Source organism: Schistocerca cancellata, chromosome 2 (genome assembly GCF_023864275.1).
Source record: "Schistocerca cancellata isolate TAMUIC-IGC-003103 chromosome 2, iqSchCanc2.1, whole genome shotgun sequence".
Taxonomy (NCBI): Eukaryota; Metazoa; Arthropoda; class Insecta; order Orthoptera; family Acrididae; genus Schistocerca; species Schistocerca cancellata.
Genome location: NC_064627.1, coordinates 381,187,162 through 381,470,070, shown reverse-complemented (window position 1 = coordinate 381,470,070; position 282,909 = coordinate 381,187,162). Strand labels below are relative to the sequence as shown.

The 282,909-nt window shown below is 39.6% G+C and overlaps 1 protein-coding gene across 4 annotated transcripts; it reads left to right on the top strand.

Annotated features, from left to right (window-relative positions):
* The first annotated feature begins 58,048 nt into the window (after positions 1-58,048).
* Positions 58,049-265,419, top strand: LOC126161782 (uncharacterized). Of its 4 annotated transcripts, XR_007534954.1 has the most exons (11): positions 58,049-58,184; positions 75,892-76,001; positions 119,920-120,132; positions 121,663-121,972; positions 124,131-124,281; positions 138,958-139,324; positions 139,786-142,341; positions 148,819-149,207; positions 193,048-193,626; positions 246,688-246,757; positions 263,402-263,533. XR_007534954.1 is itself a non-coding variant. In XM_049917853.1 (10 exons), the coding sequence occupies exons 2-10, from the start codon at positions 75,929-75,931 to the stop codon at positions 264,089-264,091; spliced, it is 5,328 nt and encodes a 1,775-aa protein (XP_049773810.1). In that variant the 5' UTR covers positions 58,049-58,184; positions 75,892-75,928; the 3' UTR covers positions 264,092-265,419. The 4 variants fall into 4 exon arrangements, 3 of the variants coding, with proteins under 3 accessions (XP_049773810.1, XP_049773811.1, XP_049773812.1); XM_049917853.1 differs by lacking the exon at positions 246,688-246,757 and having other exon boundaries at positions 263,402-265,419; XM_049917854.1 differs by lacking the exons at positions 119,920-120,132; positions 246,688-246,757 and having other exon boundaries at positions 263,402-265,419.
* The last annotated feature ends 17,490 nt before the right edge of the window (positions 265,420-282,909 follow it).

Below are 282,909 nucleotides of genomic sequence, written 5' to 3'. Positions count from 1 at the left end.
TCTAGAAGTTACAAGCTATATTTAACGTGGGATACTTCGAAATCATTTACGCAGGAACGTCCTCACATGTATGACCTTCCAGCCGGACCACACACCATTCACGAAAAGGGGCCCTGGTTGACCATACCAGATGTCGACAATAAATGCAGCACTATCCGAGGGTGCACAGGTAGAATGGACAAACCACAAGAAGTTGTGTAAGTCAAAGCAGAAAGGGAAAGACCCTCCACTAAAGGAAACCCACTTGAGTGATGGAAGGTAGTGATCTGCTGCCTATCTGGTTAGCAGTGATGTGTTGCATGATGACTGTAACTTTTTTCTCTATTTATTAAGTTCGGTTGTGCAATTTTGTTTCATTTCACTTTTCCCATGCTGAGTAAGAACTTAACATTACATTTGTTATTCAGTGACCATGAACTATCTTTAGACGTGAATTGTGTGCAAAGAATGGAATAAAATGTAAGTGCCACAAACTAAAATTTTCAATATTAAATAAATGTGTCTAAAATATTGGATGATTATATTAATTTTATGAAAAAATATGTGTATATCAAAATACCTCTACAAAACATGAAAGCAGTTTTTTATGAATATGTATAAAGGGAACAAAATGTACATGGAAAAAGAAGTAAGAGCCATCCTTTCGTTTTCTGGAAAACGCTGTAAGTGCCTTACTGAGTTTGTGAAAAGGATGTAAGGATGGTGAGTCCATTGTAGTTTTGAGAACATTTAATAACTTTACATATAATTTTACTCATTCATTGCTAGGGTAATATAAAAAAGGTACAAAATAAAATTTTTGATGGTTTTTTGAAGCAAAGTTGTTTGTCTTCATTTTATTCCGCTTCTTCTTTCGTTGGTAAGTATAAGCCACTTGTGTGTGTGTGTGTGTGTGTGTGAGAGAGAGAGAGAGAGAGAGAGAGAGAGAGAGAGAGAGAGAGAGAGATCAAACGCAAAGTTATCTGCATTTGGTAATCGAAATAAACTTACAGTACTGTACTTCTTTCCTCCAAGCAGTCCTATTCCTCATCTTCTTCCTACACCTCCATGTTGCAGGCCTCTTCATCTTTGTTCTCCAACAGGGCTCTGTAGGAGTCCTTGTCTTCTTCTTTCTCTATATAATCTATCAATCCCAAAAGATCATTCTCCTTTTATTGTGAGATTTTGGTTTTAAAGTGTATTTTTGGCAAGTCATGAATATACGGTACATTGTCAAGATTAGCATCGTTCTTTAAAACATCAACTTTTTTACAGGTTACCATAACATCACATTCAAGACCCAAAACTGATGCCACTTTCACTGTGCTACTATTCTTGTGGGAAACGTGGAAGTTGGAAATTTTACTTATAACCAGATCCTTTGTATTTAGGTAGTTTTTAGCGAGGCCTTTGAAATATATGAAGTCATCAGTATTCATAGATACTACAGTAAAAGGTGTTGTCAATTTTGTACTTGCAACTAATGCATCAAGACCTTCAGGTGTTTTCGCCTTCGCAGCTTTGCGTTGTTTCTCGATCACTGCAAAATCACAGTCACAGCTCATGTAGCTGTGTCCACTTACGAGATATTACACATCAACTGAACGATACATTCCTTTGTGGACTAAATAAATAATACACATTAACATCATCTGGTTTTTTGTTTTGTGCTCCGCAATTATCGCAACATAATACAAGCCTTTTACAAGGAAAATGGCCTCCAGTGGATGCAACTTTGAACAAACAAGAAGCTAGTAAGTTAGCACCACGGCCTCCAGTCCCTTCATGCCACATACACATATATGCAGAGCCATTGTCTCCAACATGTATTCCTAGATTGTAGCAAGATAGCTGTCTACAATGAAACATAGTGTTATGTGTAAGCATTGGAACAAACATAACTTGTTGTAGGTCCGCACATAAGGTTGTATAAGTAGCTGTTGGAAGCTGTGAAGATAATAAAAAATTTTGTTTCATACACTTATGAGGCTTTTCCCATTTTCGTTGATGGAACTCTTGATCGGCTTTTACTTCCTGTTTTGCCTTTGCGCTGGTCGTAGATTGCAACGTTGCCTTCAAAAAGTCACACATTTTACAGGTATCATCTGCAAGAACTTTAAATTTGAAGTTTGGAAAATGTTGTTTTAACACTTTTGCGTAAAAGTGTATGTAACATCACTTGCAGGATTTCGTTTTTTAAAAGCCATGTACATTTGGTGTTTATTTAGATCAGGTGACAAAAACTCGTTACTGCCCTCAATTTCGTTCATCTTCTGTAAATTAAAACTAGTGTGCATTTGATGCAGATGTTTTCCCTCTTTGGTCCTCAAAAACCAAGCAACCTGATTTCTTTTTTGTTTGTAAAACAATCAGTTTTCTTTCACACTTGCACATTTTTCCCTGTACGATCGGGGATGTTATAAGCAAAAGTACAAGTCTGCCTACTCTCTACTGCACTTTAGTACATCCCATAACGTCTGTGACCAATAGGTACCATTTGAATATGATTCAACAAATATGTTCCTTGGCATTCTTCATCAACTTTATAAAACTCTAAAAACAATAGCTGTTTTTGTTCACTGCTTATGTTTTTACACTTCTACTTACAGGAGCAGCTTCCCTGTTCTGCTGGTGATTGTTTTGCAAGTATCTCTTTCCCTCGACTGTTAATGTACAGCTGGCTCTTTTCTCTTGCTTCACCTTCTTCCTAAGAGGCTTTTCCATTTTCTGGTTGGTACACTAAACGCACAACTGAAGAACACTCTAACACACACTTGAAACGACCGAAATCACTGCTGTGTCAACATACTGTCACCAACTAAAGCAACTGTATAGCTGTGGAATACACATCAAGGCGATGGCACTTACATCCCTTCCCATCTTAGCCCCTCTGGCTCTTGCACAGTGCTGCTATCTTCGACCTGATCTTGAAACTGGAAGGAATTTTTCTGGCCCTTGCAACCTTTCTCGTTTCATTATGCATGGCGTATACAACGGTTTTCACTATAATAGTCATTTTTAAATTTTTGGCACTTACCTCCTTTTCCATTTTTGTACTCAATTGTTATATTAAGTAGTACAAAATACACTCTCCGATTTTGCAGTGATTAGCATTGTGAAGCTTGCGCTTTACATATAAAATTCATAGGATGTTCATAGAAGTAGTTTCGATGCACTGGGCTTCATCTGGTGACTTTGAGTTGTCTATGAAACAATTTCAAGACTTAGTGAAGTTTGGAAAAGAAATTGCGAACTGTTGTTGTGGTCTTCAGTCCAGAGACTGGTTTGATGCAGCTCTCCATGCTACTCTATCCTGTGCAAGCTTCTTCATCTCCCAGTACCTACTGCAACCTATATCCTTCTGAATCTGTTTAGTGTATTCACCTCTTGGTCCCCCACTACGATTTTTAACCTCCACACTGCCCTCAAATAGTAAATTGGTGATCCCTTGATGCCTCAGAATACGCCCTACCAGCCGATCCCTTCTTCTAGTCAAGTTGTGCCACAAATTTCTCTTCTCTCCAATTCTATTCAATACTTCCTCATTAGTTATGTGATCTACCCATCTAATCTTCAGCATTCTACTGTAGCAGCACATTTCGAAAGCTTCTATTCTCTTCTTGTCCAAACTATTTATCATCCACGTTTCACTTCCATACATGGCTACATTCCATACAAATACTTTCAGAAACGACTTCCTGACACTTAAACCTATACTCGGTGTTAACAAATTTCTCTTCTTCAGAAACGCTTTCCTTGCCATTACCAGTCTAAATTTTATATCCTCTCTACTTCGACTATCATCAGTTATTTTGCTCCCCAAATAGCAAAACTCCTTTACTACCTTAAGTGTCTCATTTCCTAATCTAATTCCGGCAGCATCACCAGACTTAATTCGACTACATTCCATTATCCTCGTTTTGCTTTTGTTGATGTTCAAGACACTGTCCATTCCGTTCAACTGCTCTTCCAGGTCCTTTGCTGTCTCTGACAGAATTACAATGTCGTTGGCGAACCTCAAAGTTTTTATTTCTTCTCCATGGATTTTAATTCCTACTCCGAATTTTTCTTTTGTTTCCTTTACTGCTTGCTCAATATACAGATTGAATAACATTGGGGATAAGCTACATCGCAGTCTCACTCAGTTCCCAACCACTGCTTCCCTTTCATGTCCCTCAACTCTTATAACTGCCATCTGGTTTCTGTACAAATTGTAAATAGCCTTTCGCTCCCTGTATTTTACCCCTGCCAACCTCAGAATTTGAATGAGAGCGAACTAGTAAACGAAAAACGAATTTTATGAACACACGAGGAAGATGTACAGAACCGCTTGCCCTCAATGAAAAATCCAATATATTCTGTACAGTAAGGTACAGTTCCAAAGGAAAGTGTTTCGAAATAAGTTTCATAAATTACAATTATCGTTTTCTTCAATGTATTTTTGCAAGTATTTGTAGGGATATAGAGCTCTATTGCAACTGTTGCTAACCATAGAAGTCCATTTTCTATAACAGAACTTCTCGACATAGTGGTTTTCGTAGTACTGGTTGCAATTGCCTGGAAAACTGTTCGTGTGTGGCAGGACTGAGGCGAGCGACCGACTGAGCGATACAGCTTGCGATGGATCGCTGCAATCCATTACTTATATGTGAAACTTTTAATGGCCAGTCAAGAAGCAACTATCCGTCTATGCAAATGTCTGCTCACTTAACATCTGCACTGACAGATCGTTGTGTGTGAACAAAACTGGAAAATGGAGTTGGAGGCTTCAGCGAAATTGCTGAAATCTGTGGGTTCAAATCAGACAAGGCTGAGGGTGCAGACAGGAGACCGCCACAAATCTGTCGCTAAAACGTGTCTGAGCCACCTGTTTGTTTATTGAGGTTTTTCTCGTCTATATATGCAGAGTGAATTTTAAAAGAGAAAATACATCCCGGTGTTCTAAATAGTTTGTTGCCGAATTAATCCAAATCTATTGGAGTCATACATGTTTGTGAAAACTTAAACGCAAGGAATACAGCGATGGGGATAAGAGGGGAGCTGTTTATAATATTCTTTAACAAATAAATTATGAGCGGTTGACCTATCAGCAAACAAGAAAATGGTACATCATAATAATAAATAAAAAAATCTTTGTGGACTGTTTACTGAAAAAAGCCAAGCAAAATAACGAAACCTATTCAATCAGGTGCTTGGGGATTGCTAGCATACCTTCACTCAGTATATCCTACGCCATAATCTAATGTGGGCTGTGACAGTGTAACAAAAAAGAATGCCCTGTTTGGACATAATGAAGAGTACAGTTGTGTTAAGCTGATAACAGAAGATCTTCGAACAGTGCCTTTAGGGACATAGTTATTATTACATTTTTCTTACTTCCTAATATCATTTACGGTTGATAATAAGTGATTTGGAGGTGCTCTATAGGATTTGCTACCACAATACTGCAAGTAAAATTTTCCTCCAGATATATTATGACTCCCTGTATATTCTGGTGGAAAAGATGCTGGTAGTAGACTTCAGGTACGCAGTTGAAAATGTCGACCTATAAACAAACAGAACTATAGCTTATTGGCCACATATATGACTTCTAAGAATATACTGTGTCTCAAACATGTCTAAAGCTGTAAAAATGTGATCTGTAGCTTGTCAGAATTGCGGTACAGTACTTTACTTGACTTCATGAAATCATCCTTCAGGACAGCTAAATAGATCATGTGTGTTGAGTATGATTTCACTCAATGATTATTTCGAAAATGCTGTTGCAAAGTCTAAATCATTGTAGCTCCTATTTCTAGGTATCTGAAAGTCGCTGTCTGCCGCTCATTTAGAGAACTTTCTCCCCTCATACAATTAGGAGTTATTAGTGTCAAAAGTTAAATGTATGCTTAAATAATTACGCCAGTCGTCGAGTGCTGTCTGTAACTCCTGAAGCAACTGTGACTGCTTAAGCAGCACAGTGTAGACCATTTTGATCTGTTTTTCTGTTCTTTGCATTTTGTTTGCTTTTTGGTTTTTGCAGCACAAGTTATGAACAAAGACTGCAATTGAGTGTGTTCCACAACTGAATAAATTAAAAAGAAACTCTGAGGTTATTGTATGAGAGTATAATCATTTGCCATTGAAATTTCTTCTCTACACTGACAGGTGGCGAGTGACCAGCAGATTTGAATTCATATTATGTTAACATATGACATATTTCAATGATCTATTGCATACACAGATATCTGTGCAGATTTGTGCACAGACAGACTGTTGCTTGTGGGGGGAGACCTTAAGAGAAAAATAACCAGAGAGGATTACTTCCTCAACATAGATGGAAACAACTGAAGGAAACAGCATTCCCTTATCTTTGCATAGCCTTAATCTGCAGGTTTGTTCTCACATTCATAGCGCTACTGGAAATACCGAAAATGGTGGATGCACGTTTCCATTTTATGTTGTGTATTTTTTGATGTAATCAATAGTTGTGAGAGTTTTTTTGTTATTATACATTTTACATTTATTTCATGACAGATGGAACTCTCAAAGTTTTCGAAAAATCCGTTTCAAACGCTTCATTTCTCCTAACTACAATTTCTGATCGAAGCAAACATTATCATTATCACATTAAAACATTTCATATATTACAAAGTAATTATAAAATTTACTATCTTTATATTAAAACATTTTTTTGTTATTTTCAAAACTGAAGTAATCTTGTTAAGATAACCAAAAGAGGCAGTGTGTCATAACTGCAACTCTGTGGCGATTTACAGCTATATTTCCACAACATCCTTGCAATTTCTGTATCATGATCAGATTTAAGAAAGATAAACTGTGAGTAATATCCCAATTAAAGTCGAACATGTTATTAAAGGATTCTGATTCAAATTGAGATTGTTTATATAGCTTACTTACAATGGATGGCTAATGACCTGATGATAATTTTCTTGAATGATTTCTAAACAGTAATATTCAACGTAGTGTTCATGGAGGATGAAAAGCCATGGTAAAATATGAGGCTCACATTTCTATGTTCACTGTTAGGGTGAATGTGTGAAGGAATTTATTTTGAATGAACTCCATTAACATATGAACAGACAATTTAGAAAATATTTATGTGTTTACATTTAAACAACTTTCATCTATGTCTGAAAACACTTCCATTGGCTGTCACAATTTTATTTTCATGGTTGCATTGTCAAGTAGTCCATGGTTGTGAATTTCTGTACTTTCTGTTTGGTTAGTACAAGGGATAGTAAACAACTAATGTAAGCAATGAATACATGTAATATGAGGATATAGATATCATTCTTAATTATTTAAAAACATACCAGCAAGTAGTTTGTCTGTAACATATTATATAATTCTCATTACTTTATTTTGTGCAATGAATAATTTTCTTCCAAATGAGGAGTCAACCTAGAATATTATCTCATATTATATCAGTGAACGCAGATACGAAAACCAAGTTAACGTTCTGATTTATTTGTCTGGAAAGTGGATAGTCATTCTTATGTCAAAAGTAGCTGATCATAGAAGTTTTAACGAGTCTACTATATGGTTTTTCCACTTTAATTTTTATCATCATATATAGTCAAGATTTTTGAACTTTCTTTACTTTATCATTTTTCATTGACAGGCTAGGTCAATGGACAAGCTATGTTTTCTTTTTTCAAAGCTTAAAACATTTATATTTGTACAAACTAGTTATTAACTTTAAAATAAATTTCATTTATTATATTCATTGTTTATTCTTCTTTCCTTGGCTTGACATATTGCAGGATCATTTAACAATTCTTCCTTCACCATATAAGTTGCATCGACCATTATACATTCTTGTACTACCACTCATTCTATAAATTTTTACATACATCCAGTTGTCATTCTAGTTAGTACTGACCAACAATAATCTCCTTGACCTGGCCTTTTAACCTTATATCTCCTATTCCCCTCTACTATTGTCTACTTTATTAACTGTGTTTTACTACTCTGACATTATACAGTGTGGTCCTTTTCGATGCTTTGTACTAGACAGTCAGTCATTCACCAGAGCAGGAAGACAATCATAATTTACAGTATCGAGAACCACAGGTGACAACTGTGTCACGTACCTGTGGGCAATCATTAATGGCTTATCCTAAGAGAATTTACTACCTGTCCTACCAGTTGAACTAGAAGTAATTTTTCTGTGGGAGACATGTCACAAACCAACAATCGGTTTGGTCTCTGTGTCTCACATAGCTTACATGCTTCAGTGGGTTGATCATGTAACTCATCATGGGCGTAGTGTAGATGCATGTTTTCCTGTAATCTAAAACTGAAGATACTAAACCCATTGTGTACAGATGGTGAAAGAGAAGCTGTTTCCTTGTTTTCATAAATAAATTAAACTAATCAGAAATTTTTAATCAAAGTAATCAATAAACCACCCAAAATTGGTGAAGTGTCATCTTTCCAATCAGTCGTGTCCTCATTAATGTCTTAATAAAAGCAGTTATCGCTATGGGAGACACAAATATAGACCTGTAGCTAAATTGTCACTCTGCAGTGAATTTAAGAAGACTGTTTCACACTGATGATGTGGATATTATACCTGTGGATCCAACTCATTACGACCTACACTGTCACATCCCAATAGATATAACAGCAATGAAGTGGATAGATAAAGTAATTCTCATTAGTCAGATTTCTCCTTTCAGCCCATGAGTTATTGGTAATGCTCTGTGTGCAGACCTTCAAAGAAAAATATCTCATAATGAGCTACAGAAACTAAAAATAGGTTATCTATGACGCCCTACAAAAGGGCTGTTCATAGGTTCCATAGCAGGATAGACTTTAAACCGACATTCGATGGCAAATTCACAAAATTCAGTCCAAGACATATTGCACATGGTGACAAAAATGCCCCTAAATGTTCAATGAAAAAGACACACCGCCCCATGGCTGACAAATAGGCCAGATAATGACTAAACGAGAGTACACAGAAGAAGAACAGCTGTAAAATGAGAAAAAGAATATATGAAGAGCAGCATAATAAAATTTTCTACGGAAGATGAAAAACTGTTTTATTCACTTATTAGTAGACAGGTCCAGAGTAATAACTAGCAACTTAATAAATGGCATTTAGAAAATTCAAGCAAAGTCAGACACTTTAACTTTATGAAGTGTACTGTTGAAGTACATGCAAACAATCCAAACAACTTTTTCTCAACATCACTCAGCTCTCAAGTTGCGATAAATTATAAGCCACAACATCTTCTCAGGAGAGGCACTTTTCTTGAAAGATGTTTCTACATGTACAGTACAGAAAATTATCATGAAAGTCTCCTTTAAGACAGTTGATAATGATAGGATGAATAAAGAGATCACTAAAAACATTGCCAATATTGTTATACCAATTCTCATAGACATCTTAAATCACCACTTGTTTGTGATAGATAACCTACTGTATAGAAATGAAGTTTAATTCGATCAGCAGTGAAGAATTACCATCCAAAATCACCAGATGACAACAGACTGAAAAGTGTATTACACACACTATCTGAAGTCTTGGAGTACATTGCTTATAAAAAGCAAATGATCACCTCCAAACGTATAACATTGTTGGTAAATATCAATTAGGCTTTTGAAAACACCATACGGCTGCAACTGTAATCAAAGACATTTACTGCATTAAACATGGCATAGTCAGAAATCAATTGATCATGTTAACACTGCTTTATTTCAGGTCACTAATCCTCCCAATCACGATTTATTTCTTATAAAAATGAAATAGCTGACATTCATAAACACTACAGTACTGAGGCTGGATAGTTATAATAGAAACATATTCTGACCGGAGTCCCCCAGGATTCAATTGTTGGTCCACTGTTTTCTCTCTGTATATCAGCTATATTTCCTCTGTGTCACATTCATGTAATTACCACTTATATGCTGACAACATCTAGTTGTATCTAAACCCTGTTCCTAAGAAGAGCGCTGTTCTGTTAATGAAAATTTGTCCAAGATGAGTGCAGAATATCAATTTTAAACTGAATCTTAAGAATCTGTAGATTAGCCACATGTGACACTGGTAGTTGTAAGTAATTAGTACATATTTTCGTGAAATAATTCTCCCCCACTCCTTAATGATATCCAGTTATTTTATATAAAATCAGTAGTACCATCCAATATAACTAGTATATTTATCTAAATTTGGAAGAACAAACTGTTATAGAATGCAGGGAATCATTCCCTTGTCAACATACTTACTTACGAGTTGGCGCTACAATGAAGGGTTAAAGCTTAAGTTATAGTCTGTACCTGAGTCAACAAATTCACAAACGTCACCCTAATGTTTTTCATGACAACTTTTACCTTGATTATTTTCTTAAGATCGCCTTCTCTTAGTTTCTTGAAGCTGTGGACCTGCTATGCAGTGCCACTCTTTATACTGTGTGACTTCTTCTCCATTTGTAGAGGGTTAAGGGCTGTAAGAGAGCTCACATCTTCGCCAACTCACTACAAAATGATGTAATTACTTTTTACAGAATTTGTAGTGTCTGGTATGTGCTCGTGTGTTGTCTTTGCGGTCTACTGTCAGGCCTGCGCCAACCAGTGATGCTCATGTGTGTAGTAGTGTAGTCTCGCTTGTGCACGATAATAAATGTGTAGCAGCTGTGAAACAGCTTCTGCGCAAACCGCCATGGTAGCTGTGTTCTCTTTGTAAGTTTTTATCTCTCTTTGTGTTGTGTATTCCTTGCTGTGAATTTTTATGTTGTGTGTTCTATGTCTTATGTTCCGTTCTTGATTCAGTATTCGTTAGAGCAGTAATCACTTACTGACATCCTCTAGAATATTGATACATTCAATGATGATTTACTTCAGTGTTTACATTCTATCAATACTTGATGGCCGTAGTAAAGTAGTTTGCTCCAGTAAACCTCCAGTCTCAGTGTGCCCACGTCTTGCAAAGGTTAGACGGCCCAGAGTGAGCTGCACTCGACAAGCGGTGACCGCAGTGTTATCTGAGCTGAAGAAGATCGAACAACCAGTAGTGGACTTATCTATCACACAATATGGCTGACAAGCCAGCAGTGTCCAGACTAGTAGTCCGTTTGGCTCCGTTCAGGCCGAACAACCCGTTTCTATGGTTCATGCAAATGGAAGCCAACTTTTGCTAAGCGGGAATTGTGGCCATCTCGACGAAATTCGCGCGTCATCATGAGTCAACTTGCCCACTGTTATGCGTACAATGTGATTACTGAGCCACCTCAACAGAAATCTTACAAAAGGCTTAAGTCGGAATTAATAAAGAGAGTCGCAGCGCCACATGAGGAGCGAAATAGGCAAGTATTGACACAATAAGACATAGGCGATCGCTAGACATCGCTATATATGCGCCACCTGGTGAGTAATGTGGATGTAATTACCCTACAATCTATTATACACACTGTGGAACAGCAGATTACCGCCACTGATCAAAGTGATCGTGGAGTCACAAATGGAAAAGTCGTACGCAGTGGCGGAGATCATCAGTCGGTGGCGGAGTTCACCAGTCGAATTCAAGAGCCCATCGCACCCACCCAGGTTAATGCAATGACAGTGCTGTGCAGTAGAGTGACAGTTGCAGCATAAGTCGCGCGCACAGAATTCGACTCGTTGGCTGCAAATGTGGAGACGTTATGGAGGCAGATCTGCACGCTGCTGTCGCACAGTGGTGCTTGGAATGGTAGAGGACGTTATCACAGGAGTTGCAGAATCCAATCATAGACCAATGCTGCGTCGTCGAGCATGGAACAGCCTATGTACTTCTGCCACCATAGGTTTGGTGAACATTCACAAAAATAGGCAGCACTGTGTTCATATCCAAATGCCAGGCATAACCGATTGCCCCACAAAGTCATTAGAGATAGAAGGTCCGCCTAGGGGTACTTGAAAGACACCGATTCGGATTTAAGCATCCTACTGAGAACTTCAACGCACAGCTGTAGACCACCAATGGTATTCCGTCTAACTGCCACTAATAAATCGTCCATCGACTTACAGAATGCAGTGGACCGAGTTGAATTTGGGATTGAGCCACCCATTCATTTGGGACTTGACTGTCATCGACGTTACGATGCCGATTATTATAGGAGCTGACCTATTGGCATATTACCGTCTCTTACAAGATGTAGCCAGTTGCCAGATGGTTGACAGCATTACGAGAATGATGGCAGCAGCTTTACACAGAGACACATCAGTGCACAATAATACAAAACGAGTCGCCCTCTGAAATTTTTCGATGTCTCCGTCAAAGCCTAATTGATGCAAATACCACACTGCGCAGCAATGCTCCGGAAGTAAGAGGACAACTGTAGCGTAAGCAGTCTCTTTAGTGAATCTGTGGAATTTTCTAAGTGTTCTGCCAATAAATCACAGTGTTTGGTTTTCTTTTCCCACATCATTATCTATGTGACCATTCCAATTTAAGCTATTTGTAATAGTAATTCCTAAGTACTTATTTGAATTTACAGCTTTAAGAGTTGTATGATTTATTGTGTAACCCAAATTTAGCGGATTCATTTTAGTATTCATGTGCATGACTCCACACTATTCATTATTTAGAATCGATTGCCACTTTTCGTAAAATAAAAATATCATGTTCAGATCGTTTTTCAACTGATTTTGATCATCTTTGACTTTACAAGATGATAAACGACAGCATCATCTGTGAACCATGTAAGAGAGCTGCTCAGATTGTCTCCTAAATTCTATATGTGGATCAGGAACAGCATAGGACCTGTAACACATACTTTGGGAACGCCATATATTATTATGCTTTACTTGATGACTTTCTGTTAATTACTATGAACTGTGACATTTCTGACAAGAAATCTTGAATCCAGTAACACGATACTTTTAGAGAGAGACAAGTTGATTAGAAGTCACTTGTGAGGAACAATGTCAAAAGCCTTCTGGAAATCTAAAAATGTGGAATCACTCTGACATCCCCTATTGGTAGCACTCATTGCTTCATCAGAATAAAGAGTTTGCTGTATTTCACAAGAAAGATTTTTCTGAATCTGCGTTGATTATTTGTCAAAAAAACATTTTCTTCGAGGTAATTCATAATGTTTGAACACAGTATATGTTCCAGAATCCTACAGCAAATCGAAGTCAGTGATATGAGTCTGTAATTTTGCGGATTACATGTGTTTCCTTTGTTGGGAATTGGTATGACTTTTGCGACTTTTCAGTCTTTATAAATGGACCATTAGATTAGATTAGATTAGATTTACTTTCCAATTGATCCTTGATCCGTAGTGATGAGGTCCTCCAGGATGTGGAACATGTCAGAAAAACAACAATACATGACAAATATTTACAACTAAAACATATAAGCTAATGTACCATTCCACAGGTCCCAAGTGGAATGAGCGTCATTTTTAATGAACACTATATGAAAGAGTCATTTTACAAACACTAGTGCGCCGAATTTAAAATAAAAAAGTTTTTGTATTTATTTATAAGGTAATAAACATGTAATAAAACTACTATAGTACTTATTTACAATGAACACATTACTGCACTGAAATGGTGCAGAAGTTAGATTGTACTTACACACACACACACACACATATTTACAATGAACACATTACTGCACTGAAATTGTGCAGAAGTTATATATATACAAATCAGTTGGTTTTACTGAGAAATTCATCAATGGAGTAGAAGGAGTTGGCTACCAATAAATCCTTTAGGCTTCTCTTAAACTGAATTTCATTTGTTGTTAAGCTTTTTATGGCTGCTGGCAAGTTATTGAAAATGTGTGTTCCTTAATAATGCACACCTTCTTGTACAAAACTAAGTGACTTTAAATCCTTGTGAAGATCATTCTTATTTCTAGTATTGATTCCATGAATTGAGCTGTTGGTTTGAAAAAGTGATATATTTTTAATGACAAATTTCATTAAGGAATAAATATATTGGGGAGTAGTAGTTAGTATCCCTAGTTCCCTAAACAGGCTTCTGCAGGATGTTCTTGAGTTCACACCACATATAACTCTTACTGCACGTTTTTGTGCCCGGAAAACTTTAGCTTGGCTTGATGAACTACCCCAAAAAATAATCCCATATGATATTATGGAATGAAAGTAAGCATAGTATGCCAGCCTTTTCATTTTGATATCCCCTATGTCTGACACAATTCGCATTGCAAACAGAGACTTGTTAAGATGCTTCAACAGTTCTGTGGTGTGCTCCTCCCAGTTGAATTTATTATCAAGCTGTAAAGTGATTGCTAAGTATGGCGCTATGTATAAGCATACTCTGAAAGGAAGCAACTGGTGTACAATGAAGTTATTTAAAGGGTATATAAAGAAAGTGTAAACATTTATTTAAAAAATCATTACAGCCATAGTTATTGATGTACAGATATAAAATTTCGCATTCGTGAAGAAAAAGAGGTGTCTTTTAACGGGAAAATATAATAAAAGACACAAAACTAATACTTTGTCAGGAACTTGAATTTTTAATTTTTTGTCTTTTTTGCAAAAAGCCATAACTTAAATTCTAATCATGAAATGAATCTGAAAGTGGTACTGCAGTATCCTAAGAAGATTCTAAGACCACTAAACTACAATCATTAATTTATAGTACAAATTGTATTATCAGCAAAGTTTTAAAATTTATGCATACAAAATTAAGTTTTTTTTACATACGATCCTATAAAAATCAGGGTAATTGCAGAATCCTGTATTATTTTAGTTCCAGTGAGACAACACCATATTTGAAACAGCTCCTGAAAATTTCATAGCGTTAGCTCATATGTTTATTGAGAAAAGGCTTCTGATGATGCAAAAAATATAAAACTGAGAAAATCTGGTTCAAAAACTTTTTTCTCATACTTGTACACGTAATAAACTTACCTCAATTTTAAGATCCTCCCTACTGATACTCCTCATCCTCCATGTTCCTTTTCTATCCTTTTCAAATCTGTCTGGCCTATATTTGTAAGTAAGACAATGATCTTTCAGCTCTCTTGACCCTACCTTCATCGATGATGTAAAATGATTGTTGTAAACACACCTGAATCTATGAGAACTCTGTTTAGCACTTCAAATCCGCCGTTATTCCTGTCATTGAAACATAAAAGTGCTTCATAGAGTACTTACATATGTTTTGAGTACTTCAAGACTGCAGAATGTCCTTTTTGAGCATCTAATCCTAATTAAATTACTGAGGCCTTCATTTGTATTTTTTTTGTATTCCAATTAAGAAACTTCCTTAGTAAATCAGGATTTACAAGAAATCTGAATGTGGATTGACTGCAGTCATAAATTACACTGACAAAAATTCCACTGAAACAAGCAGTTTTCCAAATGTTGGAAAAGATTAGGGTAGCTGCCAGTGTAGAATCAAGAAGTTTAACATTGTAAAGGCATTTCTAATGCTGCTATCACTACAAAATTCACCCACAATGTAGATTAAATCTGTATATTAAAAAATTATACTTTTGAAAAATCTACTTTTTGGACCCAACTCCATTGATTTCTTCTTAAACTGTTCGGTGCTCCAAGAATACCTACTTCTAAGTTACTCAATTTGGCAGTTGTTCTTGATTCGAATGCTGGTGAAGGAATTCTGGGAAACTGTCTTTAGTAATTCTGCTTTAGTGGCATTGTCATTAGTAGCATCACCATTGGTATTGTGTAGTGAAGACATTGAATACATCTTGTCACTGGTTTATTTTAAATACTACCAGAAGCACCTTGGGATTTCTGCCAGATTTCAAGATAGATTTTCATTGTGGAAACTATTAAAAGTGCCTTGCTTTGAAGTTTGTGCTGAATTTCAAGCTTCTGTAAAATTACCAATCTTGGGAGTTTTGCACTTTTTAAAATTCGGCACGTTTTTTTGTTGTTTCTGCAACAGTGTTCTGACCTGTTTTATATACGCTTGGGGGACCAGCATAATCTCTTATTAATTTATTTGGTGGTGTAAAGTGTCCTAATATGGGGTAGCTTTTGATTTTGTCTCACATCATTAACACCATTAACAATTAAACATCACTTGTACACTTTATTTGGCCTTTAGCTTGTTATGTGTAAAATCTTTCATTTGTGGATTATTTTTAGAAAATCCCAAAAATAGTTCTCAGTATGGGGGTGGCTCCTATTACAAGGTACCACTTTCTCGTATAATTTTGAGTTAGATATATGACAATAACATCAGTTACTACTAGAAATAGTTTAACACAGTTTCTATAAACAGATAATGCACTGTTTTAAGTTCTTCAGACACAAAAAGAAAACACTTAAATGAAAATTATTTTCTTACTTTAAATCAGTTATAATAAATCAAAGAAAAACAACTAAAATGACCACATAGTGTTCATTATTCAGTTATTTACACTTCAAAAGCATGAAATTCTTTTTCTGAATACCTGCACAAGTTTATATATGACCATATTTGACAAAGGATCCACTCTTCACCTGTCTAACCATCTGAAAACAACAGTGAACAATATATTCAATGTGAGCTGCATCGTCACTTTCATTTCCCTAATCATCATCCTCTGACATACAAGAAAACTCTGAATCTTCTGAAGAAGATGATCTTAGAAGATCTAGAAATGTTCTCCCTTTTTTCCCCATTTGTTGACATTCTGCGTGTATAATAATTCTTCTTGTAATCTTCTGAGACACTTCAGTCTGTGTAGGCATTGCAATTTTTTGATTACCAAACTCTGACGATCTTCTTCATTTGACTACTTGCCAGTTATTGTTTATGTGGCGATAAAGTTATGATCTTTGCAGAACCTGCTCTAAAACTACTTTAGGCAGCAGCATTAGAAATAGATGGCAGAGGACTCAAGTCTGCAGATAGCATCAACCAACTTGAATGAATTTGTGATAATGAAGAGGGTGAGTTTAGTAGAGAACAATTTGCTAAGTCGTCAGCAGTTGTATTAGAATTGGATGACAGGAAACACGTGTCTGCAGCACTCATAATATTCCTTGCAGAAGCTATATGGATATCATCAGTTGTTTGAAGTCCCTCGACAGGTGACTGTTGATCTTGGCACTCGGTAAGTGCTTCATTCCCAGAGTGTACAGTGAAGTCATGACCTCTGAACACATTTCAGTTCAACAGATAAATTCCACTTTTTATAAAACCGTTAACTGCCGTTTCAACAGTTTCAGTGTGGAAATATGCATAGCCAAATAATTTTCCCATCTGGCATGTTGTAATTGTCCGAAGGATGTTATTTTCAACCACGATTCAATTTCCTGGCAGTAGAAAGTCTTGAGTGGTTACATAGATGCCAGGTATAGGGTTTGCATCTTATGAGAGCTATGGGGTGGAAGGTATACAATTGAAACCCCATTTTCCCTTCCCAGCCAATGACATCCATATTTCTAGTGTGGGAGTAATGTCTGTCAAGTATGAGGACGACAAGGTTTGATTTTCTCGATTTTACCACTGTGATAAAAAGTCAGAACCACTATGTGAAAATATCTGCCTGTACCCACCCTGAAATATGACAAGCATGTATTGATCCTGGTGGAGTTCCATCCAGAGCACCACTTGCATGTTTTTCGTGGAAATACAATTAAAGGTGGGACATAACGTTCAGAAGCATTCATATAAGGTACAATGGTAATGAGGAGCTACGCTCTGCACATGTCAATGACACCATAGATTTTTTTCTTTTTAAGTCAGTCACTTTAGTGGTCTTGTGTTGTGCTCACTGACCCCGTTTCATTGAATTTATAGAGCTGATTATGATTGAAATTAATTTTCTGCATTTCAGATTCCAATATGTTGAAACATATATTCATGTTCTCCGTAGAAAAGGATTTCGCATGAGCCATCGAAATTCCCTGTGGCATTCTAACAGACAGTGTAGTTGAAAGGCGTTTTAGAAATTTCTGCAACAACTTTTTACCAGCAGATTCGGTTTCTTCACTAAATGTAGTTGGAATATTATTTGACAGTGCTAAGTGGCAAGCCAATCGTCATAAATCCGTCTTGGTTACCCCAAAAAATCGCTCCTCCATTAACAAACGATGCCTTACCAAGTCAGATTCAAGATCCAATGGAAGTATCGGTTTTCTTACTAACTTTGTAGTAATATCTTCATTGTCATATTCCCGCCTTTGCTTTACATACCTTTCCAACTTTGCTTGTGGTACACAGAAATATCTATGTGGTTTTAAGTAACCCATTTCTTTCCTGAAAACGGCTTCCAAACTCCATTCATTTGGTCTTTATCCCAAATCTTTAACTTCTTCAGTGAAGCTACCTAACGAGAAAAAATATATAACATAATGGTTTTTTTCATTTCAAAAGTATTATAAAGAACATATTCTACAATAACAAAAAGACTAACTACCCCATATTAAGCTCCCTGCTATCTTCACTTCCCTTCACAACCACATGCTATCGAGCTGCAGAAAAGTGAATAAGTACTGAAAGAACACTTACTTACCATTAAAACGAAATAAATAAAGCGCTTATGAACTCAAAATTCATAACTTCCACCCTTATTTCCGCAACGCTACAAAAAATTTTCAGATGGCAGATCAAACAAATTGTTGCACTCACGACAAACTACAGCTCACCAACAGCTTCCAGTCATAAAATGACGTAGTGCTGCATATAGAACAAATTCTGATACTTTCTAGCAGATGTCAGGTGCCAACAGTAATAATAACTGAGGTAACCCATACTAGTTGTACTGTCATATTGTGAGCCTTTGCCCTGTATCTCTGTCAACTGCTATCAATATATTTCTTTGAATTCAAATCACATGTGGTCTACACTTACATAATCAGATGGAAGGAGTGGAGACTGTCTCTTAGGAAGGCATCAAGCGAATGTATATGAGCTTTTTTAAAAATAGAGTATTTCCCGTTTATTTTTGGGGGTTTGGGTAGTACAGTATTCTGTCACGCTACAACTACTGCGTGGTCGCTAATTTTTTATTATTTGTTGCTGAGAGGTTAAATATATTTTCGCAACCATTTACGCTTCGAGTGGACTCCTGAACTAATTGTTCAAAATAATTTTCTGAGAAAACATTCAGTACAATTTCGGACGCCGTTTTGTTCCTATAAGCGATTTTTTGAGAACATATTGAGGGTAGATTGAAGTCACCGCGAACTATAACTGTATGAGTGTAATATCTATTGGAAATGTGACTCGAGTTGTCTCTGAAATGTTCAGCAACTGTTATTATCTGCGTCAGGGTGTCGCTAAAAGGAAAAAATTATTAATTTAGTCCAGTTTTGAAGTATAACCTCTACCCTTACCCAATTTCGCTACAAGGTAAATTACTTCTGATAACAACAAACACCCCATACCAATTGTAGTTAACCTATACTTTGTGGACCTGGCGAGGTCCTTTGTAAAAATTTTGGATGAAATTATTTCTTGCTTTAACCAGTTTCGTACCTATAATTTGAGCTTCAGTAATTTCTATTACCACCTAGACCTCTGGTTCTTTCCCAAAAAAGCTACGAAAACATAAAGTACATCTACAATACCGATTGCTGCTAGTTATACCTTCTTGTATTTCCCTTGCACCCTTTTAGACTGAAACCCGTTCTGTAGTTTCCCAAGACCCTCTAACGTAAAACCCTTTCACACAGCCCCCACTAGCCGTGTATCCACTTCCTGTGTGTAGTCGACCCCTGACCTATTAAGTAGAACCCTATGGCGCAAATCGAGAAATCTGCAGCCTACACGATCACAGAACCATCTCATCCTCTGACTCAGACCTTCCACTTGGTTGTGAACCAAAGGATCATAGTCGGTTCTATCGTTAATGCAATAGATGGCGAACTCTGCCTTCATCTCACAAGCAAGAGTGGCGGTCTTTGTCTTTTCAATTACACACCTGAACCTAGAGAGAGTCTCTTCTAATCCAATGTGACACATATCGTTACTACCAGCATAAGCCACCATCTGCAGCTTGCTGTCCCTATGCTCTTCACAGCATCTGGAAGCAGCCTTTTCACATGTCGAATGACTCCTCCCAGTAAGCACATAGAGGGTTGTAAGTTAGTAGCCTTTATTTGCGTGTGTGTTATCGTGAATACACATCTGGGAAGGTGAACTGACAACCTAAATGTGCTACTGAGCTCAAATCCACACCACTTACATGAAACTGAAAAGAATTCTGTGTGTGTGAAAACCGATCTCATTCATAAGCAAATAAATAAATAAATCAACAAATAATTCCAAGCTCAATAGAGTTGGTCAGTGCAAACTTTTTGAAAAACAAATGTAACTGGATATAAAAAAAACTGTAATGTCCACATGTATAAGAATGTAACCTGAAAATTTCTGCACTGACATATGGCTCTGGCAAAATAAAGAAACTGAAACATCCTATGTTGCACAAAGGAAACGACACAATCATGTATTATGAATGTCATCTGCAAAATGAAGTACTGGGAGAAACAGCAACAGAGAAAGACTCCGCAAGAGCTAAAAAATTCTCCTAAATATTAACTACTGGTGGTCCAGGGAAACTATGTTCATAATCTTGACACAGGATGCCAATGAAACACATGAACGAACCTTTAAGTACTGAAATTTTAGTTAGGAAGGAACTTATCAAAGAGAACAACTATAGATATGAAAATTCATTTAATCTAATAACTTCCACAGTACAGTAAATTAACTCAGAAAATCAATCAATAGAATAATTATAAAAAACTCGACTGTGACGAGGCTGAGGCGATCGAACAATACAAAAATAAAAATAAACGTTTAACCCCATCAAATAATACCTCGTTCTTCATTTCAAAACCTTTTTTATGTCTGTATGCTATCCAACCTTTGTTCTGAGACATCATTCTTTCTCATAATGAATCTGAAACTCACATAGTTCCAAAAGTGCGTCCATGCATTACACTGTACACTCAATGAAACCCCACCTGCTCCACACCACAGCTGTCAAAAACTCTACGACTCCAAAGTACTGCCATTACAAACGCAGATACTGTTGTCTAACAACTGTTTCTTTGACCACAGTTCTTCATATATATCGCTTCCCTTTACAAATATTAACACATCCAATAACATCATCAGAAATTGCCATCTTAGAAGCTACACTGGATTCCTTTCTCTCCTTGGCAGCCATATCCCTAAAGGATGCCATTATGAGCTTAATGCTGCAGCTCTTTAGGTAATCTGATCAAGGTCCCGCCTGTCTTGGAAATTTTAATATTTGAAGAGTGTACTTTTGTAGCTAACTCCCACCTTGTGTTTTTAAATTTGTAATACTATTTGAAAGTTCGTTTAACTCCTCTATTTTTTTATTTTTTTAATATTTCGTCTACACAGCTTTCCATAATACATGTGTTAGATGGCGCACAGAAACGACAACAATCTTGACATGATATCCTGTGATTCTGTTTTGATACCAACATGAAGAATTAGTAGGACGTTTATCATCAACATAGATCTCCTAACTGGATACATCATAGGCTGCTGCTGTCGCAGTCATGATCAACCGCAGTGCAATTATCGCCGAGTTATCTGACAGCCCAATACCCTGTGAAGCAACCCTCTTGTTGCCTTGACCGGCTGCTACAGAGATGCTCTCCCAGAGATCGATGCTGCATTCAAAATCAGCATGCCAAAAACTTTCGTTTCGTCGACATAATGTTTCTGGACTTAAGTGTCGATGGTTATTTCAACACGTAAATATGTATTGTTGTTGACCTGGTAGCAATGGTCAACTAATCTCGTTTGTCTCTTCTGTTGTGATAATTCACACTTACTTGGTTCTCACCTGCCAAATCACAGAATTACTTCTTCTTAAATGTTGTGAATACATTTGTGACACTCCAGCTTGTGCTCAGTTATAATGTTTTCTCTGTTTACTTGGGCCGCTCTAGCTAATGTCGTATGTTCTTCAATTATTTCTTGAAAATTCTTTTTTATTATCGCGAAAGCTTTGTGTTTCCAGCGCCTCTTATCTGCATCCTTCACCTTGGCCCCAAAATAAAATGTCTCTATTCAAGTTATGTGTTGTAACATAGTCAATTACTTCACCAACGATTGTCACCCTTGCTTTTGGTGATAACTTTTACTTCGATTTTTTTTTACAGTTGCCTTCTTATAGTTTCTTGGAGCTGTGCACCTACTATGCAGTGCCACTCCTTGTTTTATGCGACATCTGCTCCTTCTGCAGAGGGCTAAGAGCTATAAGAGAACTAATATCTACACCAAGCAGCTACGAAATGAGCTGACTGTTTTTAAAGAACTCTTCTGTACTTTGTTGCCCTTATACAGTAATTACAATATTGTGTGCATAGATCTCTTCTTAATCAGAATATCTCCAAAGTGAATCTGAAAACAGAACAGGAGAAAATGAAACGATATTTTTTTCAGATTGTCAGCTGTTTCTGGGAATAGTAATAGTAGGTAGTGCCTCTTGTTCTCCGCTTTCCAAAAAATCACCTAGCCACAAAGCTGAAGCTTAAGCAACCCCCTTCACAGCAGGTGGGGACATTCTGCACTCACATGTCTCACACCGACTCTGTACAACCATCAAACCAACATGTGGAAATACGAGTAGTAGTCCTCTCTATACTAACTAACTAAATAACGTTTTATACATGTAGTTGGTCATGATGCAGACCTGCCTCGCCATTTTCGGTTATGGAAGTGATGGGCTCTTCCACTGTAATGACTGTTGTTTTGTCTCTTAATTGTATCCATACACCCATGATTCGTCACCAGTAATGATGCATGACACGAAGTGTATTATAATAATAAAAAATGATGATGTATAATTAAAATGGAAAACGTTAAAGGATAGTACAAATGTATTATTAGTAAATGTTGTGCATTTTTCCTTTTTTTAATAATTTTTAACTTTACAATATCTAGGGTTTCCTTCACGATGTACCTACACAGAAGGCCAGGTCATCCACAGCACACTGATAAGAGTTCTTCGCTAACTTCGACATGTGTTTGTACTGGACCTGTGTCAGCAGTGTGCTGCCGAACTTGGTGGCAACAAACCTTTTGTTGAAATTACCTGCACTGTTCTCTACAACACAATAGCAACAGTGTTGTGAAGTGATCTCCAATGATCTTCAAGCACAAGTTGCCAAATGATTTAGAATGATTTGCTCGTGGAACTTCGTCCTGAACTCTCGTTGTCTTCCAGTTATGTTGGTCGACTCTTGAAGCAGGTGTGGCATTCAAAACACCTCGCATGATTCACTGCAGCATCGCCATTGGCGTTTTGCAAGACTAGTCTCGAAACGTTTTGATACTCTCTTGTATAAAGTTATTCAGGGATCACAAATCATTATGAAAAGTGAAACAGAAGCCCTTTATATTCAGAATGAAAATATAATAACATTTACACCTTGATTGATTTTGCTGTTATTATCATTTTCAAGCTAGTGTTGTACAAGTAGAAATTAATGGGAGATTGATAGCTACAGTCACGATATACAGGGCCCCATCTGGTGATTTTTGAGTAATTTATGAAACAACTAGACACGTTATTTTAGTTTTAAACTTCACAGCAGAATCGGATAATATTTTGTGGACATTTTAATTTAAATTTTTAGAAAGCATCTGTTCTATAGCTGTACTTAAGTTCTTTTTCATTTCATACAACATTTCTCTCTGACACAACTCACAGAAAGCTTAAGTAAAACAATACTTCGGCTTACAATGGTGCGCAGTGAAACTTCATCATCAGACATGACGTTTTAATTTATTATTTTATTTCTAGTAGCTCTACTTGCAACACACTTTTCACACAGTATTTACATACATCACTGAATGTACTCCAAAAATTATATCATTGTAGGACAAATAATTCAGGAGCTATGATGTCATAAACATTCAGATGCGTTAAAAATTTGCTTTTTCTTAAAATGGAGAGCTATATTCATCCACTGTTTCAAAACGAGAGCTCTTAGCGACTTCCAACAAGCTTTAAACGTAATTTCGACCCTTTTCTAAACTTGTTCTTCCTTACATACTTTACCTCAAATATTTAAAACATTAACTCATTTGTAAAATAGTCAGAGGTTTGAAGCTGTTTTATATGTGGGAGTTATATTCTTTATGGTATAGAGGGTCTGCTGGTACTATTCTAAATCTTTTGATGGGCATACTATTACTTCCTTAGAACATAGATACATACTGACCAAACACACCCTTAACTCTGCCATGTTAAGGTTTGAAATCAGTATCTAAGTCAGGTGACAGAGAACAAAAAGTCAAATTTCTGTCGCTATGCACTGTGAGAAGTGAAGCTGTCAGTTACAGTTTTTCTTGTTTGTAGCTGAAATCATTGACTGTAGCAACTGAATGACTAGTTGTAATAGTATTAAAAATCTAGTAGTAAGTTGAGAAAATTTTCCTAAAATTATCAATATTAATGTGATATTTAGAGTTTTAAATTTGGCCAGGTGAAATGGTATCAAACAGTTTGTAACATTTTTGTGATAATTCTTTTTTCTAAAGAGAAAAGACAGAATTACAGTTCTTCACAGAATTCCTGTTTTTGTCATATTGTGAGTCACTTAGTTTGCCACTTTCATGGAAGTGTGAGACAAAACATCAGTTTGGCAGAACACATTTTGTTTCCTGACGATTCCTCAACGACACAGGTGAAATGTTTTATCATACTTTTATTAGAAATGCCACAAATTTCTACCGACAATGTCCACTTTTTACACAAAAATATCTTTATGTTTTGTAATTTTAGCTTAAATTGGTACAGCTACTGAAACAGTAAAAAATGAGGAAACATAAGGTATCAGAAAAAGTCGATTAAAGAGAAAACTCACGTAGTGAAGTAGATATTAACATTACAGTAGCTCAGAATCATTGTCGTTCAACAAGTTTTAGGCCTAAGGACCAACATACTTCCTACTTTCAGAAAATGTGTTAGCAAATTAATTCGTATTCTTAAAACAACTTGTCAACAAAATTTACATAACTTGCAACTAAACACTAGTCAAGATTTCACCATTGTAATAACCTTTACCAAAAGAACAACAATTAGGATAAATATAAATTGAACAGTGTTTCTGATGATGTCTGCAAGTGGATGCCATCATCAGTCAGCTTATAAAAATGTTGGTTTCAGTGTAATGACGGCTTGTCATTATGGTATAATGAGGGTGTTGTCATGATTCCGACAACATGTAGCCAATTCCCTCCATGTGAGGTGTCCCAAACATTAGCTGCTGATGGAAGCGTTTTGGTAACTAAGAAAATTACAGCTTGGTCTTTTATGGGTGCTAAAAGTTCCGATTATAGTGTGAAATCCAGAGGAGTAACATTTCATTCAGCAGCAGACTTGTTGAAGCGATATTTTCTTTTACACGCACGAATTATGGATGCGCAGCTTTTATTTCAGTCCTTTGACTTTAGATTTCCCATCAGTCCAATTTCAAAAGCTCTCTGGGTGAATACTGTTAGAGGCTAAGATTGTATATCCACCCAACATAGTAAAATATATTCTCAGCATTTTCGGGAAGAGAGCAGAGACCAAAAATCGCTTTTGTCATTCTGTATTAAGGGCATTTGGCTTACGAAAGCAACCTTTCATATCACATACGTTTCTTCTTGGTTATTCGAAACGTATAACAGAAAGAAAGTTGCATTAATGAGGCCAAAAACTGTCATATTAGTAAATCAAATATTCACATAAGACCTGAACAACTTCTGAAAATGCATTCCCAATACTGTTTTACCCAAGAAAGCACTGTCACACTTACTATTTAAAATGAATGTTACATTTACTTGACATAAATTAAGAAATAAAGCAATTGTAAACCATAGTCTGCTTTTGGGGTCACTAACATGGCGGCATCTGCCTAAAAGCAATGTACAGCATAACATCTATAGAGTGTGTTGTGACTTATTATTTCTTTTTTATAAGGTAGGCATTTGTTTGTTTTAATAACAAGTTTTCATTCAAATTATAGATGTACACTATAGTGTTCTTCATTGTCCTATTTTGTTATTTGATTGCTTTCTCAGAACATTGTAGATGTTACTTATTTTGCTCCACACATTAATGAAGAATTTATATTTAATTACAGACCATTTATGTTTGGAAAATTTCATTAAATTCTTCTGTTCTCTGGCATAAAAATTTAATATCTGTATGCATTTGTGGAAATTTAACGTTTTGGAGCATGTCATAGTGAAAATAATCTCAAGACACACAAGAGATTTTAAACTTTGTCTGGTTAGCACTTTGACAATGCAGCCACTTCATTAACCTTTATCTCCATATAGTCAAATTACAAGACGTATGAGACAGGCGAAATACCCTCAGACTTCAAGAAGAATGTAATAATTCAAATCCCAAAGAAAGCAGGCATTGATAGGTGTGAAAATTACCAAACTCTCCATGTAGTAAATCATGGCTGCAAAATACTAACACGAATTGTTTACAGTCGAATGGAAAAACTGGTAGAAGTCGACCTCAGGAAGATCAGTTTGGATTCCATAGAGATGTTGGAACATGTGAGCCATTACTGATCCTTCGACTTATCTTAGAAGAAAGATTAAGGAAAGGCAAGCCTACATTTCTAGCATTCGTAGACTTAAAGAAAGCTTTTGACAATGTTAATTGTAATTCAGTCTTTCAAATTCTCATAATGATGGGATCAAATACAGGCAGCGTAAGGCTATTTGCAGTTTGTACAGATACCAGACTGCAGTTATAAAAGTCGAGGGTCATGTAAGGAAAGCAGTGGTTGGGAAGGCGGCGAGACAGGGTTGTAGCTTATCCCCAGTGTTATACAATGTGTATATTGAACAAGCGGAAGAGGAAATAATAGAAAAATGTGGAGTAGGAATTAAAAGCCATGAAGAAGAAACAAAAACTTTGAGATTTGCCGATGACCTTGTAAGTCTGGCAGAGACAGCAAAGGACCTGGAAGAGCAGTTGATTGGAATGGACAGTGTCTTGAAAGGAAGATATGAGATGAACATCAACAAAAGCAAAACGAGGATAATGGAAAGTAGTCGCATTAAGTCATGCAATGCAGAGGGAATTAGATTAGGAAATGAGATACTTAAAGAAGTAGATGAGTTTTGCTGTTTGCGGAGCAAAATAACAGATGATGGTCGAAGTAGAGAGGGTATAAAATGTAGACTGGCAATGGCAAGGAAATGTGCTTGTGAAGAAGAGAAATCTGTTAACATCGAGTATAGATTTAAGTGTCAGAAAGTCCTTTCTTTAAGTATTTGTATGGAGTGTAGACACATATGGAAGTGAAACGTGGATGATAAATAGTTTGGATAGGAAGAGAATAGCAGCTTTCGAAATGTGGTGCTACAGGAGAATGCTGAAGATTAGATATGTAGATCATATAACTAATGAGGAGGCATTGAATGGAATTGGGGAGGAAAGGAATCTGTGGCACAATTTGACTAGAAGGAGGGAGCAATTGGTAGGACACGTTCTGAGGCATCAAAGGATCACCAGTTTAGTATTAGAGGGAAGTGTGTAGGGTAAAAATAGTAGAGGAAGGCCAAGGGATGAATACACTAAGCAGATTCAGAAGCATGTAGGTTGCAGTAGTTACTCGGAAATGGAGAAGCTTGTGCAGGATGGAGTAGTATGGAGAGCTGCATCAATCCAGTCCATGGAATGAAGACCACAACAACAACAGTCAAATGGAGCTTCTTTAGTAACTATTTATCTTACCCCACCCCTCTTATCTTCACATGTGTTGCTTATGTATAACAACTGTTTATAAAGGAATGTGATATAAATAGGTATTAATAAGCTTGATCAAATATTTTTAAGTGTTGAGAATATTTGATTTCCCATGAAAGGATGAGAATAATCAAAATTAAACTGTAGCTTGTAGTGGAACACATTTCAATTGCATTATGTTCAGCAATATTTGTTCTATATTTTTTAGAAAGAGACCACTACCAGCAGAAAGGCAGAAGGCTATAAAATGCACTGTTGACTTGAAAAACAATGTGAAATGTCTTCTGCTACTGTTGACACCCTCTGAAAGAGTTTAGGTGAAAAAGCTCAGGAAGAACGTGAGTTTTCTGTTAACAACAAATGCGAAATAAAAGAAAAAATAGTTCTTCAACAGTCGAAATGACACCTAGGAAAGAAAGTCACAGAGCTGAACATAGCAATCGATCCCGATTTTCCAGTGTTTATCTGTTTAATTTTGCTCCTGATTTTTCCAGTTATAAATATACATTGACATCGTTTCTGTTAAACAACAGCTTTTTCTCATACACTATGGGTACGTGGTGTCATGTCCTTGTTATCTGTCTCCCTATTTACATGTATGTGGGATTGCTTAATTTAGTACAGGAAGCTATTAAAATACTGTTGCCTTTGTATTCATTTGACAGTGATTGTTTGTTTACATCGTAGTCCTTCTTACAGAATAGACATAAGTTCAAATAATTTCACCTGTCCTAAAAAATGATAAACACTGTTGAGTAAAGCTGGAGTAATACAAATTTCAACTGTGTGCATTGATTGATATCGACTCATTTTGCTTCAGTCCAGAACCGCGCGACTGCTGCGGTCGCAGGTTCGAATCCTGCCTCAGGCATAGATGTGTGTGATGTCCTTTGGTTAGTTAGGTTTAAGTAGTTCTAAGTTCTAGGGGACTGATGACCACAGATGTTAAGTCCCATAGTGCTCAGAGCCATTTTTTGAATCATTTTGGACTTTTTTGGTGATGTGTTTACATTCTTTCTAAATACTAAGAGAATCAACTTCAAAACAGCTACAACACTTTATTCCTGTATATTTTCTATTTAACATCAGTCTTATCAATATCGGTACAGAATGATTTTTTTCAGTTTGATGCATAAGCTGAAAAATGTAATAATTTTAACATTTGTTATACCTAGTGGTCACTAACTTTGGAGCTGTAATTTTGCCTTGAGCATAGTTTCTTGTTAAGCAGTGTACTACAGTCAACTTCGAAAGTCAGGTCTTACTGAATGCATTTATGATCATCAAAGAATATATAGGTAAGTTATTTCATGAATATGAACATGAAAACCTTGTGAATATAAGTTAAAGTTTGAGAATTAAATGAATAAGAATCAGTAGCAAAAAGTGAACCAACATTTTTTTTCTAAATTCGGACTTTATCTGCTACTGACGTAAAGACTGAAAATGTGACCTAAATGAATAATGAAAACAACATTTTCATATCGTGTAATTCTCTTCATTGTTATTGTAAATGTATAATAAAATTTTTTGCATCCTATTGGATCAAAAACTCAGTTAAGACCAAGAAAACGTATTAAAATGCCTTCCAGACACAGTGTTATTCATGGAAGCACTGTAACATATATTGTTTACAACAATTGCTGTGAGTACATGAGATAAAATAAGAGAAATAAACAATCATAAACAGTAGTCTCCTAACGTTCTGGGGCATCTAAGATGCTGGCATACCCTACCCAGTGGCTCAAAACACAAATAAAGGTGCCTAAGATGAGGATGTTGCAACAGAGTTCATCTGGCGTTAGACTGTTATTGCTCATTTGGTGTACCTCACTTGATACTTTGGAGAAATCAAAATGGATTTACATATTTTGTTGTTTTCGTGTAATAAGTTGAGTGTTATGAGAGTTGGCCATTTTAGGGCAATGGTGCAATGAAGATTTATTGCAAAGATGTCTCTCTTGGTACAATTTGTAGTAATTAAATGTTAGTTAATGAATTATTTATGTTAAAAGCTTTAGGAGATTCAGAATTGTATGTGATCATCTTGACCTTGTGGCTAAAGACTTGGAGTTACAAAGGCTGTAGTTTTACATCATAGAACACACTAATATTTTTTATCTACATGTTTGTTACAGATTCTGGGACTTTCTTGTTCACATAAAAGGAATGTGTTCTCTAATATCCAACTGGAATGGCACTGTTCCCAGGCAGAAAACATCAGTCATACAATTGCTACATGGGTCATTTCACTCATTACTTGGTAACCACAACTACTCTGGATATATTGGACTTTCAGTCTTATCTGCAACAGCAACACTGGATCATGTGACAAAGTCCATAAGGAAATCTGTTGATTGGTTCCAAAATTTTTAATCATCTCTTTTGGTTTGCATTGGCGACGAAAACAAGTTGGGATTCAATAACGACTGATAGCGATCTTGAAGTGCTAATGGTCCTTTCTAGACCAGAACTGACATCGCAATGACAAAGAAGGGACATTATTTTAGTTTTCCATATATTTTCTCCAATTTCAACTTGGAGAAATTTAATTTCAACAACTAATATCAAATAAAGAAAAAAAGACGAGAAAAAAGCGAAACAGCACATTGAAGAATATAGTGTGAGAACCTAGCAAACAAGTCATTATTGGAGAGAGACTGGATAGGCCTAAGGGGAGATGTTAGGCCCTAAAATGCAAAAATAAGAAAGAGGTTAGGTATGGGTATTTACAGAGTAGAATGAAGTAGGGTTGCATCCTGTTACATGCTAATATTTTCTTATCTTTGCATTTGTAACAGATTCTGGGGATGTCTTGCTCACAGAATAGAAGTATATTCTGGAGTTTTTCATGTTATTTACATATAAGAGCGCCCTCTATAAGGGATGTGTTTTAGTGAAACAAGTAGCAGTGATGTTTATGTTGCTGCTTGACAAAAATATTTAACTTCGATCGGAATTGTTACCCATTGAGTCATAGCAAACACTTTAAGTCGTGAAGAGTTTACTCCCAACCATCTGTGAGTCTGGAGGTGACTATAAAGTGCAATGTGAGTGGTACAAATTTTACCACATTGACGACAAGTGCTCCGATTTGGTAGAGATCTATCCTTCCATTTTGTGTCAGCTTCTCATCTTCTTTTCTATACGCCCTCACATCAGTCGCTGGTTATCAGCTGTTTTCTTCCAAAAGAAGCGCCCCACGATGGGCTAGAATCCTCCAGGTTGAATGAACAAGAGCTGAGGTCAACCAACTGTTAACATTAATTAGAGACTTCTTCATGTTAGCCTACATTGCTTGCAATAAATCGTTTACTCTGATCTCCTGCACATCCATGGCCCACTGTTAACTCAGAGTAAAACACTTGTTTCGGAATGGGATAATTGGATCATGTGAGCTACATGCCCTGCCCCTCGTATTTAAAGATCTTTGAGCACACATATCAGTCGTTAGCCTGAACCTCTTAGACGGGAGATCTCCATGCCACAACTTACATGGGCTAGGTGGCAATGATTTTAAGTCATTAGAGACAACACTGCTCGAATTAACCATTGGAGCTAAGAGTTTTCAGGAGCACAAGGAAGTGTTGAGAACTATTGGCGAAAGGATTCTGAAAATCTTGGACTTGACTTCCTTGATAAACATCATGCTAAAATTGGTCATTGTTGGGATACAATTGAGGTTGGTGGAACGTTTTTTCTGTTGTGAGTAACATCAACAAGCAAGACAATGTCACAAGGTGCATTAATCTTGAAGGTGTTGCCAATTGAATTGCAAATAAATATGCTAAGGATTGGTTTGCATGACAATGTACTGTCCAGTACAGCGAAGTTGGTTTGGGTTACAGCAGTTACTGACTTACTATAAGAAGTATTGTGTGTGGTAGTGCCACTAGAGGATTGGATAAATGCATTATTTTGTGCACATTAATAATACAATTTCTGAGTTTATGGCTCCTATTAAACAAAATAATTTTGACATGGTCAAGGTTACTCTGCCAAAGGGCATAATGGTTCACACTTTATACGTTTTGGATGAAGAAGATAGATCATGTGATGAGCAGGATGAGGGCAAACCGTTTGTGCCTCTGGATTACATGAAAATTCGAATCACTTGCAAGACTGTGATCAACAAGGAGGGAAGCTTTACTGCAACAGTTCTTGGATGTATTTAATATAAATGATCCATTATCAGCAATGGCTGTTGTGCAGTATTGTATACCCATGATGATAATACCCCATCTCTAGGAAGATATTCTGTGTAAAGGCGTCTGGAGTCGCAAAAGGATGAATTCATTGATCAGCAATTAGTGGAGGGAATAATACTCATAGAACATAGTGCTAGTCCATGGGATGTGTTCCAAAGAAATCACCAGATGCTACTAAAAAATACAGATTCTGTTGTGATCAGCATTTACTGAATGAAAAACTGTCACTGATTACATCCCATCACAGATATTCCTGAGACACTGGACAACTTAGGCTAATTTCCATATTTCCCAATGATGGACCAGCGCAGTGGATATCGCCAGTTAGATGTAGTCCCAGAAGACTGAAAACTGCCTTCATAACACCATGGAACCATTATCAGTATCACAGAAAGCCATTTGAACTCAAAAATGCACCAGGTACATTTCAGAGATTGTTTGACAGAGTACTTCATATATTTAAGCTTAAGAGGTGTATGATATACTTGGGTCACATCATAGTATTCTCGAAAAATATGGAATGACACGCATGACTTTAGAAGAAGTATTTGACGGGTGTGGATACATGTTTGATGCCAGTGTTGGTAAATGTCATTTTGCACAAACAGAAGTGAGCTACCTCAGAAATGTAATTAGAGGAGACGGCGTATAAACTTATCCCCAGTTAGCATCAGCAGGTGATAAATTCTCAACACCATAGTCATCGAAAGAATTACAGTCATTCCTAGCCACATGTATCCATTACAGAAAGTTATTTTGCAATTTTGCAGAAAGCACAGAATCGTTCAATCGTTTATTTTAAAAAAGGAGCAAATTTTAACTGACAGAGTGTCAAACTGCATTTGAGACAATAAAATAATCATGGAGATCGATTTAGTATTGATATTTCGTGACCTTGAGAAAGAGTACATTTAGTCATGTGATGTCAGCAATGGTGCACTAGGCTGCATTTTGAATTACAATGTAGTTGGTAAAGAACATTCAGTGGCATGCACATCAAATCAACTAAACAAGGTGGAACAGAACCACTCACCTTCAGAAAAGTAGTTGTTTGCACTTACCTACAAAATCACTTCCTTTCACTGCTATTTGTATAGTCAGAAATCTAGGGTAGTAACACATTATGTATCGCTAAATTGATAGTTCGGATAATAGATCCTTCAACTAGACTGATGAGACTGGCACTCATACTCAATGAATTCAGCTATGAAGTTGTTTTGCAGGACAAGTAGGAAGCATATGAATGCTGATACTTTAAGCAGGGAAGTCAGATTACTGCAAGACCTAGGCCAAGTAAGGGAAGAATGGTAACTGAATGTTCTGATGACTAAGGTCAGCCCTCTGTGTTTTCACGTAATTTTCCATTTCACATTTCCTCTTTTTTCAGCAGAATGTTTCAGCATCTCATCTTTTGTTTTGTGACTACAGTGAATAGCTAACATGTGGTCATGCTCTTGTCTTAAAACATCGTCCCTGAACACTACCAGAATCATCAAACATCGTCCGCACTTCGTCGATCTGCAGACTAAGGCATCATCTGTCACGAATAGCTAATACTGACTCAGTAAAGGAATCTGCGAAATGTTTACAGGAAGTCTGGCAAAAGGGTGAGGCGCGCCAACACAAAAGGCTTAGAATGTCAGTAACAAATGGGGCAACATATGGCGAAACTGTCACAGTATAGAAATGGTCAATCAATACATGTGATGAAACCAAGATTTTTTAACTAAGTACCACCTTCCACACTAAGTCGTTGGAATGACTTCGCCATTAAACGTAAAGTTAAAATTACCGATCAAAACATCTGTTGTGCACGTCAGTAGGGTCAAGACCCTTCAAAGAGACGGTAGATACATTACCACAGATTTTACCAGCTTCATCATTGCCAAAGGAAACACTAAGAAAGTTGGGAAAAGACTACCTAATGATGATAAGGATACACACATTGCACCTTTCACACTCATGGAATATTATTCTCCAGATTGCCAGAAGTGTTCCTGACCAGCCATCTGTGGACAGTGAGGTTAAGTTTCGATATATGGGAAGTACCAAAAAAATGGTTCAAATGGCTCTGAGCACTAGGGGACTTAACTTCTGAGGTCTTCAGTCCCCTAGAACTTAAAACTACTTAAACCTAACTAACCTAAGGACATCAGACACATCCATTCCCGAGGCAGGATTCGAACCTGCGACCGTAGCGGTCGCGCGGTTCCAGACTGTAGCGCCTAGAATGGGAAGTACAGATTGAGGTTTGCAGTTTAGAAGATGTGTTCTTGATATTACACAAAGAAGAACAGAGAGAGGAAGTTCTAGCGGAAATAAAGGAAGAATACTATACAAAGAGATGAGACTTTCATACAGGAAACGAAGAACACGGTTGATGGAAACAACAGATGTAGTACCACAATCACTAGTGCAAAGGAAAAGAGAATGCTTAATTACAGGAGAACACTTATTGAAAACAGTGTTTTGTATCACATATAGTGAAGTTATGCAAATTTGAATAACATGGTTTGACAAACACAAGTAATAGCAAATGCTACCAAAACCACAGTGGAATGGCATACTATGTATCTGTCAAACTCAGAACAGAATGTGTTAAATAACACCAAAACGGTTTTGGAGCTAACTACAGAATTAGTACAGTGCCTGACAATACTATTGGACAATGAAGGACAACTTAGAGAGAGTACAGAATCGGTTGAGGTCACTAGATGGGAGAATGATTGTAACTATGCTTCTGCAAGCATTGGTGGGTAGCCCCAATGACGCAAGACTTGAGGTAGCAATGTTGCAAGAAACTGTTTATCTCATCACACAAACACAGCTGTGTTCTGCACTGTTACCAGTATGATAGTTCTTAGCAGGATGACGCTAGATACCAAATGAATTTCCAGCAGAAGTACATGTAGTAGAATTAACTGAGAAGAACTTGGCGCTATTCTGTCACATAGCAGCTGTTGAGGTTAGTACTAATACAGCAGTACAATATGTGTCAAACCGATTTCCAATAGTAGACAGGAACGCATGATGCCAGTGTTTCACATTTCAATCATATCCAATAAAGTGGGGAACTAATAGCAAGTGACTGCGAGTGTGAACTCAGGAAGTGTTGATAATCTCGGAGCACAGGGAAGATTACATCCTGATGTCACTGGAAAACTTACAGGAATCTATAGGAGAAAGCATTAGAATTTCTAGGGAGTGGTCCAGACACAGGTGTGTAAGAGATATAGTTGTCATTAGAGAAAACGGAAGCGACAGAGAGAAGTGCTGGCCCCACAATCTCATTTTTCCGCAGAGTGAGAACACGCTGTCTTTATTTAGCTCTTCATTGCAAATCATGATCAAGAATTGTTATGAGAATCGCAAATCCAAAGCCTTGACAAAAGTAGTCTTACAGAAAAGTGATATATTGATAAATGATACAACGTGTGATATAGCAGGAGCACAGTTTCGTCTTCCAGCTACCATCCCTGACATGAGCATGATCAAGTTATCACACACTGCGTTGTATTGGCTGGGAAACAGTTGTGTTACCAGAGCAAGGTCTGACTTCCCTAAACACGATCCTGAAACCCAACCTCTCACACTCATTGGATGAAGTTACAGCAGGGAATAAATTACTCATATAGGTAAGGGATATGAAGCGTAACATAATGAAACAATTTGTATTAGCATAAAATAGTAAAGATAGACGTTATAGGATTAACCAGTAGAGGTCAGCGAGTGAAAAATAGAAAATAGTGTTATAAAATAAAGGAACAAAGCAAGAACTTTGTGGTTCAGCTCACATGAGAGTCCAGATAACATATCCTGTACAACATATACTTTTCAACATAAATATATGCATAATGACATTGTTTCAGAAGCAGCCTGAGGGGCGAGTTTTCTAAAGGAGAGTAAATTGTTGTGCTGCAGAAAAGTATCATGAGCCACTATAAAATTTAAAAAAAAATTTCAAACCTCTCCCTGGCCGATGTTGAGCCACCTTGGCAAGCCCTACATAACATTTGCATGTCACACGGGTAGAACACCTGGTACTACAAACAGTGTGGCATGCAACTGAGGCCATTACTTCACACTGAGTGAGAGAAGTGTCTGAATCACCAATGCAGCACTGTAACCTCACTATGAAGGTAGCATAACGTTATTCTGCCAATCACACACAGTGGAGTAACAATACGTAAATCATACACAAGAATGACTTTCACCACTTTTGACACTGCAGAAAGTACCAAGCTGGCTGCCTGAAACTGAAGACTGGGACACATGTGATGAAGAACATGTGCCCCCGACAGGCAGCTGCAAATATTCAGGCTTCTGAGCCCTTCCTCTATCTAGTTGCAGTGAGCCAGTTCTGAGGCAGATCCTGTAATGCACTCACTACCATTCGCCAGATGACTACTACTTGTGAGACAGCAGCCAGTGAGGTCTGCTGAACAAGCAGATATAAGACAGTTGAAAGATTCCAGCCAAGATTTTAACTATTGTCCTAACACCTGGTCCATCTTTGGGGACTTCTAACAATGCTTTTGTAAATTTGATGGTCAAGACAAAGATCGCACCACACACTGAGTGAGGGACGTCGTTGCGACATGAACGTCAGTGTAACACATTTTAGCGTCCTCATTTTAGTTATGAAACGCCTGGTTAAATACGCAGGACAGAACAGGTAGTTGGAATTGTGGTAAGGGGCCAAAAATGAGTCAGTTACACTTGAACACATATAACTTTATTTACTTGCTCAAACATAACAGCGCAAATTTCCGAGCTTCACTATCGACTGAATATGTTACACATTCCTATGACTTATGGGCACAACCTCTTCAATTTTTAAAATGGCTGAAGGCCCATGATTTGAAACACAACTACAATAAATTTTAAAAGGCAGAAAGTGCAAGGTTTTATCCTTAAATAATATTTCAAATGAGGCTGAAGGCCCAAACAATCTAAGACTTGACAAACAAGGAATTTTAATTTTAAAATGGCTGAAGGCCCATGATTTAAAAACGCAACTACAATAAATTTTCAAAAGGCAGAAGGCCCAAAGCTAGAAAAAATATTTTTTAAATGAGTCTTAAATCCCAAACAATCTAATATTTAGCAAGTAAGGAATTTTAATTCTGAAATGGCTGAAGGCCCATGATTTGAAAACACAACTAAAATAAATTTTTACAGGGCAGAAAGAGCAAGGCTTTGTCATTAAATATTTTTTTTAAATGAGGCTGAAGCCCCATTATTTAAAACCCAACTAAAAGCATACAAATATAAACCATCGGCTATGAGCCATTAAAACACACAATCAAACACCAATAAGAAAAGGCAGTACAGGCAGGGGCACACCAGAAGTTTCTGGGGTTCGGTCTGCACTTGAAATATTAACGTTCGCTTATGGGAGACTATATCCAGTCTGACGGCAAACCAACCAAGAGACAGTCAATGGACACACTGACAAGATGACTTGCTTTCCACCCGACCAGTACACAAGGAACTTCAAAGCCATAAACGTAAAAGGCGTAGCCATCCACAATCAAGTATTCCAAAACTACACACATGTGTGACAGTGACAACATGGTGAGGAAAGAACACTGCCTGAATTTTACGTCAGCGGCCAGGGCAGGTAACCAGAATGCTAACGGCCACAAGGCAGAAAATTCCGCTGGTGCACTTGGACTTCAAGTAATACAGTTAAATTCCACCGGATGGTGGCCAAAATTTCGCTAACTCAAACACTCGCTGTTGCTCACGGGTATACCTCCAGCAGCCAACCATGAAAACTAACGACACAACGTGAACAGACTAGCTTTGGTAATTAAATCACCACTCAACTTTTATGTCCAGGTCAGTGAGCCACGAACTTCATACCAGTCGGAACAGCTCCCACACACTCTGACACTGCGTAGAGACTGCCAGCATGTCTGGCCCACTGCACTGCACAGAGATTTCTTGGCTGATCCACACCAACCGAATGACTACCGCACACCGGCTAGCCGGAAACTGTAAGCACCAGACCAAAGATAGTACACAGTGCAAATATCGATACTCACTGCTGCTGCCACATGTAGAAAGAGGAAGAACCACAGCATAACCGCAATAACCATGGGAAGCCAAATGCGGAGTAACAGTCAGGTTTAAACAAACGCATAAGCCGGGGCCAGCACGGCTCAACCTCCCCACGTCAAATTTAACCCAGGGAGGCGGTAATCCACACCCTGAGCTACTTGAACTTAACTTGACTAAGGTGAACCCGATATTGCTTACCTAAGCTGTTCACCTTGACCAACAGATTTACTGGACCCAATATACGCATGATAGTGCAAGGCCCCAAAAAACGAGGTGTAAATTTACTAAGATTCCCAGCATGCACCTACCTCCCCTGGAAATTTTGGACATAAACTTGGTCCGCTGGCCTGCCCTTAAAGGTTTCCAGATTACGATTATAACGCTCCGCTTGCTTATTATGGGCTCTGAGTATATTATGCGTGGTTCAGTTCCAGTTTTCCTTGATAACACGCGGATTAATATTGGCTGGAATAAGATCTTGAATTCCCCACAACTTCGAAAGAGGGTAATTAATTGGACAGGAAAAGATCAAGGATGCAGGCATAGCTCGCAAGGCTTCATGACTGGCTGTATTAAAGGCAAAACTAAGCCAGGGAAGACTGGAGTCCCATTTACTGGGGGTTTTCTGACGATAAATAATCAAAGTGGACTTAAGATTCCGATTAACTCTCTCCGCAAAGGACCCCTGGGGATAATATAGGGTGGTGGTGACATGCTTGACACTGTTCTGAAAACAGAAGGCCTTGAAAAGGGCTGAAAGAAAGGCAGGAGGCTCATCGCTAACTAGCTGCTTGGGTGGTCCAAAAACACAGAAGACACTAGTTAAATGATTAATAGTGATGGCAGTGGTAATGTTATGGCTGGGAATATTTCCATACATTCAACTTGGTTCATAGACTTAGTTTGTAATGCTCAAGTAATACAAAAGACCAGTCTGTTGAAACAGTTGTTATCCACACATAATAGTAGTTTGATTTAATATGTTCCCATTTAATACACATTCTGTTTGCAGGTGCCAGAAACATGTTGTATTCCTGGCAGCAAGAGCAGTTAGAAATCCAACAAGCAAGAGGCTGTTGATAAAATATCGATATTTTTTCCAAATACATCTATATATCTAATCTGTATGTCCCCCCATGATATATCAGTATCGAAATGGCAACATCGAGTGCAGATATATTTATTTATATTACTTTTTATCAATAAATATTTGGAACTGTTCTTTTGAAATTGAAATAGAACACAATTCTACATTCACTGTGTGAAGGAGTCTTACTACTTTTTGAACTTTCATCACATGCAGTCTTTCTCTTTGACTGTGTGAAGCAAGTGTAGGTGGCACAAAAGAAGAAGTCCCATTGCACTAGGAGTAGTATTGTGAATGGAATAATAAGATTTCTGATGTGAAGAAATAGCATATCAGTTGCATTAAAAACAAGTTTAATGCAAAGTCAGTTTTTTGATTACTACACACACACACACACACACAAATATATATATATATATATATATATATATATATATATATATATATATATATATGAAGAGATGAACGCTAACATTCTTTGATTATCTCTAATGGAGACATGTGAGGGGCAATGCTGACGCAATCGGCACTCGGCGCTAACAGCAGAAACTGCAATGTTTAACTTCACCATGCAATTTTGGCACTTCAATTGCTAGGTCGCTGGCGTTTGCAGAAGTGAAAAAATAGGGTAGTCGGCATGAAATGTTTAAGACAAATCTGATATGTGGTGAAACCGAACAACGGACCTTTTGGCACCTTTTATTGTGTCACTTTCATGTAGTTACCTTTGTTAGCAATGTGGTGATCGCCAATCTTGAATGTGCATCGTTTTCCTTTCAATTCTTGCTCGAAGGGGAATATGCAGGCTGCTATACTTAAATATACAGATATAAAACTGACAGTATGTTTAGAATATGCAGTCGCTATTTTTTTGGGGCTGTACGTCGATACTTTTAAGTAGATATACCTTTGTATCGACATTTTTCTTTATATACCGGGGTCAGTCAATGATATTCTTTTAAATATCGATATATATAGGATTCCCAATATTTTTAAAAATACCTACAGTCCTAGCATCAGCCTTTAGATTCCCTGTCAAAGAAGAGTACTGCAAGTGCTGGACAAAAAACGTCCCCAGAAGTGACTGGAAACCATTCAAGAGAAATATTGTTTTATGAATGTAATAACAGGACTGGATGTTTACAGGAACTGTGTTAGGAACTGTCATGAATTCCTTTGTCAGGGGCCACTGCTTTTATCAGAATTAGTGCCACAATTATTCTCTGGGTTACTTCTTTAAGTAAGGTGTAGCCTCCAACAAGGTGTGATCCAGAAAAGAGAAGAAAATATGCATTCATATAAGAGGAAGATAAGAATTAAGCGTGGTTAAAGGAGGATATCATACCAAATTTTCAATGTTTGTGTAAAACATAATTAGCGTAGGAAAATAGGATAGAAAAGTTAAAAACAATAAAATATTCTTCTATATTGCAGCCTTGTCTGGAGAGGTACCTCCGGCCAAACTGAATATTGGAATCAATGACAAACTCATTTTAAATGTATATATAGTTTCATTCTATTATATGGTTTTTACCTTTCTCACTTAGAGTAACTAAGTGGTCACCAATAGAAAATATTTAGTGTAGGCATATCAACAGTAGTAGCTACAGACTTTCTTTTGGCTCTCTTTTAAGTGCATTAAGTAACATTGCAAGGAAACTTATTCAGCATTCAGAAGCTAATGCAAATTGCTGTACCACTGACAATGAATAAGCAGACATATTCATTTGATATGTTACATGCATTTAGCTATAGAATTTGCTCAAGTGGATTACTAACCATACCACATGTGGAACACATTCAGCGCCTTTCTACTTCACTAAAGATATGCCCTATCAATGATACGCAAACTGCTCATTTCCTTGAAATTGTTATGGATACATGGGACGAGAGAAAAAATTCGTACTTCTGCAAGTGTGTAAAATTTATATTAAGTGTTGCATCTGATTTAAGGAGACCAAACTTCATGTGTATGCAGATAATAAAGTCCCATCAGAGGTTCTCCTTCTTACACCTTTTTTGTATGGCATTTTTGAAAAAGCTATTCATTTATTTCCTGTTAACCAGTTTTGTGCTTCAGTCTCCAAAAAATTAACCCTACTGTGTTGCATTTTCTTTCTTCTTGTAGTCTGACAATAGTTATTATACATGATAACAATATAATCAATAGTAATATGTTTTCATTTTTGGTAAGGATTTCTAGTGATCCATATTCCTTCCTATCTGTGGTTCCCATGTGTTTGTGATGCCTGACTCCATTCGTTTATTCAGAAGTATTAGGAACAACTGGCTGAACCTGATCGACATTGACTGAACATTCAGATTTCATCATTTTGAGTCAATGTCCAGCGACCTGCCAATGGCACAATTTTCAGATATTAAGAACCTCTTTAGGGAGGAAGTGAACTGGCTGTTGAAATTAGCTCCTTGATTGTCTTATAAATCTGTGTATCCCAGTAGATAGATAGACAAAATGTCAACATTGTCTGCAATATTTATAATGGCACAATGTTTGTGGGCTTAAAAGCTGAAAATGGTCAACGTTCAGTAACTGTACACTTTCTTCATATTATTCTCCTGTGGTTATATATTATTAATACTAAGAAACATGTAAAAGAAACATATTGCTAAGAACGAATATATTACAAGGGGGAGGGAACCGATAGGAAATTAAAAATATTGCACAAAATTGTACAGCTACCTGCGTATTGTGACTGAAAAAGAAAAAGCTTTCTGTAATGTTTAATAAACCTTTTGCTGTCATTCTTTGATTTACAAATTGCATATGCCTTTATTGTTATCCTCTTTCCAGTTTCAGGTTCGTTGCTGTATGTTTTTGCTTACTACGTGGAATGTATTTCTTAAATTTTAGATGGACTGAGGGTTGTTGTGAAATAAATGTTTACTTATTTATCGATCTGTTACTGCAAGTATCAATTCACATATCTCCTTCCTCACATCATAAATCCCTCCTTTTAACTTTATCCAATGTCATGAGGTAAAAAAAAAATGTGGAGAGGCCGTTACTGCTGTCGTGTGTTTGTACATGGTGTCCGACAAAGGGTTTACACTGTTTGAACTTTAATAATTGAGTAGTTAATGATAGCATTATCCAATTCTGATGCTATGGTACTCTCGTGGCTAGTGTATACACTTTCATTTGTTTTTCGTTTGTTTATTTTCAGTTGTCAGTAACTAGGCATAAATAACAAGATGGGAGGAAAATTATCCTTGGAATAAAGAAAGTGGATTTTAAATGTTTACTGGAAAAATGAAAACATGAAAGAAGTGCAGAGAAAAAGGTGGACAGAGTTTGATACTGCGTCACTGTCACATGTAACAATAAGGAAATTACAGCAAATCAGTGAAGTAAGGAATTGTACATGATCTGACGAAGTGACGGTGTGGCAGAAAGAAATCAGTAGTGGACAAAAGAGATGTGGACACAGTGGTACAAGCTTTCTCAGAATCCCCAAAGAAGCCCATTGGCGAGCTCTGTGTGAATCAGGTTCTACATCTACATAGATACTCGAAAGTCACCATACGGCACGTGGCAGAGGGTACCCTGTATCACTACTAGTCATTTCCTTTCCTGTTTCTGATCGTCACAACCATCTTGTAACCCAAAGTAGATTTATTTAGGCGGTTGGTCACATCTTCACAGCACTTGGTACTCAATTAGTGATACTCTACAGAGAGAAGTAGTAATGATAGAATTTGAATAAACAGTTTTCATAATACTCGTTTTTTACTCTTCTTCTTTTTTGTAAGTTGTAGGCTCGTAGTCCATGATAAAATGTAATTTTTATACTGCTTTAGAGGACGCTTTGGTTCATTTTGTTAAATAATATGAACACTGGTGGACTTTCTGGTGTGGAACGCATACATTTTCAATCATTTCGCTTCACAATACAGGTCAACGGCAACCACAATCTTAACACAGCACACATAATTTGTACTCCATCCTCGCACTTCCAACTCGTACTACTTACTAACTCAAAAACAAAGTTTTACCTCTAACAGCACATAGCAAAGAAAGTATTATCATATATCGATCTATTTGTGCAAAATCGTCTTTGGAACACACATTTCATAACGAAAATACAAATAATTGTTTATCATTGCTTATCCTTTTAAGAAGGCCATAATCATCACCGTAATTACATCAAGTATTTATATATGTTGACGTTTATACTATTTCATATTGTAGTGGATTTCAGGGTTTTGAGTCTTCACCTCGGAACTCTGGGTTTTAATATGATCCAATATCGGTTAGTAAACTTATGTCACCATAACCAGATTCATTGCACGTTCTACTCGCAAATAGAGTGACAGAAAAATGACTGACTATATGCCTCCTCATGAACCCTATTTTCTTGAATTTTACCTTCGTTGTCCTTACTTGCAAAGTATGTGGTGGCAATAAAATCATTCCACAGTAAGCTCCAAATGCCAGTTCTCTAAATTTTCTCAATAGCATTTCTCGAAAAGAACATCTTTTTCCTTCCAGGGATTCCTATTTCAGTTTCCAAAGTATTTCTGTAACACTTACGTGTTGTTGAAACCTACCAATAAAATGTCTACCAACCCACCTCTGATCTGTTTCGATGTCCTCCTTCAGTCTGACCTGGTACGGATCCCAAACACTCGAGCAGTACTCAAGACTAGGACGTACCAGCCTCCCACCTCTGATCTGTTTCGATGTCCTTCAGTCTGACCTGGTACTGATACCAAACACTCGAGCAGACTCAAGAATAAGTCGTACCAGCGTCCTATATGTAGTCACCATCACGGGTGAATCACTCTTTCCTAAAATTCTCCCAATAAACGGAAGTTGACCGTTTGTCTTCCCTACTACAGTTCTCACATGCTCGTTCCATCTCATATAGCTTTGCAACTTTATGCCCAGATATTTAAGTGACTTGACAGTGTCAGGCAGGACAGTAGTAATATTGTAATTGAATGTTACACATTTTTTCATCCTATTATTCGCATTATCTTACATTTTTCCACATTTACATTCATCATGTTGTTGTTGTTGTTGTTGTTGTCTTCAGTCCTGACACTGGTTTGATGCAGCTCTCCATGCTACTCTATCCTGTGCAAGCTTCTTCATCTCCCAGTACTTACTGCAACATACATCCTTCACAATCTACTTAGTGTACTCATCTCTTGGTCTCCCTCTACGATTTTTACCCTGCACGCTGCCCTCCAATGCTAAACTTGTGATCCCTTGATGCCTCAGAACATGTCCTACCAGCCGGTCCCTTCTTCTTGTCAAGTTGTGCCACAAACTCCTCCCCAATTCTGTTCAATACCTCCTCATTAGTTATGTGATCTACCCACCTAATCTTCAGCATTCTTCTGTAGCACCACATACTCGATGTTAACAAATTTCTCTTCTTCAGAAACGCTTTCCTTGCCATTGCCAGTCTACATTTTAAATCCTCTCTACTTCGACCATCATCAGTTATTTTGTCCCCAAATAGCAAAACTCCTTTACTACTTTAAGTGTCTCATTTCCTAATCTAATTCCATCAGCATCACCTGACTTAATTCGACTACTTTCCATTATCTTTGTTTTGCTTTTCTTTATGCTCATCTTATATCCTCCTTTCAAGACACTGTCCATTCCCTTCAACTGCTCTTCCAAGTCCTTTGCTGTCTCTGACAGAATTACAATGTCATCGGCGAACCTCAACGTTTTTATTTCTTCTCCATGGATTTTAATACCTACTCCAAATTTTTATTTTGTTTCCTTTACTGGTTGCTCAATATACAGATTGAATAACATCGGGGAGAGGCTACAACCCTGTCTCACTTCCTTCCCAACCGCTGCTTCCCTTTCATGGCCCTCGACTCTTATAACTGCCATCTGGTTTCTGTACAAATTGTAAATAGCCTTTCGCTCCCTGTATTTTACCCCTGCCATCTTTAGAATTTGAAAGAGAGTATTCCAGTCAACATTGTCGAAAGCTTTCTCTAAGTCTACAAATACTAGACGCATAGGTTTGCCTATCCTTAATCTATTTTCTAAGATAAGTCGTAGGGTCAGTATTGCCTCACGTGTTCCAACATTTCTGCGGAATCCAAAGTGATGTTCCCTGAGGTCGGCTTCTACCAGTTTTTTCATTTGTCTGTAAAGAATTCGCTCTAGTATTTTGCAGCTGTGACTTATTAAACTGATAGTTCGGTAATTTTCACATCTGTCAACACCTGCTTTCTTTGGGATTGGAATTATTATATTCTTCTTGAAGTCTGAGGGTATTTCACCTGTCTCATACATCTTGCTCACCAGATGGTAGAGTTTTGTCAGGACTGGCTCTCCCAAGGCCGTCCGTAGTTCTAATGGAATGTTGTCTACTCCCGGGGCCTTGTTTCGACTCAGGTCTTTCAGTGCTCTGTCAAACACTTCACGCACTATGGTATCCCCCGTTTCATCTTCATCTACATCCTCCTCCATTTCCATAATATTGTCCTCAAGTACATCGCCCTTGTATAGACCCTCTATATACTCCTTCCACCTTTCTGGTTTCCCTTCTTTGCTTAGAACTGTGTTTCCATCTGAGCTCTTGATATTCATACTAGTGGTTCTCTTTTTTCCAAAGGTCTGTTTGATTTTCCTGTAGGCAGTATCTATCTTACCCCTAGCGAGATAAGCCTCTACATCCTTACATTTGTACTCTATCCATCCCTGCTTAGCCATTTTGCACTTCCTAACGATCTCATTTTTGAGACGTTTGTATTCCTTTTTGCCTGCTTCATTCACTGCATTTTTATATTTTCTCCGTTCATCAATTTAATTCAATATTTCTTCTGTTACCCAAGGATTTCTACTAGCCCTTGTCTTTTTACCTACTTGATCCTCTGCTGCCTTCACTACTTCATCCCCCAGAGCTACCCGTTCTTCTACTGTATTTCTTTCCCCCATTCCTGTCAATTGTTCCCTTATGCTCTCCCTGAAACTCTGTACAACCTCTGGTACTTTCAGCTTATCCAGGTCCCATCTCCTTAAATTCCCACCTTTTTGCAGTTTCTTCAGTTTTAATCTACAGTTCATAACCAATAGATTGTGGTCAAAGTCACATTTGCCCCTGGAAATGTCTTACAATTTAAAACCTGGTTCCTAAATCTCTGTTTTACCGTTATATAATCTATCTGAAACCTTCTAGTATCTCCAGGATTCTTCCATGTATACAACCTTCTTTTATTATTCTTGAACCAAGTATTAGCTATGATTAAGTTATGCTCTGTGCAAAATTCTACCAGACGGTTTCCTCTTTCATTTCTCTCCTCAATCCATATTCACCCACTATGTTTCCTTCTCTCCCTTTTCCTACTCTCGAATTCCAGTCAGCCATGACTATTAAATTTTCGTCTCCCTTCATTACCTGAATTATTTCTTTTATCTCATCATACATTACATCAATTTCTGCATCATCTAAAGAGCCAGTTGCATATAAACTTGAACTACCATAGTAGTCATGGTCTTCGTGTCTATCTTGGCCACAATAATGCGTTCACTATGCTGTTTGTAGTAGCTTACCCACACTCCTATTTTTTATTCATTATTAAACATACTCCTGCATTACCCCTATCGGATTTTTTATTTATAACCTTGTATTCACCTGACCAAAGGTCTTGTTCCTCCTGCCACCAAACTTCACTAATTCCCACTATATCTAGCTTTAACCTATCCATTACCCTTTTTAAATTTTCTAACCTACCTGTCCGATTAAGGGATCTGACATTCCACGCTCCGATCTGTAGAATGCCAGTTTTCTTTCTCCTGATAATGGCGTCCTCTTGAGTAGTCCCCGCCCGAAGATCCGAATGGGGGACTATTTTACCTCCGGAATATTTCACCCAAGAAGACGCCATCATCATTTAACCATACAGTAAAGCTGCATTGCCTCGGGAAAAATTACAGCTGTAGTTTCTCCTTGCTTTCAGCCATTCGCAGTACCAGAACAGCAAGGCCATTTTGGTTAGTGTTACAAGGCCAGATCAGTCAATCATCCAGACTGTTGCCCCTGCAACTACTGAAAAGGCTGCTGTTCCCCTTCAGGAACCATACGTTTGTCTGGCCTCTCAACAGATACCCCTCCATTGTGGTTGCAGCTACGGTATGGCCATCTGTATCGCTGAGGCACGCAAGCCTCCCCACCAACGTCAAGGTCCATGGTTCATGGGGGTAGGACATTCATCATAGCATCTAGAAATTTTGCCTAAGTCGTCTTGTATCATCCTGCAGTCACTCAACTTCGACAGCTTACCGTACACCACAGTATAATCAGCAAACAACTGCAGTTTGCTGCCTACCCTGGTCACCAAATCATATGAGTATACAGAAATCAACCACAGTCCTATCACACTTACCTGTGGTACTGCTGATGACACCTTTGTCTTTGATGAACATTCGCTGTCAATGACAATATGATGGGTTCTGTTACTTAAGAAGTCTTCGACCCACTCACATATCTCTGAACTTATTCCATGAGCTTGTACCTCAATTAACAGCCTGCAATGGGGCACCTCGTCAAATGCTTTCCTGAAAGCTAGAAATGCAGAATCTCCCTGTTGCCCTGCATCCACAGTTCTCAGTGTATCATGTGAGAAAAGGGCAAACTGAGTTCTGTGTGAATGATGCTTTCTAAAACCATGCTGATTCGTCGACATAAACTTCTCAGACTGAAGTAAATTTTTTATATTCATACATAGAATATGTTTAAGGATTCTGCAGCAAGCCAAAGTTATGGATATTGGTCTGTAATTTTGCTGATGCGTTTTTCAATCTTCTTATATACTGGAGTCACCTGCTTTTTTTCCCCTATTGCTTTGGTACTTTGTGTTGGGAGAGAGACTCATAATAAATGCAAGCTAGGTAAGGAGCCAATGTCATAGAGTACACTTCGTAAAACCAAATTGGGATTGCATCTGGACTTGGTGATTCATTTGCTTTCAAATCTTTCAGTTGTTTCTCTAAGCCAAGGATTCTTATTACCATGTCACCCATATGGGGGTCTGTCCAAGGGTAAAATAACGATATGTTTCTACACCTCTCCTGTGTGAATGATTTCTTCAGAATGAAATTTAAAACTTCTGCTTTCGTTTTCCTATTCTCTGTTGCCACACCAGGCTAGTCAACAAGGGACTGAATGGAAGGCTTAGACCTGCTTAGCGATTTTACAAAGAACCAGAGTTTTCTCAGATTCTCTCTTTTGCTAAAATGTGACGATGGTAGCTGGACACTTTGGGCATAAATCTTTTCACAGGTGTTTGAATCTCTTTTAACCATTGCTTGCTGTCATTTGTGTATTCTGTTTTGAACCAAGAGAGCGTCTGCTTCCTTGACCTCTTCCAAATGTTATTATTAAACCATGTTGGGTCTTTCCCATCCTTTATTCACTTACTTGGCACATAACTCTCCAGAACAAGATTTACAATCTGCTTAAACTTTGCGCATAACTCCTTTACATACATCTTACTGGAACCAAGTGACGTCAGTTCAATTTCTAAGAGAGATGTTAACAACGGCTTATCTACTCTGTCTAGCAGAAACACCCTCCTAGCCATCTTGAATTATGTGTTAATTTTCATAACCGTAGTTGCTATAATGATATCATGATAACTAACCCCCTTCCTATACTGATTGTCGATAAGGTCCAACCTACTCGTAGATCTAAGAGATTTCCATTGTGTGTGGGCTGCTGTGCCAGTTTATCAAGACAGTTTACAGAAACTGTGTTCAAAAGTATTTCTCGTGGCTGTCTGTCTGTACCCCCACAATAAATCCGTAGACATCCTAGTGTATACTCAGTAGGTTAAAGTCACCTCAAACTAGTTATGCATGACCTTGGTATTTTTGCAGTTTCCTTGAATGACTCTAGAACTGCTATGGCAGAATTGGGTTGCCAGTAGCAACATCCAAAGAAATCAAGTGTTCACTGCATTTTAAAGCAATAAAAAAGGAAACCCTATGTTCCCAGGCTGTTTCACATGACGAGTGAGGATGATTTGGATAAGCACCTCGAATTTTGTGAATTGATTTGCGATCATGAACAGTTGACTGATGTCATTCTTTGATGAGGTGACGTTTAAATTGAACAGAACCCTCAGTCGCCTTACATGTGTACTGGGCGAGAGATAAACCCCTCGTTACGGCAGAATGAACTGTTAATCTTCCCAGGTTATCAGTGTGGTGTTGTCTGTCTGACAGAGGAGCTGTATGGCCATTCTATTTTGCAGGAATAGTGACAAGTGTAAAGTACTTTACCAAGTTGCATGAACGAATTGTACCAACTGTTCACTAATTGTATAGAGGTAAAGATAGTTTTTTCCATTGTTACATTATCATTGTGAGATGTAAGAATTCCTGGATGTAACATTTGTTGAGAGATGGTTAGACCGACAAGGAAGTGTTCATTTTCCACCCAATTCTTATGATCTAAAGCCATTAGACTTCTTACTGGGGAACTCTGAAGGACACTGTACGAGGTGCATTCAAGTTCTAAGGCCTCCGATTTTTTTTCTAATTAACTACTCACCCGAAATCGATGAAACTGGCGTTACTCCTCGACGTAATCGCCCTGCAGACGTACACAATTTTCACAACGCTGACGCCATGATTCCATGGCAGCGGTGAAGGCTTCTTTAGGAGTCTGTTTTGACCACTGGAAAATCGCTGAGGCAATAGCAGCACGGCTGGTGAATGTGCGGCCACGGAGAGTATATTTCATTGTTGAAAAAAGCCAAATCACTAGGAGCCAGGTCAGGTGAGTAGGGAGATTGAGGAATCACTTCAAAGTTGTTATCACGAAGAAACTGTTGCGTGACGTTAGCTCGATGTGCGGGTGCGTTGTCTTGGTGAAACAGCACATGCGCAGCCCTTACCAGACGTTTTTGTTGCAGTGCAGGAAGGAATTTGTTCTTCAAAACATTTTCGTAGGATGCACCTGTTACCGTAGTGCCCTTTGGTAGGCAATGGGTAAGGATTACGCCCTCGCTGTCCCAGAACATGGACACCATCATTTTTTCAGCACTGGCGGTTACGCGAAATTTTTTTGGTGGCGGTGAGTCTGTGTGCTTCCATTGAGCTGACTGGCGCTTTGTTTCTGGATTGAAAAATGGCATCCACGTCTCATCCATTGTCACAACCGACGAAAAGAAAGTCCCATTCATGCTGTCGTTGCGCGTCAACATTGCTTGGCAACATGCCACACGAGCAACTGTGTGGTTGTCCGTCAGCATTCGTGGCACCCACCTGGATGACACTTTTTGCATTTTCAGGATTGTGTGCACAGAAATGCCAATTCTGGAGGCGATCTGTTCAACAGTCATTCGGCGATCCCCCAAAACAATTCTCGCCACTTTCTCGATCATGTCGTCAGACCGGCTTGTGCGAGCCCGAGGTTGTTTTGGTTTGTTTTCACACGATGTTCTGCCTTCATTAAACTGTCGCACCCACGAACGCACTTTCGACACATTCATCACTCCATCACCACATGTCTCCTTCAACTGTCGATGAATTTCAATTGGTTTTACACCACGCAAATTCAGAAAACGAATGATTGCACGCTGTTCAAGTAAGGAAAACGTCGCAATTTTCCGTATTTAAAACAGTTCTCATTCTCGCCGCTGGCGGTAAAATTCCATCTGCCGTATGGTGCTGCAATCTCTGGGACATATTGACAATGAACGTGGCCTCATTTTAAAACAATGCGCATGTTTCTATCTCTTTCCAGTCCGGAGAAAAAAAATCAGAGGCCTTAGAACTTGAATGCACCTCGTATATGCCTCAAAGCCACATACACTGAATGACATGAGGGAGGCGATTGTGACTGCCTGCAAATACATTCCACAGGCAAACATAACATATGTGTGTTGATCTAGTCTGCAGCAATGCTGATGCAGTAGTGCTGCTGATGGGGAATATTTTGAACATCTTTGACAGTAAAATATCATCAATAATGTGGTTGCCATCTATGTTAGTGAAACATCCGTGGATTTTTTAAAATTTTTGTTCAGGTTATTAAAGTTCAGACAGTGTAAACCCATTTTGTGGGAACATTTGTATAAATAAATTAGACGTCTTTAGTGACGAACGGTCTTAATATGAGGGTTGGAACTTAAATAGTGGCAACTATTTATTCACAACCGATACAAATATGTTTGCACCTGTTACTGTCCTTTAAAGTAGTCACCAGTGTTGTGTAGAACCCGTTGCCAGCAATGTGGAAGTTGTAGTATACCATTGGCAGAGCCTGTTCTGTTGATGGTGCGAATGGAGCGGTCTAAAGTTATTGTGAATCTCGTGTATGACTGTGATGGTGTTATCGTAATGCATTATGTTCCTCCACGGCAGACCGTCAATGCACAGTATTACTGTTCGTTTTTGGAGCAAAACCTGCGACCAGCTTTGCGAAAGAAGTGGCGACACTTTCTGCGCAACCCACCCATAATTTTGCATGACAGTGTACGGGCGCATATAGCACAAGCTGTGGCTGCTCTGTTCACTTGATGGGACTGGGAAGTGCTGACCATCCACCTTACTCCCTGGACTTAAGTCCTTGTGACTTTAATTTGATTCCGAAGATGAAGGAACCACTTCATGGCATTCGCTTCAGAACTGTTCCACAGTCTATGAACATTAGTAGAGCCTGATGTTTACCAGCATCATGCTATGTCCTTGTGCTAAGTCCACACTGCCTTCATCTGTACTAATGCTAATAAGTCTATAGATACAATGTATCTGTGGCAAAGCTCTGAACCACGGTTGTGTAAAAAGGTTCCGTAGCCAACCAGAGCTGCAGCGCCCTCCTTTGGAGACCATGTGTGTTGGAGAGTAAACTTCAAATTTATTAGGCCAATATCAGACCAGTAGTAACCTATAATTCTGAAACATGTTGACCAACGAGTACTGATGAGCAGCAACTCAGGATATTTGAATGCAGCGCTCTGTGAAAGAGCTGCAGAGAACTTCAGGATAACAATGCTGTCTGGAAATCTAGAACGAACACTGAGCTGGATCAACTCATACAAAGAACTAGCAGTGTGAGGACAATAAAAAATACGAGAATAAACTGGCTTGGACATGTCCTTAGGATGGATATAAGTGAACAACTAAAAAATGTTTTTAATGTAGACCAACTGGAAGAAAACAGAGAGGAAGGCCATGAAATTGGTGGACAGATGATGTGGAAGAAGATATGAAATTTCTCAGAGTCAGAGGATGCTGGTGAACTGAGATGAGAAGGGCAGAATGAGGGATATTTGTTGAAAAAGCTAAGATTCACACAGAGATGTTATGCCCTGAAGAGAAGAAGAAGAAGAACTGGAGCATGAGCATGCTGAGCCAGGCTCTGGAGGGAGATTTAAAAGTGCTGTCTCTCGTGTAGCTGTCGGCAGTGCACGGTGAACCAGGTTTGGTCACTGAAAATGTTGATGACACCACATTCCTCCAGTCAAAATGGCACACTGTCATCAGTTAGTGAGTGAGCAGGCGATGATGAGGGGAAGGCCTGTGCTGTGGTGTTGCCATTTGGGTTGGCTGTGGGACAATGTCAAATGGCGCCAATGAAGAACGTACATAGAAAAAGTGGGACATCCTTCCAACAGCACAAATGGATGAAGCATTGGTGTTGCTGAGGATGCAGAAGTCTGCACAGCTGATACAGCTCGATGTCCCAGACTGCTATCATGTTCTAGTGGAGTCTTGTAGTTTGTTTTCACTTAATAACTTGAATGACTGTGTGGTGAATGGCAACACCACAAAACGACGTAAATTCATGTTTGATCATTTTAAACAGTTTAATCTGATCATTAAGATTGTTTGAATTTAGTATTTTGTTGTAGGTTGTTCCAATCTGGAAAGGTGAGAACAGTAAGAATCTTTGTATTTTAAATTCTTCTAGTTCATAACTCTCATTCCACAGAGTAATTCACCAAAGTCAAAGTATTTCACTTCCATAGCTAACCCTTCATAATATTGTGTAGTATTATTGTTTATATTCTCTTGAAGATATTTCAGTACATGGTAAATACTGCAGTTAGTTTTCCAATAATGAAAATAAATTTAATTATTAATTTCATCTGCATTAAAAGAATTTCTGTATAAAATAAGTACTCCTCTCAAATTAAATTTCATTCATTCTTCATCAATGAAATCGACTTTGTTACAGTATATTGCAGTCAGAGCAGTGCACAATTTCGGATCATCTAAGCTATTTGCAGACTACAAGAACACAGTACTTTAGAATTCAAACTCGTATTACATCTTTTATTACAAATTGTCATACATAAAACTATTCCACAGAATACGGCGTATACAGTACAGAAATTCTGTTGGACTTCATGTACCCAAAATTTAGTGCACATAAGCGAAATCTGCCATATTAAAATTGAGTGAACAGCTGCGTTTTGAAGGCAAAGGCAAGTGCATACATTTTGTTTATTTTATTAAGTGTGTATTCAGCTGATGGACTTACCTACAAGTAAACAGTTGTTTGATATTCTATGAAGTTAGAAATATATAATAAATGTAGCTAACACGTCGAAATTGTTTTTAAATTTAGAATAAAGCAGCTCTGTCGTGAACAATTTGTGTGAGTAGACGCACATTTCTCCAGTTAGTGATTGTGGTATATTGCTGTTCTTGCTGCTGGAAGAAAATGATGAAAATGAAGACATTCTTCACTGATACTTACCTAACCAGAAAGCTGAATCGTTTCATATTTAGGTTAGATTACTTGACAAATGTTTCTTCTCAACACTTATCAATCATCAGTCATTAAATAAATACGATTCATATTACATATGCTTGCGTGAACTTGTACATCTGGGCCTAATTCAAAGCATTTGTGTAAACTGAATATTAATGCAGACGTCTATTTTCATTTAAACTGATATCTATGTATTACTTTCAGGCTGAAGACAGGGATGAAAATGCCAACACTGACTCAAACACTGAAACTCCTGCATGGGGTCTCATAACAGGTGTTTCTGTAGGAAGTGAAGTTCATGTATCAGCTCACAGTTCCAGGAAACAAAAATTAAGAAGTAAAATAAACTTGCTGGAAGGAAAAACGACAATTGTAAAACAAAATAGTTTCAGTGTCGTTTGAAGATGAAAGCAGTAATAGTTCGCAGTTCGATTGTATGAATTTCGTGAGAATGCCCCTTTCGAGCCGTAGTAATAAGCAGCTATAGTTTCACGTTTATTAAGCTTCAATATGGCGTCGAGCGCAACGCTTGACTTCATGCAGATCAAAAGGGCCGCCCTCTGCATCCCTTTCTGTGTTCTGTGCGTATTCGTTCTAATAATGTGCAGCGAGGCTCTTGACAATGCAATCGACATTTTCACCTGGGCGCTGGTCGGCGGCAAAAAAAAAAAAAAAAATAAAAAAAATTATTTATTGATGTGTTTTGCCTCACTGCTGCGTCCTTAGAAAAACTGCAGGCCACTTTGTCCCAAAATCGTCCGCTCAATATGAAACAAAGAAAAGTTCTTCCAATATCTTCAGAAATATTGTATAAGCTACATTACCTGTATTATACTTTATTCACGTTGCTTCGCTCAGGTGGAAAGGTAAGGGTGTTACAGATATGTCCTGTAACTTCACAGTTTTAATTTATTACTTCAGTGATGAAAAATATTATTTAAAGGCAAGAAAACATATTATTAGCTTTGTAATTACACCCTGGATACGAAAAACAACACATTTACTGTAAGAAAAAACACAACAGAAGAATAAAAGACAACGAAGAAAACCAACCTGGATGGAAAGTGGTGAATTTTGTATGGCAACAAAAGTGATGTCTGGACGAGTTACTGTTGAAAGGTGCATGAGACAACCAATTGCTTCACGGTAGGGTACAGATGACGAAACTTCTTTGTTTTGATTATTGTCCTCACGTCCAATAGGAGTTGAGATTGTATTGCATTCTGCCATTCGAAATCTTTGCAAAATTTCTTCTGTGTATTTCTCTTGACTTATCATTAGAAGATTCAGCAGCTTCTGCTTTTAGAAATTCTGCTAATTCTTTATTTTCTTCAGATTCACTCGACTCTTGACTTTCTCTAGAATCGAGAGTGCCAATTTTTTCTTGAGTTTGGCTTCCTCCAGAAGTGTACAGCCTAGGAGATTTACATTGGTCATCTTTAGATGAATTCGGATCATTAAATTCTTCCCGAGGGACTTCAAATTCAACATGATCACTATGTAAATCACAAACAATTTCTGGCTTAAATTTTACGTCGTGACTCAACACCACTTTTCTTTTAGATGGAATCCAAACTCTGAACCCATCTTTGTCATTAAGATATCCAACAAGTCGTCCAAAAACTGCCTTCTCATCAAACTTGGAACGGAATTGTTCGTTAATGTGAACGTAGCAGCCTGTGCCAAAAATTCTGAGATGATCAAGTCGTCCTACTGGTCGATTAAACCATAGTTCATAAGGGATTTTATTTTCAACTGATGGTTTTCCAGTACGATTTATTAGGTAGACTGCTGTGTTACATGCCTCTGCCCACAACCCTTTAGGTAATTTACTCGGATTTAGCATTGACTGGGCAGCTTCAACAATGGTCCTATTTTCCCATTCAGCCACACCATTTTGTTCAGGAGTGTAAGGAGGAGGAATCAGTAGCTCTATTCCCCTGTCTGCAAGCAGTTCACTGACATTCTTATTGTTAAATTCTTTGCCACCATCACATCTAAATTGTTTGACAACATGTCCATTAGTTCGTGCTTCATTTAAAAACTGCTTAAGCACAGTACACTCTTCACTTTTGTGTCTTAAAAAGAAAATTCTACGAAATTTACTAAAATCGTCTTTGAAACATACATAATAATGCTTGCCTCCAAAAGATTTCGTGCTCATTGGTCCATTTACATCCGCATGGATTAATTCACCAGTACTGGTAGCGCGTATTGTTCGTGTTTTGAATGGCAGCCTATGCATCTTTCCAACCGCACAGCCGTCACAAAATTCACTCTTGGCACCTTCCACATTAATGTTCATTCCTTTTAAAATATTCTTCACATGTTGTTTATTCTGATGACCAAACATTTCATGGTACACTTGCAATGTTTTGGATGAAGTCATCAAGCTCATACGATTCATTTTTGCATTTGTAACAACACGCATGTTCAACACATAAAGTCCATTTTTCACATAACCTGTCATAACAATATTGCCACTGACTTGTTTTCGAACACAGACATTATTATAACTAAAATTAGTACTGTAGCCTCTGCAGGCAACGGCTCTCACAGAGAACAGATTAGCACTTGCATCAGGGACGTACAAAACATTGTCCATTCTAGCATTGTACCACTTATTGTTTCGTCGGATTTGGATGTAAACTGTTCCTTGACCGTACGCACACATTTTGACATCTTGTTTTCCCAATGAAATTACTTGAGGAAAATCAAATTCACTATACGAAACAAAATACTTTTTGTTGGGAGTGATATGATTTGTAGCGCCACTGTCGCAATACCATTTATTTGGGTCACTGTAATTACTGGTACACACACCCATAGCGTATGAAGTAAATGCAGCGTGTTCACTGTCTTGCTTCTTCTCTTTTCTTTTATTGCTGTCACGAGGGTTCTGTGGACACTCTGATGCCCAGTGACCTAATTGTTTGCATTTATTACACGGAAACTTCTGTTTTAATTGTGACTTCGTCATCTTTACTTGCTGATTACTTGTTTGCCGTTTTCTTGTTTTAGAAACGACAAAAGCTGCACTTCCATTAACGTCTTGTTCACGCAGTTCAATAGTACAGAGTTTTTCAATCAATAAATTCAAGCTTTGCTTTTCTGTCGGTATCGTATCCCAGAGATCCTTAAAATTGTCGTAGTCTTTTCCCAGTGTAGACAAAATTCGACCATTTAAGATTCTTTCAGATAGCGTATTTTCTTCATGTTTTGCTAATTCATCGTTCAGGTCCACAAATAACTTTTTGCAGTTTGGCCACATGTGCACTAATATCTTCTGATTCATCACGTTTTACACGGAAAAATGTTTCAATCAACATATTCAAACGCTGAGTACTGCTACGTTCAAATCGGGCGCGTATTTTGTCCCAGATTTCTTTAGCATTCTTGCACGTTAAGACGAGTTCTGCAACAGGTTTACTTAGCGCACTTGCTATAAGACTTGCTGCCTTTGCGTCGTCCTTGAGCCATTCCACATACGCTTCTTTTTGTTCACTTGTCGCATCTTGCGGCAACTCTACACGTTCACGTGTACCGTTAATAATATCTTCTAGTCTATATGAACGTAGCACCATAGAAATATGCCATTTCCATTTGGCCCAGTCGTCAGGTCCTTCAAGCTTATCAACGCTGACCTTATAATCGCCACTAGGTGTCATGTTTCTTTACAGACATACGCTCATTTCAAATATTGTTTTAATTAAACTGTTTTTGTTTGCCTTTACACGTGTACTGGGCCCATAACCTGATGAAAAATATTATTTAAAGGCAAGAAAACATTTTATTAGCTTTGTAATTACACCCTGGATACGAAAAACAACACATTTACTGTAAGAAAAAACACAGAAGTTACACACAAGCCAAGAATAAAGATATTGACAGCAGAGTCATGGAGCAGCACATAAATATAGACGTCAAGGAATTTTTTCTTTTCTTTTAACATTTCAGCACTGATTTTACCTGCAAAAGTATAGCATTGGGCGGCACGTAGTTCAGAAGATATTAGGTCATAGGAACTGAGAGGCGTGAAGAGTTACGTTTTCCGAGAACGGATCGCAAATTACCAAGGCTATACTCATCCATTATTTGATGAGAGCTTTTTTATACTTGAGAGTTAGATTGTGTAAAGATTCGAGCGCGGGGGCTACTGGCAAAACTCTAATGCAGCAAATGATAGCCTTGTGTTATTGTCTTCTTGACGAAGTCCTCAATTCTGAGAGAGTTGTTCTCGTGGTCAAAGAGTTTCATCACTAAGTACCATTGTGTTGGTAATAGCTCAGAGAGTGTAGTAGAAAGACGCAATTGTGTTGCTGCGGTTGTCAATACGATAGTGTCGAGTAACATAATTCAAGTAAACTTAGAAATATAAAATTTTGAAGTGGCAGTCATGGGCTGAAGGAGATGGTTTCACTGGCGTACGTGATACTGATATTGTAAGTCTGATGTATTTGTGAGTTCCCACAGGCAGTGGTTTTAAGTGACAGTCCATCATTGTTTGAATGCGTAGAAAGCCGTGTCGTGGTTTTAACGTTTGACTCGAGATAATTTTGGAGTCGCTGTTCGCTATATATGTAGTTGTATACAAGTTGTGCTTATTGTAATATTTATTCTTAAATTTATGTGGAACGCTGTTCTACAATTGCACCATTTTGAAGAAACATTTGTTTTGATGTGTGGAGTGCACCTGTATCCAGCCACAGCTTCGTGGCCAAACAGCAGGAAAGCTGTGTTATTCTTGAAGAATGTTAGGGTCTTTTGTTTCTGCAAGTATAGCCACGCTATATGATTCGCATTATATCCCGTAGATGGTACTGAAAGGAGGAGAACGCATAATTAGCAAAGGTAATTGTGGGAGACTTTATTGTGAGAGATGAGACGACAGATTTTATTTATAGTTGAACCGAGATGATAATAATACGAAATTGAAATATGTAGGAATGAAGATGTACACCGATTGGTTTTTCATAATTCTTCTAAAACCTTGGTAACGGACGACTTCGTCCAGAAATTGTGATCTGTAGAATGTAACAGCTCAGGTGTCTTGGTGAACATCGTACAAATTCTTGTAAATTTTCCAAATTATGAATATGCGTTAGATATATTGACAATTTTTGTGTTTCAGAGAATTGTTTTTGTTTTGTTTATTTTTACTGGCGTGGTGTTGTTGTTGATGTTCCCATGTAGACCTGTATTTAGAAATAATGATTATTTGTAGGTAATGCGCTCACATTTAATTTGTTGCTTTCTAACGTAAACACTTCCGTTCTGCTGTGATAGAAAGTGTCTAAAACTTATGTAATATATGTTCAGTGTTTGTAAACACTGTACTCTCTAATGCTGGGACTATTGTGGCAACAATGTTATGTGTGACAGTAAGATTAATTATTGACATAGCCATTATAGCTGATGCAGGTGTCAAGAGACCAGTTGAGAATGGATAATGAATCATGTGACTTTCGCTCTGAGAACAGGAATGCAGTAATTACATAGTAGTAAGTAAGTAAGTGATGTCACTACCATTGAAGTGTCAGAATTATGGTTTGAAGGAAGTTTCTCTGTTCATGGTAGTATTTAGAACTGGTTACAGTCAGCTTGAAAACGTGAAAGAAAGGGAGACAGAACATAGAGGTAGAATGTGAAAGTAACATGTTTTGGGAGAAATGTGCAAATTGGCCTGACTTAACAGCCATACTATCACTAACTATTACTTAGGAATGGGGAAATTTACAGGTTCTGTAAAATTGGTAAACAGGCAGCCATTTCACCCTCAGATAGTTTTTGCTTTAGCTCTTGGTTAGGTGAATAATTAATTTAACTTTCAGAAAAAAGTGAGATGCTGTATGTGGAAGGTGAGTTCATTGCACTAGAAGACAGCAGCTGTTCTGTGGATGTGTTTGACGTAAGACTTTAATGCATCAAGAAGTTTGAAGGAAGACTTTACCTAGTAGTGGAGGTTAATAGTTCCACATGACACATAAATTAAATTATGAACTGTGGCTAGAATATTTCGCAGTGTGTAATGGATTCTATGAAGCCTATAAAATTGCAATAACTGTGACAATAAAAGTAAAATGTAGAATTGCTTGTATCTTGGTAGTGAATGTACTGGATGCGAAACTTTGTTAATGTTGTTGTAGGATTCGGTAGTAGAATTTATCTCATGGCCTAGAGAATGATCTATCATGTTGAAGCTTATGATGACTCTAAGATCAGTATATTGATGTTTGTTGACTATATGAAAATTGAAATTAGCAACAGCAAAAATTTGTCTTACAGGCAGTAGATTTAATGTTGCATTTACACCATTAGATGCCCACCTAATACCGTACAAAATCCTGTAAGAAATTATTGCAAGGCAGAAATAAGAATCTCCCCCCCCCCTTTTTTTCCACTTTCAAAGAGACAATGAAGATCAAACTTTACTATTAACAGAATGAGTCATATCAGTTATTCTTCACATGTTTCATCTCTTAATGGAACTGGTAGGAATCCTGTTGTATAGTTTGAGAAGTACCTTTTGCTTTCCACCTGTAGTAATTTCAGGGGTTGGCCGCAGATATGAATGCTGCATTTATTAAAACATGCTGAGAAGCAACTGAAGTCACAGACGTATTGTCTCAGTTGTTATGCCTCCATACATAAACATGGCAAATTGCATATTATTAGACTAAAAATAATGTTCAGTGGTAGGAAGTGAACATGTCACACCTGTATTCCAAAAGGATAACAAGACTGAGCTACATGCCTGCTCTCATATATCACTACACATAAGTAGACCAACTGATATTTACAAAGTAGATCTATCCTATAAACAATTGCTTAAGCTACACAGATGGGTTTGTTGAATCCTATATTCAGCTTGATACTATCGTAAGAAAAGTATACAGACACCTGTTAACAGACTGTAACATAAGGGTGTCCACTCTTCGCCTTTATTGTGGCTTGAACTCTACTGACAACACTTTCAGTGAGAGGTTTGAATGTGTGGAGGAATGGCAGCTCTTTCATTCTCAAGAAGTGAAGGCAGAGAAGGTGGTGACATTGGGACGCTTGAGGTCTGGAACAAAATTGACATTCTAATTCATTCCAGAGGTGTTCCATTTAGTTCCGATTGGGCTCTGGGCTCTCCAGTCCATTTCAGGAGTGTTATTGTCCACAAGCCTTTGCCTCACAATACTGTTTTATGACAGGGTCTATTGTCACACTGATGCAGTCATCATTTCTGAATTGTTCATCTACTGTATGCAGTACACAATACTGTAAAATGTTTTCATGTCTATGAAAATTTGGTGTTTTCTTAAGTGCGATAATGGGCCACCGAAACCATAAAAAACACATCCGTACAGTTCTACCATTTCCTCTGTACTTCACTGTTGGCACTACACATGATGACAACTCGTGTTCTCTAGGCACTCACGAAACCCAAACCCTTCCATGGAATTGCTATAGGTTTCATCACTTGTTTCCGGGCATCCGTTGTTCTGTGGTGGTGTTCTTTACACCATCTCAAGTGTTGCTTTACATTTACTACAGAAATGTGTGGCGAGGTGCTGCTCGACCATTGTAGCCCATTTTTTTTAAAGTCCCTTCTGTTAGTGGAAATGCTGGTAACACTTTGGAACTCTTGAGTGATTGCTTCAGCTGAATTCATGTGATTTTGTACAACCACCCTTTGCAGTGCTTGATGGTCTTTATCCATCAGTGCATAAGATGTGCCTGATCTTGTTTTAGTTGTGGTTGTTTTTTCATATCTTCATTTCACAGTCACATCACCAAAAGTCACTTTGGATAACTCAAGAAGGGTTGAAATGCTCCTGATGGATTTGTTACTCAAGTGGCATCCAGTGACTAGCCCATGCTCCCAGTCACAGTGCTCTCTTGATTGATCCATTCTGCTGTTATCGCTTCTCTACTGACAACACAATCCTCCCAATCTTTTTTTGTATTGACTGTTGTGACACCTAGTGGTCATTTCTCCATTATGTTTGAATGTCTGTATATGTTTGATCAGATTGTGTAAGCCTGGGTAGGGGAAGGTGGTTAAGTTTATTAATCAGAGTGTAGTGGGAGGGCCTGTTATATCACAAACTTTATCATACCATGGGAAATAAAGGTAAACCTTTTTTTTTATTGTGGTTGTCAGGTTTTCCTGCGTGCTTCAGATTTCGTAAGTAGTTCATACAGTGGTTAAGAAAAAAGACAGGCCACGTAACATAGCAGGGGACTGCAGTGAATATTGTAACAAACTAAAAGTAATTTTGAATTAGAACTCTTGATTTGCTCAGAGACCAAGAATTACACAAACTCTCTCTGTGGTAATAAACATTGGCCAATTTCAGCTGCAGGGATAAACATTGCCCAATTTCTTCTGCAAGTATTCTGTAAGATTAAAGTTCATCCAACCAAGTGTTCCTACAAGCTTTTGTGATGAGCAGGATTCCGAATTAACTACAGCCAAATTTTTTGGGTTTTGCAGTTATTTATGAATCCTGCTAACCCTAATTTTACTATCTTTCTGAGAAAAAATTAGAACTGTGTTAAAATCTGCCTTAAAAAGGCAGTGCAATACTAAATGTGGACCTGAATAGTGACATCCTGCAGAAAAAAGAGCAGTGAAGCATCACCTTACTTCTTTTAATTTTCCTCAAAATGTGACATTTCCGAGATGCGCCAGAATGGAATTATCGGGAGGAGTATCGTGGTGCACTGCTGCTTCCCATTTCTTCTGCAAGTATTCTGTAAGATAAAAGTTCATCTGACCAAGTGTTCTTATGAGCTTTTTTCATGAGCAATATTCTGAATTAATTAGAGTCAAATGTTTTGTGTTGGTAGTTATTTAAGAATCACGCTAACCCTAATTTTACTATCTTTCTGAGAAAAAATTAGAACTATGTTAAAATTGGCCTTAAAAAAGGCAGTGTAATACTAAATGTGGACTTGAATAGTGACATCATAAAGAAAAAAGAGCAGCGAAGCATCACCTTGCTTCTTTTAATTTTCCTCAGAGTGTGACATTTCCAAGATGCAGCAGAATGACATTATTGGAAGGAGTATCATGTGGTACACTGCTACTTCCCACTGTGCATAGCCCCACAGCCGTCCTCTTTATGTGCACACTACAGTAAAACAGGGAGTTAACGGCACAGAAATAAGTAATTGACCTGATACGGAATAGCTTCAATGTGTAAAGGGCTACTAATGAATTATGTCATGATATACTCATCTTAATATGAGATGGTATGTTTTAAGAAAGCAGTGATGAGGATCGAGATATGAAAGGGAAGGGAAAGGAGGGGGTGCACTAAACCACTTACAGTAGAATAATTTCTTCACACTTGAAGGACGGTCATTGGCTGTGCGTGTTAAGCCGTCTTCCACTAAGGCACTTAAAACCAGCAGCCAACATGGTTAACATAGTTCCAAAGATTCTTATTTAAAATAAAGTGCAAATTGTATAAAGGCTTACAGAGTATTAATGATGAGTACTTGGGTGTCTTTCAGAAGACTTGTTAGGGTACTGAAGACAGGGCGAAAGCTATCAGACAGGAAATGGAGGCAATAACTAAGTTTTTGTGATGTAACAATTCACATTATTTTAACCGGATAGGAAGTAGGATAATTAAACGTTAGAAAGAGGTTAGAATGTGATAGTGCCTGACACCCCCTCCTATCCCTCCTTAAACCATGATTGTGGTTACACAGCATGGCCTGAGGTCTAGGTTTGGTTGGAAGGTTTCAATCTGTGTTCCCTGTGTTGGCAGTGCACACAGTAATTTGTATAACATGTTTGCAGGGAGATGCCTTCCCAGAGACTTAAATATCTAATTGTGCATCTTTTACACAGGAAAGTGGAAAAAATGATGATTTTATTATTAGTGTCACAATCACTGTTACCTGTTAAACAAAAAAAAATCATAACAGTTCTGTACATTAGAGTAGTTGATGTTTTATGTAAGCATAACATATTGACAGATTTACTGTTTGATTTTACTAATTGGGTTTCAGTTAACAATATACAAGATAAGCAGAAGGCATTAAAAAACTTTGGCCACTGGGTATCCTGTGGATTAACAAAGGCTTTTGACTGTGTTGATGACAGTATCATCATCATGTATTTGGCAACACTCCTTTTGTAAGTGGATTCTCTAGACTCCCTCATGAATTTTCACTATCAGTTATTTGCATCCATATTGCTCCTGCATATTTTTAATGTCATTTACAAATGTTTGATGGGGTAATCATCTTGGTCTTTTTCTGTCTTAATCTTGTAAATAATTTACTTGGAAAGCATTTGACTCATTCATCTGTGTGTGTGTAAAGCATACTTACATTTCATTGTCAGTAGTTAACACTTTACTGTGTTCCTTGATCTCCCCTATTTGTTTTTCTGTCTCTCATAGCAGGTACCAATACCCATCTCTCCAGTGCTCACTGAGCAACCTAAGGTTTTGGGTGACTTTCACATTGAAAGTACATGTTCTATTGCTATATGTTAAATCTTCTAGAGCCTTGCGCATTGCGTTATGAAGTTTGTTGTCAGTGATCACAATTTGAAAACAGCAGGAACACTTATAAAAATAATACTAGAAGAAGAAATGACTTCCATTGTTCTTCACCTGGTATTAGTGTTGCACCGAAAGGAGTAAGGTAAAAATCTTAGATCCCTTACACGATTTAACAAGATCACTTACACGATTTAATAGACTATAAAATTTCAAACCCAAACTACACTCCTGGAAATGGAAAAAAGAACACATTGACACCGGTGTGTCAGACCCACCATACTTGCTCCGGACACTGCGAGAGGGCTGTACAAGCAATGATCACACGCACGGCACAGCAGACACACCAGGAACCACGGTGTTGGCCGTCGAATGGCGCTAGCTGCGCAGCATTTGTGCACCGCCGCCGTCAGTGTCAGCCAGTTTGCCGTGGCATACGGAGCTCCATCGCAGTCTTTAACACTGGTAGCATGCCGCGACAGCGTGGACGTGAACCGTATGTGCAGTTGACGGACTTTGAGCGAGGGCGTATAGTGGGCATGCGGGAGGCCGGGTGGACGTACCGCCGAATTGCTCAACACGTGTGGCGTGAGGTCTCCACAGTACATCGATGTTGTCGCCAGTGGTCGGCGGAAGGTGCACGTGCCCGTCGACCTGGGACCGGACCGCAGCGACGCACGGATGCACGCCAAGACCGTAGGATCCTACGCAGTGCCGTAGGGGACCGCACCGCCACTTCCCAGCAAATTAGGGACACTGTTGCTCCTGGGGTATCGGCGAGGACCATTCGCAACCGTCTCCATGAAGCTGGGCTACGGTCCCGCACACCGTTAGGCCGTCTTCCGCTCACGCCCCAATATCGTGCAGCCCGCCTCCAGTGGTGTCGCGACAGGCGTGAATGGAGGGACGAATGGAGACGTGTCGTCTTCAGCGATGAGAGTCACTTCTGCCTTGGTGCCAATGATGGTCGTATGCGTATTTGGCGTCGTGCAGGTGAGCGCCACAATTAGGACTGCATACGACCGAGGCACACAGGGCCAACACCCGGCATCATGGTGTGGGGAGCGATCTCCTACACTGGCCGTACACCACTGGTGATCGTCGAGGGGACACTGAATAGTGCACGGTACATCCAAACCGTCATCGAACCCATCGTTCTACCATTCCTAGACCGGCAAGGGAACTTGCTGTTCCAACAGGACAATGCACGTCCGCATGTATCCCGTGCCACCCAACGTGCTCTAGAAGGTGTAAGTGAACTACCCTGGCCAACAAGATCTCCGGATCTGTCCCCCATTGAGCATGTTTGGGACTGGATGAAGCGTCGTCTCACGCGGTCTGCACGTCCAGCACGAACGCTGGTCCAACTGAGGCGCCAGGTGGAAATGGCATGGCAAGCCGTTCCACAGGACTACATCCAGCATCTCTACGATCGTCTCCATGGGAGAATAGCAGCCTGCATTGCTGCGAAAGGTGGATATACACTGTACTAGTGCCGACATTGTGCATGCTCTGTTGCCTGTGTCTATGTGCCTGTGGTTCTGTCAGTGTGATCATGTGATGTATCTGACCCCAGGAATGTGTCAATAAAGTTTCCCCTTCCTGGGACAATGAATTCACGGTGTTCTTATTTCAATTTCCAGGAGTGTATAATCATAATAGTAAGATTTCAGAATTTGTGTGCGTGTGCGTAATTTTTTATGCAAAGAAAAATAGCATGAACATGTTGCCATATTTTTCACTGAAGAAGTGTATTGTAATCGTAAACCAGACTTTGTCCACTCAGTAGCAATAGATCACAATTATTATGACCCATAGAACATGCAAATAACTAAACTAACCGCTTATTTCCATTTCAGACATGTTTTGAAAACTTTGTATAGTTGATTAAATGTCCTTCATGTCATTAAATTTACTCTTCTGTTTAATTTCTTTTTGTGTCCATGTAGTAGTTGTGTTTACCTGTCTTAAATACAAAATCTATATAACTGATTCTTTAAATTCATTGTTAATGTGTATTATTTTGATGTGGTTTATCTTGTAGACAAGAATAATTAGTTCTTAACGTTCGCATCTGAAACCAGTTGCAAAAGAGGAGTAATAGTTATTCGTTCTACAAAAAACACAATTGAAATGGTAACTGAAGAAGAATGATTTCAGAGTCAGGAATATAATTCTTCTGCTTTCGTTTTAATATAGTTGATTTTCAATCATAATTTCAAGTGTACTATCTATTACATTCTTCCATTGTTGAATTCATCTGCACTGGAGGCATAGATATTAAGAATTGAACTCCCAATTCTGTAAAGAATTATTTTTTTAAGTGTAAAACAGCAAACTTCTGATTATGGATTAATGTGTTAAATGTTTGATGTTGAGCAAGCAAACTAGAAACTCTCTTCAATAGCTCTACAGCCCTTGGTGAGCCTTGGCTTCTTCAACAATCTTCCTCCACACTTCTCGGTTATTTGCTGCTCTTTTCCACCCCCGGACTCCCATATTGCTGATATCCATTATTACCTCATCGATCCATCTTCTTCTAGGTCTCCCTTTTCGCCTAACTGAATGGATCATACCTTTCATCATTTTCTTTGGAATTCTATCCTCTGCCATTCTGTCCAAGTGTCCTAGCCATCGTATTCGCTGTGATTTAACAAATTTTACTATGTCCCTGCCTTGTATTAACTCTTGTAATTCAGCATTGTAGCGTATTCTCCAGCCTTCTTCCTCCCTTATTGGCCCATAGATTTTGCGTAGTATTTTCCGCTCAATGCTTCTTAGAGCATTTTTATCGTGTTCTGTCAACGTCCATACCTCTGAGCCGTATGTGATAACTGGGCGGACTAGGGAATTAGATATTAGCAATTTAGCTTTTCTTGTAACAATGCTACTTTTGAAAAGCTGCATATTTGCAAAGTAAGCTCTGTGTCCTGCTTGTATTCTTTCCCTTATAGCCTTTCCAATACTGTTATCATTTGTTATTAGGGCTCCCAAGTAGTTAAAAGAGGACACTCCATTGAAGCATTTCCCATCGATATTTAGGTTTTTAGGGGTTCTTCTGGCCTCAGATTGTGACATTACCTTATATTTTGTTTTGTTTACATTTACTATGAGGCCAATTTTTAAGGCTTCTGTTTCCATTGCCCGGTATGTTTCTAGGAGTGTATTGGTATTTCTTCCTACTATAGCAATGTCATCAGCGTATGCACATATCTGGCTAGTTTTCATAAATATGGTGCCTCTTTTGTTGATTTTATTTACTGCACTATGCAGGGCAATGTTGAATAGGACAGTGGAGAGACTATCCCCTTGCTTCACACCTTTATTAAAGTCAAAGCTTTCACTTGCTCTGCTAAGGACCTTTACTTTTGCTCTTGTCTCTGTCATTGTCATTCTGATTAGTCTTATTAATTTAGCACATATACCAACTTCTTTCAGTACTCTGTATAGTTCTTGCCGATTTATGCTGTCAAAGGCTTGTTTGAAATCGATGAATAAGAAATGCAGATCTATATCATATTCATAGAACTTTTCCATCATTTGCCTTATCACAAATATTTGATCAGTTGTTCCTCTGCCCGGTCGAAAGCCACACTGATATTCCCCTAGTATGCCTTCTGCACACTTCCGTATCCTTTCGTTTAATATACTTGTGAAGATCTTATAAGCTGTACTTAGGAGTGTTACACCTCTATAGTTTTCACATGCTGTTCTGTCCCCTTTCTTATAAATGGGGACTATTATTCCAATTTTCCAATTATCTGGCATGGTCTCTGTTTCCCATATATCTGATATTAATGTGTGCAGTTCCTTTATTACAGCCTCACCACCAGTTTTTATTAATTCAGCAATTATGCTGTCTTCCCCAGGGGCTCGATTGTTTTTTGACTTGTGCACAGCCTGGGAGACCTCTTGTAGTGTTGGTTTTCTTGCCTCATTGGTTTCATTGTCTACTTCCAGCTCCACTCTTCCCTCCTGTGCAGCTGTCTCTTCGTCTTCTAGGCTGGTGCTTAGTGTATCTTTGAAATATTCTGCCCATCTTCCCACTATCTGTTCTTCCTCCCTTATCATTTTCCCATCTTTACTGGAACAGGCCATTGTTTTTGGTTGGAATCTATTCTTCATTTTGCCTATGACATGATAGAACTTTCTTATTTCACTCTGTTCCTTTAGTTCTTCTAGTTCTTGAAATTTCTTCTTATTCCACTCTCTTTTCTTTCTCTTGCACAGTCTGTTAGCTCTTCTCCTTAATTCTCTATTTTGTTCCACATTATTTCTGGTTTCTCTCTGTAGCATTTTTGTTCTTGCCCTGTTCTTTTCCTCTATTGCTGACCTGCAATCTTCATCAAACCACTCCTGGGTTCTTCTGTTCCTTCTTATGCCTATTATTTCCTCTGCAGCATCCTTAATGGCTTTTTCAAACCTGTTCCACCTTTCATCTACTCCTACTGTGGTCTCTTCATTGCTCAACTTTCTGCTTAGTGTTACTTGGTGTTTTTTTACTTCATCAAGGACGTTCAGTTTGTCTGTATTCCATTTCATCATCTTTCCCATTCTGTTGCCATTTGTTAGTGACAGTTTCTCTCTCAAGACTGATTTTATCAGAAAGTGGTCTGAATCACAGTTTGGTCCTCTGCAGCTCCGTACATCCGTAACCGACGTGGAGTGGCGTGCAATCACTAAAATATGATCAATCTGATTGACTACTCCATTGGCTGCAGACTTCCAAGTACCCAGATGGATCCTTTTATGTGGAAAGCAGGTACTTAATCATATTATTCCTTGCTGTGAATTGGCATAGTAAGTCTCCATTCTCATTGTTTTCTTCATGTAGTGAATATTTTCCAGAAACTCCGTACAGATGTTCATTCCTCCCTATTTTTGCATTAAAATCTCCTATTACTAGCATCAGGTCATATTTAGGTACTGCACCGTAAACTTTTTCCAAGTCTTCGTAGAACAGTTCTTTTTCCTCTGTTGGTGCATGTGCATTAACTATTGATATATTCCTAAATTTACCTTTTAGTCTGAGTCTGCACATCTTTTCATTTATGGGTTCAAATTCTAGAAGGCTTTTCCTAACTTCCCTAGTTATTATAAACCCTGTTCCAAGTTGGCCTGTTCTTTCTTCTGGTCCACTATATACCAATGTGAGTACTCAGGTTTATCTATCTGCCCATTCCCCTGCAATCTTATTTCCTGTAGCCCTACAATATCATATTTGAATTTTAAAATTTCATTGGCTATTTCTTTCATCTTTCCAGGCTGAAGCATTGTCCTTACATTCCATGATGCTACTGTTAGATCCTTTATCCGTTTCCTTTGCCGGGGTTGTGATACATGCTTTCCATCCAGTTTCCGAGGCTTCTGTTGAATTTCGTAATATTCTTCTTTTTTACAGTATGGGGTTATTAGCCCCATGCTCAACCCCCAACCTGGAGGACCAGGATTTGTATGAGGTTTATTCCTCTAGGGAAGCTGGCTTCACTACGCCTCTAGAGCCCTCCCTGCCCTATGTTGTGGGACACACTTTGTCTGGCTCCTCTGTCGGGACCAGTCCGGCTTGGGAGACCCTGCCAGTAGCTATGCTACCGCCGGCATAGCTCTAGACTTCTCCGAAGCACGCAAACCCTCCCGCCCGGCACTGAAGGTGCCTACTATAAGGCGGTGTCCCCTGAGAGGATTGAAATTATGTTTACAGTTTGTTGAAAGTCGCTAAGTGCTCTCTATATTGAACACTGGATGAAAACAGTTTGCATAATTTGTGCTCCATTTTAAGCAAAAGCTAGTTTTTCACATTTCTCAATGATTATGACGTCACATCTCCTGAACTTTGTGTTGTATAGTGCAATAATTTTGAAGGCATATTCACTGATATATGTGGATACTGTCTGCACAATGTGTTGTGAATCAAATTAGTAGTAAAGAAGTTATAGATCAAAATGTCATGCCCAATGCAACAGTTGTACTGCATGAATAGTGGAAATGTAGTAAGTGTCTAACTTTTTTTCCTTTCATCATTTTGTGTGGGCTGTCAGCGAGAAAAAGTTTCATTGAGGTGTGTAATTATGTGTAAAGCTCGTTTGAAGTCACTAAGTGCTCTCATTCTCAGATATTGGATGGATGGTGTATGGGTATTTGAATGTGGTGTGTTACACTGCCTCAAGACATATACACAGTTTCTGACTGTAATATTTATTTACTGTGTTAAACCTTTAGCATAAGATTATACCTTGAAATGAGTAGATTAAGATGGAATTTTAAGTTATTAAATTTGGTCAGTAATAATGTGGGATGCTGAACAACAAATTTTTGTTGCCTCCGGAAGCTATTAGCAACACACACTGGATGGCATTATCCAGGTTAGCCATTTACTAATCTAGATTGTTCACTCTACGAAGCCACACAGTGTGGTGCCTGATGGAATTTAGTTTTCCGATAGAAGTCTGAGGAATGTGTATGACTTCAGACTAAAACTTCCTTGTTTCTAATTGCTACCAATAATGTGCTAGCACACTTATGTCATTGTAACCATATTGATTTTCTGTTTCCATTATTGGAAACCGATAATATAAGATTTGTTTACGTGTATGTAGGTGCTCTGTACAGTGTGTCATCTGCTACCTGAGGTTGACTAGGTGGGCTGTGTCTAATAAGCTGTGGGTTACCAGCCGAGGCCATTCTCATTCTATAGAAACAGATACTTTTGTTAACCATTGCACATAGTTTTCTTGGAGTGAACAGTCAGTACCGTGTCATCGGTAAATTGATGGTGGTCCAGATTAGTCCCATAAACCCATATTCTATCATAGTTCTATTACATTATGACCTGACCGTAGTCTCTAAGGCTATCGTGAATTGTTTTCGTGAATCTCCTTATCTGAACTGCTTTCAATTTTGGATTTTGTACTATCTTGATGATGTGTAATAAAAGCTGAGCTGTTGAAGTGTTTGTTCTTTGATGTGCTGATATAGACTTAAGGCCGGTTAGTACAGATTATGTTGAAACTGAGTGAAAGCTTTCTCAGAATCCATGAATTCCAGGCAAAGCGGTAATACTGACATGTTTCTCGGTTTTCCACTGCCATTCTGGAAATAATTTCACTACTTATTTTTGGGTTACTTTGCCTCCTAGGTAAACAGCATCCTTTACAGACAACTTTCCTTCCTTAATAACTTGAGTTGTTTATTTCACTTCATCTGGCTTTAGATCTGGGCTGTCATTATTTTCGTTATTAACTGTCTGTAGGTCTGATTCATCTGTTGTACTGTCAGAGAATTCATGAAATGCTTGCTTGCTCAGTTTCCTCTCTGTTAGTTATTATGCTGTATGCCATTCTAACATAAGATTCAATAGTTTCGTCACACTCCTGGTTTTCAACTATTTTTCCTTTAGCCAAATCTACATACATTGTCTTATTCCAATTTGTTTTGTTTCTTTAATCTATCATGTTTCTATCATCATTTGATTAAAGCCCAAGCTGTCTGTTTAATAGCAGCCTCATTTTATTTGTGGTTTCTTTTCCATTCCTTGCTAGGTCTTTTGCTGTTTATACAATTACTTTCCTAAATGATTCCCTCTTTCATCTGTTTCTGTGTAATTTTCATTTCCTAAGATGGTGAAATTGTTGTAAAATAAATTATAATACTCTACATTTATGACTTCCTGTTTGATGAATGTTTTTTTTTTAAATCCAAATTTTCTGTGAATCTTTTGAATGTCTGATCAGTTGCAGTTCAGAAGTAGTTAGTGGCCATTGCACACTGTAATACAATTTCTTTTTTATTTGTTAAATTATAGATAGTATGACTTTTAGTCTCATTTTGCCATTGGGCAGAATTTTGATTTCTCAGGTACTGCAACAACACTAATAGTATGACACTAGCCTGAAGTTTTTGGCAGTACATTCAAACATGGCAAAACTGTGTTCACAGCAGTCTCACCCTCCCAGCTTGGTATCAACCCTAACTCGTACACTTATGAGGTGCTACCACAGCACTCAATTCTCCAGTGAATATTGTATTCGGGGTGTTTGTGTTGTCCTCATCATTTCATCATCATTCATGAAAGTGATGAGATTGGACTGAGTAAAAGTTGGGAATGTGTACGGGCGCTGATAACCGTGCAGCTGAGCACCCCACAAACCAAACATCATCATCATCAACATTGTATTTGGCTGTCAGTCTGTCTCTGTACCATCCATGAATTATCTAGTCTACATGAATATCTACATGAATACATTGACTCATCATGTTGTCTGGGGTCTGAATTGGTGGACAGCTCATCCTTGAAACTTCCTGACAGCTGAAAACTGTGTGCCAGATGAGAACTCAAACCTGAGACCTTTGCCTTTTGCAAGCAAGTGCTGTACTGCATGGACTACCCAAGCATGATTTATGGCTTGCCTTCACAGTTTCACTTCATGCCAGTACCTATTCTCCTACCTTCCAAACGTTACAAAAAGTTTTATGGAACACTTTATTAGACTGAACAATTATTTCCATAACTTAAGTTCTAAAACAAGGCACATTTCAAGACTGTTGCCGTATGAGTACATACAACTGCACAGTGTGAATGGATGTTATGGTTCGGCATTGAGACATTGCAATCTGTTCAAGGTGATTCACTTAATCCTCATGAAGATCTCATGGAGGGCTTTCCACACCACCCATACTAACATCACCTTTCACAGGACAATGAAATAAGTCATAACATTATGGAATTAGGGTAAATCATCCCATTTGTTCCAGTCTTATTTGTGCTGAAGCAAGCAGAAGATCCCTGTACAGTGCCATGTAACAGAAAGTGAGCTAGTATCTAATTTAGAGGGGCTGGCCAGTACTTACCTCAGCTCAGTACAGCCGATAGATACACATAAAACAGAACCGAAAATTTACGTTCCTAGCTTTCGGAACAAATGTTCCTTCATCGGGGAGGAGAGAGGGGAAAGAAAGGGAAGGAGGGAAAGGAGATTCAGTTACTCACAACCCAGGTTATGAAGCAACAGGGAAAGGAAAATAGGGAGGGTAGCAAGGGCTTCCCTCTGACAACCATGCCTCCATCCTTGCTACCCTCCCTATTTTCCTTTCCCTGTTGCTTCATAACCTGGGTTGTGAGTAACTGAATCTCCTTTCCCTTCTTCCCTTTCTTTCCCCTCTCTCCTCCCCGATGAAGGAACATTTGTTCCTAAAGCTAGGAACGTAAATTTTCGGTTCTGTTTTATGTGTATCTATCGGCTGTACTGAGCTGAGGTAAGTACTGGCCAGCCCCTCTATCTCTTTGTTAGTATTTGTTTCACATCTTTATATGAGATTTTCCATTAATCATCTAGTATCTAATTTGGGTACTATAGCATACAGCGTTCCTGTGAATTTCCCAATACATGTTAATGACTTTCTTGTGGTTGTAGCAGGTTACTCTACAGATCTTTGATTTTCAGTTGATTTTTTCAAAATTTGATACATATTCAGTTCAAAACACAATGGCATAAAAAATGTTCTCAAGAGAAGCATCTCCTGGTACTGACTCCTGATGGTAATAAAGCACAGTATACAGTTGTTTATGCAGGCTTTCAACATTCTTAAAATGGTGACATGACTACCCAAGTAGAAGACACTAGAGTTCTGGGACTTTGGGTACATGGTAAGTCCCTGTTTTAGTCACATATTTGTGACCTATAGATATTGACTGCAGCTCAAAACTTGCCCATTCCACATATTATAAAATTATCAGACAGAATTGACTAGTACACAACCTTCAGGAAGTGAATTTTGGTACTGCCGATGGAGACATACAAAAGCACATGTACTATCCTAGCTTTCAGAACTAATAATTCCTGCATCAGGGAGTGGAGGAGGATATGCTGGGAAAGGTGAAAGAGGAAGGTTAGGTCACTTGGACTGTAGAATGGGAGGAGCCCACCTGTTGTGAGGACAAGAGGAGACAGTGAGTACGTGACAGCAATACTGCTCTTTGGATCAAGTCATCTCTTCGTGTAATCCTGCCTTGTTTAGCATACCACACTCGCGAGGAAAACTCGATGAACAGGTGTGGAAAACTTTTTATGTAAAGAGGATGCAGTCTTTTGAATCTGATGCAGCCATCCTGGCTTGGTTTTTTGATGGTATTCTCAAAGACTTTAGAGTTATTACCTTTATGGTGCCTGTAACTGGCCTTACCAGATGCCTTTATCTTTCGTTACTTGTTATTAATAATGTATGTGTTTATTTTCACTATTATTGTAACTGTAGTTGTTATTTTAGTTATAAACTTTCATGCTTCAGCATTTCATTATTCATATTGTTTTAATCTCTATATTGTGGATATCCTGTGACCTTGTGTGTCTGACTGAAAGGCCTGGTTGAACAAAGACTAAAAAAGAAAAATTAAAAAAAAAAAATCTGTGTCTGTCGCATGCTAACTTAGAGTGAGGTGACAGGAGTTTGGTGTAGTACTACAATCGTTTCCACCTTTTCTGTTCCATTCAGGAAAGGATGTTCTTGGAAAGAGTGGTTAATGGTATGCATTCATATGAACTCTGAATTTCTCTGTCTACTGCCATGTTTTTTTGTGTGATGTTCATGGAAGAGAGTAATATTTTGTTTTGCTCCTCTTGTAGTGTACACATTTTACATTTTAAAAGTAGCATTCCCCATAGCATACCAATTTTGGATGTTCTGTCTCTCTTTTCTATTAATCCTGTATAGTAAGGGTCCCAGTTTAATGTGCAGTACTCAAGAATTCATCAGATGAGGGTAGAATTTACACTTGAGGTTGCTCTGGATGCATTTGCTTATAGTAGAGTGGCTGTAAGGAGGTCCCTGACAGTTACAATGGGCTGTACGTAGCATCACTGCAGCTACTGCAACCAATCACAGATGCGATTTTGTAAACGGCCTTATGACAATGCCTCAGTGCTGTACTTCACTGTTGAAAGCCGGCAACAGCATTGTCACTTGTCTGGGATCAACTTACGCTGACTCAGCTATAGACATTTTTAAAATTGTGACAGTTTTCAGTGACTGTCAAAAGGTCACGTATGAGGAACTATTGAGATACAGTTGTTGTCAAAATATCTTCTGTAAATATTCTGGAGAATGTGAAACACAGTTGTGTGTAACATACATGCAAATGTGTTGTTAGAATTTACAGGATAACTAGAAAAGTGAAAACAGGTTGTAACAAAATTAATTCATAGTTGACATCTGTCACTTTCTCTACAGAGTTGTGACATTGGCTGCCGGCTACAGCCTGGTTATAGGCGATACACAAACATGGCAGCCCACTTAACAAATTCTGTTGAAATAAGCTACTGATTTCCTTCCCAGTCTGAGCTTGTCTCAAATGATCTCATGATCTGTAGTACAGAAACCCTAATCTTCTTTCTTTGTTTAAGATGTTGTTAATAAATTTTGACTGTAGTAAATTACATTAGTTTGGTGTCAAAATGGTTGATTAATATTAACATTGTAAAAATACTGTTGTACAGCTCCACTGTGTTGTTGGGCTTTTGATATGTGTATGAACAAGACAAAGAACAGTGTGGCTCAACATTCCAGGTTGTTCACCTTTACTTTCAGTTGTTGTTATTATTTCAAGAATTTTGTTCTAAAATTTTTGTGCTTCTGTTCATTGCAGGATGCGGCACCAGTGTGTAAAGTAATTGAGCTAAGTTATGGTTATGGAAGTAGATGATAAAGCAGACTCAGATGGCGATTGTACCAGGGATATTATATTTAAATACAAAGGTCAGTAATAAATGCCCATTTGCATAACATTTTCAAATTTTACATGATAATTTATTCTGTTTTGTTAAACACGTGAAAACATAACAAGGAACAAACGTTAAGGAACAAACGTTATTGTTTATTTTTTTGCAAACCAACCTATTTGTTAATGTTAAATATTTTTCAAGCATTGTGTACGTGAACCCAATACTGCTACAAAAGAAACAGCTTCATACTAATTATAAAATATTTATTTGTGTTCCATTTCATGTACCACGTAAGATTTTCAATTTAACAACTGGAATGTGAGATTGTCTTAACTTTCAATCGTAGGAAAGTCCTTCCTTTTTTCCATCCTGCATCACATGAAATGAGACACTGAAAACCATAATAGCCCAAAACACAGACACAAAGTTTTGAGAAAGATATATATTTGTTAAAATCAGATTTGTAGACAAACCATCAGTCTCACAGAATCGACTTGCTTTTTAACAAGTCTCAATGTCATATATTTCCTTTTATTTAGAATTGTTTTTACATTAAGACCTTGATAATCTGGCATACTCGGGGATCTGTCAACACCAGACTATCAAATATGCCAAATTATGAAGGTGATTTTAAAAATCTTGTTTAACAACAGGGATACAAGCAAAACCTGTAGTTTCAATTTACAAAGACAAGGGACTGTTTTTTTATTAAACATGACAGGGAAGATTACAGTATGTGAAAGTTTAAAGTATGTACTACTTTTCTGTAAAAATGGAATTGAATGAAAAGTCGAATACTGTACGGCTCTATTAAATCACTTTGTGGCAGAAAGTTTTGGAAACGTTCAACAAACATAAATAATTTTTCTAAAGAAAATAAGCACAAATGATTTAAAAAGATAAAGAACAAACAAATTAATAAAAATTGTAACCAAGAATGGGGTACAGTTTAATTGTAATCACTGTCTTTAGGAATAGTGCAGATATCTGATGTTGTCGAGGAAGTGGAATATGTCACACTGGTATCTACCATTGATGGTTCAGTTGAAATTTTCTTCTGAGCTCTCATAGCAGAAATGCTCTTTTTTTTTTTTTTTTTTTTTTTTTTTTTTTTTTTTTTTTTTTTTTTTTTTTTTTTTTTTCAAAAATTAATTTGTATGGACAAATATTTAAGACTTCTGAAGCCACATCCCAATAGATGTGAGTTCCTGGTGTTTCTTCTTCATCACTCTGTTTCTGCTGCCTCCTTTGGGTTTAAAATACTTCATAGTCTCACGTTGCCTTTCAGCTCTCCATCAATAGCTAAATTTCCATCAATGTCGATCCATTTGTCAACATCTGCTGCTGAAAATGCACTCAGTTCAATAGTGGATGCAGAATTGGTCAGTTGTATATTTTAAGAACAATCTGTTGTCTACTCATCGTCATTTAGATAGCTTTCAGTCTCAGTGAAGCAGATAGTGGTTATTGACACGGCACTACATCAAACGGTTCTGATATTTACCGAAGGCGTCTGACTGTACTGCCAGCTGCTCTGAGCTAAAAATTTCGGGTAAATTTCTGATACATGGTGGACTATTAGTCTGATGGATTATCAAGGTCTTCATATGTTCATATTCAGCCTAGTGATAATAGTGTCTCTGACAATTGTAATGTTTACTTTACAAATTGTAAAGTTTTAGCTAATCTTGCTTTCTTTGAAACTTGAGCCAAGCATCAGGTGAGAACACTGAAAGTTTTCATCTTCACTTTTGTGATTCGACCAAAGTCAGCATCACATAGCAGAAAATTGTGGCCAGAAACAAAATTATGCTTTGTTCGTTGGGTCCATTCGGAAGCGAATATTGGAGAAATTGGCGCAATAGCTTTTCGTGACTGTTCTTATATACAATGTGTGCCTGAAGCACGGGTTAAGATCAACATGTGACAGGAGCACACATACATTCTACAGTCTCAAAATTGACACCTATGTGCTTTAGGCCCTTGTGATTGTCAGGGCCTCAGATATACTCATTACTCCGAAAATGGTTTAGAATTATGTAACAGTGAATAAAAGAAATAGTTGCAGGTAACCCACAGCATTGTAAGTGTATATTGTCACGTTTCTTTGATTTTATGACACTATCAGTTGGGTGCTTTTTCCCCCCTAAAAAGAAAGGACATTTGCAAGATATATTTCCTGTAGTGGGAGTGATTTTTTAGTATCTTGAGCAAAATAATTTTTTACTAGAGAAATCTTACTGAATATCAGCAGATTTTTCTATTTCTTCTCAGAGTATCTGTTGATATCATGTGACTACCAGCCTTGATAATGCCACAACAGGAGCAAAACATGTTTAGTATATTGACATTGAATAATACTGTGTTCCTCTCAATGGGACATAAGAACAGTAAATTAACGTTTTGGAAAGGTCAAAATGGAGAGAATTCTGTTCAGAATATTCAAAAATACTGTATGCTTCTGTTTGCAACTTTTATATCTTGACTAGGTGCCACCAAGCATGCTAATCTTCAAAAGGGAGCAGTGATTATATGTGAACTAGCTGATTACCCACAGTTATGTGATTGTTTAGTTATAGAATAATTTTATTTACATATTTTGGTCAAAATGAAAAGTTAAAAACTTGTAAAGTAAGTGAAAATAGGCACTTGTTCAAGTAATTGGTATCCATCAGATAAGAACTACTTTACACTAACCTGTCCTGCTGTGAAAGTCATTTTCGTTGCTGAAATTTCCCGGGAGGATATATAGACTTGTACACGGTCCAGATACACTATGACCACTGCCTATATTAGATGTCAATGCAAGTGCAGTAACCACTCGCAGGTGTCAACAATGGCGGTGGAGGGTATATAAAGTATGTCGGGAGGGGGGGGGGTGGCAGGAATGCGAAAACAGTGCAGTTGTTGTCATAGCGCAGAAACTGAACTGACATCCAAAAGAGGCCATGATCATTGACTTTTGTGCCGAGGCTGGGAACATTTCTTAAATGGCTAAGTTTGTAAACTGTTGTTCACATGCCACCATGGTTACAGTATACCGTGCATACAAAATGGCACTACTGGAAAACAGTACCGAGACAACTGTGGTGCATCATGGGCCATAATTGACAGAGGTGAATGACGACTGCGGAGGTGTGAATATGCAGGGTGTATATGACCCGGCACAACCGGGAGAGCTGGGGAAAACCTAGAAATTTTTTCATCTGGGAGAAAACCAGGAATTTTTTAGAATTCCGGAATTTTTTTATTTTGTTTTAGTTTTCAGTTGAATTTTTGTAATTTTGACTGGTAAGAAACAATAGTCTGACAAAGGATGTTATTTTACCCCGCTACTGCAGAATGATATTGCAGCAATAAAACATGAACGAGAGAGAGAGAAAAAAAAAAACGAAAGTAAAACGTAAGTTGCAAAGGAATTGCACCATATATAACAACAAAACACAGTGCTCATACGAGCATCTGCCAACAGCAAAATGTGTCAACAGCTTTAGGAAGACTGTGCATTGCTTCATAACAACAAATTGCCTCCTATGCGAGGCCGACATCTCCCGCTTCTGGCTATAGAATTGTGGCTGTTAGCTGTATAAGCGGTAGCAGCAAGATGCTACGTGGAAAAATTTTACTGGCACATGCAAGCTGACAGATTCACTTGGGGCAAGCCGGGGTATCTGCCCCACGCGGCAATTTCAAGTGTGGGGGGTGTCAAATTCATATTCTTGAAGAAAAAAACTTTGTTTCACAAAGCGCCTAGTATCCAGGGCACGTTGGTCTATCGATTATTCATAGATTTTGAAATGCATTCCTGTTAGTTTTTGAACATATTCCAAGTTTATTTCTGAACGAATCATAAGTTGACTTTTGAATGCGTGTATAGTGTATGTTGTGTCTCTGCCAGGGGAATCACAGTCACATCTCAAAATAACTTTCCTGCAGATAGTAGGGGACGGGGCTACACGAGCTGAGCTGAATAAAGCCGAACGGCTGAATGCCAATCACTGTTTATTTATGTGGTTGACTGGGTTTGTGAATGATCAGTGTTGTTATAATTACCAGTGAAATCCATAGTGGAAATAAATAGCTACCAGAGATAACATGTAAAAAAGATAATACATAATCTTCTCGGTGTATCGAAGAAAATGAAATTTTGATAGAAAATTTTTGGACAGACTGCTACACTAGTAACGGCCAGTTGTACAGAGCCAGGTAGCAGCTGCCTAAGTTCTATTCTGCGAGTAGCATGGAAAATGCGTTGTACGAACACATAATAACACCTAACCGGAGAATAAATGCGAGATAACTAAGCCGTTGATTGTGGCAGGGTTAGTGAAGTTAACTGGAGAATAAGTTTTGAAACTGGCAGGAATAGTTACAGAATTAGTTATGACAAGATTGTTCGTTAGAATGAGGAAGGAAAAGAAATGGGGACATCAGACAAATTATGGAAGAATATGACGATTCCAAATTTATATAAAAATTTGGTACTACTACTTTTTGATCTCATGCTTGAGAAGCTGGAGCCTATGAATGAAATGTGAAACTATTTCCAAACATACAGTTTTTTTCTTTTAGTAGGCCTAATAGGCATTTGATATTGGTACTTCATAACTTATATTCTGTCGTGTTAAGAAAAAGTGACCGTTTGTGCCAAAACAGTCTCGTTTATTTGGTGTGTGTTACAAATGCTGCAGTATTAGACAGGCCTATTTCGTTTTATCTAGCAGACAGTGACAAAATGCACATCATCACCGTAAGGATTGAAGAAATGTGTACTGTCTTGCCTGTCACTTGTCTTTATTGGTTTCATGTATCCTATATTTAATTTTGTGTTACACAAAATAAGCAAGTTATTAGCTAATAGGCAATAAAGAGTGCAAATTTTCTGAAGAGTTCTTGTTCTCCAGGTTACAAATAATCCCATCCAATATTAATTGCGAGGTTAAAAACAAGGGGGGGGGGGGCTGGATGTGGATGTCAAACTAGCTGGCTGGGAGCAGGTGAGGCACCACAGAACATTTTAATTTCCACTGCTTTGAATATAGTCTGATGGCATCCATTACAAAAATTATACGTTTGAATTCCACAGAGCGAAATACAATGACTTGTGATAGAAGAATGCTGTGTAAGATGCGTGCCACTGCACTTTGGCACACTTAAGACCAAATAACATGTCTTACATTTCCTCAAACACGTTTTATATATCAGATTCTTCAAAAAGATGTGTGTTACAAAATGAACATATCTTTGAAAAGTCCCTTCCCCCCCCCCCCCCCCCCCCCCCCATCCTACCTCAAACGCTCAAGCGTGGGGCTGGGGGCACCACTATCTAGTATTGCTGCGGTTTGTAAAAATCGTTGAGCCGCTGCTGATGCACAGAGCAGTCTGAGTGGTAGTGGGGAGGTCGATAGTCTCCACGTGACCCATGTTTACGTTTAGTGATTTTGCTGTTTCCTCTTTGTTTATTGCTCTCACATCACATAAAAACAAAACGAATTTCTGTGGCCGGGAGCTATCAAGTGGGTTAAAATGCATTCACATCATTACGGAAGGCTAACATACGTTATTAGTTTCAGATTTTGTTTTATTTCCACCTTTCTGACAGTCAAGCATTAATTGCCTTGCAGAACAGTGAAGTTATTTTTGTTGGTCTGCTAAAGAAATTTGGCTTTTATCAATCTTTTCCGCTGAGGCAGTCAATTTATTTGAAACAAAGTGTTTAGTTCTACACTATTGGCTAGTTTCAACTGTACGCTGAATTTCAAAAGTGCAGCTTTTCATCTTCTAGCACATATGGCATTATGCCATAATAAAGAACCAAATGTGAGATAATATAGTACTGGTACGCCAAGAAAATTTACATCCGAATCTGTACATATGAATGTGCACTGTAAGCTGAATTGTGCATTTTAGTTCACGAAATTCCAATGCTCTTGGAGTATCCTCTGATGTGTTTCTTTTATGACATAATGTAAGATCTTTTTATGTTTTACATGTATGAACATAAGGTCTTCATGCATCATCGTAGCTGCGCTCTCTGACAATTGCAGAAATGAACCTATTTTTAACTGGTTGCGGGAAAATATTGCGAATGGTTGTTTGAAAAGCACTACTTTCATAGTAAATATCCTTTTATGCAAGCTGAACTGTGTGCGAGAATGTACGATGAATTTCTGAAAATCACAGAGTGTTTGACTCTCATTTAAAAATCAACCCCTTGAGGACGACCATTTAGAAAAATTTCGAACCCTGAAGATCAGACATTTATGTCGTTATTAAAAATTTTACTGTCACATTTGTGTGATGTATCTTCTAGTGTAACATGCGCAAAAAAGGTCAATATTATATGTGAAAGTTTAGCGTCTCTTGCAGCTTATTAATTTCCGAGACCAGTATTATATGTTAAAGCTTTGATTTTCTTGTAGCAACACTATGTATATGTATATTAACTTTTCCAATTTGTGTATATGCGCTACTTAACAGTGATATTATTATTGGCTAACTACGTCTTGTGTCCTATGCTCTAAATATACACTGTCATCATCTGGCGAGATCACGTGACATTAGCTATGACTGCTTTACAAAAGCGCATCGCAATCTCGATTTCAACACTTCGGAAAGTAACATGCGGTGTTTGGTGGAATTCAAATTTATACTTTTCATAATATGAAAATATGCAGCATACGTGTTGCTGCACATCGAAGATCGTTCCAAAACTTTCGGATACTTTTCTAACAGACCTTTTAGTCGTGCAGCTGTTGAGCAACTAACTGCCCCGATGAACCCAGGGCTATCAAAAGTGTCTCCTCAGTGACTGTTCATCGAACGTTGTTGTGTAAGGGAATCTGCAGCAGGCAGCATGATTAATGCACTCATGCTGATTGCTGTTCGTCAGCGACGTAGTTCGGAATTTGCGTGTCAGTACTGCAATTGAACATCCACTGAGTGGTGACAAGTGGTCTTTTCCGGCAAATCACGCTTTATGCTCCAATGGACAGATGGGCATTGACGTGTATGGGATGAAACTTCTGAAAGCAAACACCCTACAACAATCATAGGAAGGGTACAGGCTGGAGGAAGTTAGTGTTATGGTCTGTGGAATGTTATCATGGCGTTACCTGACTGATATCATCATTCTGGAAGGCACAGTGGATCAACTCAAATATGCATGTATTCTTGGGGGCCAAGTCCACCCTTCATGTAGTTTGCTTTTCCTCGGCACAGTATCATCTACCAGTCCCAGATTGAAACCCAATGGAGAAGGTGTGGGACCACCTTGATAGGGCTGTATACCATGGGTACTCAACCAAGAAATGTAGCATAGCTGGCCATGGCACTGGAGTGAGTGTGGCTCCACATCCCTGTTGATACCTTCCAGAACCTCATTGACTCATTTCCTGCACATCTTGCAGTGGTCTGCACTAAAAAAGGTGATTATTTAGGCTTGTGACAGGGGTCACATTAATGTGACTAGACTGTGTTTAATGTTATGATCCCAAGTCGATGGCATGAAGCTACATGCAGTAAGAGTCCACTAAAAACATACCTTAAAATCGTATTTATAAAATACATGTGTGAAACAGACTGTGCAAACGTCATTGTAGTGGACTGAATGTGACTTCAGATACGGCTTGCTGCTTGACTACAGTGTCACCCAAAGTTAACAAGATCAAGGCAACAGATTGATTGGCACTGCATACATTAGTTCATATGTTAGCGAAGATCCCACTAGGAGGCAGTACAGTTTGATGAAGTAGATATAATGTAATACAATATTTAAAAGGGGGAAATCCCTGAACACAAATTTAAAAAAAAATGCATACCAGTAGCTACAGTTCTAATAATTACAATTTGCATAATAAAAATTGAAGCTGTGCACATAGAACATGCCTACTTGCTGTTGTTGTTGTTGTTGTTGTTGTTGTTGTAGTCTTCAGTCCTGAGAGACTGGTTTGATGCAGCTCTCCATGCTACTCTATCCTGTGCAAGCTGTTTCATCTCCCACTACGTACTGCAGCTGACATCCTTCTGAATCTGCTTAGTGTAATCATCTCTTGGTCTCCCTCTACGATTTTTACCCTCCATGCTGCCATCCAATGCTAAATTGGTGATCCCTTGATGCCTCAGAACATGCCCTACCAACCGGTCCCTTCTTCTTGTCAAGTGGTGCCACGTACTCCTCCCCAATTCTATTCATTACCTCCTCATTAGTTACGTGATCTACCCATCTAATCTTAAGCATTCCTCTGTAGCACCACGTTTCAAAAGCTTTTATTCTCTTCTTGCCCAAACTATTTATAGTCCATGTTTCACTTCCATACTTGGTTATACTCCATACAAATACTTTCAGAAACGACTTCCTGACACTTAAATCTATACTCGATGTTAACAAATTTCTCTTCTTCAGAAACGCTTTCCTTGCCATTGCCAGTCTACATATTATATCCTCTCTACTTCGACTATCATCAGTTATTTTGCTCCCCAAAATGCCTATTAATGGCATACTATTATGAAAAACTAACACCATCATATAGTTAGAATTGACAGTAATAATATTTTATTCTTTACATTCTTCATTACAAAAACACAAATTATCGCATATCAGAAGGCTAAATGAACTCACAGTGGACTTCACTGTACAATCTGAACGCCAGTAGAAACAGCCTCTCTGTATAATAGCAGCTTTATAAAGCAATGTTATTCATCTAATGTTGTTGTAAATGATCCAAGACAATACATAAACAGGGTGTATACGACCCGGGACAACCGGGAATTCCGGGAAAAACCCGGGAATTTTTTCATCCGGGAGAAAACCGGGAAAAACCCGGGAATTTTTCGGAATTCTGGGAATTTTTCATTGTTTTAGCTTTCAGTTACATTTTTGTAGTTTTGACTGCAGAATTGATTCTCTAGCAAAGAATGTTATTGTATCCTGCTACTAGAGAATGATACTGCAGCAATAAAATATAAACCAGAGGGAAAAAAATAAAACTGTAGTGGCAAAGGAAATGTGCATTTTACGACAACAAACACTGTGCACGCACAAGCGTCTACAGATAGCAAAAATATGTTAAAGGCCGTAGGGCGCAGACTGTAATTCTTCGTAACAATAAACTGCTTGCTATGAGCATGACGTCACAACTGTTCACATTAGGTTCGTTTGACCAGTTGCCAGCGGTCTGTTGCGCATGCGCATTTGACTCGCGTATAAGCAGTACCTTCTCTCACTTCCCGCTTCTTGAAGTTTGGCTGTTAGCTGCATCGGTAGTAGCAGCAAGCAGCCAGATGCAAACGAGAAAAATTTTTCTCGCGCGCCCTAGCTGCCAGATTCGCGCTTGCACAGAGTTGTCTGTGTTGTAGTGGGGAGGGGGTTAGTCTCCACGTGACCCGTGTTTACGTTAAGTGATTTCGCTGCTTCTCTTCGTGTACAGCTCCCACGTCAAATGAAAACAAAACGGATTTCTGTGGCCGGGAGCTATCAAGTGAATTAAAATGCATTCACATAATTACAGAGGGCAAAAATATATTATTAATTTCAGTTTCTGATTTTATTTTCTTTCCAAGTTAGTAGCAGTCAAGCATTAATCGCCTTGCAGAAGAATGAAGTTATTTTTGCAAGTTTGCTAAAGAAATTCCGCTGAGGCAATCATTTTATTTGAAACGAAGTGTTTCATTTAACAATTTTGGGTACTTCCAACTGTTCGGTGAATTTCAAGTGCACGTTATCATCTTCTGCCATGTATGGCATTATGCCATAATAAAGAACCAAACATGAGATCGTAGAGTACTGGTACTCCAAGAAAATTTACACCCCAAAAACCACACTGAAAAGCTTACCGGTAATATCAGATGGGACCTACTTCATTGTGAATCTGGAAAAAACCAATGTGCACTTCAAACCGAATTTTGCATTTTAGTATGATTCACGAAATTTTGATGCCTTTTGGAGTATCCTCTGATGCCCTGTTTCTTTTATGGTGTAGTGTAAGCTCTCTTAGTGCTTTATACACACGAACGTGTGGGCTTCCTACACCATTGCAGTTGCACACGCACACTAATTCGTTTTTGGCACTCTCTGGCAACTGGTAAATCGAACCTATAACTAACAGTATTGCGAACGGTGGTTAGAAAAGCGTTACTTTCAAAGTAAATTTCTTTTTACGCAAGATGAATTATGTTACGTGTGTGAAAGTGGGATGGATATCTAAATCACAGAGCGTTCGAAACTGAACAGTTTGAGGACCAGCCACTTCAAGAATTTCGAGCCGAGGCATTTATGTCACAATTTTAAATTTACTGGCACATTTGTGTGACGTATCTTAAAGTATATCACACCAAAAAAAGACCAATATTACACGTGAAAGCTTAGCTTTTCTTGTAGATATACGGTACTGTGTACATTAATGTAAACAGTCCTTGTTTTGGACTCCCCTGTATTAAAACATTCTCTTTGTCTGGAAACAAACTGAAGTGACCCCTTAGATGCAGACTGTTGTGCACAATTTGTAACTTGCAAATTGTTACTTTAACTGCGTGTTCCTTGAGCCATATCAGTTTCAAAATGGGGATTGAAGAGGAAGCACTTCTATCATTACATCATCATCAAATAGCAAAAAGAAAATAAAAAGTAGAAAATTGAATATATTAAATGTGTGCCATGTTCTTTGAAGTATCAGAAACGTTGTGTTTGGTCTTCTCTATCCTGATTTATGAAAACAAAATTATAGATTTTCATCTTTACAGTAATGTACAAGATCATTTCTCCCAACTTGTGAAACTTTTAAAGGATGAAACGGAAGGATTGAATACCAACTGTTCGTTAGGCCATATACCTGCAATAGTAATCAGTGTTTGCTGTACTGTGTACAGGTAAAATTTCGTAATATTCCTTTACCCTCTCGAAAAAGGCACTAATGCTGCATTTGACACATATGTTACACAAAACATTTTAACATTTAAACTTGAAACACTTGAGTGAGTAGGAAAAGACCAAAGATTCTCATTCTTACATACCTTTTTTAAAATCCTCTGTTCTTTTTAAAAATCCCTGCATCATACAAAGACTTTCTCCTTAGAAATCTTTAAAAAAAAAGAGGGGAGAGAGAGAGAGAGAGAGAGAGAGAGAGAGAGAGAGAGAGAGCACTGACGCATTCTGGTTTTAAATGTCTCATTAAATGCTTTTAAAAATTATTGTTTGACAGTGTTTTTTGACTGGTCTAGGCAGTTAACCCTAGAAACACCAAGGTGTTTTAGGTTACACGGAGCACCAGCCAAGGGCAAATTTTGCCCGTGTTACAATAAGTTGTAAATCATGTAATTTGTTGTAATATGTATTTACTGTATGTAATTCTGTTTCCATTGAGATATTAGTTTAACAGGAAATAGTGACAACATAATTGAAAGCTTAATTTTTTAACACTCTTAGGGTGAATATAACAACAAAGAATGGTCAAATCTTGGTCAATGAAAGTTTGTGTAAACAAGATAACAAGGTTTGTAATTGAATACAAAGGCTGTCTAAAGTTTCTAAGCACTCTTTGATCTATTAACTGAGTAATACAGCTTTGTCATTGAGAGAAAGTTTCAAAAACATAAATGAAAACACTTGCTAAAATACATGTTATTGTACATTGAAAACTCTCGGAAAGCACTTTTCACGTGGAGAGAATATTTTCACTTACAGATGAGATTTACCTCCTGCACAAAAAATGGTTGATTCTGAATGAGTCTTACACAGATGGCGCCCACAGCTTCCTCATGTTAACTTGGTTTTTGTGATATTGTCTCTTGCTCTCTGGTTACTTGCATTCTTCAAGCATAAGTAGCACCTTGCTTTCCTAGTTGGTTCTTCATTTGCAGCAATTTTGTTTACCTCTAGTTTCTTTCCTAGGATCTCTCCCATCGCACAAATAATAGGCAACTGGAGTCCTTTCAAATCCATGGCTCGCTCTTTTACGTATGGTTTCAAAAGTTCGTGGCCTAATTCATGGAGATACAGTTTCCTGGCGTTTGGTTTCCCTTCATTCCATTTAAGCGCATTCATCTTGAACAGTGTGTATGAGTTACCATATTTACTCAAATCTAAGCCGCACTCGAATCTAAGCCGCACCTGAAAAATGCGACTCGAAATCGAGGAAAAAAAAATTTTTCCGAATCTATCCCGCACCTGACATTAGAGACTCGAAATTCAAGGGAAGAGAAAAGTTTTAGGCCGCACCTCCAAATTGAAACAAAGTTGGTCCACTGTAATATGAAACACAATTTAGGTCGAATGAATGACGATACAGCTACAGTAGCTTGGTTCGAGTCTTAAGCTTAGCAGTTAAGCTTTACCATGTAGCCATTTCTATGCGTCAGGTTCTCCGTCCGTATTTATACGGGTACAATTCCTTTTTCACGTACTTCGTCTCGTTTGAATTGATTGCTTATATTTCTTTGATCTGATAAGTGCCGTTCTCTTTGTTATAGGTGTTTACGTCACTCTAAGCTGAAAATGCATTACTGTACTGTGTCATGCATTGTTTGTTGCATTCTGATAATGAGTGTTTACTTGTGGCATGACTTGCTTTTGTGCGCGCTAACACCGCTTACAATAAAAAAAAAGAGAGGAATTGTCTCATGAGCAAAACAACGGCAAGAGACTGCTGTTTGTTGTTACTTACACTGCTGCTTTCTTCGATAATGATCAACAAGAACCACATAATAGACTGCGTATGATAGATGATGTTCTGAACGAGAGTTTAGCGAAAATTTATCTCCGTTTGAAAATCTTTGCAGACGCCTCTGTAGTACATTACATTCTGCACAGAAACTAGTCATCTTAGATATAAAAATCTTGTCAATTGCTGTGCTTCATTTCTGACTGTATCACTATTAGGCATAAGAATAATACAAATACAAACATGACATGATATTACAGTATATTAATAATTTTTACTTATGGACCATGTGACAGCAACTGAATAAAACACAATTTTAGTGCCATATGCGTTTCGCCTTTATTTTCTGCAAGGCATCATCAGTGGCCTGGAATATGTACATATGTTAGCTATTTTATTTACATTTTTGTCATTGTGCCTATAGGTTATAAACAGTTCTGGTGGTTGGTATTTCCTATTAAGTAGTAATGTTTTGAACTGTACTTACAGGTTGCGTGGACAATTTCCTACATATTACGCTCCTGTTGCATTTTTAGTGTTGTTTTTCTTCTTAAACGCCAATTTGCGGTTTTTTTCGCCATTCCACAACACTATGCACAGAACGCTTGTTTTAAAGCAATGTTTTGGTTTCTGTTGACGACTGTCAAATGTTTTTGCCAAAGATCGAATGTTATTGCCAAACTTATGAGTGTAACTATTGAAGTATCTGTGGTCTGTTCGTGTATGCATTTGTGAGTGCGTTTGTGTGTGTGTGTGTGTGTGTGTGTGTGTGTGTGTGTGTGTGTGTGTCTCCAGATGATGTGGGGAAGAGTTTCTTGTTTTTTTATTATTTTTTATTATTTTTTTATTATTTTTTGTTTTATGTTATCATTTCCTTTACTAAGTGTAGTAGGGAGCCTGTGCTGATGTGTGTTTGTTCATTTATTACATGTTTGTTTTCTGCTATGGATGTGGAAGTTTTCTTGCATTTGTATAAGATGTTTGTCTTGGTTGCTTATTCTCATTATTTTCATTTCTTGTTCCATGTTTGTAGGATGATGGTTGTAGTGTTTTAAATGCTCTGCAAATGTGGAATGGTTTGTTTCATACTTCCAACATCTGATATGTTCTTTGTATCTTGTTTGAAAATTCCTGCATGTCATGCCTATGTATACTGCATCACAACTTTGACATTCAAGTTTATATATTCCTGATTGTTGGAATTTGTCTCTCTTGGTAGCTGGCTGGCTTAGGTGTGATTGAAGGGTTTGCCCAGGCTTATATGCTATTTTGAAGCCCTGTCTCTTTAGGATGTTTGCAATTCTGTGTGTTAGTTTGTGTGTAGGTCATGGTGTGCCATCTGGTTCTTTTCTGTGTGGTGTTGTCATTGTGTGTGTTTGTTGAGTGTATTTGTTGAGTGTGTTTGTAAGTTTTCAGCTTGTGAGTGCTTTTGTATTGTGGAACTGTTGTGTTTGTTTTTTATTTGTGTTTTTATTTTTTGATTGAGCTTGTGTACCACATGTGTGTCATACCCGTTGTTCCTAGCTATTTGTATGATTGTACTCATTTCTTGTTCATAGTTTCTCGTGCTGAGTGGGATTCTGTTTAATCTATGTAACATGTGTCTTAGTGCTGCAAGTTTCTGGCTGTGGGGGTGGTTGGATGTGGAATGTATTATTGTGTCTGTGGCTGTTGGTTTTCTAAAGATGTTAAATGTATGTTTACCATTTTCTTTTTTAATTGTAATGTCAAGAAAATTTATTTGATTTTCTTTTTCAAGTGTGAATTTTATGTTCTGATGAGCTTTGTTTATTTCTGAATGGAGTTCATCTATTTTTTTCACTTGGCTCATCTACCAGACAAATAATGTCATCCACGTATCTGTACCAATAGATGATTTTGAAACTTTCATTTGTGGTTATCTTATCAAATATCTGATTTTCTAGGTGACTGATGAAAATGTTTGCTAGTGTTCCTGATATTGGGGATCCCATGGGCAGTCCATCAGTTTGTAGATAATATTCTTTCTCAAACTGAAAATAGTTTTGTTCAGTAGTCAGTCAGAGCATATCTGTTATTTCTTTTATTGCGTCTGTGGTGAGGTTGCTGTGGGATGAGAGATTTTGTTCTATGATTTCTATTGTTTCTGTGATAGGGATGGAGGTATACATATTTTCTATATCGAATGAAATAAGTGATGCTGCGTGTGGTACCTGTATGTTCTGTGTTTTCTATTAGGTTTCCTGTGTTTATCACTGTTCTGTTGTTTTCTACTTTATAGTGTTTTGTAACTAACTTTTGGAGGTGTTTGGCTATGCAGTATGTTGGGGCTTTCTTGAAGTTGATAACAGCTCTCATTGGCATTCCGTCTTTATGTACTTTCGGTTGACTGCGGAGTGTTGGTGCTTGTGGTTTTTTTTGTGTTAAGTAGTATTTCTGTTTGTCTGTGAGTGTGTGTTCAATGTTTTTCAGTGTTCGTTTCACATTTGCCTGGAATCGTGTAGTTGGATCTGACTTCAGTTTTTGTATGGCATTGGTGTTTATGTATTCCTTGGTTTTTGTGATGTATTGCTCTTTATCCATGAGTACTGTTACATTTCCCTTGTCTGCTCTTGTTATTAATACATTATTGTCTGTTAACTTTTGTTTTAACCTTTTCATAGTAGCTGCTTCTGTTTGGTTGTTCTTATTGTGTGTCTGCTGTGTTTGTTTTATTATGCCTTTTATTTCTTCTTTTACTAGTTCTCTCGTCAGTCCTATGTTTATTTCACAATTATTTTGTTGTTCTTCACGTGTAAGGATGTGTTCGGTTTCTGCTATGAGATTTTCTATGTATTGATTGTTCACTTTGCTATTGGTGCAGTGTTTCAAACCTTTTTCCAAGAGCATTTTTTCATTTTCGTGTAGTTCTGTCTCTGTTAGGTTAACTAAGCGTGGATGGAATGTGTGTTGGTGTTCATGTGGTTTCACATTTAAAATGTAAATGTGTTTTTGCGTCTTTTTTACTGTTAGTTTCATTATCTTCTGTTTATGTTTGGTTTGTAAATGTTTCATTGCTGTGTATGTGTTGTGTTCAGTTTTTTCTACTAGTGCCATGAAAACTGTGGCGTTTCCTAAGTTTTTTGCCAATTCTAGATGAGTCTCATAGAGCATCATGTTTAGGTGCTGTTTTTTCGAATAGAGCATCTTAATTTCATGTAGTAACCAATATCGTTCTGCAAATGATTTCGACTTTTGTGCCACTGTAGAACTGTTTTTAACCTTTACATTAATGTAACTTGGAATTAAATCGTTCTTTTTGCATGTTTTGTTGAATTTTATATGCTGTATCGTCTTATGGAGTCTCAGATGTATTTTCTTGAACCTGTTGTACACGTTGACAGGGAATGCTTGACATAGTTGTGTTGACATCTTCAACTTTTATATGTTTGCAACTCTGTGTGTTAGTTTATGTGTGTAGGTCATGGTGTACCATCTGGTCTTTAGAAAACCAACAGCCACAGACACAGTAATACATTCCACATCCAACCACCCCCACAGTCAGAAACTTGCAGCACTAAGACACATGTTACATAGATTAAACAGAATCCCACTCAGCAAGAGAAACTATGAACAAGAAATGAGTACAATCATACAAATAGCTAGGAACAACGGGTATGACATACATGTGGTACACAAGCTCAATCAAAAAATAAAAACACAAATAAAAAACAAACACAACAGTTCCACAATACAAAAGAACTCACAAGCTGAAAACTTACAAACACACTCAACAAATACACTCAACAAATACACTCAACAAACACACACAATGACAACACCACACAGAAAAGAACCAGATGGCACACCATGACCTACACACAAACTAACACACAGAGTTGCAAACATCCTAAAGAGACAGGGCTTCAAAATAGCATATAAGCCTGGGCAAACCCTTCAATCACACCTAAGCCAGCCAGCTACCAAGAGAGACAAATTCCAACAATCAGGAATATATAAACTTGAATGTCAAAGTTGTGATGCAGTATACATAGGCATGACATGCAGGAATTTTCAAACAAGATACAAAGAACATATCAGATGTTGGAAGTATGAAACAAACCATTCCACATTTGCAGAGCATTTAAAACACTACAACCATCATCCTACAAACATGGAACAAGAAATGAAAATAATGAGAATAAGCAACCAAGACAAACATCTTATACAAATGCAAGAAAACTTCCACATCCAGAAAGCCATAGCAGAAAAGAAACATGTGATAAATGAACAAACACACATCAGCACAGGCTCCCTACTACACTTAGTAAAGGAAATGATAACATAAAACAAAAAATAATAAAAAAAATAATAAAAAATAATAAAAAAACAAGAAAGAGAACTCTTCCCCACATCATCTGGAGACACACACACACACACACACACACACACACACACACACACACACACACACACACACACAAACGCACTCACAAATGCATACACGAACAGACCACAGATACTTCAATAGTTACACTCATAAGTTTGGCAATAACATTCAATCTTTGGCAAAAACATTTGACAGTCGTCAACAGAAACCAAAACATTGCTTTAAAACAAGCGTTCTGTGCATAGTGTTGTGGAATGGCGAAAAAAACCGCAAATTGGCGTTCATAAGAAGAACAAAAACACCAAAAATGCAACAGGAGCGTAATATGTAGGAAATTGTCCACGCAACCTGTAAGTACAGTTCAAAACATTACTACTTAATAGGAAATACCAACCACCAGAACTGTTTATAACCTATAGGCACAATGACAAAAATGTAAATAAAATAGCTAACATATGTACATATTCCAGGCCACTGATGATGCCTTGCAGAAAATAAAGGCGAAACGCGTATGGCACTAAAATTGTGTTTTATTCAGTTGCTGTCAGACGGTCCATTAGTAAAAATTATTAATATACTGTAATATTGCGCGCAACTGAGGAGGACAGGACTATAAAAGTTGAAGATGACATGATATGTATATTATTCCGCGTTTGCTGTTGTCTCACTCTAGTTTCGCAGTCGCAATTTATTAGGCAGACAGGATTTAAATGAGATAGCAGCAAACATGAAAGACTACATGGCAAAATGCTTATATTCGTAATATTCTTATGGTGAAGAGAATACTGCATGTGATTCACAATTCATAAAAGTTATTATTAGCAACGATCTCTTGTCAAAGGTAGGAAAAAATTCAGAACCTAAGAGTTGGCCATATTGACAAACATTCCAAACAGTCTTGCCAGTCGGATTTTCGTAGTACGTTGAAATGCTGCTACATTCGAAGATGAACAATATGGAATTTGTATTTACTTTGTTGGATAATGTATGAAAATGCAGTGGTCAAAACTCAAGGTGAAGAAAAAAAGCTCGTCTTCCACCCTTTTTTTTAATTTACTGACCCAGAGGTTTTGTTGGCAGTATTTATCTTTGTGCCTGTAGAGCTTGCCTGTGTAACATAATTCAACTACAGAAGTTAGTTCTGGCGGCACCTACCAAAATTTGAGAACTTCCGCTTACTTTGCACTCGATTCTAAGCCGCAGGCGGGTTTTTGGATTGCAAAAACTGGAAAAGAAGTGCGGCTTAGATTCGAGTAAATATGGTAACTGCAGCTATATCAAGTAGGCTGTAGAAAATTGATAGTGGCCAGCTTCTTGTACCCCTTTTTGTAGAGTATGTCCTAATCATTTGATCTACGACATCCACTCCTCCCTTAGTGGAATTGTAGTACAGGTTTATGTGTGTTTTCTTTTTTGGTGTATCAACTTCTACTCCTGCATTACGATGTTGTGTAGACAACATCAATAGATTTTTCTTTGGTTTTTCTTTTGTGATGTAAGAGACAAATGTTAGTGGCGGCTTCTTAGAAGATGGGTTTGTGAATCCGAATTTGGAGGAATACAGCTCTCTGCCTGCTGTCGTCTTAAGTTCCTGCGGTACATGTTTTCTGTTTGATTTGAGTGTCCCAACCAGTGTAAGTTTGTAGTCTTGATAGACAATGTCCGCCAACTCCACAAAAGTGTAGAAGCGGTCACTTGTGACATTGTAGCCTGTGTTCTTTATTGGCTCCACCAGTCTCTTCACAATCTCAAGAGGACCTCGTTCACTGGCAGGTCTACTGTCTTTTCCAGCATACACTTCCATTTTTATTATGTGTCATTCAGTTGCACTACAAAGCATTCTGACTAATATTCCATATTTTCCAGGTTTGTCTTTGAGGAAAACTTTGAAAAGACAGTGACCTCTGAAGAGACACAACATTTCATCAATTGTATTGTCAAGTCCACTTCTGAAGTAGCGTGGGAATATTCCATTCAATACTTCGCGCAGCGGCGGAAATTTGTCACATACACGTCTTTCTGACCTGTTGCCTTTATCATCAAAGCGAAGAATTTTGAATAGCGGATATGCTCTTGTCTTACCCATAGCTCCTCTACAAATCGCTCTTCCCAATAAATTTGACCATAAATCAGATAAAGAAATATTGGTGTCCTGGTAAACTCCCATTAGTATTAAAATTCCCATCAATGCATGTATTTCAGAATCGCTAACGGGAGATACGTTTTCTCTTTCAGCTTCTTAATTTGTATGGTCAAGTATTTTCCGTACTAATTCAGGAGTGAAATTTTTTTAAAATGATTCACTTATGCTTGTTACTTTCCCTGCACTGGTTATTCTTTGACATTCATGGACTATGTTACCAAAATCCCTTTTACTATATTTCGGAGCTTCTGCAAGGTACACTCCTGCAGGGTTTGTTTCTTCTTCATTGTCCTCCTCATCTTCACTAGAATCCTTTTCTACTTGTGTATGATCTGACTCAAAATCACTTAAATCTGGTAATTCGTCGTCGAGTAACAGTTCTGCAAGAACTTCTGCGTCGTTCAACCTTCTATAACTCATCTTACAAAATCTACTTTACAATAAAGGCGTCGCTCTACTGTGACAAATTGCTAATAGTTATAATGTCAAGTCTAAAATCAACAATGAAAGTGAAACTCAACAATTAGACGCTCAACAAACCACTGTAAAACTCATGTTCGAGGTTGCCAACTGAATAAAAGAAAGAAAAACACACGGGCAAATTTTGCCCAAGCTAGGTGGTTGTAGGGAAGATAATAAGAATTATGGTTGCATGGACTACCAACCCTGGGCAAAATGTGCCCTTGGACGTAAAATTCCTATTTTGTACTTGCAGTTATAAACATTTAACCATAGAAACATACAGCATAGTGTATTATAAGGTAACAGACAAATAGAAAAAGACCAAAAAACATAGAAGTATATTTTCCATGATGTTTTTAAACTCCGTTGATGCTCATTGCCGTACAACCTCTGAGCAAGGAAGGCAGAAATACAACCATACATAATAAGGCAGTGTGAATTAACACTTGTATCTTCAGCACCATAGTGCCACTGCAAAGTCAAATGTAGGCAGAAAAATCCAAGCCCAGCAAACCAGAATAACTACTCAATTACTACAGCAAGATAAGGAACGCCGATTGGCTCAATAAACGAGGACAAATGGATTTGTACACTAGTGCCAACGTGTCATAGGTGCAGGCTCAATCCACTAAATAATGTGCTTTTCAGAGCTCAAAGACACATGCAGTCACATTGATATTCTGTATGTGTCGTTAGAACGAGAGGAATGACAGTCTATTGAGTTCCAGCGAAAACACGACTAAGCTGATTGATGGTCTGCCTGCTACATGCTTGGTGACTTCAACACCAAGGCACAGCAAGCCTAGCGCATGCCACAGCCGTGGTCTGCTGTTGCTACCTACTGGGTGTTTGGCCAGCCCTCCTCCACTACAGGTCATGGCAGACAGACAATCTGCATGATGTCGTCTCTACACTGGCCAGGCATGGCACATTCGTAGAGCCCACTAGGCTGATTCATAAATATTTGGCTGATTTGTGAATGCCAGGCTAGTCTTCATGCCAACCAAGGAGCCACACTATATCTCAGGACATTTGGGCAGGTGACACTTTCTTGTTCCCCCATTGTAGCCAGCAAAGAAACCAGGTGTGGCTCACTAACCTGTGAGGTGACGTCACGTATTGGTGACAGGATGTCAGCACTTCTTTGAGGCACATACGTACACCCGACTGCTGACTGCCACCGTGAAGACCTTTAAAACTCTGTAAACTCAGTACAAGGAATAAATGTTTATTACAGATATCAATATGTCACTGACACCACTGGGTGCAAATTGGGCACGATGTTCACTCTATGCCTGGCCTACTCCTCACAGTGGGGCACCAGCTCCCCTAGTCACAACATTGGTGTCAGAATTGGCTGTCACCTCAGGACTTCAGTGGCAGTGGAGCATTGACCTGCATCTATAGTTACCAGCTTATTGTGGTGTGACGAATGAACTTTTTCTTTGTTGATGGCCTTTCAGCTGTAAATGTGTATCAGTTTGGGCCATGTAAAGTCAGAGAGATCCTTAAGGCGTCATTTGTTAAACCACAAGAGCCTGTGGATTTGTCACTGTTCAGAGGGAATCTTAAGGAAACTTAGCTAACTATGGCTGTGTGGATGAGGTAAAACATTGTGCTTCACTGCTCCCTGGGTGATGAGGAAATGTTTAAATGCAGCTACTGGGTTTTCCTTAAACGCCATTGATGTGTTTATGCATCATGTTCTGCCGAACTATCACTGGTGTGGACAAATTACTTCCATATCCCGGAGAAAAAAAAGGTTGAAAATCTGGGATTGAATGTAACAATATAATGAAAAGGAAAGTTGCCACTCACCATATAGCAAAGATGATGAGTCACGATAGGCACAACAAAAAGACTGTCACAAATAAAGCTTTCGGCCAGTAAGGCCTTACTAGCTTTATTTTGACAGTCTTTTTGTTGTGCCTATCACGACTCAGCATCTTCGCTATATGATGAGTGGCAACTTTCCTTTTGATTATAAAGTTTAGAGTATTTATTATACAACATACATGCTGCTTTGCATCCTGTCATTTGCAGAAAATCTTGTTTCAGTATCTTGAGCTGTTTATGAAATATGATGATTGTTATGACCACATGGTTCCCAATGGCAGAGACAGAAATGGGCATGTCGTGTGGGGCCGTCTGTCTGATATAAAAACCAATAGCTAGAGAATGAAATGAGATATTTTTCTACTCTCACTTTTAAATAAAATTTAAGTATTTTATCTACATTTCATACACAGCAGTGTACGAGCTAATATTGACCGCATGCAAAGTTTATGCAATGCATTATCATCTCTGCAAACTCTATTAAACTTTGCCCAGTGATTTACTTAATTTGATGCAGTGATGACGAATAACGAAAAGAAATTCAGCCCTTTATTGAGTGAAGATACCAGTCTGGAATATTTGCTAAAATCAGACTTTGTCACCAAATACAGGGCTATTACAAATGATTGAAGCGATTTCATAAATTCACCGTAGCTCCAGTCATTGACATATGGTCACGACACACTACAGATACGCAGGAAAACTCATAAAGTTTTGTTCGGCTGAAGCCGCACTACACGTTTCTGCCGCCAGAGCGCTCGAGAGCGCAGTGAGACAAAATGGCGACAGGAGCCGAGAAAGCGTATGTCGTGCTTAAAATGCACTCACATCAGTCAGTCATAACAGTGCAACGACACTTCAGGACGAAGTTCAACATAGATCCACCAACTGCTAACTCCATTCGGCGATGGTATGCGCAGTTTAAAGCTTCTGGATGCCTCTGTAAGTGGAAATCAACGGGTCGGCCTGCAGTGAGCGAAGAAACGGTTAAACGCGTTCGGGCAAGTTTCACGCGTAGCCCGCGGAAGTCGACGAATAAAGCAAGCAGGGAGCTAAACGTACCACAGCTGACGGTTTGGAAAATCTTACGGAAAAGGCTAAAGCAGAAGCCTTACCGTTTACAATTGCTACAAGCCCTGACACCTGATGACAAAGTCAAACGGTTTGAATTTTCGGCGCGGTTGCAACAGCTCATGGAAGAGGATGCGTTCAGTGCAAAACTTGTTTTCAGTGATGTAGCAACATTTTTTCTTAATGATGAAGTGAACAGACACAATGTGCGAATCTGGGCGGTAGAGAATCCTCACCAAAAGTTAACGTGTTTTGTGCAATCTCACGGTTTAAAGTTTATGGCCCCTTTTTCTTCTTTGAAAAAAACGTTACAGGACACGTGTATCTGGACATGCTGGAAAATTGGCTCATGCCACAACTGGAGACAGACAGCGCCGACTTCATCTTTCAACAGGATGGTGCTCCACCGCACTTCCATCATGATGTTCGGCATTTCTTAAACAGGAGATTGGAAAACCGATGGATCGGTCGTGGCGGAGATCATTATCAGCAATTCGTGTCATGACCTCCACGCTCTCCCGACTTAACCCCATGCGATTTCTTTCTGTGGGGTTATGTGAAAGATCAGCCAAGAAACGTGCCAGAACTGCGAGCTCGCATCAACGATGCTTTCGAACTCATTGATCAGGACATGCTGCGCCGAGTGTGGGAGGAACTTCATTATCGGCTTGATGTCTGCCGAATCACTAAAGGGGCACATATCGAACATTTGTGAATGCCTAAAAAAACTTTTTGAGTTTTTGTATGTGTGTGTACAAAGCATTGTGAAAATATCTCAAATAATAAAGTTATTGTAGAGCTGTGAAATCACTTCAATCATTTGTAATAACCCTGTAGTTTTCTTAAGATCAGATTGTAAGTATTTCAAAGGGGCCAGAACGCTGTCTTTCAGCATGGGTAGCAGTATTTGGTGAGTTACGACAAAGCTGTCCTCAGCACAGAATGCAGAGTGCATGTCTGTAGCAGCGAAAGACTTAACATCAGTTCGGTGTAAGTTTTGTAACATGTCAGGGCATGAAATCCCATGTATGAGGGTTATGTTATGCATGTATAGTACTTGTAGATAACTTCGTCATTTGGCATAGGATGGTTCTGAGTCCTGTTTAGCAATGATGTGCCAAAAGGGTTAATGTATAATTATTGTTTATATTTTGGGAGTGCAGTTGCTCTATTTTTATTCATTGTTGTTGTGAACAGCAGTAGTAGATTACAAAAAAATGCCAGACATGATCTGCTACAGACAGAGCAGATACAGATATTGTTGGGGTAGAATTCCCAGCAACAGCAGGAAAAAGAGAAGCTATGTAGGCTGGTAGAATTGTAATCAGGCTTAGAGGAAACCAAGACACTAGTGTGTGTACCTTTCCCTCTTTTCAATTCATTGGTAGTTGCTGTATGGTGCCTCTTTTCCTGCAAATCAACAGAGGTCTTAACTGCATTTATTGATAATGTTAATCTATCACTCCAGTGAGTGGTTGTTCAGATGAGACTACTCTCTGTTTCACCAATTTATGATTGTCAGATGAAACAAAGCCATGCTTGTAGTATCGTGAAGATTTCAGGAAGTTAGAAACATTCCAGTTGACTGATGGTTTATCACAATGCTATCAGAAGCGAAATAGCATGAGGCTTTTCTGGGAAAAATTGAGAACCTTAACGCAGGAGCATTAGAAGTCAGTGGAAACCTTTTCAAATAGAACGCAAGGATCAGTGCACAGACATACCAACAGAGAGAAAATGCAGAAGCGGATAGTCTTGCTGCAGGAAACCAAGAATAGTGCTTTGGGTGTTCTTCTATACGGTATCTGTGCCGAGATGTCACACAGGGTAAGGATAGGGGAACTCGGCTGTGACTCTTAGGTGTAGGTGTAAAGGGCACAAACAGGCAGTGTAAGCAACCTGAATGTGGCCACGTTGGACACCAAGCACAGCATTGTGGGAAGCGAAGGCAGGGAAAGCAACATCAATATGAGCAGCTGTTAAACACGAACAGGATTGCTTCAACTTTTGGAAGACAATCCTAATAGCACGTAACACTGCACAAATAGTTGTAGTAGTAGTAGTAGTTGTTGTTGTTGTTGTTGTTGTTGTGGTCTTCAGTCCTGAGACTGGTTTGATGCAGCTCTCCATGCTACTCCATCCTGTGCAAGCTTCTTCGTCTCCCAGTACTTACTGCAACCTACATCCTTCTGAATCTGCTTAATGTATTCAGCTCTTGATCTTCCTCTACGATTTTTACCCTCCAGGCTGCCCTCCAATGCTAAATTTGTGATCCCTTGATGCCTCATAACATGTCCTACCAACCGGCCCCTTCTTGTTAAGTTGTGCCACAAACTCCTCTTCTCCCCAATTCTATTCATTACCTCCTCATTAGTTATGTGATCTACCCATCTAATCTTCAGCATTCTTCTGTAGCACCACATTTCGAAAGCTTCTGTTCTCTTCTTGCCAAACTATTTATCGTCCATGTTTCACTTCCATACATGGCTACACTCCATACAAATACTTTCAGAAGCGACTTCCTGATGCTTAAATCTAAACTCGATGTTAACAAATTTCTCTTCTTCAGAAACGCTTTCCTTGCCATTGCCAGTCTACATTTTATATCCTCTCTACTTCGACCATCATCAGTTATTTTGCTCCCTAAATAGAAAACTGATCTGTTACTTTAAGTGTCTCATTTCCTAATCTAATTCCCTCAGCATCACCCGATTTAATTAGACTACATTCCATTATCCTCGATTTGCTTTTGTTGATGTTCATCTTATATCTTCCTTTCAAGACACTGTCCATTCCGTTCAACTGCTCTTCCAAGTCCTTTGCTGTCTCTGACAGAATTACAATGTCATCGGCGAACCTCAACGTTTTTATTTCTTCTCCATGGACTTTAATACCTACTCTGAATTTTTCTTTTGTTTCCTTTACTGCTTGCTCAATATACGGATTGTATAACATCCCAACCACTGCTTCACTATCATGCCCCTCAACTCTTTATAACTGCCATCTGGTTTCTGTACAAATTGTAAATAGCCTTTCGCTCCCTGTATTTTACCCCTGCCACCTTCAGAATTTGAAAGAGAGTATTCCAGTCAACATTGTAAAAAGCTTTCTCTAAGTCTACAAATGCAAGAAATGTAGGTTTGCCTTTCCTTAATCATTCTTCTAAGATAAGTCGTAGGGTCAGTATTGCCTCACGTGTTCCAACATTTCTGCGGAATCCAAACTGATCTTCGCCGAGGTCGGCTTCTACCAGTTTTTCCATTCGTCTGTAAAGAATTCGCGTTAGTATTGTGGAGCTGTGACTTATTAAACTGATAGTTTGGTAAATTTCACATCTGTCAACACCTGCTTTCTTTGGGATTGGAATTATTATATTCTTCTTGAAGTCTGAGGGTATTTCGCCTGTCTTGTACATCTTGCTCGCCAGATGGTAGAGTTTTGTCTGGACTGACTCTCCCGAGGCCATCAGTAGTTCTAATGGAATGTTGTCTACACCTGGGGCCTTGTTTCGACTTTGGTCTTTCAGTGCTCTGTCAAACACTTCACACAGTATCGTATCTCCCATTTCATCTTCATCTACATCCTCTTCCATTTCCATAATATTGTCCTCAAGTACATCGCCCTTGTATAGATCCTCTATATACTCCTTCCACCTTTCTGCTTTCCCTTGTTTGCTTAGAACTGGGTTTCCACATGAGCTCTTGATATTCATACAAGTGGCTCTCTTTTCACCAAAGGTCTCTTTAATTTTCCTGTAGGCAATATCTATCTTACCCCCCCAGTGAGATAAGCCTCTACGTCCTTACATTTGTCCTCTAGCCATCCCTGCTGAGCCATTTTGCACTTCCTGTCGATCTCATTTTTGAGACGTTTGTATTCCTTTTTACCTTCTTCATTTACTGTGTTTTTATATTTTCTCCTTTCATCAATGAAATTCAATATTTCTTCTGTTACCCAAGGATTTCTACCAGTCCTAGTCTTTTTACCTACTTGATCCTCTGCTGCCTTCACTACTTCATCCCTCAGAGCTACTTATTATTATTCTTCTTCTTCTTTATTCTGGTCTCTCCCCCCCCCCCCCCCCCATTTCTGTTAATTGTTCCCTTATGCTCTCTCTGGAACTCTGTACAATCTCCGGTTTTATCAGTTTGTCCAGGTCCCATCTCCTTAAATTCCCACCTTTTTGCAGTTTCTTCAGTTTTAATCTACAGCTCATAACCAATAGATTGTGGTCCGAGTCCACATCTGCCCCTGGAAATGTTTTATAATTTAATACCTGGTTCCTAAATCTCTGTCTTACCATTACATAATCTATCTGATACCTTCTAGTATTTCCAAGATTCTTCCATGTGTACAACCTTCTTTTATTATTCTTGAACCAAGTGTTATATATGATTAAGTTACGCTCTGTGCAAAATTCTACCAGATGGCTTCCTCTTTCATTTCTTTCCCCCAATCCATATTCACCTACTATGCTTCCTTCTCTCCCTTTTCCTACTCTCGAATTCCAGTCACCCATGACTATTAAATTTTCCTCTCCCTTCACTACCTGAATAATTTCTTTTATTTCATCATACATTTCATCAATTTCTTCATCATCTGCAGAGCTGGTTGGCATATAAACTTGTACTACCATAGTAGGCATTGGGCTTCATGTCTATCTTGTCCACATTTTGTATGAGACTTCATAAAACAGTTGTGTACTTTGTATTTGGAAGTTACAGACAAGTGCATTCCATCTACGAACTAATGGCAGAAAGGAACGAATGTATAAGACCATCAAGAAAAGTTGATTTATTATGTTAACAGCCATCATACTGATTGGGAGAAACATCTGCAATACGCAATTTGTGCATATAACCCTAAAGTATATCTGGTACAGTTCTCTCAACCTTCGAGATGGTATACAGTAGGAAAACACTATCCCCCTTTGGCGTCATGATTCCTAAATTAGAACCTAACTCTGAAGTGGTTAAAGAATGTGCAAAAAGTAGGCGAGGTATGGCAGCAAGTACAGTGTTCCAATACTAAAGCTTTGGAAATACGGGTACAGTCTCTGCAACATTTGGAAAATTGCCACAATTGCAAATGGGTCAATGGCTATTAGTCACTAAGTGCTACATGCCTAAGGGAAAGACAAGGAAGTTCTTGACTACGAATCAGGAATGAATGAATGAAATGAAGTCCCATGCTTCTTTTCAGAGCGTATGGGAACGATGCGGGAGACCCTCACCGCCTTAGAATCAGGGTCCTTATCAAATCATTGAGATGACTTCTCCAATGAATTTGATTGTGCAGTTTCAGATCAAAACATCTATTGTCCATGTAAGTAGGGGTAAACGTTTTAGAGGAATGGTGGAGGCATTGCCACTAGGCCCAGCGACAGTCAAGGTGCATGAAAAAGACTAAAAAAGTAAAAAGCATGTACCAGTGCATAATCATGATTCGCGTAGTGTACCCTACGCATTGAAATTGTGACAAGTAACAATATTTGAGTTCACTTGCATTATATCTGAGAGCTGGTTAATGGGTGTGTTATTCTACTTTTATTAAAGTGTATTGTGAATTTGTAATAGTTACCGTAGCTTCAGTTATTTTCGAACAAGGAATGGAATGACGAAAGTTCTTATCCTCAAGTGAAGGATCACAGGGACAACCGTATGGGTTGTGGTAATCCTGATATTGCCGCACATCATCAACAGAGGAGCATTGCATAATGTTCGCATTCAACTGTTAGTCAGGTGTATTACTTTTCAAGAAGTGGATATGTTAATTATCAGAGGACATAGAGGTTGACTGCTGATGTGTGGGAGACAAGGAACAAAGTTCACAGATTACAGCAGTGTTCCACAATCTTTTATTACTCACAGTTCATCGAGATGGCTTAGACTCAACACGCCACCACAAAATTATATGAATCTAAATATAATTACAAATTATTATATTGTTATTCAATCAGTTATTATTATTATTATTGTTGTTGTTGTTATAAAACAGGAATAGACTTGTGCATTTATTAGCAACTTATTAACTTACATTCACTGTAGAAGATAGACTTTTATTATATGAATTTTAAAGTACATTCCGTGTGATACTTCACCTTGCTTAGCTGCACACAGACGGATGATTTATTCGCTCTCTCATTCTCTCTATCTTTCTTTCTCCCCGATGTTTTAGTTTCGGTCAACTTCAAGAAGCCTAGTTCATAAAAATCTGTAGTTCAAAATGGTAATAACACAGTAACTGCCATCTTGGAGATAGCTGGGCACTAACTGCTTATTCACAACCAAACTCTATCCAAAGGCTCTTCAAAAATTTTTGATTTCAATGTTCTGTCTGCTTTAAAATCTGCCAGTTTCTCTTGTGAGTCTAAAACTAAATTATTTGGAAGATGTTTTGAATAATCTGCTAAAAGACTACTACATGTTCTGTAATTAAGTCTGTCAGCAGCTTATTGTCGTCAATAAGGAGCCAGACAGTTAGGGACATCTCACATGGGCTGTTTTCAATTGTCTTTATCCACAAATGTAACTTATTAATAAATCCTTGAATATTATCAATACTAGTCAGAATATTTTAATTTCTACCTTGCATTTTTCTGTATAGTCCATTTAAGTATACTGAAATATCAGAAAGATGTGACAACTTCGATATCCATTCAATCATCTGTGAATAAATCTGCATATGCATGCTGCTCAGTATTCACAAAATTCAGTTACCTCGTCTCTAAGTTCAAATGTTCATTTTTAACGGTTTACCTCAAGAAAACCACAGTACTTTTGTATGTAGCAGAAGTTTAGTGTGCTGTGATCCTGTTTCTAGAAACATAGTATATTTAGGGGCTACGATTTGATGGAGTTTACAGCTTTCACTGCTTCATCCATCACTGTTTTCAAATGAGATGACAAAGATTGTGGCTCTTCAGTGAATGAGGCAGTGGCCTGTTCGTACATTAGGATTTACTTAGCATATTTTAGTCGCTAATCCTTTTTCTTGGCCCCTCATAGAAGTGGCTCTATCTGTACAAACACTATCAAAATGCTCGCACGTTAATTTATTACAGACCAAATATTTATTAGGCGCACAAAATATTTCTTCACTGGTTGCTTGTTAAGTAGTTCCTTGCAAAAAAAAAAACAAAAAAAAAAAAAAAAAAAAAGAAGGAAATAACTTGCAGATTTTCCCATCAATGTACCTTACGTAAAAAAGAAGTTGTGCATGTGCATGTCCACGAGTATCGATGGACTTGTCGATCTGAAACTAGAACTTACAACTGCTCTGTATTTTCTCCTTCAAAATATCTTTTGTCACTGACGTATCACTAAATTGGCAGGTGATTGTGTCAACAAAGAAAAGAATTTTGGAAATTTTGGTAGCAGCTCCTGGCCAAGGACTATTTTTACCATTACTTTAATACAAGTGCTAACAATGTTTTTGCTGTTGTGTGTGGTTTTTTGGTCTTTTAAGATACATTCAGCTACCTTATAGCTAACTTCCTGTACTTTTTGCAAAACATTCACTGATATGGTCTTGAGCTTCACATTTTTTTTTTTTTTTTTTTTTTTCCTCACCAGGCACAACACACCTGGGGATTGGATATGTTTTGTCACTGTACAAAAAAAAAGTTATTATCATTATATTGCCTTTGAACTTCTTTTTTATTTTTGGTCCAGTGGTTTCAGTACTTGGACAGACCACTCTGTACAATGAACTTAAAAAAATATTTTAATAACACTGTAATAAAAAATACTGATGAAGCAGTCACAATATTTGCACTACTGCAGAGCACAGCTGTGATGAAATTGAACTGAAGTATTCAAACAATGGGAAGTTCAGGATGGAATAACAACAATATTGTTGAACTGAAATGTAGTCTTGTTATGTGACTGTGTGTGTGTGTGTGTGTGTGTGTGTGTGTGTGTGTCAGTTGGCGGTGAAGGATGAGAATAATAAAATTTGAGAAGTGCCTACAAATTGGAACAAATATCAAAACAAGGCAATAAAAATGGTAAGAGAGGGACTTTTTGCTTATCCCTGGAATTTTAAGGAAAGGCATGTATAGCCAACCATACACAAAAGATACAATGTAAGAAAGTATTCTCACCCTAGCAGCATAGCCAGTGCAGTTGTACAGGTGGGAATACAATTAACTTAAGATAAAAAGTATAACAACAAAGTTGAGCATATAAATTAAATTTAATTTTCTATGAAAATATAACTTTTATGAGTTGTATTAAATAATAAAACAGTAAACAGACATCTTTTTGCTTAAAATCGAAGGAATAAAGTAAATTAAATTTATTTAAAAACATAAAAATTTGCGCTATATCTCAAATCGAAATCCATTAATTTCTTATAGTAATATGTAAATGTTCACATCACATCCTTCACTTTGTGGCGGCACACCAGTTGCAGAAGACTGGGTTACAAGATGAATTCATAGAATTGCATAGGAAAGCATCAGGTAACAAAATTCTCACCAAGGTGTAGGTTGAATACTAGGAATTTAGGCTGTCATGTGGCAAGCTCAGAGATATCAACTGGTACAAATCACTGACATTGTGCCGTGGATGCTAATTAGTAGGGAAGAGGGCAGGTGGATGCAGGAGGAAAAATACTAAAAACAGTGTTTGGAACAGCAGATGATGAAGATCTCCAAGATCTGAATAACACAGTTAGGCAGATGAAAATGATGGCAGATGCTATAAAAACTGTAACACACAATTGTTGAATTTCGTGCAGAGCATTTTGAATAAAACCAAAATGGTACTTGAGTTAAAGTGTAGTGTTGTCCCAGTACACCCGGGATACAGTAAAAACAGTGAACAGTGATTTGTGGGAAATCAAAAATGACTGAGCATACTGTACAGTAAACTAGCAATAGTCAGACTAGACTCATCAGCGTGACAATTGGAGTGGGATCGTTACAGAAATTAGGGTAGCATGAGGTAAACAGACAGTTGAATCTTATATTGCTACCCTCACAGCCGTTCTTGAGAGGGTTGTACCTACCAGGAAAAGAATTTTCTGTGGGATTGTGACATGACAGAGGTGTTGAGAAAGAACTTAGTATTGTTCTACCACATAGCAACTGCATAAATGAATACAGTCAGGCTAAAGTTCTACATATTGGTCTGACTATCAGTGGTAGGAACATATGTACGGTATTGTTGTTATATTGCTCACCCTTATCTAGTAAGATGGGTAATGATGGATAAATGGGTACAAGTAAGAACGTGAGAGGTGATAACAATTTGAGTGTGGAAGGCTCTTGCTCTTATGTCTCTTAGGGGTCTAGGAGATTGTTTGAAAGAAAATATCACCATTTGTCCAGCTGGAGAAGTGCAAGTCTTTCCACCACAGCCTCATTTTCAGAGGGTAGGTGCACATTGGATTTACTCAGTTTTTGCAATGGAAACTGTGGTCATGAATTGCTATGAGAATTTAAAACCTCAAGATATGACAAAGGTAGAGTTACGTAACAACAGTATTTTGGTGAATGGCACAACTTGTGATATAGCTGGAATGAACTTTCACCTCCCAACTATACTCATAGGTATGACTTACTCCAACTAAACGAATCTGCATTGTATTGGCCAGAGAAACCATGTGAAGTACTGCCAACACACAATCTAACCTATCTTAAAAATTCCCTGAATCCTGATCTCTTATGCACTTTAGGTGCACTAATAGCATTTCAGCAAGGCAAAATTGCCATGGGGCAAACATTGCAACATACTCAGCTGTGTCGAGAGAATGGATACAAAAATGTGGTAACCGTAAGTATTACGACCGCTAGTCTTGCGGTGTTTCTGATAGCAATTTTTGTATTTTACTTTTGTGTCAGACACACAAGTGTTCTTTCCCCAGACCGACAGACAAAGTGCCACTACAAAGTAAAGTGTAGGCAGAAAGACCAGTGCTCAGTAATCCAGAATAATTATTGAATTACCACAGTGAGGCAAGGAGAATTGGTGGAACTGATAAACGAGGGCAAATGCGTTTGTATACCCGGTGCCACTGCAACATAGGTGCAGGTTGGGCCCTTTAAATAAGAGGGCTTTAGGAGAGTGAAAGACACATTCAGCTGTGCTGCCATTCTTTCAGCGTTGCTAGAACCAGAGAGAATGACAGTCTATTCAGTTCCAGTGAAACAACAACAAACTTATTGAGGATGGTCTGCCTGCTACCTGCTTGTTGACTTCAGCACCAAGACACAGCCAACCCGATTTTTACTGACATTGCTGCTTACTGGGAAATCACTGATGAGGAGACTGGTGTGAGACCAACCCTTCTCCACTACGGATCATTGTAGATGATCTGCATTCTGTCATTTCCACTCTGATCATATGTGGCACAAACACACAACACCATGGCTGACATGTGGACATCTGCTGCAATCTTGGTCAATCCATGGTGGATGATCAGGTCCAAGTTTTCACAACAACCAACATTCTGGATCACAGTCTGCCGTCTGCACCTGAATGCGTGACAAGCTGTCTACAGGAATGCTGAAGTGGGAGCCATGCTGTATCGCAAAACATCTGGGCAGGTGATGCCATTTCACCCCCTGCTGCCGCCAGCATGGCACGTGGCTGTGGCTCACTGATGTGTGGGGAGACGTCTCACTAACGAGGCATCAGCACTACTGTGCCGCATGCGCTTATTCCCAGCCATCAACTTCCAACCTGAAGACACTTTATAAATGTGTAAATGCAACACAAGGCATAACTTATCACAGATATCACTGTGTCGCTGACGCCTCAGGGTGTAAACTGGACCACCTACCCTCACTCTGCGTCCAGCCTCCTCTCATAACGCAACGCCATATCCCTTGATTGCAATAGCCCAGTTACTTACTTTAGTTCTGTCTGCCCTAAATAAGCAGCTCTGCCATTGCTGTTTTCTCACTGTTGTTGTTGTTGTTGTTGTCGTTGTCGTCTTCAGTCCAGAGACTGGTTTGATGCAGCTCTCCATGCTACTCTATCCTGTGCAAACTTCTTCATCTCCCAGAACCTACTGCAACCTACATTCTTCTGAATCTGCTTAGTGTATTCATCTCTTGGTCTCCCTCTACGTTTTTTATCCTCCATGCTGCCATCCAGTACTAAATTGGTGATCCCTTGATGCCCCAGTACATGTTCTACCAATCGATCCCTTCTTCTAATCAAGTTGTGCCACAAATTTCTCTTCTCCCCGATTCTGTTCAGTATCTCCTCATTAGTTATGTGATCTATACATCTAATCTTCAGCATTCTTCTGTAGCAGCACATTTCGAAAGCTTCTGTTCTCTTCTTGTCTGAACCATTTATTGTCTCATGTTTCACTTCCGTACATGGCTACACTCCATACAGATACTTTAAGAAACTACTTCCTGACACTTAAATCTACATTCCATGTTAACAAATTTCTCTTCTTCAGAAACGCTTTCCTTGCCATTGCCAGTCTACATTTTATATCCTCTCTACTTCGATCATCATCAGTTTTTTTGCTCCCCAAATAGCAAAACTCCTTTACTACTTAAGATGTCTCATTTCCTAATCCAATTCCCTGAGCATCACCTGATTTGTTTCAACTACATTCCATTTTTTAAGTCCACAGATAAAAAATTTATCTGTTTCGGGTTGATTTTGTAAATTTTTCTGTCCTTTTATCATTCTACCAGTGCAAATAACTCCCAGACATCTAGATGTTTGGAAAAAGAGGACCACCCATCTCTTTAGAATTTTATCTTTACTGGTTGCTCCTGTACCATTCTTCTGTTAGACACTGATGCGATGAGTGCCTTAATTTTCATTTACCAAACTGAACTTCTTTCCCTTGTTAACTAGTTATTAAGTTTTAACTTCATTGTAAATCTGAGCCTTGTAATTTACTGCTCCAATTACAAGTAAATTTACAGTTGTGGTTCTTCAGCTTCTCCCAACGTACTTCACAATGAAATAGTTTATAGGTGAATGACAGAATGTCAGTGTCCCAGGGTCACAATATTTTGGCAAGCGACCTAGTTGCTATCATCAGATGTGCATATGAACTGAACATTTGGGGGCGAGTGCAATATTATAATCTCCCCCCTCCCTCACTCTAATCTACTGCTTTATCTGCCACCCACACCCAGCATCCTTTCACACTTCTCTGGCAGACACACTGCTCTGTCCTAGGTTTGCTCCCCAGATAAGTATGCTGGTGGGTATCTCCTTCTTTACTCAAATCTCTATAGATTCTTCAACAACACAGTCTCAGAAGTTAGATGTCTGTGTCTGAATCTTAGTATGGTCTTAATCCATTCTGTATGATTCCAATAGGCAGTGTACTGTGGCTGCTGATTTGTTAGGCAGCTGCAATCTGGTGTGCCGTTGGTGTTCTCAGCAATGATCTTTAACAGTATGTACTGCCTGACCCATGTATGTCTTGCTGCATTGGTAGGGTATTCCATAATTTGAGGTCATCTTTGTCATTACCAAGCAGTGTTTGTTGTTTTAGCTGGTGGATAGCAGACCATCTTCACTTGGTGATTCCTCCACAAAAAAGAATACATACAATGTCCATATCCTCCTGAGATTCCTCTGTTATGTGGCAGCTGCAGGATATAGGGTTCTCTGAATTTGCTACTCCTTGTAGCTGTTTGTCAGGAACACAGTCCTCAGATGTTCAAGTTATGGTTGAGACTTTCATTGTGAAAGAGAGTGCGAGCCCTGTACAGAGTTTTTTGAATGTTCCATTCCTCTGTCCTCTGGGCGGGAGGGGAAGGGGGGGGGGGGGGTCCGTTCGGATGAAAGTATAGGTAGAATAGGTCAGTGAGTGAATGTTTCTTCCGGTACACGCTGTGGCCCAACATGCCTTCCGCTCTTCTTCTTTCTACGAGGAGATCCAGACGTGGGAGCACTCCATCCCCTTTGAACTGATAAAATTAATGTTCTGGTATCTGGAATTGGGATGTATAAATAAATTATTCAGCTTGTCTTCTCCGTGTGGCCATATGACAAAGATGTCATCAGCATACCAAAAAGTTCACAAAAATTTGGTGCCATTACTCTCCTCTTCATTGTTAGCAACATTGCTGCCCTGACATACTCACACTCACTCGCTAAGTAGCCAAAGGATTTATGTAGCCGTTACATTGGAAAGTTAACAGCACATTTGCAATCCCATGGATTTAGTGGGTCACCTAAACAACTTTAAGCTTAAGGATACCGACATGCTTGTAAGCTTTGATGTTTCTCTTTTTAGCAGAGTGCCTTTACAAGAATTAGAATTTAGTGGCCAGAAGTTTTACATAGAAACAAGTATTGACATCCTCATACTTTCTTTTGCACAGTGACTGCTGTGAACAGACAGAAGGCTAGCCATAGGGAGTCCACTTTCACCAATTGTCATCAGCATCTGTGTGGAACACTTCAGAGAGGAACCCTGGAATCAGTCCAGTGGAAACCTAACTGTTTCTTTCGGTATATTGACATCTTCGTCATATGGTCACACCTTCGTCATATGGCCACATGGAAGAGCCAAGCAGAATTACTTTCTCCTTCGTCTCTGTTCCATACGCCAGAACATCAGTTTTACCATGGGAATCTGATTGGATGGAGTGTTGTCCTGTCTGTCTGTCTGTCCTGATGAAAAGAACAGTATATGGCACGTTAGACCACAGTGTGTACTGGAAGAAGACGCACATGGACCTATACTTCCTTGTGAACAGCTGCTACCACCCAGTACAGAGGAATGGCATGTTCACAACATTGGTACCTAGGTCTCGCACCCTCACGGACAATGAAAATCTCAATCAAGAACTTGAACATCTGAGGACAGTGTTCTGGAAGAATGGTTACAAGGAGGGGCAAATTCGGACAGCCCTATGTTCTGCAGAACAACTGGCAAAAACAGGAGAGGAACCTCAGGAGGGCGCATGTATTTCTTTTTGTGGTGCATTATCTAAAAAGATAGAATCCGTTCTCTGGAAAAACAACTGAAGACTCTGCTGGCCATCAGCTAAACATGGACACTGTATGTTGGTGTCAAATATGACCTCGGGTTACGAAAATTTGGAATATATCAGATACCCTGCAAATGTGGCAAGACGTACCCTGTGCTTACTGTCAAAGACTGTTCCCCAGAACGTCAACGGCATACCAGATTGCAGTACCTAATAAGTTAGCAGTAGCAGAACGTTGACTATTGGAATGACGTGGAGTAGATTATGACCATGTTAAGATTCTGACAAAGACATCAATAGTTTGTAACAAACTACTCACTTTATAAATATGTAACTGAAATCAGTGTGTTCTATATGAGCTGCTCTCTGTTTTCCTTTTAGTTTTATCTGCAGAAACAAATTATTAATACCATACACTGACAGTTCACAAAAATGCATTTTTTGACACCATTACCAAATTTTCGACATGCAGGAAACTTTTTTATTGTTGAAGTTAGGTGTATGAAATCTTAAGAATATATCACATATTCATCTACTTCAAACCAGACCACTGTTACATTTTCCCACATGAGATAATGTCAATTAAATATGACACATTATGGTCCACTAGCACGTCAAGTGCCAAGTGGTTACCTGTAGGGTTATGTTACAAAAAACAGTTTGATAGGTTTATAATTACTCTGTTATTAAGTTTTCTGATCCACCTACTTATTTGTAGCATAACAAAAGATAAGATTTATGTGTGGTTAATGCTGTGAGAAAACGTGTGTTAAATAGACCGTCCTGTATTGGGTTAAGGAACAAAACTAATACAAGAAACAGATAAACAGTAATATTTATTTTGCTTTATATTTACTGCATGCCTGAGACAAACTCAGTTGTAATTGGTTATGGATAAGGCCATCTTATTAAAATGTTAACACTTAACAAAAATATAATTTTGTTAAACTTTGCACCTCACACATACAACTGAATCCAACTTTACTTCATTTCTATGGTGATAATGGACCTCCACTGACATCACTCTCATTGGTAAAAAGAGTAAGTTTATTATTACCTTTAATTTATTATAACGTTTCATTTGGGACTATATTAAGTCTATTGGATTAAAATAATAGGTTCATGATTGTACACGTACGAGGGGCATTTGAAAAGTCCGTGCAAAAATAAAAACTACTTATGCGTTTGGGGTAACCATTTTTATTTTTCGACATAGTCTCCTTTTAGACTTGTACACTTCGTCCAATGTTGTTCTAATTTGTTGATCCCTTCCAAATAATACGAATTGTCCAAGTCCTCAAAATAGCTATTAGTTGCTGCAATCACCTTTTTGTTTGAATAAAATCTTTGTCCAATAGGGGGGGGGGGGGGGGATGTGAAATGAGTTGGAATCCTATTGCCATTAATTTTGCGATCACAACTGCTGAGGTGTGTGCTGGTGCATTGTTGTGATGGTAAAGGACTTTTTTGCAGTCCAATCGCTGACGTTTTTCTTGCAGCTTGGTTTTCAAACGGTCCAATAATGATGTAATAGTTTTTACCTTTTCCAGATAGTTGATGAGGATTATCCCTTGTGAATCCCAAAAGACAGTCACCATAACCTTTCTGGCCGAAGGAATGGTCTTCGCCTTTTTTGGTGCAGATTCTCCCGTGGTAAACCATTGTTTAGATTGTTGTTTGGTCTCGGGAGTATAGTAATGTATCCATGTTTCATCCCCAGTGAAGAAATGATGCTTGAAGTCCTGCAGATTCTTCCTGAACAGCTGCAAAACCATCCTTGCAACGCTTCACACGATTCTGTTTTTGGTCAAGTGTGAGCAATCGTGGAACCCATCTTGCGGATAGCTTTCTTGTGTCCAAATGTTTGTGCAAAATATTATGTACCCATTCATTCGAGATACCCAAGCACTAGCAACCTCATGCACCTTAACTCTTCTGTCATCCATCACCATATCAGGGATTTTATCAATGGTTTCTGGAGTCGTAATCTCCACAGGGCATCCAGAACGTTCAACATCACTTGTGCCCATATGGCCACTCCAAAAAACCGCTTATAAACTGTTCTAATCGAACGTGCAGAGTCACCATAATGTTTGTCAAGCTTCTCTTTAAGTCATCATCATCTTGATAGTGAACAAGCACATCACTTCCTGCTTACACTGTGGTTGAGTTTCGCGGAGCTCACTGTCCTGTGTGTTTGTTGCACCCTGTGATTTTGTTTGTAATCATTTTTACTGTTGCAGGAGTTACTTTGTTGTTACAGTTGTTGTGTGGTAGTGAACAGTGTTACAAAGAAGTATATTGAAAGTTATGAGTGGTGAATGATGATGATACCCACAATGAACTGACTTCGGGGAGGCTGAGGAGCAGTAGAGGTGCTGCCACCATGCTGTTACGCTGGTCATGAACCTAGGACAGAGCAGTGTTTCTGTGGGAGGACTCGGGAGATGATGTTGGCCATGTATGGCAGATACAGAATTAGATCAGAGGAAGGGGCAGTGAGGAGAGATCAAAGCTTTGTGTTGGACAGCCAGGTGCTCTGCTGATCAGTGTACTTGATGATGATAGCATGGTTGCTTGTTGAAATATTTTGCCTTTTGGTCACTAACATCTGCCCACTCACGTGTACTATTTCATCAAAATTACAATTACTTTCCTTTTTTAAATGTTTATTTATTGTTATTATTATTGTCCAACCATCTCACATTTTGGAATCAAGTTTGTTCTTTGCTGGACCTTTGTGTTACATTTCATTCACCACACCTAATTTGTCAGTGAAACCTTCCATTTATATTTCTGAAGCAATCCACATGCCAATGTGAATTAGTTTTCAAATCTTTGTATATATTGGGCCAGTGTCACCTTGTTGAAATTGAGTGTGCTTCTGTTGCTCTGCCTTCCCAACAAGATATTTTGATGCCTTAACTCGATGTCTTCACCAGATGTTCCTGACCCAGGCAGCCTGGATGATTGGATCCAATAATTAATCCTGGGCTGTTCCTGGAGTTCTTTGTGCCATCTGCTCTAGATCCCATATTCCCTCTACGGTCCATGCCCACATGATGCACGTCCGCATCAATACAGGTGTTCCGTGCCCCATTCCATCCAAGCACGCTGTGGCAGTCTCCTGTGGTGGTTGCGGCCTCATCATGTGTTTCTGGATTTTGTCCATGTCCACAAGGTACATTATCTGCAGATTCGCATTGCTGCAGGCATTCCATATGCTGCCCATGCAGTATGAGTCGCCATGTGTTCCATATTCAGGCTGCCTACTTCATTGCTGCTCCAGATGTTCCTTATTCCATCCTTGCCCACCGCCCGTGTTGGTGGCTGCCTCGTGTTGTTCCATATTCGGTTCACGCCCACGAAGTGTGCTCCCCAGGTCTCAGGTTGCTGATGTTCCATAATTTGTCTGTGCCCCCTGTGGCCATCTGCAGTGGTGGCCACTGCCTGGTGCTTCATATGTGGACTCTTCCTTTTGCTTATGCCAGCAGTTGACTAAGGTTCATTACTGGAGATGGGAGTTTTTTTTTTTATGGTGTTTCCATAGCAATTCAAATGCCAGATTCCACGCAGTGCTGAGTTGGTATGGTGCTTCTCGATTGATTAGGTTTTCTTCCGTCTTGGTTTCAATTGATTCATTGATGACACTATCCCATAATCTAGGGGTTTGGGCCAGGGTCTTGGTTTTATCATAATCCATGGCGTGTTCGTGCTCCAGGCAGTGTTCTGCTATTGCTGATGTTGTGGCCTACCCTTACCTAGTATGTCTTTTATGTTCATTATGTCTTACGTCCACTGTTCTGTTGGTGTGATGAATATACTGCATTCACAAAGTATGTGCTAAATACCAGATAATCCTTGACTAATCCAAGAAGAGCCCTGATTTTGATGAACGGACAGAATACACTTTTGATTTCATGTTTCTTCAGATATCTGTTAATCTTGACATACATAGAAAAGATCAGGTTGTCTGGTGGGATGTAACGCTTTGCAGATGTCCCTGGTCAAATACCTATTGTCATTGCACACTCGTTGAAGATGTTCTAATTCCATTGTCAAGCTGCTAGAATTGGAAAGTGTCTTGGCTTGGTGTCCAAGTGCCCTGAGCACCCCAGTCTTTTGTGCTTGATGATGGCAGCTGTCGACCTGATCTCTCTCTAGCTCAATGATGAGTTTTATGTTGGCATGTCATGAGTTCAGATGGTTCAAGAATTTGTCAGTCATTCCTGGCCGTGGCACCAGATGATGAATGCGTCATCCACATATATGAAGAAACATTTTGGCTGGTAGATGGCTGTTGTGAGGGCCTCAGCTTGTGAAAACTTGCATATTTCGGACGCAGACATCATGGTCAGTTTTGATGTGATATCCATTTTCACCAGAGTACCACTCCAGGATATGCTCGATTTGATCGGTGAGAAGTTTGAAGAAACTTGGCTGGATATCTTCAGGCATATTTTAACTTCTGTTTACTTTGTATGTGAAGGCCGTTTCTATGAGCAGACTGAAGGAGTGGTGATTGGTGGCCCACTTTTCTTCGCTACTGGTCAGTCTATTTAGGTAGAAGTTCGAGGATGAGACCTTTACAACTGCAACCTACCAGCCGGCGTGTTTATTCAGATATGTGGATAACACGTTCGTCACCTGGCCCCAAGGCTGAGAAAGATTGAAGAATTCTTGGACCATCTGAACTCGGGACAGCCCAACATTAAGCTCACCAAGGAGTTACCGAAAGATGGTTAGCTTTCTTTTCTGGATGTCGTGGTAAGGAGGAAGGCAGATCGCACCATTGGCCACAGTGTGTATCGAAAACCAACACATACTTATATCATACAGGCTGACACCTGCCACCACCCAGCACAGAAGATTAGGGTACTCAGAATATTTGTACACCAAGCCAAGAAACTTTCCAACTTTCATGGCTTCACAACGGAATTAGAACATCTCCAGCAAGTGTCCATTTACAGTGGGTATTCGACAGTGGACATCTGCAAAGCTTTACATTCCACCAGACGACCTGATACGCTGAAAGAGGAAGAAAAAGAAGAGACTAGGAAGATAGCTTTTCTATTGTATGCAGGGCCTGTCTCCGCCAAGATCAGCAGAATCCTGAAGAAACACAATATCTAAAATATTTCTACCCAGCCAACAAAATCAGAACAGTCAAACATGACCTGGGGTTAAGAAAACCTGGTATTTATCACATATGTTGTTAATGCGGTGTGACTTATATTGGACAAGCTACCACAATGGTGGACCTATGATTTAAGGAACACCAAAGACGTATTAGGCTTCAGCTAGTCACAAAATCAGCCATATCAAAACACTGCTTGGGGCGTGAACATGCCATGGACTACAATAAAACCAGGATCCTGGCCCAAACCTGCAGATTCTGGGATAGTGTCATCAGTGAATCAGTTGAAATAAAGATTGCAGAAAACTTCGTCAGGAAGCAGGATACCAATGCAGCACTATGTGGTATCTGGCATTTGAACTGCTATGGAAACACTAGAAAAAATATCTTCAGTAATGAACCTCAGATAATTGTAGGCGTAAATTACAGGATCAGACCATGTACGGGCACCAGGCAGTGTCACACCTTGCGTGGAGAAGACTTAATATAGAAAATTGGACGGCAATCTTTGCGCAAGAGACTGCTGCAATCAGCACGGATGTAATACGGATCTTCAGCAGCAGTGTGAGATGTGAGAACTGCACTTTGTGGCCACAGACTTAACTACGGGGCACCAGGAGACTGACACTGCTGCAAGAGATGGCAGCAGCAGGTGCAAAACAGCTGGAGCAGTGCAGAAGGGCATCTTATGGTCTCGAAGCAAATACGGAACACCATGATGCAGCCACCACGACAGGAGACTGCCACAGCAGTTGCAGACAGAATGAGGAACACCTACAGCTGTGCGTCTCACAGATGCAGACCAAAGAGTGAACATCCAATCCGGAGCGGAAGATGGACGAAACTCGGGGCGCTTGGCAGGTTTAAATATGGGCTCTGGTCAGCTAGTCTCAAGGAACACCTGATGAAGATGTAGAGTTCTTGTGTCAAAATACCTTGTTGGGAAGGTAGGAACCAGTGGCAGAACAGCTGATCTCAATGAGATGACAACGAATTGCCAGGAAAGTCTTAAGAGATTATACTGGACTATTGTTGTCCTGCCTTCACAGTTTTTCAATTGCCGTCTCGAAGACCTGTCAGTGTAAATCAGAATGAGAACCATGTTATGATCTGTTCCATAACATGACACACATTCTACATACAGATTTTGTTTTTTGTTTCCTGAGATGTTCTGATTTTTGCTTTCGATTGTGCATACAGTCATTGAAGGCCCAATGGTATGGACCGGATTCCACGTCATCCTCAGACCTTCAGGCATAACAGGATGCGGATACAGAGGGGCATGTGGTCAGCACACGGCTCTCCTGGCTGTTTGTGACTGGTGCTGCTCCTACTCAGTGAAGTAGATGCTCAGATTGCCTCATAAGGGCAGAGTGCACCACGCTTGCCAAAAGCACTTGGCGGCAGACTTGGACGGTGACCCATCCAAGTGCATGGCTTCTTTAATTTTCAGTTGTGGATCGGTTTAATTCATTTGCATTCCAGCTTATCTATGATTGTAAATTTCATTCATTTTATTGAAGACTTCTCTCTAAATCTAGCATGGAACCCTTCCAACTTGAAAGCAATACTTTCCTAGGCCGTCATCAAATCTTTGCAGTTTTTACATTATTTCCTTTGCTCACAGTCAGGATGTGGCGCTTGGTGTTGCTGTTGACAGTTTTCATACTGCCAGTCACACTAGTTCCTTGTTCTTTATCTTTAAGAACCTTACACTTTCCCGGCCACAACTGAGAAACAGTGTGAGGTGGCATATCGGTGAAGGCATTGGACTCTCTTTCAAGAAGTGTGTGGTTCTTGTCATCATCTGGCTGATTTGTGTTTTGTGTGGTTTAAATCACTTACGGAAATGGCAGGAAGCAAATGGTAGGAAGTTCCTTTCTACAAGTCCCTGGTTTGTGTGTTCCCCATTTGTGTGCAATTGAGCAAGTGTTTCATCTTGAACCAGGTTTCAATGGAACATTGTGAACACTAACCTTTCTCCCTTCTGTCAAGAGCATCCAGTTTTAAGGCATTGGTAATAAATAACAGCTCTCAAGAAGAGTTACGGTTTGCTCATTGCAATAGCAAGCAAGAATTTTTTCCAGTTTGTAAAACACACACTTGCCTAATATTGATGTATTTGCAGGTATCCCATATGATCCATACTATGTCCTCCTTTATCACCCTAACGTTGAAGGCGACAGAATTTTTGCAGGGCATATGGTGCCTATAATCTCAGATTATTGATGCACATCATCTTCATTGAAAGTAAAGAAAAAAAGTATTTCTCTCATAAATTCATAAATAATATTCATATTAGGTGTGTGCTATGTACATTATTTATTTTACTAACAGCTGAGTTAAATTTTTTGTGTCACCAACTCCAGGAACACCAGAGAGATGCAGCCGCATCAAATGTGAACAGAGGTCTCGTGGTACCAAGTTGTATGCTAGTAGCATGGAAAATATGCCCGGATGTTCATTTGATTCCTTAAAAGATATTAGTGCAAGAATCTCACATACTCATAGCAAGAAAGTAATTAAGCATGCTTTGCGTCAGCAAGCTAGAAGGCGCAGGAAGAACACTACAATCAATGCAGGTAATGCCATAATAGTGTAGAAATTTCTTGATTAATTTCGTAAGACAGGAAGCAAAATTGCCTCTTATTCCGATTCCCCACTATTGCAATGTATTTCCTTTTGTCGACTGTTATCTATGGGCATTACTGTGAATTCCCTGAACTTTTTTTTCACAATTGCTGTCATTGTTACTTTGTTGTTAATAATGTGTAGCTTCAGTTTGCAAATATTTTGCAGAATGTCACGTGTCTTTGTGAAACATTCTTTGAACTCGCATCACATTATAGTGGCAATAGTTCCCTTTAAAGATGCTGTCATAAACATGCTGACGTAGATGTGTGCTAGCGTTGTGAATACTTGGTATTCTGTGAAAATTCTCTGATTCCGTGTTCCTCCCTGTTTGTAGATTGCTTTACCCTTTATCCTAGATTATGAGAAATCTGTAAAAGATCTTAACTGCTGCTGCACTGAAAAAATTCAGTTATGTTTGAAAATTATAGTATTTTGCAATTCCTCGTTGCCAAATAATTGACATCTTCTGTGTTTCATCATGGCCTGTGTATGTTTCATTAATGGGTGCATGCAGATCTATGTGCACCACAATAGCACTTTTGAATTTCTAGGTCTTCAGAAGGACAGAAAGATACATTTCTCTCTTTAGGATTGGTGGTGGTTGTTGTCATTCCATTCTTTCTTTTTTTTCATTCGTTCTTCTTTCTCGTGTAATCTACCTTTTTATGACAATACCAAAACTCCATAAAATTATCAGTTTGTCTGCATTGACAGTAGATTTGTCAAGTAGCAAATCATTCACCAACAAATTAGCTGCAGCTTGCAGTTTCAGAAGGATACAGTGGAAGGAAAGCAGAGTAAAAACAAATGTTGCAGCATAATCACGATACACAATGAACACAGGACATCAGATATGTCAGTGTTTCTGGTTATAGTGAGAAAAGGCAGAGTGGAGCTGGAATGCTTGTTCGTATGATTACAGCAACTGGCAGTTGGATACCATAGTTCAGACACTTTTAATGTATCAGTTATTCTGGTGTAGCATTGGAGCTTTTTACATTCAGTAAAGTGGAATTTTTAAAATTTAGAGTCTAGAATCTGATGGTTGACTTGGTTGGAGTGGTGTATAGCTTTTTGATCTGTCTTTTATGCTGTACTTGAGAATCGCTTGTCACAGATGATTCACTTTTGGGCACAAAATCATTCACATGGGCAACCATCTTACACTCACTGCAAGCAGTCTCTTTCACAATAGAAGCATTAACTAGCATTAAGTAGCTGTATGACGTCCTTATCTGTGTGCACATTGTATCTTTAATATACCTGTATGTGTTACATGTTTTTGAAGTTCTATGTATCTCCATTAGTTTCTATTAAATTGGAAATAAAGAGTTTGTGGTAAAGAGAAGCAGCTACAGCTGTTACTGCATTTTTTTATTGAGTTTATAAAATGGAAATTATCATTTTATTCTCACTACATTATATTACATTTGTGATTACATACTTAAGTATTGACTCATTTCATATTTTCTTTTTAGCAAAAGGCAATTGCATAGCCTCCAAACCTTCAACAATGCGTGAAGTCTTGGCCTCTATACCTGGATTTAGTATAAAACCAAGAAAAAGGTCAAATAAGAAACTTTCTGCAGCTGCACAGTTGGAACAAACTAAGGAAGGCTGTATTGATCTTGAAACACCAGATTCTATCCTTGTTAATACCAATTTGAGAGCTCTTTTGAATAAGCATACATTTTCTAGTTTACCTCCACTGTATCAGCGCAAGCTTGTTCAACTTCTCCCAGATGTTGACAGAGCTAGCATATCTACACAATCTGATAATTCATTAAGGTAGGTAAAGTTTGCCATCAGTATTTTACGTAACAAGTGTCGTACTTGAATAAATGGTTCACAGATTTTTTTCCGTGTCAGGCTTATATTCAAGGCTTATGTTCAGTCCTGTGCTTTCGGTGACTTCTCTATCGCCATTGTCAGGAGATTGTAGTAAGCTATTAGGTACCTTGTTAAGCGGCCTGCTGAAATCTTCTGACGATGACAATAGCTGAAGTTGTCAAAAGCTTGAGACTGAATACAAATCTGATGTGGCAAGCACTCTGTGAGGCATTTATTCAAGAATGTTGCCATGGAAAAGTAAGTTGTCAGGTGCTGTATTGTTATTTAGATATAATACTGCACATTCTTATAACGATAATATTTTTGGCGCAATATTCTATTCCAAAAAGTCCTTGATGTTTGTAAAAATAAGGAAAATAACATATTTAATTAGAGTAGTGTACATGTATGTCCAGATGTGTGTTCTGACCATTATTTATTGTGGACAAAATGGTAATTAGTCAAGCCGTGATAAAATTTAACAACAGTAATACAAAAATTATAAGAGGTTTGGTAAATACACGTAAAATTAAAGGAATGCATTGTCCACAATTTGTCTTTACAGTAGCTTTCAAAAATATTTTCAAGGAAAGGAGAGAGGACTCAGGAAATGAATAATAAGTAACTAATTTGGACCATGCTATAAATATGAGATACATGAATTCATGGTTTGGACTTTCCTTACAGATTATGTATCAATCTCATAATAAAGAACATGAATTCATGATTTGGGCTTTCCTTACAGATATGAATTCATGATTTGGGCTTTCCTTACAGATATGAATTCATGGTTTGGGCTTTCCTTACAGATTATGTATTAATCTCATAATAAAGAAACAGCAATAATAAAAGAATGAAATGCACAATGAGTGGGATATTAACAGAATGTGTATTATGCTTTTATGTGTGTGTGTGTGTATGTGTGTGTGTGTGAGTGTGAGTGTGAGTGAGAGAGAGAGAGAGGGGGGGGGGGGGATGTCATTTTTGGGAAAATTGAAAAATAACTTTATATATCTTGGTGAAGTAATACAGCTGATAAACATGGTGGAAGGCCTGTCAAACTCTTATTAAGAAAGGTTAATGTATCTTGTGTAGAATAACATTCATGCCTTTGAACAAAATTGCTACATTAAATGACTACAATGAAACCAAAATATGAGTGTCCATTAAGAGTGAAACAAAATAAATGGGATGGTAGTGAAGGAGAAAACTGAGACGGGGAGGTGGGAGTGGGGGGTTGTTGACGATTTAAGGAAAATATTGACTACATCAAAACATAACAAACTGTAACTATGTAAAAAAGTTTTCAACTTTGACATAACTGAGGAGTCACAATAAAATCTGTTATGAGTTTCTCCTCTGGATTTTCTTTTTTTTCCCTTACGCACATGGTTCCAAGGAAGTAGGAGTGATGAGAGAGATAGTTGCAGAACATGAAATCCTTGGCAGAGGTATTAAAAACATTTGGTGTGTGAAGTCATAATTAACTGAAAGAGTATTGACAAAGTAAGAGATTAATGGAAATAACAATCACATTGTCTAACTACATAGGAAGAATGTAAAATAAGACAATTCGCATATGAATGCATGCCATTAGCCTTACAAATGTGTTAACATTGGAATTAATGTGAGTTGCATTTCTTATGTTGTTGTGGCAATATAAACAGAAAACTACTCATGAACTAAAGTGGAACACACAAAAATAGAGTGTATTTAGCAAATTGATGAACAGTCAGAAATTGGGAAGTGATCTAAGTGTTTTCAAAAATAAGATTCCTTTAGTCACTAAAAATAAAGAGCTTGAGGAAATGCAGTGGTCCTCTTAATTCTGCCCGCTACTCGTTTACTGAGAAATAAACTCCTGGTTCAGAAAAACAGTGAGACACACACACACACACACACACACACACACACATTTTCCTAAAATTAACATCAGCATTTAATTCACGATTGCATTTTGGTATAGTAACATTCAACAGAAGATTTAAATATAGAGCATTTACAACTACGTAGCTAGCTATACTTTCAATTTGATACAGTTATTACAAATAAATGTAAAAATGTGAGCTGTGATGTGGCGTTTAAAATACCTTATAAAATTGTTTTCTTTCCACAGATTGAATTCTTCTGGTTTAAATAATGAATTTTTTGCTCGAGCATGTCTTGAGTGGCGAGAAAGGTTAGCTGAAGGTGAATTTACTCCAGAGAACCAACAAAGACTGAAAGCAGAAGCGGAGAAAGAAATGAGCCGTCTCGATCCGTGGAAGGTTAGTTATTCAGACTGAACAATTTGTAGTTATATATTTATCAACTCTTAATGCTGCTCTGGGATGATCATTGCTTTCAACACGACCAGCAATGCAAGGACACGATCTTAAACAAATATTGTATGAGAGTATCAAACTGTGGAAAGTCCAGGATAGAATAGCAAAACTTCTCTAACCACTTCCCAACTCCCACTCGAGCACCACTCATGCTTTCTGATCTACCACTGCATCCACTAGCCCAGGCTGCTCCACAAGTGCCCCAGAGGGGAGGAGTGCTCGCTGTAGTGGCTGGGGATCTGTGTAATGGGGGGCGAGGGGGGTAGCAAAGCCACTGTGCTCAGGCCGCAACTCGTACAACAATCCATGGCAGTGGCAGCTGTGAACAGTTGCGGAAGTCCTGTGCCTCAATTGGAGGATACAGTTCTATATATTGAGGGGAGGGGTGGACGTCCACAGTGCCTTGCCTGCCATAAAGTATTTAATTCTGCCAAGGAGTACAACATATGGTGTCATTATACACGTCTTCACACAGCGCATAATGAGTAGATTGAAGGTGAAGCATGCAAAGAGCTAGTAGCCAGGCTTAAGATCAACATACCAGGAGGTGAAAGTTCAAAAAAGCATTCTGAGGACAGAAGTTACAGAAATGTGCAGCAGAGTTCATGTACTGTAATGTGTTTATACTTTTCTGTTGAATGACAGTGAAGAAAATGGAGCTGAAATACAGTTTCAGCAAGGTACAGAGTTGCTCACATTATAGCTATGAGTGGCAAGCTGTTTTCCACGGACCTTTCATAAAATAATGCATGTTAGCGGTTGCAGAATGTTTGTTTCCAACGGAGCTGTGGTCATTTGAAGGGGTTTGCCTTTCAAAGCAAACAGTGTCTCGTTGAAACCTGGGCGTGACAACGAATTTAGTGAAACAGCTCAGGAGAAAATCCAAGAGCTTTGTTGCATTTAAGCTAGCACTTGACAAAAGTACAGATATATGTGACTATGCTAAACTTCCAATATTTGTGGTTGGTGTCAATATAGAGCTGCAAGTAATGGAGAAACTTATGGATGTGGTACAGCGAGATTACACAGCAACAGGACTTGACGTTTTTGAAGTTGTTGTGAATTGGGGGACAACATGAATTTGCTTTGGGATAAGCCCCATTCTGTAGCCACAGGTGGTGCTCCATAAATGATCAAGCATCGTCAAGGTTTCGCTTCTCATTTAAAACATAAACTCAAGAATGAATTCAAGAAAATATATTTTGGCTGCTCATTGTTTCATTCGCCAAAAGACACTACATTCTCTTAAAATGTGTGATTTTTGTATGGTGCCACATTATAAATCACCTCCATTTCAAAGAACTCCTGAAAGATACAGAAGCACAGGTTGTATACGACCCGGGAGATCCGGGAAAAACTCTGGAATTTTTTCACACGGGAGAAAACCAGGAAAAACCCGGGATATTTTTAGAATTCCGGGAATTTTTCATTGATTTAGTTTACAGTTAAATATTTGTAATTTTGACTGGTAAGAACCAAATCTCTAACAAAGGATATTACTGTATCCCACTACTGCAGAATAATACTTCAACAATAAAACATAAACAAGAGAAAAAAACGAAAATAACTTAAATTGCATAGGAAATGCGCCATATACAACAACGACACACAGTGCTCATGCAAGCGTCTGCCAATTGAAAATGTGTCAAAGGGTTTAGGAAGATTATGCAGTGCTTCATAACAACAAATTGCTTCCAATGAGTGTGAAGTCACAACTGTTTACATTGGATTCGTATTAAAGCTACGAGCGGGCTCGTGCGCACTTGAGTCACGTTTCAGTAGTAGATTCTTCTGCTTCTGGCTACAGGAATGTGGCTGTTGGCTATGCAAGCAGTAGCAGCAAGCAGCTAGATGCTCCAGGGAAAGGGGGCGCCAGATTCATGTTCTTGAGGAAAAAAACTTGTTTCACAAAGCGCCTAGCATCCAGCGCACGTTTGTCTATCGATTATTCATATGATTTTGAAACGCTTCCCTGTTGGTTTTTGAACATTTTTGAACACATTTTAAGTTGATTTCTGACTGAATCATAAGTTGACTTTTGAATGCATGCATTGTGTACGTGATGTCTTTGTCAGAAGAATCCTTGTCGCATCTAGAAATAAACTTTCGCAGACAAAAGGGGACGGGGCTATACGAGCTGAGGGAGTAAAGCCGAACGGATGAATGCCAATCGTTGTCTGATTATGTGGTTGATTGGGTTTGCGAATGATCAGCATTATTATAATTACTAGCGAAATCCATAGATTCTGACTACCAGAATGCAAATAAACGACTGACAGGAATAACAGGTGAGAAAGATTACGTATTATCTCCTCGGTGTATCCAAGAAAATGAAATTTTGACAGATTGCTACACTAGTAAGCCAGTAGTACAGTCCCCGGCTGGCAGCCGATAAGTTCTATTCTGGAAATAACGCGGAAAACGTTGTTCGAACACGTAATAATGTCTAACCGGAAAATAATCACGGGATAACTAAACCTGTGATTCTGGCAGGGTTAGTGGAGTTGATCGGCGAACAAATTTTGACAGTGGCACCAACAGCTACAGAATTGGTGATGACAAGATTGTTAGAACGAGGAAGGAGAAGAAACGGGGACATCACACAAATTACAGAAGAATAAGACGATTTTAAATTTATATAAAAATTTCGTAATACTACTTTTCGATCTCATGCTTGAGAAGCTGGTGCGTATGAATGAAATGTGAAACTATTTCCTAACATAAAACTTTTTGCTTGTAGTAGACCTAATAGGCATTTATTATTGGTACTTCGTGAATTATATTCTGTCGTGTTATAAAAATAACGATTTGTGCCAAAACAGTCTCGTTTATTTGGTGTGTTACAAAACTGCTGCCATATTAGAAAGGCCTATTTTGTTTTATCTAGCAGACAGTGACAAAATAGACGTAATCAGATCGAGAAACCACACCAGTCTTGGGTATTGTTTGTATTAACAGCTTTTTCAGTTTTAGATAACGACATTTCGATTTTTCATGTAGCAAATCGTTTGACGAACTTTGATGAGGTAATAGATTCTTTCGCAGAAAGGAAAGCACGCCATGTAAAGCTGTAGCAAGATTAGAGAGAAAAAAATGCTAGGAGCTAAGGTTTGAAGAAATGTGTAATTTCTTGCTTATCTCTTGTCAGTACTGGTTTTATATATCCTATATTTAATTTTGTGTCTCACAAAAGTTATTAGCTAATAGGCAACAAAGAGTTCAGATTTTCTGAAGAGTTGTTGTTCTCTTGATTACAAGTAATCCCATCCGCTATTAATTGTGAGATTTTTTTTTAAGAGGGGCAGGCTGTCAAACCGGCCGACTGGGAACAGGAGAGGCACTACAGGACATTTCAATTTCCACTCTCCTGAATATAGTTTGGACGTGTGGTAGAAAAATGCTTCATGAAGAGGCGTGGCACTGCACTTTGGCATACTTAAGACCAAATAATATGTTTTACATTTCCTCGAATACATATGTTTTATGTTTCAGACTTTTCAGAAAGGTGTGCGCAACAAGATGAACATATTTTGAAAATTCGATTTTTTTTAGTATTGACCCGCTTCGCTAATGTCGTAGATCCGGGGCTGATGCACAGAGCAGTCTGAGTGATACTGGGTAGTCTCCATGTGACCCGTGTTTACATTTAATGGTTCAAATGGCTCTGAGCACTATTCGACTTAACTTCTGAGGTCATCAGTCGCCTAGAACTTAGAACTAATTAAACCTAACTAACCTAAGGCCATCACACACATCCATGCCCAAGGCAGGATTCGAACCTGCGACCGTAGCGGTCACTCGGCTCCAGACTGCAGCGCCTAGAACCACACGGCCACTCCGGCCGGTTTACATTTAGTGATTTTGCTGTTTCCCCTTCGCTTACTCTCATGTCAAATGAAAACAAAATGGATATCTGTGGCCGGGAGCTATCAGGTGAATTAATACACATTCTTATAATTATGGGAGGCTGAAATATGTCATTAGTTTCAGATTTTATTTTATTTCCGCCTTTATGCCATAATAAAGAACCAAACATGATATAATACAGTACTGGTGCTCCAAGAAAATTTACATCCCGAAAACCACACTGAGAAGCTTAATATCAGGTCGAGGTCTAATTCATTGGGAATCTGGACATACGAATGTGCCCTTTAGGTATGCACTTTAAATGTGCACATTTTAATATGGTTCACAAAATTCCGATGCTCTTGCAGTATCCTCTGATGTCTTGTGTCTTTTATGCCATAATGTATGATCTTTTAATATTTTACACGTGCGTATGTACAGGCTTCCTACGTCATCATAGCTAGCCAAGCGCGGTGTCACCTGTTATCTGCGCTCTCTGGCAACTGCTGAAACGAACCTATTTCTAACAGGTTGTGGGAAAATATTGCGAATAGTGGTTTGAAAAGCATTACTTTCAATGTAAATATCCTTTTACCTAAGTTGAACTATGTGCAAGAATGTACCATGAATTTATTAAACACAGAACATTTTACTCTCATTTAAAAATCAACTCTTTGATGACGGGCCATTTAGAAGAATTTCAAACCCTGAAGATCAGACATTTATGTCATTATTAAAAATTTTACTGGCACATTTGTGTGATATATCTTAAAGTGTAACACACGCAAAAAAGATCAACTGTATATGCGAAAGCTTAGCTTCTCTTGCACCTTGGGACCAATATTATATGTGAAAGCTGTGCTTTCCTTGTAGCAACACTATGTATATTAATTTAAACTATTAACTTTCCCTGTTTGTGTGTTCGTGCTACTTAACAGTGGTGTTGCTGTTGGCTGACTACATCACGTGTCCTATGCTCTGAATATCTGCTGTCATCGGCTGGCGAGATCACGTTGCATGAGCTACGAACGGCTTACAAAAGGGCATCGAAATCTTGATTTCAATTATTCGGAAAATAACATGCGGTGTTTGGTGGAATTCCAATGTATACTTTCGTAATACAAAAATATGCAGCGTACATGTTGCTGCACATCAAAGATATTTTCAAAATGTGTCTTTTTCCCTGAGTTTCGTTTTCTAAAGTGCCGGGAAATTCTACACCCATGTATAAAACCATAACCATTCAAAGGATTGATAAGGAAAAGTATACTATCACCCGAGAGAACGTGTATTTTTAACCGGGAAAAATCCAGGAATTTTTTTACTTGTCCACGTATACACCCTGAAGCAGAGTATGGGACATACCTTACCACAGCACAGTTCCTTGGCTTAGTCAGGGAAAAGTTCTTGGTGTTTTCTTTACCATTCATGAGGAAATACCTCTTTTTCTCAAAATGAAAGGAGAAGAAACACACTGTCTGAAAGATTTAAAATGGACATCAGAAATTCGTAGCTGACATAAAAATGCATATGAATTATTTAAATCGGTCAGGGCAAAGAGCAGCATTAGTTGACATGCAAGACCTAATCGGAGCGTTTATGGAAAAGTTATGCTTGTTTGAGAAGCAGATAGGTGACAGAATTTTAACGTTCTTCAGTTGTCTGTCTTCTTTAAAACTACCGGAAGGTACCAGTTTTGGCAACTATCAAGCCAAGATAAAGCAGCTTATCATGTTATTGAAACATGATTCTGACAGTTCAGCATTTTTAAAGTAGAAATGAAGTTGTTCAGCACTTCTGTCTCGGTTTCACCTGATGATTTACTGTTTGCACTCCAGTTGGAAGTTATTGGTTAGCAAAATTCAATTTTGATGAAAGACAGATACTACAACATGCTTACATGCTTAATTTGTCACAGTAGTGTCGTTCTTACAGCAAAAAACAGGAAAAGTACCACAAAAATGCCCCACATATCATATGCTTGTTTGAATCTATGAATACTTGTGGGCAGCTTTTCTCAACAATGGAAAAAATAAAAACCAAGGTACGATCTTTTCTTTAGGATGCGACACTGAAGGCCATTCTCCACATTAACGCTGCGACACTTTGCTGTCGATATGAAAAAAATGTATAATTTCAGACACCCAATAAACATATACAATTTCTTTTAAAACAAAACAGTTATTTCTCATTTATTTCCTTAACTTCCTGTATCCCCGAGGTAGTCATGTCACTGCATCATAGCTGCTAGGAGCATGATGTTGGCGATTATGTAAGGTGCTGCAGGTGGATCAAAAGGCATGCCGTGCCAGCTGTCATGCCATGTGTCACCGACCCATTTGATTGTTCACAGTGAGTGACAGTGCTCTGTGGAGCAGGGAGTGCTCCGCAACTCAGCATGGAGCTCATGAGCTGGAACAGCCTGCACTAGCCTGTTCCACTTCTCTGTTTCTCTCCTATCCTCTCTCCCATTTTTGCTCCCTTTCTTCCGCCTCTCCAGCAGCCAATACAACGGGGCACCTGCTCTGCAACTAGCAGCTCTGTCCTGTCCCCATCGTGTCCCTGCAGGCTCTCACAGGCAGTACAATACCTTCCTCCATCCCTACCCTGCTATCCCCCCCCCCCCCCCCCCTGCCCCCTCCTTATTCTCACAACCTATCTCGTATTACTGCTCATTTCAGATGCAATTAAGAGTCCACAGTCAGACAACAGCAGCTGGAGACAGCAGCTGTGTGTGAGAGCTGTGCTTGTGTGTGTGTGTGTGTGTGTGTGTGTGTGTGTGTGTATATATGCTTTCTGTTTCCGAGGAAGGCGTTTTGGCCAAAAGCTTAAATCTTCAGTAGTCTTTTCATTGCGCTTGTCTGCACTCAACGCCTCCTCTGTGTTTATGAATGTTATTGTATGTTAGCATTCGTGGCAACATTTGCAACTTCATATTGTGCTAACAAAATCTCTACTCCAGGAATGTTGTTCTACTGTAATTGTATGATTTGGGTTTCTGGTCCAATCTTTTAACCCATATTAGTTGTATTTCTGTTATGTATAAGTGTCAGTCAAAAAGTTTCCATGTGAAGGCCATACAGTAAAAAATTGGTAAGCCAGTCAGGCAAAATTGCCGTGAGCATTGAGACAATCATCCAGCTGGCCCACCAAGTTGAAGGTACCAATTTTGTAAAACACTGTGCCCTGTTGCATGATGAAACCCAACACTGCCTGCTGCACATCCTCATCTGACAGGAAACATTGACACATTAAGGCCTTCTTCAAGTGACCGAAGGGGGAAGAGATCAGGACTATAGGGCAGGTGCTTGAGTGTCTCCACCTCTGCATTACAACATTTGTAGTATGGAAACTTGAATCACCATGAAGCAGCAGCATCCAGCACGGAACTTGACATACTGTCCCATAAACATTCTTAATTCTCTGATGAATGTCTGCTGGTGTTTGTCTCTCGGCAGTCAAGAAAAGAACAACAGCAAGTTTTTTCTGTTTAGGCCCATTGGGTAATAACTTCGCTATAGCTCACATTTACTGCATGCACATTTGAAAGATGAGTGCCTACATGTTGCGGCTTACATACGCTCATTGGACTCGTGCTGCATTGCATATACACTACAGCTACGCCTGCAGATGGAAACTGTTTGATCTCCCTTTATGTTATCTCCTACGATAAATAACATACTGTAGTCTCATAAAGAAATTATGCCAAGTAAAATGACGACATCTTCATATTTTCTCTTAGTTTGCCATGAATAAAGTGAAACAGTGATATGTGGAATGTAGTTTACAAATACTGCCCCAGTTGAAAACTCCTCTGTTACATATAGGAAAGAGAATATGTTGAATGTGTATAGAGAGACATTTCTTCATTGTGTAATATATCTGCTTGACATAGATCTGAGAGCTTGTGATCACAAAGAAAAGTTGTGTGCAGTCTGATTAAAATTACTTGACAATTGACATCTGTCACGTGCTGCTACAGTGTTGCCACATCAACTGCTGACTACCACTTAGTTATAGGTGACACAGAAACGTGGCAGGTCACTTCACAAATGATGTTAGTGTGTAACGCAGAGCAATGTTTGTAGTGGCTGTCCCAAGGTGTGAGATAAATATGAAATGCCCTGTAGACAGCTGATTTTAAGTGACCTAATCACAACCTAATGATGTGCACTGTATCCAAGAGAACAGTGGTCAACAATGTGCGGCATCAGTGAAATCTTAAGCACATTGTCCATGGTGATTAAACCTAGGCTCTGCGAGCAAACTCAAGGTAGAAAAAATTCAGTTTCAACGCTAAAAGCAAACTAATCTGTCATTGGGTACCTGTAACTATAAGAGCTGTCGCCTTACCAACTGATGAGCTTTCCTCATTGGCAAGTGGTTGCAGATTATAGGCGACACAAGCAGATTCCAAATGAGAAAATTGACAGGAAGAAACGTAAGAGCAAATACAATAGTTGGTATGATAATGAAAATGACGGCAAAGAATTACAAATAGAATAAATTACATTTTAAACAATTAATAGAAAAAATAACAATGAACTCTTGATTAGAGGTAGAAATAAAAAAAAGAAATTTGGGGCTTATGACGAAATTCAAAGCTGTGACCTCTTACATATTGGGTTAATATGATAATCAATGACGATCCAGTTGCAACGATGAACTGCAACATTCTAAAATTCGGCTTTATGAATGTTGTGAGAAGCTTTCTAATGCAAGCCGATCTCTGTGATTATAATAACAGTGTCTGTGACGCTGAATTGCATCTTGGCTTTGGTTAGAACTGTGAATGCCATGGGTGTATTTTATTTCCATTATTTTGTGTGTGTGTGTGTGTGTGTGTGTGTGTGTGTGTGTGTGTGTGTGTGTGTGTGTGTGTGTTGTTTCTGCTTCTGGTGTGTTATCAAATGTGATGAAATGTGAAATAAAAGGACCAGACCTATGATTCAGGATCCAAACAAATCAAGAAAGAAAGTCAGACAAGGAATTCGAAGTCAACTGATAATTGTTGTGGCAGTTTGGCAACGGCAAACAGTATGGGTGTGATGTTGAGTGCTCCGATTGCAGGAAACCAGTTCCAGCACATGTAGTGTCAACTATCAAGTAATTTTAATCAGACTGTAGTATATGATTATAACGAATGAATGAAATTGAAGAAAAAACATATCTTTCAAACGTGGTCTTTGATGTTTAGTTACCAGAGATCATCATTCTTTTTTTAACATATTGGTTTATTTGTTTGCATCATAGAGTAAAGGAAACTTCTCTTAGTTTTCTCTGCCCAGTAACAACTCTTCTGCTGCAGAAACCATAGTTGCAGCCGCCGTATCCTCGGATATATTGCACATCATAAGGTCGTGGTTAGGTTAGGACAGGTTTACATACAGAGCTACAAAATGCATCATCTGCTACAGTTCATTCATTGATCACTTAAAATCTGCTGTCGAAAGAGCATATCACATTTCTGTTGCATCTCAGAATGGCTACTTTCAACATTCCTCTGTGTTACACATTAACAGCATTTGTGAAGTGACCTGCCGTGTTTCTGTGTTGCCTATAACCGAGTGGTAGCCAGCAGCTGATGTGGTAACACTGTAGTGGCATTTGGTAGACTTTGATTGTCAAGTCTGAATGAAAATGCCCATGGCCACCATGGATTTCTGAGAACAACTTGGAAACAAAGGAAGAACATTCTTTACAATAGTTAGATGAGGTCACTTGCGGTGGCTGCTTTGTCGTGAGGTAACCAATGTGCAAGTGGTACAGAGAAGATAGGGTTTTTTGAAATGCAGTTTTTAATTATAGTGCAACTTTGTATAAAACATTCCTCAGGCTTCCTGCCATGTCAGTTGAGGGGACTGACACGGAAAGAAGTCCAAGAGTGTTTGATACAATAGTGCTGTCGCAAAATAATTTGTTCTCATAATCCAACTATACTCATTAGTCAACATCATACAGTAGTACTGTCTTGTGCCAATTTTAAGAATTTCAGTTACTTATTCTTAGGCAAAAATGCAAGTACTGTTGTAGGTGCACAAGGGAATAACTGCCGTCAAGTAGAGTGGAAATGATAACTTGTTTACTTTGGATAATTACAAGAATGGACAACAGTACAGTTTATGGTACAGCTCTGATGTGAGTTTCAGGAAAAACTAACACATCAAATAACTCATGGAAGGTCCGTCATGAAACCCTAGCACAGGGAGGCATAACCCAAATTCGAGGTCGGCACTCTCTGAAGCCATTGCTGGAACAACACGTTACAGTGGCGGCGACATTATAGTCTCAACAATGTTTCATGGTATTAATCCATTTGTAACAAATGTTTGGTCATTTTGTTTAAAAATCCACCTCAAATCATTTTGACGTAGAACTAATGGTTGCCTTTCCCTTGGAGAGTGATATTAAAAAATCAAAATAACATACATTCTTACATGGTTAGAAGTATGCTTGAATGACTAGAATAGACAAAGACTGGAAAGAACTTGCCTTTACCTCATGGATCTTAATGCAATCCATGTGATCACCTTGGTCATGTGTACTGTGTGAATTCTCTGTCTTTTACACAGGTAGCTGTGGGACTGACAGCAGACAGTCTGATACCTAATGACTTTTGAGATTTGTAGACACCTATACTCAAGAAGATCAGTAAAAGAAGAATGCATAAAATAAGCAGGATTGGTGTGTAGCGTGCAGAAATACACAGTAAAAAACAATTAGCACTAGCTTCCGAACCCTTGCTCTCTTTTCTAGTAAGAGTACACACACACACACACACACACACACACACACACACACACACGCGTACACAAACGTACATGCTCTTTATAGCAGTGAGACTGATTATCCATTATCAAAAGCAGTTGCCTGAGTAAATGGAGGTGTGAAGGGTATGGGGAAGGACGCACGAGTCAAGGCAGTGGCAGTAGAGTGTTGTGTGGCAGATCTTTCACCAGATGACTTAGCGGCTGGACAACTATATGAAAAGAGTTCAAAGAGTAGAGCGTATAGGAGATAGAGGGAAGAAGGAAGGAAGGAAGGGAGTAGAAGAAATGAAAGTGATGGTGAAGAGAGGGATGGGGAGGGGAGTAAGTAAGGGAGAGTGGTGGAAAAAAGCAGGATGTGGGACATGAGAGGGGTGGGGGGGGGGGAGAGAGAGAGAGAGAGAGAGAGAGAGAGAGAGAGAGAGAGAGAGAGAGAGAGCAACCTGTATGGGGCAGGGGGAGGAGGGAGAGGGGAGAGTAGTGGATTGAAGAGTGTGCACGATATGCTTGACAGACAGTTCCCACCTTCGTAGTTCAGAGCAACTTGAGCTGGAAAGGAATATCTAAATGGCCTGTGTAGTGAAGCAACTATTGAAGTCATTAGTGTTGGGGTGTGCAAGATGTTTGGCAACTGAATGGTCAAGTTTAAGGTTTGCCACAATTTGGCGGTGGCCTTTCATGTGAGTGGACAGTTAGTTGCTTGTCATGCTCACATATGATGCTGTACAGTAATTGCAATGTATCTGATATGTAACATGGCTGCTTTCATACGCGGTTCTGACTTTTATTGTGTAGGAGATCTCTGTGACTGGCTGCAGTAGGAGATGGCAGGTGGATGTTTGGGATAGGTCTTGCATTTTGTCCAGCCACAAGACAGTTGGGCGCAGTACTGGGAACAGGATTGGAGTGGAGATGGACAAGGATATTCTGTAGGTTTGCTGGGCGACGAAACGTTACTTTGGGTGATGTGGATAGGATTTTGCGTAGGACATCCCTCATCTTAAGGCACGACAAAATGGAGTCGAAAGCCCTGGCAAAGGGTGTGATTGAGCTTTTCCAGCTCATTTTGTTTAAAAATCCACCTCAAATCATTTTGACGTACAACTAATGGTTGCCTTTCCTTTGGAGAGTGATATTAAAAACTCAAAATAACATACATTCTTACATGGTTAGAAGTATGCTTGAATGACTAGAATAGACAAAGACTGGAAAGAACTTGCCTGTACCTCATGGATCTTAATGCAATCCATGTGATCACCTTGCTCGTGTGTACTGTGTGAATTCTCTGCACCCCCCCCCCCCCCTTTTCACATAGCTGTGAGAGCATCGAATATCAATTTCTTGTTCGGTATGGGAATCTATAAGGAGTGGTGGTCGGTGGCTGGTTAACTGGGTTACTGGTGTCAGAGGATGAGATGGCACAGGAGATCTGTTTATGGATGAGCAGGCTAGAATATTTTCTGCCAGTGAAAGCTCTGGTAAGATTATCCATATATTTCAACAACTCCTGCTTTCCACTGCAGGTGCGGTGTGCATGGGTGACAAGACTGTATGGAAGAGACTTTTTGACATTGAACGGGTGACAGCTGTCGAAGGGGAGGTACTCTTGGCGGTCAGTGTGACTGACGTGTGAGGTGTTGGTTAACTGCAAATGGCTTTTTCTCTGTAGGTCTTATTAGATTTTTATGGTTGATTGCCAGACTACCAATCTAAAGGTCTGGGCTTCGATGCCTTGTCAGTCCTGCTGTTTTTATCTGTGACTTACCACTTTCTTTCATCTCTGGCAATGATTGCTGATGTGGAAAAAATGCCAAGTTGTACCATGGTCCAGAGTTCACATTAAACAGTAGGTCTCCCTACAGTGAGCTGGGTAAGTCATTTCAAAATTCATAGTAAGGCAAGTGCATATCACCTCCCAGTATGACCATGCCTTGTAAAGCATTGTGGTGCTCAAACCAACCTTTGAGTTGATGACAGTTTTGCCCCCCCTCGCCCCCCCCCCCCCCCTTTCACATAGCTGTGAGAGCATCGAATATCAATTTCTTGTTCGGTATGGGAATCTCTAAGAATTTTGTTAATAGCATTTGTGAATTAATGAGTACATTTTTTGTGTGTGTAATGTTATAAAATTTCAGTATAAAATTGTTGATATGTATCATACATTCTGAAGTGCAAAGCATATTGGAAATGATTTGTGTTTGACTGCAGGTATTTCCTTATTACTGAAAACTCTTTTCTTTCATCCGCACACAGTTTTACAAATTTGTAGAAGTATTTTGTCTAACTACTAAAAAAGCAGAAGAAAGAAAAAGCTATTAGATAGATTATGTTTAATTTATTAGCAGCATCCCAAGGTTTATGAAAGTAATGGCTGCAGCACATAAAGCCCCCTTATGTATTTGTACATACTCATTTCATAAATGATCACTTAACTTACAGCAGTAACATGAGTGAAGGATTTCATTGCATCTGATGCACAGGTGGCTATCCCAGGAAATCATGCACCTACAACCATTCTGTGTTGTGCATCCAATAATTATAGAGAACCACATGTAACAATTGCTAAGTAATAATAAGTCATTCAGTTTGAACACTATTTATTTAGCTCTGAGCAATTACAATTGGCTGTAATTAGTCTTACTCAGTTAAATAATGCACTTTCCGCTTAGCCACATAGATCAGCTTGTTTCATTATAATTTTGTTTGGAAAATATTAATTATTCTGTTGCTTCTTACAGCTGTAAGACTTCTTTTGATATCCAAGATTTGACTTCTTTTGATATCCAAAATTTTAAACAATGTTACCTACAAAGAAATTGATTTTCCATGCACCACAAATAGCTGCCAGACACCTATCACTCAGCAGACTTCAACTTGACAAAACCTAAGGATTCTTCACAATTTTCACAAAAATACTATCCATGAACTCTTGTTATCTCCACAGCTCGAAACGTATACCACTTTTAAACTATTCCTTTTTCAAAATTAACTTTTAACTGGGCTGGGGAACAACCATCACATTTAATCTCTTGTCACCAACTCTAGGCATGCATTAACATCTAGAACTTTCTGGTATATCAGTAATATCACAACTTCCAGAAATGAGCTGCTAATATCCATAGTTATAGTGGGATGCACGTGAGAAGGGAGCAGTGTGACATATTCTGTGCAGGGAGAGAGGCAGAGAACACTTTGCAGTGATGCCAGTGTGCTCTCTTAGTCCCATGTCTCACAGTGGAGCTGCAGCCTACACTGGTAACTGGTAATGCAGTGTATCTGCTTCTGACTCGGCCTGTCAGAAATTTTGTGGCCAGAAAACTATCTTTGTAATTTTTTTATATAATACTTGTGTTTGCTTTATGCCATCCGTAATGAATGCTATACTGGCTGAGTAACTACACCATACTCAAACTAAAATGAAAATCAGTGCTAAATGTCTACATGCATCCCGATGCACTTTCTACAGGCAGACGGAGTAGAAAGATGCTATTTGCTGGAGTAACATGTGGTACACTGCTCCTTCTTATGTGTGCACCACTATAGTAAGGTTATCAGTAACTCTTACAAGCAGCAAACAGTAAAAATAACACATTTATTATTTATTTTAAAGTAATATAAACTTTTTTGTTTAAATAAGTAAATTTATTTATAAATTCCACTTTGTCCCAAAATAACTTAATTTGAATTTTGCACTATGACATTTCAGATCCTGGTGACCCACCTTCAGATACTTCTTTTCTTTTGAATCTACAGGCGTCTTTTTATATGGTCATTTGCACCAGTGTAGCAATGTCAACATATTTTTTAACCTGTAGTGTTAATTTGTGTAAGCTAAGAGAGATAATTACGTTACATTAAACCAATTTGTATGTTTTTAGAATTAGTGTGCATTGCTATGTCGGTACCAGTAAAACACACACAAAACACATGTGGAAGCTGTTGTTCATACATAAATTTTCTGTGACAAAATTTTTGTAATTCCTCATGTTACTACTTTTTGCTACAGCTTAAACACTTTGAACCTATTTGGGGTGAAAAGCAAGATGTGAGATCGGAAAATATACCTCTTATGCTTCCGAGTCCAGTAAGACCACCATTGAAAACAACTATAAAGCTAAGGCCATCAACATCAGTTGGTGGAGGACGTCACAGTAAACCTGTACAGACGTGTGCAAGGCGATTAAGAACAGTTGGTGCAGTTACGAGAGCAATTGCAAGCTACAGGGAAGAGGTGGATAGCGCTGTAGCTTGTAAAGTAGCAGATTTGGCAGTAACCAGTAGCACAGAGAAGAGGAGCCTTGAAAGTCCGGAATGCTACTCTCAACGGACCTCAAAGAAGTTGAGAGCCTCGAGTCCACAGGAGTCAAAGAGTGGTAGGTGTTTTTCTTTTGTTACAACAGTTTTCCAGCAAGCAATTATGGCTGTCTCTCCAGTTCTCTGCTTATGTTACATTATTAAGCATTGTGATGATAAGGGTCCACATGCAATTCACTGCATGCCGAGAGAAATTAAGAAAGTTTGGAAGCAAATCTCACTTCCATCTTCTACATTCATAAACTAATGCTGTGATGGAATATTGTAATGGTGGTTTCACTGTATGGTTGATTAGTGGTGAATGTTTAATGAAGTTGTGTTTTGTTTTTAGTGGTTTTTGTTTCATTATATTTGTGATTTGGCATATCATTTTGTATGATTTGGTAAGGGCATGTAGTAACTGAATTCTTCAACAGTACCAGTTTCTCTACTCAGTAGAATTTTATCCATTAAGAGGTTGTTGTGGTCTTTTTATATTTTAGTGTATCCTGTAACTAAATTTCTCTTTTCTAAATTTCAGATATTAGCTTTAATGAAGCTGCTCCAGCCAGTGTATCATGTGAAACTGATACTCCTGAAAGCAATTTGGAACTGGATCGTCCTAAAAGTAGTGCTGAAGAATTTGAAGATAATGAAGAAAAACTTGGTGTGCTCAATGAACTGAGTTTTAACAATGAAGTAGCACCATGTGATGTTCCAGAACATGAAACACTATCCGGTGAATGCATTGATGTGGCAGGTGAAACGGTTGATGTTCTGACATCTGACAAAGATGTGTTTCTTAAAGAATCTGTAGACTGTGACAGCCAGAGTACTACAGAAAGCAAAGAACAACCCAGTAATCAGTACCTGACTGCTATGGAGTGTGAAGAAAATGATGTTCCAGAAGTTGTTGATAGAAAGTTGTCTGAGAATGAAATCCAAGAAATAGTTGATGGTTCATCAGATGTTCATATGCAACAAGAAAGTGAAATAAAAATTGAAGAATGCACAGTCAAGGATAGTGCTAGTGGAACTGTGAGCTTAAGTGAAATGCCAATTGAAATTAAAGTCAGTAACGAACATATAGATCTACTTGTTGAATTTAGTGAAGTTAAAAGTGAAAGCAGAGAGGAGGTTAGCAGTGGAACCAGAGAGGTTAGCAGTAGAAGCAGGGAGGTGGTTACCAATGGAAGTGGAGACGAGGTTAGCAGTGGAAGCAGAGAGGAGGTTAGCAGTGATGAGGTTAGCAGTGGAAGCAGGGAGGAGGTTAACATTGTAAGCAGAGAGGAAATTAGCTGTGGAAGCGGAGAGGAGGTTAGCAGGGGTCAGGTTGGCTCTGTTAGCCAAGATGAGGTTGGCTCTATTACCCGAGATGAGGTTGACTCCATTAGTGGAGATGAGGTTGGCTCTGTTAGTGGTGATGATTCTGGCTCCGTTAGCAGAGTTGAGGTCAGCTTTGCTAGCAGAGTTGACATCGACTCTGGTAGCAGGGCTGACGTTGGCCCTGGTAGCAGGGCTGACGTTGGCCCTGGTAGCAGGGCTGACGTTGGCCCTGGTAGCAGGGCTGACGTTGGCCCTGGTAGCAGGGCTGACGTTGGCCCTGGTAGCAGGGCTGACGTTGGCCCTGGTAGCAGGGATGACGTTGGCCCTGGTAGCAGGGCTGACGTTGGCCCTGGTAGCAGGGCTGACGTTGGCCCTGGTAGCAGGGCTGACGTTGGCCCTGGTAGCAGGGCTGACGTTGGCCCTGGTAGCAGGGCTGACGTTGGCCCTGGTAGCAGGGCTGACGTTGGCCCTGGTAGCAGGGCTGACGTTGGCCCTGGTAGCAGGGCTGACGTTGGCTCTGAAAGTAGGGATGAGGTCAGCACTTTAAGCAGAGATGAGATTAGTGCTGTAAGCAGAGAGGAGTTTAATACTATAAGCAGAGATGAAATTGAAAGTGAAAGTAAAGAGGACATTAAAAGTGAAAACAAAGGGGAATTATTTAGTGATAGTCATCTTTTCAGTGAGTTTGGACCAAGTTTTAAGTGTGATGAACAGGATAGTAAATATGATATTAAAGACAATAAGTTAGATGTTAGTACGGACGTTCCTCTGGAATTGGAGTCTCAAATTTCTGTTGAGTGTGAGATGTGTGATGATATCGTAAAAAGTGAAGAATGTGACAGTCAAAATTTGACAGACTCGAAAACGAATGTGATGATTGAGCTTGTTACAAGAAGTGAGTTTTCTGTTGAGAAATGTGAAGCAGACAATACTAACAGAGGAATTATTGACTCTGAAATGGAAATGGTAACTGTGAATAGTGCTGTAACATTAGGGGATATAAAAGAAGAATTGAAAGAAGTGGACATTGCTAATAATGTGACCTCGCAGACATCTGATAGTGTTCCTTATGATCAGAACTGTGTTTCCCATGCTGGAACTGACAGTAGTGAATTGTTCGGTAGCTCAGGTGTTGTCACCAAAGTTGAAGTAACTGCCAGCCTTGAGGAAAGTGCCTGTGTACCAGGAAAACCATTGCACGCTGTGACTGTTGAACCCACAAGCTCTGAACCAGATATGAACAAAGTGGAAGATGATGACGATGATGATGACGACGATGATGACGATGACGATGACGACGATGATGAAGAAGAAGAAGAAGAAGATGATGATGATGAGGAGGAGGAGGATGAAGATGACGATGATGATGATGCAGAAGATGATGTTGAAGAAAATCAGACAGCCCTTTTTGCCACAACTGTTTCTAGTGGAGATGGCTGTTGCTGGGATGTTGATTCAAGTACAGAGGTGCCTATTGTTGCATTGGAGGCAGTCCCAGTTCCTGTTCCTGTAGCATTAAGGGTAATTGAAGATGGAGAAGCTGCTGATGAAGTAGAGGTAATTCCGATGCAGGAGGAACTGGAAGTGAGGTTAGAGGAAGGAACATTTCCTGTTGCTTCTGAGGACGGCCTATCAGTGGACTGGCCGTATGCCGTAAAGATGGATCCATCTATGGTAGCAGTAACATCGGACCAGGAGGGGCTGAATAAATCTGTGCAGTCACAGTATGCTGACTATCCAACAAGTCAAGGTGTAAAACTGGAATTAGAAGGTTTGTGTATTATTATTACTATTCTTATTATTAGTTGTTATACCTACAAATATTTGGGAGATGGATTTGGTTTAACATGTGACAGTTTGAGATGAATTGTTAACCATCAGAATATTGTAATGGAAATGACTACTACTGAGGTTCAAAAAGTTTATCGTGACAGCTTGTAAGAGTTAAATGACATTACACTTGATGCTTATATCAGTTTGTTATTTTTACATCAGTTTGTTATTACCATATGGTGTGTATGAATTGTATGGTGAATCAACAAAGAGTCTATGGGATCCAGAAACAGGTAGAGCCATCATTCCTTCCATAATGTCACAGAAATACCTCTAAGAATTCTGTGGTAAAGATGGGCAGAAATACTTATTTAATCTTGTAAACATTCTGAATAAAATCACCTGCTCAGCAAACTGTATAATCTTGTAAACATTCTTTCTAAAAATCATCTGCTCAGCTTAGTAGTTAAGATGTTTAATCATCATGGCATAGTAAACAAAAGAATCAATAGATTGTGCTGTTAGTTTTTTTTTTTTTTATTTAAACTCAGGGGTAGACTTATTTTTGAAAGTTTACATCAGTGACAGAATTAGATGCCACAGTCTTATCTTTACAAATACAAATTAACATTGAATTTACTTGGGTAGGATACACGGGTTTACTGATTTTGCTTTGTATATTAAAAACTTTACAACATTACTTGGTTGCTGTTGATGGGTTTTATTTATGTCCTTTGTTAGAGAAAGCAAGTTTATTTGTGATTTGGGTGCCATCTCATTACATTTTGATAAAAATGCCTATAAAACTGTTGAATTTTTTTGAAGACAATAGAATAGCTAAAAGACAGAGGACTATGCAGTCTTAGGAATACAATGAAGGTGAGATGTAACAGCATCTCAATAACATCAGGCTTTAATTCACTCTTTGGAAACTCCTTCCAAAAATAGGGCATGATGTAATTCTGATCGAAAGCATCATGTGTTATCTAGCTCATCAGAATCCTTCACTTACGGAGGCTGGATGTTAACTTCTCTCCAATGTAATGTCAAAGAAACTGAAATTTTGACGGGAAGAGGAACAAGTGAGTGGATTTATATAATGAACCCCACTTATTCCTACAATATTGCAATTTTTGCTTTAAATGTGTAAAGTTCCCAGTGATCTTATGTTATACCGTGACCATAAAAAAAGTGCAACACCAGACACTGCGTGCTGCGGGCGTGGAACTTAGTGCCTCCTACTTTTCGCACTGCCATACCTCCCCTATTAGTGAAGCAAATGAATTCTTTGTTCTTGTCCCCAATCATACTACTTCAAATGTTGTATACAAAGAAGCTTTATAATTCAAAAATAAGTTCTGCATGTGCGAAGTCTTGGGCACATTTATAAATAAAAACCCAAGCAACACCAGAATTCTCAACTAGTCACTCACAGAAAATCAGTACTTATGCAGGTGGTTGACTGCTAATTTTTTTCCCCATGCTGTTGCATTTATCTTTGTAGCACATGTCTGTCAGCAGCAGGTAAGTGGGTGCCTATTTTGTTTGCATTTTTAAAATACCATTTTATATTTTGAATCGCACATGATTTTGAATCGCACATGTATTGGTAATGTTAAATTTAGTTCTTTGTTTGTATTCTAAATATATTCATCATTAGCAGCCGCAGCAGGAGCCATTTGAGACATTGCCTGCTGTATGAAAGCTTCATTCACTCATCTTAGTGCATTCATGTTGCTCCTGAATGTTTTATAATATCTTTCTCCCAGTCAGTCAGGTTGACCTGGTCTTCTTGGGCCCATATGGTGTCCATTTGTGTGGCTACTTGTTTTGCTCATCTCCATTTAATTTTCATTACAGTCATCATTACCCTTACCATTCCAGAGTATTCTCTTGCCTCATTTATTTTTGTATTCTGTGAGCTTTTTATTCCTAACATACGTTACACTATTGATAACTGAACAACCCGTAGGTTTTGAATGTTTTTCACTCACATTTTCAGACACTTTGGAAGCTTAATTTTGAAAGCTGTTTAGTTTATAAAACACAGTCCAGACGTCTTTACTCTTCTCAAAAATGTAAAAATTCAACTGGTTTTAGGGCTCAATTGTTAATTTGTAATGTCCTCCTCCCCCCCCCCCCCCCCACACACACACACGCTGTGGAGGGTTATCTTATAGTGAACGGTTATGACTCAAGAACCAGCAGAAACTATCCAACCATCCAAGGGGCACAGCAGAGTCACTGAGTGTGAGCAGGAGGACAACAGCAAGAGAAAGATGGGAAATGGAGATGGCACATCAGAATAATTTGTGCAGACAGGTAATTCAAGAGGAAAACCGAAGGCTTAGCAAATCCTGTAACCAAAACAATGGTGTGTAGCAAGAACGACACGAGGCAGGGAAATCGCAACTGAAGACAGGGCTAGCTTTACAGTATGGCAGTGAACATTAATTGGCTCTGTAGCCAGTGCTACAACAGCAGAACTAGAGTTCATGTATGTAGCAGTGCCATCTAGTGGCCATCATTTGAATTCTGTGTCCCCTGGCAGTCTCTCAAAATCACCCAGCTGGGGTACTAGATCCCCACTAAAAAGGGTGCAGAAGACTGGAAGTGACCGTTTTGGGCTTTGAAAGGTGAACATGTAGTACAGTTGGTGTTCGGCTGAGGGTGCAGAGGCTGTGGTGAGACCTCCACCTTCATGCTCTCTTCCAGGGAACCACTGCTGGTGTTCTGGAACGCAAGTTATACCTGTGTGGTTATGGGACCGACAAAGGCCTGCTTTTTGGGCCCAATTGAGCCACCAGTAGTTGTGCAGTTGATAGGCTTGGATGGAGTCAGTTGGTATGACAGCACTCCAAACCCTTCGGAGTGTCAACTGTTGTAAGGCACCACCCATGTGCAGTAACCACTGTAGTCAGAAATGAAGCACCTTTTGCCCCCGTAGAAGTGTGTTGATACTGCTGTGCCTGGTGGATAATGCCTGGTGGATAACCCTTGGCATGACAGGCCCAGGGTTCCTGGGGCAGTGGGCCAAGGAGATGGAGGAGAGTATGAGGCTGCTGCACGTGGAGTAGCTGCACTGGGTTATGGTCATGGATGGGAGTAGTCTTGTATGTCCTCAGAATTATTTCGAGTGAAGCCGTGGTGGTGGTGGCTCCTGCAGCTTTTTAACAATTGCGTACTAACATCTGCACCACACGATCTTCTTCAGCATTGGAGGCTAGGCGAAACAGTGGCCTAAATAGATGTTTTATTGTTTTCGAGGTGTGGAATTGTTTAAGAGCCATTACCACAACTTGGGGCCGACGAGCATGCTGATTGTGGCGTAAGTTGTGGTGGATGCCATGCAGACCACTTACGGATAGTTAGAGTAAGTGTCCAGGACAAAGAGCCACATGGAGCCCAGAAAGGGGCACTCAGAGTACAAATGAATGCAGGGGCAACGGGGAGGTGTAGGCAGAAGATTGAGGCAAAGCAGCCTGGTGTTGAGCACAAACAAACAGCTGCTTTCTGTGGCCCCCACATCCGTGTTCAGTCCTAGCCAGTAGACATGTTGCCTCATAAGGGATTTCATCCGTGTCATAACCCAATACCCATGTCGAAGTAGTTGCAAAACCTCAGACCAACGTGGTGAGTTTCTGCATCGGCATCAAGCAGGAGTACATCCGTGATGACCAACAGACCATGGAAGAAGTGAACCCAGACCCAGAGCTCCAGATTGACATTCTTTAAAAAAAATATGTAGGCAAGCAAAATGGCCTGCAATTGGTTGTTGGAATGACGTTGGTGACAAACCAGAACTGTGTGAATGGGATATGAAACTCCACTGCACTATCACAAACAAGGCTATTTAATGTGGAAAATTTACTGTTTGTGCATAGTTTATAGCAGCTACTTTTTGCTCTGAATATTGAGGAGTGCCACTGATGAGATTTTCACTTCTCTTTTGCTTCTGTTATCTCTGTCTTCAGTTTCATATTGAGATAGTGAACACTAATAAAAATTTGAGTCCATAAGAATATTTTAATTACTGCCAGTGGTGCATGAGGATATGTACACAAAATCATGCTGGCTAATCTTTTAGAAATATTTTTTCTTTTGACAATGTCAGTTCTGTCCACCTCATTGAATAGAAACTCGCATTCTGAAATGTGTTGCATCCACTTGTCACAAGGCATTAACAATCTTTCATGTGATAGAAATTTTGCCCATTTGTATTCTCAGAGTGGTGTTGGGTGGGGCAAGATAATTGTTTTGATAATGACCTCAGTGTATCGTCATTCTTCGCTGCCAAAAACCCTCTGCTGAGCGTTCAGCATCTTCCGACATAGCAGACATTGCAGCAATCTCACAACAGAAACTTAAAGTCCTTTATCTCTGCTTTCCCATCTAGCATGGCCTTGCAAAATTCTACAAAGCAGTCATTGACAGGAATTGGTCTTGGTTCTCATCCAGTTCCACAGGTGAAGTGTTTGACAGTGGAATGCCCTGGACATTCTTTCCCAGAAACAACCAACACAAGTGAGGTGTCATTTCGTTCAGAGGAGGATGTTGATAAAAGCAACCAGTACCTCTAATCTGCACGATTTTTAATACAGTTGTGGTTCGGCCATCCTGTTAAAATATACTTAACGCTGAGTGACAGGAGGGCAAGTAAAGAATTAATCAGTGTTAGCAGTTCTTTCTGGATCAGAAGTAGTTGCCTCCTGTTGCCATCCAGCATCTTTTCACGGAATAACTACATTTTAGCTTGGATTGTTTTCTGGAGCTGTTGTAAATTCCATGAACACTCACTAATTTCTTCTGTCAACCATTCTACAAGAATGCAGAGCCATGGTGCCTGTACAATAGTTGGGGGTTGGGGATAGACCTGGGGGTATCTGGTACTTTTAATGTTTTGGAAGTTGGATGGCAAGTTGTAAGTTGACATAAAACAACTCCAGTTCTGACCCTCAAAAACCTGCATAATACTAACTTTTAAATCATTTTCTCGAAACAAATTCACCTGACTACACTATATTTTTCCCATTTCGTGAGAGCTACGGGTACATGAACCCTTGATTAAGAATATCTTATAATTCATTAACAACCTGAAAGAGGGCTTTATGCCATCATGAATAAAGCAGTTGCTAAGCAGTTTGTACAGATGAACCCACATTTTTTTTGGCAATTTACTGCAGATGTGGGGAAAGGTGAATGTATGTGATCAATATGCAGTTTGTTAAAGGCACTTTTATGGCCCAAATCAGAAACTATTGTGCCAACACTTTAATCTGCATTATGGAGTGAGAGAAAAATTGAGTTTAGCAATACCACTGTCACCAGAAAATTGAATTTAGCAACATCGCTGTCATCTGAATAGTGAATTCATAAAATATTGGCTGTTTCCATATGGAACAAAGTCCTTGAACCATAATGACAAACATGCTATCTAATGACAAACATGTTACTATGTGGGCCTGCAACTTGATCATCCACTTTATGAAATGTCACATTTCCATTGATGTTCATATAGTCATCCACACATGATGTCAGAAAATGCCTTTCCCTTCACTTTCATCAAATGTACCATGTCACTCAACATTCTTGGACGACAAAGGAATGGGCAAGACCATCTCTTCAAAATTAAAATACCAGCTAGTGGAAAATTGAGTTTGTTCCTTAAAATGGTATAACATTTCCTAAAAGGAGTGTGATCGTCACTGCATCGCATATGTCCTCTTCTCTTTTATACTCAATCTCTGAGCTGATGCTATTCATCATTTCCGATGCTCATTGAAACGGTTAACATGTAGTGAACCACCTTCAGTTTCTTGGATGTCAAGTTCTTTAAAGTTTCTAGAGCCTTTTTCAGGTGTTCTCTTGCATGGAACATGACTTTCCGTGCTTTCTTTTAGTTTTTTAATCAGCTCTAGTACAAACATTTGACAGTGACATCATGCGGAGAGTGGTGATTTCTCACTGCACATTCCATTTGGACTCCCTTAAGTACAGGAATATGTAATTTGTAGATAAAGTTAATTGGATGTACATCAAACAGCTCTTTTGATTGATGCAAATATGTAGCACATTGGTCCATTTTGTATTGTTTTATGTTTCAGCAAATGAAATCTTTCTTAGCATTGATTCTTTAGTATTCATACATTAATAGTTACTGCCACAATGATCGGTAATTTATTGCAGCTTATTGTTAACTTTTTTGGTTGATTGTGTTTTATATTAAATACTCTAAATATGTAGTATAAATTCACGAACTACATAATTAAGTTTATGTTTGGCGAAGATCCGCAATTCACCCAAGTTATACTGTTTCCCTCCTATTTACTTTTTTGTTCTCTCACTAACATATAATATCTGTGACATTACATTCATAATCTCCTTTCTCTTTGACCATATTATCTTTTTTTTTTTAGATAAGATCTTAATAGGTTTCATCATTGCAAGTGTTGTAGACTGTCTTTTTATTTTTCAGTGACATTGACACCAGAGACTGTTACAAATGCAGAATCTATGGTGACAAGCAGTGTGGGTGGTTTGCCCCAGAATGCTTCTGCAGCGTTACCTACTCCAACAGTGTCAAAGACTAACATTGCAACTGTTATCCCACCGACTACAATTGTATGCCTTCCATCTGTGGTATCAGCACCAAATCTGATGAATCAGCATACAAGCCAGCTGACTGGTTGTGTCAGTGTCCCATCAAATGGAATTATCAATTCCAACCTACCAAAGACTGCTGCTGTGGCAAGCTCGAGTGCTGTGCCATACCTTGCCTTAAGCAGCACTACTCCTGTGCGAGCTTTGCCAACACATATACCAAAGAGCCAAATGAAAAGCAAACCAGTCCGAGAAACTTCACAGGTTCTTAAACATTATCCTTCTATTTTGTTTGCAACTATTTTGCTTAAATAGTGATAATGTTTTATATTACAGTGTTTTGTTTGATGCAAGGTAGCTTAATTCGGAATATAAATTCCAATTTGTTTGTCTTTAGTTAATAGTGTCAGCCACTGATGTGAAAATTTGTGTGTACTTTTGTTTCAAGAGACTGCAGTGTTGTTATTTTGTTAATCATGTTGCTAGCTAGATAATGCTGTGTTGTTCAAAATGAGTTATTTCTACTGAAATGTTTTCTGATTATTGCTTACTCACCCAATCTGTAAATTTTCGAAGTGACAACATTTTAGCCGGCCGGAGTGGCCGAGCGGTTAAAGGCGCTACAGTCTGGAACCGCACGACCGCTACGGTCGCAGGTTCAAATCCTGCCTCGGGCATGGATGTATGTGATGTCCTTAGGTTAGTTAGGTTTAAGTAGTTCTAAGTTCTAGGGGACTTATGACCACAGCAGTTGAGTCCCATAGTGCTCAGAGCCATTTGAACCATTTTGACAACATTTTCTACTGGACTGTCATTAAATGCATTTATTCACAATCATGATTTTTGCTTATTATGAATAATTGCAAAGTTCACGAAGGAAATGGAGAAGAGGAACTGTACCAGCTTCTTAAAAAATTAAGACAAACATTAATTCGAAACACAAATTTTGTTTATATCAGAAAGATACTACAGATTTGATAATAGAGAACCAATCCTGTCATCAGCACAGAAGATTTGACACTTTCATGCAATTTTGAATCACCTGAAGAGCTTACCGTTAAATAATCAGGATATCGAAGAAGAATTAAATTTCCTACAAAATATAGCAACTAAAAATTGCTTTGGAGCAGGAATGGTGATAAGAATGTATAAACAGTAGTGCAATATAGTGCACAGAACAATTAAAGAAGAAACATACTAGGGAGAGAAGCAGCAAAGAATGTATAATCAAGATTCACTATGATGCCATGTCTTGGAACACTGTTAGAAAAATTTTGTATGTCTTTTAAGAAAACAAAAGCAGCAGTTAGCTTCCATACTAATAATATAAAACAGAACATTCAACATAATGCTATTGATGTTATGCTGCTTTCCAGCTCTGGAGTGTATACAGTAGACTGCAGGGCATCCTCATAGTGCTATGTTGGTCGAATGGGGGATCATTTTCTACCAGACTTCAGGAATGTGTAAGGCTAACCTATCACAACACATCAAGTTTTACAGCCTACTTTGAAGAGGGGGATGTCAAATATCAGTTATCGAAACATTTCTTATGATCTTCCATAAAGTAAAGAAAGGTAAAGTGTTTAAGATTTTGGAGGAATAAGTTATTAAGAATCACATGAAGAAGCAACCAGACAAACTTTTACATGAACAAATAGAATTAGCAGAAGGTTAATTATGATCTAATAGACATTGCAAAGTATTGCTAAGATTGTAATTTCAGCACTGAGCCCCATATATCTGGACTCATGTAAGTAAGCTATCAAAGGACCTACTTAAGCAAATTAGGTACCTACACCTTGTACAATGTTACAAGTAATTTTTTTAAGGTAGGGTTTTGCTGCCATACAAAATTGTATTTTGTAATGAATCGTCTGCGTTCAAGACACACAGTTTTTAGTACCGACTTTTTTGTCAAGGTGTAATTGTCCATAAACAAGATGTGAAATGTGCTACATACAAGAATATATACAAATGATTATTTTATTGTATGTCTTTAGCATTTTTAGTTTCCTAGAATGTTTTTTGCCACAGTAAAGATCTTTCTCTGTGCTCCCATATAGAAATACAATGGTTTTAAAGAAAATTGTAAGTTTTGACTAAATAATGTAACATATAACGTGGAAATAATGTAGGAAAATATCTCTCTCACTATAGATATAAACTATGGCACCCAGTAGATTTGTAGAACTTCAGCTGTCAAATGCTACATTTAGTAGAGGCACAGGGAAATTTAAGTGCACGCAGGGGACATGAATTCAGCAGTATGTGTTTACTTTAAATAGAGTGAATTCTCTTGTAGACACCTGCTTTCACGTAATGTTCTCGTCTTTGTGAAATGGCTACATTATTTTATAAGAATGACAAAGACTCCTGTCTTATTATGCATATGGAATATGTAAACATGGTTGACATGAGGGCAGTGTCCTCTTAAAATGAATGATTATATGTTGACTCACTTCATAGTGAGATTGAAAGAGGTATATTTTTTAAAGAACAATAATTTTGTATTTATATAATACTGTGAGAACAGAATGCATTCTTAAAGTTGAACTGGTCATCAAGCAGATTATGGTGTTGCAGCTGTGTTTTAAGAATGGCATAATAGAGCAGAATTGTAATTGTGAATAAATACGTTTAATAACAGTCCAGACAGAAAATGTCATTTCTAAGCTATTGCAGGACTGTGGAATCAAGTAAACAGAAAATAATACAATTTACAAATATTCAGGTGGATTTAATAATGTTTTGCTACAGTCTGCTAAAGATTAACAAAAACTATTGTCAAGTATCAGAGGGTGATGCCTGTGCTACATTATGAAGTTCACTTTCTTACGGTCATTGGATGGATAGCAAGCATAATAGTGACCAGCTCATCACCCATGTACCAGATGAGCTTAGATTGGCTGTGGCATTCATTTGCTCCTCAACACAGTGAGAGAAAAAACGGACAACAGAATCAATTCATATGAAAATATAAGTTAAACCTATCTTTTGTGACAAATTGAAATACAAAAAACACTAAATTTTATATTATGTAACAGTATTATGAAAAGGATATTCGCTAATCACCATACAGTGGAAATGCTGAGTCACAAATAGGTGCAACGAAAAGGTGATCACAAAATGAGCTTTTGGCCAATGAGGCCTCTGTCAAAAATAGACACCACACACACACACACACACACACACACACACACACACACGACAAGAGTTTCAGGCAGCTAAAGCCTGTTTTGTGTGTGTGTGTGTGTGTGTGTGTGTGTGTGTGTGTGTGTGTGCGCGTGAGTGAGTGAGTGTGTGTGTGTTCTCAACAAAGACCTTGATGGGTGAAAGCTCATTTTGTGACCATCTTTTTGTTCTGCCTATCTGTGACTCAGCATCTCCTCTGTTTGGTGAGTAGCAACTATTCTTTTCATAATATTATTATATTACGTCTTGGATTTTCCTTTGTTTAGAATTTGATATATCTGCTTCCGGCTGATTCCTGAACATGCATAAATGATGTACTGAGTATAATTTTCGATCAACAATGGTAATACTGTATCATCGCACTATAACCACCATACGGTCAGCCAGTTCGCTATGCTAAACTGAAAGTGCATTGCCTCATATACTTAATAATTTTTTGACTGAATGTTGCATCTCCTATGGTGACAGCCTAAAAAACTTATTTGTATTAGTATTTCATGCCACTAATGATGCCATAGGAACAAGATGTAGCGTAAATCTGTTCTTGAACTTTATAAACTACTTCATTGCACTATTGCAGTGATGATTGTGTCTCTAAAAACCCTGAGCTGAGACAGTAAAGGGAAACCTCTTGTTATTTATGTTGTTTTCCATATGCTAAATACATTTGGGTAGAAACTTCGGAGAGGTTGTCTCATTTCTCGTATGGGAAACAGTACATCTCCACTCCCAGGACCAAATGTCCAAACAAAATGAATTTCACATTCGCTAGGAAACTCTCTTCCTTGAGCAGTCCGAGGTATTTCTCAGATTCAGAATCTAGGGAAAAATACAAGTACGTAATCTACAACCGCGAGTTTATCCTCACTTTCCCCCCAATAAAAAACCATTTAAACACCGTAGACGTGACCGAGTCACAGTAGAGGTGGGCAACCAGTATAATCACAATGATGAAAATAACATTAAAGTAGATGGATGGTGGCAAAATAATAGCTTCATGATGTTTGTGGACCCATTTAGTATTCGTGACGTGTTTTGTGCTCTGTCCATTTTACACGACCTGGTGAAAAACTGGTAACAGAAATTTTTTTTATGCTGTTGCAGATTTATAAGAGTGTCTGAAAAGAGGACCTATTTTAAGGGGGGTAGGATGTCAAACGGGACGATTTGGAGCAGGAGAGGCACCACAGGAAATTTTAATTTCCACTGTCTATACTTTTACAAATAAATTCATAAAACTTTGTCAGCATGACTAGGAAGGATTCAGAATTCACACTCATAGCAGTGGAATTTCGAAAACATAACGAAGTAATTTTTTTTACATGTGAAATTTCATCATTTTTTTCACCTACTAATGACAGCATTTGTTGCTATATGTACACTTTTCTTCATAAGTAAGAGAGATAGTTCGCTGAATTTTGCACAGCATACAAACCATACTTCCAGGTGTATGATACTCTAGAATTTTCCTAATCTATTAAAAACTGTGGTAAAAATTGAGGTAATTAACTACAACATTTGTGTTTTTTTCCAAACATGAAGTTTAAATACAATAGATCATTCGGTTTTTTTATAAATTAAATAAATTCTAGAGTTTCATACACCTGTAAGTATGGTATGTATGCTGTGCAAAATTCGTCGAAGAATCTCTCTAACTTATGAAGAAAATTGTACCTATAGCAACAAATGCAGCCATTAGTAAGTGAAAAAAATGATGAAATTTCACATGTAAAAAAAAAATTTATTTTGTTATGTGTTCGAACTTCCACTGCAATGAGTGTAAATACTGAATCCTTCCTGATGATGCTGACAAAGTTTTATAAGTTTATTTGTAAAAGTATAGACACTGGAAATTAAAATGTCCTGTGATGCCCCTCCTGCTCCAAGTCGGCCCGTTTTGACGTCCTACCCCCCCTTAAAACATAACTGAACGACAAAGACATGTTAAACAAAATACACGCTATTTAGTATAGAATGAATATACAACTTTGACAAGAATATCAATAAACGTCAAAATAGACATAAGTTTATTAGTCCACTCAGCACGTAACTGTAATGACCCAGCGTGTGTGCTGCTTACAGCTGAGGGTTGTGGCTGACAGATTGCCACATGTAAAAGAGCTTGTTGATGCTACATGGCATTAAATGTTGCGACACTGCCATAAATGGCCGATATTGAATTGAATTGAAAGTGGTAATAACATTAGCTATTACAAAATTTGTACACATTGTAGGAAAGTTCTTGAATAATGTATATGCTTCAGGATTAAGAGAGACCACTCACCAAAGAGCAGAAGTGTTTAATTGTTGATAGGCACCCATAAAAGAAAGAAAACCTGCTAGCTTTCAGAGTTATCCTTTGATTAGCTAGAATAAAGTGCACAGACACCATCCCATCCCTTTACCTCTGGGTTCCCTGTTCATTACTGTTGAGCTACCTCCCTACACACCAACATTCTTCACATTCGTGGCCTTGCTTCCTTCACAACGTCAACACCTGCAGCAGACCAAGGTGCAAGATCTGCCCGGTCCTCCCTCTCCCTCTACCCACTCCACCCAACACTATACCCCTTGCCCCCCCCCCCCCCCCCCCTCCAATAACCAGAGCACCTAGGATAACTCCTAAAGATATCAAATTTTCTTTCTTTATCTGTGCCTAGCAACAATTCAATGCCTCTGCTTTTCAGTGAGTGGTCTCCTTTAATTCTAAAGTATTTACAAAATTTATGCAGATTTTTCATGCACTGTGAATAAAAGTTAATGCCAAACTTAGATAAAGACAAATTTAGAAGATACACAGGGTTTTATTTCCAGTAATTTCAAAACATACTACAGTATTTGACCTGAAGCAAACAATGGGAAACTCCATGTTGGTATATCAACAGTCTAGGAAAAGATAGATTGCTGCTTACCATAACCTCCTGAAACTCTGACACATTTTTGTAGAAATTATAATTTTCATGAAATTATGGGTACAGTATACTGTATTTTGGGACTCTGTATAATGAAAGATACATATAAATTCACTAATGACATCCAAAGTAAACAGTTGTAATATTATTCAAACATATTTATTGAAAGTAATAAAATTGATTACAATGTATGTTGAAAAACACATTTTAGTGTAATTTAAAAAAAGTGACATACATAGTAAATAAAATGTATAACACAGTCATCGGAGTTTATTTTTCATGAAACATTTTAAAACAGTTTCTTTTCACTGCAAGACACAGGAAAATGTTAAAAGTTGTACGTTGTGTTCGTGTTCTTTCTCTGCAGCCTGGTCTTCAACATTTTTGCCAGTCTTCAACATCAGAAATTGCTGGCATGTGTGCAGATTTTGATGATCTAACATTTTCATGGGGCAGTGGAACAGGCACTTTTCTTCGTTTTGTTCTTGGCTGTTCTTCCTCTTTTGTACTTGGCTGTTCTTCTTCATCTTGTTCGCTGTCTTCTGCATTGTTTTTTACTTCCTTTATATCACTGTACAGAGGAGCTTCTCTGAGAATAAGTGTTTACTTTCTAAGTTGAGGAATATTTTTTGAAGGTACCCTCGTTTGAATTTGGTCCATTCTAAATTGTATCCAAGAATTAACTACTGACATGTCAGTCAAGTGCAATATAGTTCTAATATTCCATTTCTTGGTTCTGGTTCTTATGGGACAGTACGAGAGCATTCTGTCGATGAGGTCCTCTCCCCCCATTTTAGCATTGTATGCTTGGATGGCCGTTGGTCTGGTGACTTCAGTCTGAGTCTTATCCTTTTTGATGTACCTTAAGCACTTGCCTGTTAGGTCCACATGGGCAGAAGACATCATCATTACACTCTTTCTATCCATCCATTTAATTAAACATATATTTCCATCATAATGGACAAGCATATCTGACAACCCTCTGCCTTCCTTAGTAAGCTCCTTGTCCATATTCAGTTTTGCCTCTGTGGGTATCCTGTTTTTCTGGATAGTACCAGTTGAAAAGAAACCTCTGTTCAGAAGCTCGTGTATCGGCTTCAGACTGGTGACAAATCTGTCATGACAAATTAAATGTCCAGGGGTAAGACTTTCAGTCAACTGGATTACAGCAGATTCACCTAAGCCAAATCCTTAGTATAATTAGGGTACGTTGTCTTCCCCTGATAAATTGTCAAGTCTATCACAAGTCCATTGGGATTTGCAAGAACAAATACTTTCAGACCCACAGGATTTGACTTGTTTGGGCAGTACTGCTTCAGACTACTTGTACCAAAAAATGGTACCGTCATCTCATGTACTGCCACATCTGCCTCTTTTTCTTGCATTAAACACATTTCTGTAATTTTTGTGATCAGTGGGTGTAATTTCCATAGCCTGTCCTCCTTTGTTTCTTCTTCCTTGACATCATCATCAAACACAACTTTCAAACTGGTCCTAATTATTAAGAATCTGTTCCTAGTTATGTTATCACTTTTCAAAGTATTCTCAATCTGTTATTCCAATACATATGGATAATAGGATATTGTAAGCAGCTCATAATCAGGCGTATACCAATAAACATCTTCAGTTCAGTCAGATCTAAACCTAAACGTGTGGCCAACATAGAAACGTATCACAAGACCTACACCTTATTTTATAAACACCTGTGTTGCTGTATTTGTCTGTACTCTCATCTAGGTTATGGTGCAAAAATAGTCCTAGTTTCTTATTCGTTCAGAAACTTCCTTGTATATTAGATTTTTTGAAAGCATCAGGTTTTTTGGGGCATGTGTCATCATAAGAAAGAGAAATATGTACGACTGCATTTTTAGTACTGTCTGTTTGATTCCTCAACTTTTGAAAGTTTTTGCTTGTATTTGTAAATTGCTTGTGATAGTTTCTATATTGAACAGGAAGGTAGAGAATTTTAAATAACATTTATGGAGCACACATGTGCCACCAACAACAATACCTGTGGTTGGCACCTGATAGAACAGAATCACTGTTTACAGTCAATGGGAAATAGACCGACTATTTAACATTTGAAACAAAAAGGTAGCCTCGAAGAGAACAAAATTTACACTACCAACCCCAAATATAACAATTAGTGAACAAATCACTAGCAAAAGACAACAGTCCTTTAGCATTTTTGAAAGAGTTATTACTGAAAAAATAGAAGGGTAAAAATAAGAACAAAAATCTGGATTTCTGTACTTTATTAGTTTAGGTTGTGTTCTCCTCCATATTTTATGGTTTACATAGCAACTTTCACCTCTTGACGCAAGCTCCTAGGTTTGTTTCTGTTCTTGGTGTATGTTTTTTACGCAAAATATTTTTGTTGCAGAACCCTGTATGTATTTTAAACTTCTGTCATTTTGACATCAGTTTTTATTTATAATGTAACAAAAAATATACATACGTTATATCAAATAGTGTAATATGTCTTATACTAATCACTTGTAATTACATGCAGGTCATCAACAGTAGCGTCATAGCATTTATGCCAGCCAGCATCAGAAAGCTCTCTTGTGTGGAACTAAAACCCTATCTGTCTTTTTAATTTATTAACTTTTAATTATGTTGTTGTGGTCTTCAGTCCTGAGACTGGTTGGATGTAGCTCTCCATGCTACTCTATCCTGTGCAAGCTTCATCTCCCAGTACCTACTGCAACCTACATCCTTTTGAATCTGCTTAGTGTATTCATCTCTTGGTTCTTTCTACGATTTTTACCGTCCATGTTGCCCTCCAATACTAAATTGGTGATCCCTTGATGCCTCAGAACATGTCCTACCAACAGATCCCTTCTTCTAGTCAAGTTGTGCCACAAACTTCTCTTCTCCCCAATTCTATTCAATACCTCCTCATTAGTTATGTGATCTACCCATCTAATCTTCAGCATTCTTCTGTAGCACCACATTTTGAAAGCTTCTATTCTCTTCTTGTCCAAACTATTTATCGTCCATGTTTCACTTCCGTACATGGCTACACTCCATACAAATACTTTTAGAAATGACTTCCTGACATAAATCTATACTCGATGTTAACAAATTTCTCTTCTTCAGAAACGCTTTCCTTGCCATTGCCAGTCTACATTTTATATCCTCTCTACTTCGACCATCATCAGTTATTTTGCTCCCCAAATAGCAAAACTCCTTTACTACTTTAAGTGTCTCATTTCCTAATCTAATTCCCTCAGCATCACCCGACTTAATTTGACTACATTTCATTATCCTCGTTTTGCATTTGTTGATGTTCATCTTATATCCTCCTTTCAAGACACTGTCCATTCCGTTCAACTTCGCTTCCAAGTCCTTTGCTGTCTCTGACAGAATTACAATGTCATTGGTGAACCTTAAAGTTTTTATTTCTTCTCCATGGATTTTAATACCTGCTCCAAATTTTTCTTTTGTTTCCTTTACTGCTTGCTCAGTATACAGTTGAATAATATTGGGGAGAGGCTACAACCCTGTCTCAATCCCTTCCCAATCACTGCTTCCCTTTCATGTCCCTCGACTCTTATAACTGCTATCTGGTTTCTGTACAAATTGTAAATAGCCTTTCGCTCCCTGTATTTTACCTCTGCCACCTTCAGAATTTTAAAGAGAGTATTCCAGTCAACATTGTAAAAAGCTTTCTCCAAGTCTACAAATGCTAGAAATATAGGTTTGCCTTTCCTTAATCTAGTTTCTAAGATAAGCCATAGGGTCAGTATTGCCTCACGTGTTCCATCATTTCTAAGGAATTCAAACTGATCTTCCCCGAGGTCGGCTTCTACCAGTTTTTCCATTCGTCTGTAAAGAATTCGCGTTAGTATTGTGGAGCTGTGACTTATTAAACTGATAGTTCGGTAAATTTCACATCTGTCAACACCTGCTTTCTTTAGGATTGGAATTATTATATTCTTCTTGAAGTCTGAGGGTATTTCGCCTGTCTCATACATCTTGCTCACCAGATGGTAGAGTTTTGTCTGGACTGACTCTCCCAAGGCCGTAAGTAGTTCTAATGGAATGTTGTCTACTCCCGGGGCCTTGTTTCGACTTTGGTCTTTCAGTGCTCTGTCAAACACTTCACGCAGTATCGTATCTCCCATTTCATCTTCATCTACATCCTCTTCCATTTCCATAATATTGTCCTCAAGTACATCGCCCTTGTATAAACCCTCTATATACTCCTTCCACCTTTCTGCTTTCCCTTGTTTGCTTAGAACTGGGCTTCCATCTGAGCTCTTGATATTCATACAAGTGGTTCTCCTTTCCCCAAAGGTCTCTTTAATTTTCCTGTAGGCAGTATCTATCTTACCCCTAGTGAGATGAGTATCTACATCCTTACATTTGTCCACTAGCCATCCCTGCATCTAGTCATTTTGCACTTCCTGTCAATGTCATTTTTGAGACGTTTGTATACCCTTTTGCCTGCTTCGTTTACTGCATTTTTATATTTTCTCCTTTCATCAATGAAATTCAATATTTTCTTCTGTTACCCAAGGATTTCTACTAGCCCTTGTCTTTTTACCTACTTGATCCTCTGCTGCCTTCACTACTTCATCCCTCAAAGCTACCCATTCCTCTTCTACTGTATTTCTTTCCCCCATTCCTGTCAGTTGTTCCCTTATGCTCTCCCTGAAACTCTGTACAACCTCTGGTTTAGTCAGTTTATCCAGGTCCCATCTCCTTAAATTCCCTCATTTTTGCAGTTTCTTCAGTTTTAATCTACAGTTCATAACCAATAGATTGTGGTCAGAGTCCATATCTGCCCCTGGAAATGTCTTACAATTTAAAACCTGGTTCCTAAATCTCTGTCTTAACATTATATAATCAATCTGAAACCTGTCGGTATCTCCAGGCTTCTTCCATGTATACAACATTCTTTAATGATTCTTGAACCAAGTGTTAGTGATGATTAAGTTATGCTCTGTGCAAAATTCTACCACACGGCTTCCTCTTTCAATTCTTACCCCCAATCCATATTCACCTACTACGTTTCCTTCTCTTCCTACTCTCGAATTCCAGTCACCCATGACTATTAAATTTTCATCTCCCTTCACTATCTGAATAATTTCTTTTATCTCTGTAGTAGGCGTGGGCTTTGTGCCTTATCTTGGCCACAATAAGGCGTTCAGTATGCTGTTTGTAGTAGCTTACCCGCACTCCTATTTTTTTTATTCATTATTACCATATTTACTCGAATCTAAGCCGCACTTCTTTCCCGGTTTTTGTAATGCAAAAAACCGCCTGCGGCTTAGAATCGAGTGCAAAGTAAGCGGAAGTTCTGAAAAATATTGGTAGGTGCCGCCATAACTAACTTCTGCCATTGAATATGTGTAGCGCTACACAGGCATGCTTTGCAGGCACAAAGATAAATACTGGTGCCAAAACCTCTGCGTCAGTTAAAAAAAGTGGAAGATGAGCTTTTTTCTCCGCCCTTGAGTTTCGACCACTGCATTTTCAAACGTTATCCAATGAAGTAAATACAAATTCCGTATTGTTCATCTTCGAATGTAGCAGCATTTCAATGTACTACGAAAATCCGACTGGCAAGACTGTTTGGGATGTTTGTCAATATGGCCAACTCTACGTTCTGAATTTATTCCTACCTGTGAGAAGAAATGGTTGCTAATAGGAACTTTTATGAATTGTGAATCACATGCAGTATTCTCTTCACCATAAGAATAATACAAATATACACATTTTGCCATGTATTCTTTTGTGTTTGCTGCTATCTCATTTAAATCCTATCTGCTTAATAAACTACAAAACTAGAGTGAGACAACAGCAAACTTGGAAGAATATACATATCATGTCATATTTATATACGTATTATTCTTATGCATAATCATGATACTGTCAGAAATGAAGCACGGGAATTGACAAAATTTTTAAATCTAAGATGACTCTAATTTCTTTGCAGAATGTAATGTACTAAAGAGGCGTTTCCAAAGATTTTCAAATGGAGAAAAATTTTTGCTAAACTCTCGTTCAGAACATCTTCTATCATACGCAGTATATTATTTTATTCTTGTTGATCATTATCAAATAAAGCAGCAGTGTAAGGAACAGCAAATAGCAGTCTCTTACCATTGTTTCACTAATGAGGTGATTCCTTTTTTTTTATTTTTTTTATTTTTTTATTATAAGCGGCGGTAGTGCACACAAAAGCAAGCCATGCCGCGAGCTGCAACAGGCCATAAACACTCATTACCAGAATGCGACAAACAATGCATGAGACAGTACAATAATGCATTTTCAGCTTAGTGTGACGTAAACACCTATAACAAAGAGAATGGCACTTATCAGATCAAAGAAAAATAAGCAATCAATTCAAACCAGACGAAGCATGTGAAAAAGGAAGGGTACCCGTACAAATACGGACGGAGCGCCTGACGCACAGCAATGGCTAGCTGGTAAAGCTTAACTGCTAAGCTTATGACTCGAACCAAACTACTGTAGCTGTATCGTCATTCATTCGACCTAAATTGTGTCTCATATTACAATTGCCCAACTTTGTTTCGATTTAGAGGTGCGGCCGAAAACTTTTCTCTCCCCTTGAATTTCGAGTCTCAAATTTCAGGTGCAGCTTAGATTTGGGAAAATTTTTTTCCTTGATTTCGAGTCTCATTTTTCAGGTGCGGCTTAGATTAGAGTGCGGCTTAGATTCAAGTAAATACGGTAAACCTACTCCTGCATTACCCCTATTTGATTTTGTATTTATAACCCTGTATTCACCTGACCAAAAGTCTTGTTCCTCCTGCCACCGAACTTTGCTAATTCCCACTATATCTAACTTTAATCTATCCATTTCTCTTTTTATATTTTCTAACATACCTGCCCGATTAAGGGATCTGACATTCCACACTCCGATCCATAGAACACCAGTTTTCTTTCTCCTGATAACGACGTCCTCTTTAGTAGTCCCCGCCCGGAGATCCGAATGGGGGACTATTTTACCTCCGGAATATTTTACCCAAGAGGACGCCATCATCATTTAATCATACAGTAAAGCTGCATGCCCTCGGGAAAAATTACGGCTGTAGTTTCCCCTTGCTTTCAGCCGTTCACAGTACCATAACAGCAAGGCCATTTTGGTTAGTGTTACAAGGCCAGATCAGTCAATCATCCAGGCTGTTGCCCCTGCAACTACTGAAAAGGCTGTTGCCCCTCTTCAGGAACCACACGTTTGTCTGGCCTCTCAACAGATACCCCTCTGTTGTGGTTGCACCTACGGTACGGCTATCTGTATCGCTGAGGCACGCAAGCCTCCCCACCAAAGGCAAGGTCTATGGTTCATGGGGGGCTTTTAATTATAGCGTATCAAAAATCTGTATAAATTTTTACCATTTGTGATTAATATTGGCCGTTTATGGCAGTGTCACAGCACTTAACATCACATAGCATCAATGAACTCTCGTACGTGGGGCATTCTGCCAGCCACATTACTCAACTGTAAGCAGCATACACGTTAGGTCATTAATGTTATTTGCTGAGTGGACTAGTAAATTTTGTTTCTTTCATTGTTAATTGACATTCTCGTCAAACTTGTGTATTCATTCTGTACTATATGGTCTGTTCACTATAACCCCGCTTACACTTTCCTGCCATTTATGACTTTTCTTTTTATCATTCCCGTCAAATTTCCTATGTCCACAATGTTAATTTGCACACGATTTTGTGTCAACATATTTGTAATTTTCCCGCGGTTTACACATTACGATAAAATGCTCATGGAGGAAAAAATGACGCTGGCATAATGATGCTGGCCATCCAGTAATGTTTACTAATATTACATGATTGAGTTTTTTTGACACCAGAGCACTGCTCAGCATATTTGAACCGGTAAACGCGTAAAAGTTGGAAAATTTTGTACCATAAGTCCCGCCGCTTCCGAGCTGTACATGGGTATGGTGTCTGATGGGATTAATTAGGTTCGTTCGAATAAAGATATTATCACCAATCACAACCATTTCCAAACTGTCTCTACTGCGCAAACATAGTTTTGTGATCATCGTGATACATTTGTCGAACCATATTTACCGTGTTTTGGCATTTGGCCAGTTGTAGCGCTAGTTAACACTGTCATTCACTTTGTGTTGCTCAAATGTTTTTATTTTAAACACAAAACAAACAATGTTAGTTTGTACGCGTGTGTATGGTTTTCCTCATAACAGAGGAGGCAAAGTACCAGGCAAACCCAAAAAGACAAGTACAGTGCAAGAGATGCAGAATACCACACAAAATATGTATTTGCACTTGACAGTGAGGGAAAAAATCTAAAATGCATCTTACTCAGCATGAAAATATACTTAAGTAGTGCAGTTTTCATTATTTAAACAATGACTAACAGCAGCAGGCTTTTAAAAAAAAATCGATAATGATGTATGAAATTGAGTCAGACGTTCCTACTTCCCAGTTGCCAGTTCCAGTTACATAATCAGTTTTTATTATATAATAAACATTTATTAGATAGTAAACCTTCATTAGATAATAAACAAGTCCCTGACAAGCCTTTTGATGCCCTTATATCACACATAAAGTGCAAAAAAGCAAGGGGGTGTTCCATACATAACTTTTACAGCTTAACACATTGCTGTCAGGCCACAGGGACCGCTGAAATCCCTTAGAAGTCATACCCTTTTTGCACCTTTTTTGCATGGCTCCTGACCAAAAGATAATGAAGAAAAGCAAAATCATCCTATATCTCAACATTTGTTTAAAGTTTTTTGAATGATATCACATATTTACAGAATCATTATATTTTGAAAATTAGAAATTTCAGTGATAGAAAAAAAAATGCAATTGCAATAAATCAGAATGTACCGGGTGATCAAAAAGTCAGTATAAATTTGAAAACTTAATAAACCACAGAATAATGTAGATAGAGAGGTAAAAATTGACACACGTGCTTGGAATGACATGGGGTTTTATTAGGGGGGGAATATGTCCGACAGATGCGCGTCGTTTGCTGATGATCGTATGCTCAGCCACCACTTTCATCGTGCTTGGCCTCCCAGGTCCCCAGACTTCAGTCCGTGCGATTATTGGCTTTACAGTGCTATTCACAATATTATTCCTCAACTCCAGCTATTGTTGAGGAATGATGGTGGTCATATTGAGCATCTCCTGTAAAGAACATCATCTTTGCTTTGTCTTACTTTGTTATGCTAATTATTGCTATTCTGATCAGATGAAGTGCCATCTGTCGGACATTTTTTGAATTTTTGTATTTTTTTGGTTCTAATAAAACCCCATGTCATTCCAAGCATGTGTGTCAATTTGTACCTCTCTATCTACATTATTCCGTGATTTATTCAGTTTTCAAATTTATACTGACTTTTTGATCACCCAGTATTATGAAATAACTGTACAAAATGATTTCATTGAATTTATACAACTCTTTTCATTGAGCAAAATTTGTCTTTGTGTGATATTGCTTGAAACAGTCAGGTAGACACAATCCTACATTATATTCTCAACACCACCATCTGGTCTCCCTTCTCACTCATTTGCCAGTACTGTGTGCACCCTTCTCAGAGCAAACAATGCAGTATCTTGATGCATACTTCTTGCTTGTTGTCGATGGAACGTGAGTGAGGAAATGCCGCGCTGTTAGCCTGTTTGCTGCTGAACCCTGCTTTTCATCTTTGTTGAAAGCTTCGCCTGATTTCTTGAGGTTTTCTCCAGGTTCACCATAAAAGCAAACAAGAAGGTTTGTTTGTAACAGACAGGCCTAAAGTTTCTTGTACGGTATGTAAGAATTGACCAGACACATCAAAAACACATGAAAAAAAAATTTTTCCACCATTTCATTGTTCATCATTGAAAATAATAGCAGTCACTATCTGATCTCCACGATCAACACCAGTTTTATTTTTATTATAATCAAGTATGAGATTAGGCTTCAGTTCTTCTACCATTCTAAACAGCCTAGGATTTTGTCTTTGTAACACTACTTGTCACTCTGTTTGCTAGAAAGGGTAAAAACATCCCTAGTATTTTTCCAGTGAAGTGCTAGCACAGAATTTTTTCTCTTGAATACTATTTCACCTCTTCTTAGCTTATTCTGTGTGAATTTCTGTGGTAGGCCTCTTCTGTTTCTCATTACTTTGCCAACATCAAACAATCTTTCAAATAATTTTACAGAAGTATAAAACAGGTCCATGTACAGTGTATGACACTCAACGTAGATAACTGTTGCTTGCACAAACTTAGCACCACTGAATCTGGACGGTTGTCTTTTTTACTTGCCCCAGTGTACACTTCACAGTTCAAAACATATCCACTTGCTGAATTAATTAGAATGAAAAATTTTATACCATACCTGCTCGGTTTGTTCTTGATATGTACTCAAAATCGAATTCTCCCTTTGAATGGACTTAAACCTTCATCAACAGTGAGATTCTCGCCAGGATAAAAACTGTTATTGATTTTCAGTACAAAGTTATATATAAAAAAAGGGGTCAGATTTTGTGTATAGGATCATGGTTTGGTTGACCCTTTTGTACGTAATTGTCATTGTTATTCATGTGAAGCATAAAGTAAATTGGCCTAAATCTGTCTCTTTTCATGATTTTTGCAGGTAAAGAGGAATCTGGCATTAGCTCATTGCTCCAATAGTCCGTAACATTTGGTTTGTGTACAAAGCGCAGGTGAATAATTATAGCAAAAAACTGATACATCCCATGTAGTGTCACAGCAGACCAATTGGCCCAAAGCGACCTGGACGTTATCTTATTTTGCCCCCACAATTTGGAAATTGTTGCTGCAGCTTAGCTGTTTGTTTCTTTCTGTCTTTGTTTTTTATGACATTTGCATCAGTAAAGACGCTCCAACAGTCAAATTCAGTGCTTTCAGTGTTCAAAGGTGCCAAGACATTACGTCTTCAAAGAGCGGTAATTGATGTTGAACATCATTTACCCAGTCAACAACATTGCTTTGGGACTCCTGCTGTTGTTGTATTCTGCCTCTGTCTCTTTGAATGGGAGCTTCACACTCTTCTAATACATCTGATAGCCCATTTTCATTTTCAGAACACTCGTTGTTACCTTCAAAATAAATGATATGAGTCAGAGAAACTGCCGAGAATATAATTGTGATCCCTAAACACAGTTACTGACCATTATAATTACCATCTGTTTCAGAAGTACTGTTTTCTGTTTCAAACCCATTGTAGTCAACTTCAGATCCAGATTTTTCAAGCAGCCTCAGAATTTCCTCTTCAGTCAAACTGTCTCTCATTTTACAACAAAACGTTTGTGATTAAGAGAACTACTTAAGCACACTGCAAGAACGAGTGTACTGAATTGTCTTGGGTGCATTTTTAGAGTCAAATAGCACTTAGACAAGGCAGGAACCCCATCTAGCAGTCGTCTGATGTACTACAAAAATGAAAAACTCAACTCCAGATGTCACCACACAGATATAATGCACAGCAACCTGAAAAAAATCAAGAAGGCGGTGCTCTGAGATTCTCCAAGCGCCGGCTGTTACGGCAATAAATGCACGCTCTTAGTTTCTACGGGCAGTGACCGCAATGTGTTAAAATGTTATATCCCACATTTTACATCATTTTTTGAAGTTCCTTGAAAATTGTGAAAGTGGGGTTTCACTGTATTTTGTTTAACAAGACTCAGTTGTTCAGTTATGTTTTAACATAGGTCCTCTTTTAAGACACTTATGTAAATTTGCACGATTCTAAAAACAATTCTGTTACAAATTTTTCACTGGGTCATCTGAAGATGGGCAGAGCCCAGAACTCATAGTTCATAATAAATAGGAACAGAAACATCCTGTGACTATTATTTCGTGACATCTTAAAAGCCATATTCAGCGTTTAAATACTCCTGATTTGACAAGACAATACTCCTCATTCGACCATCAAGGATATTTATTTGGTCAAGGATATTTATTTGTCCTAAGAAAGATATTTATTTGTCCAGTTTATTTATTTTTATTTGTCTTAAAAAAACTGCAGTCTGCACACAAAGCATAGAAGAATTAAAAAAATTACTTTGAAGAACCGCAACAGCTTTTAAATGACAGAACAGCAGCAGCTTTTAAATGACCAGTTATTAAAATGACCAGTTTTGCAGCTTATAGCTGCATCATCAGTTATACATGTGAGTAGAAAAAAAATTGAGAAAATATGTAACAAACAGTTAAAAATGGATGTAGTAAATGATAGATGAAAGTACTCACAATTAATTCATATAAAATCCAGACTAGGATTAAATGGATGACCCAACAGTCTCAGCCAAAATAAAAATTCCCCTTGAAATAATGGTAGTCAGGTAATAAAACCAGCAGAATGATGGAGTCAACCACCTCAAATAGCAAGGAATCATACAGCAAATATCAACGGTCAAAAATTCAAAGTTTGAAAATTTGGAATTAAAATGAAGGTAACTAATAATGCAGGAGTCTATTTAGATAAACACACTGGTGAGAGAGCAACATAGTGCAGAACAGACTCCTATGGAAGCAGTGTGCAGTGGTATGCAGCCACAGAAATTGATCAGATAACAACCTAATAAAATAGGAAACCTAAAATGTAGCCAATAAAGACATGCCTGCATATCATCATATGCTAATGCCACACACATCTATTCTGCATTATGTTGATCTCCCAATAGTGAGTTTATCTACTAATTATATTTCTGTCTTATTAATTACCTTCATTTTAATGCCATGTTTTCAGACTTATAATTTTAAACCCCATCAGTTCTCTTGGTTTTTATTGTAGGATCTCTTGCTATTTGGGATGGTTAATTCCATCATTCTGCCAATTTTATTACCTCACTACCATTACTTAATTTTGATTTGACTGAGAATGTTGGATCGTCTGTTTAATTCCAGTCTAAATTTTGTATGAACTGATTGTGAGTACTTTTATCCATGGTTTACTACATTCTTTTTTAACTGGGTATAGACAATATTGTCTATTATAGTTTTTCCTCCTTTCTTCCTACTTGATGTATACCTTAGGATGCAGCTATAAGCTGTGAAACAGATCATTTTAATAAAGGATCACTTAACAGCAGTTTTCTTCATTTATGAAGACGTATTTCCACAGCTGTGGCTGCCCCTTACCTGCAATTTTTGAAGGAGTTGCACTCATATGAGGTAACTCACTAGGAGTTTTCTCAAATTCCTGAATCATCTCTGCTTGCTGAGTATGTATGTGCAACATTACCTTCCTAGCCCTTTGTGTTGTGGCTATTACTTGGAAATTAGAAGTTGTTTTTATGACGTTTTTACTTAACAATTCATTAAATTTGAAGCTTACAGATTGTTTCCATTATCTGATAGGAAGTGGTAGGGTACTTAAAGTTTGACAAAATAATTCGTAATTTGACACTTTTTTAAGTCACCTTTCTGCAACAGTGGAATGATGATTGTCTGCTTCCATTCATTGGTTATTTTATCTTTCCATCTCTTCTGCTGTTGTCTAGACTTCCAGAGTGCTTCAGTTACTTCAATGGATTCATCACAGCCAGTAAAGTTGTTACGTATCATTTTATTTAGTGCAATTTCCAGTTTGCAAGATTGATTATTTGCATTATTACTACTGAAATTTGGGGGTCTTGATCTGGAAAACGACTGCCTTTACTACTGGTCAGCAATGTAATTCAGAATAATGTAAATTAATGGATTTTTATATCCCCCCTTTTCCCCTCTCCATTACTTATCGGTTGACAACTAGTATTTTATAATATTCAGGATCATTCTTCCTGTTTTTAACTGTATTATTTTTGTCGTGAACAAAATCTGACCAAATCAGCCGTCAGTGTAGCCAGGGTTTAGCCCTAGAGAAATGGAGCTAGTAGTTCCATATGCTGAGATGTTCTTAGAAGTGTAGTACTTTTATGCTCATGCCTAGATGCTAAACGTAATTAATGCCGACTTGGAATAATAAACAGGACTTGTATTTCTATTTCCTTCGATCTCCATGATGATTTGTTGGGAATACAATTAACTGCCAACAGTAACATGACGATCTGCATTAGTTCTGTCTCATAACATTGCCGTTTGCTCTGAAGCTACCATAATGGTTCACTTAAATTGACGCCAACTGTCACTAAATTTTCAGTTTCTTATTCATCAAACCATCTCTCTTTTTATAATCATCACAAACTTTTATTTGGTGACCTAATTTCCCCATCCACTTGTTACTTTCCTGTTCTAAATCAATCCACACTTCTGTGTGAAGGTGGCAGATAGAGGTGAACAGTGCCATTTTCTCATATAATTATGTCTATGGGAAAACAGAAGAGAGTTAGTATTCCATAACTAATAATGAAACTTCATCTTTCCATAGATCTAGCTGATAATTCATCTTCAAATTGAAAAGCTACAGCAGTATGGGTTATTCTCTTTCGTGCTGTGAAAAACTATACTTATCTAAGGCAGTCAGAGTCTCTGTGTAACTTAACATTTTCCTTGTGTTCATTTCTCAGTGACAGCTGAAGGCTATGATTTTTTAAATCATACATGTAAACCATGTACCTGGAATGAAAGTGCTTTCATTAATCAATACCCACTGGCACTTTACCAACATTTAATTACTGTGTGATGTTTATTGTTCCATTTATTGTCTAAGTTAACGATTGGCTGTTTTAATTCCAGTTCTTCATTTTGTGTTAAAAATCTGATGTTTGCCTTTTTCATTTCACATTTTCTATCCTTTGTACATAATCAGTCATTTATACTGAAACCCTTTAAAATTGAATCTCCATAAAGAGAATTATTTTTCCAAGAGTTTCTTTACTAGTCTGAGTCCACATCTCTACATCAAAAGAGTAATTGTTCAAAGAGTGGCTATTTCTTTAAATTGTTGAAATTATTGCTTAAATTACTGCCCAATGGCAAATTTAGGCCTTTTCCACAAACCACATTGTGACCACTGCAACATTTAATATCACATCTAAATTTTGACACATGGCATCTTATGGGCATCCCTTGCTAACCCAGTGGTGTTGGTCCAACCAATGGTGCTGCATTTTATGCTGTATTGTCACCCGTTGGCTGCAGATGGTGTTTGCTGTTGCACTGCCTCACCCTCCATGGTGCTAGTGTTCATGACATGCATAGTGGAACATATTTCGAGGAGACTGTCCTGTTAAAACAGTTGGTAATCTTATGCCCAAAGGTCTCACGTCACTACTTGATAAGTGGTCTAGCTATCATTTCATTATTGACTCAGTTATTATGATGTTTCATGTTTCAAGTTTAAGTAACCTGTTAGTAGTGTTTGCACTGAACAATGTTATCACTGGATACATAATGTATGGTGCACCTTAGGTAAGAAATGTGGCTAACATATCACACCTTGTTTAACAGTGAAAGTACAGTCATTTCCATTTCCAGTCTAAACAACATAGATTTTAAAAATAGTAGTAGCATGCTGTGTTGCATTGTACTCGATGTTGCAGAGACAAACTGTAATAAATCCAGCGTTATATTTCTCTGTGTGAGCGGTATACCATCTTCTTGTCTGCTGTGTGAAAACTTTATCCACAAAACAACATCTAGTAATTTCACTGATAGCAATATATTTACAGTGTTTCAGATGATGTGTTTATAATGTTGTGGTTCTTTTTAGTAATTTCACTGATAGCAATATATTTACAGTGTTTCAGATGATGTGTTTATAATGTTGTGGTTCTTTTTCTTTGGTGGGGGGGGGGGGGGGGGGGGGCTGTTGATTCACAATAGTTATTTATTCTGTTTACAATGCGATCAATGAAATTTTAAACTGAAGTAAAGTAATCACAGATCACTCTGAAGTAATCTAAACCATTGTCTTAGAGTTTAATGGACATTGTGAACACGTGTTTGGCAGTGGTATCTTTCGAAATTTGTCACATGCCCTCCAAGAACTTTTCAGCATTCATTTACCAATACATTTTCTAATGCAAGGCTACTAAATGAGTCCAATGATACTCTTTTCATTATTTCCTATTACATTTAATAATATTAATTGTCTTGGACAGGTATTGGGTCATTCCTAGTAGGCCATTTTTCCTTACAATCAGTCTTCTCTTTCTTTGTGAATGGCAAGGGCTAGAAATATCGAGAACATGCATAGATCTGTCAGTCTTCTGTTAATTCCTCACTGTTAAGCTGCACTCACTGCGATGAGCTCGGGAATCACTTACGCTGGTAATTATTCACTGTGGCACACAGTTTTCAAAATGTTGGAAAATTGGGATATTGCACTTTTTTACTTTTATTTTTGAGGTGGGCCCAACTGTTTTTGTGAGATTAAAATAATAATCTGTTGTGCAATTTGTTGGTCCTCTCCAAATCATGGGAACAGCCAACAAGAAATGATTCTTTTAGCTGAAGCGTCAGTAATGTGATACATGTGGAATAGCATACGTGGGAAGGCCACTTCTTGGTCACCTAACTTACACCAAAAATGAAGTTTGTAGGAATTTTTTTACTAGATGATTAAGTTTTTGTCTAAGGACAGAAGGTCCTTCAGAGGTAGAATTGACTTTTTGAAACCACATATACAGCAGTGTGGGTTAGGATCCCAGGTACCACGTCCTGCAGCCATTCACTTTAGTGGGCCCTCATTTGTGAGTAATCATTGAGAAAAATTTTTTGCATGATGCTCTAGAGGCTTAAAAAAATAATGTTACGAAGAGCAGTGGTATGGTGTAGTGGTGAAGATGCATTCCTGATAAGCTATAGATAGTGGATCTGGATCCCTTCAGATGTTGCAAAATTTTAAATCATTATCAAAAGGAAATTGATCATTATCATTCAGTTAATTGATTGAAATTTATTTATTTGTTCTAATCTTTTGTCTCGCCATCTTAATCGTTGTATTAACTCTCTTATTTGCTCTAGTTTTTTATTTCTATCATTCCATTTTCATTTGGAATGTTTGTGCGTCTGATTTTAATTATTTTTATGTGTCTTAATATTTAAACATATGAAAATACCGATCTATTGGTTTTAAAAAAAAATCAAAAGATGAAATATTCTATGCATTTATATTGGTTGTGCAATGCTGTCAAAAATGTATTTTTGTTAACAGAGATATATGTTTTGGATGGTAATCATCATACAAACATTCAGACATAAATTCTTGTTGCTGTGTGCTCACAATAACACAAATGAAGATTTAAAAGAAAGAAGAGATTATAAACAAAATGAGGAACAGAAATAATGAATGCGATGGCATGAACAAAAATATAAAATGGTAAAATGAAGGAAATAATTGAAGTTAATACCTAAAAATAATTCAACTCACATGGGCACAGATTCCAAATCAAAAAAGAATGCTAGGAAGAAAAAAGTGAGCGCAAATAAAAAATTTAAAATGCTGTGGCAAAGTATTAGAAATAAAAAAAATGCATTTGAATCAATTAACTGAACAAAAATAATGATCCAAGTCCTCTCGATAAAGTTAAACGTTAATTAAAAATTTCAAAACATCTTACTAGATAACAAACTCGCAACCTTCAGTGGTAACCATTTTTTGTGTTTTCCTGAATTTATATAGTGTGATTTGTTATATAATTGATTGATAAAAGTTTGTTTATACCCTCAGGGTTTTCAAGGACAATTGAAACCTCAAATTAATGAAAATTATGTTTATGACATGTCTTAAGTAAAAATACATTGTGTGTAAAGGTACTCCCTCTAAAGGGGAAACTTTACACAGACATATACTTGGCAATATATTTAACAATACTGCCTCATAATGGGTAATTTTACACAAGCTTGAAAATTTTAGATGGAAAGAAACCAAAAATCTGAATTGAACTGGTGTGACATTTCTCATAGCTTTATTGACTTGTTGGAGCACATTACAAGATAAATGAAATGTGGCGAGTCATTTCAGTTTTAAGTTTTTATGAAGTAAGCTGAAATCAATGTTTCTGCTGTGTGTGGAGCATAGCTTTCTCACCCTACACTTTTATAGCTCTTCTACAGCAGTGTGCAGTGCCTCTAACTCTTAATTTCATGCCATTGAAGTTTGAATATTTACAGAAGTGATGGCAGGTGTTCCTTGACCTTCAGAGACCGTCTTCATAGTATCTTAGGTTTATAGACCTACAATATCTCCAACATTAGCCTACACAAATGTATACACTCCTGGAAATTGAAATAAGAACACGGTGAATTCATTGTCCCAGGAAGGGGAAACTTTATTGACACATTCCTGGGGTCAGATACATCACATGATCACACTGACAGAACCGCAGGCACATAGACACAGGCAACAGAGCATGCACAATGTCGGCACTAGTACAGTGTATATCCACCTTTCGCAGCAATGCAGGCTGCTATTCTCCCATGGAGACGATCGTAGAGATGCTGGATGTAGTCCTGTGGAACGGCTTGCCATGCCATTTCCACCTGGCGCCTCAGTTGGACCAGCGTTCGTGCTGGACGTGCAGACCGCGTGAGACGACGCTTCATCCAGTCCCAAACATGCTCAATGGGGGACAGATCCGGAGATCTTGCTGGCCAGGGTAGTTGACTTACACCTTCTAGAGCACGTTGGGTGGCACGGGATACATGCGGACGTGCATTGTCCTGTTGGAACAGCAAGTTCCCGTGCCGGTCTAGGAATGGTAGAACGATGGGTTCGATGACGGTTTGGATGTACCGTGCACAATTCAGTGTCCCCTCGACGATCACCAGTGGTGTACGGCCAGTGTAGGAGATCGCTCCCCACACCATGATGCCGGGTGTTGGCCCTGTGTGCCTCGGTCGTATGCAGTCCTGATAGTGGCGCTCACCTGCACGGCGCCAAACACGCGTACGACCATCATTGGCACCAAGGCAGAAGTGACTCTCATCGCTGAAGACGACACGTCTCCATTCGTCCCTCCATTCACGCCTGTCGCGACACCACTGGAGGCGGGCTGCACGATGTTGGGGCGTGAGCGGAAGACGGCCTAATGGTGTGCGGGACCGTAGCCCAGCTTCATGGAGACGGTTGCGAATGGTCCTCGCCGATACCCCAGGAGCAACAGTGTCCCTAATTTGCTGGGAAGTGGCGGTGCGGTCCCCTACGGCACTGTGTAGGATCCTACGGTCTTGGCGTGCATCCGTGCGTCTCTGCGGTCCGGTCCCAGGTCGACGGGCACGTGCACCTTCCGCCGACCACTGGCGACAACATCGATGTACTGTGGAGACCTCACGCCCCACGTGTTGAGCAATTCGGCGGTACGTCCACCCGGCCTCCCGCATGCCCACTGTACGCCCTCGCTCAAAGTCCGTCAACTGCACATACGGTTCACGTCCACGCTGTCGCGGCATACTACCAGTGTTAAAGACTGCGATGGAGCTCCGTATGCCACGGCAAACTGGCTGACACTGACGGCGGCGGTGCACAAATGCTGCGCAGCTAGCGCCATTCGATGGCCAACACCGCGGTTCCTGGTGTGTCCGCTGTGCCGTGCGTGTGATCATTGCTTGTACAGCCCTCTCGCAGTGTCCGGAGCAAGTATGGTGGGTCTGACACACCGATGTCAATGTGTTCTTTTTTCCATTTCCAGGAGTGTATGTTGAGTCACTTGTCATTCTCTCATCACAAGACATCACTTTGCCCATTTGTCCAATAAAGTTCTTGGTTTTCTTCTTTTCTGCTTTTGTTTGCACCTAACAATCTTTGCAAAGTTACCCCACCCAAGCATAAGTCTTACACCTTCGGTTGTTTTCAGCATCCTAGTGACATGGCTCAACAAAAGACAACTTTTGCCTACAGTTACCTTCTCATGAGGCATAATTATGACATGCAGTGAGAGTTTCTAGGCAACATAAAATACATAAAGTTATTCACATGCAGTTAACTGTACTTATCATCCAGCAGGATGATGTAGGAGTAACACAATCATGATTTTCCTACCAGTAAAGTTCACTCTGTCTTTATCTAAGGAGCCATTTTGCTCAGAACTTCCATAACCAACCACACGCACTGCTCGATAAAACTTAGTAGGAAGCATGTAAAGTAATCCTGGTTGACGGTTTTGAACTTATTCAGCAACAGATGTAACAAAATTTGTACATAAACTTCAAATACAACATTTAAATATGGCATACAGAAAGTAAAAACTTTTCTCTTTTCCATTTATTGTTGACAATGTCTTGTTTTCTGTTCATAATGTGGTGTCAAGTCCTTTAAAGCCTCTCCTCTGTTGTAAAACAGTACATGATCCATGTGAGTGTTCTCACCTTGGGTGCTCTGAACACACAGACATTCATGTACACTATTTTCTTGCTGTATGGTTGACAGTCATCAATAATAGACTTGTTGATTTAAACTTTATCTGTCTGCACAGACCTGTAATTTGGAGCAGTTTACTATGCAGTGTATGGCAGAATCAACCTTCCACAGTACTGGCAGTGTGGATTACTAGTCAGTTTTGTTATGTGGCATATTGCAACTGTCATGATTAAATCATTTGTAAACATGTAAGCTGCTGAGTGCAACCTTGAACAATGACTTGTCTGCAAAATTAGACCAGACCATATGCCCGTTTAAGTATTCATGTTTCATCTGATTTGCTGGGGACCGTTAAGCTTTCTTGCCATTGATTTCAATTACTCTCTTTGTCATGTAGAATCCTAGGTTGGGAGTCTTCTTTAAAACATATGTTGTGATTTGCAAGGCAAAGATTATATATCCTGACACCCTACTGTCAGCCATAATATATGTCGTGATATCTCGCCCATACTTTAATATGTTCAACAGGCTTGATGACACCTTGAGGCTATTTATGAGGCTTTTCATTATGAGAGCTGAACGTTTTTCCTCACAACCTGTTAAGGGTAGGCCATCCTCATTAAGTAGCTTCGTCAGCTGATTATTAACTACCTGAAACAACATACATTTTGAAATTAACCAGCCTATGTAGTTTTTGATTTGTACAGTCCATTTTCTAATTATGTGTATGATTTCTTCAACGTACCATATTTTGGATAGGGCCAGTCTGTTTACACATTCAGTCTTTTTGTTGGTATTTAATTTTCTTGTAATATTTGCTACAAGGGCACTGTTTATTTTTTCTGCCATTCATTTGAAATTGATGTCCGTTATCTTGTTTGTGTTTTTCCTTAATTTCTCTATTAGCAGGTCCATTTCATCACATTCGATGATGGGCTGTGGCATGGGATGAGCAAAATTCAATTAGCCACAAGACATGTGTTTTATTGTTGCCTTTCCTTTATTATTGTCCTTGCTGCTTCTTTATAACATTCCATTATTTCCAATACTTTTGTGGTGGCTTTGGGTTCTGTAATTATAATGGTAACGTCATTAGGTGTTCACAGTGAATCATTGTTCACCATTGTGTAATCTTGGTACTGAGGAGTTGATTGTTCAAATTAACTGTTGTAAGGAAGTGAGGAACAGTATCATTGATAAGGGGCAACCCTGCTGAACAGAAGGTTGGATTGGGATTGCTTCCATGAAATGTCTGCTGACCTGCACCTAGGAAGTCAGTTGGTATTTATTTAATAACAGTAAATCTATTGTTGTTTGTGAAAATCTGAAGTGTTGTTACAAACTTGTTAGATATTGATGGCTAACTTCATCAAAGGCCTTCTCTAAATCTTATGTTCAGTAGCCCTAGTGTTTGTGCCTGATGCTTCCATGAGCAGAAGGTCATATCTCTTAAGGAGCAAATTACAGCTATAATACTTTCATTAGTTACACTAAACATCTTTTCTGACCAGAGTTTTCTGTTTTCTGAAGGAGTTTGCTTTAATCTTGCCACTATGACCCAAGAAATTATTTTCAACTCTAGGCATAACAATTTTATTGGCATTATATCTGCTGTTCTTCATAGTATCAGTTTCTGGGGAACAAATATGATTATTCTAAGTTCTTCTTTCTTTATCAGAGTATAGGCAGATCAACATCACTGTGCCCCCCCCCCCCCCCCCCCTCCCCCATCTCGTACACTGTCCAGTCTTTGTAAATATTTTTTTACGCGTTACTGACTAGTTTATACATTACCATCTGTAGCCAGTGTGTTACTTGTATGTCTCTGTTTCCACTTTTTTCAGTCGTATGTAAGATGATAAATACTCCACTCCTCATCTGTTAGATGTCTGTAATCCTTGCAGATAGTAATTTTCCCCTGTAATTTGCTTTTCTGCAGTTCTAAAATTTTCTTTTGGAATTTTTGAAAATTGCTTTTGTAGATCTTAGTTGTCATCTATTTTTCCTTGCAGTTCACAGGTGGTAAAGATAGTAGTACTCTGTTTTTTCCTCCTGGTTCTCCCACCATTCAGTCACATTGTGGAAAAAAAAATTTTCAGTTAACTCATGATTTGTAACAAACACTGAACTCATTTTCCGATGTTGTGTATAGCAGGCCACAATTTAATTACCAGTATCCTCTGCCAATTATTTCGGGATGAGGTAGATCTTTTGTTTTAACAGTTACAACATAATGATTGGAAAATGTGATGGGGATTTCATTGTAATCTTGCATAGTTATTCCTGTTGCGAAGTAGTCTGTTAAGCCATGATGCTGCTGCTGCCTAGACATATGCCTCGTGAGTACGTGTGATGGCAAGTTGTTCAACTGCATCTTTATGTTTAGCCCTCTAATCATGATTTGCTGGCTACTGCAGAAGGGTGTTGTGCCTTTTGAATCCATTGCCCTTAAAATGTAATAAAAATCTACTATGTGATAATAATAATGATGATGATGTTGATACCTTTTGCTTGTCTCAAAAAATACAGGCCATCATCACTGAAAACCTTTTCCTTGCTGCTCTGTTATTTGAACCAGAGGTAGTGTAGAGGTTTAAAAAGATTATCCCATTCAGAACATCTTTGACAATGCATCCTCGCAGCTCTTCTGCTACACACTATAATTCTAATCCATTCTTGGTTAAAATAAAGCAACCTCTTCCGCTGTAGCCAACTTTGTTATATACATTATATGTCCGAAAGAAATGTATTTCTTCACAAATGACTGCTTGCAAAAAGGCAAGGTTGGTATCATTTGTTTTAAGAAATTTCCCCAAAATTGTTCATCTCTCTTTTTTTTTAATTTTTAATTCCACAATTATTTAAAGTTATGAGCATTTGCAATATTCTACTTTTCTTGCAGTTAATAGTTTCCAACTTATTCATGTGTTTTATTTTTTGTTGTCCAGATTCATTTTCTGATTGTATCATATCAACCTGTGCTTCATCTTCGTGTTGTGTTCTTTTCTTTGTTCTTCATTTTAGGATGTGCAACATTAAATTTAGTTTGAGCTTCACCTTCGACAATTGTACTGCACTTTGGTGTTTGAGCAACTTATTGCTGCATTACACTTGGTAGTTTGTCAGTGAGAGAGATTTCGAAGCATGTTTCACTTTATTTACTTGTTTACTGTTTTCATTATTATTTTTGACTGTTGAAATCTCAGTTTGTTGTTGTTGCTTTATAGTCTACTATATTCCTTTTCCATCAGTTGTTTACTTTCCTGTCATGTTAGACTCAGGTGGTCTGTTACATTTGGTTGTTGTGGCTGATGTACCATAGCTTTCACTTGCTTTAAGAGTATCACCTCAAGCCAGGCTGGTAAATTCATTCCATTATCAGACTTCTGCTTCCTTGGAGTTTGTGATGATTTTCCTCTACCTTCTTCTGTCCTTTTCAATAAATTCCTGCACCAACCGCTTTTATGCTGTTTCCTTGTATTGTAGTTGCAGGTTGGAATTGAATACTACTTCCCCTCCTGTCTTTTTTTCCAATAAAACTGTTCTTGTTTCTTCAATCAAAGTCTGAAGGAAGTCTTCAAATGAGATTAATGGTTGTTCTTCACACTCCAGTGGGGTGGCTTCACTGTTACTTCCTACATTAATGGCAAGGTATCTTATTCTGTAGATGTCTGATACAGTGTTGTAGATCATTCCTTAAAACACACCACTGCTGCAGGCCATTTTTTGCGAAGTTGCGCTGGCTTGTTTCACTAGTGACATGTAGATTATGTTCTGGGTAGATAACATGCTGTACACCCAGATACAGTAATGTGGTAGTGAACCTCAAGTTTTATGGACACTTGCACTGACTGTAAACTGTTATAACACTGGATTTTGTGCCTACTGGACCTTATTTCAGTTCGAAAGAACCTGTGTTAAGTGATTGTTTCCTAGTTCTGGGGAAGATTCAAAATTCTAGCAGTTTCCAGTTCACTGTTCACATTACAGGTGTCAGTCATGCTAACAGCATCATCACGAATGGTGAAATTCAAACTCCCACTTAGTTTTCATTAAAATCTTGTCCAGCAAACCAGAGTTATACAAGAACACAACATACTTTCCATTCTCTATCTGGGTGAATTCTGGAGTATCTCCTGAAACATAGAAGTTATCATGCAACCGATCATGCATTTCCAAGGCAGTAGGTGGAACATTGTAGCATTCTCATTGAAAAAGCACATTAATGTATTTTTTCTGAGAGATCTCAAAGACATAGGGAATGAGTGGGAACCACTGGACACAAAGGAAGCCTACTTAATAAGATTCATTGTTTACAAAACCCAGAAAATTTACAGCAGATCCATTAAGAACTCCTACTAGTTCCACATATCTGACCACAGAGCACTAAGACCGATAGTTACCAAGATGAAACTTCCTGGCAGATTAAAACTGTGTGCCCGACCGAGACTCGAACTCGGGACCTTTGCCTTTCGCGGGCAAGTGCTCTACCACTGAGCTACCGAAGCACGACTCACACCCGGTACTCACAGCTTTACTTCTGCCAGTACCTCGTCTCCTACCTTCTTGCCCGCGAAAGGCAAAGGTCCCGAGTTCGAGTCTCGGTCGGGCACACAGTTTTAATCTGCCAGGAAGTTTCATATCAGCGCACACTCCGCTGCAGAGTGAAAATCTCATTCTGAGTTACCAAGATGTTTCAATGTCTTTTTAAAATTTTCGTGAGCAATCTGGATGTCCAACATTTTTATGTTGTTGGCATGATTATGCCATCACACTGAATGATACTATTATTTTTAAGGCTTTAGAGTATCATGACAAATTTTTTTTCATTGATTAGTCACAAACGGTTATTTAACTGGGACCATGGGAGCCATTTCAATGTGACCAATCAAGAATGCTGCTGAATTTCCATCATTTCCTGAAGATGGCTTTCCAAACTGAACGTCATGTATGATAGTTGTAGAAACTATTCTCAGCAGAGATGTCAGACCCTTAATATTTTGTCTGCACAACTGTCTGAAATCTCCAGGTGTGACGAACACACAGCTGAGCTAAATGGGAAATGCACAGGAAAATTTGGCATCTTCACACCTGCATGTTTCCCACTTAGACTGACATAAATTGGAGGCTTTGGTCATAGCTTGACAGTGTGTTCATCACACCTGAAGATGTTTATCAGTTGAACTGATGAGACATTATCTGATGTCAAGCCTGAGAACCATTTCTACAACTAATGCATTGAGAAAGCCTCAAGTTTCTCAACATCTGCAGAACAATTAAATTAAGTTTTGCAAAGGATTTCGATAGATAAAGGGCAGTGCGGTGAAAGGAAACAGCCCAATAAATAGAAACTGATATCATTTTTGAGTACGGGATCCGCAATGCCACTAAAAAACAAAATCATCGTTGACATTCTTTGTTATGAAAATGCTGTTGACCAATGGGATCTAGAAGAGTCTGAACTTTTTCCACTGCCATATGATTACAATTGACTGCAGACGATATTTTGCTGTGGCTTGTAAAAGTTGTCAAGTCCTGGTGCTGGTGTGGTAAATTTTGCTGCAGTGTGGAGCACTTGTTGAAATCACACCACTACACACTGCTTCCACAGTGGGGAATGCCTTACCCTTTTTGTCATTGGAATTCTTATTGTGAGCACTTTGGGGTATGTATGTGCCTTGGCATTGTATCCCTTCCGTCCTTTCTTTGTTAGTTAATTTAAAGGCTATTGTGCCCATCCATGATGACATTTTGTACAATCTGTTGTAATGTTTGCACTGATTTATGGAGTATATCTTGTTTGCTAGATCAGTGTATTTTTGTTTAAGATCTGAAACTGCTCTCTTAACTTGAAGTCTTTTTCTTTCTAAAGATTGAGAATATTTTTACTACTTCCTGTGGATTTCCCTCCATTTTTTATTTATACAGAGCTGTGCTGGCCAATTTTTTGATTCACAGTGGCAGTTGCTGTGTTACCACTACAAAGAATTTCTTAATTGACTATGCTTCACAACACTGCATCTGTTAAGTGTGTCTCATTCTTTATTTACAGATTCCAGTTATATGTTTTGCAGTAACTTGTGAATTTTGTTTCTATGTAGTGGACGAGTAAAATAAATGTTTGGCTGTTGGTGTTTTGGGTTGCTGAGCTGCCATGGGAACAAAATCACATACTGAATCTTACCTACAAAGCTGCAGTAAAATTATAGGTTATAGTCAAGTCAGAGATTTTTATGTTATATAATATATTAGATTTAGTGTGGCTAAGAATACAGAGATATTGATGGATTTGGTGAGAGGCGTAAAGATGTGGGGAGGGGGAGGATGAGCTTGAGAAAAAAGTGACTGATGGGTGGGAGGGAGCAGCAGCAAGTGGATGAGATAGACATGTGGCATCAGTGTACTTAACCTGGCACCATCAGTGTGTGACACTCAGTTATGTGAAGGAGTGGACTGGAAGGTTGAAGATGAAGTAGGGGAAGTGGGAGCCTGCAGAGAGGGAGGTGTAAATTGAATGAAGTGAGGGTGATTGTGGCAGGAGTGGAGATGGGTTTGGGACAGGTTTGAGCAGAAAACAAGACCAGGGCAATTTTATTACGAAAGGATGTGTTGTAATGACAATTACCATCTGCATAGAGAAGACAATCTGATATTGTGTGTGTGTGTGTGTGTGGGGGGGGGGGGGTGATGGATTGTGAACCAGCCATTGAAGTACTTAAGATGATCCTGATTATAAGGAAACTCACTTTTTCTTTGTTTTTTTTTCACAAGAAGCTTCTTTAGAAAATTTCATGTCAACATATTCTGACTAATCAGAATTACAAACTGTTTTAATAACATAAAGTGTCTGCCTAAAAATTTAGCAATGTACCTATTCTAAATTTTATGCAATTTATTGGTTGTCTACATTTTGATAAAAGAAGAAGAAATAATATAAACAAAAGAGAAATGGTTTACATTAATTTACAGACCTATTCTTTTTTATATTTTTCACTTACTGCCCCTCTCCATTTTTTATCATTGTCCTAACAGAGCAGCTGTGAAATTTATATCTTTATTGTCACAAATATTTGGCTGTTTCTTCCAAATAAGATGTGATTTCTGATGTTGAGGTTACTGTGTGACCTGAGAACACAGCTGACATGAGGGTGTTACAATGTCACTTGCTTCCAAACGTATCATCAACCCATCACTCTCTCATTGGCTGCTATAAGTAGCAGCATCTTCCTGTCATACATCATGGTGAGCTGAGTGTTAACAACATTGTAGCACGAACCATAAGTACACCACTGCTCCTTATCTCGTGCAGAAGTGAATACTGTTGTTGAATATTTGTGCAACTTTAATGTCAATTCAATTCCGAATATGAATAGGTTCAGGCAAACTGCAATTGAAACATGGTAGGTGTTTCTAAACAACCAAAGTACCTAGTATAAATTGCACATGTCTGGCATCGTGTCGTAATTTGCTGCCTGCCCCTACAGCCAAGCTCGTATCAGTGTTTCCCGTCCAAATCTTTTGTAGTGCTGTGGCTGAGCAATTTGAAACAATATCTTCTAGTGTGCAAGTCACATCTAATAACAGCAACTAATACAGGAACAAAAGATTGCCAGTATGATTTAATCTGGTTCTCGAACTTTCGGTCGTCCTGTGATGTACTGGCATCTGTTGGTACTATCTCTACGACTGGTCTTGCCACCATAATTTATTCTCACATGAACATCACTATCATGTTCTAAACCTTATTCTAACTCGTGAACAGTGACGAAATGTCTCATGACAAGCCACTTAGTAAAGCATCATTACAGTCTCTTAACTGAATAAAATGTTGGTCTGGGTTCAAAGTAAAGTAATGTTTTTTGAAGGAAAACATTTCCGCTTTTGAATGTTACCTTTACTTAAAAGGCAGCCTTAATGTTTGTATCCATTTATATGTTTGAGCTTTTATTGCAAACCTGTTTGAATACAAAAAGAGTTTACAAGGGGATAGAATGTAGTGCTATTTCCTCCTGTGTTTCACAAATTTTTCAGATTCTAAGCAGAGCAATTGATCGTTGTAGTGCCTAGTCCATAGTTTCTCCCATATCCTTTCCACTAACTCTGCACGAGTCAAATGTCACATGATTGTTCAAGCAACGTCGATACTGTATCTAGCACTTTGGCATATCAGGAAATCATGAACCTGTTCGAATGCGAGTATCATTTTCCCAGACCTGCCCATTTGAATTCTTCAAAATAAATCTGCATGTGACCTCATTATTCAAAGCTTCTTCTGTAAATTGAACAACATAAAAGTGTTAACCTCAGCAGCAATAGTTTAATCTGTGAATGCATGATGAGCCTGTATTTTTCGAATAACAAATATGGGAAAAAATGTCTTAATAATGGAGTAAATACAGTATATTCTGCCATTGGGTGGTCAGTTTTGCTCTTAGTCACTGGTGGTGTATATTTGTGTAGTCTGATAATTACTTCTGAAGAAGGACATCATCAGGAAGCTTAGCAACATTTTCAGCCTTGTTTAGATGAGGCTTTTCATTTACAATAAGTTGTTGTCAAACAGTGGAAAAATCCATGTTGGAATATTATGAAAAGGAAAGTTTCTACTCACCATGTAGTGGAGATGCTGAGTCGCAGATAGGCACACCAAAAAGACTGTCACAAATAAGCTTTCGGTCGACGAGGCCTTCATCAAAAATAGATGATGCGTGCCCCCCCCCCCCCCCCCCCAAAACACCAAAACACACACACACACACACACACACACACACACACACACAAAAAAAACTGCTGACGAAGGCAGGAAGAGAAGGCATTTGTGCTTGATATTTACAAGGAATGCCGAGAACCTGGGTCTTTGCGTGTGTCAAAAAATGATACGCGCACAGACCGATACCTGCACAAACTTCCAAATCATCAATAGAGTTTCAAAAGAGGAATGAATAATATGCTTGTAACATGGAGGAGAATTAATATGTGAGCTTGAGCATCTCAGACATAAGATGCAACAACTGGAATGTGTTCTAAGGAGTAACGGGTACTCTGCCAGCTGCATGCGAAGCGACATGTTCGAAGAAGTAGTATCGGGTATAACTTTTTCTCCCATACATCCCTAGGGTAATGGACAGAATCTGTCACATATTGCGCAAACATGGCGTAAAGACTATTTACAAATTGTCCAAGAAAATTAATGTCCCTGATTGGCAAGTGGTAAAAGGAGACAACTCATGTTGTTGGGAGTATACCGCATACTGTTTACACGTGGAAAAGTTCATATTGGAATGACTGGACCGTCCATTAACACCAGGGTCATTGAATATACGCTGTATTGCAGGCTGTGACAGGTGGAGAAATCGGCTGTGGCAGAGCATGTGCTGTGTGAGACCGACCATGTAATAAAATTTGCCAACATGTAGGTTCTTGCTGTGGAGAAGAGCTACAGCAGTAATGACCAGGGAACAAAAATGCCTGCCAAAGATCCCAAACTGGTAGCCAACAGGCAATATTTAAACAAGTAGATACAAAAGTCTCAACAATTGTAATCCTCCACTGCCTTTTGACTGACCGAACTGCACTATCTTTCTTGACATCCAAATTAAGGGGACAATCAAATAGTGGAAAATTCAGACTGGAATGTAACAATATAATGAAAAGGAAAGTTGCTATTCACTGTATAGCGGAGATACTGAGTTGCAGGACATTGTGACTGCTAGCCAAACGATGTTGAATTGACCTTTGAGTTTCACAGTGGGAATCAGTCAGTTTGGCAGCTTTTGGCACTGTCAGCAAATTAATCATTAATGCCACGGTTAAACGGAAAGAAATTTCTCAGAGCACTTTATTACTGACCAGTTGGAGAAATCCTGATGTTATTATCCACATGTAATCTTTTGGCAAAATAAGTCTAGAAATTAAACAACAGTATTGTTCACTGACAGAAATACTATCATCAGTACAATGGTGGGTTCTTTAGGTCCGAAAGGAGATTGAGTGGAAACTAGAACATGTAAAATATTATTTCACTTCATAACAAGACAGGTATACTTAACTTTGTATAATCCATTTCCACAGGAATATTCTGATTTTGTATAACTATCTCTGACTGTTAAAGTATCACAGGATACAGACATCTACAAGACTCTTCATTCGAAGTATGTAGATATATGCTCATGTTCATAAAAAACAGCATACCTTGAACAACTAGAGATAGGATGTTCATATTCACAGGACAGGTATATTAGTATGTTTTGCAGAAATGATTAGCATTTCAGTCACCTCGCTTCAGCGTGTGTCCTGTTACCTAGTAGTTGCAGGGTCTGTCATGAAGCCTGATAATTTGTTCCATGCGTGATGGCATTGACACATATAAGGCACGAATGGTATCCTGTCGTATAACCATCCATGCTGCATTCAACTGGTTCCAGAGTTCATCTGTAGTGGTTATCATTGCGTCACAGCACTGCAACTGTCATTTCATCATATTCCACACATTTTCGATCGGTGACAAGCCTGGTGATGTTCTAAGCCAGGGCAAAAGGCTGATATCCTGTGACACCAAGAAGGCACGTGTTTGTGCAGCAACATGTGGTAGTTGTGCGTTGCCTTGCTGAAAAATGGCATCTGGGGTGTTTTGCAGAAATGGTATGGTTACAGGTCACAGGGTGTCATTCACATAGGTCACACTGATCACAGTGCCCTGTACACGCACCAAACTGTGGTTTGTGGTTGTACATAATAGCACCCCGCACCATAGAGCCTTGAGTTGGTGCCTCCCCATGCCTGCGGCAAACCCAAGTGAAAGCCGTCATTTACAAACAGACATAACCTGGATTCATCCGAAAAACACTATCTGATTCCATTCCTGTTCTCAGTGACATTGTTCCATACACCATTGCCATCTAGCATGTTTCCGCACATTCGTGTAAGGTAGGGGGAGAAGTGTATTACGCGCATATAATCTATGCCATAATAAATGGCGACATACTGTCACCCCCTGATAGTGTACAATGAGCTACACTGTTCCACCAGAGCTGAGGATGACACAGATGTGGTCTGGATGGTATGACCTGACCCATCTTGTTGTGTTGTGCGTCCCTCCATGAACCATCCTGCACACACCCATTGCACTGCTGAACCATCCTACACACACCCATTGCACTGCTGAAGCATGTCATTACATACGAGCAGCAATTTCACATTCTGTCCTGCCGATAATGCTCCCTTTTTTAAACTCACTGATACAATGGTATGGTTTGTGCATATGTCAGCAAGGCATTCTGCATGTCTGCTCAAGTCACAGTGACCCATTACCTTCAGTTTACAGCAACAACGAGAGCTGCAGACACCAGTTTTACTGGTAGGGGGTGTTGTCGTCTGATATTGATGTCGACCTTGAACCTGCAGGCTTACGTGGTTCAGATGCTAATAATTTCTGCACAACATACTAATGTACAGGTCCTATGAATATGAACATCCTATCTCTAATCATTCAAGGTTTTTTTTTAAAAAAAAATACATGAGTGTAATATTCCCAGTTCAGCATAAAATATTAAATATGCTGGTGCCCCATCTAAGACAATGCAACCATATTAAATGTTGATCACAGACTGGGACTTGGTGTTCCTGTGCTCAGTTGGGCTGTACATTGGCACCTCGGTGTGTTAGCACTGCAAAGTGGAGAGAGGGTGTGGCTGAACCGGCACCTCCCGTTCATTGTTGCAGTTTGCTGTGAGACCTAATTACCTTCTCTGGTATTGATGTGAGGCGCTGACTTCGTTATGGTATTGCTGTCTTTTGACTGTACCACAAGTATCCTGGCATATCAGAGCATTAAACCCCCTGCGGGCTGTTTTGTGACTACAGATTGTCTTGAGGTGCTTATTGACTTCACTGTTATTTACAGTATTATCGTTCAGTGTTCTCCCTCCATTGAAGGTGATTTCTGATAAGCACATCTTGTAACTTTTGCTGTCTTGCCTTGTCACGTGATGGTAGTGACAAGTAGGGGTGTTAATCTAAGACCAATTTCAGTGTTACATTTTTGCCATTTATGATGTTCTTTTCTGGCAGCTTTCTTTCTCCCCCTCCCCAATCCCCCCCACCCCTCCCCCTTAACTTTCTCTCTCCCGGTGTTCATTTATTAGACATTACCTATCATACTTATTTATGTTGTTGAAAAAAATTGTTATACCTATTAAGTATAATCAGAAGAGAGAGAGAGAGAGAGAGAGAGAGAGAGAGAGAGAGAGAGAGAGAGAGAGAGACCTCTTCAGCCACATACTATCATGCTACGGAAAACTTTTCAAAAGGGATCATTGTCATAATTTACACACACACACACACACACACACCACTTCACTGCCATGTTGTACTTCACTGGAGGATCACATGGCCACCTGACACCAGTTCTTCACTGCAGGGTGGTCAGAGAGCTCTTTTAAGGGTGTGATTAATATTTTGTCTGTTGCTGTTGCGCATATTTGTTATTCAACACTTACAGAAAGAGAACAGCAGCTTAGGAGACAGCAGTAGTGTTCATAAGTTGTTTTGTTTAATACCTAGTGTCACAGGTTGGAAATTAACGCAGTTAGTTGATGTTGTTAGTCTTTAAATATGTAATCCTCTTCTGTGGTGTTTGAGCTACAAAACTGAAGTCAATTGTTGTTGATAATCTGCAAGTTTATTTTACTCGAATCTCGAAGTAGTAATGCCCCATTTTTAAAAATTAATTTTGTATAAGTAAATAATATTTCTGGTACCTGCATAGCCCGAGAATTCCTTGCTGTCAATGCATCATTATTTTGTTTCAAAAATTATTTGAAGTCTTTAAGTAAAATACTTTGTAAGGCAAGCAAGAATGTGATTTCCAGATTGTTATAGGTGAGTGATATAGCAGTAGTTTTCCATTTCATCATCATCACTATTTTTGTGTGTAAAATATAGTGAGAAGTATATGGGAAGATGTGCTGTTGCAATTTGGTTCACAAAATATTTCTTCTGATTATTATCTGATAAATTTCATTACTGTAGTTACTGGAGACTGATGTATTGAATTTTAATGTTTGAGCTCGTCTACATTGTTCTTTGAGTTACATTTTTTGTTTAACTAAATTTTGTACTGTGCTTATATAATATAATTTTCATTCACTATTTTAGCAATCCTCATTGATTCTTGTAGTTTTATCCCTTCATATGTTGCAACAAGTTATTGGTGGTTTTCTTTTTGTGTCCCCATTATTATTAATGGCTTTACAAACTGATATCTATTTTTTGTATTCACCATTGTGGGCTTATGTACAAATGCTATTGATTAAATGAAATTTAGAGATTAGGTATTGCTCCTCTGTATGTATTTTCTGTTTTAAAGAAAGATCAGTCATGCAGTTTGATTGCTTTTTAAACTGTATTAGAAGGTTTTAGTTTCTCTATTTCCTAGTGTTTATCCCGTCATAATGAGATCTACTGTTTTCATGATTTGGCAGATTTATTCTATTTTAGCTTTGTGGCTGCATCCGCTTCTTGCCACCATGTTCATCAGTTAACAAAAGGGAGGGAAATCACATTCACAGTTTATCTGTGAATCGTGTAAACTGTGTGCTGTGTCATCATATGATAACTGTTTGTGTACTGTATTTTCTGAGGTGTGGGTTGAAAATTAGCCTAGCATTTGCCTAAATGTGCATGGAAAATTGCCCCAAAACCTCACTCGGACTGTTTTATGTACTAGACCAATGCTTGTTGATCTGCCACGCAGATTTGATTCTGGTCTGAATTATGAGTGCTTAGAGATTATAAAATAAATGTAACATTGTCTGTGGGTGATCTTAAGTCTGATTTCTGTTTGATACATCTTAGTCTTGATCATTTTTAATGCCTCAAACATTTGAAAGTGTCTTACGTTATGTACGTTTCAAACCTAAAAGAATGCTCTGTGAAATGTACCATTTTGTCTGTAGAAGCAGCTTACAAATCCACAACCGAAATTCTAACAGCACATGTTTAAATATTGCATATGTTTCCATCATTTAGCAGGGCTTCTGATACATACAAATTGCTACTTGAAACTTGCTCAGTTTGATACAGAAATGTTGAGGCATGTGTACATTTCAGCTTTTGCATTAGCATTTTTCTGGTGCTTTTTGGTAGTTAAAAAAATCCATGAAATGTGACAACTAACCTACTTTTATCTTGCTTGGGGGTAAATGATTGCTGATGCTTTGCTGTTAGTTGTTTTGATTTTGATGCTGGTTGTGCTGCTGTTAGAATTTAAGGTGCTAAAGTCCCTGTGATGGAAATTTGGCCTTGAATGAGTAGAGACTTATCCTCTGATTTTTTCACATTTTAACTTCATAAATGCTTCTTTTGCAATCTTGTTCATATGTAAGTCATGGATAGTAGGCATTATTCTTACTGTCCTTTCATTTATCTGCACAGTGGTGTGTACATATAGATTTCCACACAAGTAGTTTTGTGTTCCTTTATTACAGTGTGTACAGTACACCCATAATTGTGTGGGCATATATATTTTCAAATGAGGAGCTACACAAGTGAAACAAAGAATTGCTTTATCCCATGTTGCTTCTGTTGTTAAGAGTTACTTTTTTCTGTTCTCCTTGGAAAGTGAAAGGTTGACAATATTAAAAAGAACTGTGAATATTGTAGTGTCCAACAGTACCATTACTAAATCAGTTGGCTGGGCCGTGTTAGTCAGTATCTCTTCACATGTCTGCAGAAATTAATTGAATTGCAAAATATAATAAGAAATCAAGAATATTACATGTCACACCTTCTTTGGCGTAGTATCAATGGTGAAACACCCTTCGGTATCACATCCCACCATCTAAACAGTACACTTCCTCTTCCAATGATAAGGCTGCTGATATGCAAGTTTCTTGTTTACTGAGTTTCTCAAGTTCAGTTGCACCACAAACCCTTTGTAAAGCAATGCGAGGAAATTCAAATTTGTAACCAAGTTTGAATGTTATGTAAGAAGTGTGTTTCACCATTCCTGACTAGTTATTATACAAACATTGACTGCAAAACTATATGAAAATGTTTCATCAGGGAGGTAGCATATTCATTTATATGAGCCAAGACAGAATTTTATTCCCTTTCCTAAAGCCCATGTTGTGCCCTTCCAGAAGTCTGTATAATCTCTCAATACCTCTGACATCCTTAAGTAACAAGATGAATTGCTGTTTATCTAATAGATTTATACAGTGACACACTGTGGTGCAGGCTTTGTCAGTCATTGCAGTAATGGGGAAATTTCTAAATGAGTTCTTTATTTTCTTGCTTATTGGTCAAGCAGGCTGCTTGTAATAGCCATATTTTTCAGAATATATTTACATTTCCCCTAATTAACTACTTGTTCTTTGTTAGTTTATTTCACAACTAGTTGTTAGTTGACATCACAGCAGCTGAGAAGAGTGCTCCACCTACCATCTTCAAAGGTTGCCATGGGTCTGATGATAGTCGTGATATGACCGAAACCGGTCACCTTTGTTCTTGCAGCATACGTGGTGGGATCAAGACTGAATTTTTGAAAGAAAAGTTTAAAAAAATTTTTGATCACTGTTCCAAAAATGTTTATTAAAATTGCTTTTCACAGCTGTTGCCATTATATTGTGTTGGTTCTTTCTGTGGTGGTCAAATGATGGTGTTGAATGAAAATACTTATATTTTTGTTCTAGATTGCATTATGAATCGTGTAAATGAGTCTGACTAAATTAATCATAGTTTGTCCTCTGCCATTTTGTTGACTTGTAACCCACAAATATGCAATAACACAGCAGTACTGCCTGTGATTGAAGTACTCATGAATTAATAAAAGTAGAAGTGGTAAATTCGTATTTAGTAGAGATAAGGAAGTGATACATTGTTTTTAACACTTGTAGGTAGTAGCATGCGATTTCTCAAGTTGTCTGGTGAAATATGCTCTATGAAATTTGAAGTAAAATCTAAACTGCTAGCAAATTATTGGAACACACATTCCTAGAGAAAATGATATTTCAGTAAGGATTTTTAAAGGAAGAAATTGAGACCCTGACTTCATTTTATATTGAGAAACATTTAGAAACCTCAGTTACACGGCATACTATTCTTGATAGAAGAAACAACAGTTTCTCTGTCAGATTTTAGAACTTAGTGGAAGGAACTAAGAGAAAATCTGTCAAACACATATGTAGAGTTTCTCATTGAATTTTGTAAATCACAGAAATGAAGATTCGGGACATTATTTACTGTGCCCAAATGTTGCACAGTACATCTGGGGCATAATCCTTTTCTATAGTGATATCTGTAAAGATGAAGGTTGCAGTTGTTATTCGGAGATGAAGAGGCTCCCACAGGACAGTGTAGCATGGAGAGCTGCATTATACCTGTCTTCGAACTGCTACTCTGATTCACTTAATCTGCTTTATATTTGATCTTGCTCATCCTTGATGCACATGCATCACTCAGAGAATAAAAGGATGAGTAGTTATCAACATTATATGTTTTTAAATACAATTCACTTATTGCAATACTAGAAAACCCATCCTTATTGTTCTGTTCTTATTATCAAAATAAAATACCTTCAGATAACACTTCCTGCCTGATGGCACAATGAGGCCTTTCAAAGGTAGTAACAACAAAGATGAAAAACACTTCATTTACTCCACGCTGCTTCAGTTGTATGTGGGAAGTTAGCATAGTGTACCAGTTCAGGATCTGAACGTGGGTCCCTTTACTCCTGGCCAGTATGGTACAAATTACTTCAGTTGAGCATGCCTCTCATCCTGCCTCATAAGTCTGATAGCAGCCTGGGACAAGTTGAAGCCTTGAATCTTTTTGAATCTTTCCATGAAATATGCTCACATGTATGATTGGTAGTGGACTGTCCATGAAAGGCAGGAATCTGGCTTAGCACCATTCCAGCACATAGTTTTAACTTGTCTCAGTCAATCAGCAAGAACTCTTTAAACATATCAGAGTCAATTATGTGTATCATCGATCTAATCAGTCTTAATGAAACACATATACTTTGTAACTACGTCTGAGTTCAAGCTGCAGAGACAGTAAAACCTGTGTAACTTCATTTAAGAAGGAGGGTTGAGGTGGACAGAATAGTGCCGAAAGTGAATCATGACTTACACCCCACCCCCCCGGGCCCCTTTGAAATCTTGCGTTATGGTTAGATTGTATTTGGCACTAAAAGGGATTATATCTTTTGATATTGTATATCTGAAAGATGCTGTCACTTAAATTTTTGTGGCTATTGTTCCATTTCTCCTTGTAACAACTGAATGAATAATGAAGAAGAGACAGTTGCTGGTGAAAAGCCCGTATAATTATATCATTATTCAGTATGTCACAGGTGTAGTCTGTTAACATGATTTTGTAGGTAGAGAAAATTTGTTCTACTACTAATTTTAAGAAATTGTTAACATAGCTTGTTAATGACACTAACATTTGTCCCATACCATTTCACTAGTTTTGGTAAAATAGGTTGTGGGTTGTTGAAATCACTTAGTTGTTCATCTTGGCTCCAGTTTACTAGCTTAAAAGCCTGTTGTGTAAAAAATCATTCAACAGCCAGTTGTATTGCCCAAACAATAAGTGTTGTAGCTGGATGATTATTAAAACTTTGCTTTGAGACTTGATGTTTCATGCTGTCACCAGCAATTACTACATTCTAAAATTTATATTCACATTGTAATTCTGTCACTTTAATATGCTATGTCCCATACTATTTATGCCTTTTCAATATTTAGGACTTTTTTTTATTAATGTGCAGGTATCTTCCGGAGGGCAGAGTGGTGGAGGACGAAGCTCTCGGGGCTCTTCGAATAAGCCACCACCTGGTGCAGTTAATCTAGAACGAAGCTATCAAATATGTCAAGCTGTCATACAGAACAGCCCAAATCGAGACCAGTTACGTTGTCAGTTGAAGCCACCTCCATCTTTGTTGGCTGCTAACTCGAACACTACAGGTGTCGGTGCTACAAAAAAATCAGAAACTCCTGGTAGTGCTCGAGCTGCTACACAGTATGGTGTGGTTACTTCTTCACGAAATGGAAATGGACAAACTAATAATTCCACTAACACCAAGGCATTTACCCCCCCTTTGCCGGCCTCTGGAAATTTTTCTGTATTGCCTAATAATGGAAATGTAAACAACAGCGTTGGTGTGTCAAAGCCAGTATCCGTAACTTCCATTGGTGGCCAAAACAAAGTGACCAGTTCAAAGGGAGGCTCCTATCATCAGAGACAGCAGTCACCACCTGTATTGGTTCGTCATGTTTTTACATCCCCTCAAGGGATTCCAGTTACAATGGCTGTCTTACCACAATCACAAGCTCCTCCTGTACCTGAGGTAAGTTGCTTTTCACCATTCTTCCATTGCCATCACAAGAACTTGAAATGTTTTGAATGATACTGACAGGACCTGTATTTTAATGCTTTGTTGTGCTTAAAAATGGATCTTTGTGCTGTTGCATTCTTCTACGAGCAGCTGTAATAGATAATACATTTCATTTGTAAATATTGTCACTTCTTTCACCTGCTAACATATTAATACAAGCATCTGTTCCAAAATATTCTGAACAAGTTTGGCATCTCATTAAATTCAGTGTAGGTAGTGTCAGTTGATTTTTCTATTTGTCTTGTGGGCTAAGATTGCACTGTCACTGTGTGAACCCTTGTCAGTCACAATTTGTAATAGTGTCAGTGCTTAATCCCAAGTTTCGGAGGAAGAAAATTTTGGAATGCAAAATCATTATGCATGTGCAGTACACATTCTTGTATTGTACTGTATAAATTTTCTCACGCTGTATTTCAAACATTCCTTGCAAAACATTCTGTTAATTTCTCAGTTTCAGCTTCTCATCATCATTATTTCCTGTCGGTAATATTAGCTAACTGGAGGTAATGTATTTTCTGTTCTGCCATATCTTCTAGGTTGTTACACACCTAAATCAAATAACATTCATTTTAAAACGGACTACCTGTAAAACGCTATCCAGGGCTTTGCATAAACTAATGTGAATAAGAAATTAATGCTCAGTCTTTGGTGACTTGTTTGCTTTCTCAGGCTGGTACAAAGATTGATAGCATGCGAAAAAGCATAGAACACTGCACATTTATGGTGCTAAAATTTCATCCCTTTGAAACTAAAGAGATAAAGATAGCAGTTAAAACATATAAGAGTCAGAATAATTGGCAATAAAAAGTATAAATGTCTCAGAGCAAACTGTCAAGTAGACACACAGCGAAGGCAGTGCATTGATGTTCAAAATACTGGGGTTGATTAATGAGAGTCTTATTTCAAAACAAAATTCTGTTAAATGCACTGCAGAATGTGTTATTTAGGGGAAGTGCATGTTGTTACAGACTAATTAGGTATAATTCTAGTTGGAAAGAAAGATTATGGAAATAAGTTAAAGAAATGAGAGTACAATAGACAGTAAAAGAACCTAATGCTAAGACTAGATGCAATTTTCCTTCCTTATTTATGACATGACATGACTGTGAAACTAAACTTTAGATTTGTTCTACAAAGTATTTTATGTTACCAGTATACACAATCAGTATCTCTTTGTAATGATTCTTTTGATAACTTACACGATTACTTTTGAAACTGAATGCAAAAACAAAATGCTTGTAGATGACAGGAACCTAACCTTACTATGTATGGTGAACCCAAACTCTGCTGACAAAATTTCAGAGATTGTTCAGTGCTTTTTACAGAGTAATTGCATCGTGTTTTGATTTCTTACCCCCATTTGTATCAATACTGGACAAAAATGTTTGCACAACAGTGCAATTATCATTGGTATGTACTGAATGTCTTGTGTAAAAACAAAACTTGTTCCATTCACTTAAAGGTACTTCCTGTTGACAGCAGTAATGCCCACTTTACCCTTCACCATCCAGCTGCATTCATTGTTAGCTATATGTTTACAGTGATATACAGTAACCAAACTCTTGAAATTCTGGAGTGTGTAATACTGTTGATGATGCATCACAGTACATCTTGTTGCGGTCATGCTAATTGGGATTTTGAACAGTACTGCACTTTTTTCAGTCTGTACAGTACACTGGCTGAACAGACGAAAAACAACGTGATAAGCATACGTGTTATGCCCTAGAGTTGTTTCATTACTTGTGCTGTATGTTTTGGTGATTGCGTATTACAGAATTTTTCACTATTGTGAAGTTATTTTCATAGAAACAAACGTAATTGGGGTAACAGTTTGAATAAATCATAATTTCGTTATTGCTGTGATATGACCCAGCATAGAACATGGCTCTCTTACACCAAAGTACTCGGAAAAAGACCCCACAACCACTTCCAAAATTATGTCAGTGGAGTTTGGGTTCATCGTATATTTTATTTTTACTTCCTGCTTAATTGATGTCTTGTTTGTAATGTTTTGGAAGCATTATTTGTACAAAATACGAGTTATGTCGTAATGATATGAATGGTAAACCTGTGAAAAGATTTTGGGAATACTGCTGGAATCTCTCAGTGCTTTTGCAGTGTAGTAGGTGGGACATACATCATGTACTCATATGCGATAGAGTACATATTTGGTGGAGAGACTTTTAAGTTCTTAATGGAAGATCATGTTAGATCCTTGTTTACAGGAAATTTACAAAGTTGATGTTCAAACCCTATTCCACCTCCCATGCCTGTGACTCTGACAATTTTACTTTGCTGTGGTGCACATGTCCACTGTTAATCTATCCATCTGCCTGCAGAACACATTCTTAAATGAAGTGTACTGTGACCTCAACAAGGCATGCACATCTCATGGTTAGCCAACAGGATGTGTGTATGAAAGTGCCTCCTTTTTCCTTGACTTAATCTGGTAGTGTTGCTAGTGTATCATTTTGTGTTCAATTATCTTGTATTTTTTATTAGACCGATCTCATACTCTGGCTCCATCCCTGTGTCCCCACTCTCCCTCCTCTTCTTTCCCCTTCCCCTCACCCCCATCATCGACCAAGATGGCACTGTGATAAGACACTGGACTTACTCGAGAGGTTATCAGTTCAGCACCCCCACCTCCCCCTCCCCCTCCCTGTGTTTTGCCATCCAGATTTAGGGTTACTCTGATTTTCCTAAATATCATACAGATCATACAGTTAATACCAAGAGGGGTCATTTGAAAGGGTATGGCCAAATTCATTTCCTAATCCCAGCTTATGCTCCATCTATAATAATCTTGTAGTTGACAAGAAGGTAAACTATAGTTTCCCTTCTTCTCTTTTTCTGGATCACTCACTCCCCATTTCTTCTTGACAATAAAATATCTTGTAGCTTTCCTTATGTAATATACTCTCCTCCTTTAACAGTTATAACTTTTATCTCATATACCTGTATTATGTGACCAAACAACTTCTTTTTTCATCCAGCAGTCATTCCAGGTAATTATTTAATAAAAATATTTAGCTTTCTCCAGAAACAGTATTATGATAAATTAGTGTACATGCAATTTACTCTCCCAGAGGTGAGAGATTTAAAATCCTAATAGTCAACTGCCAAAGCATTCACAACAAAGTGTCAGAGTTTGAAGCACTCATGAAAAGCAGTGAATCTCACAAAATACCAGTTACAGAAAGCTGGTTGAAACCTGAAATTGATAGCAGTGAGATTTTTGGGCAAACATTGAGTATAGATCAAAAGGATAGGCAAATGGGAAATAGGGGTAGTTTATTTGCACAGTAGACGAGAAACTCAGATCCACAGAGATAGAAGTTGAAGCTCCATGTGAGATTGTTTGGGCAAGACTGAGTATCAGGGCTGGGCATAAAATAGTAATTTAATCCTTCTATTGTCCAGCAAACTCGCCCCCCTGCAGGTTCGGGGGTGAGAATAGGCCCGCGGCATTCCTGCCTGTCGTAAGAGGCGACTAAAAGGAGTCTCAAACGTTTCGGCCTTAATGTGTTGGTCCCCGAAGGGGTTTGACCACTATCTTTCAAAATTTTCTGTTAGTGCGTACCATTTGGGGAAGGACATCTTACATGGTGTATTATATATCCATCTTGCCCTAAGATCTGGCACACCCGATATTGTCATGGACTTGGGCTTCCATCAAGCTTCCAGCCACATTGGCTGCAGTGTGTTCCGGGTAGCATACATTCCCTCCATTATGCTCTTCCATCTTGTCCGTTGTGGTGGGGTTGTCACGTACCCTCTTGGTGGTAGCCCCCTGACTACACAGGGATCGCACTGCTGATGCCTGAGCTGCTACCTCCCCACACATGCCGAGGAGAAGATGCCTATCCCTCTGGGGCATCGGGACTCCCAGCAAAGGCCATCCTGCCAGGTGGTCTTTGCTGCGGCTGGATGGCGCCCGTGGGGAGAGCCCCTGGTCGGAGTGGGTGGCATCAGGGCGGATGACCCGCAATGAAGCGTGGTACATCATCTCTCGTTGGTGGGCCTCCACCAGCAGTCTCTAAGTGATCGAGGTCTAACCTCAACGGGAAGAAATTTGATCAGAGATCATTTCCCTCCCTAGCCACTCCATGGGAGGAACGTCTTGCTAAAGAAGGCAGTGGAGAATATTCACCCCGGTACCTCGTGTGTACGCGGGTTGATTGAGAATCGTTTATGTCGACCAAGCCCCAGTTTTTTGTGGAGCATTTAGAGGACAAGTTCGGGGAGGTGGAGGGCTTGTCCAAAATGCGCTCTGGTTCTGTGCTCATCAAAACGCCATCCTCTGCCCAGTCACAGATGTTGCTCAATTGTGACAAGTTGGGGGATGTTTCAGTTAGTATCATGCCGCATAAGAGTCTCAACATGGTCCAGGGTATTATATTCCACAGGGATCTTCTTCTGCAGTCTGACGATGAATTACGCGCCAACCTCGAACGACGAGGTGTTCACTTCGTCCGGCACGTCCATTGGGGTCCGAGGGATAATCAGGCAGCCACCGGTGCCTTCATCTTGGCCTTCGAGGGTGATGTCTTTCCCGAAAAGGTTAGGGTGATGGTTTACCGTTTTGATGTGAAGCCATATATCCCTCCTCCGATGAGGTGTTTTAAATCCTGGAAGTTCGGGCACATGTCATCTCGCTGTACCTGTCGAGATTGTGGCCGTCCTTCCCATCCCGATACTCCATGTGCCCCGCCTCCTGTCTGTGTTAACTGCGGAGAACACCATTCCCCCTGCTCACCGGACTGTAGGATCTTCCAGAAAGAAAGGAGGATAATGGAATATAAGACTCTGGACCGCCTGACCTACACCGAAGCAAGGCGGAAATATGAGCGACTACATCCAGTGCCCATGACATCCACCTATGCCGCTGCTGCAACACCGGTACGATCCTCTCCCGTGTCGTCGTGTACTGTTGCCTCTCAGCTATGTCAGAATGAACCGGCCCCCATGGTTGTTGGGGGCACTTCCCCCCTCTGTTGCTCCTGCTCCGCCTACTTCATGAGCAACACCACCCAAACCATCGGGGACATTCGTTCCCCCTTCCCAGCCGGAGAAGCGTGAGACTTCTTCGGCTATTCTAGCCAGGAAGGGGTCCCTTGGGGCCCTCCCATCCCCAGCTTTGCCCAGTGCCAAAGCGGACACCCGCAAATTTTTGAAACAGCAACCGGTCGCTGGTCATAGGACTTCACGGTCGTCGTCCGTCCCTGAGACTGACTCAGTGGGGCCCTCCCAGCCAGACCCTCCAAAGGCACAGTGTGCAAAGCAGTTGAAGAAAAAGGCTCCCAAGCATCCTGACATTGCGGTGGCACTTGTCCCACCGCAACCTTCCAACTCTGCGTCTGAGGATGAGGTGGAGATTCTTGCGTCCGCTGAGGACCTCGATCTCGCCCCTCAGACGCCATGGATAGCACTAGCACAGGTGCTCAATCAGAGGCAGCAGGTGACCCAGCGGCGTAATCTGCCTTCCCAGTCCCGTCACGCCTTTCTCAGCCATGGACAACACCATCCTCCAGTGGAACTGCAGCGGTTTCTTCCACCATCTAGCTGAGCTCCGCCAACTTATCAGCCTTCATCCTTTCCTCAGCATTGCTCTGCAGGAAACTTGGTTTCCAGCAATGCGCACGCACGCCCTCCGTGGCTATCGGGGTTATTATAAGAACCGAGCAGCTTATAAAAGGGTGTCTGGTGGCGTCTGCATCTATGTCCTTAACTCTCTTCACAGCGAGTCTGTCCCTCTACAAACAGCTTTAGAGGCTGTCACTGTTAGGGTGTGGACGCCGTAGGCTATTACCGTCTGCAGTCTTTACCTTCCAGCGGATGGTGATGTCGTGCTGCATGTCCTGGCTGCACTGATAGCCCAATTGCCACCACCTTTCTTATTACTGGGCGACTTCAACGCCCATAACCCTCTGTGGGGTGGGTCACTGGCAACAGGTCGAGGCACCACCATTGAGCATTTATTGGCACAGCTCGATCTTTCACTTCTAAATGATGGTTCCTTCACGCACTTCAGCATGGTGCATGGCACGTACTCCGCCATCGACCTTTCGATCTGTAGCTCTCGCCTCTTACCGTCTGTCCAATGGAGTGTGCATGATGATTTGTGTGGCAGTGACCACTTTCCGATCCTTCTGTCACTGCCACCATGTCACTCTTCTGGGCACCCCAGCAGATGGGCTATGAATAAGGCTGATTGGGACTTGTTTTCCTCTACCTCCGCTATTGAGCCTCTCTCTAGTGTTGACATTGATGCGGTGGTTCAATCGGTCACCACCGGCATCGTTACTGCCGCCGAATCTGCCATTCCCCGTTCTTCTGGGTCCCCTCGGCGGAGGGCTGTGCCTTGGTGGTCGCTTGAGATCGCTGAAGCATTTAAAGATCGCCGGCGGGCGCTCCAGCGTCACAAGCGACATCCCTCCATAGACCACCTTATCGCCTTCAAACGGCTGCCTGCGCGGGCCCGCCTCCTTATCCGCCAAGGCAAGAAGGAGTGCTGGGAGCGGTATGTGTCCACCATTGGCCTCCATGTCACTCCATCGCAGGTCTGGGCCAAGATTCGACGCGTCTACGGCTATCGGACCCCTGTCAGCGTCCCTGCGCTCTCACTGAATGGAGCAGTTTGTACTGACTCCGACGTCATTGCAAACCGCTTAGCCGAGCATTTTGCTATGAGAACCGCTTCTGCGACTTACCCCCAGGCCTTCCACTCCATTAAAGAGCGGATGGAACGTCGGAGCCTTTCGTTTCACACCCACCACCCAGAATCATACAATGCTCCATTCAGTGAGTGGGAATTTCGCAGTGCCCTAGCCGCTTGCCCTGATACCGCTCCTGGGCCAGATGGCATCCACTGTCAGATGCTGAGACACCTTTCAGTGGACTGCCAGCGACGTCTCCTCGACCTTTACAACCGTCTCTGGGTCGAGGGTGAGTTTCCGTCCCAATGGCGGGAAAGCATTGTCATCCCCGTTTTGAAACCAGGCAAGAGCCCTTCGGAGGTGGACAGCTACCGCCCCATTAGCCTCACCAACCTACTTTGCAAGCTTCTCGAACGGATGGTGAGCTGGCGCTTGAATTGGGTACTGGAGTCTCGGGGCCTTCTGGCTCCGTCTCAGGGTGGGTTCCGTAAAGGCCGCTCCGCCGCCGACAATCTGGTGAGCCTGGAGTCGGCCATCCGTATTGTCTTTGCCCGCCGTCAGCACCTGGTCGCTGTCTTTTTCGACATGCGGAAGGCGTACAATACGACATGGCGTCATCACATCCTTTCTACGCTTCATGGATGGGGTCTTCGGGGCCCTCTGCCGATATTTATCAGAAATTTTCTGTCATATCGTACCTTCCACATGCAAGTCGCGGCCTCATATAGTTCCTCCCACGTCCAGGAGACCGGTGTGCCACAGGGTTCTGTTTTAAGTGTCTGCCTGTTTTTAGTAGCCATTAACGGGCTCGCTGCGGCCGTGGGAAATTCTGTCTCCGCTTCCCTGTATGCTGACGATTTCTGCCTTTACTACAGCTCTACTGGCATTGCAGCTGTTGGACGTCAGCTACAGGGCGCTATCCGCAAGGCGCAGTCTTGGGGCTGTAGCTCATGGGTTCCAGTTTTCGGCAGCCAAGACCTGCGTTATGCATTTCTGCCGGTGACGTACTGTCCACCCGGAGCCGCGGCTTTATCTTGCCGGCGAATTTCTTTCAGTGGTGGAATCACACAGGTTTTTGGGGGTGGTTTTCGATGCCCGGTTGACTCGGCTGCCTCATATCTGGCAGCTTAAACAGGCGTGTTGGCGGCATCTAAACGCTCTAAGATGCTTGAGCCACACCCGCTGGGGCACCGACCGATCTACCCTGTTACGGCTCTACCAGGCGTTAATCCAGTCCCGTCTGGATTATGGGAGCGTGGCTTATGGCTCAGCATCCCCATCTGCGTTGCGGGTGTTGGACCCAATTCTCCACAGCGGGATACGCCTTGCTACTGGTGTTTTCCGCACCAGCCCTGTGGACAGCACACTAGTGGAGGCAGGTGTCCTTCCACTGCGATTCCGACGAAAACAATTACTGGTTTTTATGCTGCCCGTGTTTTTAGCTTGCCCGGGCATCCAAATTACCGTGTCCTGTTCCCGCAGTCAGTCGTTCATCTGCCAGAACGTCGGCCCCGGTCGGGTTGCCCGATCGCCGTACGCGTCAAGGAGCTTCTCTCCGGGCTTGGGTTTTTCCCTGTTCCACCTCCTTTCCGGGCACCTCTGCGTACACCCCCATGGTGTGTACCTCGCCCTTGCCTTCGGCTTGACTTGGCACAGGGCCCGAAGGACTCAGTCCCTCCAGAGGCCTTCCGCCGCCGCTTTTATTCCATCCTGGCCACATATCAGGGCTCTGGCATTGTTTACACTGACGTTTCGATGGTTGCTGGTCGTGTCGGGTATGCGCTAACTCTAGGGGACCATTCCTTGCAGGATGGCTGCAGCGTTTACACTGCTGAGCTGGTCGCCATCTTTCGTGCTCTAGAGTATATCCGCTCCTGCTCAGGTGAGTCCTTCATTATCTGTAGAGATTCCCTGAGCGGTTTACGAGCTCTCGACCAGTGTTTCCCTCGTTCTCGTCTGGTGATGGCTATCCAAGAGTCCCTGCATACTCTCGCCTGTTGCGGCCGCTCTGTGGTCTTTGTGTGGACCCCCGGTCATGTCGGTATCCCGGGCAATGAACATGTTGACCACCTGGCGAAAGAGGCCCCAAGACAACCATCTCTGGATGTTGGCCTCCCAGAGACTGATTTGCGGGCAGTCCTCCGCTGAAAAGTTTTTGCGCTTTGGGACGCTGAATGGCGCCGTCGGATCACGCCCAATAAACTTCGTGCCATTAAGGAGACGACGACTGTGTGGCGGTCATCCATGCGAGCCAACCGCAGGGACTCAGTCGTCCTTTGTCGGCTCCGCATTGGCCACTCCCGGCTGACACACAGTTATTTACTGCGCCAGGAGGACCCTCCTCTATGTCACTGCGGGGCGGCTTTGACAGTGGCCCACATTTTGTTGGCCTGCCCCCTTTTAGCTGTGATCAGGTAGACATTTGCGCTGCCTGATACGCTCCCTGCCCTTTTATCTGATGACCCTGTTATGGTTGGCTTACTTTTAAGTTTTATTCGGGCAGGGGGTTTTTATTGTTTACTCTGAGTGTTTGTTATGTTCTTTTGTGTTGATTCTGGCCATTGGCCTACGATTTTAATCTGAGTTTTTAATGCGTTTCTCGGTGGTTGGCTTTTCCTTTTTTGTTTCTATGGTCGGCCAACCACCGTCACACATCTGTGTGATTTTAGTTTGTCTTGTCTGGTCTTTGTCTAAGTCTCTCTTGTTCTGTGTTGTCTGTGATCTATTCTGTTCCTCGTTTTTATTCTCTGTGGGTGTTTTTAGTATTTGGAAAAAGGGACCGATGACCATCGCAGTCTGGTCCCTTTAATCCCACAAACCAACCAAGCAAACTCCTCTCTTGATGTAATTGAAAACTTTAGAGAAAACCTCAGTTCACTAGTACGTCAGTTCCCCAATAATACTGTAATCCTCAGTGGAGACTAATCATCGAACTACTAATCAGGAAAATTACAGTTTTGTTAGTGGTGGGCATGATGAGACATCTTGTGAAGCATTACTAAATGCTTTCTCTGAAAACCACCTAGAACAGATAGTTATGAACCCCACTCGCGACGTAAGCACATTGGATCTAACGGCAACAAATAGACTTGACCTCTTCGAGGCTGTCCACTTTGAAACTGGTGTCAGTGACCATGACGGGGTTGTGGCAACAGTGATTATCAAAGTATAAAGGACAAATAAAACAAGCAGAAAGATCTATATGTTCAGTAAACTAGATTTTAAATATATAAATAAAACAATACTGTGTACCTCGATGAGGAACTTGAAACTTTCAGCACAGGTTAGGAGAATACAGAAGAACTATGGCTCAAGTTTAAAAGAGTAGTTGACCACGCTCTGGGTAGATATGTATCCAGCAGGATAGTTCATAAGCGGAGGGACCCTCCATGGTAAACACTCACTGTACTGAAATGGTTCAAATGGCTCTGAGCACTATGGGACTCAACTTCTGAGGTCGTCAGTCCCCTAGAACTTAGAACTACTTAAACCTAACTAACCTAAGGACATCACACACATCCATGCCCGAGGCAGGATTCGAACCTGCGACCGTAGCGGTCGCGCAGTTCCAGACTGTAGCGCCTAGAACCACTCGGCCACTCTGGCCGGCTCATTGTACTGAAACTTCTAAAGAAACGGAGATTACTGCATAATAGATGTAAAACAGAGTGTAGGGCTACAGATAGAGATATGCTGAATGAAATGCATTTGGCTGTCAAGAGAGCAATGCATGAAGCCTTCAGTGATTACTGTAGCAGAATATTGTCAGATGATCTTTCACAAAACACAAAGAAATTCTGGTCATATGTAAAGGTGGTTTCTGACAGGAAAGTTAGTGTCCAGTCCCGAGTGAATGAGACAAGAACTAAAATTGAGGGTAGCAAAAGCAAAAGCTGAAATGCTTAATTCCATTTTCAAATGTTTCTTTACAAAGGAAAACCCAGGAGAATTGCCGCAAATTAATCCCCACGCCACTGAAAAGATGAGTGAATTAAGTATTAGTGTCAGTGGAGTTGAGAAACAGCTGAAATCATTATTAGTGATTGTTTGTGGTTTGTTCAGATACATTTTTGTTTCACAAATCCACACAGAAATAAAAATTAAAAAAAAAAAAAAAATAAATCACAAGGCCTAAGATCGCATGACATGGCAGGCCGTTCCTGGTTGCCACACAAAGAGGGAATTTTTTGAGGAAACTTTTCATTCAGCAGAGCAATCGTTTCACGGGGTGTGTGAAATGTCTCACTACCTTGTTGAAACCAAAAATCGTTATTTTTGTCAATAAGAGGGAAAAACCAATCAGATAGCGTGCTTTGTGACAGTTGCCATTCAAAGTTACGGCAGCTCCTTCATCATTTTCAAAAAGAGTGTGGGCTGATCACTCCCCCTGTCCAGAAACCACACAACACAGGCCTGCTTTGTGGCCACATCTCATCTTCCACCGTCACTCGCAGATTTTAGTTACCCCAAATTTTGCAGTTCTGCTTATTGACATACCCACTGAGGTGGAAGTGGGCCTCATCTGAGAAAATGGTTCGGGGTCATTCATTGTCAATTCAACCAATTTGAGAAAATGTTCCAGCTGATAGTCTCAGATTTGGCTGAAATTTAGCACACCAATGCTACCAAGTGTGGAACACTCGTGTACAAAATTTTAAGTTCCCCTGCCAATTAGTTCCAGAATTCTGGCTTGTGAAAGAAGGTGGCGTGACCTGGAAATTGCAACCCACATCTGGCATCTATCGTCAGACCCAACTACAGGTCGTAATAACTTTGGAACTATTCCGCACAGTCCAGTGACATTTTTACAACCCAGTAACATCCACTTAGAGAACACACACTATGAATCAAAACACCAACATATTTCTGAGGGAAAATAAAAAATTCCAAAATGTGATTAAAAAAATGTAATATGTTACAGGGTACATATTGTAGGTGCCCTCTATGCCAAATATATTTCACTCAAAAAGGGTATAAATTTTTTTGTGGTAAGCTTAATGTGGCCTAAACACACACAGAACTCATCTTGCCCATATCAGTCACACAGAGTTACATGCACATGAAAATGCAAAAATTTGAAAAATTACCAGAAAAACATGGATTTTCTAAGTGTGGTAGCACAAAAGGCACAAGTGATATCCAAGCCAAATTTCAAACACCGCATAAGTAGACCATAATATAATATGTGGCAAAATTTCAACTTGTTATTGCTAGGCATTTGTGCACAATAAAAGTTGACAGAGATGTTTGGTTACGTTTCTTTTGACACGATTTAGCAAGTAATAGTAGACAGCTTGTTTCAGATAAAGCTGCAGCAATTGTTGGGAACCATTAGGCAACAGAAAGTTAAACAATGGTAGTTTTCAGGGACAGAATGAGTCATTGTTAGGCAGTAACAACAAAGGAAACAAGCAACAATTACAGGTTACTAATGTTTTTAAGATTGTAGTTCAGACTGGTCAGTACTGCTGTGGAAAGTCGGTATGGAGCCAGAAGAGTGTACTAGTGGTGCTTTTGTTCAAACAAGTTCAGTATTGGTAGAGCACAAGCATCTGAATGCCGTAAAACAACATATGGAACAAAATATGGCATTCACTTTGTACCATATGATCTGGATGAATCAGACCAAGATTTGTTGCTATGGAGATCCGGGATACACCCTGTGGGCACAAGAAGTACAGTGTTTATCATCATATGAAAGTGTTTCTGGATAAAGTATTCTTTCCTACAAAGACGTTGTTTTGATCCATTTCGGATTCATAAGAAGAGAGTGAAGTGTAGCCTCGAAGAAATTGATATAAAATCAGTATTGAAAGTGAATCAGTGCATGGGACTTGACACACAAAGTTGGGATATGGTAGAAGAAAACTACAAGAAGCTCAAATGGAATTCAAACACAAAATAGCTGACACACTAATGGTGGAACAGGAAGAACTATCTGCTCCAAAGGAACAGAAATCGTGCCAGATATGCTCTGATTTGGACAAAATTGTGCATGATTTGGAAAAAAAGTGCCATATCCTCACGCCAGAAAAAAGTTGCTATTCTTACCCTTGCACCTTCCACCTGGTCTATTGACTACACTATGAATGAATTCAATGTTTCTACATGTAAGCAATTGAGTTCAGAAATAAAGGTGCTAGTGTCGGAATTTTATGAAAATAATGACTACAGCCGAATAATGCCTAGGAAAAAGACTATGTAACGGTGAAAATGGGAAATGTACGTGTACAGATGCAAAAAAGACCGTTGCTATGCAACATATCAGAACTATGTAGAATACAAGGAAAAGTATCTCAATACCAAAGTAGGTTTCTCATCTTTTTTCAATCTTCAGCCAAAATGGGTTGTGCCTGTAAGTGCAAGGGGCACACACAATGTTTGTGTATGTGAGACCCATCAAAATGCTAAGCTGATGTTTGCTGCTATAAAGGATTCTGGTCTGGATTACAAAGGTGCAATGAAGCTGTTAGTGTCTGACATCAGTTCCTACCAGTGCGTGATACACAGGTGTGAAAAGTGTCCTGGTAAGGCAAATCTTGCAGAACACATGAATAACAAACTGTATGGTCAACTCCTTATGGATGACAATGAACTTGTTTCTTATAAACAATGGGCACACATGGATCACACAAGTCTTGAAACAAAGCAAAGTACAGTGGAAGATTTTGTTGAAATGTGTTGTCAAAAAATGGACAAACTGACCACACCCAGCTTCACAGCAACAGCACAATCGGCTTATCTCCAGTTTTGTAAGGATAATTTGAAACAAGATGAAATTATAGTAATACTAGACTTTTCTGAAAATTATGCATTTATAGTTCAAGATGCCATCCAAGGATATCATTGGGACAACAGTCAAGAAACTCGCCAGCCATTTGCGATTTAATATAGAGGTGAGTCAGGTGATGTGTCTGTCATGAACCTGTGCGTTTTTAGTGACTGTTTAATTCATGACGCCATTGCAGTTCATTCCCACATTCACACTGTCATGGCATATGTGAAAAGCAAGCTGCCTCACATACATTTTGCGAAATACTTCAGTGATGGAGGAACTAGTCAGTACAAAAACTGTAAAAATCTCAAAAATTTATGCATGCATTACCATGACTTTCAGATTCACGCAGAATGGAACTTTTTCGCAACAAGTCATGGTAAAAACGTATGTGATGGTATTGGTGCTACCATTAAGCGCATGGCATCATGAGCTAGTCTGCAGCACCCTACAAAAGGTCACATTCTAACACCACTGCAATTATTTACCTGGGTACAGAAAAATATCTCTGGCATACAATCATTCTATGTTTTGAAATCAGTCGAAGAGTTGCTAAAAAGCAGACTAGAAAACATTAAAACTGTTGCAGGCACAAGGAGCCATCATCACTTCTCTCCAGCGGACTCTGACAATGTGCAGATGAGCAGACTGTCTGGTTATAACTATAGGTTCATGCACAGCATGTGTCTTCACAGTGTGTCTGACTCAGGATTCAGAAGCAAAAGCAGCAACATACAACCAGGTTGCTATGTTATTGCTGTTTATGATGACAAATGGTACTTAGGATGTGTTACAGAGTGCTGTAAAGCAGAAGGTGATGTATTTGTGAACTTCATGGCACCAGCAGGACCAGCAAGATCGTTTCATTGGCCACGTTTGGCAGACAGGTGTTGGATACCTTTTGAACATATTTTTAAGTCAGTTCCAGTTTCTACCACAGTGTCAGGAAGACAGTACAATTTGCCACCCAATGTACAGAGTACAGTAGCTGAAGTGTGGGAGAACTTCTGTTCGGAGCACAATCGACTGGTTTTTAGCAGTTAAGGTGCAGTAAACATTAATGATAAGTTGTGTTAATCTGTCTATATGTTGTTGCTTAGTGATTAAACAGTTGTGAGAGAGGATAAGAAGATGCAGAACAGTTTATGGTATGTTTTTACAAAATTGTGTTGTGGAAAAATGGCCACATCACCAAATACATCTGTCAACTTCCATTGTGCACAAATGTCTTGCAATAACAAGTTGAAATTTTGCCACATATTATATTATGCACTACTTATGCAGTGTTTAAAATTTGGCTTGGATACCACTTGTCCCTTTTGTGTTACCACACTTAGAAAATCCATGTTTTTCTGGTAATTTTTCAAATTTTTGTATTTTCATGTGCATGTAACACAGTTTTTGTGACTGATATGGGCATGATGAGGTGTGTGTGTGTGTGTGTGTGTGTGTGTGTGTGTGTGTGTGTGTGTGTGTGTTTAGATCACATTAAGCTTACCAAAAAAAAAATTATACCCTTTTTGAGTGAATTATATTTGGCATAGGGGACACCTACAATATGTACCTTTTAACATATTACATTTTTTTAATCACATTTTGGAATTTTTTATTTTCCCTCAGAAATATGTTGTTGGTGTTTTGAGTCATAGAGTGTGTTCTCTAAGTGGATGTTACTGGGTTATTAAAATGTCACTGGACTGTGCGGAATAGTTCCAAAGTTATTAAGACCTGTAGTTGGGTCTGAAGATAGATTGCCAGATGCGGGTAGCAATTTCCGGGTCACGCCACCTTCTTTCACAAGTCATAATTCTGGAACTAATTGGCGGGGAAGCTAATACTTTGTACACGAGTGTTCCACAGATTGTAGAATTAGTGAACTGACATGGAATGACCCTTCTCTTTGTGAAGTTCTTGTTCTCCTCTTGTTGAGCCAAGGCCCATTGAGCAAGTCAATATCTGTTTCCATGATCTGTAGGTTTCAGCTCTTGCGAAATTGAATCTTGTATCCATGCACTTTCAGATCTTTTGGAAGGATTTCATGCAGTGAACTTGGGGTTAAATTCAATTGCTGAGCTCATTGGTGAACTGATTTTCTGGGACTTATGGTTACATTATCAAGCACGAGAGCAATGTTTTCTTGTGTTTGAACAGAATGCAGTTGCCCTTTTTCCTTAATGTTTGAAACAGAACCCATTGTCTCTAACTTCCGGAACAACTCCTGAACTGAACTCAACTCAACTGTCAGTTGGAGCGGCAGCTTTACGTCAGAGTGTCACACGCAATTCACAAATGGTTGCCTGGGACTTCGACTGTTTTTGTGATGACTTTTAATCTTCACCACACAAAAGCTATCAGGATGCTAATGGGAAGGAACACAGATAACAAAAAATCATGGCTGCCCATCATCATATGGCAAGATGGCGCAAAATTGATATTTACTTCCTGGACACCCTCTAGAAGTGATCCACAAAACTACCATCCAGTATCCTTGACACTGATTTGTTGCGGAATCTTAGAACATATTCTGAGCTCAAACATATTGAGCTATCTTGAACAAAATGACCACCTCAGTGCTAACGAGCATGGATTTCAAAACCATCAATCATGTCAAACCCAACTAACACTTTTCTCACATGGCATACGGAAAGCTTTCTGTCGAGCAGTCGGGTAGATGCAGTATTTCTTGATTTCGGAAAAGCATTTGACTCGGGGCATCAAGTGAAATTTGTGACTGTATTGAATACTTTTTGGCAGGAAGGACATAGCATGTTATCCTGAACGGAGAGACGTCGTCAGATATAGATGTAACTTCAGGTGCCCCCGAGAAGTGTTTTTAGGACCCTTGATGGTCATGTTGTATACCAGTGACCTTGCTGATGATATTAGTAGTAACCTCAGACTTTTTACAGATGATGTAGTTATCCATGATGAAGTACTGTCTGAAAGAAACTGCATAAATATACGAAGATTTCAAAGTGGAGCGAAGAATGTCAACTTTCTGTACATATTCAGAATTGTAAAATTGTGCACTTCAAAAAAAAAGAAAAGAAAGAAAGAAAGAAAAAATGCTGTGACTATAATATCAGTGAGTCACTATTGGAGTCGGTCAACTTATACAAATGTCTTGGTGCTACACTTTGTCGAGATATGAAACGGATTCGATCACATAGGCTCAGTTGTGGGTAATGCATGTGGTAGACTTATGTGTATTGGTAGAATACTGGGGAACTACAGTCAGTCTACAAAAGAGATTGGTTATGAAATACTCATGCAACCTTTTGTAGAATATTGCTCAAGTGTATGGGACCCGTACCAGATAGGACTAATACAGGATATTGAATGTTTACAGAGAAGGGCAGCTCGAATGGCCACATGTTTATTTGATCTGTGGGAGAGTGCCAAGAGATAACTGAAGGAACTAAACTGGTAGACTGTTAATAATATATATATAAAGTATCCTGAGAAAGTCTATTAAGTCAGTTTCAAGAGCTGACTATAAATGATGACTTAAGGAATATAGTACAACCCCTTACGTGTTGCTCATATAGGGCTCATGAGGATAAGATTAGAATAATCATTGCACAGAGGCATTCAGACAATCATTCTTCCTATACTCCATGTGTGAATGGAACGGGAAGAAACCCTAATAACTGGTACAATGGGGTGGACCCACTACCATGCACCTCTTGGTGGTTTGCAGAGTAGATTTCAGAGGAGAAACTGGAGAACATAGACTGTTGTTGGAAGGTCCTCTTGATACGAGCTGCAATAGGTTCATTGAGAATGTAGTATCTGGTATATTTTAGTGCCAATTCATTGTTTGTTAAGTTAATTCATCTTAGAAACAGAGAAGTGTGCACCTAAAAATGTAATATGAAAGACGGATTTGAATGAGGCCTGCACAGAGGTTGAATAACTGTAGGCTCCTGGAGCCATAAAATATTAATGTGGAAAAGTGAAACACAAAATTATTGCCAGTTAAGGAAAGACTTGTCGAAAAGATTGTTGACAACTAAACACAAAAGTCTTGTGGTAGATTCTCATGTTTGTGGGCAGCTAAAAAAGTTTATAAAGAGTAGTTGGGCATTGGACAACAAAATTAAAATAAATAGTGATTGGTTAAATTCTATTTGGGAGCAAATATGTGCAAACCATTATGTTAACAGGGATGCAGCCCCATTAATTGTACATGTAAATGAATCCCTGGGCATGGAAAAAAGTTTGTTATTCAAAATGAAATACAAATATGGGTGAACCTACATCAGTAATATTGATTGATGTTGATGACCTTTCAGCTGTAGAGGAGTCAGAGGAGATTATAATCTATCTTCCTTTCTTAGTGAAATGTGCATACCCGTGTAGATCAAATACCAGAAAAATTTGTTCTTCACTCACTTAGAATCAGTAAACCAGAACAATCAAAGCTGTTTGTAAGTTGTGCAATGAAAATAGTTTTCAAAAAACAGTCCATTTTGGGCAGTGTGTCCTACACCTTGATCAGAATGACAGCTAATTGTTTACAAGACAGTTAACACAACAACTAATCATAGAATGATTCTCTATTCTGTTCACCATTGTCGTTTCACTCTGTTACCTTATGTGTGAGTGCCACACAAGTTCCACACAACACTTGCCGCTGATGGCATAACAATTGTGGTTCATTTTCATTGTTTGCATTGTTTCTGTGTGCCATTTGTTTATTTTACACAGCAAAATTTTCTGAAATAGCTATGAGAGTGTGCAGAAAAGTGATAAGTCCATGACCACCTGCTAAGTAAATCGAACACTGTATATTAATGTGTACTAGGTGAATGTATTCAGAACAGAAATGCTGAACTGTTGCTGCTGGAGTTAAATTTTGTGCACACTGACATCGCCATCTCTTATGCTCAACTTTAAATCACTTTTTTATTTTGATCTAAGTATGTATGTGTGTGATAATATGTTAGTGAAACAAATTTCTAGCTTCCAGATATCACAGTATGAAACTATAAACCCCAAACAGTAAAACAACTAGATGTAATATCTAAGGGGAAAAACGACATTTTAGTTTTTTTTTTTTTTGTATGTATGGATTTCTACATGGAAGTAAAACACTGGTTGTGGTCAAAATAGATAAAACCCATGTAGGAGCAAAGGAGATGAGATTTCTCAGTCATAGTTTATATATTGTGGGCAAAGGTACGAAACAGTCAGAAAAAGTAAACACCTTCAGTATCAGATAACTGACAAAACTAGGACACACAAGTAGGGTGAAAAACAGCTCACAAAAATATTTTGCTATTAAAAGCCTAGTGTCAGTGAATGTAGAGGGATCGGAGTTGCAATGGGAAGTTAACTACCTCCAGAGGGGTGGATTGTGTTTTAATTTGAAATATTTTTGTAACTAATTGTGCTAAGGCATGACATGCAGTAGTTAACATGGCACATTTCATGAATACTTTTCATTCTGGCGTGATCTTTGTCCATCAGCATGACTGATATCCACTAACTGAAGTAATTATATGGCATATTTAGCTTTGTGGAGATCTCAATCTTCATCATATTGGAGAATCCGTTCTGGAACACTTTAGAGATAGAGATCATAGTTACATTTTATCACTGTCAATTGAATATTCAAATAGAAGCAATAAAACAACAGTGATAAAACATAATTATGATCTCTGTCTCTCAAGTGTTGCAAAAAAGGATTGCAAGTCAATCTCTTCTCTTGATGATGCCACTTCACAATATTTTTTTTCTCTCTTCACCTATGATCAGCTCTTTATTTAGAGTGGTAACCCTTACACCTTCGTGGACTCGCATTCGGGAGGACGACGGTTCAATCCCGTCTCCAGCCATCCTGCTTTAGGTTTTCCGTGATTTCCCTAAATCGTTTCAGGCAAATGCCGGGATGGTTCCTTTCAAAGGGCACGGCCGATTTCCTTCTCAATCCTTCCCTAACCCAAGCCTGCGCTCCGTCTCTAATGACCCCGTTGTCGATAGGACGTTAAACACTAACCACCACCACCACAACCTTACACCTTCAACATTTTCTCAGTCCTAGTATGACCCATTTGCTCTTTCCCCTCCTCCCTTTCTCTTTGTGCTGGTGGCATTAGCCATACCTTACTGATTTCCACTATGTCTTACTATCTAACTTTATACTATTTGGCCTTTATTCTAATAACATATTCCTGTAGTTGAGTAACTGTGAAGATAAGTGGAGAGTTAGTGTCACCACAACTTTGCTTACCATTGCACGTAGTTGGTCACCCACCATGATGTAACTCACTGATAAACCTTCTTGCTCTAGTTACTGTTTAAAAGTGAACAATCAGTTTGCTGCTTACAAGTGTAAATAAGGAGTATTTAGGAGGCAGAAAGCAGATGCCATAATGTCCCATGTACAAGAATGGGGAAGAAAATCAGATGTTGCCTTATCAAAGGAGCCATCAAAACATAATGGTTTAAGGAAATCACAGAAAACCTAAATCTTGAAGGGTTGGACTTGAGTACTAAATCCAAATGCGAATCCATTATGTCAGCTGCTCTGTGTGTGTGTGTGTGTGTGTGTGTGTGTGTGTGTGTGTGTGTGTGTGTGTGTCGTCTCCTAGGTCTTGTTAAATTTGAGATCAGTTGTCAGTGATATTATGTATCTGCTCTTTCAACAGCAGTTTGTTCACATTTGTTTGTTTGCCCTCTGCACCTTCATTCATGATATAATGAGTTTGTGTGACCTATATTTTTGTATACTCTGCTATGCATGATGATGATCTAGGCTTTTATTAATTTGCTTTGGTGCATCTTCGAATATGCAATGCAGTATAGTATCGAGTACGTTTTGGTTTTAAGATTACATAAAAACTGCCAGAATTGACTTGGATGGAAACGAACAAAGGAAGGAATGAAGGTAGCAACTCGTTATACAGTTGAGATGTTAACAAGCTCATAAACAAAAATTTGAATGTTGCTGTGCTGTGCATGCGCATGTGAATTCTATTAATTCTGATGAAGGATTTGTCTGAAAGCGCATCAAAATTCTCTGTCTTGTGTACGTACCTATTGACGACTCAACACCTCAGCTGTATGGTGAGTTGTTACATTCGCTTCTTCCTTTCTTCTTCTTCTTCTTCTTCTTCTTATTATTATTATTAACGCTGTTGTTGTTGTTGTTGTTGTTGTTGTTGTTGTTGTTGTTTTTCCACTAAGGACTTAGATTGCCATATGTAAAATGGAATTACTTAAGAAAATTTTTGAGAATATTTTTATATTCATTCATACATTGCATTCTGTATGAGGTGTTGATATAAGTGCCAACACCGTGTTTCTTGAGGAGGCCGAAATGCACGCTGTTAAAGCTCACGCAAACTCACAGGTCAGAGAAATAAGACTAGCAAACAGGAGGTAACTGGTAGAATACTTAACTTTATTCCATAATTGGAGAACATAGGTCTGACGGTACAGGCTGTATAAGATAACCAGCAAAAGATAAATGGCGCCTTGCTAGGTTGTAGCAATTGACGTAGCTAAAGGCTATGCTAACTATCATCTCGACAAATGAGAGCGTAATTCTCAGTGAACCATGGCTAGCAACGTCGGCTGTACAACTGGGCGAGTGCTAGGAAGTCTCACTAGACCTGCCGTGTGGTGGCGCTCGGTCTGCCATCACTGACAGTGGCGACACGCGGGTCCGTCGTATACTAGCGGACCACGGCCAATTTAAAAGCTACCACCTAGCAAGTGTGGTGTCTGGTGGTGACACCACATTCCTCCCCAGCAAATTCGCGAACGGTGGTGTTATAAGGCTTCCGCCCGCCGTGGGGAGGACCCCATGTTGACGTATGCGACGAGGTGGGGAGCCTAACAACAGGCGAGGCTGTGCCACCCGCACCCGGCCATTCGGACGAGGGGAGCTAGGAAACGCCTGAAAACCTAGTCCAGGGTGCACGCCAACATGAGGTGTATGCGCCCGTAGATAGTCAGGAGGGGCCGAAGGGTTGACCTCCATCGAGTTGGAGCACCCGACTGGTGAAGACGACAGATGGTCCGGAGCGGGCAAGAGTTCCATGGCGGAGGACAACTGGTCACAGGAAGCAATTGGCGGCGCGAGACCCAGGGAGGCGCCCGGTGGTTGCAGCGACGTGTCCACTGCAGGCGGCGGCGGCGCGACGCCATGGGGCAAAATGGAAGGCATCGTCGGTAACACCTGGGGATGAGGCGAGCCAGTAGATGGGTCCCCAGGGCGCTGACCGGACGGCACCGTCGCTGAAAGCAGACGGGGAGCGGCAGAACCCGGGCGATGACAGAGGCGCAGCTGATTGAGATGCCGACGCACCTCACCAGAGGCCCCCAAAACCAGATACATAGCGCGGCCGAGGCAGTGAAGAATGCGCCCTGCGAGCCAACGCCGTGAACCGCGATAGTTGCGAAAGTATACAACGTCGCCTGGGGCCAAAGCAAGTGTCTGCCGCTGCACAGGAACCTGATGCGGCGGATGCAGCAAAGACATCAAGGTTCGATGAGAGCGACCGTGAAGCAGCTCAGCCGGCGAGCGACTATCTCGGGGCTGAGAGCGATACACGAGGACAAAAAGAGCAATAACGCGTCATCCCGAGAATGCAACTCTTTTAACTTCAATATCTGTGACTTGAAAGTCCGCACCAATCGCTCAGCGGCACCGTTTGACTGAGACGAAAACAGCGCGGATGTCAGATGTTGAATACCATTGGCCTTGCAGACTGACTGAAATTCTGCGGACATGAATTGTGGGCCATTGTCGGAAACAATAGTCTGCGGAAGACCTTCAATGCAAAAGATAGCGGATAACGCTTGGATGGTGGCAGAAGACGTCGTGGAAGACATCCGGACAACAAAAGGAAAAGTACTGAATGAATCGACCAGAACCAACCATCGAGCATTCCAGAAGGGACCAGCAAAATCGATGTGTAAGCGTTGCCAAGGGGAAGTGGCTTTTGGCCATGCAAAGAATTTCCGCGGTGGTGCGGATTGTTGTTCGGCACACGCCATGCAAGAAGAGCACATATGTGTAATCGCAACATCAATTCCGAACCAAGTACAGTGCTGACGAGCAAGTTGTTTCGTTCTCACTATACCCCAATGTCCTTGGTGGAGAAGCCTTAAGACAGAGGACTGTAATGAACGTGGGACCATGACCCTGGACTGATCATTATCAGAACGCAACAACAAAACGCCACGTCGTACAAAAAGTCTCTCCTTGTGAGCAAAAAATCAGCGAACCAACGGATCCTCGATCCGTGACTTTGACAAGGGCTATTGCGTAGCAACAAAACGCAAAATGGTAGCAAGGACAGGGTCGGCTGTTGTAGCTGTAGCTACACGACGAAAATCAATCGGAAACGATTCGACCACGTCATCGGTTTCCGCATCAATGAACATGCAAGCTAGTTCAGAAGAATCGAATGCTCTATCCTCAGCAACAGGCAAACAGGACAATGCATCGGCGTTTCCGTGCTTAGCAGTGGACCGATACAAGATATCGTAGCGGTACTGCGAGAGGAAAATAGACCAGCGAATGAATTTCTGCGCTGTACGGAGGCTTGTACGGATGAAAAAGCGATGTCAAAGGTTTGTGGTCTGTGATGATGGTAAAGTGACGACCATACAAGAAATCGTGAAACTTTGTAACACCAAATACGAGAGCCAAAGCTTCTTTCTCGATCTGTGAATAATTTCTTTGCGCTGACAAGAGGAATTTGGAGGCAAAGGCAATAGGGCGATCATGCGAACCATCTTTGTGCGCAAGCACAGCTCCGATCCCGAAATCCGATGCATCTACCATCAACAAAAGGGGTTTCCGGGGATCGAATGGCGTAAGGCAAGTATTGGAAAGCAACGCCGATTTCAACTGGCGAAAGGCGCGTTCGCATTCCGTCGTCCAGACGAACGGAACACCTTTACGGCGTAAGCGATGAAGCGGAGCTGAAATGGAAGAGGCATGGGGGATATAGCGATGGTAATAATTTATTTTACCCAGCACACTCTGTAGTTGCTTCAAATTCTGCGGCGAAGGCAAGTCTTGTATGGCATGGAGGTGCTCTGGACTGGGATGTATGCCTTGGGCATTGAGTACATATCCCATCCTTGTCGCCAATGAGGTGTTGACATAAGTGCCAACACCGTCTCTCTTGAGGAGGCCGAAATGCACGCTGTTAAAGCTCACGCAAACTCGCAGGTCAGAGAAATAAGACTAGCAAACAGGAGGTAACTGGTAGAATACTTAACTTTATTCCATAATTGGAGAACATAGGTCTGACGGTACAGGCTGTATAAGATAACCAGCAAAAGATTAATGGCGCCTTGCTAGGTCGTAGCAATTGACGTAGCTGAAGGCTATGCTAACTATCGTCTCGGCAAATGAGAGCGTAATTCCCAGTGAACCATGGCTAGCAACGTCGGCTGTACAACTGGGCGAGTGCTAGGAAGTCTCACTAGACCTGCCGTGTGGCGGCGCTCGGTCTGCCATCACTGACAGTGGCGACACGCGGGTCCGTCGTATACTAGCGGACCACGGCCAATTTAAAAGCTACCACCTAGCAAGTGTGGTGTCTGGCGGTGACACCACACTGTAGAACTTTCAGGGAGGTGGAACGAGTCAAGATATACATTAACAGAAGACAAACGTTTTATAGAAACTCAACCTGTACACTGTATTAACAGTAGACTATTATAATACTACTTAATTGTATTCACACTTACGCAATCTAAATTTAGTTTATTAAATTAGTAGGGAAGCTGCTATTGTTGTTGTTCACTTGACATGTTGCTAAGAGAGCTTTCCAATTCTTGAATCAATATATTCAGATAAATTGTAGTAAGAGTAACATATGGGGTCTGTTTTTTTAGATTGGGAGGAGTTTCCAATGTCTTGCTTTATGTTAGATGTGCTCTTGTTGAATATTTTAACATCAAAATAACTCCACTCTGAAACTTTATACAAAAATAGGCGAAGTCTACATGAAAATTATTTTTGTGTCTTGTATAGTGAGTGTGTATCACAGTTTAATTGAAACTGATTTTTATTATGAGCAACAAAAATCATTAAGCACTAAATGTATTGGGAAGTGAGTAAAAAAATTCCAAGATCATTTAAAAAGGCTTCTGTAAGATGTATGATTATCTGCTTTACACAGTATTCTTACTGTTCGTTTTTTCTGAACAAAATACTTTATTTACTTGAAGTATGCTGCCTCAGAAGGTAATTCCTTAAGATGACAGGGAGTGAAAATATGTAAAATAAGCTGACACCCCTGTCTTCAGGTCAACGCAGTGGAAGATGCTTCCAAGAGAAAACTCACTGAACTGAGCTTCTTGATTAGTTTATCCACGTGTAAGCTCCATTTTAACTTGTTACCTTGCTGGATTCCAAGGAATTTTTCCTACCATGCGTCATTCATGTATGACTATTACTACTGATGTGAAGATCATTACAGCTGGTTTGAAACTTCTTTCATTCAGACTTAAGCTGAGTAAGGGAAGTTCTTGCAGAATGTAAATACTTCAGGAGTAAAGGAGACACACACACACACACACACACACACACACACACACACACACAAACAAAATATCCACATCACCTACATTGTGCACTGCAGCACACTAGCTCTGCTACCTGTGTCACATGCCAAGCCTGTGCACGTGGCACCCCTCCCTCCCACCTCCCACATTCCTAGGCAGCAAACCTGCTGCTTCCCTCCATTTCCTGCTGTGTTTACATATGACTTAATCATTGCTGTAAACAACTTTGTAGACCTGTTCAGCTGTCATTTGAGTTGTGGTTGCTTCTTACATTCTTGCTGGTTTACAAATATGAACAAATATACTTGTTTTATGCCCTTGTAGAATCACGCATATTCACACACAGTTTATTTCTTTGTGGTACACCATGAAACATTTGTCCACATGAACAGTTACTGTACAACACTGAAAACACGAGTCTCCATTTGGACCATGATCATAACAGACCTTGCATCTTTTAGAGAGATCATCTGCATTATTTTCACTTTAAAATGACCCTAACTCCTGACTAAAACCCTGTTGGATTTCTACTTTGTTTGGCCACACATTGTAGACATAGTCAGATGAGGCATCACGTTCTTCAAGAGCTGCTGTTGCACATTGACTTTATTCTCTTAGGTGCTTGGTTCAGTGATCGATGATGCTTACATTCAACATTGCTACATCCAGAATTTAGAAATATATCTTATACTCCTTGACCTGTCTTTTCGCAGCAGAATAAGAAGATAGATGCTGATTGTGTGTGTGTGTGTGTGTGTGTGTGTGTGTGTGTGTGTGTGTGTGTCAGTTCCATTCAGTCCTTGATTGTAATTGATAAAAAAATCAGGTATAAACTTCATTTTCCAGTTTTATTCACCTCCACAAATCCTGGCCTTCTGTGAAGTGTTGGTAAAATTGTACTTCCTTTTATTAGCTCATTTTACTATATGAATATTATTGACTAATGCATATGTTCATTCCCCCTTTCTCAGGGTAGTTCAACTGAATTGAGGTGGCATATTTTTCCTTGCTGGTCATAACAGTGTCAATAGAGCAATTGTTCCTGTCTAACAGTTCCTTGAACAAGTACCAGTTTCCATGCAAATCATTCTCCATTCCCCCCAACAGAGCAGTACAAATTCTGGGCACAGCCTTCTAACTCACTGGAAATTTGACAGCCACAATACCAATTTCCTTTTTCCTTCAGATAATGGCAGTATTCCTTTTCTTAAGGATACTTTGTATGTCTTTGTGGCAGTTTTAACTCTTTTTGATTGATTGTACTTAACACATGAAAATTTGCCCCTAAATTTCTTCATACTTCATCAGTGATATCATATTAGTGTTGAACAATTTGCAAAATGATTGGCCTTATGTTCTTCAGTTTATCACTAAGTGTTTCTGTTGATTCAGTAGCAAAGTGCAAATACCTGGAGATAACTTTGAATCATCTCAGTGGTATTGTCACTTTGAAATCTGGAGTTTCTTATTTATCTTTTTCAGCCGTCACCTTGAATGGAAGACTGGCTTACATGTAACATTAAGATACAGAGACCAGAATGTGCCTTCAATTCAGCCAGTGTAACAGAAAACCAGCTTTGTGTTTTCATTTGTATTAGATGCCACTGTTTCAGCTGAAGAAGAGTTTTTGTATTGCAGATATATAGAAATTCATTTACGGCATGAAGTACTGATTTTCTCTCAGACATCAAAAATTGTAGCTTCTACTTCAGTGAACACACACATACACACACACACACACACACACACACACACACACAGAGAGAGAGAGAGAGAGAGAGAGAGAGAGAGAGAGAGAGAGAGAGAGGGGGGGGGGGGGTCAGTAGCACTTGCTCTTTACTTTGAACTTTTCAGTTACCACTTTTTCCGTGCAAAGTACTCCATCCCAAACAGCATTGCCATTTGTGTTCATGTATGTTCTAATTATTATTTCTTTCCACTTACTTCACTTGTTGCAATTGGGCCACTTCCTAGATTCATAAACGCTTTTTATATCATTTAAATTAACCCCTAGCTGATCTTGGGAAGGTCAGTTTTGGTTCAAGAGAAATATTGAAATACACAAGAAAATGCTGACACTATGATTCATCATAGAAGATAGAATGAGAAAAACCATTTAAAGTATTTATAGATTTGGAGAAAGCATTTGTTAGTGTAGACTGGAATACACTCTTTGAAATTCTGAAGGTAGCAGGGTGAAAATACAGGGAGGTGAAAGTTATTTGCAACTTGCGCAGAAGTAAAACTGCACTTCTAAGACTCAAAGGAAATAAAAGGGAAGCAGTAGTTACGGACAGAATGAGACATGGTTGTAGCCTATATCCATCGTTGTTCAGTCTGTACAATGAGCAAGCTGTAAAAGAAACGAAGGAGAGAAATGAGGAGGGAACTAAAGGCCCGGGATAAGAAGTAAAATTTTTGAGGTTTGCCAGTGACATTATAATTCAATTAGAGACAGCAAAGGACTTGGAAGAGCTCTTGGAACAGAATTGTTCCTTGAAAGGAGGTTACAAGATGGACATCAGCAAAAGTGAATCAAAGATAGTGGAGTGAATAAGTATAGCAAATTAAATCAGGTGATGCTGGCAGAATATTGGGCAATGAGATACAAGAGCAGAAAAATAGTTTTGTTATTTCAGCAAAATCACTGATGATGGCCATAGTAGAAGGTTACAGAACACTGACTAGGGGGGAAAAAAAGAAAAAGAAAAATGTTATTGACCAAGAAAATATTGAAACATCTGATATAAATTTAAGTGTTAGGTAGTCTTCTCAGGAAGTATTTGTCTGGAATTTACCTTTACATGGAAGCAAAACCAAGATGACAAATGTTACAGACAAGAAGGCAATAGAAGCATTTGTAATGTTACTCTCGAGAAGGATGATAAACATTAGTTAGTATAAGTGTTGTAGGAAAATGTTTGTAGAATGTAGCTGGGCAGACCAGGTAACTAATGAAGTAGTAATAAATCTAATTTGGAAAAAAAGATATTTATGACAAAACTTGAATAAAGAAGGAATTGATTGATGGGGGACACATCCTGAGGCATTAAGGAATAGTCAGTTCAGAAATGGAAGTAAGTTTGGGATTACAAATTGTAGATCGGCATTTGACTACAGTGAACAGGTTCATATGCATGTAGGTTGCAATAGTTATGTAGAAATGAAGAGGCTTGAACAAGACAGACTGGTGTAGGAATCTGCATCAAACAAGTCTTTGGACTGAAGACTATACAACATGTTTCATCCCTCCCCCCCCTCCTTTTCTTTGTGATTTCTCTCACGTGCATCTCTACATTGTTCAGTAAGTAAAATTTTTTCATATAATAATTTGATTTTAGCTTCATTTTGAAGAACCAGTGAATTCAGAAGTATCTTAACACTGCAGTCGTATAAAGATTGATAATAGTTTATGTATGAAAGATGATTGTGTGTCCACAGTCACATAAAATAGGATGAATCTTGAACTTTTGGAACTGGAGTTTCTTTTATGATATTAGTAAAACAGGTGAGAATAAGTGTAAAATTCTTGAGAGTAGATTGAAATGTTTCATGGACCTGTTACATTTTGCAATTGTTAAATGAGGAAATTTACAGCTTTTGATTAGTTCCTTTCAGTGTGCCATCCCCCTGCACTCACTCACCTCGCTATTGAGCTCACGAGTCATGCATTGGTGGGAGGATGAGTGGTTGGAAATGACTGACAGTAAGCTCCATTTAGTCAAGCTCACAGTGTGAGTGTGGTGTACTTCTTTCCAGCCCCGTCGACGGGACTAGGTTCTCCTCACTCGTCTTCGGTTAGCCACAGTCCTATGATGCATGGCTTCCTGCTCCAGTGAGAGGACCCTCCAATGTTCAGTACCTGTGGCGTCCAGGTCACTGTGTCCACATTTTATTGGACTGCATTTTATTTTCTGATCAGCGGGGCGCAGCTGACTTGCTGGCGGATATGCCATCTCTTTTAGGAAATACTCAAACGAATGTGGTTAAAGTTTTAAAGTTCTGTGACTTGTCCAATGTTTAACCAAGATTTTAGGGAGAGAGTCTTAATTTGTTCACAGGATGACTGGCTCGCCTATATTTTACGTAAGTGGCCAGCCAGTGGCAATTCCCTGTGGCATCCTTGACGCTCCTTTCTCGTTTTCCTTACATTTTATTTTCTTATACAGCATTTTGCTTCTTTTCCCGCTTTCTTTGCATGTATGCTTCCATTTTACTAAATTTGTCCTCATTTGTTACTTTTAATATGTGTCAAGGCACTGATGCCCTCAACATTGAGTGCCCGTAAGCCCCAACACACACACACACACTTTAATTTCATCTGTGTAGTAATTACATCTAAAATAGCTTTATAAATGTATATTAGGTGTACCATTGATGTAGTTCAAAAATTGCAACACCTTATAAACTTCCCATGCTACTTAAGGTCGCAGCAGCCAGGGCTTTTCCGAATGTTGTTCTGACCAAAAAGTGATTCTGGTGGCTGAAGTCTGGCGTTTTTGTTAATTGTGCCTTTTGAATTCTTGTGGTGATATTTCCATAGAAACTTTCATTCTGTAACACACGGTTCTTTATTTCCAACCGAAAAGTCAATTACCAATTTTCATAGCTTTAGTTTTAAAAAATCTTTTATTTAACAAAATATTTTCATAAAACTTTTTATGCCCTATTTTACTGCCTGAGAGGTTGAATTTCCAAGAACACTGAAAAACGTATTTTTAAAAATATCTAACTGAGAAGTCAAAAACCAATTTTCGTAGATGTAGCTCTTAAAATGCTTTAGTAGTTCTTTAGTAATGATTTAATTTTTCTGTGTATATAAAGAAAGCCTCATTCGCTATTTAACCCCCTTAGGTGTTGAATTCAGATTCAGAGGGATGTAGGTTGCAGATGAAGAAGCTTACACAGGATAGAGTAGCATGGAGAGCCGCATCAAACCAGTGTCTGGACTGAAGACCACGACAACAGGTGTTGAATTTCCAAAAATGCTGAAACATTTTTTTTCATTTCTGACTGAGAAACCAAATACCAATTTTTGTAGTTCCAGCTTCAGAAATGCCTTAATAGGGCATGTTTTCAAAAACCTATTCATCCCCTACTTCATCCACTTAAGGGTGGAATTTCGAAAAGTCCCTTCCTAAATGATCCCTGTAGTACAAGGTCAACACCCTTTTTTATCCTTAGCAGTTTGCGTTGGGCAGTGATGAGTCAGTGAATCAGTCAGGATATTTTCTTTCATATTACTGATAAGATTGTGAGGATGTTAGAAACCATAACCAAAAATATGTTCTTATTTAGTTTTTATTACTTGGTTTTTTGTTTTTGGCTATTCTTTTCTAAGTAGTAGGACATTTAAACTTTATAGTGGTGCAGCAAAACACCTTTATCATAAATAATGAAGTAAGAGTGATGGCAAATCTAATGACAAGTGAAAGTTGTGTGATCTGGGAAAAGAATGATCTGACATACTGTGAAAGGCATAGAAAACTTTATAGATGGAATTAATTTTTGTAGAATAATGTAGTAGTCAGATAATGTATAAAACTTGAATTGGGTTATGTTATACATCATTTCACAGCTGGTATTTGCATCCTTGGTGACTGTTGGTGTATGTGTATTAGAGCATGGTCTAAGGCATGTTTCTTTGTGTGACTTACCACCTTATGCTGAAGACATCATTAGAGGCCATATAAAGACTTGGATAGTAGTTTCAGACACAAACAAGCTCAGCACACTAAACTGTTGCATTTAGCTGAGCAACTTCTAGGTCACAATATCTGAGCTCATAGAATCACACAACTCGTGCTATGGAGTTTATGTTGAATAGTTAGTGATGTTTCCTATATTTTGCACTGAGGTCTACAGCTTGTCTAGTTTCAGACCTCCTCCTCCTGCTCGTCTTCCTCTTCTGTTAAAGATGTTTGCAGCCTTTGAATTTCCGTGGCCCCTCTGTACATCCTAGCATAGTAATGATTGGATTTTGATAAAACTATAGTTTTGGAGAGACGAATTTGGTGGTCACCTGGTCTCAATACACAATTTTCTACTGCTAATTTAGCCACGTTATCCAGATGACAATTGCTCTTTTGGTAGTGTTAGTGCTTCTTTTAGTCGTTCCTGTGTACACCTGAGTTCCGTCTTTTTTTTTTTCTGTTATCTAAACGTTTTTTTTTTTTTTTTTTTTTTTACCCCCCTGCGGGTTCGGGGGTTAGAATAGGCCCGCGGTATTCCTGCCTGTCGTAAGAGGCGACTAAAAGGAGTCTCACATGTTTTGGCCTTATGTGATGGTCCCCTCTCGGGTTTGACCTCCATCTTTCTAAATTATTCCGAAGAGCGAGCCAATTGGGGAAGGGCGCCTTACATGGTGCACTGTATCCGTCGTGCAATTAGACCTTTAGCCGGCTTTCACGTCGTTGCAATGGTGTACCGCTCGTTTTCGATCTTTAGGGCGGGGATACGTCCCTGGGTGCGATTACCACGCTGCCCTCTGCAGTGTTTCTTTTAACTGCGACGACGACCTTGGACAGTTTTGCACCTAAGATCCAGCACGGTAGCCAGTCCGTTGTGGTGGGGCCGCCATGTACCCTCTTGGTTGTAGCCCCCTGACAACACAGGGATCGCTCTACTGATGCCTGCGCCGTTAACTCCCCACGTATGCCAAGGAGTAGATGCCTATCCTCCTGGGGTATCAGGACTCCCGGCAACGGCCATCCTGCCAGGTGGCCTTTGCTGTGGCTGGGTGGCGCCCGTGGGGAGGGCCCTTGGTCGGAGTAGGTGGCATCAGGGCGGATGACCCGCAATGAAGCGTGGTACATCATCTCTCGCTGGCGGCCAGCCGCCAGCAGTCTCTAAGCGTTCTCGGGCTCAATTTAATGCTCAGAAGTACGATCCGAAAACGTTCCCCTCCCTGGCCACGCCGTGGGAAGAGCGTAAGTCCCAGGATGGAGGTAACAGTTATTCGCCCCGATTCTTAGTTTGCACGAGAGCTGATGGGGAGTCTTTTCTCTCCACAAAGCCTCAGTTCTTCGTCGAGCATTTAGAGGACAAGTTTGGGGAGGTGGAGGGCTTGTCTAAAATGCGCTCTGGCTCAGTACTGATACACACGGCATCCTCCGCCCAGTCACGCAGGTTACTTGCTTGTGACAAGTTGGGGGATGTTAACGTTACTATTACTCCACATAAGAGTTTAAATATGGTCCAGGGTGTTATTTTCCATAGGGACCTCCTTTTGCAGTCTGATGACGAGCTGCGCGCCAACTTAGAACGTAGAGGTGTTCATTTCGTCCGGCGCGTTCATCGGGGTCCGAGGGACAATCAGGTTGCTACCGGTGCCTTCATCTTGGCCTTCGAGGGTGATACGTTACCGGAAAAGGTCAAGGTGATGGTCTACCGATGTGACGTCAAGCCCTATATCCCTCCCCCGATGCGGTGCTTCAAGTGCTGGAAGTTCGGCCATATGTCTTCCCGCTGCACTTCCAGCCTCACATGTCGAGATTGCGGACGCCCATCTCATCCCGATACTCCATGTGCCCCGCCTCCCGTCTGCGTCAACTGCGGGGAGCACCATTCACCTTGCTCGCCAGACTGCAGAATATTCCAGAAAGAGCGCAAAATCATGGAATATAAGACCCTGGACCGGCTGACTTATACTGAGGCCAAACGGAAATACGACCGATTACATCCAGTGCGAATGACAACTTCCTACGCCGCTGCTACAACACCTGTGCTAGCCCCATCAGTTTCGCGCCTTCCGGCCGGATCGACGAGTGGTACAACTCCTCCTGCCCCCTTGCCAGTGGGGGGCTCTACCCACCGGGTTGCTCCTGTGCCACCTACCTCAGGAGCAACACCATCCCCCCCATCGGGGACGTCGGTCCCCGCTTCTAAGCCGGAGAAGTGTCCAACTTCTTCGGCTTCTCACGCTCGCAAGGGGTCCCTTGGGTCCCTCCCTTCCCAGGTTTCCACCGGCGGGAAGGCTGACGATCGACAGTGGCGTAAGTGCCCACAATCTGCAGGTCGAAGGGCTTCCCGATCCTCCTCAGTCCCGGAGACTGAAACGGTGAAGCCCTCCCAGCCAGTTAAACCCAAGGAGCAGCGTGAGAAATCAAAGAAGAGCAGCTCTAAGCCCAAGGAACGCGCGGTGGTAGCCACCCCATCGCAACCTTCTAGCTCTGCGTCTGGGGACGAGGTGGAGATTCTGGCGTCCGCTGAGGACCTCGATCTCGCCGGTCCCTCAGACGCCGTGAATAGCAATAGCACTAGCACGGGTGCTCAATCGGAGGCAGCAGGTGACCCAGCGGCGTAATCTGCCGTCCCAGTCCCGGCACGCCTTTCTCAGCCATGGACAAAACCATCCTCCAGTGGAACTGCAGCGGTTTCTTCCACCATCTAGCTGAGCTCCGCCAACTTATCAGCCTTCACCCTTTCCTCTGCATTGCTCTGCAGGAAACTTGGTTTCCAGCAATGCGCACCCCCGCCCTCCGTGGCTATCGGGGTTATTATAAGAACCGAGCAGCTTATGAAAGGGTGTCTGGTGGCGTCTGCATCTATGTCCTTAACTCTCTTCACAGCGAGTCTGTCCCTCTCCAAACACCTTTAGAGGCTGTCGCTGTTCGGGTGTGGACGCCACAGGCTGTTACCGTCTGCAGTCTTTACCTTCCACCGGAGGGTGATGTCGCGCAGCATGTCCTGGCTGCGCTGCTAGCCCAATTGCCGCCACCTTTCTTATTACTGGGCGACTTTAACGCCCATAACCCTCTGTGGGGTGGGTCAGTGGCAACAGGTCGAGGCGCCACCGTTGAGCATTTATTGTCGCAGCTCGATCTCTCGATTTTGAATGATGGTGCCTCCACACACTTCAGTGTGGCGCATGGCACCTACTCCGCCATTGACCTTTCAATCTGTAGCCCTAGCCTCTTACCATCTGTCCACTGGAGTGTGCATGACGACCTGTGTGGTAGTGACCACTTTCCGATTTTTCTGTCACTACCACAGCGTCACTCTTCTGGGCGCCCTAGCAGATGGGCTATGAATAAGGCTGACTGGGACTTGTTCTCCTCCACTGCCGCTATTGAGTCTCTCTCAACTGATGCCATTGATGCGGTGGTTACATCGGTCACCGCCGGCATCGTCACTGCCGCCGAGTCTGCCATTCCCCGTTCTTCTGGGTCCCCTCGGCGGAGGGCTGTGCCTTGGTGGTCGCCTGAGATCGCTGAAGCGATTAAAGATCGCCGGCGGGCGCTCCAGCGTCACAAGCGGCATCCCTCCATGGACCACCTTATCGCCTTCAAACGGCTGCGTGCGCGGGCCCGCCTCCTTATCCGCCAAGGCAAGAAGGAGTGCTGGGAGCGGTATGTGTCCACCATTGGACTCCATGTCACTCCATCGCAGGTCTGGGCCAAGATTCGACGGGTCTTCGGCTATCGGACCCCTGCCAGCGTCCCTGCGCTCTCACTGAATGGAGCAGTTTGTACTGACTCCGACGTCATTGCAAACCGCTTAGCAGAGCATTTTGCTATGAGTTCCGCTTCTGCGAATTACCCCCAGGCCTTCCGCTCCATTAAAGAGCGGATGGAACGTCGGAGCCTTTCTTTTCGCACCAACGCTTCTGAACCCTACAACGCTCCATTCAGTGAGTGGGAATTTCAGAGTGCCCTTGCCGCTTGCCCTGATACCGCTCCCGGGCCAGATCGCATCCACTGTCAGATGCTGAAACACCTTTCAGTGGACTGCAAGCGACGCCTCCTCGACCTTTACAACCGTCTCTGGGTCGAGGGTGAGTTTCCGTCGCAATGGCGGGAAAGTATTGTCATCCCCATTTTGAAACCTGGAAAGAATCCTCTGGAGGTGGACAGCTACCGTCCCATTAGTCTCACCAACGTTCTTTGCAAGTTGCTTGAACGGATGGTGAGCCGGCGCTTAAATTGGGTGCTGGAGTCTCGGGGCCTTCTGGCTCCGTCTCAGGGTGGGTTCCGTAAAGGCCGCTCCGCCACCGACAATCTGGTGAGCCTTGAGTCGGCCATCCGTACAGCCTTTGCCCGCCGTCAGCACCTGGTCGCTGTCTTTTTCGACATGCGGAAGGCGTACGATACGACATGGCGTCATCACATCCTTTCTACGCTTCATGGATGGGGTCTTCGGGGCCCTCTGCCGATCTTTATCAGAAATTTTCTGTCGTATCGTACCTTCCGCGTGCAAGTCGCGGCCTCGTATAGTTCCTCCCTCGTCCAGGAGAACGGGGTACCCCAGGGCTCTGTCCTCAGTGTCTGCCTGTTTTTAATTGCAATAAACGGTCTCGCTGCGGCAGTAGGAAATTCTGTCTCCGCTTCCCTGTATGCTGACGACTTCTGTCTTTACTATAGTTCTATTAGCATTGCGGCAGCTGAACGTCAGCTACAGGGCGCAATCCGCAAGGCGCAGTCTTGGGCTGTAGCGCGTGGTTTTCAGTTTTCGGCTGGCAAGACCCGCGTTATGCATTTCTGCCGGCGCCGAACGGTCCATCCTGAGCCGCGGCTTTATCTTGCCGACGAACTTCTTGCTGTGGTGGAGACCCACAGGTTTTTGGGTGTCCTTTTTGATGCCCAGTTGACTTGGCTGCCTCATATCCGGCAGCTTAAACAAGCGTGTTGGCGGCATCTCAACGCCCTGCGTTGTTTGAGCCACACCCGCTGGGGCGCCGACCGATCTACCCTGTTGCGGCTTTACCAGGCGTTAATCCAGTCTCGCCTGGACTATGGGTGCCTAGCTTATGGCTCAGCATCCCCATCTGCGTTGCGGGTGCTGGACCCAATTCTCCACAGCGGGATACGCCTTGCCACTGGTGCTTTCCGCACCAGCCCTGTGCACAGCGTCCTAGTGGAGGCAGGTGTACCTCCACTGCGGTTCCGACGCCAACGTTTGCTGGCCGCTTATGCTGCCCATGTTTTTAGCTTGCCCGGGCATCCAAATTATCGTGTCCTGTTCCCGCAGTCGGTCGTCCATCTGCCAGACCGTCGGCCCCGGTCGGGTTGTCCGATCGCCGTACGCGTCAAGGAGCTTCTCTGCGGGCTTGGGTTTTTCCCAGTTCCACCTCCTTTCCGGGCGCCTCTGCGTACACCCCCGTGGTGTGTTCCTCGCCCTTGCCTTCGGCTCGACTTGGCACAGGGCTCGAAGGACTCGGTCCCTCCAGAGGCCTTCCGCCGCCGCTTTTATTCCATCCTGGCCACGTATCAGGGCTCTGGAATTGTTTACACCGACGGTTCGATGGTTGCTGGTCGTGTCGGGTATGCGCTAACTCTAGGGGACCATTCCGAACAACGGTCCTTGGCGGCTGGCTGCAGCGTTTACACTGCTGAGCTAGTCGCCATCTTTCGTGCCCTAGAGTATATCCGCTCCTGCTCAGGTGAGTCCTTCGTTATCTGTAGCGATTCCCTGAGCGGTTTACGAGCTCTCGACCAGTGTTTTCCTCGTTCTCGTCTGGTGATGGCTATCCATGAGTCCCTGCATACTCTTGCGCGTTGCGGCCGCTCTGTGGTCTTTGTGTGGACCCCCGGTCATGTCGGTATCCCGGGCAATGAACATGTTGACCGCCTGGCGAAAGAGGCCACGAGTAAACAGTCTCTGGACGTTGGCCTCCCAGAGACTGATTTGCGGGCAGTCCTCCGCCGAAAAGTTTTTGCGCTTTGGGACGCTGAATGGCGCAATCGGATCATGCCCAATAAACTCCGTGCCATCAAGGAGACGACGACTGTGTGGCGGTCATCCCTGCGAGCCAACCGCAGGGACTCTGTCGTCCTTTGTCGGCTCCGCATTGGCCACTCCCACCTGACACACAGTTATTTACTGCGCCGGGAGGACCCTCCTGTATGTCGCTGCGGGGCGGCTTTGACAGTGGCCCACATTTTGTTGGCCTGCCCCCTTTTAGCTGTGGTCAGGCAGACATTTGCGCTGCCTGATACGCTCCCTGCCCTCTTATGTGATGACCCTGGTATGGCTGACTTAGTTTTCCGTTTTATTCGGGCAGGGGGTTTTTATTATTTACTCTGAGTGTTTGTTCTGTTCTTTTGTGTTGATTCTGGCCATTGGCCTACGATTTTACGCTGAGTTTTTAATGTGTTCTCGGTGGTTGGCTTTTCCTTTTTATCTCTATGGTCGGCCAACCACTGTCACACTCTGTGTGATTTTAATTTGTTTCGTCTGATCTCTGTAGGAGTATTTCTTGTCCTGTGTCGTCTGACGTCTTTCCTGTTGTTCGTTTTTTTTGGGTGGTTTTACTTTTTTTTTGGAAAAAGGGACCGATGACCGTCGCAGTCTGGTCCCTTTAATCCCCCCCAAACCAACCAATCTAAACGTTTTAGTGTTACATGGTGGGAATTAGTAGAGGGTGTTAATTTTCTCATACTCTTTTAGGCTATTGTACTAGTCAATAGAATGAAAGTCCTTTAAATTTATACCAAGAAATAAATATATATTGAGATAAATAGTGCAGGTAATTTGTCACACAGATATTGGTGTAAACAGTACCTGTTAATTTGTACAGTAAAGTGTTTTCTCAAGTGATCATGCAGGGGTGTGGTTTATGCCTTCAGCAGCTCCATTTCTTCACTCAGTTGTTTTAAATCATCTGCTCATAGTGAGTCCTTAAGCTGTGTCAGCGATTCTGCAGCCTGGGTGTGCTGTGACCATGTCGCAACTTCGCTGTTCAAGAGATCCGGGTGACAACTTCTCCAATGTCAGCATCTGAATACCGCTCCTTGCAGAAGAGCACCTATCTCTAAGGCTTCTTATGCTGTCGCAGCTGTCTGCTGAGTTAGTCGTGGCTGTCTTCCACTAGGCTAAACAAAGCTGTGATGGAGCAGTTCCCTCTCGGAACAATTTTTATCAAGGACACTTTGAACTGCTGATGATATCAGCTTTGGTTTGTAGCCCAAAGTAATGTACCCAGTAAGAATACAAGTAAAAAGAGCAGTTGATAATTTCTTTCTAATCCAGCTGTCTTTCATAAAGTAGATAAAGAGCCCCATACTGCTTTATTTGACCAAGAAAGTCAGATGTCAGCAGTGAAACATCCCCCATCAATCAGGTTTAGCTAGGAAGACAAAAGCAAAATTTTCTATGGTCACATTATTCAGAGTGAGTTTACTGCATGAACAAAGGAAAGAAGTTCGCTAAGGGCAATTTAGAACATTAGTAAGTATAAAATGATTAAACTCAGTAATGCAGCTCCTGATATTCAACTCTTGGTGACAGTAGTGCTTAGTAATGAGATAGATGAAGTTAAATTCAAAACGTTAACTAAAAAAAATCAGTGAATTTGTGCTAACAGTAGCTGAAAATACAAGGACAAAAGATGGGCCATGGAAAACTTTGGGTAATCGATGTGCAGACGTCACTTTTGCAAAATCAGCCATTAAAGAGTGTGATCATTAGGGCACCAAAAAGCAATAACGGTAGGATTTCAAACCTCCCATCCCCCTTTCATTTAACTTACCTTTGTAATCAGTCAACAAGTAAAGGCATATTTAATTTTAAAAAATCAGAAGTATGTAGTAATAGCAACCATTTATAAACACTGAAATAAGCAAGATGCCTTTAATTTCAGCCAAAACTCCTTCCTTCACACACTAACAAAGTTGTTGTAGAAGATAGCTTGTAAGAAAGCAGTGAATTACTTTTCTGACAAAACAGCTCTGTTTGGCTTCCATATTCTTCCAGTTCTGTAAGAACCAAACAAGAAAAATTACTCTCTTGGTATTTTCTACTATGTTGCCAACTGGTATCAGCAGTACATTGATGGAGCCACGGCGATAGAATGCAGAAAAGATACCACAGGAATAAGACCAAAGTCAGCATGGGGAAAAGTAAAATATGGTATCCCACAAGATACGTTGCTTGGCCCACTCCTATTTTAACATAAGCAAATTATTTGCCTGTAAGATTGTAGGACTCTTAAATTGTGATGGCTGCTGATGATGTAAGTATAATGTTGTTGAGTTAAAAAAAAAACAACCATAGCAGACACAGCCAGGAGAATAATGGTACAGAATTACAAGTTCCCAGGAAACGGATAAGCTTATAATCTTACGAAGATTCATATTATGCAATTCCCAACAAATAAAAATTACTTAGGAACCCCGAGTGGAATCGATGGTCACACAATGTATGAGGCCCCAGGTCAATAATGAACTGAAGTGGCACAAACTCGTGGATAAATTAACTATGAGCTGACTTTGCCTTCTGTGCATTGTGCTAAACTTGCGGACTGGATTCCTAGCATATTTTACACACTTCCACTCAATACTGCCCTATGGAATAATTTTTTTTTTTAATTCTATCTTATGACGTAACTCTCTGGGACAGCACAGCTGAGACCAGGAAAATATTTTTACAACAGGTGCATGCTGTAAGAATACTATATAAAGTTCATAGCCAAACATCTTGCAAAGCCTCTTCAGGAAAACGAATCATTTGCACCCTAATACTATTTCCGGTTACCTATAAGAACTAATTTACGATGAACTACAAAATTCACAACCATGTTACTAGAAGTAAAAATAATTTCCATATAGAATGTGTGTCCCTGTGTGGGGTTCAGAATATACAGTAAAAAAACATATAACAGATTACCTGTATATTACAAGGCTGGAAATCGAAAATCCTCAGATGCTCAAAAACAAATTAAAGGTGTACCTAATCAAAATATTTGGGTTTTGGAATGTAAATTTCACTTGAGTCTAATTTAAAAGGTTTTTCTTCAACTTTGTCGCTATACAAGGTGAGTCCAAAAGGACTTACAGCTTTGGAATGGTATAGTAATTTATGGAGGTAACTTACAGAAATGAGGGATGTGTCATTTTGAAGCATACAATGTCAAGTTTGATTCACATGGTGTGTCAGTATCCCATTCTTTCACCAGGAGTGCCAGCAAAGTGCGCAATTAAAATGGCTGTTTTCAGTGGTACGGAATGTGCTCTGTGTGTGTTTTGATTTCATGAAACGAACTCTGCAACAAATGTTTGGCATAGATTTTGCACTGAATACGCTAAAGAACATCTAAGGAGGCCTACAAATTACTCTTGCGCTCTTAGCAGACTGAACGTGTATGGCCCTTTCTTCTTCGTGGAGAAAACTGTCACAGGTATTGTGTATCTGGATATGCTTGAAAATTTTTTAATTCCACAGATCAGTGATGATGACAGAGATGGGATGGTTTACTAGCAGCAAGACAATGCACCACTTCATTTCCTGAAGAAATTTCAAAGTTTCCACAATAATTGCTTCCCAGGTCGGTGGGTTGGCCACCTCGCTCCCCAGACTTCACACTAAGAGATTTCTTTCTCTGGATTTTCAGTGAAGACACCCCCCCCCCCCCCCCCCCATGAAACAGCTTAGTCCACCTGAAAAATTAAATCTACGCTGCCATTGCACAAGTTATATCTGATTTACTGCAACAGATGTGGGAAGAAATTTATTAACATTGGGATGTTTGCCATATGAGAAATGGCAGTCACATCAAACCAAAATAAACTTGACACTATTATGTGAAACTTGAGGTTGTTTGCTACAAAAGGGCAAGTTATCTCAATAAATTTCTATATCATCCAAAATTGTAAAGTCTTCATTGACTACCGAGCGAGGTGGCGCAATGGTAGCACACTGGACTCGCATTCGGGAGGACGACGGTTCAATCCCGCGTCCGGCCATCCTGATTTAGGTTTTCCGTGATTTCCCTAAATCACTCAAGGCAAATGCTGGGATGGTTCCTTTGAAAGGGCACGGCCGACTTCCTTCCCCATCCTTCCCTAATCCGATGAGACCGATGACCTCGCTGTTTGGTCTCTTCCCCCAAAACAACCCCACCAACCCTCTTCATTGACTCAGCCTGTACATGCATAAAATGGTGTTCTGTGTAAAGTTATCTAAGTGCTCAATCTGACATATTTGATATAAACTGCACAAGCAGTCTGACAGTAATTCTCATAATTATCAGTGTAAGTAGATTAGGTACTGGTCATAATTTGTTTTTAGTGTACTTAACAGAAGTTGCCTGAAGTGGTAGTTTCTATTTATGTGTAACTTGAGTCTTTCCACATGCTTGAAGGAACATGATACATAAATGAATGAATTGTAATCATAACCCCACATATAAAATGCAGTTACCCTGCCTTGTGGAGAAGAAGCAGTGGTAAACTTGATAGCAACAGCACAAAAAGTGTGTGTTAAAATTGAAACATTTTACTCTTGTGTATTTTCCATGTAGGCAGTGAAATCTCTCTGGCTGTTGTTAGTTTAGAGCTGCTGAAAGAAAAGTGAAGCAGTGTTTCATCTCAAAAAGGAATAGCATTTGTACATGCAGAATAAAAGTGTTATGTAAATGAATAAAGCATAAGTGTTCATTTTAAAGTACTAGATGTTTGTCCATTTATTGGATTCAATCAAAAAAGTGTACGCAAAAATCATTACAACAAATGTAAAACATATTTCTTTAGCTCCAGTTCACCCCACACACTGTCTTGAAAGATAATTCATGATGTTCCATGTTAGGTAGGAAACATTTTTGTAGGAGTGAATTTGGTTGGTATTTGTTTGGAGTATATTTGTTTGGAGTAATCTGCACTTCTACAGATCACAAGTTTTCCTGCATTGTGAGCAGAAATTCCAGTTCCATAATCACCCATAATTCTTGTAGAATGTTGTGTGCACATTCAAACATCCATTCAGATTTCTAGTGGATACGTTCCTCATTTTGTCGTATAGTTTGCAAGCTGTCTCTCATTCTTATAAACAGCTGCCATATGCTTGTTATAGTCAAATACAAGTACTTTTGGACTGTTCCTTTCCTTGAAGCCACTTTTTCCATGTTGTCATCATGCAATGTTCTGACAAAAATGCCTGTATGTTGGAGCAGTGGGTTCTCTTTGAAGCAGTGTTTGGGTCACAGAAACAAGAAATGTCTTCCCATTACTTCGTGTAGTTCCACATCGCCACGAAAAAGCAGGTTCCCAATCAGCTACTTTTTCTTATGCAGTTGTGGCATTCCAGATTCTAGCCTGTCACTGAACCTTCAGATTAGAACGCACCAGCAGAAATGGTTGATGTTTTTGTATCTTTGATGATGAGTTCCTAAATCTTGATGCCAGAAGCATTTTAAAAATATTCCCCAAAACCTCATCTGTGAAGTCCATCTGAACGTCACTACCAACGTGAATTCAAATTTGTGATGAACTGCAAAAATTTCTCCTCTCTTTCCATTCTTTGTTCCCATTATTATAACCATAAATTTCTGATTATCTGGTAGTGTTTTACTTATCTGTGTTATCGTGACAACACCAAGAAAGGCTGCGCATTGGCAAGAAAAAGTGAACTTGCTTCTGGGAGGATTGTAGGTCCAATCCCCACTCAGCCTTCCAAATGTAGGTTTTCTATGGTTCTTGTAAGACAGATGCCATGATGATTCCTTTGAAGAAAAATAAAGTATAACTTATTTCCTCCCTCCTCCTCCGAGAGGGCTAGAAGGCTCACAACTCTTAGCTACCACAGGGCCCCAGCCTTTGCAGCACTAATTCCCTTTATGTGCTGCAAGCCTATACTTCCACTATTCTTTTCCATTTCACCTCTGGTGCTCTCTACACCTATTCATTAATAAATACATGATCTCCATAGTTGTGTTTAGTTGCCACCACTTTATTTAATTTTTCAGAAATGGGGATCATGCAAACATGCAGAGAAGGTCGCTCATTGTGGTGCCTGTTGCAATTTGTGACTTTTCATGTTAGCACCCTTCCTTTCCAGTAAGGTAGTATGCCCCAAATCCAGCACAATAGGCATCTTGTTTGGGTTCAGCAGTTTGTCAGATACCTCCATGGTAGTAGCCTCATGACTAGACAGGGGTCGCACTGTTGGTGCCTTGGGAGAGCCCCCATTTGAAGTGGGTGCACCATGGCAGATTAGTTGCATCCGAAGCATATGAAGCTTTCTTCCACTGGTGGTCATACAGACACAGCAATCTCTTCAGAAGGAAAGAACTCGTTCAACACAGTGAGAGATACGACCCCAAAATCTTTCCTTGCTGGCTAGGCGATGGGAGGAACCTAGGGCTGAGTAACAAGCAGAGAAATGGTCCCCCAATACCAGGTTTGTACAAGGACAGATGGGGCCACAGTGCCTTTATTCTTCGTAGAGACTATAGAGGACAAGTTTGGGAAGTCCGCAGTATTCCCCAAAGTGAAGAGTGGGTCAGTTCGATTAAAACAGCACCCCTGCCCAGTCATGAGCATTGCTTGCTTGTGACAAGCTGGGTTACATTCCGATGATCTCTCCCCATAATATTCGAAACATGGTTCAGCTCATAATTTCCATTGTGACCACCTCTTGCAGTCTGATGATGATGAGCTATATGACATTTGGGGCAGCAGGTTGTATGCTTTGTCCGTCATGTCCATAAGGAGTCAAAGGACAATAGGGTTGCTACCAGGGCCTTCATCTTGGTTTTTGAGGGTGATTTTTTGCCTGAAAAGTGATGGATGCTATACCGATGTGACATGAAACCTATGTCCCCCCTCCCATGCGTGCTTCAAATACGTGATTCGTGCACATGTCTTGGCATTGTGATGCCAGCCCAGTCTGGGGGGATTGTGGATGACTGTTGCATGTGAACATTCCTTGTGTCCTTTCTCCCGTCTGCATCAGCTGTGGAGAGCACTATTCTCCCTGTTCACCAGATTGTACTGTCTTTCAGAGAGAGAGAAATACAAGAATAGAAGACTTTGAACAGGCTGATATACCAAGAGGCAAAGAAAAAGTTTAAACGTCTTTATCCTGCACGCATAAAAAAAAAATCTTATGCCATAGGTGTGATGTCAACCTCTCTGCCAGTGGTCCTCTCCTCCATTTTACTGGGTGTCCCATTTATCATGACCACCCTAAATAACTGTTTGTCCAGATACAAATTACAAAATGTTTCAAGCAAATGTTCTTTAGCCATCAGGGGGACATCAATCAGCATGATTGCCTTCATTGCAGCTTTGTTTTTTACGAAGATAATGAACAGTGGTATGATTTTTTAAATGGCACCCTGTATTTTTCATTCGGTAATTCATTTCATCTCCTAAAGACCTATTAAAAATGTACCACAGTGTACCATTCACTGAAACACGACGTTATTAATTACATAACACAACTTTGACATTGACGCTCCCTGCACTTAGTGCAGGTACTTGGGGTAATGGAACACATCCACATGCTGACATTGACAGAGGACAAATGTAAACATCAGTAGAATGCACACCCGTCATTCCGTCAACCATCGTCAGTTGAAGAATTGTGTGAGTGGCATGTACACCAATGTAGAGAAGGTGGAAATGCTACTCATCTATGGGGAATGTAAGTTAGCAGAATAGTAATTGCAGTACTGTTTTCTTATGTACAGGTACATTTAGTACAATAGTTTAGTCCTTTTAAATACTGTTGTGTAGAGTAGGCATGCAGTAAAGGCTGTCCTTCCTACAAATTGCATCAACATAACGTTTCTTTTATTGTTGTTGTTGAAGGTAGACGAAATGCTACGCAGGCAGTGGAATGGTATAGAGAGCGATATCCTGACAAGAACCCATCTTCCTGACAGATGTTTTCTCGTCTTGTTGCGACGCTTCAGGGAACTGGAAGTTTCAACCCACGACAATGCAATCATTGTAGTACTCACACAGACAAAGCTGCCGAAGTTACTTTTCTCACTTCTGTTGCTATGAATCCACGTGTGAGCACACAACAGCTTGAACACGAGATTGGCATTTCTATGTCAGTGGGCACAGCAGCAAATCCTCAGCAGCAAATCCTCATTAACCCGATCTTCTTCTCCAATGTTCTATTTACCAATGAATGTTCCTTCTCAAACAAGGAGCTTGCATTATTGGTCCAGCGACAACCCACGATGGCTTAGGCAGGTGGAACATCAGCGTGAGTCGAGAGTTAATGTCTGATGTGGGATGTTTGGAACTACAATTATTGGCCCTTATTTCATCAGTGGTAGTCTAAACGGCACATTGTATGCCAACTTCCTCAGACAAATTCTTCCTCCTCTTGTGGATGAAGTGCCACAAAGAACCAGAATGCTTATGTGGTATCAACACGATGGATTTCCAGCACTTAAACCCTTGCGTGCACATCCTGTTCTGAACCAAAGGTATCCTGCCCGGTGGATGGGTCGAGGAGGAACAGTAACATGGCCTGTTAGGTCTCCTGATTTAAATCCTCTGCACTTTTTCCTTTGGGGATGCATTAAAGATGTCTATCGTGATATTCCAACAACACCAGAGGACATGCAGGAACGTATCGTGCTTGCTTGTAATTCTCTTCAGCAGGCAACACTGGAAGCAGTAAATAATTCTTTCATTTAATGAGTGCACCAGTGTATCAGTGTCCAGGGTCACCACTTTGAATACCTTTGAATGTTCTACTCCTGGGCAATAGTACAGGAGAGTCAAAGTCAATTTTTTGTTACGATTTTTCTTGGTTTTCATTTGTTTTCTGAAACCTCCAGCAAGTGGACAAGTTTTTGATCCCGGGCCAAAGTCAGTGTTGTGTTACATTATTAATAACGCTGTATTTCAGTGAATGGTACACTGTGATACATTTTTTAATGGGTCTTTAGGAGAGGAAATGAATTATCGAATAAATAATATAGGGTGTCATTTAAAAAAGTCATACCGCTGTTCATATCTTTGTAAAAAGCAAAGCTACAACAAAGGTAATCATGCTAATTGATGTCCCCCTGAAGGCTAAAGAACATTTGCTTGAAACATTTTGTAATTTGCATCTGGACAAACAGTTATTTAGGGTGCTCAAAATAAATGGGACACCCTGTATGTCCTACAGTGTACCCTCAGGGCCGCCCAAACATGTCTTCCTTGCTTATGGTTGGGTACTTCCCCCCACACCCGCTTTGGGAGCAATGGTTCCCCACCCACTAAGGACGCTGATTCCCATGCCTCAGCTGGAGATGCATCACCATCATCTGACTTCCCTAGCCAGGAAGGGGTACTTTGGGACCAGATCACACCACAAAATGTGTCTCAGAACCTATGTGTCTTAATACTGTACCCTCTCAACCATTGGCAGCAGATGAATGACCATGGAGCATAACCTGCCTCCTTGATCCCTTCATGCCCCCACTGTATACCAACAGCGCAATTCTCCTGTGGAATTCAAGGCCCTCCCCCCCCCCCCCCCCCCACACACACACACAACCTTTCTGAGCTACAGCATCCCTTAAGCTCCTCCCCAGCTTTCTATGTTACCCTTAGGAAGTTTGGTTTCCAGCAATGCGTACCCCTGCCCTTCATGCCTATTGGGGATATTTTAAGAATTTATGCCAGGTATGGTAGGTTGTCAGGTGGAATTGTACCCATACGTTCTGAACTTTGTATATAGTGAACTTGGATCCCTTCTTACAACTTTGGAGGCATTGCAGGATTTTATCATCTGTAAAGTTTAGCTCCCTCCCAGTGGTAGAGTGCCTCAGAATGTCTTGTCTGCATTGGTTTCTCGGCGCTCCCCACCTTTTGTAATCTTGGAAGACGTCAGTGCTTGTAATCCTTTCTGGGGTGGAACCACGATCACTGGCCATGGTAAAGACATCGAAAACTCGCTGGCAGATCACAGCCTCTGTCTCTTCAGTACTGGTGCCTCCATACGCTTCAGTGTGGTTCGTGGGACTTACTCAGCCATTAATCTTTCTATTTACAGCTCTGGTCTTCTCCCATCCATCCACTGGGGGGTCCACAATGATGGGTATGGTAGCGATCACGTCCCAATCTACCTGTCACTCCCCTGGGCACCCGCCTAGATGGGCCCTGGGCACCCGCCTAGATGGGCTCTCCACAGTGCTGACTGGGATGCTGTGACTTCCGCTGTCGTTGAGTTCCCCACTAAATGGAGGCATTGATGAGGTTGTCCAGAAAGCAATAGAAGCCATTCTGTCGGCAACCAACTTAGCGATCCCCAACTCTTTGCGATTCCCCCCCTCCGTTGGAAGATATTACCTTGATGGATGTCAAAAATCACCGAGGCCAGTAGAGATCGTAAGTGGGCTCTCCATCGCCATAAGCAGTATCCATCAATCAAACACCTTATTGCCTTTAAACGGTTCCATTACCTGGGTCCACCACTTAATCAAATGATGGAAGCAAGAATGCTGGGAACCCTACGTTTTAGCCATTGGACCACATACACATCTCCCCCCCCCCCCCCCCCACCCCTCTGCATTGTACTAGAGGCTCTGCATCTGAGAACTATCAATCTGCCTTTCATGTCCTTAAGTAGTGGATTGAGCGACTGCACTTAACTTTCACTACTCACTGGCAGGTGCCCTACAATGCTCCATTCAGTGAGTGGGAATTCTTCAGTGTCCTTGCACTGTGCCCTGTACAGTCCCAGAGCTAGGCCACATCCATGTCCAAATGTTCAAACATCAATCAGTGGATTGTCAGTATCATCTTTACTATCTTCAACTATATCTCCATAGAGCAAGAGCATTATTGTCCCGGTACTGAAACCAAGTAAGCATCCCCTAGAGATGGACAGTTGTCACCCAATTAGTCTCACTAATGTTCTCTGTAAGTTACTTAAACGCATCGGGAGTTGGCAGCTGTGTTGGCTCCTTGAGTCTTGGCCCCTCTGGCTTCCTCTCAGGGCGGTTCCACTGCTGATTATTTGGTTTGCCTGGAGTCTGCCATCCGGACAGCTTTTGACTGTTGTCAACTCTTTATTGCTGTCTTATTCAACCTACAAAAGGCTTTTAACATCACATGGTGACACCAGATACTCACTATCTACATGAATTGGGTCTCTGGGTCGCACTTCAGATTTCTGTCCAAAACTTCTTGTCATATCTTACTTTTTGGGTTCAATTTGGCTTTGCCTACAGTAACGCCCCCACCCTCCAAACATCCAAGAGAATGGGGTCTTGCAGAGCTCTGTATTACATGTCCCACACTCTTTACTGGCTATAAATGGTCTAGCAGCAGCTGTGAGGTCTTTGGTATCACCCTCCTTGTATGCTGATGATTTTTGCTTTTACTGTTGCTCCTCTAGTGTGGTTGTTGCTAAGTGTCGATGGCACCGTCTCGATGTGGTGGACTTGTTGTTTCTTGGGACTGTTCTTTGATGCCTGTCTGACGTGGCTTCCCCTTCTTTGCCAACTTAAGCAAAGGTGCTGGCTGCATCATAATACCCTTCACTGCCTTAGTAACATCAGCTGGGGTGCAGACTGCACTATCCTTTTGCAGCTTTGCAAAGCCCTGATCCTGTCCCGTCTTGATTATGGGAGTCTGGCATATGGTTCGGCATCACCTCCAGTATTAGATCACTGGACCTGATAAACCATTGTGTTTATACTCTCTGGACCTGATACATAATTGTGGGGTTTGTCTTGCAACAGGAGCCTGTCAAGCTAGCTCTGTGAACAGCCTGCTCGTGGAGGCTGGAGTCCCTCTACCACAGATAAGTCACCAACAACAGCTACTCAATTAAGCTCTTCATGTTCGCAGCTCCCATAGGCATCCAAACTACCATGTCCTTTTTTCTAGTTGGGAGGTCCACCTGGTCCACCTGCCACAACAGAGACCCAGAACTGAGGTCACAATTGCAATTCGACTACTATGTCTCTGCTCTGAACTCCCAACTTCCCCTACTGTCATCTCATGATGGAGAACAGTCACGTATGCCACCTTGATGTGTACCCTGACCACAAATAGATCTTGATTTATTCTTTGGACTGAAAGATTTAGTTGAACCTGTGGTGTTTCACACCTGTTCCTGGCTGTCCTTGATGTATTTCCAGGTTTGGAAATGGTATCTACTGATGTCTCAACAGCCGATGGACAAACTGCGTCCGAATGGATGCAGTGTTGTAACTGCCGAATTGGTGACCATCAAACAAGCCTTCAGCCACGCTCGTTCTTGCACCGGCAAGATGCTTCTAATCTGCAGTGACTCCCAGAGCAGCCTTCAGGCTGTAGATCAGTGCTACCCTCATCACCCATTAGTTACGACTATACAGGATTGTCTTTCTGACTTCCATGAAGGTGGATGGCAAGTAGTCTTTGTTTAGACTGCTGGATGCATTGGAATCTCTGGGAATGAACATGCTGACCGCTTGTTGAAGTTGGCTACCAGAACACCAATTTTGGAAATATGGATCCGAGAATTGAACCTTGGGACATCTCTATGCCATCAATTGTTGGATGTCTGGAACTGGGAATGGTTCACCCAGGCGTTCTGTAACAAACTGTGGGTAATGAAGGAGACCACAACCCTGTGACAGTCTTTCCTTCATGCTTCTTGCAGAGAATCCACTGTTCTTTGTTCACTATGCATTGGCCACATTTGGCTGACCAACAGCCACGTGCTTCGATGTGAGGACTCAGTTTACTTCCGATGTGGTGCCCGCCTGACGGTGTCCCACTTCCTACTAGACTGCCCAAATTTGGCTGCTTCGTAGCATCGAAAACCTTGCTGACATGCTACCTCTGGTGCTAGCAGATACCGCCAACGTGGCTGACCTGGGTTTACGTTTCACCTGCAAAGGTGGTTTCTACTCATTGGTAGGGTGGAGCACTTTGGCCTCATTGACCGCCTGAGGGGTTGGAGGGGCACCACCCCTCGCCTGGTCTGACTTATGGGTCCCGTGGTGGCTCTTGCTTGGTGGTCCGGCCTGGCCACTACCCTTCTCATAGTTATATTCTCCTTATTCATTTATATTTGCTGTTTTTAATGTTTTTTCTTTCCTAAATTGCAACATCTTTCTGTGCTGATTGTTTTCTTGGTGCAACGGAGAATGAGATTCTGCTGGTGAGATGCAGTGTGTGCAGCTCTCACCGCTTACCGTGCTTCAGAGACATCAACTTCATTCTGGGCAGAGCAGCTTGCTCACCTTACCCACTCTCTCTCTCCTCCTCCTACTCCTTGATTTTATCTCTGTCTTTATTGTATCTTGCTTACAATCAGGCTTCCCATGATTTGACATTTATAGCCTTCTTCCAAGGGTTATTTCTAGTTTGATACATATATGATGGATGAGGGGGCTGATGAACTCGCAGTTCAGCCCCTTTAACTCCAACAACCAATCAACCAACCTTTCCTAACCTTCCCCAGTCTGACAATTTTTTTCTCTCTCTCTAATGGCTTGTCTTTGTCACTTATTGCTTGTCACTTTGTATCCTGACAACTACTAGATTCACTAATAATAGCTTTGTAAATTTGGTTAGTCACCAAAATTTTAATAATTTTATCCTGTTCTAAATCACGTTTACATGTGCTCTGCACGATTTTCACACAGCTACTGCAAAGTGACTTGACACCCAAACCAAATGGAGTCCATAGAGCTGACAGGTTATAGTTAGTATCTGTTCGCAGTGAAGGTAATGTGCGGAAATGATGTTAGTTAGTGAGAATATCATCACAGCTAGGAGTATATAAAGCCAAAGTGTTCCTTTCAGAAATCAGTTGTAGAAAAATGTTAATGTAGTTTTAAGTAACATCAAATGTAGCTTAGTTGCTAAAAGTTAATCATTTTTTAATATTTTCTATAAATAAATCAATGACGCAGCAGTATTTTGAACTGATTTAACCTTCAAGCAAATTGGTCTTTTCTTTTTCTTCACAGTGCAGTCATAGTTTCTATTGCTTCGGACCTGTATTCAGATTTTATACTCTCTGATGTACAAGATTCTGATCGTTGTAATTCAAAATACACTGCAGAATATTTTCTGTTGTTTTCAGTCATATATTTCCTTCTTGGTTGTGTTTGTTGGTGGTCTACATAATTTTCTGCACAATATGTAATCCCGAGAGGGCTCAACTACTTCTAGCTGGATACAGACTTCGCAGTCTCAGAGACTTGGAAGTTGACGAGATGCACACTTTTAACTCTCTGTGTTCTGTGGTGACCATTGTTGTGTAGAATGGTAGAACCTTATCTATAACAACTCCTCGTGGTGTGCGATTTACATTTTTATTACATGAGAATATTAATCATGGAAGCACAAGCTCCTCATTAATATTCCATTTCAGTCCTCTCTCTTAAGTAATTTCTTACAATAACAATTTATTCTACAAGAAAAATCTCAGATGATTACTCTTTGAAGCATGCAGCAGTTGTTGCCATCAGCCTGCACCTGTACTAACAGTAGCATATTCCCATATAGGGATATCACAAAAGTATAAAATCTCAGACGGACGAGAAAATTACTTGCACCATTAGTAATACACTATTTCAGTCATAAAACACCAAATATCATTAAATATACCACTTTCAATGTAGATGCAAAGAACAAAACATTTAACTTCAGTCAGTAAGCCTCCAGTAACTCATTTTTCATGTGAGAATCTGAAGGTCTTGTCTGTGGTTGCTAATTCAGCTACAATCCCAGACACTAGGCTTCGTGAGAAATTAGAGAGAACACCCTCATAAACTTTGAGCCAAAAGTGCTTTCAGGGCAGAATGTTGATCACTGAAGAAATTGTGAAACTATCCATAGTCGAAACAAGGGTTCTTGACTGACTTATAGATATTGCACTTTCTTGGTGGCGTTTGAACATAGACATAATGTTCTGCCTGACATTTAGTTTTGTGCTGCTGGGGCATTGTCAGGTGTAGATATCTGTTCAAATTATCTTACATTTACTGCATTTGAAAAATGATTACTTACGATGCTTTGAACCTGTAAATATATGAGAATAACTTAACTGTTTGAATAAATACTTCACAGAATTCTTGCAGCATCAGATAGGTCAACCTCAAGCTTTCGATGACAGGAGGTTAGATTTCAGTCGGCCAAATTGAAGTTTCCATGAAGTCGGCCAACTAAAATACATAGCAGTCTACTGAAGTCTAATCTCCTGATAATGATGGCAGAGGAAGTTCTCGAAAGCTCAAGATTGACAAATATGACATGGCAAGAACTCTGTGATACATTTATTCAAGTGTGTCAATTATCACAACACGTCATCCAAAATAAGAGACAACAAAGTTGTGCCAAATTGAGTCTGTAATTTCATTCATCGGATCAATTAGTGCTGTTTACTTTATTAGTAAGTCCATTAATTTATCAGATTAAGTTTTTCCTTCCTGTTGAAATACGTAGTAAATTAGTCTCAGATATCTGATTTATAATACCTTACCAATTTGTGATCTTAATCTCTGTGTTGTACAATTCTGTTTGAATTTCTACATATGTCACAACAAAAGGTTGGCCTCACAAGACAAAATTACAATCAAATAAAGGTAAAACTTAAGTTAGCCTACCTTATGACAACATGTACACATATGGACAGTAGTGAAACAAAGTCTAACTTTCAGAATATAATGTTCTTTTATATACAAAAAGAAGAGAATTATTATAAAGAGGATAGCTGCTACTCACCATATAGCAGAGACGCTGAGTCACAGATAGGCACAATAAAAAGACTGTCACACAATAAGCTTTCGGCCAACAAGTCCTTTGTCAAAAGCCTTGTTGGCCAAAACCTTATTGTGTGACAGTCATTTTGTTCCTATATGCGACTCAGCGTCTCTGCTATATGATGAGCAGCAGCTATCCTTTTCACAATATTGTTACTTCCCATCCTGGATTTTCCATTGTTTGAAAAGAAAAGACTTCAATTACCTACATTACCTTGTCCCACATTCCCGCTTAATCCCTTAACATTCCTGTTTGCCCCCAGCCCTTTCTTCTCTCTTGCCAGATTGTCATATGTAATGTGATTAACATACACTGTTTGCATTTTACTGGAACCCTCTATCGAAGCAGCTGGATGAGGTGGTGCATTGGTTAAGGCACTAGGCTCATGTTCAGGAAGAAGAGAGTTCCATTCCCCAAATGACCATCCTGAATTAAGTTTTCCATGGTTTCCATAAATAGTTTCAGCCCAGTGCCAGGATGCTTCCTTGGAAAAGGCTAAAGCCAATTTCCTTCCCAATCCTTCCAAACTGAGCTGGTGCTCTGTCTTTAATGCTCTCATTGTCGACAACATGTTAAACTCTAACCTACCTTCCTTCTATTGCAGTGGTTTTTCTAACTTCTTTTCCCGAGTATCGTCAGTGCAGTGCAGTGGATCGGAAGTATCATTTAGCATGGTAACTAATCATTCTTTATCCTGAAATTTAAGGAAGAAAATATGTTTAATTACTTGATATATTTTTGTTGAACTTCTGATCAAAATTTGTAGCTAAGCATATGCCCTTGAATTATTGTAAATTTACTACATATGAAAACTAGTACGCGGAAGATAATCTCTCACCATAAAAACTACAGCAATCCAGGACTTAAATTGTAGTGGTGATTTCAGCTCCCTCTCCCTGTGTGTGTGTGTGTGTGTGTGTGTGTGTGTGTGTGTGTGTGTTTTTGTACATGCCTCCGCACAGCCTACGTATACACACTGTTGCTGGTTGTGTGTGTGTGTGTGTGTGTGTGTGTGTGTGTGTGTGTGTGTGTGTGTGTGTGTTAGCTACAATTATATAAGGAGCAGTTAAAAAAGGTGGGCATCATTTAGTAAAACGTCTCTCTCAACACAGGAAGAGAACCCAATGAAATAAAGTGAAGAGATGGTGATGTCGGGGAAAAACTGGACAGAAGCCTAATATTGCATGTAGTACATAAAGATATTGTCAGTGAATCTGAATCAGATGAGATATTTTGCTTATTGGATGCATAGGGCCAACTTCTGTTGAGTACTCATAAACAAGTTGAAGATAGTGCCATACGGTTGCCTCAACTTTGTTGACAGGCATTGCCTTTCAAGGGATGCAGTTGTGTAGGTGCATATAGCATGTCATCTTTATATCTCTATGTAGAGGGAAGAGGGAAATTGGATGCATACAGAATGCTGAGAAAGTTAGTGTACAGTGGCAGCAGGTGACAACAAGAAAATGAGATGAGAATGCAATTAGTAACGGAAAGAGGTATCAGATGATGTGTATGATTTAGGGAGCAGGTGGAGAACTTGTCCACAAGAGTAGCAATCCTCTTAGTGGGAACACATGAACCAGTTGCAGGGAGGATCACAGGCAGTTCTATGAAGATAGGGTGTTTTTATAAAACACCAGGAAATTTTGTTAGACATTATCACTGTAAGTAAGTGTAATTCTTGTAACCAGTGTCTTCTAACTTTCAAACAGGTACATTGTACAGTTTTTTTATTGGTAGCTACCTTGTGTGGTGGGTGACATGTGGTTTTTTGAAATGGGTAAAAGTTAATATTGTGGTAAGTTTGAATCACTCTGTGAGGCTTTTCAGTTGGCACAACTGATAGTACACTGCCTGCAGAAGCCAGGTGTCTGTCAAGTATGATTTGTATAATACAGCCAACGGTTTGCAAACAAGATTTAACTTGTGACTCTTCAAGCTTTCCCAGCAGATATGTTGTAAATAGTCTTCACGGGTTTGCCACCGGATCATTTTGTGTGAATTTATTCCACAATATTTCCTCGAAGCAACTGTCAGACATCTTCAGATGGTTCAACCTTGCTAGTGTCTAGGTACGACTGATGGCATCCACACGTCGACGCCTCATTTCTAGAAAGCGCGCGAAGAAAGCGCAGGTACGAAAATCACGCATGTGCAATGATTTGCGGGTAGATGGTGCCATACTCGGACAGTCTCTCATGCACTTACTTACTTACTTTGTTGCCAAATATGTGACATCACTATTGGGACCTCTTGTAGGCAAGCGCGACCATCATATTCGAAACTCTGAAGATTTCGTAGGGCACCTGAAAACTCTTAGATTGCAGTTGTCGGATCTCATAGTAAGTTTCGATGTTGTGTCTTTGTAGCAACAAGTTTGAGGAGGACATAGTAGCATTATTTAAACACATGCTTACACTTCAACATACTTGTTATTTCATGACCAATGTTTTGAACAACTGGATGATGCCGCCATGGGAAGCCCTCTGTCTCCTGTGGTGGCCAATTATTTTATGGAGGACTTTGAAGAAGAAGAAGCACTACAGTCAGCCACTCTCAAACCCTTGTTTTGTGCAGTATGTGGATGATACATTTTTGGTGTGGCCACATGGGCTTGATACTCTGCCTACATTTCTTCAGCATCTGAATTCGCTCCATCCGAATATAAACTTCACAATGGAAGTGGAAAAACATGGTACTTTACTTTTTCTTGATGTTCTTGTATGAAGGATAGCAGATGGAACCTCGGGAAACAGCCTCTACAGCAAGCCAACGCATACAGAACTATATCTGCAGGCCACAAGCTGCCATCATCGTGGAAAATGCAATAGTACATTAGTTCATAGAGCACATGTGATATCTGATCCTGAAAGCCTGTCGAGTGAAATACATTTGAAGACAGTGTTCTGACAAAACTGTCACTTTGGCCTTATTGCCGTATTTTGGCCATGTTGTCAAGAATCGGAAGAGTCTTCAGAAGATATGGCATTAAGTGTGTTTCTCAACCATCTGCAAAACTGAGAAACCAGTTGGGTTCGGTTAAGGATGATCTTGGCCTGAAGAAATGTGGTGTGTACAAGATTCCTTCTCAATGTGGGGCGGCATATATAGGCCAGACATGTCGCACAGTACAAGAACGTTGCAATGAACATCAACGTCATACACACCTTCGTCAGTCGGAAAAGTCGGCAATTGAGGAACATTGTCTGAGTACAGGACATTGCATGATTTATGAAAAGACGGAAGTTTTATCCCCGGTATCATCCTTCTGGGTTTGCTTCATTAGGGAAGTGATACATATCCATACAGCCGATACTCTCATATACATGGATGTGGGATTTCAACTGAGCACAACCCGGAACCCTGGATTGGCTGCTAGTAAATCACGATGTGGAAATCAAGATTTTTCGATAACAGGTCCATCATAACATGGTCTAGTATGGTCTTTAGTGAATAATGTCTGGCCACACTGTTAGTTAACGCAACATATGGCGCACGTGAAGGAGAGCCCCTCTGTGATTTTCCACAGAGGGCATTTGAGTATGGCGCCATCTATTTGCTAATCATTGCGCAAGCGTGATTTCCGCCCCTGTGGATTCTTTGTGTGCATATTCTAGAAATGGGGCATTGACGTGTGGATACCATCAATCTTACCTAGCTACCAGTGAGGTTGAACCACCTGAAGAAGTTGAGACAGTTGCTCTGAGGAAATATTGCCGAATTTGCACAACGTGACCCGGTGGCAACCTGTGAAGACTATTTACAAGATTTAACTTGACCCTGTTTTGACACCAACTATGGGGGTCTGCGTCTGAAAAACCAAAATCAGTTAACATAAAGGAAAACCCAGAATAGATGGTTAATATACCAAAGAAATATTCTCACATTTAGTGACAGATGAAAACAGATTTACGAGCAAAATGCTCTCATCATATAGAGTAACTTCTTAAAATAATTTTTAAAACCATATAAATATTACAGGTATTGGAACTGACATAATAATGGTACTTGACAGGAAAAATTATAGCTATTTAATGTAGCACACAGTATGCCGCTAAAGGCAGTAAGAGGAAACAGGCGCAGAAGGTGGCATCAGACTAAGATGCTCAGAGGCAGAAGTTGCCACAATGTGGACACGAGCCATCCATTAACAATTGAAAAAAATCAGCTTGTTACATTAACAAATATATTTTAAAGAGGATGTAAGTGTTCATCTCACAAGTCAACAGCCAGTATTAGTATTTTAACCAGGACAGTGCAATAGCAGATATTCTATACATTTTTTGTGAAAATGAATTTTATGTAATTAATGAAAAGGAGAGAGAAAGATGGTATTTTAAGAGTCTGCTCTGAGGAAAATGAGGAGTCAGTTTTAGGTGTTCTATGTAAGGGCTTTACACCATTAAAGAAATGTTTATTAAGTAGCTGCAAATGTTTCAGAATGAAACTATCATTGAGAGAAAGACATTTGAAAATTAATTCTGTATGGATGTTAAGTCTGAAACCTTTTTCTTTTCACAGGATACCGAAGTCATGAAGTTCTTTAGGCTTATGGCCTGTAATTAATAAATGATCAGCAAAGAGCAAGTTATATCTGTATCTTTCTTTCCTAAGAGATGGTCTTTAAATCTAATAGCAGTTGCTTGTCCAGTCTGACCTATGCAGTAGGCTGGACATGTATCACAGCTTGTTACAGATGTGTGCATTCACTTTTATAGATATGTGAATTTTGTTAGGGAGAATGCACTAGTTTCAAATTATGAATAAGATTATTTATCAAACTATTATTAGTAGCAAATGGTACTTTACATCGTATTTGTTTTGGAGGAGATATTTAGTCCTGTAAGACACAGGCCCTTAAAGTAGTATAGAAGAGGTTTTTTTGTACCATTACGTTCATTATTAGGAGAAGTGTCACCAGTGGTGATTCTGTTATTGGTTTTATTTTTGAAAATATTGTTTGCTATGGTTGGTTGGTATCCATTATTGACAGCGATAGTTCTTCTCAAATTAATCTCAGCATTGAGATTATCATCAGATGAAGGAGTGGAAACAGCTCAGCGGATGGAAGAATGAAAAAAGAATTTTTTGTGAGAACAAGGGTGTGTCGAACAGGATGGATCTATTTGATCAGTGAAGGTTTCTTTGCAAAAAAGTTGAAAGAGTTTTTGTAGTCAACTATTGTCACTGTTGGATCAGAATAATTTAACTGATGAAATTCGTTTTCAAGTTCACATGTTAAAATAATTCTTTCTAGAAGTTTGTTAAAGAGTCGGAAGTGATGAGTGCCACTATTAGGTCCTCTGTAAGTAATCAAAATATGGCCCTCCATAAGTAATAAAAATGTCATCTACATATTTGTACTATGAAAGAATGCCTAGAGTAATGGCTGAAAATTTTGTAAAAAGATATTTGTTCTAAGGAATTGATTACCCATTGCAAGACTGTCAATTTACTGATACAGCTGTTCATTTAAATTGAAATAGTTATATTTGATTATAATTTAATTAATTCATGAAGTCAATAATCTGTTCATGAGAAATTTCAGTTTTACGAAGTTGCATATTTTTTCTACTATATCTAAAGTTGTTTGCACAGATACGTTTGTTTAGATTTTTCATATCGAATGATAGGATCTTGATATTTTGATCACAATGTAAGTCTTTTATTTTACTAACAAGATTTTGATTGTTGGAAATTGAATAATTATTTTGAAAGACAAGATTTTTTTTTTTTTTTAAACTTGATGTTGACAAACTTGGCTAGGTCATGATAAGCACTGTTCATCCTTTTCTATGTCGGGTGTATCGGATCATCTATTTTGTGGACTTGAAACTGAGAATGTAACTTTGGGGATTGAGGGTTCATATTAATCAGCTGTCTTTTATGAAGCAGTCTGAGTAGAAATTAAGCATCAGTACTAGCAGATCTAATTTCTCTTTGCAAAACTGGAGTGGGGTCCCCATGTAGCTCAAAAATATTGTTTTCCTCAAACAAGCTAAACAATACAAACAAACAATATTTTCAAAAATAGATACAAACCAACCACAATCGACAATATTTAAAAAACAAAAAACTATTTTTGGACCTGTATCTTACAGGATTTAGTGTCTTCTCCAAAACAAACACGATTGTAATGTAACTTTACTACTAATAATTGTATGAAAAATAACCTTATTCATAATTCGGAACCAGTGCATTCTCCCTTGCAAAATTATTAAGTACAGGGCACAAGCCTAAATAACTTCACGATGTCAGTGTCCTGCACACAGAAAAGGAAGACATTATACTTAATGTTCGTGAAGAATTAGTAATTTTGAAACACCTTTCTCTTAATGACAGTTTTCTTCTAAATGAACAGGTGCAGCTACTTAATAAAAATTTGTTTAATGGTGTAAAGCCCTTACTTAGAAATGCCTAAAACTGACTCTTCATTTTCCTCAGAGTAAGACTCTAAAATACCTCATTTCTCTCCTTTTCATTTATTACATTGTAATTCATTTTCACACAAAATGTAGAGAGTATCTGCTATCGCACTCTCCTGGTTAAAATTTTTATTTTATATAATACTGGCTATTTAAAATATTTTTGTTAACGTAAGCAGCTGATTTTTTTTTCAGTTGTTAATAGCAGGAGTGACTTACTTCATGTCCATATTGTGGCAACTTCTACCTGTGAGCGTCTTAGCTTGATGCCACCTTCAGCACCTGTTTCCTCTTACAGCCCTTAGTGACGTACAGTGTGGTATGTCATGTAGCTATAATTTTTACCGGCAAGTACCATTGTTATGTTAGTTCCAATACTTGTAATTTGTATACAATTTTAAGAATCTATTTTATATGATAAGAGCATTTTGCTAATTAATCTTTTTCATGTGTCGTTACATGCAATATAGTCACCTCATAAATTTGTTTGGTATAATAACCACCTATTCTTGGTTTCGCTCTATGTTAATGGCATTACAATCCTTACAGACAATTGATTTAGGTTTTCTGATGAAGACACCCATAGTTGGTGTCAAAACCTGGTCAAGTTAAATCTTAATTTGTGTGGTTGCTGGCTCAAAGCCATTTTTAAAATTGTGTCCATTAAGAGTCCCTGTGCAGTATGCTGTTACAATGTGTCAAAAAATATTATCATTGCGTATACTGCAATAAAGAGTTAAAATATGCTAAGTTTCGTGGTTATGAAACATTTTTGTTTAATATAAAGTGATCTGTGACTGATGCGCAATGAGATCAAGCAAATTAATGGAAACTCTGTACCAGCACTCGGAAACAATTAATAACAATGGATTATTTTCTGTGGTTGTAAGACAGTCACAGGCTTGGTATATTGTAGACGACCAACAAAGACTTTCCCAAGAAGAATTGGTCATTAACATTTATGATGATGTGATGGGAAGACTGTGAAGATCACTAATTTGAGGTGGTAGTGCTCTCATGGCAGGTTACATAATATCCTGGATGAAATTCAGACACCTGAAGGATCTAAATGCTCAGTAGGGGACACATTTATTGTCTTGAAAACAAAAGGTTGAGGAAAGTTATTTAAAAATCAAATTTGGAAGGTTGCCACATAATTCAAAGAATTCCGGCATTGTTCTATAATTTTAAATGGAATGTGGACCAATCACAACAACCTAGGGATGAAACTAACATGAAAAATGTGGGTGAAGAGAGTGAAAATGCACAAAAAAAGCACTGCCTGTGGGGGAAAAAATCCCACACCACCTGTTCTGACAACAAAACTATATGAGCTTGGTGTAAAAATAGTTCTCCACCAACCTTATTCTCCAAATTTGGCCCATTTCTGTTTTCAGATCTCGAAGTGGCACGGAAATGAATAGGTTGGTAATGTCAAAAATGAATACTATGTTTGATGTTCTTCACTTCCCGGATAGCTTTCGTATGAGGTATCCAAACATGTTTGCAACTGGCAGGATGGAGTGCATATTCCTGGCTACAGTCATGTATAGACACTGAAGTAATATTTCCAGTGATCTGTGGGAGTGTATTAAGACTGGTGCTCATTGTGGACGGTTTATATGACGAGTGATGATTCAAAATTGTGTTGAAGATATCGCAACAAACAGTTCAAATTTTTCAAAATACCACCCATGGGTGTCAGCACACTCATTGCAAGGTACCCTGCGACTCATTTTCTGGAATGTTCTTAAAACAGCAGCTTGAAGACTTTTTGATATCTGTTATGACCTCATGGTGTTGACCTTTGAAGGCTCTCTTCACTCAGAGAATAGGAAAAATGCCACCAGGGCCACATCTGGACTGTAGGTTGGCTGGGGGAAGCACTGCGATGCCATTCTGGGGCAGATGATCACTGATCATGAAGTGGGTGTCGCTTGGTGCATTGCCAAGATGCAGCTCAAATTGGCAGCAATGATTGGACCCTCTTTCTTGATCGTTCCCTTCAATCTTTACACCACTTCCACCTGAAAGCACCTGTAACGACCTCTCCCTCAGGCACAAATTCATGGTGTCAAAGACATTGAGCTCTTTTGACCTGCTGATTCAAGGCGCCCCCCCCCCCCCCCACACACACACACACACACACACGCTCACCCCCCCCCCCCCCCCCCTCTCTCTCTCTCTCTGCCAATAGTGTGGCTGCAACGGTTCTACACGCCAGAAATGAAACAGCTACCAGAACAGTAAAGTAGAAGACTGTGGTTCTCTGATTTCATTTCCCAGGGAGGATATGGACAGTGTCGTTTGTCAGGTAAAGGGCATTATCCTTTGTTGATCACCTTGCACAAGGTAAAGCAGTAATGGGTGGCATTAATTCTTATCACTTCAGGCAGGGGGGTTACCTTCGTAGTCTCAGATGTTATTGAATTTAGCATATGTTAAAATTCAGGAGTAAGAAAGAAACACGTATTTTTTTGTTTTCTCTTAAAATAATTCCTGTCCTGAGATACAGGCATCCAAAATGACATTGCGAACACAATTTTGAAGATGCGAATTTTGGAAAAAAATTTAAAATGCTGTATCTCTGTAACAGTTCTAGTTCTTTTGTTAGGTTTTTTTGGAAAGATAATTGCTTTATGATTACAATGGTTTCCTCCATTTCGACATATCTGTCAAAGATCTTTTACTGTCACCTTCTGAATTTTTTGTAATTTACAGGAAAATTTTTTTTTTCAAAAATGCCAGTCCAGAAAAGTTAGATTTTTTTCTGTTGATTTGTAGTACTATATTCTCTGTAAAGGAGGGTTTCCACTTTTAAGCTGGACAGGTTTTATTTTTAAAAATTAATTTTTTTTAACTTTCAATGGTAATGTATGTCTTCACTGAAGTTGTTTCTTACTAATTTCTTTGTTACAATGTCTATTTTATTGTCTTTGTTGCAGTTATTTCTTTTCACTTTCATTGTTGCAGTTATTTCTTACACTTTGTTGTGGTTTTTGTCAGTTTCTTTGTCGTGGTTGTTCATTGCTGGTTTCTGTATTGTAGTTGTTCAGTGCTAATTTGTTTACTAAAGAGGTTTCTAAGAAATCTGATACTGTCCAGTGAGTTCTGTTGTGTGGTGAGGAATTTGCCAGTTGACACAGTTGCAGTGTGTTTTGTGAAAGGGACTGTTTGAAATGTCTTCTGATTGGGGCCACAGGAGAGTGAAGTGTGCTGACTATTTGCACATCCATAAAAGAGTAATATATAAAACAAACAAAAAAAAGCAGACTTTGTTCAGGTTGGGAATAAGTGTTCTCATTTGAAGACTCTGTTTCAAAGTGAAGATGTTTCCAGTGACGACTTTTTGTGTTCTAAATCTTTTGACAGAATAGCAACAATGATAGTATCTGAACAAGGTGAAGCATCCCATGATGCAGATGATGCAGATTTTGCATCAATAGAGGAGGAATTAAATACCGTGAATCAGTCAACTATGCAGGCAGGTGTTGGGAGCTGTTAAGAAACCATGGTCAGTGAAGTCAAGGTCATAAGCTCTATGCATCAAGAAAATGCAGAGAAATTACTAAATCTATGGATGAATACACTACAGCAAAACTGACCACACTCTTCACAGTAGAAATCCCATCTTCAGAAGAAAATGAATCAAAACACTCTTGCAACTGTTGCCAGGAATTTTTCACAAATATCAATTCAGCTGTCGAATATTGTCCATCCTACAGTAAAAATGTGCAAGTTTTAACTACACTCCTGGAAATGGAAAAAAGAACACATTGACACCGGTGTGTCAGACCCACCATACTTGCTCCGGACACTGCGAGAGGGCTGTACAAGCAATGATCACACGCACGGCACAGCGGACACACCAGGAACCGCGGTGTTGGCCATCGAATGGCGCTAGCTGCGCAGCATTTGTGCACCGCCGCCGTCAGTGTCAGCCAGTTTGCCGTGGCATACGGAGCTCCATCGCAGTCTTTAACACTGGTAGCTTGCCGCGACAGCGTGGACGTGAACCGTATGTGCAGTTGACAGACTTTGAGCGAGGGCGTATAGTGGGCATGCGGGAGGCCGGGTGGACGTACCGCCGAATTGCTCAACACGTGGGGCGTGAGGTCTCCACAGTACATCGATGTTGTCGCCAGTGGTCAGCGGAAGGTGCACGTGCCCGTCGATCTGGGACCAGACCGCAGCGACGCACGGATGCACGCCAAGACCGTAGGATCCTACGCAGTGCCGTAGGGGACCACACCGCCACTTCCCAGCAAATTAGGGACACTGTTGCTCCTGGGGTATCGGCGAGGACCATTCGCAACCGTCTCCATGAAGCTGGGCTACGGTCCCGCACACCGTTAGGCCGTCTTCTGCTCACGCCCCAACATCGTGCAGCCCGCCTCCAGTGGTGTCGCGACAGGCGTGAATGGAGGGACGAATGGAGACGTGTCGTCTTCAGCGATGAGAGTCGCTTCTGCATTGGTGCCAATGATGGTCGTATGCGTGTTTGGTGCCGTGCAGGTGAGCGCCACAATCAGGACTGCATACGACCGAGGCACACAGGGCCAACACCCGGCATCATGGTGTGGGGAGCGATCTCCTACACTGGCCGTACACCACTGGTGATCGTCGAGGGGACACTGAATAGTGCACGGTACATCCAAACCGTCATCGAACCCATCATTCTACCATTCCTAGACCGGCAAGGGAACTTGCTGTTCCAACAGGACAATGCACGTCCGCATGTATCCCGTGCCACCCAACGTGCTCTAGAAGGTGTAAGTCAACTACCCTGGCCAGCAAGATCTCCGGATCTGTCCCCCATTGAGCATGTTTGGGACTGGATGAAGCGTCGTCTCACGCGGTCTGCACGTCCAGCACGAACGCTGGTCCAACTGAGGCGCCAGGTGGAAATGGCATGGCAAGCCATTCCACAGGACTACATCCAGCATCTCTACGATCGTCTCCATGGGAGAATAGCAGCCTGCATTGCTGCGAAAGGTGGATATACACTGTACTAGTGCCGACATTGTGCATGCTCTGTTGCCTGTGTCTATGTGCCTGTGGTTCTGTCAGTGTGATCATGTGATGTATCTGACCCCAGGAATGTGTCAATAAAGTTTCCCCTTCCTGGGACAATGAATTCACGGTGTTCTTATTTCAATTTCCAGGAGTGTATAATTCCAGAGACATTTTCAAAGAAAACAATTTTGAACCATGTTCCATCAGTATCAAAGTACATTGTAGACAAATCAAGAAATGTGAGGTCTGTAAAAGGAGTCTGTGGAAGACCAGATCCCTATTATGGTCATCCTTTAGAAGCAGCTCAAGTTCAAATAGTGCTGTCATTTTATCTGGAAGATAAATGGGACTGTTTTTGCCAGAGTTCCAACTAAAAAGACACAATTACTGTAACAGTTGAAGGTCAAAAAGTTGTGAAAGTGGAGAGATACATGACTTGCAATATTAAAGAAACTTATGCAGTTTGTAATAGCAATTATAGAACTTAACATATTGGAAGATCCAAAGTTTATGCACTATGACCTAAGTGGATAGTTCCACACCCTCCTAGGGATGTCCGTTTATGTGTGTACTGCGCAAATTTTGAACTTTGTGTGGTAACTTTGAAGAACTTACTGGAACACGTAACATATGACACCTTAGTTGGGCATGTGAAGTCATTAGTAGCCTGTGACTTTATGCGAGAGACTTGTTTGTTTCAAGAATGTGGTGACTGCCATGGAAAGGGATGACTGTCTTTACAGACACTTGGCCTGGAATATGTAGCAGATAACTCTGCAGAAATCACATATGCAACATGGGAGGAAAATAAACTAATTAAGAAAACTGTTGTCTTTGACATTTTCATTGGTGAACTTGGTAAATCGTCACTGAAAGCAGTAACACACCAGCATCTGAAGAAATTGAAACAACAACACATTGCAGAAGTGAAGGGGTATGTACAGGCTGAAGAACTATGTTCATTGCTACACTGTGATTTTGCTGACTGGTCTGTAATTCTCCTACAAGAAGTACAAGGTATCAATGGAGTAATGACCAGATTTCAATTTTTACAGGAGTGACACACAAGGGTGGATCAAATATAAATGGGATTTCATTTTTTATTTAAATTCATTTATTGAAAAACTCAAGGCAATTATAATTTATTCTTCCACATAGTCTCCTTTGGAAATGCATTTGTTCCAGTGAATGGGCAGCTTTTGATGCCCTCATCATAAAAAGAACTGGTTCATGTTACCAGCCAGTTGCACATGAAGTCTTCCACACTCTCGTCATCTTCAAATCATTGTCCTCTTAGAGCTTCTTTAAGCAGTCCGAATAAATGGAAATCACAGGGCAATAAGTCTGGGCTGTAAGAAGGATGATCAAGTGTAATCTAGTACAATTCCTGTAGCTTGGAGACAGTTAGAGCTGCAGTATGGGGTTGCACATTGTCGTGGAGGAGGATGACCGGTTGAATTGATTGGTCTCATCTTTTGCGGTGATGTGCAACTCTCGCCTTGTTCAATAATTCGCAGTAGTAAGCAGCATTGATTGTGCGTCACTCATGCAAAAAATCAATTAGCAAAATGCCTTGCTGATTGGGGGAGGGGGGGGGGGTTGAAAAAACCTTGCCAGCTGACAGTTGAGTCGTGGCTTTCAATGGTGCTGCCTCCCCTTTCCTCCACCATTCCCTACTGGCTTGTTTGGATTTTCGAGTGTAGTGGTGAACCCATGTTTCATCACCTCCTTCCGCAAACCTTGCTGTAAGCCTCCGACAGTCCTCCAAACGTCTCAACTTCAATCTTCGGTCAAAAGTTTAGGGGCCCACCTGGAACACACTTTACGGAACTCTAGGTCATTTATGATGATTGCTTTACAGCTCCCATAACTGATTCCGACTTTTTGGGCAATTTCTGACACTATCACTCGTCGATCGTTATCAATATTATCTTTAACCGCACGAATGTTTTTGTCTGTAATGCTGATCTGAGGACGTTCTTGTCCTTCCTTGAACTTTTTATGCCAGGCAAACACACGCCTCCTTGATAATGCACTGAACTGTGCAGTCAATCTTGGGCAAATTCCTGCCGCTGTAATTCCTTCACAAGCAAGAAATTTGATAATTATGCATTCCACAATGGAGGGATGCACCAATTGCTCAGATATCGTGCGCATTACTGACGAAACGGCGGGAAATATCTAACAGCACACTCTCCTCACTTTTAACGGTCCGCCTAAACTTAGCAGAAGTGTGGGGCCAGTCCTACCAAATGTTGATGTTCAGAAACAAAAATCCCTTTTATATTTGCCCCCCCCCCCCCCCCCCTTGTATTTTCAAAACAAGACCACAAGTGTAGCAGATATAAGTGATAACTTAAGACATGACTCAGCACATGCTTTGCTAGCAATGCACAAAAGTCTTCAACTGCAAACGGGCCGAGCAGACCATCATCATTCCTTATGTTTGAACTGAGTCTGTCGCTTGTGCTGACTGACTGGGTATACAGTGCTACTGGTCACGGGAAGGAGCCTTGTGATGGTGTAGGAGGCCTGCTGAAGCACCACGCTACAAAACATAATCTTTCCATACCATATAAAACTGCAATTCAGAATGCTGAGGATTTTATGAGATTAGTGAAATCTTACACATCCACAGCCCTCATTCTTTTGTCGAAAGAGGAAATCGAAGAATTCTGTGAGCAGAAAAAGGAATGGTCCAAACTAACTACTCCTGTGAAAGGAATTCAGAAGACACATTTTTGGACTCAGTGATGGGCGAACTCATATTACACACACTTTAAAGAGCAAGTAAGGAGAAATTTCATTTGTTCGGCCATCACCTCGGAAACAGCAGGATAATATTCAGATTCACAACCGGAGAAGGGGGATGTTTGTGGCATGTGTGTGTGACTGTGACTGGTGGATTGTAGTGATTGTAGTAAACTTTATGCTACGACGTGGACCAGCTGCTGGATATAGGTTTCCAGCTCAAGCATAGCAACAATGCCATCAGTGCTCACTTCCTGTTCACAATGTTTTGAAGTTTGTAAGTGCTCCAGTTCCTATTGGTTCAACAGGAAGGCATCACTCTATATCAAAGGAAGATACTGATGCAGTGGAAGAAATTTTTAATTCATTAACTGGCTACTTTCAGTACAAAACAGAGTGCACAGAAATTGTATAAATTGAAACCTTTTAAAGCTTTGGAACTTTCACATACATTTTGGAACCATTTAAAATACTTGAAAACTGACACTCTTACTCAACTTTCAAAACTAAAATTTTGTTAAATAAGGCTATGTTTTGCTTTTTATGAGCCTGTTATGTGATAAAGTGGTAATAAAACAGCTATGGCCAAAATTTCAGTTATCTATAAAACCTGTTCAACCTAAAAGTGGAAGCTCTCCTTTTCAGGGAATGTAGAACTATATGGTACTAATCAACAGAAAAAAAATCAATGTTATGGATTGGCATTTTTGAAGGAAAAAAATCCATAAATTATAAAAAAAAAAGTTAAGAACACTGTAGTAAAAGAGCTTTGACAGAAAAGTCCAAATGGAGAATATCTTTGTAATCATAAAGCAATTATCTTGCAAATAAAAAAAACTAACAAAATATCTACAACTGTTCCAGAGATACAGCATTTTAAATTTTTTTCCAAAATTCATATCTTCACAACGGTATGCGCAGTGTTATCTTTGCAGGGCTGTATCTTGGAGCAGAAACTTTTTTTGGAGAAAACAAAAAAAGTACGGGTTCCTTACTTAGTCCTTCATTTTAACATATGCTAAATTCAATAACATCCGAGACTATTAAGGTAAGGTTTTTTTCTTAGCTTGCCTGAATTGATAAGCCGAGTGAATACTTTGCAATAGTTGTGGACCAACACCATGCAAGAATACATGAGGTTTATGCTGGATTGGGGGAGGGGCAGGGGGTGAAGGAAACAGATTAATCTTCATCCAGACATAACACCTGTCCACCAAAGTAGTTTTACAATGGGGTACCTCAAGAATTTGAAGTAAAATTTGTTGGAATTTTTATGCTGTTACCAGACTAAGCCACCTCTGACTCTCACAACTGATGGAAATGGGAATAAAAGTACATATGGGTGTAAACGTGTTAGCTAGTATTTGAAGGGCACAGGCAGAATACACCCATATTACCTTTTAAAAACAACTAATAATTTCAAACCTGAAATTTGGCAAAATAAAAAGTCTGTAGTGTAACAACAGATCTTATGAAAATAACAATATTAATAGTTTCATGCATTGCAATGTCGGGACAGACAGCACATTATTTGGATACTGATGCTAGTCTGTCAAGGTAGGTTGACTTATTCTAAAAAGTCCCTTCTCCTCAGCAACCTTTAAATTGCTTAAAAATTGTCTTGCATTTGGAGATTACTTTAATTAATTTAAGGAATACATTAAGTAATTAATTATCATTCTCTTTACACACACACACACACACACACACACACACACACACACACACACACACAGAGAGAGAGAGAGAGAGAGAGAGAGAGAGAGAGAGAGAGAGAGAGAGAGAGCGCAATACCCCTATTTCCATGCTAATATAACAAATTAAATATTCCCTGCCCACTATCCTCATATCCTCGCTCTGTATAAGGTGCCATTTCCTTTTTGAACTTATGTCATTTCATCACTGTCTTGTTCAATAATTTTCTAAGTGCCGCATCATACTGTATATTTAACCACAAGAACCATTATTCCTTTCATGCAAAAACATCTTTTTCCTTTGAAGTGCATATCATACTTGTGTGAAAGGAAAGCTGGTTTTGTTGGCTATCTCAAGAATGTTTAAGTTATAAGTGAAATTAATTTTGCCATCGGAGTCTTTAAATTAGTTTACAATATATTTATGTGTTTGGTAACACAGTGGAACATAAATTTTATTCAGGTTGCTTCAGTAGCAAGCATTTCATAACATGGCATTGTATTTCATAACATGACTTTGTTGAGGTTTTCGTGGCAGCTTCTTGATGTGCTGTTTGTTATCTGTATTTTGTAACTCATCTTTATTCATTTGTTACTCTGACATATCATTAGCATGTAGGTGTGGCATTTTCAAAAGTCATCTTACATTATTGCTGGCTTGAGGTTATATCTTCCCATGAATGCATTGTTGGTATGCTTTGCAGCTTCTTCCATCCTACTAATTTTTACTGTAGCCACTTGTGCTTACAAGATGTTGTGAAAAAAAACTGTCAATAAATACCAGAGAAAATATAAACAAGCAGCACATCATAACACCTTTAATACTTGAGTTATTTTAGCTGTACTTGGAGGAACATGCTTTGTTTCTAGAGCAATTTTAAAACAATTTTGTTTTACATGGCAAATATAAATCCATATTACAGTAATGGTGCTAAATGTTGCAAAACATTGAATTGTGCACTATAATTTACTTTTGACTGCCAAACACTTAACTTGTAACAGACTGCCAGTGATGAAACAGGTGACTAATCATAATCAACTAATTTTGCAGGCCATCAGTTTAGGAAATAAATTCTAAATTACAATTAGATGTGATTCTGTATCAAGTACCAAGAGTCAACAATTATTAAGCACACTGCCTATAACATACACAGATGTAACCAACATATTTTCTGTGGCCCTTATTGGGTTAGTGTAGCACCCACTACATCTGTCTTATACTACTGATGATATCTACTCCATGATTTAAAACCTATGGAATAACTGAATTGCAGTGGTGTTTCCACTCTCCCATTCATTAGTTTTTCTTTTTTACTCTTTTGTACAGTTTAGTTTGTCTGAACAAAATTTATATCAAATAGCATGTCCACACTTTTAAAAAGAAAAAAAAAATAGTATGAATAATTCTTTTCTGTTGTAATTATTACAGATAGTGGAAAGTCCTGGACCACAAGTTGGACATGTTGGTCAATACATTTTAGTACAGAGAGCAGGTGTGGATCAGCAGCAACATGATACAACACATGTAATGCTGAACAGAAAGAATGCTCCTCCACGTGCATCAAGTGCGCCACCATCCAATAACCAGAATCAAATTGGTGCATGTGGTATTGTTAGACCAGGAAGCAGTGGTGGCAGTACTACTACTGCTGGTGGAGGTATAGGCAGAGGCCGCCCAGCCAGTGTTGATGTGGATCAGCAAAATGGACCATCATCTGAATACTTGGGTAACAATTACAGTGAACAACAATTTATGGTACACTGTCCAAACCCAGCTATGCAACCTGTCACTAGAAGAGAGAGGATGCAAGATAATCCTAATTTAGCCTATGGTGATGTAGCATCAGACGGTATGTTGCAGAGTTATACCATAGTACCCAGCAATGGGGAAAATATGGCATATCCTATAGTTGGACAATCTCAGATTGTGTTACAGGGTGGTGTTAGGGCCCATGTTTCTAAGCAGACACACAATAATCACGTTTCTATGAACAGAAGTGACACATCTCCGTGTGCTTGCAATTTGAAAGCTATGATAATATGTAAGAAATGTGGAGCCTTTTGCCACGATGACTGCATAGGACCATCACGCCTGTGTGGAACTTGTGTTATTCGATGAATGATGTGAAATGTGGCAAGCTTATCTGTTTTTGTGAGAGATTTTTTTGCAATGAACAAAAATTGCTATAGCCTACTGAGTTACTCCTGTGACACATATGCACACTTGTGAGAGTGGGTTGAAAATTTTTTCACGACTGATTTATGTGTAATGTACTTAAGTCCTGTGAAAGAGTGTTCATTATACAAATATACACATTTGTATTGTTGAGAGGGAAGTAGCATTGTACTTTGTGTTTGTCTTCCATTTCTGTATTTCACTATCATTCTTTTACTGTATATTCTTCTGTCTCACCTGCAAAATGGCTTTCAATGGGTAATTCCTTTAATGATGTTAAGAGGGTAAATACATTTTTACAATGTGATGATGGTAAAAATGTTTTAGAGGTTTTATATGCACATACTTTGTTGCCAGCTAAAATAAAATTTTGATTGTAATTTAGTGTTCTTTGTTTAACTGCTGAGTCTTATATGAAATTGACATGTTTTAGCTTTATATATTTTTTATCTAGTTCTTTTACCATTAATTCTTTTGCTACATTTATTGTAATATTTGTATAATATTTGCTCTCTATTTGAAGTACTTTCCTGAATTTTGTAGTAATTTATTATGCATTTTTAAAAGTATTTATTGTGTTGTATACACATACAATGTTAATTGTTAATATTTCTCAGAAAATGTAATTTTAGTTGTAACTTGTCAGAACATGAAAGTTCATTTTCTCATATCCTTTACTATGTTCACTATTGTCATTGCTATTGTACAATCACCATTCTTATGTGTAGTCATGTCCTGTAATGATTTTGTTATGACACATTGTTAAAATAGTCCTGCAACTGTTTTACTGTTTGGAGATGCAGTTTATGAATTTTGTCTGCATAACAGTTTGTTATTTATTTATTTTATGCACACACCTTCTAATGTTTGTTTTCAAGTATGCTGTTTAAATGTTAAAAGATAGTAGAGTGGGAATAAATGATGTGACTTGTGTAGAAAACAGAATTCAAAAGCAATGAGTGATGCATATGCAACTCAAGTTGCTGTTACAAAAGACTGTAATGTTTATTAAAAACTATTCTTGTATTCTATATTTTGTTGAAACATTTGCTTTCAGTGAAAGTGAAAAAAAAAAGCAGTTACAGATGTTCGCTTAACATAGTCACAGAAAAAACTGGAAGTCAGGAAGTTATTGCAGCTTGAAGCTGTTGTTCTGGAACCTGGTGTGACAACTAACAGCATACTGCATAATGATACACAAAATGTGACATGTATCAGTCATATATTACTGACTGTAAGATGATTTTGAAACAAAAGGTGCATGACTCTTATTTGTGTTTTGTTCTTGTAAGCTATTAAATGGGTATAGTGTTGAAAGAATCTTGGAAATATGTGGAAGCCATCAGCCTGTGCCCTTCTGTGTCACTGTCTGTGTGGATAGTACTATTTTTTGCAGAGGTTACCATGGATTACACTTCATATAGACTGGTCATGAAATAGTGTCTTTCTTGCATGCTAAATTCTGTGCTTTAACAGATACACTTTTTTCCTACCTCTGCGACTTTAAAACAGTGAAATTTGGAAATATTTTGTTGACAGATTTTTAATCAGTGGCTTTCCATTTTTCCCTTGTTTTATTCCAAAATTCTTTTACACAGGCCCATTTTCTCTTTTTCCACCCCACTCCATCTCCCAGCAGTTAAAGATTTGATCTGAGTCAGAGCTCATCTTCCCTTGCAGTTTTTTATAACTCTGCAGTTCAAGATTAAAGTTGTTTTATAATAAGTATGAATGGGTATTACAGCCTCAGTATGTGTGTGTGATATTTTTGTGCTTACTCCAGTAGAGGTGGTACATAGGCTGAGACACTCAACTGTTATTTATATTTAGTATTGCCATGATTATCTGAAATTACTGAAAGTTCTTTAAAATGGGTCAGTTTCCAATATCCTCCTCCATTTATGTCTAACATAAATTGTGCTCAGTCTGTAATACCTTGACAACAAGATGTTAAAACCTTAACTATTCTTTATCTACATACATGTAGGAAGTGGGGCGATCGGTTCTTTGACTTCATCAAACAATGTGACAAAGTAACTTGTCATGATATGATATATGTTGTATCTATTATGCACACATTAAATGAATTTTAAATTTTCAAAAAAGAGAAAAAAGATTGCAGTTAGATAAGAACAGACACTACAGGTGAGATTTCCTTGCATCAGTGGACAGAATGAAGTAAAGGCAATAAAGTAAAGCCCCAAGTACCTGACAGAGCACCATACAGTTTTCAGATCATAATTTGATGTAGTGTGGTGTCAATGATGCTAGAAGAGTAATCCACTCTCTCTACACAAAACATAACTGCATTGAAGAATGATACAAATGACCAAAATCAGGAAAAATATAACCCAGGGTTACTCATCACTGGTGACATTTGTGTACAGAAAAAGAAATGAGAGGAGTGAAGGATTATCTTAATTCTTTCAGACCTTCTGTCTACAATTGTGTACATTGACTTTTACTATGCCTCAGCCACAACAGAAGTATTTTTTCCCAGTGGAAACCTGAGGTATACATTTGCGAATGTTCAACTTTTCCATCATACACAAGTGCTGCAAACTACTGGCCATTACTATGAAACTGTGAGCAAGTCAGTGTAGCAGAGCAAGCAGCTCGTGACCACCAGAATAAACGGATGTAGTTGATTTGCTATATTCCACTGTATAATTTAATATTGTTGTTATTGTTATTTTGCATGGTAATTATTGAATGATCATTTCATTATTCATTAAAATAGAGAATATTTCATAATTAGGTATTTAAGTCCATAAAATGAAGCCAAGTGTACAAACTATTTTGAAACTGGCTATATATATTTTTTATAAATCTAAAATCATTAAAGAATCACCTGAGAGTATCGCCACATAAAGAATTTTCCTTCCTCCAGAAAAAAATCGGGTCTTAACGGGTGAATGTGGGAGTTGTTCACCCTTAAGAGAAAATCAGAGTAGCACAGTTCACTGACGATAGTAGCGGTCATCAAAGTGAACAAGAACTGACTCGGATGTTTCATAAACTAATTCTGTAATATGCATATAAATGAAAAAGTGAAGGTAACTGTGTGCATAGTTCACGGGCAGCTGCACTGTTAAATTGTAGATGTAGAAAAGAGACTAGAATAGGTGGACGGATTGTGCTATGTCAGAAGTAAACAATAAATAAAGATAAATGCAAAAAAGCAATAGCATCGAGGACTCCTCAGGCAAAGGATTTTTCTGTAAAAAATGACAGCTACTAAAGTTTGAAAATAAAAATCAGTGAGTGGAGACTGAATTGATATGGCACGTAATGCGTCAAGAAGGCCAGATCAACAGGCAATGGTGGAAGAAGACATCAGAGGCAACAGACGGAGGGGAAGACCACAGCTGCGATGGGTTGAGAGGATGCGAGTATGATGGGACTAGCTGGAGCAGAATATGTGGACTAAAGAAGATTGAGGAGGCTGACTGGTGATACCAAAGAATGACTGGAGTTGTGTGGCCAATCTAGTAAGAAAGAAAAATTAATGAAAATTTGTGTTTGGAACACAGCTCTTTGAGGGTATGAAACACAGACAATAAATGAAATTATTAGAAGCCTTTGAAGGAATGGCAGAAAGTAAAGAGTGTAGAGCCACGCCTAGATAGGTGTATGTAAAGGCAGATTGTCAATAATGTGGGATACAGCAATTATGCTGAAATGAAGAAAGCTATCAGGAATAAGAGTGCTGCATCGACTTATTATCAGGTTCTATGTGGGACCGATGACCGTAGCAGCCTGGTCCCTTTAATCCCACAAACCAACCAACCAGCCAGGTTCTATGACCAAAACACCACACTCGTGTTCCATATCAGGTAATTAATATTCCGTCTGTAATTTCTGTATCTAAATCGTAAACTGTCATGCTGAACTTTCCATACACAGCTATAAATACCGGGTGCATAGAATTATAAAGTCCAGCTACTCACAGAAGTCCAGTGTGGGCTGTAATTGTCGTATGGCAGCAGACCTTGGTAGCTATTCTAATGCGTTAGTGGGGAACTGATTTATGCTGGAAAAAATTCAAATTTTGGCCACCACATGCAAACATGTGCTTTGAATGCAAGAAAGATGTATAGAAATGTTCCATATGTATTTGACAGTAATGGGACATTGGTAGAAAAGGTCAAAGAAGTGTGAAAGACATAATGTTGATTTCATTATTAACCACTTCTTACACAATTTGTTCAATATGAGCACCAGAGACTACGATGAAGTGCTGCATTTGTAAAACGGTGTGATAAACAGTTGCTTGCAATAGCTCCGGTGGAATCTGAGCAACATTTTCCTGTATACTGGCTTTCAGATACGGTGGACACCATAATTGCCCCTGGTAAATGCGTTCATTTAGATTTCCCCAGAACCAAAGTGTCACCTGGTTTTAGATTAGGTGATCTTGCAGACCATGCATCTGGATGGCCTTTGCAGATAACACATTCGTGGAAGGTTACATTAAGCAGATCTTTCAGTAGGCGAGTAACATGAGATGTTCCCCACAGTTGCGCTCTTCCAAAACAGGAATTACATGCTGTACAAGGTCTCAGTAACATGCAAATGTCATAGTACTCCTGACAATCTTTCTGGAAGTATACTCTTCAAAAGAAGAACTGATTGAGAATAAAAGCATTTGTGAGTCCGCACTACACAATCACATGAGGCGAGTGCAATGGCTCTTCATGCGCAACATGCATTTTAACAGTATCCGAAATTTGGCAGATCTGTGTATTCACTGCACCCTCTAGTGTAAAATGTGCCTCATCATCACTCCCTTCACCAGGGAAGATGAATGGAATATTCCAGAATTTGAAACACTAACAGCTGCTAGCATGAGTTTCTTAGAAGTAGATACCTTAGGGGTTGCGAAGCAACTCAAATCGCTTGATACGGGCAAGTCTTCAGGTCCAAATTGTATACCGATTAGGTTTCTTTCAGATTACGCTGATACAATAGCTCCCTACTTAGCAATCATATACAACCACTCACTCACCGATAGATCTGTACCTACAGATTGGAAAGTTGCGCAGGTCACACCAGTGTTTAAGAAGGGTAGTAGGAGTAATCCATCGAACTACAGACGTATATCATTGACGTCGGTTTGCAGTAGGGTTTTGGAGCATATACTGTATTCAAACATTATGAATCACCTCAAAGGGAACGATCTATTGATACGTAATCGGCATGGTTTCAGAAAACATCGTTTATGTGCAACGCAGCTAGCTCTTTATTCGCACAAAGTAATGGCCGCTATCGACGGGGGATCTCAAGTTGATTCCATATTTCTAGATTTCCGGAAAGCTTTTGACACCGTTCGTCATGTGCGACTTCTAATCAAGCTGCGGGCCTGTGGGGTATTGTCTCAGTTGTGCGACTGGATTCGTGATTTCATGTCAGGAAGGACACAGTTCGTAGTAATAGATGGCAAATCATCGAGTAAAACTGAAGTGATATCAGGTGTTCCCCAGGGAAGCGTCCTGGGACCTCTGTTGTTCTTGATCTATATAAATGACCTGGGTGACAATCTTAGCAGTTCTCTTAGGTTGTTCGCAGATGTCTAGTAAGGTCATCTGAAGACCAGTATCAGTTGCAAAGCGATTTAGAAAAGATTGCTGTATGGTGTGGCAAGTGGCAGTTAACGCTAAATAACGAAAAGTGTGAGGTGATCCACATGAGTTCCAAAAGAAATCCGTTGGAATTCGATTACTCGATAAATAGTACAATTCTCAAGGCTGTCAATTCAACTAAGTACCTGGGTGTTAAAATTACGAACAACTTCAGTTGGAAAGACCACATAGATAATATTGTGGGGAAGGTGAGCCAAAGGTTGCGTTTCGTTGGCAGGACACTTAGAAGATGCAACAAGTCCATTAAAGAGACAGCTTACACTACACTCGTTCGTCCTCTGTTAGAATATTGCTGCGCGGTGTGGGATCCTTACCAGGTGGGATTGACGGAGGACATCGAAAGGGTGCAAAAAAGGGGAGCTCGTTTTGTATTATCATGTAATAGGGGAGAGAGTGTGGTAGATATGATATGCGAGTTGGGATGGAAGTCATTAAAGCAAAGACGTTTTTCGTCACGGCGAGATCTACACTCCTGGAAATTGAAATAAGAACACGGTGAATTCATTGTCCCAGGAAGGGGAAACTTTATTGACACATTCCTGGGGTCAGATACATCACATGATCACACTGACAGAACCACAGGCACATAGACACAGGCAACAGAGCATGCACAATGTCGGCACTAGTACAGTGTATATCCACCTTTCGCAGCAATGCAGGCTGCTATTCTCCCATGGAGACGATCGTAGAGATGCTGGATGTAGTCCTGTGGAACGGCTTGCCATGCCATTTCCACCTGGCGCCTCAGTTGGACCAGCGTTCGTGCTGGACGTGCAGACCGCGTGAGACGACGCTTCATCCAGTCCCAAACATGCTCAATGGGGGACAGATCCGGAGATATTGCTGGCCAGGGTAGTTGACTTACACCTTCTAGAGCACGTTGGGTGGCACGGGATACATGCAGACGTGCATTGTCCTGTTGGAACAGCAAGTTCCCTTGCCGGTCTAGGAATGGTAGAACGATGGGTTCGATGACGGTTTGGATGTACCGTGCACTATTCAGTGTCCCCTCGACGATCACCAGTGGTGTACGGCCAGTGTAGGAGATCGCTCCCCACACCATGATGCCGGGTGTTGGCCCTGTGTGCCTCGGTCGTATGCAGTCCTGATTGTGGCACTCACCTGCACGGCGCCAAACACGCATATGACCATCATTGGCACCAAGGCAGAAGCGACTCTCATCGCTGAAGACGACACGTCTCCATTCGTCCCTCCATTCACGCCTGTCGCGACACCACTGGAGGCGGGCTGCACGATGTTGGGGCGTGAGCGGAAGACGGCCTAACGGTGTGCGGGACCGTAGCCCAGCTTCATGGAGCCGGTTGCGAATGGTCCTCGTCGATACCCCAGGAGCAACAGTGTCCCTAATTTGCTGGGAAGTGGCGGTGCGGTCCCCGACGGCACTGCATAGGATCCTACGGTCTTGGCGTGCATCTGTGCGTCGCTGCGGTCCGGTCCCAGGTCGACGGGCACGTGCACCTTCCGCCGACCACTGGCGACAACATCGATGTACTGTGGAGACCTCACGCCCCACGTGTTGAGCAATTCGGCGGTACGTCCACCCGGCCTCCCGCATGCCCCTACACGCCCTCGCTCAAAGTCCGTCAACTGCACATACGGTTCACGTCCACGCTGTCGCGGCATGCTACCAGTGTTAAAGACTGCGATGGAGCTCCGTATGCCACGGCAAACTGGCTGACACTGACGGCGGCGGTGCACAAATGCTGCGCAGCTAGCGCCATTCGACGGCCAACACCGCGGTTCCTGGTGTGTCCGCTGTGCCATGCGTGTGATCATTGCTTGTACAGCCCTCTCGCAGTGTCCGGAGCAAGTATGGTGGGTCTGACACACCGGTGTCAATGTGTTCTTTTTTCCATTTCCAGGAGTGTATTTACGAAATTTCAGTCACCAACTTTCTCTTCCGAATGCGAAAATAGTTTGTTGAGCCCAACCTACATAGGTAGGAATGATCATCAAAATAAAATAATAGAAATCAGAGTTCGAACAGAAAGGTTTAGGTGTTCGTTTTTCCTGCGTGCTGTTCGGGAGTGGAATGGTAGAGAGATAGTATGATTGTGGTTCGATGAACCCTCTGCCAAGCACTTAAATGTGAATTGCAGAGTTATCATGTAGATGTAGATGGATCCTGCACAAGTATCAGTGTAAAATACACCACGGAACTTTCCATACTGTTAGACCTGGGTTGGACATAAACCATTTACTGACATCTGGTGTGTCTTAGACCTTTCAGTTGGCAATACTTTCACAATTAAGCATTGTAATTGCTGCCGTTCACGTAAGACAGTTTCATGAATAGCACACACTGTCCCGTCTTGATAGTCGTACTGTTCAGCTATGTTATGATTTGTCAAATGACAGTGTGGATGTCCTCAAAACAATGTAGAGTGCCAGATATGCACCTTGCGGCCAAAATCAGAACTAATTCCCCCCCCCCCCCCCCCCCCAGTGTACATTGATTCCACAATAGCATATCTTTCTATAAAGTGCAGACCACTTTCTGAAGATGCTTCCCAGAATTGTTCCACCATCTACTTTTCCGCATTTAATTTTTTTTTTTTTTTAATTAGTCCCTTTAGCACTTCTTGTGAAAATATAACTTCCTTCACCAGGCTTTATTCCCTGATATACGTGTTTAATTATGGTTTTTCAAAACACAACCACAATAGTTTCAAAACAAAATTACTGGTTCAATCATCACCCGATGATGTTCAATTATATGGTGAAAGCCATGCTCACTTTTATAACATTGGACTGCATGAAGCATGAAAAAACACTTGGGGAAAAGTAGAGTAATCAAAATAAAAAGGAAAAGGAAGAGAAAATGCATGTGATAGTGGATGAAAGTAATATCGCCTCACTCCCAACCTTTTTAAAGACTGAACTCGGTGTGTGAAACTGTGCTGACTTCCCAACCACTAGTGCTGATTCCGTTTGGGTGGATTAATATTCTCTTATATTTTTAACAATGATAGAATTGTACTAAACAACTCAAAACAATAGCCTCCCATTTTCCATTGGATACTGAGGGTGATATATTACATTTTCAAATATATAGTACTTGCACACTTTTCAGTTCATAGTTTATAATAATTATATACACTGAAATATCCCAATACCTCATGAACAACATTCATGTTAGCATTCTTTAGAACACAACGTATTTCCTCACACACCATACATTATTATTTGCATTATGTGAGATGTATTGTTGTACTGTAACACACTGCAACTTGCCCCACCGACATTGTTGCTTACTAAACAGATTCACAAATAAAGGCCCATTGTTGACTCAGCAAATTAAATAAAACTATCCTTTAATTTTTGGTGATCATTTTCTTGTATTGAAAATAAAATAAATTAAGTGTTCTCTCACAGTTTATTCTTACACCTGGAGTTTGTTAATATGAGAGTTTCTGTTACAGAGGTGAGATTCCAACCATTTATAGTTCAACGAAGGAAAGGGAGTGTCCATAGTTACAACACCACCTTTTTGAATGAAATGCTGGTATACAACCAGAGCAGTCACTGATTTTTTACATTTCAAAGTTTGAGCAAGTAACAGAGAAGATGCAAAGCAACAAGAATTCACACACACACCCATCTATTCACTGTCAGTTTTTGAGAGTGTTTGGGAACTCCAATTACAAACATCTAGGACTTGTAGAGGGGAGTGTGTACATAATGTTTTGAATAGGAACTTGTGTCTGGAAATGTACTGTTCCTGTTCTACGATGATATCAATTCCTAATGCGAAACTTAATTAACAAATTTTAAACTGAGATTAAACAAAATATGGGGTTTCATTCAAATTTTTTTATGTACTTTATAGCATTTGTGTTACTGAAACTGAGGTTTGTTAACAATATGTACAGAGTCGGAGAGGAAAGAGTCGAATTCATCTGTATTCAATTTAGCATTCTGTATCATCTTTGCCATTTTCAGAAAGGATCAGTTGATGTAATAGTGGTGATATACTCTTGTAGACAACACTTAACATGTATCTGCACATGAGATGAATGGAAGCTCATAATATCATAAACCATTAACAGATAAGTTCATCAGAGGCTAAGGCAGGCAAATCATGAGAAGGAACCCTATCACAGTCCAAGTCCAAGCTTGAGTCCAATGACAGTGGATACAGGCAAAGTCCAAATAGGAAAACAAATGCAGTCAAAAGAACCTCATACTTTATAGTAAAGAGTAGCCTGAGATCATCATAAAATTATGGAATAGAAAATTTTTTTTGCTGCTAACAGCAGCCTGCAGCTGATCTTTTATTGGCTCCAGTGGTTGGCTCTATTGGTACATAAACACATACCACACACCAAGCAGGTCACAGTCTGTAGGTGTTGTAGCAGTTATATGGAGTGGTGATTTATTTTTGATATTGGTATCTGGCAGTGCTGTGTAATGTAAATAGGTTGCTGGTAGTGGCTGATTAACTTGTCTTCTTCTGCAGACCATTCCTTGAAGGATGAAGACAGTATAGATGTTTAGATTATGAACTTCAATTGTTATCTGCATTGATTGAGAATGGGACATCAGGACAGCCAGTCAGAAGTCATCAAAGGGTGATGCTGGTTTTCCTGTAGTCTGAGGTGAGACAGATTGTAGTGGTCCCTGAAATGGCATGGTGAGAGCTGGCAGCACCTGACCCAGATGGTGCAAGTACAGCTGATTTCATTGGTAGAACATTTGGTACCAGTATGTTGCAGCTACTGCCATCTGATGAACCATTATGGATGTCTGTATCCAAGTGGCTCAGAATTTGCATACTGTATTTACTCGAATACATGGGTTGCACCTTAACAGAAAGGGTAAGAAACTTCTCTGCAGAAAAATTGTGGAAATGCTGCCTGTAAGTACCAAAAAAATCAATTACTCTCCTAGAACAGTTCAACCTTCAGTACCTCAGCAAACACCACCATATGCAGCAGCTCAATTTTCCAAAATTATTGCAACAACCCAACTCCCAACAGTGGACCCACTATTAACAGCATTAGCAAATTCACCATCATCATCGAATTCAAGAGAGCCATCACCTGTGGCAGCATTACCAGGATTAATTACTGACACAAAAGAGATTTACCAAGGGCAGCAAAACCTGAATCAACTGAAGGAAAATCATCCTCATCAGAAGTGGTTGCAACAGTAGTACTAGCATCAACAAATAATGTTGCTCCAATGGTCATTCAAGATATCACTTCAGAATCCAGAATAGACCTATCAACAATTTCAGAAGAAGATCAGGGGATACATCACTCCCACAAGCAGAAGAGGCTTTCCCAGCATCACCTCAGGAAGATATACTGGCATCAAGAATAGTTCCAGAGCCAAAAGATGCATCATCAGCACCCAGAGTATCATTTGCAGCTGTTGCAGATCCATCAGAGCAGCTAACAGACAAGGATTCTTCACCAACCCAAGGAGGAGGAGCCGGAGGTCCAAAAAAGCCACAGTTCGTAGTGAGAATTTTTTATGGTATCATCACAAGGAAAGGAAAATTGTATCATAACTACACCTCCAAGTAAGCCTAATGTTAATACTTTAAGAGAGACTAACCCAACAACCACCTCAAATCTCCATCCAGTGCTAATAAATTTGTTATCCCTTCAAAAAGCTATTAATGAAAAAACCAAGCAGATTAAAGTGTCTCCTGTCACAGTACATGAAATTGAGAAAATAATTAGAGAGATGAAGAGCAAGAATTCTGTTTGCATAGATGATACCTCATCAAGATTACCAAAAGAGTGCTATAAGCCGATTAACTAAATACTGTGCCACATATTCAATGAATCCATCCAGCATGTGATTGTTCTTGAGAGACTAAAAAGTATGCTATTGTCAAACATCTCTTCAAAATAGGCGATAAAGCCGACGTTACCAACCATCAACCTATCTCCCTTTTACCAACCTTTTCTAAAATTCCTGAGAAATTGGTTCAGAAAAGACTTATTGAACATCTCATGCATTATAAGGTATTAAACAGTAGCCAGTTCGGAATTCAACAGGGTGTATCAACAGAACAAGCTATTTTTTCCTTCACCCATCAAGTCTTAGAGTCTTTTTAATAATAAATTATCTCCTGTTGGTATCTTCTGTGACCTTTCTAAGGCCTTTGATAGTGTTAATCATGAAATCCTCTTAGCAAAAGCTGGATATTATGGTACAAGTGGCTCAGTTGGCTCATGGATTAAATCCTACCTAGCTGGAAGAAAGCAGAAGGTCATGTAGAACGACTCTGAGGGGTACTCTCTGTCATCTAGCTGGGACTCTATTGACTGTGGTGTTCCTCAGGGCTCTGTACTTGGCCCCCTTCTCTTCCTTATCTTTATCAATGAGCTTCCCTTGCACACTAGCTGTAAAACTCACTTTATTCTTTTTGCTGATGACACCTCTATCCTCATCAACAAAACTACCAACCTCAGTCCTGAGGAATCGGCCAATATTGTCTTTAGTGAAGTATGTAATTGGTTTGTAAATAATGGGTTATCACTAAATGTTAATAACACCCAGTTTGTGCATTTCCAAGTAAGGAAAAAAGTTGAGGATCAATTAATAAGAATGGTAGTGAGTTACTACAAGTTGAGTCAACCAAGTTTCTGAGTGTACACATTGACAACAGTCTAAAATGGTCTGAACATATTTTGCACCTCCACAAAAAACCCAGCTCAGCAACATTCGCTGTTCATATTATTTCCACTGTATGTGACCGAGACACCACAAAAACTGCTTATTTTAGTTATTTCTATGCATTATTGCTGTATGGCATAGTTTTCTGGGTAATCAGCCGCCATCCAAAAAAAAATATTCATTGCCCAAAAGAGAGCTATTAGGATAATGAGCAGAGTCCTGCCTAAACATTCTTGTAGGAATCTTTTCAGAAAATTAGAGATACTGACAACTGAATGCCAATATATCATCTACTCCCTGTTATGTTTCATTGGTAAAAATGGACAATCGTACAAAACCAATGATTCATACCATACCCACAATACCAGGAGGAAGATGGACCTCCATTATGAATCAAAAAACCTTACTATTGTACAAAAAGGAGTCCATTACATGAGCTGCAAGGTGTTCAATGCTCTCCCACCATCACTGAAATTACTTATCCACGAGCTTCCCAAATTTAAACAACAGCTCAAGCAGTATTTATTAGATAATTCCTTCTATTTGGTAGAAGAATATTTCAGTAGAGTTAACTGTAATTGATTTTTTCATTTACTAATTTGATATGCTATTGTGCATTACGATACTCACAATCACTGTTAACATTACTGTGTCTTTCATTTAGCTATTAAGATCTACCACATTTTTAATGTAATTTTTTCTGTGCCTATTAATGTGTATTTTGTCTTATACCAGATATCCTCTTATCTGTAATAATTCTGACATGTCCTACATCCATGCGAATGCCTCGCAGTATTGGATTTATGGGATATAAATAAATAAATAAGCCGCACCTGAAAAACGAGACTCGAAATCAAGGAAAAAAATTTTCCCGAATCTGAAATTTGAGACTCGAAATTCAAGGGGAGATGCAAATGGTTCAAATGGCTCTGACTTAACATCGGTGGTCATCAGTCGCCTAGAACTTACAACTACTTAAACCTAACTAATCTAAGGACAGCACACACCTCCATGCCCGAGGTAGGATTCGAACCTGCGACAGTAGCGGTCACGCGGTTCCAGACTGAAGCGCCTAGAACCGCTCCGCCACGCCGGCCGGCTCAAGGGGAGAGAAAAGTTTAGGCCGCACCTCCAAATCGAAACAAAGTTCGTCCATTGTAACATGAGACACAATTTAGGTCGAATGGATGAAGATACAGCTACAGTAGTTTGGTTCGAGTCGAAAGCTTAACAGTTGAGCTTTACCAGGTAGCCATTGCTATGAGTCAGTCGCTCCGTCCGTATTTATACGGGAACCCTTCCTTTTTCACGTGCTTCGACTGGTTTGAATCGATTGCTTATTTTGCTTTGATCTGATAAGTGCCGGTCTCTTTGTTATAGGTGTTTACGTCACCCTAAAATGAAAATGCATTATTGAACTGTGTCATGCATTGTTTGTCGCATTCTGATAATGAGTGTTTACGACCTGTCGCCGCTCGCGGCATGGCAAACTTTTGTGCGCGCTACCGCCGCTTACAATATAAAAAAAAGAGAGGAATTGTCTCATTAGCGAAACAATGGCAAGAGACTGCTATTTGTTACTTACACTGCTGCTTTCTTTGATAATGATCAAAAGAACCAAATAATAGACTGCGTATGACAGATGATGTTCTGAACGAGAGTTTAGCGAAAATTTTTTTCCGTTTGAAAATCTTTGTAGACGCCTCTTTAGTACATTACATTCTGCGCAGAAATTAGAGTCATCTTAGATTTAAAAATCTAGTCAGTTGCCGTGCTTCATTTCTGACTGTATCACTACTCAGCATAAGAATAATACGAATATAAACATGACATGTTATGTATATTCTTCCGCGTTTGCTGTTGTCTCACTCTAGTTTCGTAGTTTATTAGGCAGATAGGATTCAAATGAGATAGCAGCAAACAGGAAGGAATACATGGCATAATGTTTACATACGTATTATTCTTATGATGAAGAGAATAAAGCATGTGATTAACGATTCATAAAAGTTCCTATTAGTAACCATCTCTTGTCACAGGTAGGAAAAAATTCAGAACGTAGAATTGGCCAGATTGATATACATCTCAATCAGTCTTGCCAGTCGGATTTTCGTAGTAAATTTTTAGTGATGACTTCAAATGCGTAGTGTATGTTGTTATTGTTGTCTTCAGTCCGTAGACTGGTTTGATGAAGCTCTCCACGCTTTTTTATCCTGTGCAATGCAGAGTAGCAACACTTATAAAATAAGAATGAAAATAACATCGAAATTAAACATTGAAATATAAACATTCTGAATCAGTATCGGTGGAATCTTTGTTGCTTATTTCTTCATACAGAGCATAGTCCTCGGTACCATCTAGTGCATTGGCTATCGAACATTTTTTAAATTCTTGTTGAACAGTCTGATTTGGAACATACTTCCCTTCATCATAAATCCATTGTCACACTTGCGACAAATAAGCGCGTTTTAATCGTCCAGTTGGTGTCAGTTGACTGTCACTTTTCGAAAGCCAGTCTGTGTACATGCGTTTAAGCTTGTCCTTAAATGGTTTATTCAAACAGACGTCAGGTGTTTGCAGAATTGACGTCATCCCGCCTGGAATTACCGCGAAGTCCGTTTTGCTTTCCTCTAATTTTCGTTTTAATGGAGATGTTGTGTGGCCTGTGTACGCATCTAATACCAACAGACTGCGTAAACCAAGCATTGTGCCAAGACGACGATTCCACACACGTCTAATACATTCCAGCACTGTTGTTTATTTATTTATTATCATCCCAATGATCACATTTGTGATATAGGATTTGCCAGGGTACATTTTAACAACTATATAATATCTTTACAAAATTTTTATCTGTGCTGAATTCATATTAATCTATCTTATGTTTGATACAATATACAACTAATAAGTGTTTTTATAACATAATTTCTTATGCACTGATGTAATTTCATTTCTCACATTAACTTAAACATATATTGTTATACAGTTGCGCAGAGATATTCACTTATGCTGTAATAACATTTGTCAAGCATGTGGTTCTTTATAACAGTTTTAAATTTATTCTCATTTTCCAGCTCTTTGATATGTTTTGGTTGTGCATTAAAAAGTTTGATGCCTTGATTACATACATGTTTCTAGCTTCTGGTCCTTGTTACAGCTTGTATGTGGAGCTCTTTACATTGCTGTGTATCATAATTATGGAAGTCTATATTGATTTTCATTTTGTCCTGATTTCTTTTGATCACCAACAGACATTTCAGAATGTATAATGATGGAATTGTTAAAATTTTGAATGCTTTAAAAAGGGGCCTACAATGTGTTTGAGGTGGGCTGTGGGTCATTATACGAATAGCACGTTTTTGTAATTTTATAATCTCGTTTAGATGACAATTTGTTTTTCCCCAGAATACTATCCCATAGGATGCAATGGACTGAAAATAGCCAAAATATACTAATCTGGTACAGTCATTACTACAAACTCGTGAAATTATTCTAAGCATAAAACATGCTGAATTTAGTTTTAGTGCTAAGCTCACCACATGGTCCTTCCAATTAATCTTCTCATCAATGTGCATACCCAGGAATTTTGCACACTGTACTCTTTCAAGTTGTTTGCCCTCCATGGTGGGATTTAGGTCGTCCTGTTCACTTATTTTTCCATATTGCACATAATTAGTTTTTTTTTTAAATTCAGTGTTAGCTTGTTAGCACTAAACCATTTTTGTATATCTTGTAGGACATGGTCCACAGTACTGTCCAATGACTGCTTCATATCACTAACTATTAAACTAGTATCATCAGCAAAAACATGATTCTAGCTTTTCTCTCTGACACCTGAATATCATTAATGTAAATGAGGAACAGCAAGGGGCCTAATACACTTCCTTGGGGTACTCCTACTGTGACCTCCCGTGGATCTGATCTTAGTTTAATTTTTTGATTAATATTTAGTGCTGTAATTTCAACCACATGCATCCTCTTTTCTAGATAAGACTCAAACCACTTTTTTTACCGGTCCTCTGATACCTATAGCTTCAAGCTTTTTCAAAAGTATGCTGTGGTCAACACTGTCAAAGGCTTCTGACAAATCTAGATTTATCCCAACTACACTTTTTCGCTCTTCCAATTTAGTGATTATTTCTTTTGTGTATTCTAGTACAGCTGTTTCGGTACTTCTCCCAGCTTGAAATCCAAGCTGATTACTGTTTATCATATTGTGCATATTAAGATAATGTGTGACTCTATATTGTTGTTGTGGTCTTCAGTCCTGAGACTGGTTTGATACAGCTCTCCATGCTACTCTATCCTGTGCAAGCTTCTTCATCTCCCAGTACCTACTGCAACCTACACCGTTCTGAATCTGCTTAATGTATTCATCTCTTGGTCTCCCTCTACGATTTTTACCCTCCACGCTGCCCTCCAATACTAAATTGGTGATCCCTTGGTGCCTCAGAACATGTCCTACCAACCGATCCCTTCTTCTAGTCAAGTTGTACCACAAACTTCTCTTCGCCCCAGTACTATTCAATACCTCCTCATTAGTTATATGATCTACCCATCTAATCTTCTGTAGCACCACATTTCGAAAGCTTCTATTCTCTTCTTGTCCAAACTAGTTATCGTCCATGTTTCACTTCCATACATGGCTACACTCCATACAAATACTTTCAGAAACGACTTCCTGACACTTAAATCTATGCTCGATGTTAGCAAGTTTCTCTTCTTCAGAAACGCTTTCCTTGCCATTGCCAGTCTACATTTTGTATCCTCTCTACTTCGACCATCATCAGTTATTTTGCTCCCCAAATAGCAAAACTCCTTTACCATTTTAAGTGTCTCATTTCTTAATCTAATTCCCTCGGCATCACCCGACTTAATTCGACTACATTCCATTATCCTCGTTTTGCTTTTGTTGATGTTCATCTTATATCCTCCTTTCAAGACACTATCCATTCCGTTCAACTGCTCTTCCAAGTCCTTTGCTGTCCCTGACACATTTACAATGTCATCGGCGAACCTCAAAGTTTTTATTTCTTCTCCATGGATTTTAATACCTACTCCGAATTTTTCTTTTGTTTCCTTCAATGCTTGCTCAAAATACAGATTGAATAACATTGGGGAGAGGCTACAACCCTGTCTCACTCCCTTCCCAACCACCGCTTCCCTTTCATGTCCCTCGACTCTTACAACTGCCTTCTGGTTTCTGTACAAATTGTAAATAGCCTTTCGCTCCCTGTATTTTACCCCTGCCACCTTCAGAATTTGAAAGAGAGTATTCCAGTCAACATTGTCAAAAGCTTTCTCTAAGTCTACAAATACTAGAAACGTAGGTTTGCCTTTCCTTAATCTAGCTTCTAAGATAAGTCGTAGGATCAGTATTACCTCACGTGTTCCAGTATTTCTACGAAATCCAAACTGATCTTCCCCGAGGTCGGCTTCTACCAGTTTTTCCATTCGTCTGTAAAGAATTCGCGTTACTATTTTGCATCCGTGACTTATTAAACTGATAGTTCGGTAATTTTCTCATCTGTCAGCGCCTGCTTTCTTTGGGATTGGAATTATTATATTCTTCTTGAAGTCTGAGGGTATTTCGCCTGTCTCACACATCTTGCTCGCCAGATGGTAGAGTTTTGTCAGGACTGGCTCTCCCAAGGCCGTCAGTAGTTCTAATGGAATGTTGTCTACTCCCGGGGCCTTGTTTCGACTTAGGTCTTTGAGTGCTCTGTCAAACTCTTCACGCAGTATCGTATTCCAGACCATGTCCTCCGAAAACCACCCAGCTTCGTTTGCTCGTACAATTACAGTTTTGGGATTCACTTCCGATTTCGGCAAAGTCTTTCGCTTGAAAACTGTGAATGGGGGTAATTTATGTCCATCTGCTGTGCAATCAAGCATGACGGACATCCGGTGTTTTTCCGCCCTGATGTAAGAACACTTATGTCTTTTTTCCTTTGGCGTCAACAGTATAATTTAACGGCATGTCAAAATATATGGGAGTTTGGTCAGAATTTCCCATCTGACCAAGAAAGTATTGCTTTTCTGTGCGCCGCCTAATTATGAAGCGCTGAAATTCCACAAGTTTTTCTTAATAACTTTTCGGCAGCTTCTGTGCAACTGAAGTTCGGCTCTGAAGTGAAAAGCCCCAGGGCTTCATAAACAGATCAATTCAGCTGCGACTAGACTTAAGATTTTCGATTTTTTGCTCTCTAACAATTCCATGTGCTTTAAAAATTACGTAGTTTACAGGCAGGAGTTTCAGACGCTGCTCCTCAACAGAGTCATTTAAAATCACTTCTAGTTTGGCCACACTTTGACCCACTAAATGCTTTCCTGCTACTTGAACCTTCAAATAATTTGTCTCTCTGCAGTCGCCATCGCCTGACGTTGCTCTCATCAATCCCGTATCGCGGACCTGCAGCGCGATTAGAACTTTGTTCCGCAAAAGAAATAACTCCCCTTTTGAATTTG

Coding starts and splice junctions, on each gene's coding strand:
- LOC126161782 (XM_049917853.1), top strand. CDS start 75,929: ATGGTTATGGAAGTAGATGATAAAGCAGACTCAGATGGCGATTGTACC. Junction 139,325..139,785: donor TCCACAGGAGTCAAAGAGTG/GTAGGTGTTTTT, acceptor TCTAAATTTCAG/ATATTAGCTTTAATGAAGCT. Junction 193,627..263,401: donor AAGCTCCTCCTGTACCTGAG/GTAAGTTGCTTT, acceptor TAATTATTACAG/ATAGTGGAAAGTCCTGGACC.